Consider the following 288,358-nt stretch of genomic DNA (forward strand, 5'->3'; position numbering starts at 1 on the left):
GTCTCTGTTCCCCTCTCTCTCTGTCCCCCTCTGTCTCTGTCCCCCTCTCTATCTGTCCTCCTCAATCTGTCACCCTCTCTCTGACTCCCTAATTTTTCCCCACTCTGTAGCCCTCTCTCTGTTCCCCCAGTCTCTTTTTCTCTCTCTGCCCCCCCTCTCTCAATACCCATCACTCTGTCCCCCTCTGTATGCCCCCATCTCTCTCCGCCCCGCTCTCTCTGCCCCACTCTCTCTCTCTGTCCCCCACCCTTCTGTACCCACCTCTCTCATTCACCCCCTGTCTCTGTACCTACCTCTCTCTGTTCACCCCCTCTTTGTCCCCCCCCTCTCTGTCCCCCTCTCTCTGTCCCCTCACTCTCTGTCCCCTCCTCTCTCTGTAACCCCCTCTCTCTCTGTCCCCCCTCTCTCTGTCCCCCTCTCACTCTGTCCCCCTCTGTCTCTGTTCCCCTCTCTCTCTCTGTCCCCCTCTGTCTCTGTCCCCCTCTCTCTCTGTCCTCCTCTGTCTGTCACCCTCTCTCTGACTCCCTCTCTTTTCCCCACTCTGTAGCCCTCTCTCTGTTCCCCCAGTCTCTTTTTCTCTCTCTGCCCCCTCTCTCTCAGTACCCATCACTCTGTCCCCCTCTGTCTGCCCACATCTCTCTCTGCCCCTCTCTCTCTGCCCCGCTCTCTCTGCCCCACTCTCTCTCTGTCCCCCACACCTCTGTACCCACCTCTCTCTTTCACCCCTGTCTCTGTACCCACCTCTCTCTGTTCACCCCCTCTTTGTCCCCCACTCTCTCTGTCCCCCCTCTCTCTGTCCACTCCTCTCTCTGTCCCCCCCTCTCTCTCTGTCCCCCCCCTCTCTCTGTCCCCCTCTCTCTCTGTCCCCTCTGTCTCTGTTCACCTCTCTCTCTGTCCCCCTCTGTCTCTGTCCCCCTCTCTATCTGTCCTCCTCTATTTGTCACCCTCTCTCTGACGCCCTCTCTTTTCCCCACTCTGTAGCCCTCTCTCTGTTCCCCCAGTCTCTTTTTCTCTCTCTGCCCCCCCTCTCTCAATACCCATCACTCTGTCCCCCTCTGTATGCCCCCATCTCTCTCCGCCCCTCTCTCTCTGCCCCGCTCTATCTGCCCCACTCTCTCTCTCTCTCTCTCCCCCCCACCTCTGTACCCACTTCTCTCTTTCACCCCCTGTCTCTGTACCCACCTCTCTCTGTTCACCCCCTCTTTGTCCCCCCTCTCTCTGTCCCCCTCTCTCTGTCCTCTCCTCTCTCTGTCCCCCCTTCTCTCTCTGTCCCCCCTCTCTCTGTCCCCCTCTCTCTCTGTCCCCCTCTGTCTCTGTTCCCCTCTCTCTCTGTCCCCCTCTGTCTCTGTCCCCCTCTCTATCTGTCCTCCTCTATCTGTCACCCTCTCTCTGACTCCCTCTCTTTTCCCCACTCTGTAGCCCTCTCTCTGTTCCCCCAGTCTCTTTTTCTCACTCTGCCCCCTCTCTCTCAATACCCATCACTCTGTCCTCCTCTGTCTGCCCCACATCTCTCTCTGCCCATCTCTCTCTGCCCCGCTCTATCTGCCCCACTCTCTCTCTGTCCCCCCCACCTCTGTACCCACTTCTCTCTTTCACCCCCTCTCTCTGTACCCACCTCTCTCTGTTCACCCCCTCTTAGTTCCCCCCCCCCCCCTGTCTCCCCTCTCTCTGTCCCCTCCTCTCTCTGTCCCCCCTCTCTCTCTGTCCCCCCCTCTCCCTGTCCCCCTCTCTCTCTGTCCCCCTCTGTCTCTGTTCCCCTCTCTCTCTGTCCCCCTCTGTCTCGGTCCCCCTCTCTCTCTGTCCTCCTCTATCTGTCACACTCTCTCTGGCTCCCTCTCTTTTCCCCACTCTGTAGCCCTCTCTCTGTTCCCCCAGTCTCTTTTTCTCTCTCTGCCCCCCTCTCTCAATACCCATCACTCTGTCCCCCTCTGTCTGCCCCACATCTCTCTCTGCCCATCTCTCTCTGCCCCGCTCTATCTGCCCCACTCTCTCTCTGTCCCCCCCACCTCTGTACCCACTTCTCTCTTTCACCCCCTCTCTCTGTACCCACCTCTCTCTGTTCACCCCCTCTTTGTCCCCCCCCTCTCTGTCTCCCCTCTCTCTGTCCCCTCCTCTGTCTGTCCCCCCTCTCTCTCTGTCCCCCCTCTCTCTGTCCCCCTCTCTCTCTGTCCCCCTCTGTCTCTGTTCCCCTCTCTCTCTGTCCCCCTCTGTCTCGGTCCCCCTCTCTCTCTGTCCTCCTCTATCTGTCACACTCTCTCTGACTCCCTCTCTTTTCCCCACTCTGTAGCCCTCTCTCTGTTCCCCAGTCTCTTTTTCTCTCTCTGCCCCCCTCTCTCAATACCCATCACTCTGTCCCCCTCTGTCTGCCCCATCTCTCTCTGCCCCCTCCCTCTGCCCCTCTCTCTGTCCCCCCCGTACCCACCTCTCTTTTTCACCCCCTCTCTCTGTACCCACCCCTCTCTGTTCACCCCCTATTTGTCCCCCCTCTCTCTGAACCCCCTCTCTCTGTCCCCCCCTCTCTCTCTTGCCCCTCTCTCTCTCTGTCCCGTGTCTCTCTGTCCCCCTCTCTCTCTCTCTGTCCCCCCATCTCTCTCTCTCTGCCCCTCTCACTCTGTCCCCCTCCGTCTGCCCCATCTCTCTCTGCCCCTCTCTCTCTCTGTCCCGCTCTCTCTCTGTCCCGCGCTCTCTCTCTCTGTGCCCCACTCTCTCTGTCCCCCCTCTCCCTTTGCCCCCCTCTCTGTACCTCCCCATGTACCCCCCCTCTGCCCTCATTCTCTGCCTCCCCTTCTCTGTCCCCCCTTCTCTGTCCCCTCCTCTGTTCCCCCGACACCCCTCCTGTTCCCCCCATCCCCCCTCTCTCTGTCCCACCTCTCTCTCTGTCCCCCCTATCTCAGTCTCCCTCTCTCTGTCGCCCCCTCTCTGTCCCCCCTCTCTGTACCCCCCTCTCTGTCCCCCTATCTCTCTGCCCCCCTCTCTCTGTCCCCGTCTCTCTGCCCCCTCTCTCTCTGTCCCCCCTCTCTCTGTCCCCTCTCTCTCTCTGTCCCCCTCTCTCTGCCCCTTTCTCTCTGTCCCCCTCTATCTCCCCCACTCTCTGTAACCCCCTCTCTCTACCCCTCCCTCTGTCCCCCCTCTATCTCCCCCACTCTATTTACCCCCCTCTCTCTTCCCCTCCCTCTGACCCCCTCTATCTCCCCTCTTTTTGTCCCCCTCTATCTCTTCCACTCTCAGTAGCCCCCACTCTGTCACACTCTCTGTCCCTCTCTCTGCCCTCTCTCTCTGTCCCGCGCTCTCTGTCCCCCCCTCTCTCTGTCCCCCTCTCTCTGTCACTCCCTCTCTCCGTCCCCCTCTCTCTCTGTCCTCCCCTCTCTCTGTCCCCCTCTCTCTCTGTCACTCCCTCTCTCTGTCCCTCCTCTCTCTGTCCCCCCTCTCTCTGTCCCCTCTCTCTGCCCCGCTCTCTCTGTACCCCCCTCTCTCTGTCCCCTCTCTCTCTGTCATTCCCTCTCTCTGTCCCCCCACCTCTCTCTTCCCTCCTCTCTTTCCCCTCTCTCTCTGCCCCATCTCTATCTGCCCCTCTCTCTCTGTCCCCCCCTCTCTCTGTTCCCCTCTCTCTCTGTCCCCCCCTCTCTCTGTCCCCTCTCTCTGTCCCGCGCTCTCTGGCCCCCCTCTCTCTGTCCACCTCTCTCTCTGTCACTCCCTCTCTCTGTCCCCCCACCTCTCTCTTCCCCCCTCTCTTTCCCCTCTCTCTCTGCCCCTCTCTCTCTCTGTCCCACGCACTCTCTGTCACGCTCTCTCTCTCTGTCCCCCCCTTCTCGGTCCCCCGCTTCTCTGTCCCCCCTTCTCTGTACCCCCACCCTCCCAACCCTCTGTCCCCCCCCTGTCCCTCCCCGTTTCCCCTCTCTCTCTCCCCCCCTCTCTCCTTGTCCTCCTCTCTCTCTCTGTGCCCCTCTCTCTCTGTCCCCCCTCTCTCTGTCCCCCCCTCTCTCTGTCCCTCCCCCTCTCTGTCCCCTCTCTCTCTCTGCCCCCTTACTCTGGCCCCCCCTCTCTCTCTGTCTGTCCCCTCTGCCCATTCCCCTCTCTCTCTGCCCCCTCTCTCTGTGCCCCTCTCTCTCTGTCCCGCTCTCTCTGTCCCGCTCTCTCTCTCTCTGTCCTACCCTCTCTCTCTCTGTCCCCACCTCTCTCTGTCCCCCCTCTCTCTCTGCCCCTCTCACTCTGTCCCCCTCCGTCTGCCCCCATGTCTCTCTCTGCCCCCCTCTCTCTCTGTCCCGCGCTCTCTCTGTCCCGCTCTCTCTCTCTCTGTCCCCCCTGTCTGTACCCCCCCTCTCTGAACCCCCCTCTCTGTATCCCCCTCTCTGCCCCCTCTGTCCCCCCCTCTTTTCCCCCCCTCTCTGTCCCCCCTTCTCTGCCCCCCTTCTCTGTCTCCCCTTCCCTGTCCCCCCTTTGTACCCCACTCTGTACCCCTCTCTGTCTAACACGGCCCCTCCAACCCCCCTCCTGTCTCCCCCTCTGTCGCCCGTCTCTCTCAGTCGCCCCCTCTCTCCCACGCCCCTCTCTCTGTCGCCCCCCTCTCTGTCCCCCTCTCTCTGCCCCCACACTCTCTCCCACCCGCCTCTCTCTGTACCCCCTCACTGCGCCCCCTCCCCTTGTCCCCCTCTCGCTGTCCCCCTCTCACTGGCACCCCCTCTGTTCCTCCTCTCTCTGACCCCCCTCTCTCTGACTCCCTCTATCTCCTCTACACTCTGCCCCATCTCTCTCTCTCTGTCCCCCCTCTCTCTGTGTCCCCCTCTCTCTCTGTCCCCCTCTCTCTGTCCCCCTCTCTCTCTGCCCCCCCTCTCTCTGTCCCCCTCTCTCTCTGTCCCCTCTCTCTCTCTCCCCCCCCTCTCTCTGCCCCACTCTCTCTGTCCCCCTCTATCTCCCCAACTCTCTATACCCCCTCTCTCTACCCCTCCCTCTGACTCCCTCTATCTCCCCTCTTTTTGTCCCCCTCTATCTCTTCCACTCTCAGTACCCCACTCTCTGTCCCCCTCCCTCTGACCCCCTCTACCTCCACCTCTTTTTGTCCCCCTCTATCTCCCCCACTCTTAGTACCCCCCTCTCTGTTCCCCTCTCTGAGCCCCTCTCTCTGTATCCCACTCTCTGTCCCCCTCTCTCTCCTACCCGCCTCGCTATCCCCCCTCTTTGTCCCCCTCTCTCTCTGTCCCACTCTCTCTGTCGCCTCTCTCTCTCTGACCCCCTCTCTCTCTGTCCCCCTCTCTCTGTCGCCCTCTATCTTCCACCCGCCTCGCTATCCCCCCCTTTGTCCCCCTCTCTCTCTGTCCCCCTCTCTCTGTCGCCTCTCTCTCTGTTCCCCTCTCTCTCTGTCCCCCTCTCTCTGTCCCCGTCTCTGACCCCTCTCTCTCTCGGTCACCCACTCTCTCCATCTCCCCACTCTTTTCCACCCAATCTCTGTGCCACTCTCTCTGTCGTTCTCTCTCTGCCCCCTCTCCCTTCCAACCGCCTCTCTCTGACCCCCTCTCTCTGTCCCCCCTTTATCTGTCCCCCCTCTTTCTGTCCCCCGTCCCCCCTCTCTGTAACCCCCTCTCTGTCCCCGCCTCTCTGTCTCCCCCCTCTCTGTCCCCCATCCTCTGCCCCCCCTCTCTGTACCCCCCTCTCTGTCCCCTCTATCTCCCCCACTCGCTTTGCCCCTCTCTCTGTTCCCCCTCTCTCTGACCCCCTCTACCTCCCCCTCTTTTTGTCCCCCTCTCTGTCCCTCTCTATCTCCCCCACTCTCTGCACCACTCTCTCTGTACCATTCGCTCTGACCCCCTCTATCTCTCTCACTCTCTGTGCCCCACTCTCTGTCCCCCTCCCTTTGACCACATCTATCTCCCCCTCTCTATGTTCCCCCTATCTCTGTCCCCCTCTCTCTCCCACCAGCCTCGCTCGGACACCCTCTCTCTCCCAACGGCCTCTCTCTCTCGCTCTCTCTGTCCCCCTTCTCTATCTCCGTACCCTCTCTCTCTGTCCCCTTCTATCCCCCCCCACTCTCTGTGCCTCTCTATCTGTCCACCTCTCTCTGACCCCCTCTACCTCCCCCTCTTTTTGTCCCCCTCTATCTCCCCCCCTCTCTGTACCCCCCTCTCTCTACCCCTCCCTCTGACCCCCTCTACCTGCCCCTCTTTTGGTCCCCCTCTTTTTGTCCCCGTCTATCTCCCCACTCTCAGTATCCCCCTCTCTGACCCCCTCACTCTCTCTGTCCCCCACTCTCTCCATCTCCCCACTCTTTGTCCCCCACTCTTTGTCCCCCTCTCTCTGTGCCCCTCTCTCGGTTCCCCTTTCTCTGACCCCCCTATATCCACCCTCTCTGTGCCCCTCTCTCTGTCACCCTCTCTCTGCCCCCCCTCCCTTCCACCCGCCTCTCTCTGTCCCCCCTCTCTCTGTCACCCCTCTATCTGTCCCCCCTCTCTATGTCCCCCCCCTGTCCCCCCCTCTGTCCCCCCGTCTCTGTACCCCCATCTCTGTCCCCCTCTATCTCCCCCGCTCTCTGTACCACTCTCTCTGTACCATTCGCTCTGACCCCCTCTATCTCTCTCACTCTCTGTGCTTCTCTCTGTCCCCCTCCCTTTGTCCACATCTATCTCCCCCTCTCTCTGTGCCCCTCTCCCTGTCCCCCTCTCTCTCCCACCCGCCTCGCTATCCCCCCTCTTTGTCCCCCTCTCTCTCTGTCCCCCTCTCTCTCAGTGCGGCCTCTCTGTTCCCCCTATCTCTGTCCCCCTCTCTCTCCCACCCGCCTCTCTCAGATCCCCTCTCTCTCCCACCACATCTCTCTTTGTCCCTCTCTCTCTGTCCCCACCCCCCCCCTGTCCACTATGTCTCTGACCCCCCCTCTCTCTGTCCACTCTCTCTGTCGGCCTCTCTCTGTCCCTCTCTCTGTGTCACCTCTATCTCTACCCCGCTCTCTGCCCCCCTCTCTGTCGCCCTGTCTCTGCGCCGTCTCTCTCTGCACCCCTGTCTGACCCCCTCTCTCTCTCTCTGTCCCTCACTCTCTCCATCTCCCCACTCTTTGTCCCCCACTCTCTGTCCCGCTCTCTCTGCCCCCTCTCCCTTCCATCCGCCTCTCTCTGTACCCCCCTCTCTCTCTCCCCCCGTTTCCCCCCTCTGTCAGCCCCTCTGTCCCCCGTCTGTCCCCCCTCTCTCTCTGTCCCCCTCAATCTCCCCCTCCCTCTGACCCCCTCTACCTCCCCCTCTTTTTGTCCCCCTCTATCTCCCCCACTCTCAGTACCCCACTATCTGTCCCCCTCCCTCTGACCATCTCTACCTCCCCCTCTTTTCCCCCGTCTTTTTGTCCCCCTCTATCTCCCCGACTCTCAGTACCCCTCTCTCTGTCCCACTCTCTGTCCCCCTCTCCGTGCCCCCCTCTCCGTGCCCCCCTCTCCGTGCCCCCCTCTCCGTGCCCCCCTCTCTGTCCCCTTCTCTCTGTCCCCGTCTGTCTGTCTGTCTGTCCGGCTCTCTCTGTTCCCCCTATCTCTGTCGCCCTCTCTCTCCCACCCGCCTCTCTCAGACCCCTTCTCTCACCCACCGCATCTCTCTCTGTCCCCCTTTCTCTGTCCCCCTCCCTCTGTCACCCCCTCTCTCTGTCCCCACCTCTCTCTGTCCCCCTCCCTCTGTCGGCCTCTCTCTGTCCACCCTCTCTCTGTCCCCTCTCTCTGTCCACCCTCTCTCTGTCCCCTCTCTCTGACCCCCTCTCTCTGTCCACCTCTGTCTGTCCCCTCTATCTCTACCCCGCTTTCTGCCCTCCTCTCTGTCGCCCTCTCTCTGCTCCGTCTCTCTCTGCCCCCCTCTCTGACCCCTTCTCTCTCTCTGTCCCCCACTCTATCCATCTCTGTGCCCCTCTCTCTGTCGACCTCTCTCACTGCCTCCCTCTCCCTTCCACCAATCTCTCTCTGTCACCCTCACTATCCCCCCGTTCCCCTGTCTCTCTCTGTCCCCCTCTATCTCCCCCGCTCTCGTCCCCCACTCTGTTGCCCCCCCCGGCACCTCTCTCTCTGTCCCCCTCTCTCTGCCCCCCTCTCTCTCTGTCCCCTCTCTCTCTGTCCCCTCTCTGTCACCCTCTCTGTGTCGCCATTTCTCAGCCCCCCTCTCTCACTGTCTCCTCTGTCTCTGACCCCCATTCTTGCTGTCCCCCTCTATATCGCCCTCTCTCTGTCCAACTCTCTCTGACCCCCTCTATCTCCTCCACTCTCTGTGCCACTCTCTCTGTCGCCCTCTCTCTGTCCCCCTCTCTCTGTACCCCTTCTATCTCTGTCCCCCCCTCTCTCTCCCCTTCTCTCTCTGTCCCCTCTATCTTCCCCTCTCTCTGACCCCCTCTACCACTCCCTCTTTTTGTCCCACTCTCTGTCCCCCTCTATCTTCCCCACTTGCTGTACTACTATCTCTGCACCCTTCGCTCTGAACCCCTCTATCTACCCCTCCCATTGTCAACCTCTATCTCCCCTTTCTCTGTCCCCCTCTCTCTGTCCCCCTCTCTCTCCCACCAGCCTCTCTCTGATCCCCTCTCTCCCACCCGCCTCTCTCTCTGTCTCTCTCTCTCTGTCCCCCCATGTCTGTCCCCCACTCTCTCTGTCCCCCCTCTCTCTGTCCCCCCCTCTATCTGTCCACCCCTCTTTCTGTCCCTCCCTCTCTCTTTCCCCCTCTCTCTGTCCCCCTCTCTCTGAGCCCCGCTATCTCCCCCCACTCTCTGTGCTCTTCTCTCTGTCGCCCTCTCTGCCCTCCTCTCCCTTCCACCGGCCTCTCTCTTCCCCCCCCTCGCTCTGTCCCCCTCTCACTCTGTCCCCCTCTCTCTGTCCCCTCTATCTCTACCCCTCTCTCTGCTCCATCTCTCCCTGCCCCCCTCTCTGACCCCCTCTCTCTCTCTCTGTCCCACACTCTCTCCATCTCCCCACTGTCTGTCTCCGCCTCTCTCTGACCCCTCTATCTCCCCTTTCTCTGTCCCCCTCTCTCTGTCCCCCTCTCTCTTCCACCTGCCTCTCTCTGTCCTCCTCTCTCTCTGTCCTCCTCTCTCTCTGACCTCCTCTCTCTCTCTGTCCTCCTCTCTCTGTCCACATCTCTCTCTGTCCCCATCTCTCTGTCCCCATCTCTCTCTGTCCCACTCTCTCTGTCCCCCTCTCTCTCTGTTCCCCCCTCTCTCTGTCCCCACCTCTCTCCGTCCCCCCCAGTCTCCGCCCCCCAATCTCTGTCCCCCTCTCTCTGTCGCCCTCTCTCTGCCCCCATCTCTCTGATTCCCTCTCTCTCCCCCACTCTGTACTCCTCTCTCTGTCCCCCACTCTCTGTCCCCTCTTTATATGTCCCCCTCTGTATCCCCGTCTCTCTGTCCCCCTCTCTGACCCTCTCTCTCTGCCCTTCTCACTCTGTCCCCTTCTGTCTGCCCCATCTCTCTCTGCCCCTCTCTCTCTGTCCCCCTCTCTCTCTGCCCCCTTTTCTCTCTGTCCCCTTCTCTCTGTCGCCCTCTCTCTGCCCCCTCTCTCTCTGTCCCCCACTCTCTCTGTCACCCTCTCTCTGTCGCCATTTCTCTGCCCCCCTCTCTCACTGTCCCCCTCTGTCTCTGACTCCTTCTCTCGTTGTCCCCCTCTATATCACCCACTCTCTGTTCCCCTCTCTCTGACCCCCTCTATCTCCCCCACTCTCTGTGACACTCTCTCTGTCGCCCTCTCTCTGTCCCCACCTCTCTCTGTCCCCCCTACCCCCTTCCCTCTACCCCCCTGCCCCCCCACTCTCATTCCCCCCAACTCTCTGTCCACCCCCTCTCTCTGCCCCACTCCCTTTGACCACCTCTGTCTTCCCCTCTCTCTGTCCCCCTCTCTCTGTCCCCCCTCTCTCTGTCGCCATCTCTCTGTCCCCCCTCTCTCTGTCCCCCCCTCTCTGTCCCCTCTATCTCTACCCCGCTTTCTGCCCTCCTCTCTGTCGCCCTCTCTCTGCTCCGTCTCTCTCTGCCCCCCTCTCTGACCCCTTCTCTCTCTCTGTCCCCCACTCTCTCCATCTCCCCACTCTTTGTCCCCCACTCTCTGTGCCCCTCTCTCTGTCACCCTCTCTCACTGCCTCCCTCTCCCTTCCACCAACCTCTCTCTGTCCCCCCTCACTATCCCCCCCGTCCCCCTGTCTCTCTCTGTGCCCCTCTATCTCCCCCGCTCTATGTCCCCCACTCTGTTGCCCCCCTCTGCCCCCTCTCTCTCTGTCCCCCTCTCTCTCTGCCCCCCTCTCTCTCTGTCCCCTCTCTCTCTGTCCCCTCTCTGTCACCCTCTCTGTGTCGCCATTTCTCAGCACCCCTCTCTCTGTCCCCTCTGTCTCTGACCCCCTCTCTTGCTGTCCCCCTCTATATCACCCTCTCTCTGTCCCCCTCTCTCTGACCCCCTCTATCTCCTCCACTCTCTGTGCCACTCTCTCTGTCGCCCTCTCTCTGTCCCCCTCTCTCTGTACCCCTTCTATCTCTGTCCCCCCTCTCTCTCCCCTTCTCTCTCTGTCCCCTCTATCTTCCCCTCTCTCTGACCCCCTCTACCACTCCCTCTTTTTGTCCCACACTCTGTCCCCCTCTATCTTCCCCACTTGCTGTACTACTATCTCTGCACCCTTCGCTCTGAACCCCTCTATCTACCCCTCCCTTTGTCAACCTCTATCTCCCCTTTCTCTGTCCCCCTCTCTCTGTCCCCCTCTCTCTCCCACCAGCCTCTCTCTGACCCCCTCTCTCCCACCCGCCTCTCTCTCTGTCCCTCTCTCTCTGTCCCCCCCCTCTCTGTCCCCCACTCTCTCTGTCCCCCTCTCTCTGTCCCCCCCTCTTTCTGTCCACCCCTCTTTCTGTCCCTCCCTCTCTCTTTCCCCCTCTCTCTGTCCCCCTCTCTCTGAGCCCCGCTATCTCCCCCCACTCTCTGTGCTCTTCTCTCTGTCGCCCTCTCTGCCCTCCTCTCCATTCCACCGGCCTCTCTCTTCCCCCCCCTCGCTCTGTCCCCCTCTCACTCTGTCCCCCTCTCTCTGTCCCCTCTATCTCTACCCCTCTCTCTGCTCCATCTCTCCCTGCCCCCCTCTCTGACCCACACTCTCTCTCTCTCTGTCCCACACTCTCTCCATCTCCCACTGCCTGTCTCCGTCTCTCTCTGATCCCTCTATCTCCCCTTTCTCTGTCGCCCTCTCTCTGTCCCCCTCTCTCTTCCACCTGCCTCTCTCTGTCCTCCTCTCTCTCTGTCCTCCTCTCTGTCTGACCTCCTCTCTCTCTCTGTCCTCCTCTCTCTGTCCACATCTCTCTCTGTCCCCATCTCTCTCTGTCCAACTCTCTCTGTCCCCCTCTCTCTCTGTTCCCCCCTCTCTCTGTCCCCACCTCTCTCCGTCCCCCCCCAGTCTCCGCCCCCCCACTCTCTGTCCCCATCTCTCTGTCGCCCTCTCTCTGCCCCCATCTCTCTGATTCCCTCTCTCTCCCCCACTCTGTACTCCTCTCTCTGTCCCCCACTCTCTGTCCCCTCTTTATATGTCCCCCTGTATATCCCCGTCTCTCTGTCCCCCTCTCTGACCCTCTCTCTCTGCCCTTCTCACTCTGTCCCCTTCTGTCTGCCCCATCTCTCTCTGCCCCTCTCTCTCTGTCCCCCTCTCTCTCTGCCCCCTTTTCTCTCTGTCCCCCTCTCTCTGTCGCCCTCTCTCTGCCCCCTCTCTCTCTGTCCCCCACTCTCTCTGTCACCCTCTCTCTGTCGCCATTTCTCTGCCCCCCTCTCTCACTGTCCCCCTCTGTCTCTGACTCCTTCTCTCGTAGTCCCCCTCTATATCACCCTCTCTCTGTCCCCCTCTCTCTGACCCCCTCTATCTCCCCCACTCTCTGTGACACTCTCTCTGTCGCCCTCTCTCTGCCCCCTCTCTCTGTCCCCACCTCTCTCTGTCCCCCCTGCCCCCTTCCCTCTACCCCCCTGCCCCCCCCACTCTCAGTCCCCCCAACTCTCTGTCCACCCCCTCTCTCTGCCCCACTCCCTTTGACCACCTCTGTCTTCCCCTCTCTCTGTCCCCCTCTCTCTGTCGCCATCTCTCTGTCGCCCTCTCTCTCTCCCCCGCTCTCTGCCCCCTCTCTCTGCTCCGTCTCTCTCTGTCCCCCTCTCTCTGACCCCCTCTCTCCCCCACTCTTTCCCCTCTCTCTGTCCTCTCTCTCTGTCCGACACTCTCTGGCCCGCACTCTCTGTCCTCCACTCTCTGTCCCCCTCTATGTTCTCCTCTCTCTGAGCCCCGCTATCTCCCCCACACTCTGTGCTCCTCTCTCTGTCCCCCCTCTCTCTCCGCCTCTCTCTCTGTCCCCCTCTCTCTCTGTCCCCCCCCTCTCTCTGTCCCACTCTCGCTGTCCTCCTGTCTCTGACTCCCTCCCTTTCCCACACTCTGTACCGCTCTCTCTGTCCCCCACTCTCTTTTCACTCTCTCTCTGCCCCCTCTCTCTCTGTCCCCTCACTCTGCCCCCCTCACACTGTCCCCCCCTTCTCTGCCCCATCTCTCTCTGTTCCCCCCTCTCTTCCCCCCCTCTGTCCCACCCCCTCTCTTTGCCCCCCTCTCTGTGCCCCCTCTCTCTGACCATCTCTATCTCCCCCTCTCTCTTTTTCCCCTCTCTCTCTTTCCCCTCTCTCTCTGACCCCTCACTCTGACCCACTCTCTCTGCCCCCTCTCTCTCTCTATCCCCTCTTTCTCTGTCCCCCTCTATCTCCCCCACTCTCTGTGCCCCTCTCTCTGTCCCCCTCTCTCTGACCCCCTCTACCTCCCGCACTCTCTGTGCCTCTCCCTCTGCCGCCCCTCTCTGCCCCCCTCTATCTGCCCCTCTCTCTGTCCCACTCTCTCTGAACCCCTCTACCTCTCCCTCTTTCTGTCCCCGTCTCTCTGTTTCCCCCTCTCTCTCTGTCGCCCTCTCTCTGTCACCCTCTCTCTGTCGCCCTCTCTCTTCCCCCTCTCTCTCTGTCCCCCTCTCTCTGTCCCCCCTGTCTCTGTGTCTTCTCTCTCTGTCCCCCCCTCTCTGACTCCCTCTCTCTCTGACCTCCCGCTCTCTCTCTGACCCCCTCCCTCTGTCCCTCTCCCTCTGTCCCCCCTCCCTCTGTTCCCCCCTCTCTCTGTCCCCCTCTCTCTGTACGCCTCTCACTCTGTCCCCCTCTCTCTCTGATCCCCTCTCTCCCACCCGCTTCTCTCTCACCCCCCGCTCTCTGCCCCCCCTCTGTCCCCTCTCTCTGCCCCACTCTCTCTCCCACCCGCCTCCCTCTCTCCCCCCTGTCTCTCCCCAACTCTCTGTCCCCCTCTCTGTCGCCCTCTCTCTGACCCCCCACTGTCTGACCCACTCTTTCACCCCCTCTCTCTCCCACCCATCTCCCTCTATCCCCCCGCTTTGTCCCCCTCTCTCTCTGTCCCGCGCTCTCTCCCACCCGCCTCTCTCTGATGCCCCCTCTCTGTCCCCTCTCTCTGACCCCCCTCTACCTCCCGCACTCTCTGTGCCTCTCCCAGTCTCTCTCTGTCCTCCTCTCTCTCTGTCCTCCTCTCTCTCTCTGTCCTTCTCTCTCTGTCCACATCTCTCTCTGTCCCCATCTCTCTCTGTCCCACTCTCTCTGTCCCGCCTCTCTCTGTCCTCCTCTCTCTCTCCCCTCTCTCTGTCCCTCTTTCTCTGTCCCCCTTTCTCTCTGTCTTCCTCTCTCTGTCCCCCTCTCTCTATCCCCCTCTCTCTCCCCCCTCTTTGTCCCCCTTTCTCTGTCCACCTCTGTCTGACCCACTCTCTATCCCCCTCTCTCTCCAACCCGTCTCTCTCTATCCCCCCTCTTTGTCCCCCTCTCTCTCTGTTCCCCTCTCGCTCTGTCCCACGCACTCTCCCACCCGCCTCTCTCTCTGACCCCCTCTCTCTACCACCCGCCTCTCTCTCTATCCCCCCCTCTCTGTCCACCTCTCTGACACCCCCTCTCTCTGACCCCCTCTCTCTCTGTCCCTCTCTCTCTGTCCTCCTCTCTCTCTGTTCCCCCCTCTATCTGACCCACTCTCTCTATCGCCCTCTCTCTGTCGCCCTATCTCTGTCGCCCTCTCTCTGCCCCCTCTCTCTGTCCCCTCCTCTATGACCCCCTCGCTCTCCCACCCGCCTCTCTCTCTCCCAGGTCTCTGCCCCCCTCTGTCTGTCGCCCTCTCTCTGTCCCCCTCTCTCTCCCACCAGTATCCCTCTATTCTCCCCTTTGCCCCCCTCTCTCTCTGTCCCCCTCCCTCTATCACTGGTCTCGATTGCCCTCTCTCTGTCCCTCTTTCTCTGTCCCCCTCTCTCTCTGTCCCCCTCTCTCTCTGTTCCCCACTCTCTCTGTCACCTCTCTCTCTGTCCCCAACTCTCTCCATCCCCCCACTCTCTGACCCCCTCTCTCACCCCCACTCTTACCCCTCTCTCTGTCCTCCAGTCTCTGTCCCCCACACTCTGTCCCTCTCTCTCTGTCCACCTCTCTGTCGCCCTCTATATACCCCTCTCTCTGACCCCCTCTACCTCCGATTTTTCTGTCCCCCTCTCTCTATCCCCTCTCTCTATACCCCTCTCTCTATGCCCCTCTCTCTATCCCCCTCTCTCTGTCGCCCCTCTCTCTGTCGCCCCTCTCTCTATCCCTCTGTCTCTATCCCCCTCTCTCTGTCGCCCCTCTCTCTGTCGCCCCTCTCTCTTTCCCCCACTCTCTGTCCCCTCTCTCTCCCACCTGTCTCCCTCTATCCCCCCTCTTTGACCCCTTTCTCTCTGTTCCCCTCTCGCTCTGTGTCCCACGCACTCTCCCACCCTCCTCTCTCTGACCCCCTCTCTCTCCCACCCGCCTCTCTCTGACCCCCTCTCTCTGTCCCCCTCTATCTCGCCCTCTCTCTGTCCCCCTGTCTCTGTCCCCCTATCTCTGCCCCCCTCTCTGCCCCTCTCTCTCTCTGTCTCCCCTCTCTGTCCCCCTCTCTCTGTTCCCCACTCTCTCTGTCCCCCCCTCTCTGTCCCCCACCACCCTCTGACCCCCTCTCTCACCCCCACTCTGTACCCCTCTCTGTTCCCCACTCTCTGGCCCCAATCTCTGTTCCCCCTCTATGTCCCCCTCTATCTCCCCCTCTCTCTGACACCCTCTACCTTCCCCTCTATCTGTCCCCCCTCTCTCTGTCCCCCCTCTCTCTGTCCCCCCTCTATCTGACCCACTCTCTCTGTCGCCTTCTCTCTGTCACCCTCTCTATGACCCCCTCTCTCCCACACGCCTCCCTCTATCCCCCGTCTTTGTTCTACTCTCTCTCTTTTCCCTCTCTCCCTCCCACCCGCCTCTCTCTGACTCCTCCGCCTCACACCCACCTCTCTATCTACCCTCCTCTTTCTGTCTCCTCTCTCTATCCCCCTCTCTCTGTCCCCCCTCTCTCTGTCCCCCCTCTATCTGACCCACTCTCTCTGTCGCCTTCTCTCTGTCACCCTCTCTATGACCCCCTCTCTCCCACCCGCCTCCCTCTATCCCCCGTCTTTGTTCTACTCTCTCTCTTTTCCCTCTCTCCCTCCCACCCGCCTCTCTCTGACTCCTCCGCCTCACACCCACCTCTCTCTCTACCCTCCTCTTTCTGTCTCCTCTCTCTATCCCCCTCTCTCTGACCCCCTCTCTCTCTGTCCACCTCTCTCTCTGTCCCACCTCTCTCTGTCCCACTCTCTCTGACGACCTCTCGCTCAGTCCCACTCACTCAGACCCCCTCTGTCTGACCCACTCTCTGTCCCCCTCTCTCTCCCACCCGTCTCCCTCTATCCTCCCTCTTTGTCCCCCTCTCTCTCTGTCCCCCTCTCTCTCTGACGCCCTCTCTCTGACCCCCTCTATCTCCCCGTCTCTCTGTCCCCGTCTCTCTGTCCCTCTCTCTCTGTCCCCCTGTCTCTCTGTCCCCGTCTCTCTGTCCCCGTCTCTCTGTTACCCTCTCTCTGTCCCTCTCTCTCTGCCCCATCCCTCTCTCTGCCCCGTCCCTCTCTGTCCCCCGTGTCTGTCCCCTCTCTCTCTTTCCCCCGCTCTCTCACCCCCGTCTGTCGCCCTCTCCCTGTCCTACTCTCCCTGCCCCCTCTCTCCCACCCGCCTCTCTCTCTCTGTCCCTTTCTCTCTGTCCCCCCCTCTCTCTCTCTCTGTCCCGCGCTCTCTCCCACCCGCCTCTCTCTGTCCCCCTCTCTCTGTCCACCTCTCTCTGTCCCCCTCTCTCTCTGTCCCCCTCTCTCTCTGTCCCCCTCTCTCTGACCCACTCTATCTGTCCCAAATTCTGTCCCACTCTTTCTGTTGCCCCTCTCTCCCGCCCGCCTCCCTCTATCCCCCCTCTTTATCCCCCTCTCTCTCTGTCCCCCTGTCTCTCTGTCCCGCTCTCCCTCCCACCCGCCTCTCTCTGACCCCCCTCTCTCACACCTGCCTCTCTCTCTGTCCCCCTCTCTCTGTCGCCCTCCCTCTGTCCCCCCTCTCTGTCCCCCTCTCTCTGTCGCCCTCCCTCTGCCCCCTCTCTCTGTCCCCCTCTCTCTGACCCCATCTGTCTGACCCACTCTTTGTCCCCCGCTCTCTCTCCCACCCGTCTCCCTCTATGCCCCCCTTTGCCCCCGTCTCTCTCTGTCCCCCTCCCTCGATCACCCATCTCTGTTGCCCTTTCTCTGTCCCCCTTTGTCTGTCCCCCTCTCTCTCTGTCCCCCTCTCTCTCTGTCCCCCACTCTCTCTGTCACCTCTCTCTCTGTCCCCAACTCCCTCCATCCCCCCCACTCTCTGTCCCCCTCTCTCTCCCACCTGTCTTCCTCTATCCCCCCTCTTTGTCCCCCTCTCTCTCTGTTCCCCTCTCGCTCTGTCCTACGCACTCTCCCACCCGCCTCTCTCTGACCCCCTCTCTCTCCCACCTGCCTCATTCTCTGTCCCTCTCCTTGTCCCCCGCTCTCTCTTCCACCCGTCTCCCTCTATCCCCCCCTTTGCCCCCGTCTCTCTCTGTCCCCCTCCCTCGATCACCCATCTCTGTTGCCCTTTCTCTGTCCCCCTTTGTCTGTCCCCCTCTCTCTCTGTCCCCCTCTCTCTCTGTCCCCCACTCTCTCTGTCACCTCTCTCTCTGTCCCCAACTCCCTCCATCCTCCCACTCTCTGTCCCCCTCTCTCTCCCACCTGTCTCCCTCTATCCCCCCTCTTTGTCCCCCTCTCTCTCTGTTCCCCTCTCGCTCTGTCCCGCGCTCTCTCCCACCCGCCTCTCTCTGACCCCCTCACTCTGTCCCCCTCTCTCTCTGTCCCTTCACTCTGTCCCCCTCTCTCTGACCCCCTCTCTCTGTCCCCCTCTATCTCGCACTCTCTCTGTCCCCCTCTCTCTGTCCCCCTATCTCTGCCCCTGCTCTCTGCCCCTCTCTCTCTCTGTCCCCCCCCCTCTGTTCCCCTCTCTCTGTTCCCCACTCTCTCTGTACCCCCCTCTCTGTCCCCCACTCTCTACATCCCACCACCCTCTGACCCCCTCTCTCACCCCCACTCTGTACGCCTCTCTCTGTCTCCCACTCTCTGGCCCCAATCTCTGTCCCCCCTCTCTGTCCCCTCCCTCTGTCCGCTCTCTCTCTCTGTCCCCCCTCTCTCTGTCCCCTCTCTCTCTGTTCCCCTCTCTCTCTCTGAACACCTCTCTCTGTCCCTCCTATCTGTCCCCCTCTCTGACACTGCCTCTCTCTGACCCCCTCTCTCTCTGTCGCCCTTTCTCTGTCGCCCTCTCTGTGCCCCCTCTATATTTATCCCCTCTCTCTCTGTCCACCTCTCTCTGACCCCCTCTATCTGACCCACTCTCTGTCCCACTCTCTCTGTCGCTCTCTCTCTGACCCCCTCTCTCTGTCCTTCTCTGTCCCCCTCTGTCTCTGTTCCCCTGTCTCTGTCCCCCTGTCTCTGTCCCCCTCTCTCTCTGTCCCCCATCTCTCTGTCCCCCGTCTCTCTGTCCCCCCTCTCTCTGTCCCTCTTTATCTGACCCACTCTCTCTCTGTCCCCCCTCTATCTGACCCACTCTCTCTCTGTCCCCCCTCTGTCTGTCCCCCACTCTCTCTGTCCCCCATCTCTCTGTCCCCATCTCTCTGTCCCTCCTCTCTTTGTCCCCCGTCTCTCTGTCCCCCCTCTCTCTGTCCACCTCTCTCTCTGTCCCCCTCTCTCTCTGTCCCCCCTCTATCTGACCCACTCTCTCTGTCGCCCACTCTCTGTCCCCACTCTCTCTGCCCCCTCTCTCTCCCACCCGCCTCCCTCTGTCCCCCCTCTTTGTTCTACTCTCTCTCTTTTACCTCTCTCTCTGTCCCTCTCTACCTCCCACCCGCCTCTCTCTGACTCCTCCGTCTCACACCCACCTCTCTCTCTACCCTCCTCTCTCTGTCTCCTCTCTCTATCCCCCTCTCTCTGTCCCCCTCTCTCTGTCCCCCTCTCTCTGTCCCCCGTCTCTCTGACCCCCTCTCTCTCTGTCCACCTCTCTTTCTGTCCCCTCTCTCTCTGTCCCACTCTCTCTGACGCCCTCTCTCTGTCCCACTCACTCAGACCCCCTCTGTCTGACCCACTCTCTATACTCCTCTCTCTGTCCCCCTCTCTCTTTCGCCCTCTCTCTGTCGCCCTCTCTCTGTCCCACTCTCTCTGACGGCCTCTCCCTGTCCCACTCACTCAGACCTCCTCTGTCTGACCCACTCTCTGTCCCCCACTCTCTCCCACCCATCTCCCTCTATCCCCCCTCTTTGTCCCCCTCTCTCTCTGTCCCTCTCTCTCTCTGACGCCCTCTCTCTGACCCCCTCTATCTCCCCGTCTCTCTGTCCCCGTCTCTCTGTCCCCGTCTCTCTGTCCCCCTCTCTCTGTCCCCGTCTCTCTGTCCCCCTCTCTCTGTCCCCCTCACTCTCCCCCGCTCTCTGTCCCCCCTCTCTTCGCCCTCTCTCTGCCCCCTCCCTCTCTGCCCCCCACCCTCTCTGTCCCCTCTATCTCTGTGCCCCACTCTCTCCATCCCACCACTCTCTGACCCCCTCTCTCACCCCCACTCTGTAACCATCTCTCTGTCCCACTCTCTCTGTCCCCCTCTCTCTGTCCCCCTCTCTCTGACCCCCTCTGTCTGACCCACTGTCTGTCCCCCACCCGCCTCTCTCTCTCCCTCTCTCTCTGTCCCGCTCTCTCTGTCCCCCTCTCTCTGACCACCACTCTCTGACCTCTCTATCTGACCCACTCTCTGTCCCACTCTCTCTGTCGCCCTCACTCTCTGACCCTCCCTCTCCCACCCGCCTCTCTCGCACCCCCGCTCTCTTCTCCCCCCGTCTGTCGCCCTCTCTCTGTCCTCCTATCTCTGCCCCCTCTCTCTCCCACCCGCCTCCCTCTATCCCCATCTTTGTCTCCCTCTCTCTCTTCCCCTCTATCTCTGTCACGCTCTCCCTCACACCCGCCTCTCTCTGACCCCCTGTCTCTCGCACACGCCTCTCTCTCTGTCCCACTCTCTCTGTCCCCCCCCGTCCCGCGCTCTATCCCACCCACCTCTCTCTGTCCCCCTCTCTCTGTCCCCCTCTCTCTGTCGCCCTCCCTCTGTCCCTCTCTCTCTGTCCCTCTCTCTCTGTACACCTCTCTCTGACCCCCTCTATCTGACCCACTCTCTGTCCCACTCTCTCCGTCGCCCTCTCTCTCTGACCCTCCCTCTCCCACTCGCCTCTCTCTCACCCCCGCTCTCTTCTCCCCCCATCTGTCGCCCTCTCTCTGTCCCCCTCTCTCTGCCCCCTCTCTCTCCCACCCGCATCCCTGTATCACCCCTCTTTGTCCCCCCCTCTCTCTCCCCCTCTATCTCTGTCCCACTCTCCCTCCCACCCGCCTCTCTCTGACCCCCTCTCTCTCGCACACGCCTCTCTCTCTGTCCGCCTCTCTCTGTCCCACTCTCTCTGTCGCCCTCCCTCTGCCCCCTCTCACTGTCCCCCTCTCTCTGACCCCCTCTGTCTGACCCACTCTCTGTCCCCCACCCGCCTCTCTCTGTCCCCCTCTCTCTGTCCCCCTCTCTCTGTCCCCCTCTCTCTGTCGCCCTCCCTCTGCCCCCTCTCTCTGTCCCCCTCTCACGCTGTCCCCCTCCCTCTATCCCCCCTGTCTGTCCCCCTATCTCTCTCCGTCCCCCTTTCTCTCTGTCCCCCTCTCTCTCTGTCCCCCACTCTCTCTGTCACCTCTCTCTCTGTCCCCAACACTCTCCATCCCCCCAATCTCTGACCCCCTCTCTCACCTCCACTTTATACCTCTCTCTCTGTCCCCCACTCTCTGTCCCCCTCTCTCTGTCCCTCTCTCTCTGTCCCCCACTCTCTGTCCCCCTCTCTCTGTCGCCCTCCCTCTGCCCCCTCTCTCTGCCCCCTCTCTCGCTGTCCCCCTCCCTCTATCCCCCCTGTCTGTCCCCCTCTCTCTCTCTGTCCCCCTCTCTCTCTGTCCCCCTCTCTCTCTGTCCCCCACTCTCTCAGTCACCTCTCTCTCTGTCCCCAACACTCTCCATCCCCCCAATCTCTGACCCCCTCTCTCACCTCCACTTTATACCCCTCTCTCTGTCCCCCACTCTCTGTCCCCCTCTCTCTGTCGCCCTCCCTCTGCCCCCTCTCTTTGTCCCCCTCTCTCGCTGTCCCCCTCCCTCTATCCCCCCTGTCTGTCCCCCTCTCTCTCTCTGTCCCCCTCTCTCTCTGTCCCCCTCTCTCTCTGTCCCCCACTCTCTCTGTCACCTCTCTCTCTGTCCCCAACACTCTCCATCCCCCCAATCTCTGACCCCCTCTCTCACCTCCACTTTATACCCCTCTCTCTGTCCCCCACTCTCTGTCCCCCACTCTCTGTTGCCCACTCTCTGTCCTTCTCACTCTGTCGCCCTCTTTCTTCCCCTCTCTCTGACCCCCTCAACCTCCGACGTTTTCTGTCCCCCTATCTCTATCCCCCTCTATCTATCCCCCTCTCTCTATCCCCCCTCTCTGTCGCCCCTCTCTCTGTCCCCCCCTTTGTCCCCTCTCTCTCTGTCCCCCTCGCTCCGTCCCACGCACTCTCCCACCTGCCTCTCTCTCTGTCCCCATCTCTCTGTCCCCCCCTCTCTCTCTCTGTCCCGCGCTCTCTCCCACCCGCCTCTCTCTGATCCACTCTCTCTGTCCCCCTGTATCTCGCCCTCTCTCTGTCCTCCTCTCTCTGTCCCCCTCTCTCTGCCCCCCCTGCCCCTCTCTCTCTCTTTCCCCCGCTCTCTCTGTCCCCTCTCTCTCTGCCCCCACTCTCTCCATCCCCTCACTCTCTGAACTCCTCTCTAACCCCCACTCTGTACCCCTCCTCTCTTTCCCCCACTCTCTGCCCCCTCTCTCTGTCCCCCTCTCTCTGTCCCCCTCTCTCTGTACCCCACTTTCTCTGTCCCCTCTCTCTCTGTCCCCCCCTCCATCCCCCCACTCTCTGACCCCTCTCTCACCCCCACTCTGTACCCCTCCTCTCTTTCCCCCACTCTCTGCCCCCTCTCTCTGTCCCCCTCTCTCTGCCCCACTCTCTCTGCCTCCCTCCCTCTGCCCCTATCTCTCTGTCCCCCCTCTCTCTGTCCCCCCTCTCTCTGTCACCCACCCTCTCTGTCCCCCTCTCTCTGTCCCCCACTTTCTCTGTCCCCTCTCTCTCTGTCCCCCCCATCCCCCCACTCTCTGACCCCCTCTCTCACCCCCACTCTGTACCCCTTTCTCTGACCCCCATTCTCTGTCCCTCACTCTCTGTCCCCCTCTATCTCCCCTCTCTCTGACCCCCTCGACCACCGCCTTTTCCGTCCCCCTCTCTCTGACCGCCTCTATCTCCCCTTCTCTCTGCGCCCCTCTCTCTGCCCCCTTTGTCTGTGCGCCTTTCCTTGTGCCCCTCTCTCTGTCCCCCTCTCTCTGTCCCCCCTCTCTTTGTCCCCCTCTCTCTGCCCCGCCCCGTCCCCTCTCTCTCTCTGAGCCACACACTCTGTCCCACTCTCTCTGCCCCGATATCTCTGCCCCTCTCTCTCTGTCCCCCTCTATCTCCCCCACTCTCTGTGCCCCTCTCTCTGTGCTCATCTCTCTGTCCCCCTCTCTCTGACCCCCTCTACCTCCCACTTTTTCTGTCCCCACTCTCTGACCCCCTCTATCTCCCCCACTCCCTATGCCCCTCTCTCTCTTCCCCCTCTCTCTGACCCCCTCTATCTCCCCCACTCCCTGTGCCCCTCTCTCTCTTCCCCCTCTCTCTGCCCCTCTAGCTCTGTCCCCCCTCTCTCTGTCCCCCTCTCTGATCCCCTCTACCTCCCGCACTCTCTGTGCCCCTCCCTCTGTCCCCCTCTCCCTGACCCCCTCTACCTCCCCCTCTTTCTGTCCCGCTCTCTCTCACCCCCTCTACTTCACCCTCTCTCTGCCCCCTCTCTTTCCCCCCTCTCTCTGTCCCCCTCTCTCTCTGTCCCCCCTCTCTCTGTCCCCCTCTCTCTGTCGCCCCCTCTCTCTGTCCCCCCTCTCTGTCACCCCTCTCTCTCTGTCCCCCTCTCTCTCTGTCCCCCTCTCTCTGTCCCCCCCCTCTCTCTCTGTTCCCCTCTCTCTCTGTCCCCCCTCTGTCTGTCCTCCTCTCTCTGCCCCTCTCTCTCTGCTCCCCTCCCTCCCACCTGCCTCTCTCTTTTTCCTCTGCCTGTTCCCCCCTCTCTCTGCCCCCCCTCTATGCCCCCCTCTCTGCCCACCTCTCTCTGTCCCCCTCTCTCTTACCACCTCACTCTGTCCCACTCTCCCTGCCCCCCTTTCTCTCTGCCCCCTCTCACTCTGTCCCCCTCTCTCTGTCCCTCTCTTTCTGTCCCCCTCTCTCTGTCCCCCCTCTCTCAGTCCCCCACCCTCTCTGTCCCCCTCTCTCTGTCCCCCACTTTCTCTGTCCCCTCTCTCTCTGTCCCCCCCATCCCCCCACTCTCTGAACCCCTCTCTCACCCCCACTCTGTACCCCTCTCTCTGAACCCCATTCTCTGTCCCCCACTCTCTGTCCCCCTCTATCCCCCCTCTCTCTGACCCCTCTACCTCCGCCTTTTCTGTCCCCCTCTCTCTGACCCCCTCTATCTCCCCCTTTCTCTGTGCGCCTTTCTTTGTACCCCTCTCTCTGTCCCCCTCTCTCTGTCCCCCTCTCTTTGTCCCCCCTCTCTCTGCCCGCCCCCTGTCCCCTCTCTCTCTCTGACCCACTCACTCTGTCCCACTCTCTCTGCCCCGATCTCTCTGCCCCTCTCTCTCTGTCCCCCTCTATCTCCCCCACTCTCTGCGCCCCTCTCTCTGTGCCCATCTCTCTGTCCCCCTCTCTCTGACCCCCTCTACCTCCCACTTTTTCTGTCCCCCTCTCTGACCCCGTCTATCTCCCCCACTCCCTGTGCCCCTCTCTCTCTTCCCCCTCTCACTGCCCCCTCTCTCTGCCCCTCTAGCTCTCTCCACTCTCTCTCTGTCCCTCTCTACCTCCCCCACTCTCTGTGCCCCTCTCTCTGTCCCCCTCTCTGATCCCCTCTACCTCCCGCACTCTCTGTGCCCCTCCCTCTGTCCCCCTCTCTCTGACCCCCTCTACCTCCCCCTCTTTCTGTCCCCCTCTCTCTCACCCCCTCTACTTCCCCCTCTCTCTGTCCCCCCTCTCACTGCCCCCTCTCTCTGCCCCTCTAGCTCTCTCCACTCTCTCTCTGTCCCTCTCTACCTCCCCCACTCTCTGTGCCCCTCTCTCTGTCCCCCTCTCTGATCCCCTCTACCTCCCGCACTCTCTGTGCCCCTCCCTCTGTCCCCCTCTCTCTGACCCCCTCTACCTCCCCCTCTTTCTGTCCCCCTCTCTCTCACCCCCTCTACTTCCCCCTCTCTCTGTCCCCCCTCTCTCTGTCCCCCTCTCTCTGTCCCCCCCCTCTCTGTCCCACCTCTCTCTCTGTTCCCCCCTCTCTCTGTCCCCCCTCTCTCTGTCCCCCCCTCTCTCTGTCCCCCCCTCTCTCTGTCCCCCTCTCTCTGTCCCCCCTCTCTCTGTTCCCCCCTCTCTCTGTCCCCCTCTCTCTCTGTTCCCCCACCTCTATGTCCCCCCCTCTCTCTGTCCCCCCTCTCTCTGTCCCCCTCTCTCTCTGTTCCCCCCCTCTCTGTCCCCCCTCTCTCTGTCCCCCCCTCTCTCTCTGTCCCCCTCTCTCTGTCCCCCTCTGTCTGTCCCCCTCACTCTATCCAATTCTCTCTACTCCTCTCTCTCTGCTCCCCTCCCTCCCACCTGCCTCTCTCTTTCTGCCTCTCTCTGTTCCTCCCTCTCTCTGCCCCCCTCTCTTTGCCCCCTCTCTGCCCACCTCTCTCTGTCCCCCACTCTCCCTTACCCTCTCACTCTGTCCCACTCTCCCTGCCCCCCTTTCTCTCTGTCCCCTCTCTTTCTGACCCCCCTCTCTCTGACCCCCCTCTCTCTGTCCCCCTTTTTCTCTGATCCCCTCTCTCTATCCCCCCTCTCTCTGTCCCCCTCTCTCTGTCCCCCTCTCTTTCTGACCCCCCTCTCTCTGTCCCCCACTCTCTCTGTCCCCCTCTCTCTCTGACCCCCTCTCTCTCTGTCCCCTCTCTCTCTGACCACCTCTATCTCCCTCACTCTCTGTCCTCTCTTTCTGTCACCCTCTCTGTCCTGCCTCTATATGTCCCCTCTCTCTCTGTCCCCCTCTCTCTGATCCCCTCCATCTCCCCACTCGCTGTCCCCTCTTTCTGTCTGCCTCTCCTCTCTCACCCCCTCTCTCTGCCTTCCTCTCTCTGTCTCCCTCTCTCTGTCACCCTCTCTCTGCCCCTTCTCTGTCCCCCTCCCTCTGTCCCCCTCTCTCTGTCCCCCCTCTCTCTCCCCCTCTCTCTCCCCCTCTCTCTCTCCCCCTCTCTCTGTCCCCCCTCTCTCTCCCCCTCTCTCTCCCCCTCTCTATCTCCCCCCCCCTCTCTCCCCCTCTCTCTGACCCCCCTTTCTCTGTCCCTCTAACTCTGTCGCCGTCTCTCTACGCCCTCTCTGTCACTGTCTCTCTGTCCCCCCCTCCCTCTGTCCCCCCTCTCTCTCTGTCACGCTCTCTCTCTGTCATGCTCTCTCTGTCCCCCTCTCTCTGTCCCCCCCTTCTCTGTCCCGCGCTCTATCCCACCCGCCTCTCTCTGTCCCCCTCTCTCTGTCCTCCTCTCTCTGATCCCCTCTGTCAGACCCACTCTCTGTCCCCCACGCGCCCCCTCTCTGTCCCCCTCTCTCTGTCCCCCTCTCTCTGTCCCCCTCTCTCTCTGTCCCCCTCCCTCTATCCCCACTGTCTGCCCCCCTCTCTCTCTATCCCCCACTCACTCTGTCACCTCTCTTTCTGTCCCCAACTCTATCCATCCCCCCACTCTCTGACCTCCTCTCTCACCCCCACTCTGTACCCCCTCTCTCTGTCCCCCACTCTCTGTCGCCCTCTATCACCCCTCTCTCTAACCCCCTCTATCTCCGATATTTTCTGTCCCCCTCTCTGTGACGCCCTCTACCTCCCCGTCTCTCTGTCCCCTCTCTCTCTCTGTTCCCCCTCACTCTCTGTCCCCCTTTCTCTGTCGCCCTCTCTCTGTCGCCCCCTCTCTGTCCCCTCACTCTCTCCAACTCTCTCTACCCCTCTCTCTCTGTCCCCCGTATCTCCCCACTCCCTGTCCCCCTCTCTCTGTTGCCCTCTCTCTGACCCGCTCTCTCTGTCCCCTCTCTCTTTGTCTCCTCTCTCTCTGTTCCCCTCTCTCTCTGTCCCCTCCTCTCTGCTCCCCTCTCTCTGTCCCCCTCTCTCTCTGTCCCTCTCTCTCTGTCCCCCTCTCTCTCTGTCCCTCTCTCTCTGTCCCCCTCTCTCTCACCACCTCAATCTCCCCCACTCTCTGTCCTCTCTCTCTGTCACCCTCTCTCTGCCCTCCTCTCTCTGTCCCCCCCCTCTGTCCCGCCTCTATATGTCCCCTCTCTCTCTGTCCCCCTCTCTCTGATCCCCTCCATCTCCCCCACTCGCTGTCCCCTCTCTCTGTCTGCCTCTCTCTCTCACCCGCTCTCTCTGCCTCCCTCTCTCTGTCTCCCTCTCTGTGTCACCCTCTCTCTCTCCCTTTCTCTCTCCCCCTCTCTATCACCCCTCTCTAACTCTGTCGCCCTCTCTCTACGCCCTCTCTGTCACCATCTCTCTGTCCCCCCTCCCTCTGTCCCCTTCTCTCTCTGTCCCCTTCTCTCTCTGACCCCCCTCTCTTTGACCCCTCTCTCTGTCCCACTCTCTCTGCCCCTCGCTCTCTGTCCCCCCCTCACTGTCCCCCTCTCTCTTCCCCCAACCCTCTCTTTCCCCCTCTCTCTCTGTCCCCCTCTCTCTCAGTCCCCCTCTCTCTCTGTCCCCTCTCTCTCTACGCCCTCTGTCTCTATCCCCTCTCTCTCAGTCCCCCCTCTCTGTCCTCCTCTCTCTCTCCTCCTCTCTCTGTCCCCTCTCTCTCTGTCCCCCCACTCTCTGACCCCCTCTCTCTCTGTCCCCTCTCTCTCTGTCATCCTCTCTCTGTCGCCATATCTCTGTCCCCCTCTCTTTCTATCCCCTTCTCTCTCTGTCACCTCCCTCTCTGTCCCCTCTCTCTCTGTCCACCCTCTCACCCTCTCTCTCACTGTCCCTCCCCTCTGTCGCCTTCTCTCTGACCCCTCTCTCTCTGTCCCCTCTCTCTCTGTCCTGCCCTCTCTCTGTCCACTTCTCTCTCTCTCCTTACCTCTCTGCCTCCCCCTCTCTGTCCACCCCTCTCTCTGTCCCCCCCCTCTCTGTCCCCCTCTCTCTCTCTGTCTCCCTCTCTCTCTGTTTCCCTCTCTCTCTGCCCCCCCTCTCACTGTCCCCGTCTCTCTGTCTCCCACCTCTCTCTGTACCCCCCGTCCCTCTCTCTCTCTCTGTCCCCTTTCTCTCTCTGTCCCCCCTCTCTGTCCCCTGCTCTCTTTCCCCCTCTCTCTCTGCCCCCCTCGCTCTGCCCCTCTCTCTCTCTGTCCCTCACTCCCTCTGTTCCTCTCTCTCTGTCCCCCTCTCTCTCTGTCCCCCTCTCTCACTGACCCCTCTCATCTGTCCTCTCTCTCTCTGCTCCCCTCTCTCTGCCTCCCCTCTCTCTGCCCTCCCTTGTCTGCCCCTCTCTCTGCTCCACACTCTCTCTGCCCCTCTATCTCTGTCCCCCTCTCTCTGCCCCCTCTCTCTCTCTGTACCCCTCTCTCTGCCCCCTCTCTCACTGCCCCCTGTCTCTGCCCCCCTCTCTCTCGGCCCCTCTCTCTCTTACCCCTCTCTCTCTCTGTTCCCCTCTCTCTCTTTCTCTCTCTCTCTGTCCCCCTCTCTCTCTGCCCCCTCTTTATCTCTCACTCTCTTTGCCCCTTCTCTCTCTGCCCCCTCTCTCTGCCCCCATCTCTCTGCCCCATCTCTCTCTGTCCCCCATTCCATCTGTTCCCCTCTCTCTGTCTCCCTCTCTTTCTATCCCCTCTCTCTCTGTCCCCCTTCCTCTCTGTCCCCCTCTCTCTCTTTCCCCTTCTCTCTCTGTCCCTCTCTCTCTGCCCACCTCTCTCTCTCGCCCTCTCTCTGCCCCCCTCTCTCTCTGTCCCCTCTCTCTCTGTCCCCGTCTCTCTGTTCCCCTCTCTCTGTCCCCCTCTCTCTCTGTCCCCCTCTTTCTCTGTCCCCTTCTCTCCCTGCCCCATCTCTCATCCCCCCCTCTCCCCCTCTCTCTCTCACTCATCCCCTCTCTCTCTGTCCCCTTCTCTCTCTATCCCTTCTCTCTCTGTCGCCCCTCTCTCTGTCCCCCCTCTCTCTGTCCACCCTCTCTCTCACTGTCCCCACCAGTCGCCTTCTCTCTGACCACTCTCTCTCTGTCCTGCCCTCTCTCTGTCCACTTCCCTCTCTGTACCCCTCTCTCTGTCCCCCCCTCTCTGTCCCCCCTCCCTGTAACCCCTCTGTGGACCCCCTCTGCCACCCTCTCTGTCCCCCCTCTTTCCCCCCCTCTCTCTGCCTTCCCCACTCTGTCCACCCCTCTCTCTGTCCCCTCTCTCTCTGTCTCCCTCTCTCCCTGTCCCCCCTCTCTCTCTGTCCCCCTCTCTCTCTGTCCTCCCTCTCTCTGTCCCCCGCCTCTCTCTGTCCCCCCTTGTCCCCCCCTCTCTCTGCCCCCTCTCTCTCTATCCTTCCCTCTCTCTGACCCCCTCTCTGTGTGTCCCTCTCTCTCTTTCCCCCCATTCTCTGTCCCCACTCTCTCCTTCCACCCCCCCGTCTCTCTGTCCCCTCCGTCTCTCTGTCCCCCCTCTCTCTCTGCCCCCTCTCTCTCTGGCCCCCTCTCTCTCTGCCCCCGTCTCTCTCAGCCCCCCCTCTCTCTCTGTCCCCCTCTCTCTGTTCCCCTCCTTTCTCTGCCCCCCTCTGTCTGTGTTCCCCCCTCTCTCTGTCCCCCTCTCTCTGCCCCCCTCGCTCTCTGTCCCCTCTCTCTCTGTCCCCGTCTCTCTGTCCCCCTCTTTCTCTGTCCCCTTCTCTCTCTGCCCCCCTCTCTCTTCCCCCGCCGCTCGCCCCCTCTCTCTCTCCCCCTCTCTCTCTGTCCCCCTCTCTCTCTGTCCCCCCCTCTCTCTGTCATCCTCTCTCTGTCATCATCTCTCTGCCCCCCTCTCTCTGTCCCTCTCTTTCTGTCCCACTCTCTCTCTGTCCCCCCTCTCTCTGTCCCCCCATCTCACCCCCACTCTGTCTGCCTCTCTCTGCGCCCCTCTCTCTGTCCCTCTCTTTCTGTCCCCCGCTCTCTCTGTCCCCCACCCTCTCTGTCCCCCTCTCTCTGTCCCCCACATTCTCTGTCCCCTTTCCCTCTGTTCCCCCCTCCATCCCCCCAGTCTCTGACCCCCTCTATCACCCCCACTCCCTGTACCCCTCTCTCTTCCCCCTCTCTCTCTTCCCCGTCTCTCTGCCCCCTCTCTCTGCCCCTCTACCTCTGTCCCCACTCTCTCTGTCCCTCTCTACCTCCCCCACTCTCTGTGCCCCTCTCTCTGTCCCCCCTCTCTGAACCCCTCAACCTCCCGCACTCTCTGTGCCCCTCCCTCTGTCCCACTCTCTCTCTCATGCCCTCTACTTCCCCCTCTCTCTGTCCCCCCTCTCTCTCTCGCCCTCTCTCTGCCCCCTCGCTCTCTGACCCCTCTCTCTCTGCCCCCCTCTCTCTCTGTCCCCTCTCTCTCTGTCCCCGTCTCTCTGTTCCCCTCTCTCTGTCCCCCTCTCTCTCTGTCCCCCTCTTTCTCTGTCCCCTTATCTCTCTGCCCCCTCTCTCATCCCCCCTCTCCCCCTCTCTATCTCACTCATCCCCTCTCTCTCTGTCCCCCTCTCTCTCTGTTCCCCCCTCTCTCTGTTCCCCCCTATCTCTCTGTCCCTCTCTCCCTCTGTCCCCCTCTCTCTCTGTCCCCCCCCCTCTGTCCCACCTCTCTCTGTCCCCCTATCTCTCTGTTCCCCCCTATCTCTCTGTCCCTCTCTCTCTCTGTCTCCCTCTCTCTCTGTTCCCCCCTCTCTCTGTTCCCCCCATCTCTCTGTCCCTCTCTCCCTCTGTCCCCCTCTCTCTCTGTCCCCCCCCCTCTGTCCCACCTCTCTCTGTCCCCCTATCTCTCTGTTCCCCCCTATCTCTCTGTCCCTCTCTCTCTCTGTCTCCCTCTCTCTCTGTCCCCCTATCTCTCTGTTCCCCCCTATCTCTCTGTCCCTCTCTCTCTCTGTCCCCCGCTCTCTCTGTCCCCCACCCTCTCTGTCCCCCTCTCTCTGTCTCCCACATTCTCTGTCCCCTTTCCCTCTGTTCCCCCCTCCATCCCCCCACTCTCTGACCCCCTCTATCACCCCCACTCCCTGTAACCCTCTCTCTTCCCCCTCTCTCTCTTCCCCGTCTCTCTGCCCCCTCTCTCTGCCCCTCTACCTCTGTCCCCTCTCTCTCTGTCCCTCTCTATCTCCCCCACTCTCTGTGCCCCTCCCTCTGTCCCCCTCTCTCTCTGTCCCCCCCCCCTCTGTCCCACCTCTCTCTGTCCCCCTATCTCTCTGTTCCCCCCTATCTCTCTGTCCCTCTCTCTCTCTGTCTCCCTCTCTCTCTGTTCCCCCCTCTCTCTGTCCCCCTCTGTCTGTCCCCCTCACTCTATCCAATTCTCTCTGCCCCTCTCTCTCTGCTCCCCTCCCTCCGACCTGCCTCTCTCTTTTTCCCTCTCTCCGTTTTCCCCTCTCTCTGCCCCCTCTCTATGCCCCCCTCTCTGCCCACCTCTCTCTGTCCCCCTCTCTCTCTGTCCCCCTCTCTCTGACCCCCTTTCTCTCTGTCCCCTCTCTCTCTGATCCCCTCTCTCTGTACCCCCTCTCTCTCTGTCCCCTCTCTCTCTGATCCCCTCTCTCTGTCCCCCACTCTCTCTGTCCCCCTCTCTCTCTGTCCCCCTCTCTCTGACCCCCTTTCTCTCTGTCCCCTCTCTCTCTGATCCCCTCTCTCTGTCCCCCCTCTCTCTCTGTCCCCTCTCTCTCTGATCCCCTCTCTCTGTCCCCCACTCTCTCTGTCCCCCTCTCTCTCTGTCCCCCTCTCTCTCTGTCCCCCCTCTCTCTCTGACCCCCTCTCTCTCTGTCCCTCTCTCTCTGACCACCTCTATCTCCCCCACTCTCTGTCGTCTCTTTCTGTCACCCTCTCTCTGCCCTCCTCTCTCTCTGTCCCCCTCTCTCTGACCCCCTTTCTCTCTGTCCCCTCTCTCTCTTATCCCCTCTCTCTGTCCCCCCTCTCTCTCTGTCCCCTCTCTCTCTGATCCCCTCTCTCTGTCCCCCACTCTCTCTGTCCCCCTCTCTCTCTGTCCCCCTCTCTCTGACCCCCTTTCTCTCTGTCCCCTCTCTCTCTGATCCCCTCTCTCTGTCCCCCCTCTCTCTCTGTCCCCTCTCTCTCTGATCCCCTCTCTCTGCCCCCACTCTCTCTGTCCCCCTCTCTCTCTGTCCCCCTCTCTCTCTGTCCCCCCTCTCTCTCTGACCCCCTCTCTCTCTGTCCCTCTCTCTCTGACCACCTCTATCTCCCCCACTCTCTGTCGTCTCTTTCTGTCACCCTCTCTCTGCCCTCCTCTCTCTGACCCCCCTCTCTGTCCCGCCTCTATATGTCCCCTCTCTCTTTGTCCCCCTCTCTCTGATCCCCTCCATCTCCCCCACTCGCTGTACCCTCTCTCTGTCTGCCTCTCTCTCTCACCCGCTCTCTCTGCCTCCCTCTCTCTGTCCCCCTCTCTCTCTCCCCCTCTCTCTCCCCCTCTCTATCTCCCCCCTCTCTCTGATCCCCCTTTCTCTGTGCCTCTAACTCTGTCGCCCTCTCTCTACGCCCTCTCTGTCACCATCTCTCTGTCCCCCCTCCCACTGTCCCCTTCTCTCTCTGCCCCTCTCTCTCTGTTCCCTCTCTGTCCCCTTCTATCTCCCCCACTCTCTGTGCCCCCTCTCTCTGTCGCCCTCTCCCTGTCCCCCCTCTCCCTCCCACTCGCCTCTCTCTTTCCCCTCTCTCTGTCCCCCCTCTCGCTGTCCATCTCTCTGTCCCCCACTCACTCTCCCCCCCTCTCTTCCCCCCCAACCCTCTCTTTCCCCCTCTCTCTCTGTCCCCCTCTCTCTCAGTCTCCCTCTCTCTCTGTCCCCGCTCTCTCTACGCCCTCTGTCTCTATCCCCTCTCTCTCTGTCCCCCCTCTCTGTCCTCCTCTCTCTGTCCTCCTCTCTCTATCCCCCTCTCTCTGTCCCCCTCTCTCTGTCCTCTCTCTCTCTGTCCCCCCACTCTCTGTCCCCCTCTCTCTCTGTCCCCCTCTCTCTCTGTCATCCTCTCTCTGTCGCCATATCTCTGTCCCCTTCTCTTTCTATCCCATTCTCTCTCTGTAACTCCCGTCTCTGTCCCTCCCCTCTGTCGCCTTCTCTCTGACCCCTCTCTCTCTGTCCCCTCTCGCTCTGTCCTGCCCTCTCTCTGTCCACTTCTCTCTCTCTCCTTCCCTCTCTGCCTCCCCCTCTCTGTCCACCCCTCTCTCTGTCCCCCCCCTTCTGTCCCCCTCTCTCTCTGTCTCCCTCTCTCTCTGTTTCTCTCTCACTCTGCCCCCCTCTCTCTGTCCACGTCTCTCTGTCTCCCGACTCTCTCTGCCCCCCCGTCCCTGTCTCTCTCTCTGTAACCTTTCTCTATCTGTCCCCCCTCTCTGTACCCCACTCTGTCCGCCCCCTCTGCCCCCCGCTCTGTCCCCCGCTCTCTTTCCTCCTCTCTCTCTGACCCCCTCTCTCTCTGTCCCTCTCTCTCTGACCACCTCTATCTCCCCCACTCTCTGTCCTCTCTTTCTGTCACCCTCTCTCTGCCCTCCTCTCTCTGTCCCCCCTCTCTGTCCCGCCTCTATATGTCCCCTCTCTCTCTGTCCCCCTCTCTCTGATCCCCTCCATCTCCCCCACTCGCTGTCCCCTCTCTCTGTCTGCCTCTCTCTCTCTCACCCGCTCTCTCTGCCTCCCTCTCTCTGTCTCCCTCTGTTTGTCCCCCTCTCTCTCTCCCTTTATCTCTCCCCCTCTCTATCTCCCACCTCTCTCTGATCCCCCTTTCTCTGTCCCTCTAACTCTGTCGCCCTCTCTCTACGCCCTCTCTGTCACCATCTCTCTGTCCCCCCTCCCTCTGTCCCCTTCTCTCTCTGATCCCTTCTCTCTCTGACCCCCCCTCTCTTTGACCCCTCTCTCTGTCCCACTCTCTCTGCCCCTCTCTCTCTGTCCCCCCCCTCACTGTCCCCCCTCTCTCTTCCCCCAACCCTCTCTTTCCCCTCTCTCTCTCTGTCCCCCTCTCTCTCAGTCTCCCTCTCTCTCTGTCCCCTCTCTCTCTACTCCCTCTGTCTCTATCCCCTCTCTCTCTGTTCCCCCTCTCTGTCCTCCTCTCTCTCTCCTCCTCTCTCTGTCCCCCTCTCTCTGTCACCCTCTCTCTGTCCCCTCTCTCTCTGCCCACCCTCTCTCTCACTATCCCTCCCCTCTGTCGCCTTCTCTCTGACCCCTCTCTCTCTGTCCCCTCTCGCTCTGTCCTGCCCTCTCTCTGTCCACTTCTCTCTCTCTCCTTCCCTCTCTGCCTCCCCCTCTCTGTCCACCCCTCTCTCTGTCCCCCCCCCTCTCTGTCCCCCTCTCTCTCTGTCTCCCTCTCTCTCTGTTTACCTCTCTCTCTGCCCCCCCTCTCACTGTCCCCGTCTCTCTGTCACCCACCTCTCTATGTTCCCCCCCGTCCCTCTCTCTCTCTCTGTCCCCTTTCTCTCTCTGTCCCCCCTCTCTGTCCCCCGCTCTCTTTCCCACTCTCTCTCTCTGCCCCCCTCTCTCTGCCCCTCTCTCTCTCTGTCCCCCACTCCCTCTGTCCCCCTCTCTCTCTGTCCCCCTCTCTCACTGTCCCCTCTCATCTGTCCTCTCTCTCTCTGCTCCCCTCTCTCTGCCTCCCCTCTCTCTGCCCTCCCTTGTCTGCCCCTCTCTCTGCTCCACACTCTCTCTGCCCCTCTCTCCCTCTGTTCCCCTCTCTGTCTGCCCCCTCTCTCTCTGCCCCCTGTCTCTACCCCCCTCTCTCTCTGCCCCTCTCTCTCTTACCCCTCTCTCTCTCTGTTCCCCTCTCTCTCTGTCTCCCCCTCTCTCTCTGTCCCCCTCTCTCTCTGCCTCCTCTTTATCTCTCGCCATCTCTGCCCCTTCTCTCCTTGCCCCCTCTCTCTCTGCCCCCTCTCTCTCTGTCCCCCATTCCATCTGTTCCCCTCTCTCTGTCTCCCTCTCTTTCTGCCCCCTCTCTCTCTGTCCCCCTTCCTCTCTGTCCCCCTCTCTCTCTTTCCCCTTCTCTCTCTGCCCCTCTCTCTCTGTCCCCCTCTCTCCCTCGCCCTCTCTCTGCCCCCCTCTCTCTGACCCCCTCTCTCTCTGCCCCCCTCACTCTGTCCCCTCTCTCTCTGTCCCCGTCTCTCTGTTCCCCTCTCTCTGTCCCCCTCTCTCTCTGTCCCCCTCTTTCTCTGTCCCCTTCTCTCTCTGCCCACTCTCTCATTCCCCCCTCTCCCCCTCTCTCTCTCACTCATCCCCTCTCTCTCTGTCCCCCTCTCTCTGTCCCGCCTCTCTGTCATCCACTCTCTGTCGCCATCTCTCTGTCCCCTTCTCTCTCTATCCCCTTCTCTCTCTGTCGCCCCTCTCTCTGTCCCCCCTCTGTCTGTCCACCCTCTCTCTCACTGTCCCCCCCCCCCGTCGCCTTCTCTCTGACCTCTCTCTCCCTGTCCCATCACTCTCTGTCCTGCCCTCTCTCTGTCCACTTCTCTCTCTGTACCCCTCTCTCTGTCCCCCCTCTCTGTCCCCCCTCCCTGTACCCCCTCTGTCGACCCCCTCTGCCCCCCTCTCTGTCCCCCCTCTCTGACCCCCCCTCTCTCTGCCTTCCCCTCTCTGTCCACCCCTCTCTCTGTCCTCTCTCGCTCTGTCTCCCTCTCTCCCTGTCCCCCTCTCTCTCTCTGCCCCCCGTCTCTCTCAGCCCCCCTCTCTCTCTGTCCCCCTCTCTCTGTTCCCCCCCTCTCTCTGCCCCCCTCTGTCTGTTTTCCCCTCTCTCTCTGTCCCCGTCTCTCTGTCCCCCTCTTTCTCTGTCCCCTTCTCTCTCTGCCCCCCTCTCTCTTCCCCCCCGGTGGCCCCCCCTCTCTCTCTCCCCCTCTCTCTCTGCCCCCCCCCCTCTGTCATCCTCTCTCTGTCATCCTCTCTCTGCCCCCCTCTCTCTGTCCCTCTCTTTCTGTCCCACGCTCTCTCTGTCACCCCTCTCTCTGTCCCCCCTTCTCACCCCCACTCTGTCTGCCTCTCTCTGTCCCTCTCTTTCTGTCCCCCGCTCTCTCTGTCACCCACCCTCTATGTCCCCCTCTCTCTGTCCCCCACTTTCTCTGTTCCCTTTCTCTCTGTTCCCCCCTCCATCCCCCCACTCTCTGACCCCCTCTCTCACCCCCACTCTGTACCCCTTCCTCTGACCCCCATTCTCTGTCACCCACCCTCTATCCCCCTCTATCCCCCTCTCTGTGACCCCCTCTACCTCTGCCTTTTCCGTCACACTCTCTCTCACGCCCTCTCTCTGCTCCCCTTTCTCTGTGCCCCTCTCTCTGACCCCCTCTCTCTGTTCCCCCCTCTCTCTCTGTCCCCCTCTCTCTCTCTGAACCCCTCACTCTGTTCCACTATCTCTGCCCCGATCTCTCTCTCTTTCCCCACTCTCTCTCTCTGTCCCCATCTATCTCCCCCACTCTCTGTGCCCCTCTCGCTGTGCCCATCTCTCTGTCCCCCTCTCTCTGACCCCCTCTACCTCCCACTTTTTCTGTCCCCATCTCTGACCCACTCTATCACTCCCACTCCCTGTACCCCTCTCTCTTCCCCCTCTCTCTCTTCCCCCCATCTCTCTGCCCCCTCTCTCTGCCCCTCTACCTCTGTCCCCTCTCTCTCTGTCCCTCTCTGTCCCCTCTCTCTCTGACCCCCTCTCTCTGACCCCCTTTCTCTTTGTCCCCTCTCTCTCTGATCCCCTCTCTCTGTCCCCCACTCTCTCTGTCCCCCACTCTCTCTGTCCCCCTCTCTCTCTGTCCCCCTCTCTCTCTGTCCCTCTCTCTCTGTCCCTCTCTCTCTGACTACCTCTATCTCCCCCACTCTCTGTCGTCTCTTTCTGTCACTCTCTCTCTGCCCTCCTCTCTCTGTCCCCCCTCTGTGTCCCGCCTCTATATGTCCTCTCTCTCTTTGTCCCCCTCTCTCTGATCCCCTTCATCTCCCCCACTCGCTGTCCCCTCTCTCTGTCTGCCTCTCTCTCTCACCCGCTCTCTCTGCCTCCCTCTCTCTGTCCCCCTCTCTCTCTCCCCCTCTCTCTCCCCCTCTCTATCTCCCCCTCTCTCTCTCCCCCCTCTCTCTGATCCCCCTTTCTCTGTGCCTCTAACTTTGTCGCCCTCTCTCTACGCCCTCTCTGTCACCATCTCTCTGTCCCCCCTCCCTCTGTCCCCTTCTCTCTCTGACCCCCTCTCTCTTTGACCCCTCTCTCTGTCCCACTCTCTCTGCCCCTCTCTCTCTGTTCCCTCTCTGTCCCCTTCTATCTCTTCTATCTCCCCCACTCTCTGTGCCACTCACTCTGTCGCCCTCTCCCTGTCCACCCTCTCCCTCCCACCCACCTCTATCTTTCCCCTCTCTCTGTCCCCCCTCTCGCTGTCCCCCTCTCTCCCTGTCCCCCTCTCTCTCTGTCCTCCCTCTCTCTGTCCCCCGCCTCTCTCTGTCCCCCCTTGTCCCCCTATCTCTCTGTCCCCCTCTCTCTCTATCCTTCCCTCTCTCTGACCCCTTCTCTGTGTGTCCCTCTCTCTCTGTCCCCCCATTCTCTGTCCCCCCTCTCTCTTTCCCCGCCGCCCCCCGTCTCTCTGTCCCCCCCCCCCGTCTCTCTGTCACCCCTCTCTCTCTGCCCCCCTCTCTCTCTGGCCCCCCCTCTCTCTGCCCCGTCTCTCTCAGCCCCCCTCTCTCTCTGTCCCCGTCTCTCTGTTCCCCCCTCTCTCTGCCCCCCTCTGTCTGTGTTCCCCTCTCTCTCTGTCCCCCTCTCTCTGCCCCCCTCGCTCTCTTTCCCCTCTCTCTCTGTCCTCCTCTCTCTGTCCCCCTCTTTCTCTGTCCCCTCCTCTCTCTGCCCCCCGTCTCTCTCCCCCTCTCTCTCTCTCCCCCTCTCTCTCTGTCCCCCCCTCTCTCTGCCATCCTCTCTCTGCCCCCCCTCTCTGTCCCTCTCTTTTGTCCCACTCTCTCTCTGCCCCCCCTCTCTGTCCCCCCTTCTCACCCCCACTCTGTCTGCCTCTCTCTGCCCCCCTCTCTCTGTCCCTCTCTTTCTATCCCCCTCTCTCTCTGTCCCCCACCCTCTCTGTCCCCCTCTCTCTGTCCCCCACTTTCTCTCTCCCCTCTCTCTGTTCCCCTCTCTCTTTGTCTCCCTCTCTCTCTGTCCCACTCTCTCTGACCCCTCTCTCATTATGTCCTCCCCTATTTCTCTCTCTCTCCCTCCCTCACCTTATCTCTCCCTTCCCTCTCTCTCTCTGAGTCATTCCCTGCTCCTTCGCTCTCTCTCCATCTTCTCTCACTCTCGATCCCCCTATCTTGGTCTCTCTCTCCGCACCACCCTCCGTTTCTCTCTAACTGAATCTCTCTCACTTCTGTCCCACCGTTACTCTCTCTCTCTGACACACTCTGTGTCGCTGGTCCCTCCCTCTCCCTCTGACCCAGAGACTGCAGGTTGGTATTGGTTCTGCTTGTGGTGGGGGGGGGGTGCGGCGTGTGGGTGTGAGATGATCGAGAGATGCGGGAAGTGCGAGGTGTGGAAAATGGGGTAGAGCCAGAATTGTGAGAAGGAGATAGATACGACAGGAGAGAGAGAGAGAGAGAGAGTGAGGGTGAGGGTGAGAGAGAAGAATGGAGGCAGGTGGATAAACTCATGTTGGGGGTGTGAGAGAGAGGGGGAGAGTGAGGCAGAAAGAATAGTGGAGGCAGGTGGAGAAACCGGGGTTGGGGGCTGTCTGAGACGGGACCAGAGAGAGTGAAAGGGAGAGGTGGTGAGAAAGAGAGATTGTGCAGGAAGGGAGAGATGGAGAGAATTGAGGAGGAAAAGTGGGGGTGAGCAATTGGGGAGGCCAGGTTGGAATGGGGGGGGGGTTAGAGGGAGTTAAAGCCAGCTCCTGAGCTCAGGGCGTGGTGCCCTCCCCTTCCCTGAGGACCAGGACTTGGGGCTGAGTCTGTCTCTCTCCAGCTGAGCTTCTCCAACACAAAGACACACAACAACATCGGTCACTCTGCTGCTCGGCACGCTTTAATCAACATTTTTATTGGTTACAAATGGAAGTGATGGATACAGTCAGTGGGATGGTGCCTTTTCTCACTGGCCCCTGAGTTGTGAGAAACATTGAAATGTTTCCCTGTAAGCCCCCTGTGGGATAAGGATGGACAAACCAGCGCTACTCTCAGTCTGTTACCATAGCGACAGGCTGCTCCATCGCTGAAACACTGAACTGAAATGAGAAAATCCCGGATGGATTGATTAATGAGGGAATTTGATGGATGGATGGATTTGGGTGAAGGGATATTTCAGCACATTCTTCAGCTGCTGCCTGAACTTAGTCTGGGTCACGGCATAAATCGCGGTGTTTGTGCAGCAACTGAGGAGCTGCAGCATGAAGCCCAATTCCTGCACAAACCAATCGAGAGACACAGACCGATACCCAATCCACCACATCCGGTACCATAAAGAATACAGCATTATCATTGACCATAACAGGATGAAATTGGCCGAGATCACAAACAGTAAAATGATGGATTTTTTTCGGTTTCTCATTTCAGTGTCAGACTGAGCGTCCCCATTGGTGTGAGCGCGGAGTCTCCTGCGGGCTCTGCTGGTCACTAAAATGTGTCTGACGGTGAGAACATTGAGCAGCAGAATCAGGAGAAATGGGACACACGGGGTTAGAATGTGGTGGAGGAACTCGATTGTGCCCCAGACAATGGAGACTCGAACAGCGAGTGTTACACCACAAAACCAGGGGACGTTCATCAGCGAATACCGAGCCGTGAACAGAAAATACCAGGAAATGTTCTTTAAACAGCTCAGCACAGTCACTGCTCCCAGAACCACAGCTGCCGTTTTCTCACTGCAATATTTACTTTTCAGCTTCTGGCAACAAATGGCCACAAACCGATCAAAGGTGAAAGTGACGGTGAACCAGACAGAGCAGTCAGTGGCTGCATAAAGCAGGACCCCGTGGATATTACACACGGGGACGGAGTCCATCAGGAAATAAAACTGTTCCCGATAAACAATGGGAATGTGTCTCAGGATCAGGTCGAGGATAATGACCAGGAGATCCGCCGCTGCCATGGCCTCCAGGTAACGTCTGACACATGGAGACAATCCACAATCTTTATAAAGCAGGACGTAGATGGTCACTACGTTAACTGTGAGGAAGGAAAACAAACCCATTATCCATCAGCCTGGAGGCAAAGGGACCCGTTTGATCGGGGACCCAGTGAGATTTTCAAATGTGTCCCTGTATTCAGGGATTTATTAAAATAATTGGAGCTGGAATAACAAATGGGAAGGTCGGAATTACTGACAAAAATGTGACATAAACCACAAGAAACCCTCCCTCCCCAAACACACAGAGACGCATCCATAAGGACAGATGGTTTCTAGAACATTCCCACACACTCGATCACTCGAGAGCAGACGCAGGTCACTCCTTCCCAGTTCCTAATACGGAGGGTAGGAACGTTACTGTCCTGAAGGATTCTCTCCCAGTTTCCTGAAGATAAACAGAGTTTGGGAATTTCTGTATTTTGGTCTAAATTGTGGTCGATCCTGTGTCGTGGAGAAATGTAAACGCAGGGAAAACGTATTCCCCCCTTTAACTGCCTGAGGGGCCTTCGGAACAGTGTCTCCTTCTCCCTGGAACGGGATCTCTTCCCTCGGGATCATATCGTTTGTTCAATTCACTGACGTCCGGCCGTTCACAAACAACGTCAGGGACAGAACGTTCCGGGGAATGGCAGTTATAGAATGTCGGGGACAGAACGTTCCGGAGAATGGCAGTTATAGAATGTTGGGGAAAGAACGTTCCGGGGAAAGAACGTTCCGGGGAACTCCTTGACCTGTCCATCACCTTCCCCCCCTACCCACCCCACCAACATGATGTCCTGTGCCTGGACACACTGTAACATTAATGAGGTGAGAGACGGAAGGTCCAATCATAGGAGTGGGAACGAAAGGCATTGCCAGATCAGCTGAAATGGTGAGATATACCACATTCTCAATCCACCTCACAGAACCAGCCCAGACACTATACACCCAGAGGAGATATCTGTTCACCGTGGAACACTGTACAGACCAATCCAGTGTCCTGCTCAGTACAACCCAGCAATCTGTCCAGATTCATCCATTACACTGGTCAATACAATCCAGCAATCTGTCCAGAGTGGAACACTGCGCAGATCAGATCAGGGCATTGATCTATAAACCCAGACTAGATATCTGTCCAGGACGGGGAGCTGTGCAGACCACAGCAGTGCATTGATCTATAAACCCAGACCATATATCTGTCCAGCACCGGAGCTGTGTAGACCACAACAGTGCATTAATATATAAACCCGGACTAGATATCTGTCCAGCACCGAGAGCTGCACAGACAACAGCAGTGCATTAATATATAAACCCGGACTAGATATCTGTCCAGCACCGAGAGCTGTGCAGACCACAGCAGTTCATTGATCTATAACCCCGGACTAGATATGTGTCCAGCACGGGGAGCTGTGCAGACCACAGCAGTGCAGTATCGATAAACCTCAACCAGACAGTCTGACCAGCACAGCGAACTGTGCAGTGATCACCCGTGAATTAATTTGCAAACCTGGAGCAGTTACCCTCTAAGTGAGTCGGACTGTGTACCCCACCCTACTGCATTGATCTGTAAACCAGGAGCAGTTACCCTCCCAGAATGTAGAGCTGTGTACCCCACCCCAGTGCAATGCTCAGTAACACTGTGTTAGATCCCTGCCCAGTGTGAGGAAACTTGCAGCCCGCGCTGGAAGTGACAGGATGTGCAGCTCCATATCTGCATTGTGCCCTAACAAGTGGGTGTGAACATCACTGCCAGAGAGAGATGGCGGGGGAATCAGTTTAAAATCACCACATGGGGAGGGGTTTGGGAAGTAGACAGAGAGGGGGAGACTGAGAGACAGTGTCATGGAAGGATGTGTTCCCAGGTTTCAGATTGCTGAAATATAGACACCTCGATAACATCCTGTAACAAGAGCCTGTCTTCCCAGGAAAATGGAAAAAAGGGATATTGGTGTGACGTCAGATGATGGAGATTTTTTGATGAACATTTGTTCTACAGCTTTGTAAATGGAGTCCTTCATGGCTGGAGGTACACCCCATCACCCAGATGCCCCTGGATATTCCGTGATCCCTGACACTGGGGCCATCTTTAAAAGCCCATTGGGCACACGATTGATCTTTCTCACTTTGGAGCTGCCCTGCACAGTTTACCCGAGCATGGCAGATAAGGGACAATTACACCACGGTTTGTCAACAGGGGCACAGAGGTCCTGGTGGATGGGCTAGTACAGAGCGGGACCTTCCCAGAGGAGGCCAAACCACCAGACCCACCGAGCATGGTCTGAGCTCCCCACCCAGCTCAGTGCAGTATCTGCGGTCTGAAGAAATGTTCAGCAATACAGGACAAGCATCAATTACCTTCCCCGCTCTGTCAGGATAAGGGTCACCGTATTCTCTCTGCTCCCTCACACTCACTGTGTATCTGTTATAGCACCGACCCCCGAACAAGGTTCATGGTCCACCACTCTCACTGTGGTATGCTGCACCTTCTTTCTCTGTCTCTGTCTCTCTGTCTCTGTCTCTCTGTCTCTCTCTCTCTCTCCCTCTCTCTCCCCCCTTCCCTCCACTTCATCCCAACACTAATAACACTGCATGGAATCAACACTGTGGACTGACTGCCTCCGGACACCTCACTATGACCCCTCCACACCGATACTCACACTAACAGTAGGACCACACCCACTCCCACCCTCACTCTCTCCCTCCCTTTCTCCCATTCCAGGTGAAACAGCCTGGAATAGGACAGAAAGGGCCAAGCTGGGTGGTGGAGTTCCCGATATCCGTTCCCTCACCCCCCTCCCCCTGCCATGTGGGGAGGACCCTGGTACGAGCCGGAGAGGACCGGGACACCTCGTGTGGAGATTCTGAAACATCCACGTCCCACCGACCGAGTCAGGAGCAATGTTCAGTGAAGGGCAATTCTCACTTTAAACCCACTGGCAGCTCCGTTTCCCCCCGGCACAACATAGAAGCCGTGGCCCTGATGCCATCTCACTTTTGTGTCGAGCTGGTACAAATGGAATCCCCACGGTCTCGGTGGGCAGGAGGGTGGGCTCACAACACATATCACCACCACCTCCCAGGAAGGGAGCACGGAGACTCCCTCCTACACCTCCTCCTGTAAACAGCTCAGATACTGAAACTAATCTGTGATAGTTACTGCTCTCCCCACTCATCCTGATATCATCAACAATCTGTGCTCATATACACCCAGCGCTCTCTGCTCCTGCAGCCCCTTTATAATGGCACAGTCTGTTTTAAACTGTCTTTCATTGTCTTTCCTACCAAAGTGTATCACCTCACACTGCTCTGCATTGATCCCCATCTGCCATAAACCTGAACACTACACCAATGTGTGATTGTCCTGTTAGAGTTCCACACTCTCCTCCATAGGCTTCAGAGTTCTTCCAGGTTCGGTGCCATCTACAAACATTGAATTGTTATAGCGTCACAGTCCCCATGAAACAACTGAAATCCTTTCACACTCACTAGTGTGAGCAAGTGAAATACTGATATATTCCGATGGACAAAGTCGAATAATGACATGCTGTTAATGGAGCAACAAAAGTCCTGACACACACCAGACGGAGCGAATGAAATATTGACAAACCACAGAGCAAGAGAAATCGGATAGGTCCCACTTATCGATATTCATCAGGGTATAATGTGATGAAGTTGAAAGTGTGTCCTGTACCTTTAAGAGAGAGGGAATGCTGTTCAGAACAGAGAGCTGCCAATCACCTGTGGTATGAGAGGATGGCAGACCCAGAAACAATATATTGCTGTAGAGCTGGAGCCAGGTAATAAGCAGTTAAGAGAAAGAGGGTCCCAGAGTTGTGCATAGTTGATGTAAAATGTTCACTTCCAGAGTGAAAAAATAAATTGATGATTTTATTTAAACAGTGGAATTTGGGAGTTCTCTGTCCCTCATATTTTAACAGTTTAGGAGGTGAACTGAGCATTTCTTTATGTTTAGTTTAAGTTACCAGATGAGCTTCACGCCGAGTCCTCACCATTCCCGTGTGTGAATCTGTGTGTCTGTGTGTGGGGCAGGTCTGGCTGTCTCTGTGGTGCTTAAAGTGATGCAATGCCACCCTCTGCTGGCCTCCACACGCCACTGCACAGGCATTGGCAGAGGGTGAAAACCAACATGGATTCATTCAGAGATGGGGAGGGAGAGTGCAGCTGCTCACAGCACCATCCAAACTGATGTCCTATCCATGGACTGATCTAAACGTCCTTTAAACGTTGTAACTGTCTCTGCTTTCACCACTTCCTCTGGAAGTTCATTCCACACACAAGCCAGACTCTTTCTAACATAATTACCTCTCATGACTTTTGTAAATCTTTTTTCCTCACACCTTAAAAATCCCTCAGTTTTGAATCCTCAACTCTAGAGAAAAGACATCAGCCCTTCAGCTTCTCTGTAACCCTCATTATTTTATAAACCTGTGTAAAGTTACTGCTTAATCTCATATTCTTCAGTGAAAAAAGTCCCAACCGATCCAGTCTCTCCTTATAGCTCACTCCCTCCTTTCCTCGCAACATCCAGGTTAATCGCTTCTCAACCCTCTCCAGCTTAATAATATCAATGTCAAAAATATCAAAGTGAATAGTCAAGGTATTTTCTAAGGGTACGGGGAGTCCAAAACTAGAGGACATAGGCTTAAGGTGAGAGGGGAAACATTTAAAAGTGACCTAAGGGGCAGCATTTTCACACAGAGGGTGGTGTGCCTATGGAATGAGCGGGCAGGATGACCAGACTGGACACAGTATTCCGGAAAAGGTCTCACCAATGTCCTGTACAACCACAACATGACATCCTAATTTCGATACTCGAGGGTCTGTCCTATGAAGACATGTGTGTTAAACACCTTAATAACCACAAAATCTATATGAGATGCAAATTTTAAAGAATTAAACCTGACGGCCTAGGTTTCTGTACTACAGCACTGCCAAAGGCTCTACTTTTAATTGTATAGTTCCTGCTGTTGTTTGATTTACCAAATCCAATACCTCGCATTAATCCAAACTAAACTCCATTAGCCACCCCCAGCCCAGTGTGTGATATTAATGTCACCTCACCCTCCCCCTTCAATTTTAAAATGCCCATCTCTCTCCAGGAGGCCTGCACAATTCGGCCTGGAATTTCACAAAGACCCTGAGCTTGGTTTGCCTTGTGTGGTTAGGGGGAGGAGGGACAGATTGCAGACACAGTCAGTGGGGAGGAGAGGCTGGACAGTAATCAGCGGCCTGGTGTCATTTCATGGGTTTAGGAAAAGGGGAGTTGCACGTGAGAGGTGGGTAAGAGTGATCAGTGTTTTGGGGTCAGAACATAATCTCTTCCTTCGTCTCTAGTGTTCAGTAATAAATATCTATTTGAGACCCTTCATTGGGCAGAGTGTGTCTGCAGGATTTCTTTCCTTCATATTGCAGACTACAAATAATAGCGATTAAAGATGTTTACAGTTAAATTCGATGGCACAGCACGTACACTCAATATCCTTGCATTTGTTTATTAATTCAAAGTGTTGTTTGTAATTCAGTAATGGGAACCTGATTATAATAAATCCACACCGAGCTGAAAGTGGGCACTAAAATATGACTCAAAATCTGGGTATGGTAGTGTGGTGGGTAGTGTCCCTGTCTCTGAGCCAGAACTCTGGATTTGATTCCAATTCCTGAACTTGTGTGTTCCTAGCTCTGGACTAGAAGGCCAGGATTCAAGTCCTGCCTGTTGCAGAGGTATGTCACATCATGTCAGGACAGCCTGATGAACAAACACACAGGAGAATACTGTTACAGCTTTATGGGTATTGCTGAGTGATGCTAGTCCCTACCTCCAAGCACAAAGGTCTAGGTGTAAATCCCACAGAAGTGTCTCAGGATACATCTGAACAAACTGATTAAAATGGATTTAGAATTGTGACTTGATGGAGAAGGAAGAGGTATCAATATTGTATTTCAGAATTTAGGCCCAGGATGACTGAAAGTACAGCCATTCGTGTTGATTGGAGTCACATTTCGCAGCAGTAAAGGTTTATAAAATCAAAATGGCCATGGATAGGGTGAGTAGTCAGGGGTTTTTCCCCAGGTTTGGGGCGTCCAAAACTAGAGGGCATTGTTTGAAAGTGAGAGGGGAAAGGTTTTCAGGAGACCTAAAGGGCACCATTTCACACAGAGGGTTGTATGCATATGGAATGAGCTGCCAGAGGAAGTGGTGGAGGATGGTACAACTATACAGCGTCTGGGTACTGAGAGACCATGCGAGCTTTCCCAGCAATTTCTGTATTTCTTTAAAAAATGCATTCAGTTTAACACAGGTATTCTGAATAAATTAAACATTTTTATTTTTTAATGACGCAGGGACATATAAACGTATCTTCAAATTGACCGAGACCATTTTCTGCTACAGGTATGTCTCTGTACCTGACAGCAGAAATGATGCATCGACATGGAACAGGGAATGTGATGGAGACATAGTTTGGACAATGTACAAGGAGACCTCACATGGTCCAGTTTGGGAGAGGATGACATTACTATGTGATTCAGCTCAGAGAGGGAGAAACTGTAATCTGCCTGAGAAGGAATGGCCTATTGCACTCTCTCTCCTTCATTGTTCCTCATCACAGCAATGTGTGCGAGCTACAAAAAAAACCTCTACAAGTCATCGTTACCATTCTTATTTTTATGGAATCCCTGCAGTGTGGAAACAGGCCCTTCGGCCCAACAAGTCCATACCAACTTTCCCAACCCATTTCCCTATATTTACCTCTGACTATTGCACATAACCTAGAAATCCCTGAACATTACAGACAATTTAGCATGAACAACCCACCGATCCTACATAGTTTGTGGTAGGAAACTGGATCACCCATTAGAAGATCACACAGACAAGGGGAGAATGTGCAAACTCCACACAGACAGTCACCCAAGGCTGAAATCGACCCCAAGTCCCTGGTGTTGTGAGGCAGCAGTGCTCACCACCGTGCTACCCTTTGGATGATCCCGAACCAGAATTCACTGGAATCTACTTACTGCCTAAAGCAAAGGGCGTTCAGCCAAATCCAAACTCTCCCAGGATGAAATCCCATTGCTAGCAGCTTGTGTGAGTACAATATCTTCAGAAGCAGAACAACGTTTTGGACAATCTCACAATTCTTCCTTTGTCATGAGTTTCAATAATATTTGGACCAAGTTATTTCAAGTTAAAATTGTAGAGATTTTGTGTGTGTGTGTGTGTGTGTGTGTGTGTGTGTGTGTGTGTGTGTGTGTGTGTGTGTGTGTGTGTGTGTGTGTGTGTGTGTGTGTGTCAGCATTTTTAGAAAGGGAAATATTGATTATATAATTGCAATACCCAAACAGTTTGCCATTCATCTTTCCATCATAGTTTGAGTAACATTGCTCTGGATCATAAACGTGTTGTTTTAGCAGATTAAAAAGCCTAGCCTGACTTGTTCCTAAAACTGACCCTGACTCAGTCTGAGACCGATATTATGGGCCATATCACCGACCTGGTTGCATTTAACATTTGTTATGAGCAGTGGACGAGTGGGACTAGACATGGAAACAGTGACCCCAAAAAGTCGGGAATCTATAGACCGGTGAGCCTAATGTCCGTGGTGGGTAAGTTGTTGGAGGGGATTCTGAGGGACACGATTTACATACATTTGGGAAGGCAAGGGCTGATCTGGGTAGACAACGTAGCTTTCTGCATGGGAAATCATGTCTCATTAATTTGTTTGAGTTTTTTGAAGAGGTGACAAAGAAGATTGATGAAGGCAATTTGGTAGACATTGTCTATATGGACTTCAGCAAGGTGTTCATTTAAATAACAAAGACCAAAGAAAATTTACAACCCAGGAACAGGCCCTTCGCCCTCCAAGCCTGAGCCGATCCAAATGTACTGTCTAAATCTATCAGTCAATTCTTAAGCATCTGTATCCCTCTGCTCCCCACCTACTCATGCATCTGTCCAGACGCACTTTAATTGAATCTACCGTGCCTGCTTCCACCACCTCTGTTGGCAACACGTTCCAAATGCCCACCACCCTCTGTGTGAAGTACTTACCGAGTGTATCCCCCTTAAACTTTCCACCTCTCACTTTGAAAACACAAGCTCTCATTATTGAATCCTTCAACCTGGGAAAAAGCTTGTCTCTATCCACCCTGGCTATACCCTTCATGAATTTGCAAACCTTAGTCAGGTGTCCCCCCATCTCCTTTTATCTCGTGAAAATAAACATAACCTACTCAGCCTGTCTTCAGAGCTAGTATTTCATTCTGATTGGTAGACAGATTAGTAAGTTTCAGTCACATAAGATACAGAAGAAGCTAGTCACAATTGGCTTGAAGGAAGAGGGATATTTTTCAGACTGGAGGCTTGTGAGCAGCAGTGTGCTGTAAGAATCAGTACTGAGTTCACTGCATTTCATCATTTATGTAAAGGATTTAGATGTGAATATTGGGGCCATAGTTAGTAAGGTTACAGATGACATCAGAAAGGTGGTGTGGTAGATTATCTCAGAGTACAATAAGACCACAATTAGATGGGACAAAGGGTCAAGGAGTAACAGATGAAGTTTAATTTAGATAAATATGATGCTTTGCATTTTGGGAAGGCAAATCAGGGCAGACATTATATACTTCATGGTCAGGTCCTGGGGCATGTTGTGAAACAAAGGGACATAGGACTGCAGGTACATTGTTCCTTGAAAGTGGAGTCGCAGGTAGACAGAGTGGTGCAGAACACATTTGGCACATTTGCCTTAATCAGTCAGAGCATTGAGTATAGGGGTTGTGGTGGTATGTTGTGTCTGTACAGGACGTTGGTGAGGCCACTTCAAGAATACTGCGTACAACTCGGTTTTCTGCAGAAATGACTTACATAGATGTCCCAGGACTGGAGGTTTGAGCTTTAGGGAGAGGCTGGTTAGGGTGAGGTGTTTCCCCCTGGAGTGTCAGAGGTTGAGGGGTGACATTATAGAGGTTTATAAAACCATCAGAGGCATGGATATTCTGAACAGCCATGTTCTGCTCTCCAGGGTAGGGGGGTCCAGAATAAGAGGGCATAGGTTGAAGGTGAGGGGGATTGATTTAGAAAGGACCTGAAGATAAATGTTTCACACAGAGAGTGGTGTCTGTACAGAGAGTGGTGTGTGTACAGAAAGTGCTGTCAGAGGAAGTGGTGAAGTTGGTTACAATCGCACATTTAAAAAGTATCTGAAAGAGGAGGGATATTTACCAAATGCTGGCAAATAGGACTGGATCAGATTTGATATCTGATCGGAGTGAACAGATTGGATTAATGGGTCTGTTCCCATTCTGCATGACTCTCTGATTCTATAAGAGGGATGATGAATAATTCTGAATGGACCTTTCAAGATGGAATTCTCTTCACTGGAAGTTTATCATGCCTCTATGTTCACATTGATTGAAAGCTGCATTCGTTAAATATTGGACAAAGAAGTGAGTCATGCACAATGGGACGCAGACAGGAAAGTGGGGCTGAGACCACAACCTGATTAGCCACAATTTTAGTGCCTGGTGGAGAAGGCTCAAAGTATCTAATGACCCACTCCTGCTCCTCAGTCCCATGTTCCTGTGTTCCATTCAGCCCCTCATACCTGCTAGACAGGAGCAGTTGGAGACTACTTACTCCTATAACCTGTTGCACAGAAACACAGGAGACAACTCAGTCCCTCAGTACTGTCCCACACGGTTTGAGATGATTTGGGAAATGTAATTGGAAAATCCAGGCACAGGTATGAAAGAGGCCCTTCATCTCTCTTTAGAAATCTTCCCCTCTCTGCAGCTTGTGCTCCATTTGTTGGTCATGTTGTCGATCCAGATTCACTGTGAATACAGCCCACATACCTCACCCAGAGATGGCACAAAAAAATCATCTGGTCTCCCTGACTGCAATATGCAATACCAGAACATTCATGAAAATAACAGCCACTAACTTTCCAATAACAGAATGTGAGAACATCAGAAACAGGGCAGGTCGTTCACTCCCCAAGCCTGCCTTGCCCTTCACTAAGATTGTGGCTGATCTGCTCCTGGCCTCAAATCCTCTATCATACCCAACTCTTCATAGCCCTCAACTCTCTGACATGTCAATATCCATCTATTTCCTCTTCAAATACTTTCAGTCATCTAGCTCCCCGAACACTCTTGAGAAGAGAAATCCTGACATTCAATCCCACCTGTTTGAAGAAAACACGTGCTGCTCCTATATCATGGCTTATTGATGCGAACAAAAGAGGTTGAGACAAGGGTTCAGGTAAAAATGACTGGCCCTGATATCAAGGCAGTGTTGACATCAAGGAGCTTAACAAAACTGGACTTAATGGGAATCAGAGTAAACTCTCCAGTGTTTGGGGTCAAACATGGCACAAAGGAAGATGTTCATCATCTCAGTCCTGGGTCAGCTCTGTGGGAGATCCTCAGGGTAGCTTCCTCTTCACAAACATCTTTAGCTGCTTCATCAATGTCTCCCCAACCTCACCCTGCTCACCATAAGAACAGAAGTGGGGATGGTCTCTGAAGATTCCACAATGTTCAGAACATTTTGTCACCTGCCAGCTCTTGAATTGGTCTGTGTCTGTGGGCAGCAAGACCCAGACTCCATTGAGGCTTGTGCCGTTAAAGTATCAGTCACATTCATGTACCAGCACTGCCTGACACTGCACATTGCCACAGTAAAACAAGAGTTCATTCAGCACCTCACGCTGGTTTCACAGGAATATGAGGAAGTCGTTCAGCCCATTGACATTGTTGGAGATGAACTGGGATAGCCCATTCAGTGCCTCCAGCCTATTACTCAGGAAGAGAAGGAGTCTAGTGCGATGGAGCACACCAGAGCCCCTCGAAAATATTTGACGGCAATAGCCTAGACTTTTATGTTTTCTTATTTCAAAGGAAATGTGAAGTGTCTGTTCCAGATGCAATGTGACTGGTCAAACCCCTCGGTGTGAAGCAAAACACCATCTATTTCAACACGAAAGAAGAAATAACACCACAGAAAGAGGAATTGTATTGACAGCTTAACAGAAGAATAGATCTAGGAACTATTACTAATGAACTGTTCCAATATAGGGAAATCCCATAAACACAGCCCTTGGCAAAAGAAATATTCAGACACAGAATGTCACAAATATTTATCCAATCCAGGAATTAAAAACAGCATCAAGAGAAAATTCAGAGAGGGTAGCAACCAGGAAACATTCCCTGAAGCTTCCAACTCTGTGGAGACCCCAATAGTTTCTGATGTTACTGAGAAACCAAAACCCAGAGATCCTAATCTGTGAGAGCTGGCCACACCCATTCAGGCTGCATTAAAATTAACCCAAGGCCTCCCTAGCAGTTACTCAAGTGGTCTTAACTACCCAGCTTGGTAATGATCGTTCAATCTCTCTCATAAAAGAAACCAGGACAAAATAACCTCTTGAAGCTGCAGCACCATCACACTTGTCAGCACATCGAGCTGTCAAACAGGAACCAGGGGTAACCCAGTCAGGCCCTTGGCCCTGTCCAATTGGACGAGGAAGAAGCCAATCAGTCCCTTGAGTCACTTATACAGGAACAGTAGGAGGCCATTCCCACCTCAATGCACTTACACGGGGGCAGAATGAGGGAATTGATGCTGATTCCTGATCAATGTCTTATGCCCAATACGTCGATTCTCCTGCTTCAAGGATGTTGCCTGACCTGCTGTGCTTTTCCAGCAATCGACGCTCTACTCTGATCTCCAGCATCAGCAGTCCTCACTGTCTCCAGATTGATGCTCCAACATGATGAACAAGTGGGGCAGAGGCTGCACAGACAGACTGCTCCACGTTGTTCCTCTTGGCTCCGTTGTTTATGATACACACGTGGGACTTCAATGTGGTTTTCTCGTGGTGAGGAGGGAAGCCATATGTCTTGTGTGAAGTCTCAAGAAGGCACCTTCCATCTCCACGAAGACAGACTGGTGTTCTCTATGTAAGACGGAAGCTGGTGGGAATGGCTACCTGTTTCAGATGGAAGGTATTGTGGCTGCTGTTGGGGATTGTGAGCAACCTGACGTTCAGTCCAGGGTTCACATGCCGACTACACAATAACTTGGGGGGAGTTAATTTAGGCATATAAACTATTAGGAAAGTCATGTTAGACTGATGAATGGACTCTCTAAGTTCAAATAATGGTGATCTTGTTCATGTTGACCTTGTCTAGTGCATGTCCTGTTCAGTGTAACCTGTATGACTTACTCTGTCCAAGTCTATTTCCACCCTATGATATGTCTGGCTATGCTTACTATGATCTGCCTCCACTGCTCATAAACAAAGTGTTTCCCTGTACTGAGGTACATATGACAATAAATCAAACCAATCAATCCTGGGTAAAGTATGGAATTTCTCTCCCTGTCAATGTCTCTTTTGGAAATAAGTGATCGCTGCCACTCCTCGTGTTTCAACGTCACCATTTCCTCATCTCTCACAGCTCTACAGATTAAACACTCAGCTTATTCACTCTATCCTCATGTTACCATCACCCGTGTCTGTGGTAAGGGAATCATTCCTTACAAAGGAGATCAAATCCGTACAGAGTGCCCCAAATGCTCTCTCAGGAAGGCTCTACAACAGCAGGAAGATGGTTTTACTTATGTACTCGAATCATCTTTCAATGATGCACAGCATACCATTGACTGCACCCATTATGTACACAGGGTTTGATTCGGAGCAGTCAGCATAGACTTATGAGTGGGAGATCATGCTTCCCAAATTTCTTGGAGTCCTTTGATGAAGTTACCGGGACGTTTGATGAGGGCAGAGTGATAGATGTAGTCTCTATGGATTTGAATAAGGCCTTTGATAAATTTCCTCATGGCAGGCTGCTCAGGAAGGTTACATCACGTGGAATGCGGGGGGGGGGGGGTGAGCTGGCCAATCGGATACACAGTTGGGTTGATGGGAGGCAGCAGAGGGTTTAGTGGAAGGATGCTTGTCAGACCGGAGGCTGGGTCCATTGCTGTCTATTATCTATGATTTGGTTAAGAATGTACAAGGTATGATTAGTAAATTTGCAGATGACAGTAAAGTAATTGGGAGCATGATCAGTGAGAATGTTTATCAGAAATTGCAGCAGGACCTTAATCAGGTGGGAAATGAGCCGAGAAATGGCAAATGGAATTTAATATAGAAGCGTGAGGTCTTGCATTTTGGAAATTCACATCAAGGTAGGAGTTTCATGGTGAATGGGAGGGTCTTAAGGGGTGTAGAGGGCAGAGAGTCCTTGGATTTCAGGTGCACGGTTCTCTAAGAGTGGAGTCACAGGTAGACAGGGCAGTGAAGAAGGCTTTTGGCACATTGGCCTTCATCAGGCAGGATATTGTGTATTGAAGTTGGGACGTTATGTTGCAGTTACACAGGACTTTGGTAAGGCTGCACTTGGATTATTGTGTTCAGTCTTGTCACCTTGTTATGGGGAGGATGTTATTAAATTAGAAAGAGTGCAAAAGAAATTTACAAAGACGTAGCCAGGACTCAATGGTCTGAGTTAGAGGGAGAGGTTGGACAAGCTAGGACCTTTTCTTTAGCGTGTAAGAGACTGAGGTAGTCCTTATAGAGCTGTATAAAATCAGGAGGGGTATGGATAGGGTTAATGCTCTCAGTCTTTTTCCAAGGTGTAGAGAATCGAGGATTAGAGTGGATCAGTTTAAGGTTAAAGGGGAAGGAATAAAAGGGAACCTGAGGGGCCACTTATTTATAGAGAGGGCTGGTACGTGGATGAGTTGCCAGCAGATATGGTTGAGGGAGTTACATTAACAACATTTCAAAAACATTTGGATAAATATGTGGATAGGAAAGGACTGGAATCATATGGGCCAAGTGCAGGGAAATGGGGTTAGTGTGGATGGATATTTACAAGGTGGACTTGTACCCCTCTGTTAATTAAAACCAATCACCCAGAAAAGTTCGCCTCACCTTGTAATCTGTTAAAATATGAGGGACACAGATTTCCTACATTCCACAATTTAAACAAAAATTATCAAGTCAGTTTCTTAACTTTAATAGTGAACACTAAACAACAAATATTCACAAATACAAGCCCCTCTTTTCTTAGCTACTTACTATCTGACTCCAACTCTGTAAAAATATGCTGTTCCAACAACCCACATATGAAACATAAAAATCTCAAGACCATACAGTCTCTATCTTCCCCACTGTGTTCACTCATTCAGCTGCTGATCTCACTGGGTCATGTTTTTTTTATTGCAAGTAGGTTTACATGATCATGTGTCTTTGATAGAGAGTGTTTGAGATGGTCAGTTAGCACTCCTGCTCTACAGCAGTTGCTCTACTGTTGGATGGCAGCAGCTCTCCCTCTAGTGTTCAAAATGCTGAGTTTATATAATCCCCATGATATAATAATTCTCATAATTTGATTGCTGCCCAGGTGTCCAAACAATAATATTCAAATTCTGTTGGTTTCTGGTATCCTGAGCGTTATTTAAACTCTTTGTTTGCATTTGAATGGCTGTCAAAACAGCAACCAAAATTTAGGTACCCATTTCTCAGCTAATGGTGACATGTGGAACAGTGTGACCTTTAGCTGGCATCTGTGGCTTTAATTTCTATTCAACAAAACCCGTTCAGTCTTAAAGTGCCCATACATGTTTTTGGCTTCATAACATTTTGCCACTTCAGAAAATAAAATGAACCAGCAGAATGAAAAGATGGCATCATTCCTTTTCCTCTAATTCTTAATCCCAATTATATGAAATACAAAAGTATTAATCTCAGTTATATCATTAATATTAATTCTGCACACCAATACAACACTGGAATAAGTCTAATCTTATCTCCACTGCTTTCCTTTAAATCCGCGAAAACCCATCTGCTATCACATTGTAGGAGCCACAGCATGTACATTTTGTGAGTTTAAACTCGGAGAGATAAGACACCAGTTAAATAGTCTCATATTCTGGTCTTTAAATTTTCCAAAAAATGTGAGAGATTTGTCGTTGTCCACAACCATCCCCGACAATTTGTTTGTCATATACACATTAAAATATTCTCAGGCCATTGTGAAACATAATCATTCTTGTTCAATAATGGAGATTTTGTATTTTTTCTCTGGTGGATATTGAGTTTTTTCGACAAGTAGCCAATTAGCCATTCAATTCCATCATCCTCTTTCTTAAGCAAGACATCGCCGACCCCGATATCCCGAGCATCAAACACAATTTTCAAAGGGTTTCAGAATATTTGGTGTAGCTAAAACTAATGTGGTGATTAATCCTGTTTTAAAATCCTCAAATGCCTCCTGGCATTGTTCTGTCCACCACAATTCAGTTTCCTTCTTTAATAAATCCATCAGTGGTGCCAATACGCTGCTGAAGTTTGGAACAAACTTCCGATAGAATCCACTCAATTCCAAAAATCGAGCCACCTCTTTCTTCGAGGATGGTTGTGGAAATTCCTCAAAACCCTTCGTCTTTGTGTTCCATGGGGTCAACCTTCCATGTCCAATGTAATGTCCCAAGAACGTCACCTCTGCCTTCGCGAATTCTGTTTTCTTTAAGTTTATTACCAAGTTTGATTCTTAAAATCGTTCAACATACTCTGCCAACTGTAACATGTGAGCTTTCAAACCCTTGCTAAAGATCACTACATCATACAGATAAGCTGCACAATTTGTTCATCTGACCATAACTCTGTTTCTGAGTCTTAAATGTGGCTGGTGCATTATTCATCCGTATGAAATACTCGATAACGTTTTTTTGTCATCTCTGGTATCTTTACTAGATAGTTTAACTGACTCCACATTTTTTTTTCATTTGAAAGGGGCCACTAAACCTGGCTTTGAAGAGATTTCTTACCACTGGTGGCAATACTAATACGTCATCCCCACGGGAAATCTTCAACGTTTCAGTGTTTTTATCTGCCACCTGCTTCACTCTATGCTCTGCTCTTCAGATACTGTTTAGTAAACTCACCTACTCCATCTCCTCTCTCCTTCACCTCACACACATAATCCAGGTGTGAGATTTCTGACTTCGGTCCTGTCAATTTTTATTTAATTAATTTCAAAGGACCTCTTACTTCATGTATGAATATTAACTCAAATGAAGGAAAGTGAGTAGATTTATTTGGGGCATCTTTGATGATAAGCAATTTAATGGGGCACCTTTATCCCAATCATTTGGCCAACCCTGACAGTACGCTGTTAACATAGTCTTCAGCATCTGATGCTAACTTTCCAAGGCTCCCTGGGATTCAGGATGGGACGCACGTGATTTGAAGTGCTGTCTGCCAAAGCCATCCATGACTTCCTTAAACAGCTGAGCGGTAAAATGAGACCCTTGGTCTGACTGAATCTCTCTGGGCAGCCCACGGCGAGGAAAGAAAGCTACCAACTCCTCCACCTCCCTTTTTGCCTTGACACTCCAATAATGGAATTGCCTCTGGAAATCTGGTAGATACATCCATTATGGTCAGCAAGTATTAGTTTCCACTTTTACTTTAGAAAGGGGAGCTACACAATTAATCATAACCCACGTGCAAGGTTCTTCGAATGCAGGAATTTGCAAGAAAGGTGCTGGTTTTATCACTACCTGTTATTTACCTACCATTTGGGATGTATGTCACGTACAAAAAAATAACCACGTCCTTGTGCATCCAGGCCCCTAGAAATGCCTCTGTACCTTCGCCTGAGTCTTCTGCACATCTAGGTGACCCCCTGCAGTTAGTTTATGAGCTACCCATAACATTGCATGCTACCGGTAACACTATCTGGTGCACTTCAGCCCATTTCCCTTCTGCAGTAACCTATCGGGGTCTCCATTTTAATTTTATGATTCTATCTTTAAGTTAATAACGTTCAACAATATATTCTGATTCCTTTTCTGTGTGTGTGCATGTGTATGTGTGTGTGTGAATGTGTGTGTATACATCTGTTATAAGTCCATGAGCCTTTCAGGACTAAACCCCTCTGCCTGATCCTCTGTCTGTTCAGGTTTATCCTGCACCGTTACATCAAACAGGGGGTCAGTTCACTGAGCATCAATTCATTTGGCTTTTTCGTTCGGTTTTCCTTCCTGCTGTAACTTATGACAGTGGGATCTTGTTACTACACAGTCTGGAAAAAATCCTGAGTAATTTTCTTTGAACCCTCCAATTCCCTAGTCTTCCCTTGGCTTCTCCACCACAAGGGGTGCCTATCCCTCCTCACCTCCTGCTAAATCGTTCCCAAGAACAAACAGTATTCCTGGAACTGACACTCTGTTACTCACTGTCACTGTTGCTTCCCTAATCTTGATTTGGCATTCCATCCTGATGTTACACAAGGGAATGCTTAAATTCTTTCCCCATTCCAAAAATTAACAAGCTCTTGATTAACATGCCAGAAATTGTGAAAAACCTTTCATCTCTTCCTATTAGCGGCCGAGAGAAAGTGAGGGCTGCAGATGCTGGAGATGAGAGTTGAAAAGTGTGGGGCTGGAAAAGCACAGCACGTCAGCAGCATCCGAGGGGCAGGAGCATTGACGTTTCAGATATAAATTCTTCATCAGGAAAGTGGGGGGGTAAGGGAGGGGGAAGGATGTTGAGAAATAAATGGGAGGGTGGGGGTGGAGCTGGGGTGGAAGGGAGCTTTGAATGCGATAGGTAGATGCAGGGAGGTTGTGATGGTGATAGGTCGGACAGGAGGGTGATAGGACTCCTATCGGTGGTAGGACAGCTGGAACCCTCAAACTGTGCAGCATCAACGTTGACTTCACCAAATTCCAAATCTCCCCTCCACCAACCTCTCCCAGATCCAACCGTTCAATCGAGCACTGCCCTTTTGGACTGCCCTAACTAGACATCTTCCTTCCCACCTATCGACTCCACCTGACCCTCCGACATATCACTATTACTCCCACCTATATCTTCTTATCGCCTTCCCAGTGGCCCTCCCACCAGCTCAGCTATTCCCCTCGTATTTATCTTTCAGCCCCCTTGTCTCGCCCCCCAAATTCCTGACGATGGGTTTCTGCCTGATATTCGATTGTCCTGCTGTCTGGATGCTGCCTGATCTTTTGTGCTTTTCTGGCGCCTCACTTTTCAACTATTAGAGACTGAGCAGATCCCGTATCTCACAAAATTATAACTTCTTGTCGTTCTCCCCCTGTTCTTTCTGAGTAAACTTTATCTACAGAGGTGAATTCTTTAGAGAGATCAGGCACTGCCTCCATACCCAGCCTTTGCCTCGGCTGTGCAATTTCCTGCAGCTCCTCGGCTCCACTTGGGCTCTCCTTTACCAGTTTCACTAATGCCACTGGGCTTAGCCTCTTCGACCGCATCTTTCCCCAAAGTGTCTTCCTTCAACGCCCAGCACGTTGTGTCCCAGCTTACTGCAGTGAAAACAACTTTTTTCCCTGTGCCCTTCTTAAACCACTAGCACTGTAATTTTATGTGTTCCACTCCCTTATAGTGAGAGCACTGAGGCCTTTCACCACCTTTCAACCCCCTTGGGCTTCTTTCTTCATCTGTAGTGAACTATTGTGAGCTACTGTTCGCTTTGTAATGTGTGATCGTCCCTTCTCCCAATTTCTATCCCTCACAGGATGAAATTCCTGCCAGAAGCTAAATTTCATCACACGCCACAATGCATATTTACCTGCCATTTCTGCCGTACGACTCACTTCTTGAACTTTCTATTCATTCACATGAAGTCTTACTATCTCTGGAAGTGAGTCTTTTAACTTCTCCAGCAGATTAATCTCCCTTCAAGCCTCACAGGTCTTATCCATTTTTAAGGGCAGCACCTATCTATCAAAATGACTGTGGTTAACTCTTTCAAACTCAACATAAGTCTGATCTGGCTCCGTCTCTATTTTTCTGAACTTCTGCCTATATTCTTCTAGTACCAATTCATAACCAATCAAAATAACCAATTTAACATCTTGATAATCTCTTTATCCCTCATCTGTCAGCGCTGCACATACCTCACCAGCATGGCCCACCAGCTTAGTCTGAACTAGCATTACCCACAAGTTCACTGGACACATAATCAGCCTAGACATTGTTTCAAATGAAACAAAAAAGGTTTTGACAATTTTCACACCAAAATATTGCAAGTTACTAACCTAGTTATATACATCCCTACGTTCTCCCTTCATCTCCATCCTGTTGATTTAACTTTCTTGTCTAATTTCCAACTTCTGAATTTCAAATCCCCCCTCTCTCTCTTTTTCCTCTCTTTCTCTTTCGTCTCTCTCTGTTTCCATCCCTTTAGTTATCTTCTAACTCCAGTTGCCACATTTGCAATTTAAGTTTTTTATAACTCTACTGCAGTTGCCTATTTCTCGGATACATCAAAGTGCTTAACCAACTCCATTACAATTTCAGCTTCTCTTTTCTCCCTGGTTAAACCCAATTCCAACCTATTTGCTAATTCTAAAAAATGTCCTCCTCCTGGCATTCTAAACTTCCTTGGAAAATTTGGGAACCTCTTTAGTAATGTTAAAAGCCATTTCCCTCACTTTTCATTTAACCAATCACAAGTAACAAAATTAAACGAATTTTCCCACTGGTTTTATTTGAAGGTCAAAGTCACTAATTGCAATGAGTTGGAATTTGCTGGGACCTGTTGTATCTCAAATCTGTTCAAGTCGGTCCAAGTGCCACACGGCAAGGCCCCAAACTATTATGACATCAATGTCGAACCACACACCTAGAAAAGCTCACCTCACATCATAATCTGTCAAAACATGAGCGACAGAGAACTCCTAAATTGCACTAGTAAACAAAAAATAACAATTCATATGTATGCAAGTTAGCTCACTGAGCTTGAAGGTATGTTTTCAGACGTTTCGTCACCATGACTTGGTGACATCATCAGTGAGAGTATCTGCTTAAGTGCTGGTGGTATGTCCCGCCTCTCTATTTATAGGTCTTGGTTTCTTAAAGTGGGTGATGTCATTTCCGGTTATTTTAACAAGAGAATGTAGACAGGATCTAAATTGATGGACTTCTGGTTAGAATACCATTCCTCTAAGAAGGTACTTGAGTGTGTTAGTATGTGTGTGTGTGCTTTGTACCAGTCAAAGTGGTGCCCTTCTTTGTCTGTATGAATGGAACATAGTGATAGTGCGTCATGTCTTTTGGTGGCCAGTTGGTGTTCATGTATCCTCGTAATACAACAACAGGACAGTTTCAATGGTGAAAAAATGATTTTATATACACTGTTTAATCAATGTGTGTGTGCAGATAAGTCGCATTTTTCATGTGTGCGCCACACATTGTAAATGAACAACAGACACACAGTTAACGAAAAATGATGCATATGATGTATAAAATTGATAAAACATTGAAACATGTTTTGATCCTCTCAACGTTCCCTCCTTTTCTCCGATTCCCAACTCTAATCTCTCATTCTTACCAGGATGTGTGCTCCAATTTCTTGATTCTGGTGTCCCAACTTATTTCCTTTAATCCCCTTTCTACCGGGACTTCAATATTTTGGTCTGCTGGGTTCTTTCCAAAACTAGTTTCTGTCATATTATTAGAGATAAATATTCTGGCATCAGACTCAGCATTTGAACATATTACTCTGTTGTACATGTACTGTACAAAAGACCACAGCACACAGGCATTGCCAAAACATTGGGGATGTTCACCTAATTCTTTCGATAATGTGGTTGCCCCATTTTCCACATCTCCATATCTATATCCTCTCTCTCATTCTCCCGTTGTATCTAGTTAAGAAATCCACTAATTATTCTGCGTGTCCCATCTCGCAAAACTCCTTCTGTCAGTTTATATCTAGCGCTCTCTTCAAGATGTAATGTGGTTATAATTAAGCAATGTAACTACAAAGACATGCGGGAGGAGCTGGCCAGAGTTAATTGGAAGGGGAGCTGAGCAGGAAAGACCATGGAGCAGCAATGGGAGGAGGTTCTGGGGATAATTCGGAAGATAATACCAGAAATGCAACCCAAGAACTTGAAACATACTCATGGGAGAACAAGTCAGCCATGAGTGATAAGGCATCAAACCAAAAGAGAAAATATACAATGTGTGAAGATGATTGGGACTCCAGAGAATTCATTGGCTCTGAAACTACATAACGCTGGCATCACTGACACGACAAAGCTCTTAATCGTGGTCAGGTAAAGAAACAGAGGAAACACATTGACTTTAAACACAGAAGATGGTATTTCTCAATGAAAAAGATTCAGGTGAATTAAATATTTGAATTAAGATCAGTTAAATACTTTTGCGGAATGTGTCAGGTTGGAAGCAAGACCCGGGGAGACAGACCCTCAGCAGAATGAGAGTTTGAAAATTGAAGTATTGCCACATCAGAAACCAGGTTAGGTCACTGAGTGCAGGGCTGATGGGTGAATGAGTCTCAGTGAGAATTGGGGAACAGACAGCAGAATTGCATTGCAGATATTGCAGCTCGAAACTGTGTATTCACGTAGTGCTGTAGACCACAGCAGCAGGAGAGGCAGACATGCATTCAACCACAACCTGTAACTTTTTGCCCGGGAAACACCTCAGTCTGTCATTACCATCAACACCATCTATGGCTCAGTGACGAGTGTGGGTGAACATGTCAGAGTCAGATTCACATGAACTTTAACCTGATGCTAACTCATTAAAGCTACCAGACTTGACCAACAGATCTGATCGAAGCCCTGCAGTCCTGTCACATTCAGTCATAAATGATGATGGACGATTAAACAAATGACAGGAGGAGAGGGCTCCACAAACATTCCCATCCTAAATAATGGAACAGACCTGCACATCAGTGTGAAAGAGAAGGATGTTTTATCTGCACCATCTTCTGCCAGAAGTATTGAGTCGATGATACACCTCACCCATATCATGATGCCCACAAAATCACAGATGCCAGTCTTCAACCAATTTGATTCGCTGCATGTGACATGAAGAAACAGGTGAACACAGCAGATACGACACAGACAAAGGGCCCTGACACCATTCCTGCAATAGAACTGAAACCTTGTACTGCACAGCAAGCCGTGTCCCTGGGGAAGCTGTTTCATTCCAGCTCCAACTCTGACATTTCCCTGGCAATGTGGAAAATTACTCCCCTATGTCCCGTCCCCTAAGACGGGAATAATTACAATCTGACCGACCAATTGCCACCTCTTCAGTCTCATCATGACAGTCACATTGGTGGGAGTTCTTTTTGACAGAGCTGTCAAGCAGCACAGAAATAACCTGCTCAGTGTGGCTTTTGACAGGTCCCCATGTGGAGATGATGCTGTTGTGGAAATGTTACTGGATTACTAATCCAGATCAGGCTAATGATCTGGCAGCGGGTGGAAGTTAAAGACAATTAATAAAATATCGAGATGTCAAATCTGGGATCAGTAACAGTGACCGTGAAGCCAATATGGATTGTAAACAGAATTTCCTTCTCCAAAGTACTTTTAGGAAGTGAATCTCCCATGATTTCCTGGGCTGGACTAAAACTGACTCCAAAGACCCTGACATGTGATAAACATTTCAATGGTCTCTGAACCCCAAGCAAGGGCACTCATTTGTATCAAACTACTCCGAGGTCTGAAAGGATGAAACCGGACAGAACACCCGGCCGCAGCATCAGTATCGGAAAAGGGAATGGGAACACAGTCCTGTCGACCCTGCACAAACCTCCTTTCTAACATCTGAGAGCTTGTGACAGCATTTACAGTGTTTTCCCACAGACTGTACAGAAACATCGGGAATGGAAAACACATTTAGCCTCCCCATTCTAGTTCATGGAAAAACTCTCCTCAATGCACTTACCCCACACGATATACATATCCGTTAATGTGAGTAACCTTGGGAAGCTATAAAATAGGCGGTGCAGTTGTACGTTTGGTCCATCGAGTTTGCTAACCAATTCAATATAATGTTGGTTGGTCCTTCATTTCCATACCATACTCCTGCTCTCCTACCATCCCTTTACTGTCTCTAAATCCTTATTTATAATCAGTGCCTTGGTTTCCATGTGCGAGAGAATTCCCCAGGTTCCCCAGTCAGTGAGAGCAGACATTTATTATTATCTTAATGCAAAGTGACTGCCTGTACCTAATACTGTGGCTCCTTGTTTTCGAAGTCCCAGCCAGAGGAACTATCATCCCTGCTTCCAATCTGTCTCACCCTGTCAGAGTTTTGTATATTTCACTGAGATCTCCACTCATTTTCCTAAATCCCATGGAATACAGGCCCAGTCAACCCAAACTCTACTCCCACCACAAGTCCGTCATCCCAGAGATCAGTCTGGTCATCCTTCACTGCTCTCCATCAATGTCAGGTTTGTCCTTTTTTAGGTAAGGAGACCAAAAACTGCACACAATACTGCACAATGTTCAAGATGGGGTCTGACCAAGGCCCTGTACAGCTGCAGTTAGACACCTTTTCTCCTGGACTCACATCCCCCTGAAATGAAGGTCAACACACCATTTATCTTCCTCACTGCTTTCTGTTTCTGCAATATTACTTGCAGCGACTGGTGTACAAGGAGATGCAGATCCTTTTCAATGTTACAGCTCCCACTTCTTGGGTCTGCGTACACTGGGCAGCGTGCCAATGCCAAGCCCAGTATTGACTTCTGGTTGCAGAACTCACTGCGCTGCATGGGCCTCAGAGGTTTATGCAGAAGGAAACAACAAACAGAAGTATACATCCCTTTGTCGATCAACATGTTTCTACCAATCCTTTCCAAATGGTAGGCTGCCAATTTATCGTTTCCACCAAAGGGCACGCCGTCACCTCTACCCACATTGTTCTCCATCTGTCACGTATTTACCCATTCACTCCACTTGTCTTAGTCTTCTCGGTGCTTTTTTACATCCTCCTCACCCACTCACAATCCCACATCCGTTAGTGCTGTCAGCAGGCTGGGATATATTGTATCTGATTCCAGCAACCAAATGTTTGCAGAGCATTGTGAACAGCTGGGCCGCAAGCACTGATCCCTGTGACACCTCAGCAACCTTCCTTTATTAATTTCTATTTATTTATTTCGTGAATCTCGGAGTCACTGGCTAGGCCAGCATTTATTGCTTGACCCTAATTGCCCTTGAGAAGGTGGTGGTGAGCTACCTTGTTGAACGCTACACTCCACCTGCTGTGGTTGACCTCCAATGCCATTAGGGAGGGAATCCCAGGATTCTGACCCAGTGACTGTGAAGGAGCGGTGATAAATTTCCAAGTCAGGATGGTGAATGGCTTGGAGGGAACCTGAAGATGATGGTATTCCCATACATCTGTAGCCCTTGTCCTTCTAGATAGACATGGTCATGAGTTGGGAAGGTGGTCTCTGAGGATCTTTGGTGAATCATTTCATTGCAGCATGTAGATAGTAAAACACTGCTGCTGCTGCTGCTGAGCATTGTGGATGAAGGGACTTTCAAACTGGCTGCTTTGTTCTTGATGGTGTAAAGCTTCTTGAGTGTTATTGGGGCTGCAGTCATTCAGGCAAATTGGGAGTCTTCTATCAAACTTCTGACTTATGCATTGTAGATGATGGACAGACATTTGGAAGTCAGGATGTGAGTTACTCGCCGCTGTATTCCTAGTTTCGGACCTGCTCGAATAGTTACTGTGTTCATGTGGCGAGACCAGTGAGGTTCTGAGCAATGATTACCCACCATGAATTTGACACTGGGAGATTCAGTGATAGTAACACCATTGAATGACAAGGGCAGGTTAGACTGTATTTTATTGGTGATGGTCATGGTCTGGCATTCGTGTGGCCTGAATATTACTTGCCACTTGCCAGCCTGGATACTCTCCAGATCTTGTCGCATTTGGACATGGACTGTTTCAGTATCTGAGGAGCCACAAATGTTGCAGAACATTGTACAATAATTAGTGAACATCCCCAATTCTGACCTTAAAATGGAAGGAAGGTCATTGATGAAGCAGCCCTGAAGAAGCTTTTGGTCACTGCTCGAGGGACTCCTACAGACTTGGAGCTGAGTTGACTGACCTTCATCAACCATGACCATCTTCCTACGTGTTCGGTATGATTCTAACTCGCAGGGAGTTTGCCTCTGATACCCATTGGTTCCAGTGTTGCTAAGGCCCCTTGATACCACACTTGTCGAATGCAGCCTTGATTTAAAGGGCTATCACTTTCACCCCAGCTCTGGATTTCAGCTCTTTTGTCCATGTTTGAACCACGGAAATGAGGTCAGGAGCTGAGTGGCCCTGGTGGAGCCCAAACTGGGCGTCATTGACCAAGGTATTGCTGAGCAGGTGCTGCTTAAAAGCACTGAGACCTTCCACTACTTTACTGATGATCGAGAGAAGACTGATGGGGTGGTAATTAGCCGGATTGGATTTGTTCTGCTTTTTATATCCAGGAGATACTTGGGGTAATTTTCCACATAACTGGGGAAATGTCATTGTTGTAACTGTATTGAAACAGTTTGGCTAGAGGAGTGGCAAGTTATGGAGAACAAATTTTCAGTACTATTGCCATAATGTTGTCAGATTATGGACCCTATGGAGTATCCAGTATCTCCAATCGTTTCTGGATATCGTGTGGACTGAACCAAATTGGCTGATGACTGGTAACTGAATTGCTGAGGACCACTGGAGGAGGCTGAGATGGATCATCCACTCAGCACTTCTGACTGAAGATTGTTGCGAATGAATCAGCCTTATCTTATACACTGAAGTGCTGGGCTCTTCCATCATGGAGGAAGGGGTTGTTTGTGGAATCTCTTCCTCCAGTGAATTGTTTAATTGTCCCCAAAGTTTCTTGAGAAGATGTGGAAGGACTGTAGAACTTAGATCTGAACCGTTGCTTGTGGGATCTCTAAGCTCTGTCTATCACTTACTGCTTATGCTGTTTGGTGCACAAGTAGTCCTGTTTGGTGACTTCACCAGGCTGACACCCCATTATCAGGTATGCCTGGTGCTGCTCCTGCCATCCTGCACTGAATGTTGATTCTCTGGATTGATGTCAATTGTTGCGAGGGGGATATGCCAGGCCATGAGGTTATGCAGGAGTACAATTCCACTGCGATTGATGACCCACAACACCTTATGAACATCCAGATTTGAGCTGCTCGATCTGTTCGAAGTATGCTCTATTAAGCACTGTGATAGTACCACCCAAAATGGTGGAGGTTATTCTCAATATGCAGGTGTGACTTTGTCTCCATAATGACTATGCGGTGGTCACTCTTACCGATACTGTCATGGACAGATACTTCTGCAACTGGCAGATTAGTAAGGCTGTGGTCAAGTATGTATTTTCCTCTTGTTGGTCCCTTCACCATCTGCTGTCAGTTATATCCTTTAGAACCCGGCCAGCTCGATCAGTAATGCTGTAGCTGAGATACTGTTGGTGGTGAACATTGAAATTCTCCACCAAGAGTACATCTTGCGTACGTGCTACCCTCAGTGCTTCCTCCAACTGTTGGTCAGCATGGAGGAGTACTGATTCATCAGTTGAGAGAGGCTGGTAAATGGTAATCAGCAGAAAGTTTCCTTTCCCATGTGCAAACTAATGCCATGAGACTTCATGGGATACAGAGTTCGCTGTTGAGGACTCCAAGTGCAATTCCCTTCCAACTGTATCCCACTGTACCGCCACGTCTGCTGTGTCCGTCCTGCTGATGAGACAGGAGATATCTGGTGAAGGTAATGGGGAGTCTGGGACATAGACATACTCACAGAATCATACCTTACAGACAATGTCATGCTGTTGCTTGATGAGTCTGTTTATTTCTATGCACTGTTTCCTGCCAGCTCTCCCATTCGAGAAACATGTCCATATATTCGCCCCAATCCACTCAGATTTGATTTTGCAAATTGAGCTTGGAGATTTACCAACATTTTTCTAAAAATCATAATGTTTTACATCATTGCTTCTCTTTCATTTGTCTCCCAGTTTGTTTCTCAAACATAATTCCCATTTCATAAATCCATGTTAGTGTTGTCTATGACCATTACTTTGAGTCACAATAATTTCTGCTAAACCATTTACTAACTATGTTCTATGTTGCATGTACTCTATCATTTTCCCACACCAGACTCGGTTTTCCTTGTATTGTTAGAAAGTTTTGTGAAGACAGAACGGAAGTAGTGGCTTCATAGTTCTGCTATTCCCCTGTTCCCCATTTTTTATTCTTTGGTTTCAAACAGTAAGGAAACTGCACTGGTTTTCTCATATTTCTCACATTGACGTAATTTAACAATCAAATACAGTTCACTCTTATAACCCTTATGAATATAACTCTTCAGAAACTCATCAATTCCTGCCTTAAACTGCTCAATATTTGACCTTCCACACCATACACTCACAGGGGCATAGACTCTGTACCGTCAGAAATACAGCATGATCTATACTAGTCCCACTTTCCTACACCAGGCCCTTAGCCTGGAATGTTATGACATTTCCAATTGCTCATACAAGTGCTTTTTAACAATTGTGAGGTGATCATTCCCCTCTCAGGAAGTAATCCCAGAACCCCACACCTCGAGGTGAAAAAATGTTTTAATCATCTCTGAACCTCAAACTCTTCACTTTAAAAGTGTGCTCCTTTGTTCTTGACCCTCTAACTAAAACGAACAGCTGCTGTCTATCCATCCTGTCCGTGTCCCTTATAATCTTATCCTTCTGAATCACTGACTCCTCTGCTTTCTCTGCTCCAAAGTAAACAACCCGAGCTTATCCAGCCTCTCTCCATAGCTGATATGTTCCATCCCAGGGAACATCCTGGTGAATCACCTCTGCACCCTCTCCAGTGCAATCACATCCTTCCTGGAATGTGGTTCCCGGAGCTACATACAGTACTCATTTTGTCCGAACCAAAGCCCTGTATTGTTCTTATAATCTACACCCTGATTGAGAGACGCTACACCCAAGGTCCAATTCTTAACTAGTCCATTAACCTGTCCAGGAGAAAGTGAGGACTGCAAATGCTGGAGATTAGAGCTTAAAAAATGTGTTGCTGGAAAGGCGCAGCAGGTCAGGCAGCATCAAAGGAGCAGCAGAATCAACGTTTTGGGCATAAGCCTTTTCAGGAATCTGCCCAAAACATCAATTCTCCCGCTCCTTTGATGTTGCCTGACCTGTTGCGCTTTTCCAGCAACACATTTTTAAACATTAACCTGTCCAGTCACATTCAGCGATGTGTGGAGAAGCACAATCTGAGCTTCCCAGTGTGCTGCCATTCATTGAGTCCTCCCCTGTCTGGTTCCTTCTCCCAAAGTGCATCACCTCATATTTATCAGGGTTACATTCTATCTGTCATTGATCTGCCCATCTGACCATTCCATCTGCATCTTCCTGTAACTTAAGGCCTTCCTCCTCACTGCGAACCAACCGGTCAATCTTTATGTCAAACATACACTTACTTATCGCATCTCCCCCACTCTCCATCTAGCCCCCTTCACATTCACATTTTTTTGTTATGAATAACACAAACAATAAGGGACACAACACTGATCTCTGTGGTACACCCGGGGACACTGGTCTCCAGTCACACAAACAGCCTTCTCCCACCACCCTCTGTCTCCTGCCACTAAGACAATTTTCGATGTAACTTGTCAAGTTATCCATCATATTGTGAGATTTTACTTTATTTTTCAGTTTCCCAGTAGGAAATTTGTCAAAGGCCTTCCTTCAAAACTATATAATCGATCTCCTCAAACTAACTCAATCAAATCCATTGGATGTGACTTCCTTCTGATAAAGTCATGATAATTATCCCTGATCAAACCTTGTGACTCTGTATGGAGTTCGATATTCTCCTTCCCTATTTTATCCAGTAGTTTCCTTAACAATGATTTAATACTCACTCGTCTATAGTTCCCTGGTCTATCTCTCCCACCCTTACTGTGAAGTGGAATCATATTAGCAGTTCTCCAGTTCTCTGGCCACCTCCCCTATGGTAAGATTCTAATTAAAATATTCAGTCAGGGTCTTACCTCCTTCGACACCAACAGCCGCCTGTGATACAACTCATTCAGACATGGAGATTGGTCCAAATTTGTACAGAACAAAACCTCAAATCCTTTCTCATGTTTTACATCAATCTGTTCAAGAGCTTCCCAGTCCATCTTCTTGAATTCTGTGCCTGCTTCCTCCTTCTTCCAAGTAAAATAGATGTGAAGGTCTGATGTAACAATCTATCAATGTTCTCCAGCTTGACACACAGATTGTCCTTGGTTTCTAATGGACACTGACTGTTTGCAGATTATTCTGTTCTACTTGTCCGTGTGGAATATCGTGGGATTCTCCCTTATCTCACCTCCTTGTACTTCTTCATGTCCCTCTGTTATTCAGTCCTTTCGATGTTTCTAAGATTCACCACAATCAACTCTCATGTTTTGAAACTCGAGATTACAGGCTGAGGTTCCCCATCAGACAATCTTGCCATTTTACGGATTAATCAGGATAATACTTTTTTGCAGTTCCTCTGTAGTCACTATATTCTTTCTTAGATTGGGACTCCGAACGATACACAATATTCTACGTTTAGTCTCACCAACGCTCGATGGAACTGGTGCACGACATCCTCTATCTTCCAATTACATTCACATGAATGTAAACCTAATTTTTACTTTCCCATTTGCATATGTTCTTCCCAATACCTCTCGCTTTAATTTTTCTTATGAACTTGCTGTGTGAGTTCTTTAAAAAAAGCTCATGAATATCCAACTGTACGTTATCCATTGGTTCTTCATTGCCTATGTCCACAAGAATCATCTTCAAACCACTCCAAATATTGTTTGCCACTTCTGGTTTTCCTTCCATCGGTACATTCTCACACTCCCCATTTATGTTATTACCATCTAAATATATAGTAGTATGTTTTTTTTGTAATCGAGTCCAACAGATACCTGACTTCGGATGAACAGATAACTGGTCTGTATTTTACCATTCTCCAAACCCATCCTTTCTTAATCTGTTGGATAATATTTATAACCTTTTCCTTATACAGATTGGCTAAATGCCTTTCCGGAATGTGTCGGAAAATAAAGTGAAAATCCGCGATGCAATCAACATGTCTATTGCTGCTTCCTCTGAAATTCTTGTATGAAGTACATCTAGTCTGTCAGATTTATAAATACTCAATCCAGCTTTCTTTTCAAAGATGACCCCAACACTGACAAGAATGATCTTAGACTTTACTTACACAAGTCCCATGGTCACTTGGTATTTCTGGAAGAATTTCTGGATATTCTTCCATGAAGATAGACACAAAGAAACTGTTTCTTTTCCCAGCGATTTCTCTGTTCTCTGCAACAAATTACCCTGTCTGCACACCAACTGTTCCACATTTGACCTTGTTTTAATTTTTTTTCATACATCGATAGACGCTTTTTAGCGGTCTTCATGTTTTTTCTTTCATTTGCACGCTTTTTTCTCAGTTTCTTGGTCATCCTTTGCTGGGTCCGACATTTCTCTGAATCCACTGGCTTACTGCAACACTTGGCATTTTTCTAAGCTGCCTCCTTTCATCTAATAGGTAGATGAAGGTGGGGTTCAAAGTGATAGTCAGAGAGGAAGGATGGTGGGACAGACTGATAGGGAGGAAGCTGGACACATAGGAATGCTCAAAAGGGCGGTGCTGATTTGGAAGTTTGGAGTAGGATAAGGTGGGATTCGGGGAAATGGGGAAATGGGGAAATCCATTATGATCCCCTGTGGTTGGAGGGTCCAAAGGCAAAAGAGGAGGCTTTCTTCCTCCAGGCTTCTGGTGGCTTGGATTTGGCGATGGAGCAGGCCCAGGACCCACATGTCCTTGGCAGAGTGGGAAGGAGAGTTAAAGTGCTCAGACACAAGTTGATGGATTTATTCAATGTGGCTGTCCCAGAGATATTCTCTGAAATGATCCACAAGTTGACCTCCTGCCTCACCAATGTAGAGAAGACCACATTGGGTTTAATGGATGCAGTAGACGAGGCATTCTGTCTCCCTCCGTCACCTATTACTTTCAATCCCACCTTCATCTACCAATCACAATCCCAGCTACCTCCCCCCTGCCGCACCCCCTTCCCATTTATCTCTCAGCCCCCTTGGCCCAGAAGCTTCATTCCTGATGAAGGGCTTATGCCTGAAACATCGATTTATCTACTCTTAGTATGCTGCCTGACTGTGCTTTTCCAGCACCACACTCTTCGACTCTGATCTCCAGCATCTGTAGTCCCCACTTTCTCCTCACACCTTCATGGCTGGCATGACTCAGGTTTATAACGGTTACTGCAAATAAAACAAAAACTGTCGTGTACTCAAACAGCATAAAAGAAAACCAATACATTGTGGTCATTGTTTCCAAAAGGTCCTTGACAGCAAAATTTTCAATTAGCTCTTCTGATCACTCAACACCAATCCCTAAATAACCTGATCTCCAGCTCAGTGCTCGACATAATGTTAATGTAAACCATCTCGCACGTGGTCATGAGATCCAGTTTTCCAAGCATTAGCATTCAATTGGGTTAACACAGTTTAGATATAATTTAAACAGTGCATTATTACTGAAGTACCCACAAATGTGTATATCATTTCTTGTTTTATAACATGTCCAACATTTGTATTGCAGCTTTCACTTTGATATATAACTCCCATCAATGTTTGCTCCTCCTTGCTGTTTTTGTGCTACACCTTACTAGATTCTGTGGAATCTGAGCGACGTGGGCTCTGGGGAGATTAATGACAAAGATCATCTCGCCACATCATTTATGATCTTCTCCAACTTTAATTTCTCCAGAGCTCCCATTATGCTGATTGAGTAGAGAAGGACAATGATAGTCCAACAACGCTCTGTTTCCCCCAGAGAGCTGAGAAAGCTCTAAGCTGGGTGGGAACCTTACAAAAGGCTGGTATAGTGTTGCTGCTGCTGTCCAGGTTCTTAGTGAGATGACATCTGGAGTAGTGTGTACAGATGTAATCTCTTTAATGAAGAAAGGATGTTGTTATATTGGAAGCAGCTCAGAGATGGTTCCCTCAACTGATTCCTGCAATGATGATGCTAGCTTATACCGAAAAGATGATCAGGTTGACCCAGTAGCCATTGGAGTTTACAAAAATTAAAGATGACCTTATTTGAACATAGATGACAGAAGGAGTCAACAAGTGAAGTGAATTACACAGACAGTGGAGGAATCCATTCCGTTCTCCAGGCTGTTACACAGGAACAACACGAGGATACTCAGGCTTTGAGCCTGTTACTTCAAAACAGGACGAGGCTATTCAGCCCCTGGAGCCTGATATTCATTTACAGAAGGAGGGCAATCAGCCACTCGAGCCTATAACAGTAGGCCATGCTGCACCAGTATCCTGTTAAACAGCAACAGGATCAGTCCATTCAGCCTCCTCAAGTCTGTAACATAGGAACTGGAAGAGATCACACAGTGACTGGAGATTGTTACACTGGGATAACAGGAGGCCATTCAGACCTACCGGGCCTCTTGCAAGGGAATTGGATAAGGATAAAAACTATCTGAGACTTATTTCATGAGAAAGGAAGAGGTAATTTAGACACGTGTCTGTTGTATGGGAACAAGAGAAGACCAATCATTCCCACATTCCCATCTCTGGTATACATGAGGAGACCGTTCAGTATATCCACCTGTTATGGAAAAGTATGAGAAGACCCATCCGCCTGTCAAAATGTTACACAGCAACAGGAAGATTCCATATCTCCCAATCCTCTAAAGCATCAACTTGAGGAGGTCATTCTGGCCTTGGAGATGACAAAATGGGAACTCCAGAAAGATGTCAGCCCATCGCGTTTGTACACCAGCAGGATGATGAGTCCATTCAGCCACACATGGCTCTTTCACAGCAATTGGAGCAGACCTTTTAAACCCTTGTGCCTGTTAAACAGGAATTCAAAGAAAACGTAAAGGCTGTCGAAAGGGAAGAACTGATAATAATGGTATACATTAGGGACTAAAATGTAACAATAAACTATTATAATTTAAGGCTAATTGTTAGAGTCCATTGTTCAGGACATTTGCAAAGTTAAACTACAATCCGACAGAGTCAACATGGTTTTACAAAGGACAAATTAAGTTTGAAGTGTTTGCTTGAGATATTTGAAGATGTCACAAACAAGGTGGATAGTGGGAGATGGAACATATCTGGTCTTCCTGAAGGCATCAGATATGTCGCTTCTCCAAAGAGTAAATGGTAAGATCAGACAACATGGGTTTAGGAGTAGTTTATTCGCTTGGATGGAGGATTGGTTAACCAACAAAATGCAGTCAAATGGAATAAATGTGTGATTTTATTTTGCCAAATGCAATTTGTGGGGTGCCATTGATTTCAGAACTCATGCTTCAACCATTTGTGATCGTTGGTGTTACTGTATTCGGTTGATGGGATAGAAAATACGATGCCACATTTTCAGATGACACGAACATCGGTGGGCTATTACTTCGGAATAATGATGCAAGAGATTTTAAAACTATGTGGATAGGTTGGGTGAATGGGCCAACGTTTGGCAAGGAAAATTAAAGTGAATAAATATGTGGCTATTCAAGTTGGCCAGTATAATAGAAAGACAAATTATTATCTAAATGGAGAGAAAGTTCAAAGTGTTTAGGTGCAGAGGGATCTGGGTGTCTGCTTGCATATCACAGAAAGCCTGCCTGCGGGTACTTCAAGTAATGAGAAATACAAGCATAATTTCAGTGTTTATTTGTAAAAGGATAGAGTAGAAAGGTAGGGAGTGTTGCTGTAGCTATGCAAGGCATTAGTGAGGTTGCAACTGGAGTACAGTTTGGGTGTCCTGCAGAATGAGGTATTTCCATTGGAGGCAATTCAGAAGAGCTTCATTAGAATGATTCCATATTTGAAGTGAATGTCTTATGAAGAGACATTGAGCAGTTTAGGCCTATACTCTCGAGTTTAGAAGAATGAAAGACGATCTCATTGAGGTCTGTAAAATGCTAAAAGTAATTGAATGTGTAGATGTGGAGTGGATTTTGTTTTCATGTGGTGCAATCTTCAACAAGAGACTAGAGTTTTAGGATGGAGAGATGGCAGGAAAGTGGAACAGAGGCCGCGTTGACATCAGCCTCATCGAGGGGTTGGATTCCTCACAGATGCTCCTTGTTCTTATTCAACCCTTTCTGTGTTGCACAGGAATGGGGGAAGACTGGGTATCATACAGGAGCAGGCACTCAGGATAAATCAGTCTCAATCAGTTAGAGGGAATGTAACCGGTGGAGTCACACAGTGACCAGCGCTGGGTTCTCAACTATTTACAGTCCATATCAATGATCAGGAGGATGGAACAGATATACAGATGCTGAGTTTGGTGATGTCGCTGTGGTAAGCAGGAGATTAAATTATCAAGAGAGGGTGGAGAGTCTGCAAATAGATTCAGAGAGGTAAAGGCAATAGATAATAGTTTGGCAGGTGGAATTTAACATGATATAACCTGTTATTCCATATACAGGAATAATAGAAGGAAATATGATACTGAAGTGGAGTGGGATTAGAGGACATAATGATATTGGGTACTGGGGGTTTCCCGCAGACGCGTTCAGACATGGGAGGTTTTGCTCCATCCCTGATCATCAGCTCCCAGACACTCCAAGTTACCCCATTGCTCTCCGTACACATGGAATACTTTGATGTGGTTGATTGGTGGTGGGGATAATGTGTTGAAACGTGCATCAAGGGGACAACCTTTATCCAAGATATATTCATTTCTTTCTACATGGAGACCTGATGACGATGGGAATGGCTGACTACTTCTGAATGAAGAGACCGTGACTGCTGCCAGGACCATGGGATGTATTCACCAATACGATATACTGTGATGGGCACATTGTAACATTAATAGAGAGAGAGAGAGCACCTTTGGTTCTTCTACCTCTCCCCATTGACATGGGTACTCTGCAGATGCCATGTACACCATCGGGAATCCAACTATACTGGAAACACCCGGCAGCTCCCTGTTGTGGGAGAAAACAATTACCTCATCCACTATATATATCCTCAATCACCCAATGGTGACATTGATGTTGAGATACCGGGAGATGATGGATATGTCAACCAGTCCTGCCTGGAAAGTTCTGGATCATAGAAGCTGAATGAAACTGTGACCCTAACAGTCACTGGCAGCACCATCTTCCCTATGGTGTGAAGCTGCAGGTCGTGTTGAAGGAGGTGACACCGCTCTATGTACAATCAGTGTCTCCTTACACTCTGCTCCTGGGTTAATTGGAGCTTGGGAAGCTGTTCCTGGAAAATCCGTGGTGGATTCAGCAGATCCCCTTCCCACACACACTCACTCTGTGGTTTCAGAGCTTCCCCTCTCTGCAGCCTCTGCTCCATTTGGTATTCATGTTACAGATCCAGATGCTGTATATACAGTCTCAATTCTCCATCCAGAGTTGGGCCACCAAATCCTCAGGTCTCCCTGAATGTCTGAGGCAGCTCACAGCACAACCTCCAGCAAACCATCCCCAGCATCTCCACAAAATTTTCAATTACAGGAGTCAGTCAGAAACCCCTCAGTACAAGTGTTGTGAACCAGATAGATCCCCGCAAAATATTTTAAGAAGGCCGTTTATACCCAAACCTTTCCTTATTTTGAATATAGATGTGAAGTGTGCGTTCCAGATATGTTGCAACTGGTCAAACCACTCGACATTAAGCAAAGTATAATCTATTTAAATGTTTCAGTTAAAATACAATCAAAGAAAAGAACGTTTTGGGATAGCTTATATGTTGGAACACTTACACAAACAATAGATCCTGTAACTTCTTGGTTTACACCGCTTGGCACAAAGATATATTCAAATACAGACCCTTCCAGTAGTTTTCCAATCCAGGAGGAAACAACATCAACAGAGATCTCAGAGAAAAGCAGCTGGGGATCATGTATTGAAACTTCCAAACCTTTTGGGATCCCCAGCAGCTTCTGAATGCTGCAGCTAAAAACAAATTGAGAAACCCTGGTCTGGGAGAGCTGGCCACTGCCCTTCCATTGTTACCACCGTTTTAATGAAACCTAAAATCTCAGTTATTTACTTAAACTGTTTTCAGACAGCAGTTCTGCACCTCTGCCTTTAAAACCTCTCTTCAAAAAAAAACCAAGAGAAAATAAGCTTTTTACAGTGATAGAATTCTCACAACTCTGTCTTTAATAGAATCATCCATCAATATACAAAGGTGGATTCAATTTAGACCACTTAATCTCCCTCTATTAGCAGACTGGAATAAATATGCTTTACATTGACTCTGAGCATACAAATGTTGACAACTAGTTTCGATTTCAGGCATTTTACTCCTGCCACAGAATGCCTTTGCCTTTCTTCATCCAAGTCTCCACAACGTGTCAAAACCTAGGTTTTCTCGCCCTGTCACCTGTATAGTTTCAAATTGAATAGCAGCAATAATAAGCTCAATCTGGTATTTTTCTCCCTCAACTTCTCCAAAAACTTTAAGGGGTCACTATCATTGATAAAGATTTGTCTCATGTATGTTATTCGCAATTTAAATGCTGAAATGTTTTAACGCCAACACCAAGCTCAAGGCCTCCTTCCCCATTGTGGAATAAATCTGTTGATGTTTCCACTGGACACTCCAACCACACGTTACATTATGGAGCACTTCTCATCTCTCCCATAGTCCTTCTGAATGACATAGCTCCTCATGTCTCAGCATAAAAGGATTACATACTTCTGTATCTCTTAATGCTCTCACCTCTTTACCTACTACTCCTGGCCTATGCCAGTAAACCTTACTCTCACAGGTATATGTTTTAAAAAGATCTCGCACATTCTTCTCAATCTCTCACAGAAACCAAACTTTGATTTCTGAACTCAATTATCATCATTAGACATTTCAGCTTCTAATCTTCCCATTGTTACTCTCTGCTATTCCACACGAGTTCTCACGACTGCAGGAAGTGAATTATTGAACTTCTCCAAAATAAGAATCTCTCTAAGAGTGTCATTGGTTTGCTCTGTTTTTAATACCCTTACCACCTTTCAAAATTACTTTGTTTGATCCTTTCACACTCAATGTGCGTTTAACCAGGGATCCTTTTGAGATGCTGTCTATTGGCTTCTGGCCCAAGCTCATATGGATTTCAGATGGCTTTCTTCACTACCCCATACTGGCCAGATACCTCCTCCGATAGGGATGCAAATACCTATCAGCTTTGTTTTGATCAACTAAATCCACATGGTCACTGGGCACTGCATTTGTTTAGCCACTTTCTCAAATGAAATTCAAAAGGCTTCCCCATCCTTCTCATCAAATTTAGATAATGTCTGGATGTATTTAAACAGAACCCCATTTGGCCATTGGTTACAATAGGGTTGCTCAACCTCACTATCCTTCTCATCCTGCCGACCTTCTACCATCATCACCGCCCTCTATGTCAACTTTCCTATCTAATTGCTAACATTTTAAGTTAAAACTCTCTGCTTTTCTTCTGTCCTTTCCTCTCATTTTTCTTCATTTCCTTTTCTTTTATTTCTACTTTTCATCATAATTCAAACTGTTTCAATTCCTTCTCATGTTCAAAGTGCCTCATTTGAAATTGAATTCCAGGTATTTCCAAAGAGTCTAATGGCAGTTCTACCAAGTGTAATTGCCGAGCTATAGCTGTAATTATCTCTCATTTTCTCACAGACAATAGCAAACCCAACTCCAGCTTGTCTATCAATTCCTACAGCTTTGCCTTCATTACCTTTTGTAAAACCCCCAACTTTACTTCTTCCACACCCAGAAAACTCTTAATGACTGAAATAATCTTTATACACAAAACACTGTTTAACCCAAACGAATTCAACATCCGCAACAAAAGACACTGACAACCATCATACACGACCTTTGAACCCAATAGTCTCCCAGTGCATACTCTCCAGTGTCTGCATGAGCTTATTCTGGATTCTCTGGTTTCCTCCCACAATCCAAAGATGTGCATGTCAGGTGAATTGCCCATGATAAATTGCTCATAGTTTTCAGGGATATGTGGGTTAGGAGCCTTTGTCGGGGTAAATGTGTAATAATAGGGTAAAAGAATGGGTCTGGGTAGGTTACTCCTCGGTGGGTCGGTGTGGACTTGTTGGGTCGACTGGCCTGTTTGCACACTGTAGGGATTGTAATTCTAAACCAAATTTGGTATTATCGAGTTAGAAACAGACAAGAGCCCCCAGCTTGCAATAGACCAACCAGACTGACTCAAACTATTTTAAGGAAGTAGCTTGGATGCCAAACCTTTCTTATTTTAAAGGTAGATGTGAAATGGGTGTTCCAAATGTGATGCTACTAGTCAAACCACTCACCACTAAGCAAAATACAACATATTTAAACACTCTAATGAAAATCCATTCAAAATGAAGAGGAATTTAGAATAATTTAACTGTTGGAAACCTTAACCGAATAATGGATACAGTAAATTCTACCGACGAACTGTTCCAATAAAGTAACACCCCGTAAACACACCCCTTTGCAAAAAGGAACATTCAGGCAGACATTCTCGCATACAGTTCTCCAATCCAGGAGGAATCAACATCAAGTCAGATTTCAGAGAGAGTAGCAGCTGGGGATAAGTTACTAAGCGGTTGTTACTACTGTTTATTAAAAACCCTAAAAGCGTCGTAAGTTATTTACTTGAGCCGTTTTCAGTAGGCAGTTTGGCCTTTAAGATCTCTTATTTAAATAAGGAAAAAATAACTTTTTTTTAAAGTGACAGCATTGTCACACAATTTTGATGCCTGGTCCTTTACTCTCCGGGCTTCCTCTTGCTACTGATCACAAGGTCACCTGAGAGGGACAAATTCAGGTACACACCAAGTTACAAGGATGTATCTGATAACTTCTCAAACACCCCTGTCCGTGGACCATCACGTGGGACATACTGGGAAGTGAACAACAGCCTGACACACACCACTTCACTGTTTCTCAGCTTCACAATGCCAGCACTCCATACACTAGGGAGCCAAAAGCAAAGGCCAGGGAAAGATACAGAGGGACAGAAAGATTCACATTAAAGACAGAAACAGGCAGTTAATTAACTGAAAAATGTTGTAGAAATGTGAAGAAAAAGACAGAGCAGTGGGACTAACTGGAGAAGTGAGATCTTCGAGAGAAAACTTACAAGAATGACAACATTGAATAAAGGCATTGTCAGATCAGCTGAAATGGTTTGTTACATCAAATTCTGAATCTACATCACAGAACACCACAAACAACATAAACTGGGACAAGATGACAGCCCAGCATGGAGGGCTGTGCAGAGCATGCTAGTGTGTTGCTCATTAAACGGCACTATCTGCCCAGCATAGAGAGTATTGCAAACTTTACTATCATATGCGAACCATATTCGCATCAGATTACTGCCGTCAATGGGAAGATTTGCTGTGTGAGTGTGTTCATCAGAAACTGAGGGAGAGTGCGTGTGTATGCGCGATTGGCGTGGTTGAATGCGAAACTCATTGTTTGAGAAGGAACGCACATGGAGGAAATTATTTCAAATAAGAACAACTGGCAGGCTTTTTGTTCATCGACAGAGAGAGAACGAGAGAAGTTTCATGGACAGATGAGGTAAAGTGTTTGAGAATGTTAAAATAAAGTCATTGCCAGACACAATAGCAATATACATCGGCGTGCACATGAATGACAGATGGATGGGAGTTTGGTGTGAAGTCGAATCAGATTTGCTTCGGCGGGTTTGAAGCCGGGACCGTCAGCAGCAGATTATGAACTTCATTAAGACTGTATTTCATAGCTCAAGGTTCAAACAGCAGATGGACTAAACCAGTGAGATATATTCTGGAGTGGTGAGTATTTCAAGTTAGAAATGGTCAGGGTATGGTGTCAAGAATCAGCTCATGGTCAAAGGGATCACCCACAGTTGAGACTTGTCTGCTTCAATCGCAGGTATTGGCCAGGGATGGGATGGAAAGAGTGGAAGGAATTGAAGTTTGTAACCAGAACAGTAGAGAGTGACCTCTATGCTCTTAATATGTAAATAACAAAGGCAATGATACAGTAAATTGTAGTTCGCAGCTGGAACTGAGTAGGTCATCATAGAGACCCATGAGTAACAATGCCAGAGCAGAGAGGGAGACAGTAATTGAACACATTCATTGATGTAGTTATTAGTAGTCTGTAGAGTGAATATATGGATTGAAAGTTTTAACAGGAAAATAACAGTGACAAGAAGTGTAGACTATATGAAAGAACAGTAATACAGTCATAACCGGTTTATAGAAAAAAAATCTGGTCAGTGACACTTACCAGGAACACCAACGATTGCCAGGAAAGGATAATAAAAATCTGGAATAATGAGAAGAGCGGAATAGATCCGCAATGATAATGACCAGCAATAAAATGCAGAAAGATACCATACATAATAAACTCATGTCAATGGATGGAACATGCCAGTCTAATGTTCTCAGATTCTGATCTCTCCTTCCCCTCTCTCCAAATCTGCTGATCCCTGTCAGTGCTGTGATGCTCTGATCATGTTATGGGATAACACATTGAACAGCGCACATTTATCATTTAAATATGGAAACCTTCCACTGGAATAATTAGAATCCCTCGAGTTTAGCATTAATCACAGTCACTGAACAAACTCTGGGAAACCGGTTGTCAAAGGCTACGACAACGGATGAATGGGCACCGCACAACAATCAAACGACAGGAGGGTTCCCTCCCAGTTGGGGAACACTTCAGTGGTCCAGGACCTTCAACCTCGGACTTTCTGGTGACCATCCTCCAGGGCGGACTTCAGGACAGGCAGAGGCTGATAGCTAATTTTGATGCACATAGGGAGGGCCTCAACCGGGACCTTGGGTTCATGTCACATTAGAGGTGACCACCATTGCACTATACACACACAGGCACTCCTGTACACACACATACATACGGTCACACATGTACACAGACACGCACACAGACACTCACATGCACCCTTATAGACACACACACACTCCCACACTCACACAGTCATCCTCTCAGAGACTTAGACCATTCTACACTCATGCACACAAATATACACTCTCTCTCACAGACACTTTCAATCCCCAACCCCAGACATGCACACACACTCCCAAACTCACACATGTACCCCCTCACAGACTCGAGACACTCCACATCAATATCCACACATGTACAATCTCTCTCACACTCACAAACCCGCCAATCCAGACAGACACACATACAAACCGACAAAGACCCACATGCACACATATATTTTGTGGGATGAATTTGTACTTGCAGAGTTGTACTTGAAATTTGTTCAAAAATTTTGTGAATTCATGTAAAACCCTGAGCTCAAAACCAGCATGGAGTCATGTAAAACTCTGTTATCTCACTTTTCAAATTAGAATCAATCTACACATCATGGCAAAGACAGAGAACACAGGGGGCTAACACCTTCAACATATTGTCTAGCTAACACTCACTGTTACAGCTAACCTGAGAATGCAACATTTTATTTTTACAAAAGGTTTCGTGATTTACACAAATGAAAGAAGTGAAACTATCATAGTATTCAAACAGATGAAAAACTCAACAGACAATCAAGGTATTTTTCAATGAATAATTTCAGTTACATCACACTGTAAATTTTTGCTATAAATTCTGTTCCTTAGTAGTGTGTCCTCCACTATTACCTGATGAAGGAGCGGCGCTCTGCAAGCTAGTGTGCTTCCAATTAAACCTGTTGGACTATAACCTGGTGTTGTGTGATTTTAACTTTGTACATCACAGTCCAAATCATGACTGAGCAAACAGGTTCAATTAACCAGTTCCACACATCACTTTTCATATAACTACAAAAGAGAATATTTACTGGGTTTGGATGGAATGGATGAGGGTGGCTGAGGGATGGATCATAAATCTTCAAATATTTTTTAAAACTTGGATATGAGAGAATTAACAGAACACTGCAGGGGTCTATATATGTTTTTGAAAGAGGCTGTTATAAAATAACAGATCGGCTGCATAATGAAAAGTCGGGTGGGCAAGTTTCTAGATTCCTTATTGACCAGTGTGAGGCTCCTCCTGGTTTTGAGTGCCCTGCTAGCAAATCCTTTCATAACCTTGAGACAGAACATTGAGACTGCTGCTCAGCAACAGACCGAAGCAATTCTGTCCCTATGGACCTCTTACAGAGGGATAATAGAAGGTCATTCAGCCCATATTAGCCTGTTGCTACTTGAAAAGGTGGTAATCTAGAATATTGGCACATTTTGCCAACAAGGAGAAAGTGAGGACTGCAGATGCTGGAGATCAGAGCTGAAAAGTGTGTTGCTGGAAAAGCGCAACAGATCAGGCAGCATCCAAGGTGCAGGAAAATCTAAGTTTTATGCTTTTCCAGCAACACATTTTTCAGCACATTTTGCCAACAGAATCATTCAAAACGAAGAGATATGTCGCTGCAGCTGTATGAGGTGTTACTGAGAGGGCACCTGGAGTACATTGTGTTGGTTGTGTTTCTGTAACTGAGAAGGGATGAACCTCCATCAGATACAGTTTAAAGGCTGCTCGTAATCCATGTGTTGCTGTCTCATTTAATGTCTCGGGTCTGTTACACAAGGACAGGAGAGGAGGCCATTCAGCCTTTCCAGTCTATTACAGAGGGCCACGAGGAGCCCATTCAGCCTCTCGAGCCTGTTACAGAAGGGCAGGAAGTGTTTTGTTAACTTTCTGTTCCGCATAAATATTAGTTTTAAATTAGTTGTGGAATAGGAAAGACCTGATGTAAACATTAAAGTTCTAATTTTGAATAAGGCCAATTTTGAAAGTGTTAGGCGAGCCCTGTGAAAGGCTGATTGGAATACCCTATTCACAGGTAAAGGGATGGTTGGAAAATGCAAGGCCAACAAAACGTAGTTTCAGAGAGTCCAGAGCCAACGTGTTCCTATTAGTGAGATTGCCAAGGCTGGTGCGTGCAGGGAGTGCTGGATGGCTAGATATATTGATGCTCTGGTCAAGGTAAGGAAGGAGGCATATGTCAGGTAAACAGAGCTGAGATCAAGTGAATCCCGAGAGGAGTATAAGGGCAATAAGTGTATAGTCAACGGGGAATTCGGGCCAGAAAAATGTGGACATGAGATGGCTTTAGAAATAGGGTTAACGAGACATTGAAGAAATTCTACAAATCCTTTAATGGTAAAAGATTAACTAGGGAGAGAACAGGGCCCCTTAAAGATCAGTAAGACCAGCTATGTGTGGAACCACAGGAGATTTGAGAAATAAGAAATAAAAATTTCTCCTCAGTATTTAATGAGGAGGAGGTTACAAGGGCGAGAGAATGAATAAATATACAGTGAAACATTGAAAGGTGTCTATATTACAAGGAGGTGTTTGACATTTTAAAACACATCGAGGTGAACAAATCCCTGCGACCTGCTCAGTTGTATCCCAAATGTATGTGGGAAGCTAGGAAAGAAATTGGTCAGCATTTTGCTGATATATTTGTATCACTGATTTCCACAGGTGATGTGTCAGAAGACTGGAGGGCTGCTAACATAGTGTCATTATTTAAGAAAGTAAGGGTAAAAAAACCAGCTAACCATAGATCGCTGAGCTTGACGTCAATGGTGACTAAATTGTTGGAGGGGATTTTGTGGGAAAGGATGTGTATGCATTTGAAAAGACAAGGGCTGAAGAGGACTTTGTACATTGGAGGTCACGTCTCACTGACTCGGTGTAATCTTTTGAGGAAGTGATGAAGATGATTGATGAAGGCAGGAGAGTGGATGTTGACTTTATGGAATTCAGTAAGAAAACCAAAATGGTCTCCATGGTAGACGGGTTAGCAAGGTTAGACTGCCTGGGATCCAGGGAGAACTCGCCATTTAGATCAAAAATTTTCTTGAATATTGGAGACAGGGCGTGACAGTGACATTTGTTCATTAAACTTGCAGACACGTGACCAGTGGCGTGCTGCAAAGATCAATAATGGGTCCACTGCCTTTTGTCACTTATAAAAATCATTTGCATTTGAGTATATGAAGTATGGTAAGTAAGGTTGTAGACAATTACAAATTTGTTGGTGTAGTCGACAGTGAAGAATGATCTCTAAGACTATAATGGGACCTTGTTTAGGTGAACCGAGTGGCAGATCGAGTTTATTTTATTTAAATGTGAGGTGTTGCATTTTGGCAAGACAAATCAAGGTAAGGCATGTAGGTAGGTTCCTGTGGAAAGCTGAAATTAAGGAGAACACCATAGAAATGATCGAATCCCTCCAGTTAGGAAACAGGCTTTTTGGCCCATCGAGGCCACACCGAACCTCTAAACAGTATCCCACTGGACAAACACCTGCCCTATCCCTCTGAGCCAGCATTTCCCATGGGTAATCCACCTCCCCTACACATCCCTGGGTACGGTGCGCAATCCAGCATGGCCAATCTACCCTTACCTGTATATCCTTATACTGTCGGAGTAAAACATAACACCCGGAGGAAACTCAGGCAGACACGGGGAGAATGTACAAACTCCACACAGCCAGTCATTCAAGGATAGAATTAAACCCAGGTCGCTGCCCTGTGAGGCAGCAAAGCTAGACTCGTGGTGCAGGTTCTCTGTTCCTTGAATGTGCTGTCACATGTAGATGCACAGTGATGAAGGCATTTGGTGATCTTCCCTTTATTGGTATGTGCTTTGAGTCAAAGCATTTGCATGACATGTTAAATCTGTACAGGACATTGGTTTGGCCACTTTTGTAATATTGCCTTTAATTCTTGTCTCCCTGCTGTCAGAAAGGTGTTGTCAAACTTGAAAGGGTGCAGAAGAGATGTAAAAGAATGTTGCAGGTTTTGGAGGGTCAGAGTGACAGGGAGAGTTTGAACAGGCTGGGGCTATTTTCAAGTGTTGAGGCTGAGGGGTGACCTTAAAGAGGTTTAGAAAATCAGGAGCGGCATAGATAAGGTAAACAGTCAATGTCTTTTCCCAGGATAGACGTGTCCAAAATTAGAAGACAAAGGTTTAAGGTGAGAGGAGAAAGATACTAAAAAGGGAAATGAGGGACAACATTTTCACACAGAGACTGCTGTGTGTATGGATTGAACAGACAAAAGAGGTGGTGAAGGCAGGTACAGTTACACCATTTAAAAGGCATTTGGATGGATACATGCATGGGAAGGGTTGAGAGGGAGATGGGCCAATTGCTGGCAAGGGGGACGAGATTACTTTAGGATATTTGGCGGTATGGATGACCAGACCGAACGATCTTTTTCCGTGTTGTACATCTCTGAGAGTCCATTGACTCTTCAGTGTATAACACGGGAACAGGAGGAGGCTATTCAGCATCTGAATTCTGCCAGTCGGCTTGTTTACTCAATTACATTCTAGTCAAAAACAGAAATACATCAATCAGATTTTGATGAAGTTCTACAGAAACAGAATGGCCTTTCATCAAGAAAAGCTGTACAGAATGTGAAGAGGCCATTCAGTCCCTCACCTCCATTCCACAGGAGCAGCAGGTGAGCACAGAGCTATTGGAGCCTGTTACTCAGGAGCAGGAGGAGGACATCTAGTTTCACAAACTTGGGATCAGGAGGGAGTCATTCAACTGTTCGAGACTGGGACACAGGAACAGGAGCCAGTTATTCAACTGCTCAAAACTGGGGCACAGGGAAATCTGGAGGCTACTGAGGCCCGAGGATCCTGTTACGCAGAAACAGGAGGAGGTGACTCACTCCCCACCAGTATGGGACACTGGGAGAGAAGGGGAGTTTGCTTGGAACAAACAGAAATATATGAATAAATTGCATCAGTGGTCCATTCAATCCTGCCCCACCATTCACTCGGACCACGGCTGATCTGATGGTGATTCCCTCATTCCATTTTACAGAGATGTTCCTCTCTGTAGCCTCTGCTCCAATTGTTGGTCATGTTGCAGACACAAATGTTGTAACAACCGTCACTATGACTCATCCAGAGGGATGGGTCTAATCGGATGAGTCAGGATTTGAAGAGTCCAATCACAAGAATTAAAACACAAATTAAAGGCATTGCCAGATATTTAGTTCTCTCACATTCGCAATCCAAATCACATAACCAGCCAATCCATGACATATTCAGGATGGAGCACTGTGGAGATCCGGCTAGTGTCTGCTGAATGTAACCCAGCTATGTGCAGAGTGAAACTCTGTGCAGCCCACACCAATGCTGGATCTATAATCCCGGGCTAAATGTCCAGCATGGGGGGCTGTGCAGTCCGCACCGGTTCATTCATATATAAACCCAGGCTGTTGCACTGTTCGGCAACACTGTGTTAGATTACTGCCCAGTGTGGGGAAAAATGTAACCAATGCTGAAAGTGACAGGATTTGCAGTTCCCATCCATTTACAGCTCCATATCTCCACTGTGCCTTGACAAGGGGTGCTGTGAATGTGAAAATCACTGCGAGGAAGAGATGTAAATGGAAACAATTTAAATACCAATAGTTCTGATTAAGGCGCGTATCACTCTAGTATTTAAAGATGAAATAACTGAGACAATAACCAATAAGATTTTGTAAATGATGCAAACAATAAGAGAGGGTGGTAATGTTATAGTGGTTGCACTATAAGCCTTCAAATAATCAATGAGAATTAGAAGACCAAATATGCAGGAAGACTGGCAAGACTTCCAGGAGCAATAGGGTTGTCATAACAGGTGATTTTAATTATCCTAACATAGACGGGGACTTCCAGAGAGTTAAAAACTTAGATGGAACGTAATTTTTTAAGTGTGTTCAGGAAAGCTTCCACAGGCAGCATGTAGAGGGTCCTCCTGGGGAAGGGACAAACTCGACCTACTGTTAGGAAATTGGGTAGGATAGGTGACGGAGGTAAAGTGGGGGAGGATTTTGGAAAAAGTGACCCGAGCTGTATTAATGTTAAAATAGGTATGGTAGGGACAAAATTGGTCCACGGATTAAAGTTCTAAATTGGGGCAAGGCGAATTTTGTTGGAATTAGATAGGGGATTGCAGGGGTTGATTGGAGTCGTGTATTTCCAGGTAAAAGGATCCCGGGCAAGTGGGAGGGCTTCAAAGGTCAGATAGCTCGAGTTCAAGGTCTGCATATTCCTGAGAGGGTGAAGGGAAAGTGAGGCTGGAAGAGAGAACCCTGGTTGACAGGAGATATCGAAGCTCTGACCATAAAGAAAGAACGAGTAACTCAGGTACAGGCAGCTGGGACCAAGGGAATATCTGGATTTGCACAGGGGATACAGGAGTTCACTGAAGAAGGAAATCAGCAGGGCTAAAGCGGGGTATGAGCCTTGGCTGAGCAGATTAGGGTGAATCCAAATTCAGTATAGTAAAGAAAAAGAACAACTCGAGAGAGATAGGACGCCTTAAAATCCAAAATGAGCATACATGTGTAAAACCTCAAGAGATGGGTGAGGTCCTCAATTTCCCCTCTGCGTTTATCATGAAGAAAGACATGAAGACTTGCGACCTTTGAGAGGTTAGTTGCGATATCTTGGCACAGTCCATATCACAGTAGAGGTGCTGTTGGACAAATTAGAATGCACAAAGTCAGATAAATCTCTTGGTCCTGACCAGATATATCTAAGAGCACTTTATAAGGCGAGAGAAGATAGTTCAGGGGCAAGGTCCCAGCAGACTGGGCAGTAGCAAATATTGTGCCCTTATTCAAAAGTGCTGAAAAGAAAAGCCTGGGAAATACAGACCAGTAAGCTTCACACCTGTTTTTGGTTAACCACTTGAGAAGGTTCTGAGAGATAAGATATGCATGCATTTGGAAAGACAGAGTTTGACTTAGAGCAATCAGCACAGCTTTGTGCGTGGTAGATCATGCCTGACAAATTTTGATAGACTTTTTGAGGAAGTGACCAGGAAGGTTGACGAGGGCAGGGTGGTGGGCATATTCTATATGGATTTCAGTAAGGCCTTTGATAATGTTCCACATGGTAGGCCGCTCTGGAAGGTCAGATCGCATGGACTCCAATGTAAACTGGCAAATTGGCGACACAGTTGGCTTGACGTTATGAAGCAAATGCCTTTGGTGGAGGTATGCTTGTCGGACTGGAGGCCTGTGACTAGTGGAGTGCCTCAGCGGTCGGTCCTGGGCCCATTGCTGTTTGTTATCTATGTCAATGATTTGGACCAGAGTGCACAACGCAAGTTTGAAGATGACGCTAAATTAGGAGACATCATTTACAGTGAGGAACGTTATCAGAAATTGCAGCAGTACCTTGATCAGCTGGGGAAGTGGGCTGAGAAATAGCAAATGGAGTTTAATATTGATAAGTGTGACGTCTTGCATTTTGGAAAGTCAAATCCAGGTAGGAGTTTAATGACGAATGATAGTGCCTTAAGACGTGTAGTGGAACAAAAGGTCGTTGGAGATCAGGTGCACGGTTGTCTGAAATTTGAGTCACAGATACACAGGACAGTGAAGAAGGCTGTTGGCACATTGGCCTTCATCAATGCATTGAGTAAAGAAGTTGGGACGTTATGTTGCAGTTGTACAGGATGTTGGTAAAGCTGCAGTTGGAGTATTGTGTTCAGTTTTGTTCACCTTGCTCTGGAAAGGATATTATTGAACGAGAAAAAGTGTAGAAGAAATTTACAAAGATGTTTCCTGGGCTAAAGGCTCGAAGATTTAGGCAGAGATTGAACGGGTCAAAACTTATTTCTTTACAGTGTTGCAAACCGAGGGGGTGCTTATAGAAGTGTAGCTCTTATAAAATCATGAGAGGTGTGCATGTGGCGAATAATTCAAAAATTTTTCCCAAGTTTGGTGAATCGAGTACTAGAGGACATCCATTAATGTTTGGAAAGGATAAAAAATGTAAAATGGAAACTGAGAGGCAACTTTTTAACATAGAGTGTAGTACGCATATGGACTGAGCTGTCAGTGGAAATGATTGAAGTGGGTACAATAACAACATTGAAAAGGCATTTGGACAAATACGCAGGTAGGAAAGGATAGGAGGGATACAGAACAAGGACAGGGGAATGGGATGAGTCTGGATGGACATTTTGTTTGCCATAGACCAGCTTGGCCAAATGGCCAGTCATACTGGCAGTCTCGTGCAATATGACCGTAAATCAGTGTGTTTTGGGGTGGAGACACGGTGGGGGAGTATACACCGAGATAAAATGCCATGGAAGGATATATTCACAGGTTCAGAATGCTGAAATGAATTCATTCCGATAGTATCATGCAACACGGGTCAGTATTTCGAAGAATTATGAGTGAAAGGGATATTGCTGTGAGTTCAGGCAATAGAGAGTTTTGGATAAGCATTTGTTCTGCAGCTTTGTAACTGGGAATGAGGACAGCAGAGTCTTCGCCTCACTGGGATGAATCTAACAAAAACCTGTCTCAGTGACATTTTCATTGAGTGTGACAGAGGGGTTGTCTGCACGAGGCCAAGCTAGTTTCCTGGTGCTATCGAACCAAACTCACCTCATTAACTACCCACCCCACTCCATGGTGTCCCTTTCATTCAATGCCAGCCCGATTCTCCTAACCATCATGACTGGTGGTACTCACAGTCGCCTGGATGCCCCGGGATATTCCGTGATCCGTGACACTGGTGCCATCTTTAAAAGGCCAATGGGCACACGGTTGCGCTTTCTCAGTTTGGAGCTGCCTTGCACATTTTCCCCAAGCATGGCAGCGAAGGGGCAATTACACCACGGTTTGTCGACAGCAGCATGGAGGTCCTGGTGGATGGGCTAGTATGAAGGGGACCATGCTCTTCTCAGAGGGGGCCACACTACCAGACCCACCCAGCATGGTCTGAGCTCACCACCCAGCTCAGTGCAGTTTCTGGGGTCTGACGAACTTACCAGTAAAACAGGACAAACATCAATATCCTTCCCCACTCTGTCAGGATAAGGGTCACCATATTTTCTCTGCTCCCTCACACTCACTGTATATCTGTTATAGCACCGACCCCCGAACAAGGCTCATGCTCCACCACTCTCACTACTGCATAGAGCACCTTCCATCTCTTTCTCTCTTGTATTTCTAATGCCTCCCACACAGTAATAGAATATTATGGGGAATGCCAATTATGGAATGTTCCAGGTATTGTTCCAACTTATTCCCAGTTTCAGGAAAACGGCAGTGCCCCAGTGTGTAACATGTAAGAGGATGGAGTAGAGATGTACGTTTCTCAAATCACACACAATTAAAATCCATCATGAGGCCATTCAGTATTTCAAACATGCTCCAACATTCAATACGTTTGGGGGTGATCTGATGGTTTTCTCAGCTCCATGTTACAGGAACTTTCAGTCATTCAACCCCCAGGTTCCTGTTACTGAGCATTCGATTCTCAGACACTTCATACCCCGGGTTTCTTCTCGCATGTGTTCAGAAGGCATTTCCCATGGGGACGGACTCTGCTTACAATATATTTCATCTGATTTATAAATTCATACAACAGTCAGCGTGCTTTCCACAGACGAATCAAAAACATGCACTTATTTTACGCTTATCGATATCCAATCACAATTAGTCATTCTGGTTATTTCACTGGTCTCACCTTATTGTGTTCAGCCAAAGACAGCTTCCAAACACTTGTCTCATTATAAAATATGATCTCTAGCAGAGAACGTTTTTGTCTGAAATACACCTTTTCCCTTGTCATTAAAATTTCTCTTGCCCTTTGTCTGTGACTGATTCTGTGTGTAACAGTTACACAGTCTCCCGCTCAGTTGGCTGGATGGTTGGTTTGTGATGCAGAGGGAGGCCACCAGCGCAGGTTCAATTCCCCACACTGACAGAGGTTACCATGAAGGGGATGCTCTCTCAACCTCACACCATCACCCGTGTTGGGACCTTCAATGTAAAGCATGAGTGATCTCTCTAAAAAAAGAGTTATTTGGGACTCTAATCTATCAATGTTTGCATTTGAATTTTTTAACATTTATTTTATTGAAAAAGATATTTTATTATTTATATTAAACCAATAACAAAACAACTCAAATAACTGAACAAAATTACACCCATGTGCATGTATATACAAAATAAGTTAAAGTCTCTAAACGGACAGAAGAAAAACAAAAATAAACAATAAATAATCAATAAATAATATGGCTCAGCATAACAAAGTGATAGCTCTCGTTCTTCGAGAGCATGAACTGATACACATTCATACATTCACAATTCTTAATATGTGGTTCATTAGACAATATCGTCATGGCTATACAAAAGCCCTGTTTAGAGTGTCAGATCAGCCTGTATCGCGGTAATCCAAAAAGGGTTGCCATATCTTATAAAAACCTCTGCTTTTCGGTGCACTATATTTGTGAGAATGTCCAAAGGGATATTCCCCATGACGAGATTATGATGACACAACAGACCCGGAGGTTTTTCAGACATCCAACACAACAGAATATTTTTACTAGCACAGGAAGTATGTGGCAGATACTAAAGGAGTATTGTGCATCCGTATTTACTGTGGAAAAGGATATGGAAGATATAAAATGTAGAGAAATAGATGGTGACACCTTGCAAAATGTCGATATTACAGAGGAGGAAGTGCTGGTTGTCTTGAAACGGGTAAAGGTGGATAAATCCCCAGGACCTGATCAGGTGTACCCTAGAACTCTGTGGGAAGCTAGAGAACTGATTGCTGGGCCTCTTGCTGAGATATTTATAGTATGGATAGTCACAGGTGTGGTGCTGGAAGACTGGAGGTTGACTAACGTAGTGCCATTGTATGAGAAGGGTGTTAAGGACAAGCCAGGGAACTATAGACCAGTAAGCCTGACGTTGGTGGTGGGCAGGTTGATGGAGGGAATCCTGAGGGACAGGATGTGCATGTATTTGGAAAGGCAAGGACTGATTAAGGATAGTCAACATGGCTTTGTGCGTCAGAAATCATGTCTCACAAACTTGATTGAGTTTTTTAAGCAAGTAACAAAGAGGATTGAAGAGGGTAGAGTGGCAGATGTGATCTATACGGATTTCAGCAAGGGTTTTGATGAGGTTCCCCATGGGAGACTGAATGGCATGGTTAGATCTCATGGAATACAGGGAGAACTAGCCATTTGGATACAGAACTGGCTCAAAGGTAGAAGAAGAGGGTGGTGGGGGAGGGTTGTTTTTCAGACTGGAGGCCTGTGACAAGTGCAGCGCCACAAGGATCCGTGTTGGATTCAGTACTTTTTGTCATTGACATAAATGATTCAGATGCGAGCATAAGAGGTACAATTAGTAAGTTTGCAGTTGACTCCAAAATTGGAGGTGTGGTGGAGAGCGAAGAGGGTCACCTCAGATTGACCAAATGGCCAATGGGCTGAGAAGTGGCAGATGGGGTTTAATTCAGATAAATGTGAGGTGCTGCATTTTGGGAAAGAAAATCTTAGCAGGACTTATACACTTAATGGTAAGGTCGCAGGGAGTGTTGCTGAACAAAGAGACCTTGGAGTGCAGGTTCATAGCTCCTTGAAAGTGGAATCACAGGTAGATAGAATAGTAGAGAAGGCGTTTCCTTTATTGGTCGGAGAATTGAGTACAGGAATTGTAAGATCATGTTGCGGCTGTACAGGACACTGGTTCGGCCAGTGTTGAAATTTTGCGTGCAATTCTGGTCTCCTTCCTATCGGAAATATGTTGTGAAACTTGAAAGGGTTCCGAAAAGATTTCAAGGATGTTTCCAGCTTTGGAGGATTTGAGCTAGAGAGAGAGGCTGAACAGGTTGGGGCTGTTTTCCTTGGAGCGTCGGAGGCTGAGGGGTGACATTATCGAGGTTTACAAAATTATGAGGGGCATGGATAGGGTAAATAGGTAAAGTCTTTTCCCTGGGGTCAGGGAGTCAGAATGAGAGGGTATAAGTTTAGGATGAAAGGGGAAATATATAATAGAGAACTACGGGGCAACTATTTCACACAGAGAGTGGTACGTGTATGGAATGAACTACTAGGGGATGTCAGGGAGGCTGATACAAGTGCAACATTTAAGAGGCATTTGGATGGGGAAATGAATAAGAAGGGTTTGGAGTGTTATGAGCCAGGGATTGGATTGGTTTGGGATATGTGGTCGGCATGGATGGGTTGGACTGAAGGGATTGTTTCCATGCTGTATATCTCCATGACTCGATGATTCTATGACTTATATTATTATCTATTTTTTGGTGCACCATACTGGTGAGAAAGTTCAAAGGGATATTCTCCATGATAAGGTTACAAAGTCTCAACAGACCCGTGGAGTTTTCAGACATACAACACAACATAATATCTTTCCTAGCATACAAAGTAAGGATGTATTTTTTTCCCATGTGCACCTGTGTAAGATACTCTGGGCAGGTCCAGGAAAAGACAAACCAGGTCCATCTCCAATTCGGTCCCCATGACCCACTCGACCACACCTAACACAGTTCTCCAATATATACAAAGCCTGCAGCAGGACCTCATGCAATGAGTAAGAGTGCCTGTAGTCATTCTGCATTTAGGACACGCTGAAGATAATCCCACTTTGAATTTTGAGAGAAAATCTGTGGTCAGATAGAACCTATGAAGATTTTTCAACTGCATGGAATGAGTTCTATTACAGATCAAACACCTTCGAGTATTTTCACAAATATCCTCCCATGTCTCCGAAGAGATCTAAAATCCCAACTCTCTCGCACAGACGTCACAAAGCTGCACAGCATTGTCTGCGGGGACACTCTCCAACAAATGGTAAAGGGTCCTGACAGAGAGTGTATTCTTTACAATAATCCCCTGCTTCTCTGTATCAGATCTATATGTGGTTTTTAAAATTGTGTTTTTTAATCAAATCTATAAGCTGGAAAAAAAGTCTCTACTAGGTAGTTCATACTTACGTGTTATTTGATCAAATGGTATCATTGTTTCTCCTTCAAGTAACACGTGGTGGCTCAGTGGTTTGCACTGCTGACTCAGCGCACCAGGGGCACGGGTTTAGTTCCAGCCTTGGGTGACTCGCTATGTGGTGTTAGTATATTCTCAACTGTGTCTGCGTAGGTTTCCTCCCACAGTCACAAACATGTGCAGGTTAGATGACTTGGCCATTGCTCAATCGCTCATAGTGTTCCAGGATCTGTAAGTTGTGGCATTAATCGGGGTAAATATAGGATGGTAGGGGAATGGGTGTGGGTGGGTTACTCTTCAGAGGATCGAAGTGGACTTACTGGGCCCAAGGACCTGTTTCCATACTGTAGGGATACTAATAATTCTAAATCACCCAAGCAAGGTATCCCCTTCGCTGCCCACAGTTTAAACCTGGAATCCATTATCCCCGGTATACCAATTAAAGAGGTAAGAAACATGGTTTTGGCTGTATTGCTTCGATCTGACGCTTTGTCCTTGAAATTTTAACAGTATTGATAATCATTATTTTATGACAATATTCCAAAATGTTGTCATAACAACAGACTAATAAGGGTTCACTTTGTCTGAGAGGGCTCAATGTCTAGCCATATCGATTCCGAGACCTCAGCGGCCCAGGCACTAACATACGATGAAAAAAAAAACTTAATTGATTGTTTTTAATCGGGGAGATCTAACCGACACATCCCGGGTACTGCGGGCAATTCAGCAAGGCCAATCCACTCTAAGCTGCATATCTATGGACGATAGGAGGAAACGAGAACACTGGGAGGAAATCCACACAGGCATGGGGAGAATGTTCAAAATCCACATAGAGGGTTGCTCGAGGTTCGAACTGAACGCAGCTCCTTGGTGACGGGAGGTAACAGTGCTAACCACAGATCCACCATGCGCATCTGTTAGTGCTGTTAGTTACTTGTGGCTAACTAAAGAAACCTTGCCTGACTTGTTCCTGTCACTGAACCTGACTCAGTCTGAGAACTTTATCATCGGCAATATCACCAATCTGGTTACATTTAAAATTTGGTGTCAGCAGTGGAGGAATGGGATGATAAAAGGAAACAGTGACACCCTCCAACATCTGTCAGAGCAGGAATTAGGATAAATCCACAAAGTGGGATTTTAGTCAAGTGGGAATTCTCTTTCCCAGAAGTTTGGGGTGGCTGGACCTTTATATGACATCGAAGCTGGCTTTGTCTGATTTTCCATGGACATGTGAATCAGGGATAATGGTGCATGGAAAGAAACGTGCAGCTGGGATCACAATGTGATGAGCCATGACCTTATTTACTGATGGAGTAGTGTGAAAGGGCCGAATGGCCCACTTGTGTCCCTCAGCCCTATGTTCTGATGTTCCATTCAGCCCTCGAACATGCTAAACAGGGAGAGATCGAGGCCACTCCGATGGTTAGGTGTAGTTTTGGAAATGTACTTGGAAAATCCAGGCTGGATCAGGAAGTGACCACCACCCCACCCCCCAGTCCCTGTTTACAGGCTTCCCCTCTCTGTAACTTCTGCTCCAGATGTGGGTCATGTTGCAGACCCAGATACGTTGGGAATACAGCTACATACCCCACCCAGGGTTAAAACAACAAATCCTCTGCTCTCCCTGAATGCAACATTGTACAACACGATTTCCAGCAAAATAATCCGTTACTTTCCAAAAGCATAACATGTGAAATTAATAAATAGGAACAAGAGTAGGTCAATCAGTCCCTCAAGCTAACCCTGTCATTTAATAAGAACATGGCTAATCTACTCCAGGGCTCAACTCCACTCTCTTGCCGACTCCTTGTATCCCTCCACACCTCTCTGAGAAAGGGAATTCCAGACATTCACTACCTTCGGAGAGAAGACATTACTCTGAATCTCAGATTGAAATTGATGTTCCTTATTCAGTATCTATATCATCGAGTTCGACACTTTGCTCAAGAATGGAAAAAAACTTCTCAACATCTACCATCTCAAACCCCTTCAATGTCTTGTAGTTTTCAGCAGGATCACTCCTCATTCATTTAAAACCCAATGAATTATCGCCTCACCATCCTAGAGATTCTCAATAACACAACCCTTTCATCCCAGGAAACCACCTAATGTACCAACCGAGTTACTTGCTGCATCATCATGCTGACTTTATGTTTCATACCCAGGAAGACTCCAATGCCTTTCCTGTTCCTTTTCTGGAAGTCCTCTCCATTAAGTAACAGCCTGCCTTTTGATTCTCAGTGTCATTCTCAAACTCGGATGTGTATTGCACTCAGCTCCCTCCTTCAGGCTGTCAGCATAGATTGTAAATAACTGATGCCATCAGACTGATATTTGTGGTACTCCAGCAGATAAACCTTAACCATGAAGATCCATTAATCCTGACTCTCCGATTTCTGTGTTAAACAATCATCATCCCATGTTAATACAGTATCCGACGTCCTGGAGCTCCTGTTTTGTGTATGAACTTTTGTTTTGTAATACCTTGTGGAAAATCTCTGGAAAGCCTGGTGTCCACCAGATCCCCTTTATCAAGTCCACTTGTTACATTTACAGGCATCTCCAGAAATACTTTGCATGATTTTACAGGGCAAAGTATCATTTCCCTTTCACAAAACCACCCTGACTCTGCGTGAAGCTTTTCTAAATGTCCATGCTTGCCAGGTTTTCCAAACTATACGAGTCCCATCTGTTTTCATTAGGTCCAAGTGCCTCTAAATGTTTCCCACTCATATGTTTGTCCAAATGAGTTTTAAATGTTGTCGATGTCCTTGCATCTCCCACTCTTCCTCTGGAAGCTCATTCCATACCCACACCGCCCTCTGTGTATAAAATCTGCCCCTTAGTCACTTTTAAATCTACCCTCTTTCACCTTAAACCTATTCCCTCTATGTTTGGATTCCCCTACCCTTTGGAAAAGACTTTGGCTATTCACCCTATCCATACCTCTCATGATTTTATATGTTTCTATAATGTCACTCCACACATCTTACACTCCATCTGATGCTAACTTCAAGAACAAGCGTTTAAAGATAAGCACTGCAAAATTGAAACAATATTAAAAACGACAGGTAACCAACACTCAGCCCAAATGTCATGCTGTGATTTGTTTTTCTCCATGTTACAATACTAAGGCAGCATGAAACGCTTACTAGTGCCAATAAGAAGGCAAGCACCTGAATTCCTTTGTCTAAAGGGGGTGGTGACCCCGACAGTGAAAACGGTTCTGTGGCCAGATTTATATAATACCACATGGTCAACATTCTCCCTCCTGGCCTCCGTATGACTTTGTGTTGTTGTGTCTTCTTTATCTGGCATTCAATAGAGAGAACCCCTTTCCTCCATTAACACCTTAAATTCGACCCGTTATACAGAATCTTTCCTTTCACCACTGCTAAAAGCCCGTTTTTCTTTTGCCACACACTCTTTTCCCTGCCACCCATCCTCCACTTCCGGCAAGGGATTAAAAGACCATTTTGCAATTTGAAGAATTGTCACACTGGACTGGAAACGCTAACACTGCTTCTCTTTCTCTAGAGATAGTGACAGACCTGCAGAGTTTCTCCAGAAATGAATAGGCGCAGAACAATTTTTCAATTAAATAAATAAATATGGAATACTGGAAATAAAAATAAAAAACCTTTATAGAAGGTTCACTGGACCTGAAAGTTTAACTCTGCATTCACTCCAGAAAATTCTGCAACATCTTTAGCAATTTCTTCTCCAATTTCTGTTTATGAACAATTTCCAAAGACATATTGTCAAAGATGCCCAAACATCCTGTCCAACATGGAGTGTTGTACACTGGGAACTGAACAGGAACACATGGTGACAAGTTCCTTAACTCTGAAACTGCATAAGGCTGGCATCACTGACACTGCAGAGTTCTGAATCATGGTCACGGAGAAAAACAGAAGGAAACACATTCACTTCAAATACAGAAGATGGCATTACTGAAAGGAAAAGATTCAGATTAGTACCTTAAATGGATATTGTTTATGTAACAAATTGGAGGCGTGACACCAAGGAAAGACTTCCAGCAGAATGAGAAAATGAAAATGGAAGTATTTCCGCATCAGAAACCAGAGTCGGTCACTGAATACAGGGCTGATGGGTGACTCGGTCTCGGTGTGAACTGGGGGCAGTCAGAAGCATTCAATTGTAGATATTGCAGCTAAAACTTGGTTATCATCTGATGCTGTAGATTTCAATGACAATCTGTAACTTTTCCCCCAGCATAGTCCATCCGTCTACCATTACCATCAAGCCGATCCATGGGTCAGTGACGAATGTAGGTGAACATGGTCGGGTCGGAATCACGTGCACCTAATCCTGATGACAATCCATTAAAACTACTGCACTTGACTGGTTACACTACAAACATCAGGACTAACATCTGATACAGAGAGAGAGATGATCCCAAGACCTACAAATCAGATCTAAGCTCTGTTGTCCTGTCAAATCCATGCATAAAAGTCGATGGACCATTTAACAACTTACTGGAGGAGAGGACTCCACAAATATCCCCATCCCAAATAATGGAACAGCCCTGTGCATCCATGTAAAAGATGCAGTATCTGCACCATCCTCAGCCAGAAGTGTTGTGTCGATTACCCACCTCACCCTCAATATGATATCCTCAGAATCACTGATGCCCGTCTTCAACCAATTCAATTCACTGCACGTGACATGAAGCAACAGCTGGACACTGTAGGTACGACAAAGGCATTTGGCCCTGACACCATTCCTGCAATAGGACTGAGGGCTTTTGCTACACAACCAATCGTGTCCCTGAGGAAGCTGTTTCATTCCAGCTCCAACTCTGACAACTCCCTGGCAATGTGGGTAATTACTCAAATATGTCCCATCCCCTAAGAAGGGAATAATTACAATTAGACCAATTGCCACGTCCTCAGTCCCATCACGATGGCCAAATTGGTTGGGGTTATTTTTGACAGAGCTGTCAAACAGTACAGAAATAATCGGTTCAGTGTGGTTTCCGATAGACCCCCATGTGGAGATGGTGTTGTTGTGGAATTGTCATTGGATTGCTAATCCAGATCAGGGTAATTCTCTGGAAACTGGTGCAGGTTAAAAACAATTAATAAAATATCGTGATCCATTATCTGGTGTCAGTCATATTGATCTTGTGTTCAATGTCGATTATAGATGTCGATCTCATTCCCCAGTGTACTTTCAGGAAGTGAATCCCCCGTGCTTTCCTGTCTGGCCTAAAAGTGACTCCAGACACACAGACATGTGATACACTCTTCAATGGTCTCTAAAACGGCCAAGCAAGGCACTCAATTGTATCAAACTGCTCCGAGGTCTTAAAGGATAAACCCGGAGAGAACAGCCGGCACCAGACTCGTTATCAGAAAAGGGAATGGGAAACACAATCCTGTTGACCCTGCAGAGACCTCCTTCCTGACAGCTGAGAGCTATTGACAACATTTACAGAGCTTTCCCACACACTGCACAGAAGCATCGGGAAAGGAATATGTCATACAACTCATTGAGCTTTCCCTATTCTAGTTAATGGCCGAACATCTCCTCAACGCAGTTTTCCCCATACAATATACATATCTCTTAATATGTTTAAACATTGTGAAACATAAAATGAGAACTGCTGTAGTCCATTCAGCCCATCAGTTTTGCGCCTCCATTCTATGTACAGGCAGTTCACCAATAACACGTGTTGATTAAATACATTTCGACTGCAATGCAATTCATGAACCTTTTTCTTTCAAGTGAACTGGCATTCACTGTGACGCGATTCCTTGTCGGGCACCAGCTGCCTCAGAAACCCTCTGTCTACAAAAGGTACAATCAATGTGCTCAGCAAAAACAGGAATGCAATCCGCTCTGCAGGCCTTGAAACTGAGCCTGAAACTGGGAATTGTAGTCTATGTTTCGAAAGAAATCTATTTGAAACTGTGGGGAGAATGTTGGAGAGAACTGGAATTCCCCGTCGGCATCACATGGTCAGTCAGGCCCCGCGCGCTTTCTGGTGAAGATTGTCGTGAAAGATATCGTGCACCAGTGAGTGACTGTCGTGTGAAAGCGTTGCATTTACAGCGCTGTTCCATTACAACATGTAATTTAAAGATTTATTTAGACTGTCCTATTGCTTGTTAGATCAAATTTAATGTTTGGTTTTTACTGATATTTTTGGGGGTTCGCCAATTACCCTCTTTTTTTCCATAGACGCCATTATTAATATTGCACGATTTTGTACACCACAGTGTTGCACAGGAACACAGTTATTGCGTTATTTGAGAACAACCTGGAATGATAGCTGATTTTCTATCTTCACACCATACTCCTGCTCTCTGCCAGTCCCTTTAGTTTCCACAAATCCTTAATTATATTCAGCCCCTTGACTTCCACAGCCTGATCTGGGAGAGACTACCCCTGGTTCGCCAGTCTCCGAGTGCAGACATTTATCCTCATCTCAATGCAAAGTGGCCTGTCTGTACCTAATATTGTCGCCCCTTGGTTTAGACGTCCCAGCCACGGGAATTACCATCCCTGTTTCTAATCTGTCTCGCCCTGTCAGAGTGTTACATATTTCACTGAGATTTCCATTCATTTTCCTAAACCCCATGGAATACAGGTCCAGTCGTTCCAAACTCTGCTCCCACAAGAAGTCTGCCATCCCAGCGATAAGTGTGGTCATCCTTTACTGCTCTCCCTCAATGTCAGGTTTGTCGTCTGTTAGGAAAAGAGACCAAAACTGCACACAATACTGCACAATGTTCGGGATGGGGTCTCACCAAGGCCCTGAACAGCTGCAGTGAGATACATTTACTCCTGTACTCAAATCCCCCTGAAATGAAGGTGAATACAGCATTTATCTTCCTTCCTGCTTTCTGCTCCTGCAATATTGCTTTAAGTGATTGGTGTACAGAGAGATCCAGATTCATTTCAAAGTTACAGTTCCCCACGTGCTGGGCCTACATACAATGGTCAGCGTGCCAATGCCATTCCCAGTATTGACTTCTGGCTTCAGAACTCACTGTCACACATGGACTCGGAGGGCTACGCAGAAATAAACAAAAATGCAGCTTAAGTTCATTTATAGTGCAACATTTTTCAACCACTCCTTTTTCAAATGAGAGGCTGCCAGTCCATTGTTCCCATCAATGTACACAACATCTCAATCTCCCCCATTACTCTCCATCTGCCACGTATTTGCCCAGTCACTCCACTTGTCTCAGTCACCTTGGAGCTTTTTTATATCCTCCTCATCCACTCAAAGTCTGACATTGTTTAGTGCTGTCAGCAGACTTGGGAATTTTGCATTTGCACCCATCATCCAAAGATATGATGTGTATTGGGAATAGCTGGAGCCCAAGACACGATCCGTACAATATCCGCTCAGCCTTCCATTTAAAAATAAAATATGGTTTTATTCCTACTCACTCTTTCCTGCCAGCTCTCCCATTCTAAATCTATGACCATATATTAGGCCGAGTCCCAGAGGATTCGAATTTGTGCAATAGGCTTGGGGCTTTATCAAAAATCTTTCTGTTAATCCACTCGTATTGCATTGATACCTCCTACATAAATTTCCAAAAAGCCACTTTCTCAAATATGATTCCCGTTTCATAAATCTCTGATGACATTGTCAATGCCCATTAATTTCAGTCCAATACTTTCTCTAAACTGTTTAGTTGCTATTTACATTCTATTCCCCTTTTCTCATAAGACTGAAATTCCCTAGTATTGCTCGGAAGTTTTCTTTTTGGTTTTGTTTTCTTCTCTGAAGGCATAATTAAAGTATTTGCTCCATAGTTCTGCTATTTCCCGGTTCTCAATTATCTGGTATCAGACTGTCAGAAATCTGCAACTTTTTTCTCTTAATTTTACCATTGACATATTTCCAGAAAATATTACAAGTTCTCTCTTATCAACTTTGTGAAGATAATCTTCAGAAACCCATCAATTCCTACCTTAAGCTACTCAATGATTGACCTTCCACAGCCATACAATCACCTAAGCACAGTTTCTGTCCTACCAGAAATACAGCACAGTCTACATTCGGCCCACTTTCCGACACAAGACCTTAGCCGTCAATCTTAAAGCATTTGAAGTGCACAACAGTGTCGTTTCTAATGGCTTGAGGTTAGCATGACAACTGCTCAAGAAGTGCTTTCCAGACCCCAACACGCTCTGGTTGAAAAACAATTCTCAAATCTTCACTAAACCGTAAATCCTTCACATTTAAAGTGTGTCATTTTGAGTAACAGCAACGGCAACTGTCTATCCACCCTGTCCATGTACCTCGTAATCCTATCCTTCTGAATCACAGACCTCGCAGCCTTCTCTCCTCCAAACTAAACAACCTGAGGTTATCCAGCCTCTCTCCATAGCTGATATGCTCCATCCAAGGGAACATCTCTGCACCCCCTCCATGACAATCACATCCTTCCTCTAATGTTGTTCCCAGACCTACACACAGTATTCCATCTTGCCCTCACCAAAGTTCCGCATAGTTCTTATAATCTAGGCCTCGATGAATAAAGGTTATGTTTACATTCCCCCAGCCTTTCCCAGATTGTGTATTAACCTGTGCAGGCACATTCAGCGATGTCTGGAGAAGCACCCCTGAGCTTTCTAGTGTGCTGCCATTCATTGAGTACTCCCCTGTCTAGGTCTTTCTTCCAAATTGCATCACCTCATAGTTATCAGGGTTACATTCCATCTGCCATTGATCAACCCATCTGACCATTCCATCAGTATCTACCTGTAACATAAGGCCTTCCTCCTCACTGCCAACCACCCGGCCAATCTTTGTATCAAATCCAAACTTATTTATTACACACCCCACCCCTCGTCCATATTCACAGCTGCATCATTTATGAATACCACAAATAATAAGGTTAAAAATCTCTCAACATCAGTTACATCACGTGGTTGTGCACTTGATGAAGAAGCAGCGTATCGAGAGCTCGTGCTGCCAAATAAACCTGTTAGACTATGGCCTGGTGTTATGCTATTTTTACATTTGTTCAACGCAGCCCAACAGTAGCACCTCCGAATCACAAATAATAAGGGACGCAGCACTGATGCCCATTGGTACAACATTGGACACTAGCCTCCAGTCACACAAACAGCCTTCTACCACTCCCCTCATTCTCCTACTACCAAAGTTGATTTAGATGCAACTTGGCAAGTTACTAATGAGTCCCACGTGTTCACTGGTTTTCTGTTCCACTTGACACACTTGTAGATTATCTGGGGATTCACTGTAATCTTGTCCATAAGGCCATAAGACATAGGAGCGGAAGTAAGGCCATTCGGCCCATCGAGTCCACTCCGCCATTCAATCATGGCTGATGGGCATTTCAACTCCACTTACCCGCATTCTCCCCGTAGCCCTTAATTCCTTGTGACATCAAGAATTTATCAATCTCTGCCTTGAAGACATTTAGCATCCCGGCCTCCACTGCACTCTGTGGCAATGAATTCCACAGGCCCACCACTCTCTGGCTGAAGAAATGTCTCCGCATTTCTGTTCTGAATTTACCCCCTCTAATTCTAAGGCTGTGTCCACGGGTCCTCGTCTCCTCGTCTAACAGAAACAATTTCATAGCGTCCACCCTTTCCAATCCATGTATTATCTAGTAACTTTCTATTAGATCTCCCATTAATCTTCTAGACTCCAATGAATACAATCCCAGCATCCTCAGTCGTTCCTCATATGTTAGACCTACCATTCCTGGGATCATCCGTGTGAATCTCCGCTGGACACGCTCCAGTGCCAGTATGTCCTTCCTGAGGTGTGGGGCCCAAAACTGGACACATTACTCCAAATAAGGCCTAACCAGAGCTTTATAAAGTCTCAGTAGTACAACGGTGCTTTTATATTCCAACCCTCTTGAGATAATTGAAAACATTGCATTCGCTTTCTTAATCACGGACTCAAACTGCATGTTTACCTTTGGAGAATCCGCAACTAGCACTCCCAGATCCCTTTGTACTATGGCTTTATGAATTTTCTCACCGTTTAGAAAGTAGTCCATGCTTGTATTCTTTTTTCTTTATTTCTTTTGTCCTGCCTTGCCCCTGTGTTAGTCAGTCCTCTCCACACGCAGACTTTCCTCCTTATTACAGTCTTCAATGGTTTGTCCCTTATCCTGTCATTATTTGTCTTGAATGTGGATTAGACAGCCTGATAAATTTTCTGTTAATTTCCAACTTGCCGTATGTTTTGTGAGTTTTCTAAGTTCACAGTGACCCACCGCTGATTCATTGAAACTCTAGAGAACATAGGCCGAGCTTCCTCATCACGCAATCTCGCCATCTGAGGGATTTATTTGGATAATGTCCATTACACTTCCTCTGTGGTCAGTATATTCTTTCTTTGATTTAGTCACCAAAACTGTTCTCAATACTCTAGGTACAATCTCACCAACACTCTGTGAAACTGCTTCAAAGTGTCTTTACATCTATATTCTGACTCCCTTAAAGGAAGGCAAACCAAACTTTAAGTCTCCACTTACATATATTCCTCCAAATACCCTTCACATCATTGTAGTTTCGAACTCACTGTGTGAGTTCTCATAGAAAGGCTTCTGATAACCTAAAATATGCCAATTCTACTGGATCCTCATTATCTATGCTGTAAGAATCAACTTCAAACAATTCCAAAGTTTGTCAAGTATGATTTCCTTTTCAGAAATGCATACTGAGTCTCTCAAAGTTTGCTGTTAATGTCTAAATATCCAATATCACATTCTATATAATATATTCCAACAGTTTCCCAACAAATGTCAAGTTAATTGGTCTGCAGTTCTCCACACTATCTCTTCTTCTCTTTGTAGATTCTTATATCATTCATCTATAGTGCTTGGATCATGTTTACGAATGTACATTTATCTACATCAGCTTCTGGACTCTGCAGAATGTACAGGAAAATAGAACGCAGTCATCAACAATGCAATCAATACTTCTATTTGTGATTTATGTCTGAAGATTTTGGTATGAAGTACATCTGGTTGTCAAGGTTAGCAATGCTCAATCCGGCTGCATGTTCAATATTGCCTTGTTACTGATATGAATTGACTTTATGCCTTTACTTCCACAAGTCCTATACAATCACTTCGTATTTCTGGGTGATTTAGTGGATCTTACTCCATTAAGACAGATGTAAAGTAACTGGGCATTTGTTTTGCCATTTCCCTGTTATTCACCACAAACATGTCTCCACCGATTGCAAATTTCCACATTTGACTATGTTTTTTTTTGAATTATAGATCATCGATGTTTGCAGTCCTTGTGTTCCGGTTTGTTTGCATGCATGTTCGCTTTTTGATTTCCTGATCAGTTTCATGACCCTCCTTTTCTGGATTGCAATTTTCTGAGAATTCTTTGGATTCCACAATGTCTGGAATTCTTCTGAAGTCGCTTCCTGTGATTAATATATTCTTTAATTTGTTATGTTAATCATCGAGTCACTTACTTTCTCTTTGGTATTTTCACCTGAAATAAGTCGACATATCTTTCAGACTATGCAGTATTTCTATAAATCTCCTGGTCCTGACCAGATATATTCAGGAACACTGCAGGAGGACAGAGAAGTAATAGTGGTGGCCCTGGTCGGTACTTTTGTATCATCAGTCGCCAACGGGTGAGGTCCCGGAGGATTGGAGGGTAGCGAATGCTGTGCCCTTATTCAAGAAGAGCTACAAAGAAAAACCTGGGAATGAGAGACCAGTCAACCTAACATCTCTACTAGGTACGTTTCTTGAGAAGACTCTGAGAGAGACGATATACGTGCATTTGGCAAGGCAGGGTGTGATTATGAGCAGTCAGCACGTCTTTGTGCGTGGGGGATCATGGCTCAAACATTTGTGAGAGTGCTTTGGTGAAATGACCAGTAACTTTGACAAGGGCCTGGTGGTATACGTAGTGTATATGGATTTCAGTAAGGCCTTCAGTAAGGTTCCACATGGTAGGCTGCTCTGGAAGTTTAGATCATATGGAATTGAGGGGGAGCTGGCAAATCAGATCCACAATTTGCTTGATGGTAGGAAACATACAGTTAAAGTGGAAGGATGCTTGTCGGACTGAATGCCTGTGATGAGTGGAATGCCTCAGGGGTCGGTTCTGGGGCAATTACTGTTAGTTTTATCCATGTATATTGTATGCCCATATATATTTTTTCATATTACACACATCTATGATTTAGATCAGAATTTACAGGCATGAATTATAAGTTTCAAGGTGACACAAAAATAGGTGGTATCATGGACAGTGCGGAAGATTATCAGAAATTTCAGAAATGACAGCAGTGCCTTAATCAAGTGAGGAAGTGGGCCGAGAAATGGCAAATGGAGATTAATACGGATAAGTGTCAGTTCTTGCATTTTAGAAAGTCAAATCAAGGTAGGAGTTTCATGGTGAATGACAGGGTCTTAAGGAGTGTATTGAGACAAAGGGACCTTGGAATTCAGGTTCACGATTCTCTGAAAGTGGAGTCGCAGGTAGATAGGGCAGTGAAAAAAGGCATTTGGCAAACTGACCTTCATAAGTCAGAGTAATGAGTATCGAAATTAGGGAGTTATGTTGCAGTTATACAGGATGGTGGTGAGGCAATACTGCTGGTGTTATGTTCAGTGTAATTCACTTTGCTATAGGAAGGATGTTATTAAACTGGAAATAGTGCAGAAGAAAATTACAAGGATGTTGCCCGGACTCTATGGTCTGAGATATAGTGAGAGGTTGGGCAAGCTAGGAGCTTTTACTTTAGAGTGTATGAGACTGAGGGGGATCTGATAGAAGTGTATAAGATCATGGGAAGCATGGATAGAGTGAATGCACTCAGTCTTTTTTTCCACATGATTGAACAACCCACGAACTAGAGGGCATCAATTTAAGATTCGAGGGGAAAGAGTAAAAGGGAACCTGAGGGGCAATTTCTTTGACACACAGGGTGGTATACACATGGAATGGGCTGCCAGTAGAAGTGTTTGAGGCGGGTACATTCCCAAGATTTAAAATGCATTTGGACAAATACACGGATAGGAAAGAAGAAGAAGGATATGGGGCAAGTGCAGGGAAATGGGGTTAATGTGAATGGACATTTTGTTCGGAATGGACCAGTTTGGGCTGAAGGGCCTTTCTCTGAGCTGTCGGACTCTATGACTCTCACAATCATTGCTTCTCCCATTGAATGTTATATCATACTTCCCCAATTCACTGGAGCGTAATTAACCCTCTAGCCTCCAGGCTTCCATGATGTTTATCCAGAATGTTCAAACATTCGATATTGTATTCAGACGCCGTGTAAAAATGCAACATATTGATGTCACTATTCCTCCAAAGCTGCTTCAGAGCAAGGTTATTAATTAGTCCTCCTGACAACACAACATCAAATCTGAAATAACCTCCTGTCTAGTTTGGTTCACAACATACTGTTCAACCGACCTGATACACACTTACGGAAGTTTATCTTCACAGTATTAGTAGTCACTGCAGTTTCGGTGCAACTTGAGACCATCCATTATTACTGCAGCACACACGATTATTTGTTACTCATTCACAGGATGAGGGTGTCGCTGGATAACCAGCATTTATTGCCCATGCCAGAGGGCAGATAAGAGTCAGCAGTGTTGCCTTGAGTCTGGAGTCACTTGCAGGCCACACCAGGTAAGGACAGCAGTATCCTTCCCTCAAGGACATCAGTGAACCAGATGAGTTTTTCCAACAATCGACAATGGATTCCTGGTCATCATAAACCCTTGATTCCAGATACATATTGAATTCAAATTCCACCATCTGCCTTGTCAGGATTTGAATTCATGTCCCCAGAATATTACCTGGGTCTCTGGGTTAAGAGCCCAGTGATAATATCACTGTGTCATTGCTCCCCCTTGAATATATTTGCATACATAATTTCCAGAGCATATGTTGTAAAGTATTTATGTGACAGATTTGGTTTTGATATATTTTACACTAATGTTTGCTTCCCCTTGCTATTTGTAAGATCCACCCAAACTGATTCTGTGGGAAGCGAGGGAAAGGGTCTGAGGCGTTATTCCTGATAGACTTGGACAAGACGTTCAGGGAGACTCAACTCAACACTGAGATGATCTGAAGAATTGGTCAGCAATACAGGACAGGCATCAATATTCTTTCCCCTCACTTTGCCAGGATAAGTGTCACCATATTCTTCTGCTCCATCACACTCACTGTATATCTTGTTATAACACCTACCCCCGAACAAGGCTCACACTCTATCTCCAAATAAGGCTCAAGCACGACCACACTCACTGTTGAATTCAGCACCTACCTTCCCTCGGTTTTTCTGTCACTGACACAATAGCCCCGCACACTAATACCACTGCATTTATACAACACTGTGGTCAGACTCCCTCCGGACATCTCACCCTTCCCCCTTCCCCATACCAGCATTAACAGCAGGGACACACACTCACACCCTCACACCTTCCCTCCTCTTCTCCCATTCCATGAGAAACATCCTGGAATAGGACATAAAGGGCCACGCAGGGTGTTAGAGGGCCCGATATCCGTTCCCTCACCCTCTACCTCGACATGTGGGCCGGATCCTGGAAAGAGCCAGAGAGGACCAGGGCACCTTGTGTGGAGATTCTGAAACATAGACATCCCACCAGCCAAGTAAGCTGCAATGTTCAGTGAAGAGCAATTATCTATTTAAACTCACTGGCAGTTCCAATCACATCTCTCTCACTTTTCAGGCTTAGTTAAAAGATGGCAGATGGAGAAAGAGCGTCTGCAATGGGATACAGACAGAGGAGGGCAGGGCATCTGCAATGGGATACAGACAGGGGAGGGCAGAGCGTCTGCAATCGGATACAGACAGGGGAGGGCAGAGCGTCTGCAATGGGATACAGACAGGGGAGGGCAGAGCGTCTGCAATGGGATACAGACAGGGGAGGGCAGAGCGTCTGCAATGGAATACAGACAGGGGAAGGACAGATCAAATGCAATTGGATACAGCCGGGGGGAGGGCAAAGCGTCTGCAATGGTATACAGACAGTGGAGGCAAGACTGTGTGCAGTGGCATACAGACGGGGCAGGGCAGAGCGTCTGCAATGGGATACAGACAGGGGGAGGGCAGGGCATCTGCAATGGGATACAGACAGGGGAGCCAGAGCGTTTGCCATGGGATACAGACTGGGCAGGGGCAGTGTGTCTGCAATGGAAGACAGACTGGGGGAGGGATGCAGCTCTGCAATGGGATACAGACAGGGGAAGGGCAGAGCGTCTGCAATGTGATATAGACAGCTGAAGGCAGTGCGTCTGTAATGGGATACAGACGGGGAGGGCAGAGCGTCTGCAATGGGATACGGACAGGAGGAGGGTAGCGCGTCTGCAATGAGATACAGATAGGAGGAGGGCAGAGCATCTGCAATGTGATACAGACGGGGGAGGGCAGAGCAAGGGCAGTGCGTCTGCAATGGGATACAGACAGGGGGAGGCAGAGTGTCTGCAATGTGATACAGACAGGGGAGGGCAGAGCATCTGCAATGGTATACTGATGGGTGAGGGCAGAGGGTCTGCTATTGGATCCAGATGGGGAGGCAGAGCATCAGCAATGGGATACAGACGGAGGAGGGCAGTGCTTCTGCAATGGGATACAGACAGGGGGAGTGCAGAACATCTGCAATGAGACACACACTGGGGGAGGGAATAGCAACAAGCAATGGCATACAGACAGAGGATGGCCGTGAGCAAAGCTTCAACAGAAAAAAAAACAGTACAATATACATGTGATGGAAATTTTCTGTTTTGTGGAAAAGACGAAACAGCAGAAATCTATTTAAATGCAAGGAGAATGCAGAACTCAGTGTTACAGAGGGATTTGTGTGTCTTAGTACATCAATCACATCAAATTAACCTGAAGAAGTAGCAAGTGATTTGGAAGGTAAATGTCGTGATCCTGTTTCGTGCAAGGGGTGTTGGGTATGATCGTAGCGATGTTTTCTGCATCAGTACAGGGCATTGATGAGATTACATCTGTTGCATTATGTGTAGTTATAACAGCCTAAACTGAAAAAAAAAACAAAATTGCTTTCGAAACGTCTCAAAGATGTTTCTCTTTACGCATTCTTGGAATGAAGGCATTACGTTGTGAAGAATGAACAGTTCGGCCTGAGAATGATAAATGTTTTATTGGCCATATGAGATCTTGAGAAGAATGTAGTTGGTGAATACCAGATGGATATTTCTCATTGTGTAGGAGAATAAAACTGGGGAAATAATTTAAGAATAAGTCAGTTTCAAAGGAAAGGTCATTAGACAGTAAAATTGAACTGTTAATTCTCTTCCTACATGCTGATAGTCAAGCTGAGCTTTTTCAGCAATTACTGTATATGTTTAAGAATATTCATTTTAACACAGATATTGTGAAGACATGAAACACTTATTTTTACACTATGCAAGCACATATTAACAGATCTTCAAAACAAGTAGAACCATTTATTGTTAATTAATTGAGACTGCAATAATGCACTGACCTGGAGTCGAGAATGTGATGGAGTCATATAGTTCAGACAATGTTCAAGAAGAGCTCACAGAGTCCAGTGTGGGACTGATAACGTTACTGATTTAATTTACAGATGGAAAATGTAGCCAATCTTTGGAGAAGCATTCTGTTGCTCCCTTTCTGTTTCCCAATCGCTAATCACAGCAATGTGTGGGAGTTAAAAAGAGCCGAGTCGTCTTTCCCACTAATGGAGGATTCCTGATGAGGATTCATTGGAATCTCCCCATTACCTGAAGCAAAGCAATTCAGCCAAATTCAACAGTTTCAAGAAGAAATCCCATTGTCAGAAGGCTGTGCAAGCAGAATAACAACAGAAGTAATTATCCGACTCGATAGTGAGGGGAACAGACAGGAGATTCTGTGGCTGCAAATGGGAATCCGGAATGGTGTGTAGCCTCCCACATGCCCAGGGTCCAGGATGTCTCAGAGTGGCTGCAGAACGTTCTCACTGGGGGCTGGGGGGGGGGGGGGGGGGCAGTGGGGGAAGCAGCCACAAGTCATTGGGCACTTTGGTACAAAGGACAGAATGACACAGGTAGAAATAGTGATGACATCCTGCAGAGTTATTGTCGAGAGCTAGGGAAGAAGGATAAAAGGCAGGGCTAATATCTAGTTTACTTCCAGTTCTCTGTGCTAGTGAGGGTAAGAATAGGATGATATGGCAGATGAAGGGGTGGCTAAAGAATTGGTGCAGGGGGCAGAGATTTTTGGATTACTGTGAACTTTTGTGGGGAAAGGTGACGTGTTCAGGAAGGACGGGTTGTACCTGAGCTGGAAGGGGACCAATATCCTGGCAGGCAGGTTTGCAACTGCTGCAAGGGAGTGTTTCAACTAGATTGGCTGGGGTTGGGGAGTGGTGGGATCCTCAACAGCAGGGAGGCAAGTGCGAGGCTGGAAGGAGATACAGTAATCAGAAACAGTAAAATGAAGAGACAGGTCAGGCTAGACAACGACAGGGAGCAAGGAATGTCTGTTGGATTCAATTGCAACTGTTTCAATGCAAGATGGCTGACAGGTAAGGCTGATGAACTCAGGGCATGGATCAGTGCGTGGGACTGGGATATTATAGCCATTACTGAAACATGGATAAGGGAGGGACAGCACTGGCAGCTTGAAGTACCAGGTTACAGGTGCTTTATACGGGACAGAGATGGTGAAAAGACGAGACAGGGAGTTTCATTTTTGATTAAGGCGAGTAACACAGCAGTAATCAGAGATAAAATAACTGATGGATCATCCTGTGAGGATTTGTCTGGGGAGCTAATAAATAAGAAGGGAATAGTGATAGTATTTGGATTGTACTATAGGCCCCCAAATAGTAAACGAGGAATTAGGGGAACAAAAATATGCAGACAGACTGGGGAGACTTGCAAGGCCAATAGGATTGCATTAGTAGGAGATTTTAATTTTCCGAACATAGTCTGGGAATGACAGAGAATTAAGGACTGAGATGGGGTGTATCTATTAAGTGGGTTCAGAATAGTTTCCTCAAGCAATATGTAGAGGGTGCAAATCGGGAAGGGACAAAACGTGACCTACTCTAAGATCTAGGGCAGGGCAGGTGACTGAGGTGACAGTGGGGGAGCCCTCTGGGACCCATGACCATAGTTCTATTAATTTTTAAATAGTAATGGAGAAGGACAAAACTGGCCCACATGTTCAAGTTCAAACTTGGGGCAAGGCGAATTTTGATGGAATGAGACAGGAGCTTGTAGGGGTTGGTTGGAGGAGTTTGTTTGCAGGCGAAGGGACCTCCTGCAAGTGGGAGGCCTTTAAAAGTGAAATGTCTACAGTTCAAGGTCTTTCTGTTACTGTGAGGGTAAAAGGCAACATTGGTAGGAAGAGGGAACCTCGGATGGCAGGAGATAATGAGACTTTGACCAGCAAAAAGGAGGCGTGGCTCAGGTCCAGGCAGCTGGGATCGAGGGAAAACCTGGAGATGTACAGGGGATACAGGAGTTTACTGAAGATGGAAATCAGGAGGGCGAAAAGGGGGCACAAGATAGCTTTGGCTGTGAAGATTAGGGTGAATGCAAAGAGGTTAATTTAGTATATTAAAGTATAAGGAATAACTAAATGATAATATGACCACTCAAGATCGAAAGTAGACATGCATGTTTAGAACCATAGGAGATTGCGAGATTCTCAATGAATATTTCTCCTCTGTCTTTACCGTGGAGAACTACATGAAACTTGGGAGGTTAACAAAAGTCGAAGTGTTATCTTGGGGTGAGTCAGCATCACAGGAGAACATGTGTTGGATGCATTAGAATGTATGAAGGTGGATAAATCTCCGGGTCCTGAACAGATGCATCCAAGAATACTGCAAGAGGTTACAAAAGGAACTACGGGGACCCTGGTTGATATTTGTGAATCATCATTAGCGACAGGTTAGGTTCCAGAATATTGGAGATTAGTAAATGTTGTGCCATTATTCAAAAAGGGAAGCAAATAAAAATCTGGGTTCGATAGACCAGGAAGTCTCACATCTGTGGTACGTAGGTTGTTTGAGAAGAGTCTTAGGGATGAGATATGCATGCATTTGGAAAGATAAGGTTTGTTTAGAAATAGCTTTTTTGAAAGATTCCCTACAGTATGGAAACAGGCCATCTGTAACAACAAGACCACACCGACCCTCCAAACAGTAACCCACCCAGTCCCATTCCCTTAACCTATATTACCCCTGACAAATGCACATAACACTATGGGTAACTTAGCATGGCCAATTCACCTGACCTATAGATCTTTGGGTTGTGGAAGGAAAATGGAGCACCCAGACGAAACATACACAAACACAGTGAGAATGTGCAGTCTCCACACAGAGAGTCACCGGAAGCTGGAACCAAACCCGGATCCATGGCACTGTGAGGCAGCAGTACTAGCCACTGAACACCATGTCACCCTTGCTTTTTTTCAACACAGTTCAATTACACAGGTACAAAATCTATTCTGCCCTTCACCCATGATGCACGTTCCAATATCACATACCATGAATAATTTATTGACCACTGAAAGTGTCATATTATTATTATTTATTAGTTTTATATAATTAATTTTAATAATTATTATTAATAGTTGTTTTTAGACTGGAAAGATTGCATGGCTTTGTGAGTGGGAGATCATGCCTCTCAAATTTGTTTGAGTTCATTGATGAATTGACCAGGGTTGATGAGGGTAGGGCGGTAGACTGTGTGGTTTTCAGGAAGGCCTTTGACAAGTTTGCCATTGATAGGCTAGTCTGGAAGGTTAAAATCACATGGAATCCAGAGGGAGCTGGCAAATTGGACACACAATTGGCTTGATGGTACTAAGCAGAGGTTAATAGTGGAAGGATGCTCTCGGACTGGAGGCATGTGACACATGAAGTGCCTCAGGGGTCTCTGCTGGGCCCGGTGCTGTTTGTTATTTGTATCAATGATATTCTTGCGAATGCACAAGGCATGTACAAGGCATGTACAAGGTTAGGAAATTTGAAGATGACACTAAGATAGGTTAAAAATCACACAACACCAGGTTATAGTCCAACAGGTTTAATTGGAAGCACACTAGATTTAGGAGCGACGCTCCTTCATCAGATAATTGACAATCACCTGATGAAGGAGCGTCGCTCCGAAAGCTGGTGTGCTTCCAATTAAACCTGTTGGACTATAACCCGGTGTTGTGTGATTTTTAACTTTGTACACCCCAGTCCAACACCGGCATCTCCGAATCATGACTAAAATAGGTGGTATCGTGGACAGTGAGAAAGTATATCAGAAATTGCAGCAGGACCTTGATCAAACTGGAGAAGTGGACTGAGAAATATTTTGGCAACGTTAGATCAAGGTAGGAGTTTCATGGTTATTGGTAGGACCTTAAGGAGTGTAGTTGAGCAGAGGGACCATGGAGTTTAGGTCCACCATTCTCTGAAAGTAGGGTCATAGTTAGACATGGTAGTGAAGAAGGGTTTTGTCACACGAGCAAGCATTGGTCAGGACATGGAGGAGAGCCGTTGGGAAGTTATGTTACAGTTATACAGGATGTTGGTGAGGCTGCACTTGTAGTGTTGTGTTCAGTTTAGTCACTTTGCGACCGGAAGGATGTTTTTAATTTGGAATGTATGCAGACGGAATTTACAAAAATGTTGCCAGGACCCAACAGTATGAATTATAGGGAGAGGTTGATCAAGCGAGAACTTTTTTCTTTAGAGTACAGGAGAGGGGTCTTAAAGAAGTTTACATGGTTAGGGTGAATGGACCCAACCTCTGTTTCCTAGAGTTGGGGAATCAAGGAGGGGAGAGCATCAGTTTAAGGTGAGAGGGGAAAGAATAAAAGGGAAACTAATGGAAACTGTTTTACACAGAGAGTGGCACACAAGGAGTTGAATCATTTATATTAACGATATTTAAATGGCATTTGGGCAAGAACATGGACAGGAAAGTTCGAGAATGCTATGGGCCAAGTGCTGGGAAATGAGTTTTGTGTGTTTTGATATTTGGGTCAGCATGGACGAGTGTGGGCCAAAGGGCCTCTCTGCCTCTCTCCATGCTGTAGGACTTGATGACTGAACAAATAGAACAGCATTTGGGTCAAACTCTCATTTTTCCTTAGGTCATAAGTTCGAATCAGATTTGGACAATGTTCTTTCAAGTTAACTTTGCAGATATTTTGCTTTTCAGTTTGTTATCAATAATACGAATGTGTGTGCGCATGCGTGTGTGTGTGGGTCTGTCTGTCTGTCTGTGCGTGTGTGTGTCTGTGTGTCTGTGTGTGTGCGTGTGTGTGTGTGTGTTTCTCAGTATTTTTCAAAGGGAAATATCACTGTACATATTTGCAATATCCTCTCGTCATTCCTCTTTCCATCATAGTTTGTTTTGGTCATAGACATGTTGTTTTAGTAAATTAAAGAAATCTGCCTGACTTGTTCCTAACACTGACCCTGAAACGCTCTGAGAACGATATCATCGGCCATATCACCAACATAGTTATAATTATTTTTTGTGGGCAGTGGAGGAGTGGGGCTAGAAAAGGTAGAAGGGAGCCAAAACAACACAGGGAATTATCGACTCAATCAGCCAACGTCAGAGACGATGGAGAGGATTCTGAGGGATAGAATTTGCATTTATTTAGAAAGACAAGGAATGATTAGGGATAGTCAATATGGATTTGTGTGATGGAAATCATGTCTAATTAATGTGATTGAGTATTATGAAGAGATGACAAAGAAGATTGAAGAATACACTATGGTGTACAATTTTTACACAAACTTCAGCAAGGCATTTAATAAAGTTCCCCATCGTAGGCAGATTACTAAAATTAGGTTATATGTAATCTAGGAAAAGCTAACCAATTGGATACAAATTTGGATTGAAGGTAATGGATTGTTTTCCAAACTGAAGTCCTGTGGCCAGCGGTGTGCTGAAAGAATCAGTGCTGAGCTCACTGCTTTTCATCACGGATATAAACAACTTTGATGTGATTATCGGAGGCATGGTTAGTAAGTTTACAGACAACATCACCAAATTGGTTCAGTGGACAGTGAAGAAGATTATCTCAGAATATAACGGGATGCTTGAACATCAATGAGCCAAGGACTGGCAGATGGATTTTAATTTAGATATTTGTGAGGTTTTACATTTTGGTAAGTTAAAGCGGGGTAGTGCCCTGGGAAATGTTGCTTAACAAAGAGACCTACGGGTCAAGATTCATAGTTCCTTGTAAGTGGAGTTTAGAACGGTACAGTGGTGAGGAATGTGGTTGACATGCTTGCCTTAATTGGTCAGAACATTGAGAATAGGAGTTGGAGTAACGTGTTGCGCTTGCACAGGACGTAGGTGAGGCCACTTTAAGAATACTGCGTACATATCAGTTGACTCTTTTTAAGCTTGAAAGGGTGCAGAAAAGATTTACAAAGATTTTCTTGAACCTGAGGGTTTGAGCTGCAGGGAGATGATGAACAGGATGAGGCTTTTTCCCCTGGACTGTCAGAGACTGAATGGTGACATGACAGAGGTTTAATAAAGTCCTGAGGGGCATGGATAGTCTGATTGGACAAGATCTGTGGGCGGCACGGTGGCACAGTGGTTAGCACTGCTGCCTCACAGCGCCTGAGACCCGGGTTCAATTCCCGCCTCAGGCGACCGACTGTGTGGAGTTTGCACGTTCTCCCCGTGTCTGCGTGGGTTTCCTCCGGGTGCTCCGGTTTCCTCCCACAGTCCAAAGATGTGCAGGCCAGGTGAATTGGCCATGCTAAATTGCCCGTAGTGTTAGGTAAGGGGTAAATGTAGATGTAGGGGTATGGGTGGGTTACGCTTCGGCGGGGCGGTGTGGACTTGTTGGGCCGGAGGACCTGTTTCCACACTGTAAGTAATCTAAGGGGCGTCCAGAACTAGACAGCATAGGGTGAAGGTGACAGGGCAAAGACTTAGAAGGGACCTGAGGGGAAACCTTTTCATACAGAGGCTGGTGGGTGTACTGTCAGAGAAAGTAGTGAAAGCGGGTACAATTACATGTTTACAATGTAACTGGATAGGTACATAAATAGGAATGGATCATGTGATGTCGGCCAAATGCTGCCAAGTGGGACGAGATCTGATTAAGATGCCTGATCGGCATGGACAAATTGGACAAAAGGATCTTTTTCCACGCTGTATGATTCTCTTATTCTCACAGCGGGATGAGGAAGAATTCTAAAAGGGCCATTCGAATGGGAATTCTCTTCCCCGGAAGTTTGTGGTGCCTCTCTGATTACAAGTATTCACAGCTGAGTTAGTTAAAGATTTGACAGAAAAGTGAGTCACGGATAATGGGACACAGGCAGGACGATGAGGCTGAGACCACAATCTGATCAGCCACAATCTTAATGTCTGGTGGAGAAGGCTCAAATTCTCTGATGACCCACTCCTGCTCCTCAGTCCCATGTTTCTTTGTTCCATTCAACCCGTCTAACCTGCTAGACAGGAGCAGTTAGAGTCCACTTATTGTTATAGCATGGTGCACAGAAATACAGGAAACAGTTCGGTCCCTCGAGACTGTCCCACTCGGTTTGGGAGATTTGGAAAATGTAATTGGAAGACCCAGGCTGGATATGGAAGATGTTGCTCATTTCTCTTTACAAAACCTCCCCTCTCTGTATCTTGTGCTTCATTTGTTGATCATGTTGTAGACCCAGATTCACTGTGAATACAGCCCCCAAATCTCACCCCGTGATGGCTCACAAAATCCACGGGTCTCCCTGATTGCAATATTCCATAAAAGACCTTCCAGGAAAATAACACATATGAACTTTCCAATAACAGAATGGGAGAGCATCAGAAACAGGGGCAGGTCATTCACATCCCAAGCCTGCCTTGCCCTTCACTCAGATTAAGGCTGATCTGCTCCAAGTCTCAAATCTTCTTAATGTCCAAGTCTTCTTGAGCACTTCCATAGAACACAGAACAAAGAACAGTACTGATTTGGAGATGTCGGTGTGCGACTGGGGTGTACAAAGTTAGAAATCACATAGCACCAGGTTATAGTCCAACGGGTTTAATTGGAAGCACACTAGCTTTTGGATTATCGCTCCTTCATCAGGTGATAGTTGAGGGGTCGATCGTAACACAGAATTTATAGCAAACATTTACAGTGTGATGTAACTGAAATTATACATGGAAAAACTGATTGTCTGTTAAGCCTTTCATCTGTTAAAATGCCATGATAGTTTCACTTCTTTTATGTGTAAATCACAAAACCTTTATTTTAAAAAAATGTTGCATTCTCAGGTGAGCTGTGAACAATGGTGATAGCAAGGTAAAATGTTGAAGGTGTTGGCCACCTGTGTTCTCTGATGTTTAGATTAATTCTAAGCTAAAAAGTGAGATAACGGAGTTTTACATGAATTCATGCAGATTTTGAGCTCAAGGTTCTACATGAATGCATGCAGTTAGGACCTTCAGTCCTCGATGTTGTGTTGTTTGTCCTACTCTAACCTCCATGCTTCCATTCACTTTGTTCCATGTGCCTATCCAAGAGTCTCTTAAGTTTCCCTCACGTATTTGACTCTACCACACTGATGGTAGTGCATTCAACACACCCACCACTCTCTGTGTAAAGAATCTACCTCTGATATCTCCCCTAAAACTTCCTCCAATTACCTTAAAAAATGCCACCTAGTGATAGACATTTCTGCCATGGGAAAATGTCTCTGGCTATTCACTCTCTATCTGCCTCTCATCATCTTGTACACCTCTATCAAGTCCCCTCTCATCTATTTTTCCTCCAATGAGAAAAACCCTTACTCCCTCGTGGTTTTTTCGTAAGACTTCTAGTCCAGGCAGCATCCTGGTAAATCTCCTCTTTACACTCTCAAAAGCTTCATTATCCTTCCTATAATGAGGAGACCAGAACTGAACACAATATTCCGTGTGCGGTCTGAGCAGGGCTCTATCGAGCTGCAGCATAACCTCGCGGCTCTTAAACTCAATCCCCCTGCAACTGAAAGCCAACACACCATACGCCTTCTTAACAACCCGATCAACTTGGGTGGCAGCTTTGAGGGATCTGTGGACACGGATGACAGGATCCCTCTGTTTCTCCACACTGCCAAGAATTCTGCCTTTAACCATGTATTCTGCGTTCACATTCCAGCTTGCAAAGTGTATTACTTCAGTTTGAAGTCCATGTGCCACTTCTCAGCCCAGCTCTGCATTCTGTCGATGTTCCATTGCAACCTACAATAGCCCTCCACATTCTGTACCACTCCAACCACCTTTGTGTCATCGGCAAACTTACTAGCCAACTCTTCAACACCCACATCCAAGTCATTTTGAAAATAACAGTGGGCAGAGGTCACTGAACTGATCCCAGCGGGACACCGCTGGTCCCTTTCAGTGATCTAGCTCCCCTAGATCTCTGTGTAAGAGAATTACTGACATTGACTACCCTCTGTTTGAAGAAAGCCTTCTCTGCTTCTGCACCATGACCTATTGATATGAACGAAAGAGGTAACGCAGGGGCTCAGGTAAGAGAGACTGACACTGATATCAAGGCAGTATTTGACTGAGGATGCCATCAAGGAACCTGAACAAAATCACACTTACTGAGAATTAATTATGACCTCTACACCGCTTGGAGACATTCATTGCACAAGGGAACGTGGTTATCATTGGTGGGCATCAATCATCTTAGCCGTGGGACACATCTGCAGGAGATCCTCAGCGCAGCTTCCTCAGCTCAGGCATCTCCAGTTTGTCATCACATAATCCCTAGAGTGTGGAATGAGGCTATTCAGCCCATTGAGTCCAAACTGAGCAGATTAGATTCCCTACAATGTGGAAACAGGCACTTCGGCCCAACCAGTCCACACTGACCCTCCGAAGAGTAACTCGCCCAAACACATTTCCATCTGACTAATACACCTAACATGATGGACAATTTAGTATGGCCAATTCACCCAGCGTGCACATCTTCGGACTGTGAGAGGAAACCGGAGCACTCGAAGGAAACTCATGCAGACAAGTGGGGAATGTGCAAACTCCACACAGACAGTTGACCAAGGATCGAATCAAACCTGGGACCCTGGTGCTGTGAGGCAGCAGTGTAAGCTACTGAGCCACCGTGCCAGCAGAAGAGGGGCATTCACTGAAGTCTACTAAGTTTTCAGGACATGTTGTCCGTATTCAGCTCTTGAAACAATCTGTGACCATGTATAGCAAGACTCGGATAACATTCAAGACCGTGTTGTTAAAGTCTGGTTGACATTTATGTAACAGCATAGTACATTTCCATAGTAAAAGGCCAATTTCATTCAGCAGCCCAATCTGGTTTCACGAGAATGTGGGGCAGCCATTCATCCCATCAAAACTACTGGGCAAAAGAAGGATAGCCCATTCAGTCCCTACTGCCTGTTGCACAGGAAGGTGGGAGTCTGCTCTCTCCCACATGTCACGTACATGGGATCAGAAAGAACCATTTCACACCCGGAGTCACTTACAAAGGAACAGGAAGAGGTTATTCAGCTTGTCAAGCCACTAACACAGGAACAGGAAAGTGTCAGAGATGCTCGAACATCACAAACAAATGGAGCAGGGGCTGCACAGACAGACTGCTCCAAATTGATCCAAATGGCTTAATTACTCATGGTTCATATGTGTTACTTTAACATGGGTTTTCTGGCAGTCGGAATGGAGCCAACATTTTTTAGCCATTCTCCAAGTTATCTTCCATCTCCAAGAAGGCAGACCCATGGTCTCCGTGGAGGTGGGAAACCGGTGGGGAATAACTAACTGTTTCAGAATGATGGCATTTTGGCTGCTGACAGGATTGTGTACAAAGTGACATTCAATGCAGTGTCACACAGTAACTGTGCATTAAAGTGTTCAGAGTTCATTCAGAGCCTGCACCTCTCTGTCAATCGACATGATGGTTCTGCAGATGCATGTAAACTGTCGTGAATCAAATATCCAATGAAAAGTATGACATTGACACCCCATTCAGCTGTTTGGGTCATAATGAGTTTCTGTCCATACCCATCAAGCTTCAACTTCGTATTCTCTCACAGCGCTACAGATTAAGCACATCGTTACTGCACTCTCTCCTCATGGTAACATCATGCTAGTGTTTAGTCCGGTCAAACTTCATTGCACTGTCTCGGTGACAAGGAGATCATTGATTATAAAGCAGACAAATCTTTACACAAAGCACCAAATACTACCTCAACAAAACACGATCACTGGGAAAGATATTCTAACTTTTGTACTTCAATCATTTTGCCTGAAGAGCCACATATCATTTACTTCCTGCCCCTGTATGAATTCTGTCAGTGACTTATGACCAAGGACATTCAGGTCTTTTTCAACAAAAGCACTCGCCAACCTCTGTACCATTTAATAAATATAAATGTACATGATGGTATTTGTTGTTCACACCTGAATCATTGTTATACCTTGTGAACAGCTATTGCCCAAACACTGATCCTGCTGCCACCCATCAACCCTTCAGTCCAGAGAAAAACAGTATTCTTCTTGTATCTCCGTTAATCAAATTTTAATCCATGTGGTATATATTCCACCCCTACCTACCCATGGACTCTAATATTCCCCACTCACCTGTATGCAAACATGTCAAGCGTCTTCTAAAAATACAAATACTCCAATCCCATTGCTTCTCAACTTTCGATGTCACAACGGACAACCTCCACAAACAGGTTTATCAAAGATCATTTCCCTTTCCTGATTCTCGGCCGAATGTACCAAATCATATCATTATTCCCCAAGTATCTAGTCGTCATGTTCCTTCTAAAAGGTTCCAATTTTTTTTCTCACAGCTGACATCAAATTATTTAATTTTCTGTTTTCCCTCTCCATCCTGTTTTAAATATTTAGGTTGATAATAGCTGCTGTCCAGTCTGCAGGTTCCTTTCCAGAATCTAATTAGCTTTGAAGAATAATCAGTAATTATTACACTAGCTCTGTTCTCATCTCAATCACTCTGAGATGTAACTCATCAGATGCAGCAACTTATGAAACTTCAATTCAATTAGATTTTCAATAACATACACTTCATTAATTCTGATTTCCTTCAGTTTCCAATTTTTACCAGTCCCTCTTTTCCCTAATATTTGTGGAAAGTAGTTTCTGTACCTTCCACTGTGGAGATGGAACCAATGCATTCCTCTCAGCAGGCAGACGGTTTCAGTCAACTCGTGAATACATTGGAGGACTGCACTTCAGAGATGATGGATATATTACCCACTGCTGCCTGAAAAGATCCAAAATCAATCCAGTTTAATTCATCGTGAGTGTCAGCGCAGTCTTGCTACTGGCGTGAGAACACATTATACTGAAAGAGAGCATACAGCTCAATGATCACCTCAATTTGAGACAAGCTGGTTTTACACTTTACACCTGAATGGATGCAGCTTAGACAAATCTTCCTGGAAATCCCAGAGAGGAAAATATAGTGCCTCGCTCCTCCCTGTTTATACAGCTTCCCTTCTTTGTAGTCTCAGCTTCATTTGTTTATCACGGACCCAGACACACTGCAAATGCAGTATCCAGTGTGGGGTTCCCCGACCATCAGGGCTCCCTGAATGAACCCCGTAGCTGACATCACTATTCTGAGAACACCACCCACAGAGACTCCACTGACTTTCCAGATGGCAGCAGCAAGTGAATTCCCCAAATTCCCCTACAATGCATCGATTCACTACTGAAAATGCCTCGGTCTCCTCAGTTTCTCTAGGAGACAGTGAGGACTGCAGATACTGGAGATCAGAGCTGAAAAATGTGTTGCTGGAAAAGCACAGCAGGTCAGGCAGCATCCAAAGATCTGAGGAATCGACATTTCAGGCATAAGCCCTTCTTCAGGAATGAGGAAAGTGTGCCAAGCAGGCTAAGATAAAAAGTAAGGAGGAGGGACTTGGGGGAGGGGTGTTGGAAATGCGAGAGTTGGAAAGAGGTTAAAGTGAGGGTGATAGGCCGGAGAGGGGGTGGGGGCGGAGAGGTCAGGAAAAAAATTGCAGGTCAGGAAGGTGGTGCTGAGTTCGAGGATTGGGATTGAGACAAGGTGGGGGGAGGGGAAATGAGGAAGCTGGAGAAATCTGAATTCATCCCTTGTGGTTGGAGGGTTCCAAGACGGAAGATGAGGCATTCTTCCAGCTGGAGGAAGAACTCCTCATCTTCCACCTACGAACCCTCCAACCACAAGGGATGAATTCAGATGTCTCCAGCTTCCTCATTTCCCCTCCCCCACCTTGTCTCAATGCCAATCCTCGTACTCAGCACCACCTTCCTGACCTGCAATTTTTTTCCTGACCTCTCCGCCCCCACTCCCTCTCCGGCCTATCACCCTCACTTTAACCTCTTTTCACCTCTCGCATTTCCAACACCCCTTCCCTAAGTCCCTCCTCCCTACCTTTTATCTTAACCTGTTTGGCACACTTTCCTCATTCCTGAAGAAGGGCATGCCCGAAACGTCGATTCTCCTGATCTTTGGATGCTGCCTGACCTGCTGTGCTTTTCCAGCAATCCATTTTTTAGCTGCTCAGTTTCTCTTCCTGGCTGAGAAAGCTCTTACATCTCCACACAGACGCACAGTAACAGTTCCTGTCTCCAAATAAACAGTTGACAATGGCACATTACGTTTCTCTATATCTCAGCGACTATAAGTATTGCTGATGGAGTTGATCACCACACTCAGAGACAAGAGATAGAGGGGAAATAACTCACCGTAAGCAGGGAGATCCTATAATAAACATGATATTCAGGAATATGTGAAAAGGGGAAATGGTAGAATAACTTCCAATTCTGTTTTCCTTCCAGTCCATCATCAGCAATCCTTTTGCTTGCTTTTCCTTTCTCTCTCTCTCTCTCTCTCTCTCCATCTCTCTCTCTTTCTCTCTCTCTCTCTCTCTTGATGGACATCATCCCCTCAACACAAACCTCCCGCTCACCCTTCCTACCATCCCTGGTATAATAATATTATTTCTCAGCTGCATTCAGTTTTGATAGGTTCACTGAACTCGAAACATTTTTTTTCCGACAAACTGCCATACCTGCTGAGATTCTCCAACATTCTTTCAGAAGGGGAGAATTTTATTTCAGATCACCAGCATCCACATTTCCTTGGTTATTTCACCTTTAATGTTGTTGCTTCGCAGGATGCCAGCATCACTGGCAAGGGCAGTATTTATTGTCCATCCTAGCTGCCCTTGACCACGCGGACATTTGTCAAGGCAATATGGAGGCAACTAAATTGTTGTGGATCTGAGGTGACACTTAGTTCAGACTGGGGAAATATGTTAGGCTTCTTTACCAAAGGTTATCAATAAAATAAGAAAATAAATCCTGATGGTTTATGCTTGCCATGAGTGAAATTAGGTTTTATTCCAATTTTTGATATTGGAATTTAACTTTAGTCATCGGCTGTGGTAGGATTTTCAGACAATGCTTTTTGAGTCATGACTTGCGCCTCTGAATTACACAGTAAGTGACATTATTACTCTGTTTACGAATCTCTGTTGTGAAGTAACTGTAGAGACAAGAACAAGCTTGTGGTAAAACTATTTGTAACTGGAAGAGAGGTCAGAAGAGAACTGGAGCCATAAAATCTGTCATTAACGAAGGGGTAGATGATGGCGAAGTCAGCAACACAACACAGGCAGAGGTGGAGATTGGGGATATTATGAAGGTGGGTGGCGGCGGGTTTGATCACACAGAGAGAATATGGAGACATAAAACAGTTCACTGTATAAAGGAAACTCAAGGTTCCGTACAGTCTTATTCCTTCTCACATGTTTATGAGTAAGTACTTTGGAAATGCATGAGAAGGACGTGGCGTTTGTAACTCCAAGTTTATGTATTTGTTAAATATAATCAACCAGAATAGCAATAACATTCAGCATTATTTATAGAATCGACAGAGATAGACTTACCAGGAACACCAATAATAGCGAGGATGGGATAGTACCCAGTTTGACTAATCAGCAGTACGGCTCGTATTCGCAACTGTAACCATGCCCAATCCTGAGAAAGCCAGGAAAGATCCAATAATAAACTCCTGTCCATTGTTATAACATTCAAGTCTAATGTTCTCAGATTAGGATCCATTGTTGGAACATTCTAGTCTAAAATTCTCAAATTAAATCAATTGTTGGACCATTTTAATGTTCTCAGAGTCTGATTTCTCTCTCTTCCTCTGTAGCTGCTGATCTCAATCTTGTTGAGGTTGACTCTGCGCCGAATACTATAACATAAAGTTTGAAAGAAGGCTCTAATTATGGAAGAGGGATATCCTCCAGTGACCCAGGTGGGTCCAGAAAGACTGATATTAATCACAGTCACTGAACAAACAGATCAAGTTAACCCATTTCACGGCACCTCTGATATATCACAATAATTGGTGTGGGTGGGATTTTGATATCGATGATTATTGGGCTCATGGCACATCTCCAGTTGTAAACATCAAGGTGGGGGAGAGACATCATTCTTTCTCTTTACAAGCTCGATTATTCTGCTGTGTTTTGGTAGTATAGGAATTGCTGGGCTCCCGAGGCCGTCTGTGTCTGATCACCAGGCCCGCTGAATCTTTTTTTTATTTATGTTTAACTTTGACTTTTGTCTGTCCAGCATTTAACGGCTTAGGTGGGTTTAGGCATTTTGGAGAGATGCCTACAGAGCCATAGACGGTGTAGATACAGTCCATTCCTTGTGTTCTTGCAGCCACGTCCTGGTCCTGTGGAGTGATGGTCAAACTCTCACAGAACCAGGACTCTTAATTTTACCTTTCACCAATTATTGCTGGGGTCTCAGCAGGGTTGGAAGGCAGGAAATCTCTCCCCGATTCTACACACTCTGTCTGTGATTTCTCTCGGAACTGTCTTTTGATGTTCTTTCCTCCTGGATTGGAGAACTGCATGTCAGACAATCTGTTTCCTGCATATGTTTTTTGACCTTTGTGTGCTTATTGGATGATACCATATTGGAGCAGTTACTGTATAGTAGTTAAATAAACGATTATTCTGCTAAGTTTTCGAACAGAATTAAGTTATTGCAAGTTCGTCTTCCTTTTGTTGTCTTTTATCGACAGTCTTCGAATAAATTGTGTTTTGCTTAATGTCGAATATTTTGACCAAGTAAATTCTATCTCAAACACAGCACCTTACATTTACCAGCGGAATGGGCCGAGCTGGAGGAGTGATAATCATGTCAAGAATTATAGCGGTTACCCAATCCAACTCTCAGAACCAGCCAAGACACGTATAAGCCCAGATGAGGTACCTCCTCAACATGAAGCGCTGCGTAGACCAGGCTAGTGTACTGCTCAGCAATCCGTTCAGGATCGAACACTGTTTAGAGCTCACAAGTTCACTACTTATGTGTCCAACAGTGTACTGATCTATAAATTTGGACTAAATGATCTGTTCAACACAGGGCGCTGTGCAGAACACACAAAGGCAGTGTTCTATACACACGGACTGGATATCTGTGCAGCATGGGGAGCTGTGCAGTAAATAGCAGTGAATTTATCTTTTAATCTGGAGCAGTTACCTTCCCAGCACACGCAGCTGTGTGCACCAATTGATGCATTGCTGTGTAACACTGTACTAGATCACTGCCCAGCGTGGGGAACCTTGCAGCTCATGGTGGAAGCGACAGGATGTGCAGCACCTCTCCATTTACAGCTCCATACGTCCAATGTGGCATGACACAGGAGTGCTATGGGTGTGAAACTCACTGCCAGAGCGGGATGGTGGGGGAATCAGTTTAAATACCAACAAATGGGTGGAACTTTGTTAAAAGCGAGGGGAAGATTGAGAGAGAATTTCAGAGAATGATCTGATGGTAGGTTTTAAAATTGTGAAATGAGAACATTTTGATAGCATCTTGCAATATAAGCCACAGTTTCTAGGAATGATGGGGTGAGCAGGATATTTGTGTAAGTTAAGATGATTGAGAATTTTGGATAAGCATTTGTCCTGCAGCGTTGTAACTGGGAGTAGGATCAGCAGAGTTTTCGACTCACTGGGCTGAATCGAACAATAATTTGTCTCAGTGCCATTTTCATTGAATGTGACAGAAGGAATGTCTGCACGAGGCAGTTAGTTTCCTGGTGTTATCTTATCGAACTCACCTCATTAACTACCCACCCCACCCCATGGTGTCCCTCTCATTCAACGCCAGCAAGATTTTCCCACCCATTATGGCTGGAGGTGCTCACCATCGCCCGGATGCCCCTGGATATTCAGTGACCCCTGGTACTGCTGCCATCATAAAAAGGCCAATGGGCACACGGTTGAGTTTTGTCAGTTTGGAGCTGCCCTGCACAGTTTACCCGAGCATGGCAGATAAAGGAAAATTACACCACAGCTTGACAACAGAGGCATGGAGGTCATGGTGAATGGTCTAGTACAGAGGGGGACCATTCTCTTCCCAGACCATGGTCTGAGCACACCACCCAACTCAGTGCAGTGGAAGTTAGGAACAGCAAGGGAACAGTCGCTGCATTTGGGGGTTTTCTATAGACCATCTAAAAGCAGTAGGGAGATTGAAGATCTCATAGGCGGGCAGATTCCAGAAAAATGCAAAAGTAGTAGGGTTAATGTTATGGGCGATTTCAACTTTTCCAATATCGACTGGAACCTCCTAAGTGCAGATGATGTGGATGAAGCCGTTTTTGTCAGGTGTATTCAAGATGGTTTCCTTGCTCAGTATGGAGACAGACCAACAAGGGGAGAGGCCATTTTGGATTTGGTGTTCGGCAACGAGCCAGGACAGGTGTCAGAACTCATGGTGGGAGAGCACTTTGTTGAAATTGATCACAACTGCCTCACATGTAGCACAGTCTGCGAGAGTGAAAGGAGCAGTTTCTGATGGGAAGATATTTAATTGTGGAAAAGGAAATTATGATGCTATCAGACAGGAGTTGGGAAGTACAGACTGGGAGCAATTGTTCCACAGAAAGGGCACAGTGGGCATGTGGAGACTGTTTAAGGAGCAGTTGTTGCGAGTGATACACAAATTTGTTCCTCTGAGACAGGTAAGAAGGGGTAAGATTAAGGAACCTTGGATGACGAGAACAGAGGAACGTCTCGTCAAAAGGAAGCAGGCAGCTTACGGAAGATGGAGGAAGCAAGAATCTAACACAGCTTTAGAGGATTACAGGCTTACTAGAAAGGAGCTCATAAATGGGCCGAGGCGAGCCATGATGGGCACGAAAAAGGCTTGGCAAGAAGGATTAGGGAGAATCCAAAACCATTTTTCTCATACGTGAGGAATAAGAGAATAATCAGGGAGAAGGGAGGGCCAATCAGGGATAGCATAGGGAACTTATGCGTGGAGTCTGAGCATGTAGGGGAAGCCCTAAATGAGTTTTTTGCTTCAATTTTCACCAGGGAAAGGGAACTTGTTGTAAATGAAAACTCAGAGGAGCTGGTCCTGATCCAGATTGATAAAATTGATGTGCTAGAAATTTTGGAAAACATTAAGATAGATACGTCCCCAGGGCCAGATTTATCCTAGAGAGCTCCGGGAAGCGAGAAAGGTGTTAGCTAAGCTGCTGGTGAGGATAATTGCTTCCTCAGTCTTCACAGGAGTCGTACCGGAGTATTGGAAGGAGGCGAATGCTGTTCCTTATTTCAAGAAGGGTAATAGGGAAATCCCTGGCAATTAGAGACCAGTCAGTCTTGCGTCAGCGGTCAGCAAAGTTTGGAAAAAATTCTGAGGGATAGGATGTATGACTATTTGACAAAGAATTGTGTGATTAAAGCAGTCAGCTTGGCTTTGTGGGGGGCAGGTCATTCCTCACAAATCTGATTGATTTCTTTGAGGAGGTGTCAAGACAGGTCGACGACAGTCGAGCAGTGGACGTGGTGCATGTGAACTTCAGCAAGGTATTTGGTAGGGTTCCCCATGGAAGGCTCATTCATAAAGTCAGGAAGTATGGGATACAGGGAGATTTGGTTATCTGGATTCAGAATTGTCTGGCTAGCAGAAGGCAGACAGTGGTTGTAGATGGAAAATATTCTGCTTGGAGGAGTGTTGAGAGGGATCCCACAGCGCTATGTCCTTGGGCCTCTGCTCTTTGTAGTTTTTATAAATGACTTGGATAAGGAGGTTATGGGGTGGGTTAGTAAATTTGCTTATGACACAAAGATTGGAGGCGTCGTCGAAAGTATAGAGGGCTACTGTAGGCTGCAGCGTGACATAGATAGGATGCAGAGCTGGGCTGAGAAATGGCAGATGGAGTTCAACCTGGGTAAATGCGAAGTGATTCATTTTGTATGGTCAAATTCGAATCCTGAATATAGCATTAAATACAGGATTCTTGGCAGTGTGGAAGAACAGAGGGATCTGGGTGCGCAAGTGCATAGATCCCTCAAAGTTGCCACGCAAATGGATAGGGTGTCAAGAAAGCATATAATGTTTTGGCTTTCATTAACAGGGGGATTGAGCTTAAGAACCGCAAAGTTTTTCTGCAGCTCCACAAGTCCCTGGTGAGACCACACTTGGAATATTGTGTCCAGTTGTGGACCCACTACTGTAGAAACGATGCAGGGGCTATAGAGAGGGTGCAAAGAAAGTTTTCCAGGATGCTGCCTGGCCTGGAGGGCTTGCTTTATGAAGAAAGGTTGAACAAGCTTGGACCTTTCTCTTTGGAGACAAGGAGGAGAGAGGAGATCTGGTCGAGGTGTACAAAATAATGAGAGGAATAGATAGAGTCAATACCCAGAGACTTTTCCCCAGGGTAGGATTGACTAGTATGATAAGTCATAGTCTGAAGACATTGCCAGCTCTGTTGGTGGAAGCGGAGTCATTGGGAACATTTAAGCGACTGATGAACATGCACGTGGATAGCAGTGAGTTGAGGGGTGCGTAGGTTAAAGTACTACATTTTACATTAGGATTAAATCTCAGGACAACATCGTGGTCCAACTGGCCCGTTCTGTGCTGTACTGTTCTATGTTCTATGTTCTATTTAGTATATTTAAAACAGACACAGATAAGTTCTTGATTGAAAAGGGGATCAAAGATAACTGACAGGAAGCAGGGAAATGGGGTTGAAAATCTATCATTCGTGATCAAATGGCGGAGCAGACTTGATGGTCCGAATGGCTTCATTTCTGCTCGTATAGAGTTGTGGCCTTATAACATTTCGGTCCAGGATGGCACGGTGTCTCAGTGGTTTGCACTGGTGCCTCACAACATCAGGTAACTGGGTTCGATTTCCTCTGGGTGTTCTAGTTTCCTGCCACAGTTCAAAGTTGTGCAGGTTAGGTGAACTGGTCATGCTGCATTGCCGATTGTATTCAGGGATGTTGATGTAAGGTGCAATAATCAAGGGTCTACGTATAGTATTAGGGTAGAGAATGGGATTGGTTTGCATACTCTTTGGAGGGTCAGTATAAACCTGTTGGGCTGAAGGGCCTGTTTTCACACAATAGGGATTCTAAGAAAATGCAGACTGCTGCAATGATCCAATGAAGCACAACCCAAGCTCGAGTAACAGCTCACTTTACACTTTGATGCGTTACAGTCTGTAGGAGTTAATATTCAATTCCATAAATTCAAAGCCTGAACCCATTGTGGTTGTTCTCCACTTTCTGTACACTCTCCCTCCTGGGGTCCCTAAGCTCGTGTCTTGTTTATGTTCCATTCTACAGAGAAAATCAATTTCTAATATTTACACATTAATTTACACCCATTATATACCTGTGTCTCTTTCACCACAATTTCAAGCCCATTTGTCTTACACACTGGTCCTCCAAACACTCTTTCCCACCTCTGCCAAGATACTAAAGCGCTCACTTTCCAATCCTTTACACGTCTGAAGAAGATTTAAACTGGACTTGAAACATTAACATTGTTTCTCTGTCTCTGCAGATGTTGCCTAAACCCTAAGTTCCTTCAAAAATGAAAAGTTACAAAACACATTTTCAGCAGAGCAAAGATCATTGGATACAGGAAATCTGAAACAAAAACAAAAATTGTTGGACTTACTGGGTGCTTTGAGGAACAGTCATAGAACGCGAAATATTAACTCTGCTTTCACTCCACAGATGCTGTCAGACTGGTCAGTATCTTCAGAAATTTCTGTTTTTGAACAAGTTTCAAGCATGTGTGTCAAAGCTGCTCACACACCCTGTCCAACATGGAGAGCCATACACCGGGAAGTGAATTCACTTGCTCTGAAACTACATAAGGCTGTCATCACCGACACTACAGAGCTCTTAATCATGGTCATGGAGAGAAACGGCGGGAAACACATTCGCTTTAAACAGAAGATGGCAATACTAGAGCGGAAAATATTCAGGTGAAAACGTTAAATGCTTTTGAGGATTGCGACAACTGGAGGCATGGCATCATGAAGATACCCAAACAGGATGAGAATTTTTAAAAAAGGAAGTGTTCCCACATGAGAAACTGGGATAGGGCACTGTGTACAGAGGAGGAGGACGACCGTGTCCCCGTGCGAATGAGGACAGGCAGCAGAATTGTATTGCAGATATTGCATCTCAAACTGGGCATTCATGTGATGCTGTAAATCATAGCAGCCGTTGTAGCACCAGCAGAATCATATTCAACCACAATATAATCTCTCAGTCGACCATTACCATGAAGCTGATCTCCGCTTCAGTGATGAGTGTGGGTGAACATGCTACGGTCAGAACCGTGTGTACCTAAACCTGATGATAACCCAATCAAGCTACTGCACTTACTGCTTACATTAACAAACAGCAGAGGTAACATCTGATAGAGAGGGCGCCATGATCCCAAGACTGTGACCAGTTCTTTTAAAACCAGCTACGAATTACTGCTGGCCTGTCTACTCTTCCTCTTTTCTGTTAGAAAAATCCTTAATTCTTTTGTTAGAGACAGTTCAAGAACTTCCCTCCTATTACCATTTTGTTTACGTCTTTAAAATACTTACTGTGCCTTCCCCTGTGAGGAAAGATGTAAAACATGGGTGTAAATTATCTGTCTGCCCTGCAGCCAATTCTTCAGTCACACCCTCCAATTATCCTCAGTATACTTTCCTAATTAATTTCACCTAAGGTCACACACTCATCTTGAACTTTTTTTATATGCTCGGAAAAGATCGTGCTGCTTGTTTTTGTATTTCTTGCCAATTTACTACATCATGTCTTTTCTCCCCTTTTCCTCGCTTTCTAGATTGATACAGCCATATAGTGCACAAACATACCCTTTGGTCCAACTTGTCCATGCTGACAGGGTTTTCCAAACTAAACTAGTCCCATCTGATTGCATTTTGTCCATATGCCTCTAAACCTTTCCCATTCATATGTTTGTCCTAATGAGTTTTCAATGTTGTAGCTGTACTTGCACCTCCCACTCTTTCTCTGCCAGCTCATTCCATATACACACATCACCCTCTGTGTGAAAACATTGACCCTTCGTCCATTTCAAATCTCCCCTTTTTTACCTTAAACCTCTGCCTTCTATGGTTGAACTCCCCCGTCCCCGGGAAAAGACCTTAGCTGGTCACACTATTCATACCTCTCATGATTTTATAAACTTCTACCATGTCACCCCTCAACCTCCGACACGCTGTCTGACACTAAGTTTCCGAACAAACATTTACAGATAAAGCACTGCAAATTTGAAACAGTATTCAAATGACAGGTCAACAACCTTCAGCCCAAGCTTCATACTGTGATTTATTTTTCTCCATGTTATAATACTAAGGCAGCAGGAAACTGTGACGAGTACCAGTAAGAGGTCAAACACCTGAATTGCTTTGTCCAAATGGGGTGATGATCTCTACAGTGAAAGCACATCACTGGCCTGAACCATATAAGAAGGGCAATTTTTGTACCACACTGTCAGCGTGCAGTTGCCTTTAGCAGAGTGAGATGAAGGCTGAGTATAACTTTTGAAATTTGGATCACAGTGTGAATTCAGTGCAAAGGGGGAGAGGTCTTTTCAATAAGGTTTACTCAAAGAAGGAAACTTTCCTGAGTGAGATGTGAGTGGGAGGTGTAAAACAGCATGAATGGAGAGGCCGAGCCACACTGTGACCAGAGCAAAGTGGCAGCACAAAACGCAGCTTGATGCTACTGCAGAGTAGATAGACTTGATCAAAGAGTTTCAGGTGAAGTGGGGAGGGACCATAACGTAAGATACTGTACTCTGTAATTTGAGAGGGAGAACCTGGAATCAGGAAGGGGACACGAGCAGGGAAGAAGATGGAGCAGCAAAGGCAGCAGTTTCTGGGGGGAATTCAGGAAGCACAGCTGAAATTCATACCCAGCATCTGCTTCTGGTCCCTGAAATAAACATCCTAAATCTGACACTCCACTCATACTCATCCATAGTATCCTTGAGAGCCTTTGTCAACCATGGGTGCTTCATCTTCTTATTGAGTTCTTCTTTTGAACAGAAACAATAATTTCTGGGCTGTTTGGGATATCTGCTTGAATGTCTGCTCACGTATACTCACTGACCTTCCTCTGGGTCTATTTTCACATTCCGCTTCAGACCAGATGTGAGGCAGAAATCCTCAATTTAGATCTCTGGTTATTTTCAATCATTCAGGAGGAACTTCTGCCTGTGGCTGAACACATGATCAGCGGAGGCTGACTCAATTCTCCAAGTTTCTGCATATCTGTTGTTTCTGTTTAACGACGCCACATTCCTGTGAGCTGGGTCTAACGTGACCTCCTTTTCCATCAAACCAGAAATCCCCGAACTCTGGTGGACAGGGCCTTCAGCTATGACTGTCCCATCTCCCACAGTGTTGCCCTCAATCCGTCCCCTCCATCCCAGAACAATGATAGATTCCTCCTTGTCCACACTTCCTCCTGCGCGAGAATCCACATTCACATATTCATCTTACGCCGTTTCCACCATCTCCAACAGGACAGCACCATCAAACACAACTCCCCCTCCCGCCCACTTTCAGTATTTCACAGCGACCGTTCCCTCTGTGTGACCGTCCATCACCCCGAACGTTTCCCCACTCCCCCATCGCACCATCCCATGCAATTGGAGAAGCTGCAACACTTGCCCATTCATCTCTTCTCTCCTCACTAGCCAGGGCCCCAAACATAGCTTCCAGGTGAAGCAGCATTTCACTTGTAACCTTTCAATCTGATCTCCCGTCATTGCTGTTCATAATGCAGTCCTTTTTATTGGCGAGACCAAATAGAGATTGCTTTGAGGAACACACCCACTCTGTCTGTAGAAATAACTCTGACCTTCTCATTGCTTCCCATTTCAATAACTTACATTGCTCTCATGATAACATTTCGGCCCTGGGTTGCTGCAATGTCCCAAGACAGCACAACCCAAGCTCGAGTAACAACGCACTTTAAAGTTTCGTACGTTACAGCCTGTAGGAGTTAATGTACAATTTCATAACTTCACAGTCTGACCCCATTATAACTGTTCTCTAGTTTCCGTACAATCTCCCTCCTGGCCTCCCTATGACCTTGTGTGGTTGTATCTTCTTTATCTTTCACTCAATAGAGAGAACCCCTTTTCCCCATTCACATCTTAATTTAAAGCTATTTCACATGATCTACTCGTTCACCACTACTAAAAGCATGTTTATCTTTTGCCACACCCTCTTTTACCCGTCAAACCACTCCCCACATCTATCAAGGGATTATAAAGCTTATTTTCCAATCCTTTTTCAGTTCTGAAGAAGTGTCATACTGGACTTGAAACGCTAACTCTATTTCTCTGTCTCTGCAGATGATACCAGACCTGTTGAGTTTCTCTAGAAATGAATAGGCTCAGAACAAATTTTCAATTAAACAAATAACTATGGAGACTGGAAATGAAAATGCAAAAATTGCTGGAGAAAATGGGAGCTTTGTAGAAGGTTCACTGGTCCTGAAAGATTAACTCTGCTTTCACTCCACAAGATGCTGCCAGACCTGCTGAATTTCATCAGCAATTTCTTTTTTTGAACAAGTTCCATAGATGTGTGTTAAAGCTGCTCAAACGCTCTGTCTCACACGGAATCCACTGGGATGTTACCGATAATGCAAGGTGCACAGATTACTTGATCTGAAACTGCATAAGGCTGGCATCACTGACACTGCAGAGCTCTTAATCATGCTCAGCTAGAAAAACAGAGAGGAACACATTCACATCAAACACAGAAGATAGCATGGGGGAATGGAAAAGATTCAGATGCATAGGTTAAGGGTTTGAGTAAAGTAACAAATTGGAGGCGTAACACCAGGGAGAGACCTTCAGCAGAATGGGAATAGGAAAATGGAAGTGTTACCACATCAGAAACCAGGTTAAGACATTGAGTACAGAGCTGATGGGTGAATGGGTCTTGGTGTGAACTGAGGGATAGTTAGTAGAATTGAATTGAACATATTGGAGCTCAAAGTGGGCATTCATGTAGTGTGGTAGAATCACAGTAGCAGCAGAATTGTATTCAACTACAATCCGTTTCTTTCAAGTCCTGCCTGGAGATACCTTCAGGTATTATCGATGTAAAGGAGGTGACCCCTCCAGTCAGACATTGTATTTTAGGCATGCGGTCTTGTTTGAAGTCTGCATATGTCTTCACCTGGAATCAGACTAGGTTTATTTACAAAATAGGAGTTAATAAAATATCATTTTGACTGACTGTCTATAAATCATACTTTTTTTGAGAAAATATAATGCATCTGGAAATACGAACCGGCAAATGAAAATTCATCTTACAGATTAGATGTGTGTGTGTGTGTGTGTGTGTGTGTGTTTTCACGCACGTGCGAGTGTGTGATTGAAAACAAGGTGGAGTGTCTGTGGGAGGGAGAGAGAGATTGTGTGTTTGTCAGAGAGTGAGGGGGAGTGTGTGTGTCTTTGGGAGGGAGAGAGAGTGTATGCGTGCGTGTGAGAGAGGGGAGAGTGTGTTTGTGTGCGGGAAGTAGAGGGTGAATTTGCATGGGTGTATTTAAAGGGGAGAGGGAAAGGATGTGTGTCTCCTCGTTAAAACACAGGCAGGTTTGGCAGATCTCTTTCCACACAAACACTCTATGGTTCCAGTTCTCCCCCTCTCTGCAGCCTCTGCTCCATTTGTTGTTCATGTTGCAGACCCAGATGTTGTAACTACAGTCCCCATTCTCCATCCAGAGTTGGGTCACCAAATCCTCAGGTCTCCCTGAATGTCTAAGGCAGCTCTCAGCACAACCTCCAGTAAACCATCTCCATCACCTCCACTAACCTTTCCATGACAGGAGGCAGTCAGATACTCCTCAGCTCCTGTTCCTTGACAATAATACCCGAGGGGTTTCCTCATGGTATGGACTGCACAATCAACTTAGAGGGACAAACACAGGCCATCAGAGGTCAGGCACAGGCCAAGTTTCAAAGACGTGTCTCAAAGCTGCTGGAACCCCCTTTCCAACTTGGAGCAACAGCCCGCCACATACCATTGCATTTTTTCTGAGATTCACAATGCCAGCACTTGATACACTCGGGAGTGAAAAAAAACAACACCAGGGAAAGGTACAGAAAAACAAACAATTAATTAAGTGATAACATGTTGTGAAAATATGGAAAAGGAGACAGGGGAGTTGGTGTAACTGGAGAAGTGAGACAACGGTTGGTCCAATCACAAGAATAGGAGCATTCAAAAAAATTATTGCCAGCTCAGTTGAAATGGTTAGTTACATCAAATTGTGAATCTGCCTCCCAGAACCATCCAAGACACCATAAACTGGGACAAGGCACCAGCCAGAATGGAGAGCTGTGCAGACCATGCTACTGGACTGCTCTATAAACTGGACTACCTGCCCAGCATTGGGAACAGTGCAAACCCTTGCCAGTATATGGCTACTATACTTGGACTACAGAAATATCTTGTACGGGAAGATGCGTAACCCATGCAGTAAGTGACAAATGTATGGCTCAGTATCTCCACTGCCGAAATATAAGATAAGAGATTGTGTCTGTGTGTGTGTATGTGTGTGTGTCTGTGTGTGTTGGTGGTAGTAGATATGAAAAGTATTATTTGAGAGAGAATAGACATAGAGGAAATCAGTTCAAATGTGAACAACTGACAGGGCTTTGTGTCATTAACAGAGGGAGACTGAGGACCGTGTTATAGACAGAGGTGACGATGTGCTTGTGAATATTAAAGTAAAGGCTTTCCCAGACCCAACAACAATATAAAGCAATCCGTACAGGAATGATGGGATTTTGGTCTGCGTTTAGATACAAGCCATGGAATACCGACTCAGATTTAGTTAAGCAACAGCAGATTATTGGCTTTAATAAGATTGTGTTTCATAGCTGAAGGTTCAAACAGCAGATGGGATGAACCAGTGAAGTATATCGTGCAGATGACAATAGTTAAAATTAGGAATGGTCAGGATATGGTAATCAGCTTGTGGCCAAAGGGATCACCGTAGTTGTGACTCGTCTGTTTCAGCCTCAGTTATTGGCCAGGGATGAGATGGAGTCAGAGGAAGGAAATGGAATTTGCATCCAGAACAGAAGACAGTGACCTCCAAGCTCTCAATATTTAAATAGCAAGGGCAGTGATGCAATGCATCCTGGTTCATATCAGAAAGTGCATAGGTCAACCAACAAGGCCCAGTGCCACAACTAAAGGAGATAAAGAATGAACAATATTGCTTTGTTGTGGTTTGGAGCGTGAATACTTACAGAGTAGAGTAAATGAAAAGAACAGTAATACAGTCGCACATGGTTAATGCAAATAATATATCAACAGTGAAACTTACCAGGGACACCAACAATAGCCAGGATAGGATAATAAAAACATTGAATAATGTAAAGTACAAATCTGATCCGCGATGATAACGGCCACCAATAATATGTAGAAAAAAACCAAACATAATAGGATAAACCCTTGTCCATTGTTGTAACTTTCCAGTCTATTGTTCTCAGATTCTCATCCATTGTTGTAACATTCCAGTATAACATTCTCAGATTCTGATCCACTGTGAGAACTGTCCAGTCTAATGTTCTCAGTTTCTGATCTCTCCCTATCTCTGGAGCAACCGATCCCTGTTAGTGCTATCGGTGGTGCTCCCGCCCATACTATGGGATAACGTATTGAATCGAGCCCTTTTGTCATTAAAAGATGGAAACTGTCCACTGGGATAATTAGAATCCATGGAGACTAACATTATTCACAGTTAGCAAACAAACACGTTCAGTTAACCAGTTCCTTACATCATTTTACATAACACAATGAAAGGGAACATTTACTCGGTTTGGATTGAATGGATGAGAGTTGCTGAGGGATAGATCATAAATCTTGCAATCTTTTTAATGGGAGTATTGTCAAGAACACTGCACTGTTGTATATGATTCACCCTGTTTATAAAAGGAGACAGGAATAAAATAACAAACGAGCTGCATAAAATGTTTGGTGGAGATGTTTCTAGATACCTTTGCGTAATGCTGCTCCAAGTTTGAAATTCCCTGTTCTCAAGTCCTTTCTTAACCTTGTGACATCATTCAGAGCATTCAAACTGCTGCTCAGGAACAGGGAGAAACAGGAGGTAGTCACTCAACTGCTCGATCTGGGCAGAGGAACAGGAGGCAGTCTTTCAACTGTTCCAGACTGGAACACAGGCACAGGAGGAGTCACTCAACTGCTCGGGAGTGGGACACAGGAACAGGAGGCAGTCACTCAACTGCTCGAGACTGGGACACAGGAACAGGAGGGAGTCATTCAACTGCTCGAGACTGGGATACAGGAACAGGAGGCAGTCTCTCAACTGCTCGTGACTGGGACACAGGAACAGGAGGCAGTCACTCAACTGCTCGAGACTGCGATACAGGGAAATCTGGAAGCTAGTGAGGCCCAGATTTCTGTTCCCCAGGAACAGGAGCAGGTGACTCACTGTCCACCACTGTGAGACACTGGAAGAGAAGAGGAATTGGCTTGGTACTAACAGAAATATCTGATTAATTTGCATGAACGAGCCATTCAATTCAACCCTGCTCCAACATTCTTCAAAACCATGGCTGATCTGATTGTAATTCACCCATTCCAGTTTACAGAGATTTCCCTCTCTGCAGTCTCTGATCCATTTGTTGGTCATGTTGCAGATCCAGATACTGTAACTACAGTCACCATGCTTCATCCAGAGTTGGGTCACCAAAGCCTCTGGTCTTCCTGAATTTCCACAGCAGCTTAAAACACAGCCTCCAGAAAACAATCCCCGAACGTACAAAAACTAGAGTTAAGTTAAATGTCAGTCAAAGGCAAATGAGAAGCCTGGTCTGAATCACTAACAGTTGTGAGTATTCCTCATGTAACTGAGCACATGATCAGCCGATAGTGATTAACACAGGCGTTCAACGAATAGGAACAGAGCAAGTTACAAAGGTGTGCCTCGAAACTGTTAAAACCCCAATATCCAACATGGAGTACAGGGCAGGACACTGGGAAGTCAACGAAAACGCAAGCAATGCTTTTTTGAACACTGTTTCACAGCTTCTTAGTGTTGGAAGCTGATGCTCTTGAGTGAGCAACATTCAAGGGTAGGAAAAGATATAGGACAGTTATTCACATTGAAACTGGACAGTTAAAACTAGATGGTGGGGAAGCAGTTTCAACACCAACAAATGGGAGGGATTTGGGAAATAGACAGAGGGAGAGAGACTCTGAGCCAGTGTTATGGAAGGATGTGTTTGCAGGTTTCAGAATGCTGAAATGAAGACATTTCGATCATATCTAGCAACATAGGTTAGCATGTCCGGGAATGATGAATTAATACGATATTGGTGCAAGGTCAGATAGAGTCAGAGTCTCGGAGATGTACAGCACAGAATAAAATGCTTCAGTCTAACTCGTCCATGCGGATGGGATATACTAAATTAAACTAATCGCATTTGGCCAATATTGATGTAAACCCTTCCTCTTCATGTACCCATCCAGATATCATTTAGATGTTATAATTGTAAAAATCCTCCACCATCTCCTCTGGCAGCTTATTCCACGCATGCACCACCCTCTGTGGGAAAAAGTTGCTCCTTAGGTCTTTTTTAAAATCTTTTCCCTCTCATCGGAAATCCATGCCCTCTAGTTTTGGGGAAAAAGACCTTAGCTATGCACACTATAAATGCTCCTCACGCTACAGGAATAAAATAACCCAATCATCAAAGTTTGTGAGAACCCAATCTATTCGAACTCTCCCTATAGATCCAATCCTGGCAACATCCTTGTAAATCTTTACTGACTCCCTTCAACTTTCACAATATATTTCCAAAAGGAAGGAGACCAGAATTGAATGCAGTACACCAAAAGTGGCCAAAGTAATGTGCTGTACAGCAACAACATGACCACCCAATTCATATAGTCAAAGCACTGGCCAATAAAGGCAAGCATACCAAATGCCTTCTTCACAATCCTACCTAACTGCGACTCTACTTTCAAGAAATTATGAACCTGCATTCTAAGGTCGCTTTGTTCAGCAACACTCCCCAGGACGTTAGCATGAAGTGTACATGCCCTGCCCTGATTTGCATTTCCAACATGCAGCACCTCCCATTTGTCTAGATTAAAAACCACCTGCCAATTGTCAGCCCATCTGCCCATCTGATCAAAATTCCATTATACTCTGAGGTAAACCTTCTTTGCTGTCCACTGCACCATCATTTTTGGTTTCATCTGCAAACTTAGCAACTATTGCTGCAATGATCACATTCAAATGATTTATGTGAATAGTGAAAAGCAGTGGAGCCAGCACTAACCCTTGTGGTACACCAATGGTAACAACCCTCCTTTTCGAAAAACAATCCTTTACCACCACCCTCTGTCTCCTGCCTTCGGGCTAATTCTGTATACATATGGCTAGTTCTCCCTGTATTCCATATGAACTAAACTTGTTAACCAATCTACCATGCAGGAAGTTGGCAAATACCTTACTGAAGTCCATACCAACAATATACACCTCTGCCTCAATGAATCCTCTTAGTCACTTCTTCAAACATACTCAGTCAATTTAGTGCTTCGATCCATGTGGCCTATCACTTATGAGTCCTTGCTTTTCAAAATCCAGGCAAACCTTGTGCCTCATAATCCTCACCAACAACTTGCCCTCCACTGAAGTCTGGCTCACTAGCTTTTCCTTACCATCCTTCTTAAACATTGTCAATAATCGCACCAAGTTCACAAGCCTCCTATCTTCTGAAACCTCATCTGTGACAATTGACGATACAAATATCTCAGCAAGGGGCCCAGCATTCACTTCACTCGCTTCCCACAGAGTTCTCGGGTCCATCTGATCAGGTGCTGAAGATTTTCCCAACTTAACGGGTTTACGAACTCCAGCATCTCCTTCTCTGTAATACAGGCACTTTTCAACATGTCAAGATTTATTTCCAAAGTTCTTTAGCTTGCATATCTTTCTGCCCAGCCAATACTGACGCACGATGCTTGTTTAGTATCGCCTCCATCTCCTGCAGTTTTGCACATCGGCAACCTTGCTGATCTTTAAGTGGCCCAAAACTCTCCTGAGTTATTCTTTTGTCCTTAATGTATGTGTAGAGTCCCTTTGGATTCTCCGTAACTCTATTTGCCAGAACTATCTCATGTCCCTTTTATGGCCTCCGGATTTCCCTCTAATGTATATTCCTACTGGGTTTAGACCTTTATCGACAGTCACTTTAAATTTGGAATTAAGTGCCAAATGACAATGATGAATCCATCGACATCCTAGACAGGAAGTGTGGACTTCTCTGAATGTTCCTGTCACTGCTCTAATACAGAAACGTTGGACCTTCCGTACAACATATGCTTCAGTAATTAATTTATATAAAAATTGACAAACATCTTAATGCAGGTTTATTTGCTGTAAAGCAGTATTTTTTATGCTTTTTCCCCTCAGTCCAAAACCAAAAGTGAACTTATTCATTTAGACTTATGAATTAATGAGTCAGGTTTGGCTGGGAGATAGGGCGGAATGGGGGCAGTGGCTGTGGAGACTGCATGGGGAGAACAATGATATCTCCCAGTCATCATCACTCTTAACGTCAGATAGAATTAAATATAATTCATAACAAGGAACGAGCCAACGTTTGGAAGATGCAATGCTGAATGACAATGTGAACTTAACAGAATAATTTTAAATGTGATAAAGTGAACTATATTTAGTATACACACAATTTAATCATTGGGAGTAGGGTCACCACACCTGAAGGATTAAATTTGATTTCTCTTCACAGATACAGCCAGACTTGCTGAGCTTTCCTTCCAACGTCTGTTTTTGTTTGAGATTGATCATATTGTTCATATCTGGCAGGATGCTTACAATTAAAAGCTCATACTAATAACAAAATGCGCAGGGCTACGGGGACAATACAGGAGAATAATAGTAGAGATATCGCTCATTCCAAACTGGAAGAGACAATGGGCTGAGGTTTCACCACCTTTGCTGTAATAATTCTATGTTATGCATTGAAAGCTTTTGGAGATTTGGGGATACAAGCTTATTCAATGAAGGACACAGATTGTTCCATCATCAAAAATCTATCCCTATTATTTCATGAAGTTCAACTGCATCTAAAATGTATTTTCAAACAAAATATATCTCCTGAGATTTACAAGATGTTCAGATTTTCTTTTTACTTTCTATCTTAAAGAAGAAACAGATTTCGGCTGTAATTCAGGTGTCACAGACACACCAACTGTAATAGAAACATGAAAGGACCACATTGTCCAAATATTACCAAGGTCAACATGTAGACCTGTCAAGAAACATGAAATATAGAGATAATGGAAACATGAAAAATAAACAGAAAATGCTGGAGAAATGAAAAATATGAGGAAGTATCTGCAGAGAGCAACAGAATTAACATATGTAATATGATGTGACACTGTTCTGAAAAGTCCTATTAGAATGAAAGGGAATTTTTTTTTGCATCTCTGCTCAGATGTTGCCAGATCGACTGAGTTTCGCACCAGCTCTTTTGATTTCTTTCTTCTTTCTGAACTGTGGCAAAGTGTCTGATCTGAATGACAACAGCAAAGTTGTTATCTCAGATGAATCTCGAATAATTTGTTATGGACATTAAATGAGAAATTACAAAGTTCCTATGTTTGACAGGGCTCTAAATATCGGTGACGTATTGCATTGTGAGAACTTGCGATGAAAATGTTGAAACAAAACAGAAGTTGCTGCAAATGCTCAGCAGGTCTGGCATCATCTGTGCAAAGAAATCAGAGTTAACGTTTCAGGTCCAGTGCCCCTTCCTCAGAACTGATGTTAACACGGAAAATGTTGGTTTATATGCAGAAGAGACTGGATAGCTCTTAATGGAGACTGTTTGTAGCTAACAATAGGGTGTGAGTAATAGAAGGCGATGTGAGAACTAAGCCTGGTGTATGGATAGGGGGCTAGGACATTGGGGAGTTCAGGCCCGAAAATTATTGAACTTGATTTTGAATCTAAAGGGCTGCAAGGTCCGCACATGGAAAATGAGGTGTTGTTCTTCCAGCTTGCACTGAACTTGCCTGGAACACTGCAGCAAGCCTGACACAGAGAAATTGGTCAGGGAACAGGACGGACTGTTAAACTGGCAGGCAACTGAAAGCTCAGGGTGTTTTGCAGCGGTACAACTTGGATGTTCTGTGAAGAGGTCACCCAGTCTACCCTTCATTTCCCCAATGTAGACGAGACCAGATTGTGAGCAGCGCATGCAGTTGACTGGATTGTGGGAAACGTTGGTAAGGGGCTGCTTCACATGGAATTTATGGCTGGGCCCTTTGATACTGATGAGGAGGGAGGTAAATGGGAAAGTGTGACACCTCCAGCAGGGGAAAGTGAAGTGGACCTGTGGTGGGAGTGAATAAAGAGTAGACCAGTGTATCCTGGAGGGAATGATTCCTCCAGAGGGTGGACAATGGAGGAGAGGTGAATATGTGCAGGTGGGGGCATCTCGCTAGAGGTGGGGGAAATGCAGGCTGATGATCCTCTGCAAGTGAATGCGGCTGAGATAGTAGGGAAACTCTGTTGCGAGAGAGAAGGGGAGGGGCAGGCTAGAAGTGCAGGAGATGGGTCAGACTCGGTTGAGGACCCTGTTGACAACAATGATGGGGAATCCTTTGATTGAGGAACAAGGTGGACATTTCAAAGGCTACCTTGTTGAATTTAGTATCATCAGAAGCAAAGCGGTGGAGATTGAGGAACGGGGGGAATGGAATTGAGTCTACAACAGGAAACCAGATGTGAGGACATATTCTCCAGGAAGCTGTGGGAGTCGGTGTGTTAATACTGGATATCAGTGGCTTGTCTATCCCCAGAAATGGAAGCAGAGATGTTGAGGAAAGGAAGGGAGTAGTCAAAGAGAGACCAGGTGAAAGTGATGGAGGGCTTCAAATTCCAAGCGAAATCAATGAACCTTTCCAATTCCAGACAAGAGATAAAAGTCGCAGCGATGATATCATCTGTGTATCGGAGAAAGAGTTGTGGGTGGGTGCTAGAATAGAACAGGAACAGTGAATAGTCGATGTACTCCAAGAAAAGAACAGACATAACTGGGGCCCACGTGTGTATCCATGCAGTTCCTCTGTGCGGCAAGTGCAGGCTGAAGCAATGGGTATGTCCTGGTAGCTCTGTTTGTGAATTTTTGTAAGGAGATAGAAGCGAGATCTGCTATCAGAGGACCATCAGCTCGGGGGCAGTTAGGGGGAAGGGGGCGAATGGGGCAGGAATCTCCAGATGAAAGGTGGTCAAGTTATCATAGTTGATATAATGGTTTGATGTGCCATGGTAGGGTCATGGTCCAGGGGAGATTAGAGGAGGTATCTGAGAGTGGGCGTTCAAACTCTGCAATGTCGAGGTCAGTCCACCAGGCTACAGCAGCATCACCCTTATCGGCACAGGCTGAATAACACAGTTATGGTTGGATCTAAGCACATGGAGTGTCGGCTGTTCGGGCGGTGATAGGTTGGATTTGGTGAGGGGAGTGCAGAATAATTAAGACAACCAATGTCATGTTGAGATTTCTCAATAAACCGATTTAGTTCAGGTAAAGACTAGAAGGAGGGGTGATTCCAGGAGGAGGGAGATTGTTGCAACTGGGTAACGGGGTCTATGGGGCAGGGAGAGGAATCTTGCTGAAAGAAATGTGCATTGAGGCGAAGACAGCGGAAGAGCTCAACTAAATGTCATGCCTAAAATTCATTAAAGTGGGGGCAGAGAGGTAAATTTCAGACATTTGATTAGAACAGAACATTCAGCATCAGAGAGGGAAAGTTCAGTAGGGATGGTGAATAAACGACAGGAGGTGGAATTGGAGGAGAGGATGGAGTCAGAGGCAGGGTATGGGATGTCAGGAAGGTTCCAGAGGGTCAAGGGCATCTCCACGTTGTTGCAAATTGTGTGCCCGGTACATCTGGTCAGTACGGCGAATGAGCCGATGAATAAATTAGAATTGTGGAGTGGCGCAGCCTTGAGTTAATGTGATGCGATACTGCTGGACAGAGAAACTGTTGAACTCAGTAGCACTGAAATCGTTCGATCAGTCCTCAGAAATTAACTGATTGAAAATAATTGGGAAGGTAATCTTACTGTAACTTCCTGATATCACTGAAGTGAAACTCAAGCAGCAAGATCTTACTTTTCGGAGACTTTCGATCAACCTGTGAAAATATAATATGTCTTGATGTTTTTATAAAGACAAATTTATCCATGGTTTTGGAAGGCACTAGCAAGGGCAGAGTTTATTTGTCATTCCCAATAGCTCTGGGGAAAGTGTCATTCTTCAGTGAGGAAATTACCAGCGCTGAATTTCCTGCGATTCCCAGTGACCACAGTTTCCTCAGGATCCCTGATGTCACAAGAGTCAAATACTAATTTAATGCAACGCAAGTTACTCTGACCTCACCTCAACTGACATTGGAAAATTAGTTAAATGAATAAAGAACAAAAGGACAGTACACGGCCTGATTGAGCAATGTGCGCACTCTACTCACAATGTTTAAGGGAAAACTGATGCATTGACTTCTGATTCTGAGGAGAGGTTTATCCTATTTGTGATGAGGCCATTTGCCTAAGTGCTGTTAAGAGATAGCAAGACACTCCACTCTGTACCATGGGGAACAAAACTAGCCTGTGCACGGTGCATCAGACAATGGCAGAAATGCACTATTGTCTGTTCCTATTGGTCATTGATCATCTCAATCTCATCATTGACTGATGACAAATAGCAGCATAGAAGCCAGTGGCTCCCATCATCCCAGTTGGAAAGCAAAAAGGGGAAGGGATGGCCAGAAAAAGTGGGAGTAACTGGGGAATTTGTGTAACTTACAGTGGGAGTGGCAGAAGAAGAGTGTGAAGGGAGATTATCAGTGGAAGAGTATGTAGCAGCAGAAGGGGCAGTGCAAACGAAATAGGAGTGTAAGAAAAGAGTAGGACCGCGGAGGACGAATGGCAGATGAAATTTTAGTGACAGTGAAAAGCTTGTTTTCGAGGAAGTGAGATTGGATGAGAAAAAAAAATCACTGTTCAAGAAAATCGGGATCTGGATTCCATTCAAATTAAGTAAGGATTTCTTGTACTTTTCCTTCTATAACTTGATTCTTGTACACGTTGTACATGTACTGTATATTTCGATATCTTCATCAACAGCAGACAACATGTTTTTTTCTCCCCTACTGTGGTGTTTCAACATTTTTGATTTTTTTTTACAGTATGTATTTGCTTCCAATTCAAGGTAGACATGAGAATATGATTTGATCTTCTGCAGTTTGCCCCAACATAGAACTTAATTGAACATTTATCCTCATCACACTCGCTGATTTAAACAAACAATGAATGAGTCCATGTCCATCCTGCAGATGAAACATTTCTTCAGCTCTGGGTATTGTCGGGAATGTTAGAAAGAACAGTGCCACGCAAAATAGTAATGTTCCAGCGCAAGGTGCCAAAACGCACTTTTTTCTGAAATTATTTAGAAGGTTTAGAAATAAAATATGCAGAGGGACAGAGTGTAAAAGGTGAATTCAACTCTGTGTCGAAACTACTATTTGTCGAAACTCCCTCATAAAATATGTTACCTACATCACTCATAAATTCACCAAAATAGGAAAGGCAAGAGACTGGAATTGTCAAATCATCCTCTGAATAACATTTGGAGAACAGGAAGGAAATCACGATTTGTTTGCGATATTCAGAAATGACGATCGTGAGAATGTGGAAGGTGGGGAGCAGTGGAATTATGATCAATGTTGTGGATGACACAAAAATAAGCTGGGTGGATCACAGCCAGGAGGAAAATGTAAGGCTACAAGAGGATATAAACAGATTATTCAGATAGCTAGATCAATGGTCAATGAAAGTTAACACCGATAAATTGGGAAGATGAAAGTCAGAAGTAACAAGACAAGTGAGTATGAAAGAGGAGGGCTAAATTTGCTCGTTTCTTTCTTTGCAGCAGGGAAGGTTGAGGAGGGAACCTAGTTCAGATGTACAAGAACATATGGGGTATGGAGAGGATGAACAGACAGCAGTTGTGTTCCTCAGTCAAATGATCAAAAACAAAGGGACATACTTTTAAAGTGAAAGGCAGGGAATTGAGAGAGGATTTGTGGAATGTGTTTCGAACTGAGAGGGTGGTATGAATCTGGAATGCATTATCTAGTAGAGTGGTTGAGGCAGGTAACCTCACAACGTTGAAAAAGCCTTTGGATATGCACTTGCTGGCACAGGCGTGATAGGCCTGGTTTTCATTGCATGATTGTGTGCAGTGGCAGCCATGGACACTCTGATATATTCTGAAGCAATAAACAATGATAGTTGCTGCTTTGTTCCTTTGACTGAACTCAGTAAGTGGCTACATCACAAAACAGCATCATCTCATGGAGCTTCAGCACTTACTCAGCCAAAGGCAGCCCAGCCATCTCTGGGAACATTCAGGGTAATTCATATGCTCAGTGCAAGCATTGTCCCAAAAGTAGCACCAATATTATTCTAGCTGTTTGCCACCATTATTATAGTGACAGCCATGACATGAACACAGCTTTCCCTTCATTATAATACAGACCTCTAGCAATAAGATTGCTATTTCTCTGAAGCATAATAAATTCTTTCCCAGGTATTCACTTTGACAAACAAGTTTTCCTGAGTTTTGCTGCCAGTTGTTTATCACAGAATTCCTCAACTCACTCCACCTCAACCTCTTTCCCCTTGAATATTTTCTTGTTCACTGTCTCCATTATCCCATACTCCTCACTCTCTCACATCCCCCACACTCTCTATCCTTATTTGTTAATTCCTGAAAAACCTGTGCCTCATCTCGATCATTTATTCCAACTCCCAACTCACATTTTGGACTGATTTGATTCCTTCTCTCGGCATGGTCATTAGACTGGCCATGCCTGATGTCCGAATCATCTCTACCTTCTGCTCAGTTCCTGATCTGCTGTTTGGTTCTCACCCTCCTGGTTTATTCAAATCCATCTAACTTGCACTCGCAAACCTCCCCACAAGGATGTTGGTGCTTGTCCAGTTAAGATGCAACCTGTCTTTTTTATACAGGTCCCACCTGTCCTGGAAGAGATCTCCATGATCCAAAAATCTGAAACCATTAACCCTGAACGAGGTTTTTAACAACATGTTAAGCTATACTGTGTTCCTCCTCCTTCCCTCTTTTCCACATGGCTCGGAAAGTAATCCAGAGATTACAGATGATTGTTTTCTCTCTCTGTCTCTCTCTCTCTCTCGCTGTCTCTCTCACGCACACACACATTCTCTCACACACACAGAGACAGACACCACATTACTTTGCAGAAGAATATAAATAACCGGAATGATAACTGGAATGAAGGATTTAGTTGAAGGGAGAATGAGAGAAATTGCACTTCTTCTGGATGTCAGTTTGCTCGCTGAGCTGGAGAGTTCATTTTCAGATGGTTCCTCACTGTACTAGGGAACATTATCAGTGAGCCTCTGGTGAAGTGCTGGTATTATGTCCCACTTGCTATTTACGTGTTTAGGTTTCCTTGAGTCAGTGATGTAATTTCCAGTATTGGTGATTTTATGTCCGGTTCTTTTTCTCAGAGAGTGTTAGGTGGAATCAAAATCTATTTGTTTGTTGATTGATTTCCGTTTGGAATGCTATGCTTCTAGCAATTCTGGATAAGTGGTACTGGAAGAGCACAGCAGTTCAGGCAGCATCCGAGGAGCAGTAAAATAGACATTTCGGGCAAAAGCCCTTCATCAGGAATTTTTTCTAGGAATTCTCGTGCATGTCTATGTTTGGCTTGTCCTAGATTGAAGTTCAGACCCAGTCGAAATGGTGTACTTCCTCATCTGTATGTAACGATGCTGGTAATAGTGGGTCATGTCATTTTTCTGGCTAGTTGTTGCTCATGTATCCAGATGGCTAGTTTTCTGCCTGTTTTTCCGATGTAGTGCCTGTTACAGTGCTTGCAAGGCTTATTCTCCCTGGGGGAGAACAGATAAATATGTGAACATATTGCGGTGCTCAAAAGTATGAAAAAATGTTGAAGAGTAAAACAGGAATACTCTGTTTCCATAAGTTTGCATTACAGCATCAAGCAGTTTTAATGTTTTAACTTGTCAGCAAAAGAGCCAGGAGTGAGAAAAGGAAAAACTTCTTTATTGAGAGGCTTGTTAGGATTTGGAATGGAACTGCCTGGGAGAGTTGTGGATGAAGATTAAAAAGAGAACTGGTAATGCATTTGAAATTATCAATTCAACAGGCTGCAGCGATAGAGTTGGCAAATGAGGGGGGGGAGGGGGCTTGGGAGACGTTCCTGGAGCTGATGTACACACAGTGGCCAATGGCCTCCTCCTGTACTTTAAAGTTTTGCACTCTATCATGTGTCTGATTAGAATAAAAGTCAGTATCAGATTATTTCCCATTGAAAATGCTCACAAATATCTGATTATTTTAGTGCAGCATAAGCATTTAAAATGCAAGTATTACAAGACCAGCCTCATTTTGTAGTCTAATTATTGCTCAGAACACGAATATATTAATTGTTGTATTCCTATCGCTAAAACAAATCTGTCATCGCTTTGGCACAAACCTCTTTGAAAAGGTCTGACTTTTCTCTCACACGATAATATGTTCATCGTTTTTTGTTTACTGTCTACATTTCATATTAAATAACATTCTTTCTAAAAACTAAAAGTTTTCAAATTATTGTTCACTAAAATTTGATAGCACAAATCATTTATTTAGGTTAATATTCACAGTCCATTTTTGATTATGGCCATTTTTAATTCGCTGGCAAATGGCTGAAGCTTGTACATTTCAGTGAGAAATTAAACAGATTGATTATATATAAATGTATAAGAACGCAAATTCTATTTGATTGTTCAACCATTTGCTCACCCTAAACATGTAATCATTCAGAATCCAACCACTTTCAAAATGTTGGAGTGACAATGCATTATTTTGAATCCTGACATTGTGTATGTAATTCTGATCGCCAAAAGAGTTATATCCATGTTGTTTGTTCGATACAAAATAAAATGCACATTCTTTATTTCTGTGTTAGAAAATCATGACAGGAGTCTATATTTTTGTTCCATAAATATAGAATCAACCTAATGCTTTTCAGAGATTATAGTACAGTTGAAAAATCATAGTTGACATCTTACTTTTGCCCAATTCACGAAACATAGTAAACATCTGATGAATACATGGGTCACCCAACAAATTGTACCTGAAGAAAACAGCAGTAAATGACAAGTCAAGAATCACGTTAATAACTGAAGTTGGCGGAGCCTGCCTGGTGTAGGACACCACACAGACTGGCATTCAGGTGAATGGAACAATGGACAACATCACTGGAAGTTTTGGGCTAACGCCCCTCCCCAGGTTCCTAATCTCATACACACCACTCTCTCACACATTTAGCAATTGATAAGAATCCACAGACTGGGTGAACATAAAACACAGAACAGTACAGGACAGTGGAGACCCTTCGACCCTTGACGTCCTGCTGAACTTTTATCCAACTCGAAGATCAGAATAACTGACATACCCTTCATGTGCCTATCCAATACTCACTTAAATATCCCCTAATGCAGGCGACTCTACTAACGCTGCTGGCAGTGCATTCCAAGAACACACCACTCTCTGTGTAAAGAACCGACATCTCCTCAAACCTTCTTCCGATCACCTTAAAATTATGCTCACTCGAGATAGCCATTTCCACCCTGCGAGAAAGGCTCTGGCAACCCATTCTACCAATGCCGCTCATCATTTTATACACCTCTATCATGTCACCTCACATTCTTCATTGCTCCAAGGAGAAAGCCCTAGCTCCCTCATCTTTTCTTTGCAAGACATGCCCTCCAGTCCAGGCAGCATCCTGGTAAATCTCCCCGGCATCCTCTCCAACGCATCAATGTCTTTCCAGTCATGAGACAACTAGAACTGAACACATTATACGAGGTGCAGTCTCACCAGACCTTTTTGGCGTTGCAGCATAAACTTGCGGCTCTTAAACTCAATCCCTGGCTCATGAAAACACCATCCATCTTAATAACCTTATCAGCTTGGGTGACAACATTGAGCGTCCTATGATATGGAACACACCATCCCTATGGTCCTCCACACAGCCAATAATCCTGCCTTTAACCCTGTATTGTGCATTCAATTTCAACCTTCCAAAATGAGTCACTTCACACTTATCCAGGTTGAACTCCATCTGTCATTTACCAGCCCAGTTCTGCATCCTGTCAATGTCCAATTACAACCTACAACAGCCCTCCACACTCTCCATAACTCCAACATTTTTGTTACATCGTAAAACTTACTAACGCACCCTTTCACTTTATCATCCAAGTCATTTGTAAAAATCACAAAGAACAACAGTACCAGAACTGATTCCCGAAGAACGCCACTGGTCACCAAGCTCCAGGCTGAAAACTTTCCATGTTCTACCACCATCAGTCTTCTACAGGCCAGACAATTTTGTATCCACACAGACAGATTTCCCTATTTCCCTGTATCCCATGCCTCCTTATTTTCTGAATCAGCCGATTTTATGGTAACCTTGCTGAAATCCATGTACATCACATCCACTGCTCTACTTTCATCAATGTGTTTGATCCCATCCTGAAAGAATTCAATAAGTTGTGTGAGGCATTAAGTGCCCGTCAAAAAGCCATGCTGATGACCTCTAATCAAACTATGATTTTCCAAGTTTTCATAAATTCTGTCTCTCAGAATCCTTTCCAATAATTTGCCCAATACAGAAGTAAGATTGACTGGCCTGTATTTCGCAGGATTATCCCTATTGCCTTTCCTGAGCAAGGGAATAACTTTTGCCACCATCCGATCATCATGCAGTACTTCATTGGACACTGGGGACACAAAGATCATCGCCAAAGGTGCAGCAATCTCTTCCCTCAGTTCCTCTGGTAACCTCGAATGCTTCCTGTATGGTCCAGGGGACTTATCTATCCTTCTGTTTGGACTTCATTCATTCTGTACTTCACCTCACTTTATCAACTCCCTGTCCAACCACTGATTGACTGCTTTCCATTTCAGGGCTATATACAGTGCTGCCCTCCTGAGCAAGTACAATTCCAAATATTCCACGAATCATGGAATGGAAAAAAAAATTGAACACACCAATGCCATCCTGATGAAGGGATTATGCCCAAAGCTTTCACTCTCCTGCTCCTCGGATGCTGCTTGACTCGTTGTGCTTTACCAGCACCACACTTTTCGACCCTGATCTCCAGCATCTGCAGTCCTCACTTTCTCCATTACTGAGGGCTGATCCCGCTGCACACTGAGCAGGGAATTAATCAGCAGGAATTCATTCTATTTGAAGCTGACTGTTCAGTTCTGGAACGTTGTATTTGATTAAGACGTTAATTAACAATAAATTGCAAATCAACGATTATTCATTCAGTCCCAGAGTTACATTTTTAGTTCATGGAAAGGCAACTTGATAACAAAAAGTAAATGGCTGAAGAACTCCGAGGTACGGAATATTCCAGGTGCTATATTCCAGGCTGGATGTCCTTTACCATGATGCTGGTAATATTATCAGATCTTCAGATTTGATAAGAGAACAAGGTGACATGGGGAAGTGGATATTTTTGCCATCACGTAGATGCGTTTGAGAGAGGTCAGAGCTGACAACTCGATATTCTGTGGTACAAGAACTATAGGCAGCAGAGGAGAAGGGTAAAAGACAAGGTGGTGTTGCCTTATTAATTATGGAGTCAAAGACTGCAGTAAGGACGGATGGTATCTTGGAAGGGCATTTAAATGACGGTTTGTGGGTTGGAATTAGGTTCACATCAATGACAGACACACTACTGGGGATATATTATAGACCCCCAGATAAAAGAAAATACAGGGGCAGGTTCATAACCAATTCACTGAGGTGTGTCAATGCAATAGTAGGATCATTATATTCAGGCATTTCAATTACAAACATTGATTAGGGCAGCGATAATTATTTTTAAGAGGGCAAAAATGTCTTGACGTTTATTCCAGAGAGCTCCTCATATAAACATGTAGCAGATACAACAATGGGTGGGGCTGTGCCGAGCCTCACTGTGGAATGAAGCCAGTCAGGTGTTGCAGGCAGGATTGGCTGAGCATTGCAGGACCAGTGATCATGACTCAAGCATTTTTAGCTTATTAAGGAAAAGACCAAAAGAAAAAAGGCTTGAAAAATAAAAATAATTTGGATGATAGAGGCAGGTCTTATCAAAAGAAAGACAGGATCTGGCCACTGTATAATTACTTCTGGGTGAAACTTTAGCAGAACAGCGTGGGTGTGGTGGGGATCACATGTTCAAAATGGAATTGATGAAGGTGTCACCACAACATGTTACAATAAAGATAAAAATGAGGAAAACAAGCCCAGAGAGTATGGAATGTCTACAAATATTCAGAACAGAATTAAAAATGAAAGAGAAGCTTAAAGCACGCATAAAGTGAGCAGGTCACTGGAGGTCCCAGAAGAGTAGAGAACGTGTTGGGCTAAATTCAAGAAAGTAAATAGAAGAGCAAAAAGCGGGGTGATAAAAACATTAATGGGCAATATTATCAAGAATTCAGACATTTTATCGGTTTATTAAGGGTAAGAGGGTAACAAGAGAAAGAATAGGGAGTATTAGGGACCGAGGAGGCAAACTGTGCAGAGAACCTGTGAATGTCAAACACGTACTGCATATTGGTCTTCACTTTGGAGAAGCAGTTCCTGGACAGAAGCTGAGGAATAATTGGAAGTTGATGCAGGATAAAAAGTGGGCCAATCCCTAGATCTGGATGAACTGTCTCTTAGACTGATGTGGAAGACGAGGGAGGAGATTACAGGCTCTTACATTTTGTGCTTTATTTTGTTTTGCCTTTGGCCAGCGAGGTGGTGTGATAAACCGAACAACATCTAATGTAGGTTCAACTTCCACACAGAGTGCTAGAAAAAAAAGCCATGGGATGAAAGGCCACTATGTCTCACATCAGTGGGAGGGAAACAATTGCAGAAAATTGTGAAGGCTGTTAAGAAATGATCACTAAATATCTTCAAGGCTGAGATCCACAGATTTTTAAAAAAGGGTTACAGGGAAAACGCAGGAAAATGGAATGGAATGTTATCAGAATAAATGTACCCTAATTGAAAGTAAACGCAGAGTCAGAGAGCGGATGGACATACTGTCGCTCGTATGTCCATTGGCAAACCTTTTTTAATAGGCTGTACTTACTGGAATATCAACATCTCTCATTCCGGAGTGAGACACAGTTTCGAATACAATCAGTAGTTACAAGGAATTCATAAATGCAGTACTAGGAGACCGAAAAAAACAGAGGTCTGCGCCAACGCGGATGGGCTGTCAGGGTGAATATTTGCATCAGCGCAGTCACCACTACTAGGAGGAAGACCTCAGCAAGACAACCCCACCCCCACCCCCCATGTCCAAGCATGGGCCTGGTGTTTAGGAGTGCTTAAGGCCCAAACAATACATCACTGTAGTGTCTCCATCCTACCCTAACCAAACCAAAATGTGGAGTGGTCTATTAACGTTCTGTGAGTGGAAGAATAGGTAGTAATGCTTTGGTTCCAGAGAAATCGGTGAGCAGCAGTTCAGCAAAAGGTAAAGGTAAGCTCAGATAAACTCTTTTTTTAAAGCTAGTCTGACAGCAGTGGAGATGGCAGTTAGGGCAGTTGTATGTTCCTCCTGCGGTTTGTGGGAGCTCAGGGAGATTTCCATTATCCCCGATGACTACACGTGTGGGCAGTGCACCCTGCTGCAGCTCCTGGGAGACCGTGTTCAGGAGCATTCTGGATCATCCGAGATATGGAACAGTTCATAGATAAAAGCTTTAGTGAGGTGATCACACCCAAGTCCCTCCCTTAGCCATGTTTCTGTAAGGACTATAATATTCCAGTCTCATGTAAAGATCCACGCCCTGAGTTCATCTGCGTTACCTGTCAGCCCAGTTCCATTTAATTAAAAGCAATTTAATCCAACAGGCTTTCCTTGCTTCCTGTCGTGTTCCAAGCAGAAAGTATCTGGGCGACCACCAGGAATGGCGAAGGGAGTAGGCAGAAAGTGCAGGAATCCCCTGTGGCTATTCCTCTCGAAACCAAGTATACCATTCTGGATACTGATTTTGTGTATGTTGGGAGATGGGCTAGGTGTCAGGGAATGATTGTTTCGGGGAAAGCAGCAGTAGCCAAGATGGATGCGCTGGATCTGGGGGGCAGCAGGAAAGGATAAAGGTAAACAGGGTCTTAGAGATAGGAGATTTGATTGTTAGGGGGCACAGCTCGGAGATTCTGTGGCCTCAAACGGGAAACTAGGATGTTGTGTTGGCTCTCAGATTTCAGGATCCAGGATGTTTCTGAGTGGCTGCTGAATGTTCTCAAGAGGGCGGGTGAGCAGCCAGAAGTCATTGTGCACGATGGTACAAATGACACGGTTAGATATAGGAATGTGTTTCTATAGAATGATTAACTGAGAACTAGGAGAAAAGTTAAAAACCAGGACCTCGGTAGTGATAATTTCCAGATTACTTCCAGTGTCATGAAGGTAAGAATAGGAGGATATCAAGATAAATATATGACTAAAGAATTGGTGGGAGGGAATCATATTTTTAGACCATTAGGAGCTTTTCTGTGACAGAGTTGACCTGTTCAGGAGGGACTGGTGACAGATCCACTTGAGGGGGAATCAATATCTTCGCAGTCAGTTTTGCTAGTACAACAGGGGAGTGTTTAAACGAGATTGGCAGGAGGTGGAATCCTCAGCAGCAGGGAGGCAAGTGAGAGGCTGGATGGAGATACAGTAATCAAACATAGTACGTTGAGGAGACATATCAGGCTGGACCACGATAGGGAACAAGAAATGCCGATGGATTAAATTGTGTTTATTTCAGAGCAAAAGGGCTGACAGTTAAGGCCGATGAATTCAGCGCGTGGATAGGTTATCGGCGCTCGATAGTTTAGCTATTACAGAAACATGGCTGAGGGATGGATAGGACTGACAGCTGAATGTACCAGGGTTAAATGCATTTGAAGGAACAGAGATTGTGGAACGAGAGGAGGTGAGTTGCATTTCTGAATAAAGGGTGTATCGCAGCAGTGATCAGAGATAAAATAACTGATGGATCATCCAATGAGGCTTTGTGGGTGGAACTAAGAAATAAGAAGGGGATGGTGACATTATTGGGGTTGTACGGTAGGCCCCCAAATTGTAAACAGAAATTGCAGGAACAAAAATATGTAGAGAGATTGCGGAGACTTTCAGGAATATTTTGGTTGTCATAATGGGGGCTTTAATATTTTTTATAACACAGACTTGCACTGCCAGAGCATTAAGGGATTTGATGGGATGGAATCAATTAAGTGCGTCAGGAAAATTTCCCCAAGCAGAATGTCGAGGGTCCGAATCGGGAAGGAGCAATATTTGTCCTACTCTTAAGAAATAGGTCAGGACAGGTGAGTGAGGTGACAGTAGATGTGCACTTTGGGACCAGTGACCATAGATCTATTAATTTTAAAATAGTTATGGAGAGGGAAGAAATTGGTCCACAGATTCTAGTTCTAAATCGGGTCAAGGTTAATTTTGATGGACTCAGGCAGGAGTTTGCAGGGGTTGATTGGAGTAGTATGTTTGCAAGCAAAGGGACCTCCAGCAAGTGGGAGCTTACGATCTATATGTTCCTGTGAGTGTGAATGGAAAGTTTACAGGAATGAGGTACCCTGAATTACAAGAGATGTTTAGGCTTTTACCAAAAGATATGTGGAGGCGTGGCTATGGTAGAGGCAGCTGGGATCAAGCGAATCCCTGAAGGTGTACAGGGGATACAGGAGTTTACTGAAGAAGGAAATCAGAAGGGAGAAAAGGGCGTATGAGATAACTTTGCCTGAGAAGATCAGGGTGAATCCAAAGAGATGCTTTAAGTATATTAAAGGAAAAGCAGTAGCTAGAGAGAGAATTGGACCCCTCAATGGATATGTATGTTGGGAACCATAAGAGATGAGCGATGACCTCAACAAATATTTCTCAGAGCAGGGGCTAGAGAAGAACTTACGGGGGCCCTGGCTGATAATTTTGATCATCAGTTACCACAAGTGAGATCCCAGAAGACTGGAGGAAAGCAAGAAGGACTGAAAAATAAAGTCTGGGAAATATAGACCAGTAAGCTTAATACCTGTGTTAGGTAAATTAATTGAGAAGATTCTGAGGGATAAAATGTATATGCATTGGGAAAACAGGGTTTCATTAGTAATAGTAAGAATGGCTTTGTCAGTGGAAGTTCATGCCTGTTCTTTGATGATGTGACCAGGAAGGTTGAGTAGGGCGGGCCGGTTGACATCTAAACGTGTGGTGGTGGAAAAGCACAGCAGGTCAGGTAGCATTCGAGGGGCCAGAGAATCGACGTTTTGGGCACAACCCTATCATCAGGAATGTTCAAGACATCGATATTCCTGGTTCTCGGATGCTGGCTGACCAGCTGAGCTTTTCCAGTGCCACACTTCTCAATTCTGATCACCGGCATCTGCAGTGATGACATTCTCCAAGGGTGGTCGATCTGGTGTATATGGATTTCAGTTGCACCAGAACAGGATGTGGCTTCTCAGCCCCTGGACCATGATATACATTTACAGGAAGAGACCAATCAGCCCCTCCAATCTATAGAACTAGACCCAGTTTAGATCATGCAGCAACAATGTCAATCTATTCAGCTACTTGAAGTACCACAGGATATGGAAGAGGCAATAAAGTGACTGGGCTATAGGGTTTATTGTAATAATACCAGGCTATATAGCCCGTCAAGCCTGTCCTTCCTTCAGTAAGGTCAGGGCTGATCTCTCTTGGCCGCAATTTCTCTTTCATGCCCAATTCTTTGTAGCCTTAACTCCCTGATGTGTCAACATTCATTAACACCACCCTGCTCCCTCAAACATTCAGAGCTGTAGTTGTCTGGGATAGAGAGGTCCCAACAGTCACTACCCTCTGAGAGAAGGAAACAGTCCCCACACATTTACCTTGGCCGTTGACATGAACAAAAGCTATGAAGTTAAAAATCTCACAACACCAGGTTATAGTCCAACAGGGTTAATTGGAAGCACACTAGCTTTCGGAGCATCGCTCCTTCATTAGTTGATGGTGGAGGGCTCAATCGTAACACACAGAATTTAGAGCAAAACTTTAGTGTGATGTAAATGAAATTATAACATTGAAAAATTGATAGTCTGTTGAGTCTTTCATCTGTTTGAATACCATGATATTTAATTTTGTACACCCCAGTCCAACACCCATCTTCAAATCAAAAGATATGAACACAGCGTCAGAATGACTGGCCCTGAAAAGACATGACTGAACAAGATGTCAAGGAGGCTGAATAAAATTGCACCTAATTGGAATCAGTTGTAAATATCCCAAGCTGTTGGGCCATTTGGAGCACCATGTGGCTGATGGAGATCAATCCTCTCAGTCCCTGGATATCTCTGTTGGCGGTCCTCAGGGTAGCTTCCTCGGCACAAACATCTTCAGCTGCTTCAGCAACGTCTTACTCTCCGTCATTCGATCAAAAGTGAGGATGCTCAGAAAAGATCGCATAAAACAGCAAAACATGGACAACGTTCAAGCTCATGCTGTTAATGTGTCGGCAACATTCATGTAACAGCACTGCTGGACCCTGAACATTTCCACAGGACTAAAAATGAGGAGCTCATTCAGCATCTCAAGCTGGTTTCACAGAAATATGAGAATGCCATTCAGCCCATAGAAGCTATTGGATAAGTAGAGGCACAGCGCATTCACTCTCTCTTACCTATTACACCAGAAGAGATTTTTTAAAAAAAACTACAAATGTTGGAATTCAGGAAACTGGAAGACCACAACAAGCCAGGCAGCATCAGGAGAAAAAGTCCACATCTTGGGTATAACCTTCCTTCATGTCTGGGGGTGGGGGCAAGGGTGTGTACTGATAATGAGGCGAGGTGGGGAAATAGGAGGAGACGGCGTGTTGTGGTGGCGAACACAGGTAAAGGGTACCACCGGGTTGGCCAATGGGAAGAATGAATCCAGTTGACAGTTGGAAGATGGGTTGATCAGAGGAATGGAAAGGGGAGGGGCTAAGCAGGAGATCTGGGGATTGGAAGGGAGGTTACTAGAAATTGGAGAACTCAGTGTTGAGACCCCCGGCTGTCGGCGACACAGGTAGAATATGAAGCGTTGTTCCTCCAATTTGTGCTTTGGTTCTTTGTGGCAATGGAGTAGGTCAATGATATCATGTTGGAATGGGATTGGTAGGTGTAATTGAAATAGGCAGTGACTGGGAGGTCAGGTCAGCCCTTACAGGCCCAGCTGAGATGCTCAGCAAACCATTCCCCTTAGTTTGCATTTGGTCTCCCCGATATAGAGAAGACCACATCAGGAATGGCAGATACAGTAAACTAGTTTGGATCCCATTACCTGGCACATCTTCCACAAGGACTGATCCCTTCACTAAATTTGTTTCGTGCCATACTCCCCACCAAACCTGTCAATCCCCATGGGCAACTGGCACTTGCAGATGAAAAATAAAATACATCACCTGCTGGCACACACCTCCCTCACCTCTATCCAGCGCCCCAAACAGTCCTTCCAGGTGAAACAGAGGTTCACCTGCCTCTCCTTCAACCTAGTTTACTGCAGTAGGTTCTCCTGATGTGGTCTTGTCTACATCGGGGAGAGCAACGTAAACTAAGTGCACATTTCACCGAGCATCACAGCCCGGTCCAAAGCGGCTGGCCTGAGCTCCCAGTCACCACCCATTTCAATTCCCCTTCCCAATTCCTTTCCAACATGACCTCCTTGGCTTCCTCTGTTGCCACAGTGAGTCAGACCACAAATTAGACGAACAACATCTTACCTTCTGCATGGTTAGCCTACAGCCTGGAGGACTCAACATTGAGTTCTCCAATTTTAAATAACCTTCCCAGCCCCGCCTCCTCCCTTCCATTCCACCAAATGACCCCACCTTCTAGTTCCCAACTATATTCATCCCTCCCATCGACCAACCACGTTGCACCCACCACTTGTGTCCACCTATCCCCTACCTCACCATCCCTCTGCTCTCCACACCCCAACCACTCCTTTCCCTCTTTATCTGCAGTTCCCCCTACCCCCACCCGCAATCCTAAAGAACGGGTATACTTGAAATGTTGACCTCTTCACCTCCTGATGCTACCTGACTTGCTGTTTCTTCGAACCTCCTGTTTGTCTAATGTTACACAGGAATAAAAGGAATCTAGTCGGCACAACACGCAGGTAAGCAGCTACCACGGGTCACCCAATAATGAGCCTCTTCCCTGGAACGAGGAAGAGGACATTCATCCACCCGAGACACTGACACATGAACAGAAGAGGCCATTCAGCCCCTCCAAACTGTTACACGGAAATAGGAGGATGTCATCGATGCTGTAACTTTACAAACCAATGAAGCAGAGAATGCACAAACAGACTGTTCCATGCTGTGCCTTCTGGCTCCATTGCTAATGTTTCATGCGTGTTGCATTAACGTGGTTTGCTGATAGTAAGGAGGCACAGCTGATGATTTGTGCCATGTCTCAAGGAGGCATCTTCCATCTCTGAGAAGACAGTCTAGTCTTCTGCATGGAGGTCAGAAGCTTTTGAGAATGACCAACCCTGTCAGAGTGTCGCTGCTGACAATTTTGTGAACAACATGATGCTCAGTACTTACTGCTCTGTATGAATTCTGTCAGTGGCTTTTGCCGAAGACATCCACCTCCTTTTCACCAAGAGCACTTCCCATCATCTCGCCTTCTCATAAATACAAAATGAGACGGATGATATGTTTTGCCAAATCACTTTGTTGCCTTGCAAAACGCTATGCTTTAAGCACAGCCACGCCAACAACAACACCACGTTTGCCATTGGAGATTATTGGAGATACTAAGGAGGTGATGGCCTCACAGTATTATCCCTGTAATGTTAACCCAGAGACGCAGGTGATGTCTCAGACCCTGGATTCGTATCCCACCACGGCAAATGTTAGATTTTGCATTCAATAAAATATCAGGAATTGAGAATCAAATGAAGCAATGAAAACATTGTGTTTGTCCTACCTGGCACACTAGTGCACTTCAGGGAAGGAAATCTACCATCTCCACCCGGTCGGATTTACATGTGACTCCAGGCCCATAGCACTGTGGTTAACACACAGTTGTAGTTTGAAATGTCCAAGCCAGCCGCTCAGTTATGTCACTCACTACAAATTCTCAAATAAATGAATGCGGGCGGACCTCAGCATTGACTACTTACAGCCCACAGACTGCAGTGGGTCAGGAAGGCAGCTCACCAACACCTTCTCAAGGACAATGAAGAAAGGGAATTATATACTGGCCCAGCATCCCATTACTGAATAAAAGAAGATGATCACACTCAAGGAAGAGGGGCAAAGTGACATAATCACTTCAAACGGGGACTTTGATATATACCTGACACGGGCATGAATTTCAGTAATATGAGAACAAGAGAAAAATAAATAAGATTAGTCTGGATTTTTATTTCCATTCCAGCTGATCATCAACGAACCCTTTGTTTGTTCTTTCTCTCTACCTCTCTCTTTCTCTATCTATTCAACTCACTCCTTCTCCCTTTCACAGCAGCCATCCATGTCATCAACATCAAACACACTGTTTCCCAGCTGCATTCAGTTCTGATGTATGGTGATTGGATGCGAAATTTCACTTCTATTTTTCTCTCGACCTGAGGCTGCCAAATCTGTTCAGTTTCTCTAGCACTTACTCATTCCTTTTGTTTCTGATCTCTAGTATCATACTTTGTATTTTTTTCCTCTACCTTACATGTTGTTATTGCATGGGATGTCTGCATCTCTGGCAGGACAGCATTTGTGAACCTCACTAAATGCCTTTTACTGTGAGGCCATTCCTTAAAGTATTGAGTCTGATATCAGTCTTAATTCAGATCAGGCAATAATGTGAGATTTCTTCACCAAAGGATAACAGTGAAATAGATAAACTTCTTGACAAAGTGCTGGTTGGATTATATCAGTAAAATTCACTTTTATTTCCAGTTCCTGTCATTTGAATTTAAGTTCTGTCATCATCTGAGATAAGATTTGAAACAGCTTCCATAGTGGAGATATCTGGACCACTGAATTACGTGGCCACCGACAGTACTACTCTGACACAGTGCCCCTGTCATGAATATATTTTACAGACAAGAACAAGATTTTGATGGAAACATTTGTAACGGAAAGAGCGATTAGAAGAGAACAGGAACCATAAAGTCTCAGATTTACCATGGCGTAGTTAATGGTTTATTTAGCACCCGCACTGACGTCAAGATGGGGTCTGGGGATATCTGGAGTTGGTAGTGGGTAGCTTTGGCGATGGAGAGAATACCAAGACATAAATCAATTCGGGGCAAATGGGTACTTCGGGATTGTGAACAGTCTTGTTCTCAGATGTTTGTGAGGGCGGGAGTGTGGGTGGTTCTGAAATTTGTGGAGAATGAATGGATTTGCATTTGAAACTGAAGACAATAGTTTCAGTCTTTACTAAAAATAGATAACAGAAATAGCATTGAAGTTCACCATGGCTTATGGGATTAATAAATCGATAGAGATGGGGAGACTTACCAGGAACACCAACAATAGCGAGCATGGGATAGTAACCAGCCTGAATAATCCACAGTACACTTAATATCCGATTTGGTAATATGTGCCAATACCGGGAAAAAAACAAAAGACCCACAGATAAACTCCTGTCCATTGTTGCAGCATTCCAGTCTATTTTTCTTAGATTCTGAACCATTGGTGCGACATTCCAGTCTGCTGTTCTCAGATTCTGATCCGTTGTTGAAACATTCCAGTCGACTGTTCTTAGATCCTGGTCCATTGTTGGAATATTCCAGTCTGTGGTTTTCTGATTCTGATCTCTCCTCTCCCTGTTTCTGCAACTGCTGATCCTTGTCAGTGTTGCAGATGATGCATCTGCAGCAACAATGGGATAAAGCATTGGAAGACGCCCGGTACAAATAGAAGAGGAAAACCATCCAGTGACATAATTAGGATCCATGGAGACTGACATCAATCACAGTCACTGCACAAACAGATCCAGATAATTTCTTTCAGAATTCGACATTCAGTTCAAGATAACAACTGGATTGAATTGAATGTTAACATTGCTGACTAATGGATTAGGAATTGGCTGGCTGGGAGGAGACAGAGGGTAGTAGTTGATGGTAAAGGTTCATCTTGGAGTGCAGTTACTAGCGGTGTTCCACAAGGATCTGTTTCGGAAGCATTGCTGTTTGTCATTTTTATAAATGATCTGGAGGAAGGGCTTGAAGGCTGGGTGAGCAAGTTTGCGGATGATACGATAGTCGGTGGAGTGGTGGGCAGTGAAGAAGGATGTGGCAGGTTACAGCGGGATATAGATAAGTTGCAGAGCTGGGCAGAAAAGTGGCAAATGGAGTTCAATGTAGCTAAGTGTGAAGTCATTCACTTTGGTAGGAGTAACAAGAAGATGGATTACTGGGTTAATGGTAGGCTACTTGGTAGTGTGGATGAGCAGAGGGATCTTGGTGTCCATGTACACTGATCTTTGAAAGTTGCCACCCAGGTAAATAGTGCAGTGAAGAAGGCATATGTGTACTGGGCTTTATTGGTAGAGGAATTGAGTTCCAGAGTCCTGAGGTCATGTTGCAGTTGTATAAGACTCTGGTGTGGCCTTATCTGGAGTATTGTGTACAGTTTTGGTCGCCATGCTATAGGAAGGATGTGGAGGCACTGGAACGGGTGCAGAGGAGGTTTACCAGGATGTTGCCTGGCATGGTAGGAAGATCGTATGAGGAAAGGCTGAGGCACTTGGGACTTTTCTCATTGGAGAAAAGAAGGTTTAGGGGAGATTTGAGAGAGGTGTACAAGATGATTAGGGGTTTAGATAGGGTTAACAGTGAGAACCTTTTTCCACGTATGGAGTCAGCTGTTACTAGGGGACACAGGTTTAAATTAAGGGGAGGTTGGTATAGGACAGATGTTAGGGGTAGATTCTTTACTCAGCGGGTTGTGAGTTCATGGAATGCCCTGTCAGTAGCAGTGGTGGACTCTCCCTCTTTATGGTCATTCAAGCGGGCATTGGATAAGCATATGGAGGTTATTGGGCTAGTGTAGGTTAGGTAGGCTTCGGTCGGAGAAACATCGAGGGCCGAAGGGCCTGTACTGCGCTGTATTTTTCAATGTTCTATGTTCTATGGTCACATTTCCCATCACCAATTGCTCTCGTGAAGTTAGTTGTGAGGGAGAATTATGGACGTTTTCTTATCGCAGGCTAGGTAATTCTGTTGTGTTGTTCATTTGCAATACTGTAACCACCTGAACGCTCCATCATCACCATCCACAAAAAAAATCACAATCTAGACTTGGTTTCCGTGCTAATCTCTCCTCGACTAGTACAGTCGTCAAGCAACAGATTCTCAGTGGATGTATTTGCCCTGACCATATACAGGAAGTGTGGATCTGTCTGGACAATCCACTCGTGACAATGCTGAATCTTCAACACACAGTATGATTGAGTACCGTTTTATGAAAACTAATATACAACTTAATGCATTATATTGTCTTCAAAGCTGTAAGACTTACATTTTTGGAATTCAGTCCAAAGCCAAATGTGGCATGTTCTCACAAAGCTAGTCCTTTTACAGGGTATTGCTGTCATTGATTTTTTAAAAGAGGGTCTACACGACCAAGGATTCCAATATGTCATAATTTTGAAAGGTTCGTTGGGGTCCTTTTGTTTATACCTAACTGATAATGCCTCATACAGAAGCCTTTCAAGTCTTGAAAAGTAGCCTGTATAATCAAGAGGACCTGTCCAGCTCCCACAACTGGACAGGTGGATCAGTTCGGGGATTTGTTGAGTCAGGGTCACTGGACGCTCTCTGCCTCATTCTGACCTTCTGACCTTATAACCTGTAAGCAGTTGTGTCAGTTTTACCCTTGGTGATAAGGGGTTTTGTTTATTGGATTGTTGCAAGTAAATTGGAATATCATCCTTAAATCGGGATAGCCTGTCAGGTTCGGATACGATACGTTATTCAGGTATTCTATTTTCGGTTCCTTATGTTTCATTTAGTAATTTGGCAAATAAATGTTATTTGTTTAAAAATCGGCTGTCTGACCAGCTAATTCACTCTGGAACTATCAGCTATACACTAACCTTCAAAAAATAGCAAATCTAAGTTGCGGATTTCCTATTAAAATGTTTTGAGGGGTCGGGTCTGGTCTGCAACAAATTAGGGGGCCTTTGCAGAATTTAGACAGCGAGTGGCGGGTGTTATTGTGTCTTATTTCGTGTGTTGATTTGGTGAGTAAGCAGAGCTTCAGGTAACAATGGTTCTTGCAGGAACCAAGCTTGTTTTGGAGGTCGGGAAAGTGACCTTGGGGGGTTTACAGAATGCACATAAGTCCAAGCAGCGGGAATTAGTAGACAAAGTGAGTTGAAGCTACCGTCTGATGTGAGGAAAGATGAGATTATTGCAGCAGTAGTTCAGCATTCCAACTTGCTGGAAACTCCATCAGGGTCTGTGGCATGACTAAACTTCAATCGCAAAAGAAACAGCTTGAGTTAGAAGCAGAGATGAAGCAGTTTGAGCTACGACTAAAGTCAGAAGAGGAAGAAAGATAACGAATAGGTTTAGCAGAGGAAAGAGAAAAAAATAATGCATTCAGCAGGAGAGAAAGAAAAAGAGGGAGCATTTGAGCGTCAGAGATGGTCACTTAGAATGGAAAGTCAGCTTTAAAGGATGAGGATGAAGGCTGAAGGTAAGCTTAGTGAGGAACAGACTGAGGATGGGCAATCCCATTGTAGTCCAAAGCCTAGTTTCAGTATATTCACAGCTTGCCTAAATTTGATGAGTAGGAAAGTGGCTAAAGAATTTCAGTGGCCAGTGACCATGTAGGTTTTGTTGACCCAAACAAAACTTGTATGTAGAGCTAGTGAGATATGTGCAACACTATCAAAGGAGGGATCTGGGGAGTATGAGGAGAGGAAAACATATATGTGAGCTTGTGCCAAAAGCCTACAGACAACGTTTCAGGAATTTAAGGAAGGATCCTGTTCGAACACATATTGAGTTTGAAAGGATCAAACAAAGTAATTTTGATAGATGGATAAGAGCTTTAAAAAGAGAGCAAACATACGATGCTCTTCGAGAGACAATTACTTTGAAGGTGTTTAAGCATTCACATAGTGCACACTCATTTGGAAGATCATAGAGTTATAAAGCCAAAACTGGCAGCTGAAGAGGCTGATGATTATGACTAGTGATTATAATTATAAAAATTGTTCTGGCTTCCAGAATCAATTTCAGTCCATGATGGATAGAAATTGTGGCAAAGAGAAATCCCCACGTAGAAAGGGAGATATAGATCTCGGTGAAGAACTTACCACAGGGTAAAAAGGCAATACGTGAAGGAGGCAAATAAGATAAAAAGCTCTGGTGTTTTCATTGCACCAAATTAGGACACATGAAATCACTGTTTTGGTGGGTTCAGAAAAAAAAACGGATGCAGGAAAAAAGATAGGTCTGGCAGTTTTGTCGGAGTGGTAACAGAAAGCACAGTGGAAGCTAGAAAGCTGCATCAGAGTGTACAAGCTGATTGGAAGTTTGTTAAGGAGGAAGTGCCAGATCTGCTTATAAAATATACCTGCAAAGGGAAATTTTACTCACATAGGGCAGGTAAAGAGGGTGTAATATTAAGAGACACAGGATCCTCTGTGAAAACATAAGGAGATATGTACTCCTGAAGGACTATTTCCAGAAAAGGGACTGCAAGAGGGAATTCACCATGAGACAAAAGGTGCAAAAGTATGTAATGTGTGCTTAGCGTGTCCCAAAAAGTGTGGGGAAATTGTGGTAGGGGTACTGGACAAACTCTCAGCTCCAGGAATGAAATTTGTCCTTGCAGAAAATATAGCTGATTCAGTGGTTGGATTACTGCTACTCTCGTTTAAAAGCCAGTGGATATGCAGACAACTGAATCAATGTAGGAATCTTATCCTGGAAACTTTCCTGATTATGGGTAATAAAGTCCCAATATCACCAGTTGAAATAGAAAGTACCAAAAACGTAAAGATAAGGAAGCTTAAGTGGCATGAGCAGATACTTTGGTCCATCAGAAAGTTGAGACAAAACAGGTGCAAATAGGTGATCATGTAAATATTTTTTGCTCAGCTAAACTGATTGAGTCACAGCAGGAAGATAAAAGTTTAAAGCAGTTGCATCAAAAAACAAATACGTTAGGAATTTTGAATGTATCCCTAAGTGTTATTACCTTAAAAATGATGTCCAAATGAGGAAATCGAGACTAACTATTTTCAAGGAGATGAGAAATGGGAAGAGATTCATCAAATCATATTGCCAATGGGTTACAGAAAGGAGGTGATGCGAATGGTGTATGAGTTACCATCTAGAAGTCAGTTAGGAGTTATGAAGAAAACAGACCAAATACAGAGAAACTTTACTGGCCTGGACCGCAACAGGATGGAGTTGAATTTTGCCAAATGCGTCATACATGTCAGGTAATTGGAAAAACACAAGCGATAATAAAACCTGCACTTTCTTAACTACTCCGGCATTTGAGGAACCTTTTACAGGTGTCTTAATTGATTGGCTAGGTTCCCTACTGCAAACAAAAAAGTGGCCATCAGTATTTGTTAATACTAATGGATGCATCGACTAGATTTCCAGAGGCCATCCCAAGATGCAGTATCACAGCTAAAAGAATTGGAAAGGAATTACTCTTTTCTAAAAAAAAAAGATACGGACTACCAATGAAGATACAGTGGGATCAAGGTTCAAACTTTACATCTAATTTATCACGATAATGTCTTAGGATTAAGCAATTCAAATCTCCTGCAAACCATTCAAAATTGCAAGGAGCGCTAAAAATGTGACATTACACATTAAAGACCATGTTGAGGGCTTATAATCCAGGGATTATCCAGATGATTAATGTTAGGGAATTCCATTTGCAGTTTTTGTTATCAGGAATGCCCAAAATTAACAGAGCAAATTCATTCCATTGGAATTATGTTTGGGGCATTAAGTGAGAGGACCATTAAAATTGATTAAGGAGAAAATAGCAAATCAGAGTTCAAAGGCCACACATTTGGACTAGGTCTCAAAACTTAAGGGACGATTAATAGCGCTGGGGAGTTGGCTAGACAGCATTTAAAAGTATTGCAATATGCAATAAAATAGGTAGCGGATGGGAAATGTTTTTAAAAAGTGCAATTTTGCAATCGGGGATAAGATATTACTATTTCTTCCAGTTATAGGTGAACCTTGACAAGCAAGGTTTAGTAGCCCTTATCAAATACAACGGATATTGAGTGAGGGTTTTAAGTATCTTAAGTCATTTGGTGCTTCAGCATGATCTTAGAATGCTGGGGATGCTTAGAGTTATGATAATAGCTCTCTTATTATTGGGATTTTGTCAAACATCAATGTCATATGTGTTATTAACGGTTCCTGAGTCTGTTAACCCGCAAGTAATCGATGCCGATGCATGCAGCTTGGTAAATTGTGGGGATGTACATAATCAGGGACAGTACCACAGCTCAGATATACATCTTAAGTCCGATGGGAATGGCCTCGGGGATGGTACTTGGTATAATAGTCTCGTCACAATACACTGGGCCACCTTCCGAACAGCTTTTGATTGTCCCGATACAGTGTAACCCAATATACTTAACGATAACGAAACATCGCACGAAGCAACCCTGGGGGTGGGGGGGGGGGGGGCGTGGGGCACCTATCAGTTACAATTACATGAAAACTAACGGGAATGATTTCTTGGGCTGTTGTTTACGAATTAGCGTAGGACAGGGAAAATTGGCAGAACTACTGGATAATAAGGTACAACCTTTCACCCCTCCCGATGACTTTAAAGTAGTAAAAATTATAGAGGTAAAGGACTTAAACAGACCATTGAAATAGAAACTGGGTACGGGGATGCAAATGCCTGGATTGAATGGGTAAAGTATACTGTAAAACGTCTGAACAAAAGCAATTGTTATGCATGTGCCTCCGGTATACCAGGTGGCCCAGGTGGTTCCCTTTCCGCTCGGGTGGAAGCGAGACAGGAAGGGCATGAAACATATGATAGCCCTGTAACAGGATAAGACTGCATGGAATGATAGGAACTGTACCACCCTATCTCTGATGTTCATTCCCTTGGAGATGAAAGACTTAAAAGCATCCCCCGAGTCAGCTCTCTTTTGGTGGGTGACAGTTAATAAAAATGTAGATTGGATAAATTACATTTTCTATAACCAACAGCGATTTATAAATTATACAAGAAATGCTGTTAAAGGAATATCAGAACAGCTTGACGCGACAAGTAGGATGGTTTGGGGAAACAGAATGGCCCTTGATATGATTCTAGTGAAAAAAGGGTATGTGTGTGTGTGATGTTCGGAGGAAGCTGTTTTACCTTCATTCCCAATAACACTGCACCTGATGGTTCAATTGCTCGGGCCGTAAGGGCTTTGACTACCTTAGCAGAGAAACTGCTGATAATTCAGGAGAAAACACATCTCTCACGTGATGGCTTCAATCATTGTTTAGAAAATGGAAGGCTATGGTGGTTTCCATCTTTACTTCCCTGATAGTAGTAGCCATGGTATTGGAAGCCATTGGCTGTTGCATCATACCCTGTATTTGAGAGCTCACCCAAAGATTGATTGAGACAGCCTTAATGAAAGAGATGCCCCTAAAAGGGAATCAGGCAGAAGGACTTTCTTCTATTAAATAATGAGGGGATGAGTGAGACCAAGATGGATGAAGTCTCAGGAATGATGCTTGTGAATTTTGGGGGCGGTGCTTAAAGGAAAAATTGCAGAAACAACAATTAAATGTAAAAATAGAAAGGGGGAATTGTGAGGAGTAATTATAAATGTTGTTATCAGCAACAATCACAAGGCTGAAAAATGAAAGTGGAAGAGGGGTGTAGGTTAAGCGAGATATGCTTGTACAAACAGCTATAAGTATCTGTTTCCCGCTTCTGCAAAAACAAACAAAAAACACAATCAAGAGTTCATAAGGATCCGTATGGGCAAAGAATGGAAGGAAATGTTGCTTTAGCGAAGAAGGAAGCTGATGACAGTCAAGGAGGATATATAACAATAGACCACAGAGGGATGTGGTGAAACAGCCAAGCAGGACATGCATTTTTGTCACGAACAAGGCCAGATGAGGCAACAGATAAACAGCCGTGTTGAAAGAAGTGGGAGATGTAAACAGGGGAGAAGCAATGGAATAAGTAGGGGAGGAGTAAAAGGGGAATGAATTGTACAAAAAGTTGTGTACTAGTTAAATTCGGTGTGCCTATCTCATAGGCACCACTCTTGCAAGAGTATAATAACCGATACTGCTGCTTCAGATCTTGTTTCAGACTGAAGTTATTGAATTCAGTGGGTTCTATTTCCCACACAACCATGGAGTTCCTGCTTTTAAACTCAGGTCTTGGTTCCTAAACATTCTTTGATGGACCTTTCACTCCTCTTAAGGATATCATTCATATCAATGTGTACCACGACCACTGGCTGTTCACCCACCCCCTTCAGTATGCCCAGAACATGCTCGGAGACATCTCTGATGCTCGCACCAACCGCCCTTTGTACGAAGAATTCATAGATTCACAGAATCACTACAGTGGGAAAACAGGCCAGTTCACACAGCACGTCCACGCTGACCCTCCGAAGTGTAACGTACTCTGACCCATTCCCCTACTCGATTACTCTGCATTTGCCCCTGACTAATGCACCTAACCGGCACATAGTTGGACACTATTGGCAAAAAGGAAGCAACCTAGACCCATTCTGTTACCCTATGTTGAATCTGCTTTCTCACAGCAGATACTTCCAGAAATACTGAGCATTACCAGCTACTTGTGGTTTTGTCACAGATGATATTTGCATATTGACAAAAACATTCACAACTCAGACTTGAAACAAAGCTAAATTTAAAATCTCAGGGGAAAACTAAATATTTAGTCATTCAATGATCCCAGTAAAGCTTTATTGAATTACTCCTGTTCTGTCTGTGAACGCCATTTGTTCACTTTCCCGATCCTGAATAAAGGAGTTTTTTGCATCATTTTTAAAATCGGAAAGCTCGGAAAAGTTGCACATTTACTTCTTCATATGGGAATGTGATTGCATCTCATTCGTTCATCTCATTTCAATTACAGAGGATTATTCACAAAACACACACAATGTATCACTTTGTCGAAGAATACCAGTAACATTGTAAGCAATTGGAATCATAAGTGGAAAGAAGGATTTAGACAAAGGAAGGATGAGAGAAAGTGGGTCTTATTTTGAAAAAAACTATTATGTGAACTTAGGTGATCAAATTCATGGCAAACTACATAGGGCTGACAAACGATATTGATATGAAGGTGTAGAGGTGTACATTGTTCTGAAAAGAGTTAAAATGTAAAATTTGAACGTGAAACAAACAGTGAGTCTGAGTTGTCATGTTTCAAAATCAAATTCAAATTCGGTCGGTCAGTTTAACTATGCCCCAACACTCTGAAATCCAATGGAGTTTGAAATATAATGTATTTGATGACATCCAAATCAATTAAATTATCCAATGTTTTGAGGTGTAAAACTGCACAGTTTGAACATTTAGGGAGACAACTGCCAAGGGCATCCACAAAGATAGACTGCTAGCTGAAGAGCTTTCTGAAAGGTACCTGTCTGTAAGACGTTTGCACAGCAGAACATCAAAGACAACCGTGATAAAAATCTACAGAGAAAAATCTACAAAGGAGAATTGACAAAGCTGACTGGTTTTGAAATGTGATTGTATTTTTTTCAAATCTTAATCATGGTGTTTTCTTTTATCGGACCAGTATTGTAGAGTGGGAGGTAAAAGATAGGTTTAACGAAACGAGTTCGAAATAGTTGTTCATTTTAATATTCTCTGTTGGACTTAAATAACAAAATTGTTAATTTTACTTTAAATAGTGACCTCTGTAAATGGATCTTTGCCTCTTGAAATTTAACAGATTACAGCCTGAGGTGCACTTTTTTCTTTGTGGCTGGTTCAGATTAGGAGAAGGGTTAACCCTGTGTCATAACAGTTTGGGGCCTTTTGTCTGTGATTAAAACAAGTTTAGACAGATCCAGTCTGAGATTTGGGCAGAGTTAAATGGGTTTGGGGTATGAAAATGCACAGCAGATTTAATCATTTACATTAACTCATTTAATAATTTAATCAATCATAATCAGATATTATCCGAGAGCTTTAAATAAAAAGTCGATGAGACACTTTGATTAATTTTGGTGACTTCTAGTTGGTTAATTTTAAAGTGAGAGAAATGGCTCTTTAAAAATGTTAAAAAGATTCTGGGGTTTTAAGATGATTCTCACTTTTGCCGATGGCATTTAATAGGAAAAATAAAGGCCAAACATTTAGAATTATCAAAGAATTTAGATTTGGGTTTAACCAAGAACAAGAGTAAAGATGAAATTGTCAGGAAATTACTCAAACAATAAGGTGTGCCAGAGAAATGGACAAGTGCAGGAGATTTAGAAAAAACTTAAATTACAATTGAAGAAAGTGTAGTTTTAAAGATAAACAAAGGGAGATAGAAAGAGAGAGAAGAAAGAGAAAGCAAGAGGGAAGAGAGGCAGGGGATTAAAAAGAGAGGAGAATGTTCTCAGCTGAGCAAAGGGAGAGTGAATTTGAACTTGAGAAGTTGTGATTTTGTAAGCAAAGTCAAGTGAACAGGCTGGAGAGTAAAAGGGACATTCGTGATGTATACAACTATGTCAAAATTCTGCCACAGTTTGATGAGAAAGATGTTGAAGACTTCTTTATTTCTTTTTTAAAAATGGCTAGGCAGGTAGAGTGGTGAAAGGATTAATGGGTAATGGTAGTTCAGGCTAAGCTTGTAGGCACAGTTAGTGAGGTATTTGCTGCCCTGCCAGTTGAGGGGTCAAGAGATTATGAAGACGTGAAACAAGGTATTTTATGTGCTTACGAATTGGTACTGGAAGCATATAGATAGCAGTTCGGAAACATAAAGAAGGAACAAGATCAGCCTTATGTTGAGTTCGAAAGAATTAAATATAGGCATTTTGATAGATGGGTGCAGGCTTTAAAGATAGATAAGACCTATGAGGCTCTAAGGGAGATTATTCTGCTGGAGGAGTTTAAAACCTCACTTCCAGAGATGATAATAATTCATGTGGAGGAAAAGAAAGTTCAGAAATTGAGAAGGGCAGGAGAATTAATAGATGAATAGATGCTGCTGCATAAGACAAGCTTCCAGCCAGAATTTTGTCCTGTGAGGGATAGAGTTTGGGAGAAGGGGAGATGCTACACTATAAAAGAAAGAGTAGAACATATGAGTTTACCACAGGTTAAAGAAGCTGCCCAAGAGAGTGAAAAGGAGGTGAAAGGCCTCAGGTGTTTTCACTGTAATGGAGTGGAACACAGAAAATTACAGTGCTGGTGGTTTCCGAAGGGCATTGGGAAAAGGTGTTTTCACCAACATAAGGAGGTTAATGTATGGTCACAGTGCTGATTGTTAAGAAAAGGACTGTGGGAAAAGATGTGGTAAACGAAGCTAAGCCAGTGGCATTAGTGAAAGATTTAAAGGAAACCCCTACAAGATCGAAGAGCTGCAGGAAAGTGCACAACCAAGGCAGGGGCTGGGTATGGAGTTAGTACCTGATCTCTATAAAGAATTTGCGTCTGTGAGTAAAGTTTCCTCAGAAATAACAGGGGTAGAAGAGCAAGAAGTTATCATTTTGAGAGATACATGATCGAACCAGTTGATAATAGGAAGAGATGAATGAATTTGCAGTCTTTCTGATCTGTTACCCGAGTATGCATTAACTTATGGGAAAGATGGACAGAAATTTAACATTTCCCTATGTAAGATCAGGTTGGAGTGCCTAATCGAGACTGGGGAAGTTATAGCGGGAAAGATTGACAGACTGTCACATCCAGGAATGCAGGTTGTTCTTGGGAAGGGTTTAGCAGGGTCCAAGTTGGGAGTGACATCCCTTGTTGTGGAGAAGCCCAAGGAAGACAAAGAAACGGAAGTGTTAAATCAGAAATATCCTGGTATTTTCCCAGGCTGTGCAGTAACCATATCCCACTATTATAAGTCACAGCACGAAGGACAAACTGTAGACAAAGATGAAGGAATTGAGATTCAGTTAACGGACACCCTGTTTGCCGTAATGGTGCAGGGAAAACCTGAACAGGCAGTGGGTCAGACAGAGGTGTTTTGGCCTGAAAGGCTTAGGCACTTGCAACAGACAGACAAGATGATAAAAGATATATATGTGCAAGTGTACTCTGAAAAGGAGACAGAGGATATTCATGAGGGCTATTATCTGAAAGATAGACCTTAAGACAGAAATAGAGACCACATCAGGTTAGTGCAGAGGAGAAATGTGCTGAGGTGCACCCGATTGTGTTGCTGGTAGCATAGAGATAGGAAGTTTTACACGTAGCATATGAACTACCTGTAGGAGGTCACCTAGGGGTACGAAAGACTCGGGCTAAGGGACAAAAACATTTTTATTGACCTGGAATGCACAATGATGTGGTTAACGTTTGGCATACATGTCATCATGCCAAATGGTAGTTAGGCTTCCGACAGTAATGAAACTAGCACCTCTGTTGCCAATTCCCACATTTGAAGACCACTTCATGTGACTTATAAATGAGTGTGCAGGTCCCCTTCTGAAAAGCAAAGGAGAGAAAGAATTGGAGAAACAGGTGCTATTTACTCCCCCACAGAGTGAGGAATCAAATCCAAATGTCGTGGATTTTGATGTGCCTCAAAATATGTCAAAAACGTAGAAGTCCTTGAGCAGTGGGGTAGATTAGTAAACTATCTGTCTCAGAAGCATAGAACACAGTTGAAAGGTTTGTTATTGCAATATGAGGAGATATGTTAGAATCATATGGTGGGCACTATTGTATATGAAGTTGTTGTAGAGAGTACTGTTCCGATAAAACAATCCATATCGGCTTTATCCCTCAAAGCCAGACAGGTCCAGAAGGAGGTGGAGGATATGCTCAATGAGGACATCATCGAACCAAGCCCGAGCGAGTGGAGCTCGCCGATCATCATAGTTCCCAAACGGGATGGGACTCAATGATTTTGCTTGGATTATTGGAAGATCGACATTGTTACAAAATCAGACTTATATCCATAAACAACATTGGAGGACTGTATCGAGAAAGTTGGACAAGTCAGTTACATCACGAAGTTGGATTTAATGCGTCGTTTCTGGCAGGTACCTTTATCAGAGACAGTGAAATAAATTTCTGAATTGTAACACCAAATGGTCTGTATCAATTCAAAGTGATGCCCTTTGGAATGATAAACACACCCAACACATTCCAAAGACACATGAACAGAGTTGTAGCCTGATTAATAAACTGTGCAGTCCGTTTAGGCGATGTCGTGATCTTCACTAAGTCCTGGAAAAATCACTTGGTACAGTTGGCAGAGCTTTTTGAATGAATACGAGAAACAAAACAACTGATAAAATTAAACAAAACACAATTTGTGAAAGCAGACATGATGTTCAAGTAACAAAATATCTGTCATGGAAGGTTGATCCCATGGAACGCAAAGACAAAAGCAACCGAGGAATTTCCACGGCCAACCTCGAAGAAAAAGGTGCTTCGCTCCTTCGCAATCAGCGGATTCTATCGGAAGTTTGTTCCAAATGTCAGCAGTGTAGTAGCACCGTTAACCGACTTGCTAAAGAAAAACACAAAGTACTGGATGACAGAACAATGCCAGGAGGCATCCGACCATTAAAAAGAAATATTGAGCACCAAATCAGTTTCAGCTACACCAAACGCTTGAAAACATTTCAAAGTTGCCGTCAATGTGAGTGACATAGGAGTTTGGGCTGCACTGTGATGAGATGGGATCGTCCTTTTCAAAGAAGCTCAACATTCACCAGAGAAAATATTCCACGATTGAGAAAGGACTATTGAGTTTGGTACTAGCCTTATAACATTTTAATGTGTACTCACAAACAGCGTGTTAGAGATGTTTGTGTACACGGACCCCAATCTGCTGACATTCTTTGAACGCTTTAAAGACTATTTCATTGGAGTCTTAGGTTACAGACTTTTAATTTAAAAATCGTACACGTACCGTGTCGTAAGTATGTAATCTCAGATGCGCTTTCACAGATTTAACTGATAAAGATTAGACGAGATTTGTAATTATCCAATGTTAAATATAGGAAAAGGGGAAGAAGTTAGGTGAACTTAGATTTAGGTTATCTGTATGTTATGGTAATGTGTTGAAAGAATAGAAAAACAAATGAGACCGTGTTTTCATTATGATTGTTCTTTTTTGAGAGAGAAGGGGTTATAAATGTGTAAAGGGTATTGTACCTTTAAGAGAGTTGAAGGATTTCCAAGCACAGTGAGTTCTGGAAAATTTACAATGTAACATGTGGTCCAGCAGCTTGCAGTACCTGGGTTGCTGTGAGACAAAAAATAAAATCAAATTTGATCAATCCATTTAAATTATGTCCCATGAAGCTAAACTGCAATCGAGTTTACATTTGGCATTTGGCAATATTATTAAAAAAAGGAAATTACCCGATGATTTGGGATAGAAGGCTGAAAAGAAAATTGACCAGTTAGGGGAGAACTGCCACGCCACCAACATCAGCAAACTGCCCGGAGAATAGCTCTCCGAAATGTACCTTTATTTATCAATGACCTGTGACACAGAAACTCTAAGGAGAAGAAGCGAAGACAGGGGACGATACAAAGAGAATATTCGACAGCTGGCTGGTTCTGAAATTTGAATGTTTTGGTATATCTTAATTGGGGATGGGTGGGGTGGGGGGATTATCGGACCAGTATTGTAGAAGAGTAAGTAAAAGATAGGTCAGAGAAAGGAGTTTCAAAAAGTTGTTAGTTAATTATTCCCTGTTAGACTTATAAAAAAAATGTTAATTTTTGCTTTAAATATTAACCTTTAGGATGGTTATTGGCCTTCTGAATTTTTACACATTACAGCATGGGTTAAATCTTTTCTGTGTTTCAAGTTTAAATTAGCACTGGGTGGTGGAGATGGTAGGGGAGGGGGCAAGGTTTCCCCCGTGTTGTAACACATTAACTCGGATTTCTCTGCACAGATGCTGCCGGACCTGCAGAGCTTTTCCAGCACATTTCTGTCTTAGATTCTGGTTTACGAAATCTGAAGTTCTCTTGACTTTCTTATGTGTATCATTGACAGCCAGGGTTGATGTCCTGGAGGACAGGAAGACAGCTAATGTTGTTACATTATTTGAAATTTGGCTGCAAAGAAAATCCAGGGAACTACAGACAAGTGTGTTTGATGTCAAGGGTGGAGAAGTGTTTGTAGGACATTCTGAGAGGCAGGATTTACATGCATTTGGAAAGGAAAGGACTGATTACGGATATTCAGCACGGCTTTATGTCTGGGAATCCATGTCTCACAAACTAGATTGGAGGTTTTGAAGAGGTGATCAGGAAGATAGATGAAGGTAAAGCAACATACGTTGTCTACGTGGACCTTAGTGAGGCCCAACAAGGTTCCACATGGAAGTCCGTTTAATAAAGTTAGATCACAGGAGATCAGGGACATCTATCCAATTAGATACAAAACTGACTTGACTGTAGGAGACAGAGGGTGCTGGGAGAGATTTACTGTTCCAATTGGAGGCCTGTGTCCAGCGTTGTGCCACAAGGACCAGGCTGCTGTTGTTCATTGTTGTTGTAAATGGTTTGGATGAGAACATTGGAACCGTGGATAGTAATTTGGAGATGAAACCCACAAAATTGGAGTGATGGTGGACAGTGAAGAAGGCTATCTTAGGGAACAATGATATCTTGATCTACTTGACAAGTGGGCTGAGGATTGGCTGATGGATCTTCATGCAGATAAATGTGAGATGTTGCATTTTGTTAGACAAACGAGTGTAGGATTTATTCAGAAAATGGTAGCGCGCTGGGGAGTGTTGCCAAACAGGGAAATCCAGGGTCCAGGTACATAGTTCAGTGAAAGGGGCGTCGCAGATTTTCAGGACAGTGAATAAGGCTTAAGGCAAGCTGACTTCCATCGGTCAGTGTATTGATTATAGGAATTGGCACATCATGTTGTGGCTCTACAAGAGAATGGTCAGGCCACATTTGAAGCAATTGGTGTTATCCTGGTATTGGAAGAATGTTATAAACTGAGAAGGGGACAAAAGGATTTAAAATGATGTGACGGATATGGGAGGTTTTGAGATATAAGGATAGGCTGGGATTTTGTTCCTTTTGCGTTGGAGGCTGAGAAGTGACCTTTATTACATCATGAGAGGCATGGATAGGATAAATAGACAAGAACATTTCCTCCGGGTGGATGTGTCCAGAACCAGACAGGATAGGTTTAAGGTGAGAGTGAAGACATTTAAAAGAGATCTAAGGGACAGTTGTTTCTCACAGAGGGTGGCGTGTAAAGGTAGCGAGTTTTCAGAGGAAGTAGAATTGGGGAGTACAGTTACAACATTTGAAAGACAATTGGATGTGTACATGAATACCAAAGGTTTGGAGGGGTGTGCGCCTCAAGGAGAAAAATAGTAATCATTCAGTTTAGAAAACCAGGTGAGTATGGACGAGTTGAGCCAAAATGTCTGTTTGTATATTGTATGATTCTAAGAGTCTATGACTTTTTCACTCCTCCTTCATCACTCGTCTTTAATTGCATTCAATTCATTTCCAAGTCAAAGCTCATCTGCAGATATTTTAAATGATCTAACTCTCCAAACCTTCTGAAATAGAGAATTCCTGACATTGATGTGGTTCTGCAGACGACAGCAGCAGCAGAAACAGAATTAAATTCAAGCACAATCTGTAACGTTTTTCCTGGGATAATCCCTCAGTCTACCATTCCAACCAAGTTGATCTATGGTTCAGTGATGTATAGGTGAACGTGCCAGTGTCCCAATTGTGTGTACCTAAACCTGATGACAACCCGTTAAAGCTACCATAATTGACTGTCTGCATTCCAAACTGCAGCAATAACATCTGATAGGGAGGGTGTAATGATCACAACACCAACAAACCAACAGTACTGTCACATCCAGCCATAAATGGTGATGGACGGTTAAACAATTTTGTGGAGGAGAGGGCTCACTATTATCCCCATCCTAAATAATGGAACAGTCCTGTACATCAGTGTAAAAGATAATTATGTAGTTTTGGCAAGATACTCCGCCAGACGTGTTGAGTGGATGATCCACCTCACCCTCGCCATGATGCCCACAGAATCACAGATGCCAGTCTTCATTCAATTCGATTTGCTTCAAGCGAAATGAAGAAACAGCTGAACACAGTAGATATGACAAGGGCAAAGGGCCCTGACACGATTCCTGCAACAGGACTGAAGACTTGTGCTGCACAACAACCGTGTCCCTGGGGGAAGCTGTTTCATTCCAGCTCCAATTCTGACATCTTCTTGGCAATGTGGAAAATTCCTCAACTATGTCCAGTCCGCGAAGAGGAGAATAATTACAATCTGACCATTTTCCACCCCCTCAGTCCCACCACAATAGTTAAACTGGTAGAAGTTATTTTTGACAGATCTGTCAAACTGCACAGCAATAACCAGCTCAGTGTGGTTTCCAATAGGTCCCTACGTGGAGATGGTGCTGTTGTGGAAATATCACTGGATTACTAATCCAGACCAGGCTAATGCTCTGACAGCTGATGGAATTGAATAGCAATTAACAACATATCGAGATCTAAAATCTGGTATCAGTCACGATGATGCTGAAATCAATGCCAATTGCAAACTGCAATTTGCTTCATCAATGTACATTCAGGAAGTGAATTCTGGCCTGGTGAATTCCATGCATTCCTGGTCTGGCCTAAACGATACTCTATACATACATGCATGTGATAAACGTTTCAATGGTCTCGAAAATGGCAAAGTAGGACGCGAAATTGTATCAAACTGCTCGGAAGTTTGGAAGGATAAAACTGACAGAACTCCCGGCACCAGCCTCAGTATCGGAAAAGGGAATGGGAAACACAGTCCTGTTGACCCTGCAGAGGCCTCCTTCCTAACGTCTGAGAGCTTGTGACAGCCATACTCCAGATGCCTCCCGCTCCCTTTCGTGTCGAGAAATCCTTATTCATATTCAGTGCCTTGTGTTCCACAGTTTATCTGGGAGAGAAATTCCCAGAGTCACAAGTCCCAGAGACATTTATTCTCATCTCAATGCAGAGTGGCCTGCCTGTACCTAATACTGTTGCCTCTTGTTTTAGACGTCCCAGGCAGGGGAATTATCATCTTCCAATATGTCTCACACTGTCAGAGTTTTATATGTTTCACTGAGATCTCCACTCATTTTCCGTAAGCCCATGGAATACAGGCCCAAACGCCCCAAACTCTACTCTCACAACAAGCCCGTCATTCCAGAGATCAGTCTGGTCATCCTTCACTGCACTCCCTCAATGTCAGGTTTATCCTTTATTAGGTAAGGAGACCAAAACTACACACAATACTGCGCAATGTTCGAGATGGGCTCTCACCAAGGCCCTGTACAGCTGCAGTAAGACACCCTTACTCCTGTCAGTCAATCCCCTAGAAATTAAGGTCAACACACCATTTATCTTCCCGCCTGCTTTCTGCTCTTGCAATATTGCTTTCAGTGACTGGTGTACAAGGAGATACAGATCCTTTTAAATGTTACACAGCTCCCCACTTGATGGGTTTGTGTACACTAGTCAGCGTGCCAATGCCTTTCCCAGTATTGACTTCTGGGTTCAGAACTCACTGCCCTGCACTGACCTCGGAGGGCTGCGCAACAGGAAAAAAAGAAAGAACATAAATCCCTTTAAAGACCAACATGTTTCATACAATCCCTTTTCAAATGATAGGTTGCTGTTCTATTGTACCTATCAAAGTACACACCATCACATCCACCCCCATTGATCTTCATCTGCCACGTATTTTCCCATTCACTCCACTTGTCTCAATCACTTTGGAGATTTTTTAAAATCCTCCTCACCCACTAACAATCCGACATCATTTCGTGCTGTCAGCAGACTGAGAAATATTGCATTTGATTCCCTCACCTAAATGTTTGGTATGCATTGAGAATAGCTGTGTCACAATCACTAATCCCTACGACACGCCATGATCCTTCAACTTCAAAACAGATCGTTTTATTCCTGTTCACTGTTTCGTGTCAGTTCTCCTATTCTAAAATCATGTTCATATTTTAGTCCCAATGCCATAACATTTGAGTTTGCACACTCGGCCATTGTCTTTATCAAGATCTTTCTGAAAACCTAAATGCATTGCATCCATTTCTTCTCTGTATGCATCGACCAGTCAGTTTGTCAAATATAATTCCCATTTCATGTTGACCCATTACATAAGAACGTACAAACTAGGAGCAGGAGTAGGCCATCGGGCCCTTCAAGCCTGCGCCACCATTCAATAAGATCATGGCTGATCACTTCATGGCCTCAGCGCCACTTACCCGCCCACTCACCATAATCCATCATTCCTTTAATCTTCAAAAAATTACCTATATAAGTTCAAACACATTCAATGACAAATCCTCAAGAATTCCACAGATTCACAGGCTTCTTGATCAAGACGTTCTTTCTCAATTCAGTCCGAAATCTGTTCCATAAAGTTTGGAGGCTTTGCCCTGTTATCTAATTTCACATGCTTCTGGAAACATCCTTTATATTTCTATCGTTCCTACTCCCTTCACAATTATAAATGTTTCTATTCATTCCTCCCTCATTCTTTCAAATTCCAATCAATGTATAATTCCAATCTATTCATCTCTCCTCATAACCAGACCCCTCACCTCTGGAACCAACCGAACAAGCCTCCTCTGCATACACTGTAGTGCCAGTATTTCCTTTATCAGATGGAGAGAGCAAAACTGCACGTACTACAGGTGTGGTCTCCCCAGCACCCTTTAAATCTGCAACATAACCTCCCTACTTTTACACTCAATCCCTTTTGCAATGAAGGACAAAATTCAAATTGCCTTGTTAATTACCTGTTGCCCCTACAGACCAGCTTCTGTGATTCATGCACAAGGACACCCAGGTCCCTCTGCACAAGAGGATGCTGCATTTTTAAACAATTCAAATAAAAGTCATCTTTAGTATTTTTCTGACCAAAATGGATGATTTTACATTTATTATAATTGTACTCCATCTGCCAGACCTTGACCCACTCACTTCAACTCTTTATGTCCCTTTTTAAAGTTTAACCATCCTCTGCACACTTTACTCTGCCACTCATGTTAGTATCGTCTGCAAACTTTGAGACACTACACGTGGTCCCCTACTCCAAATCATCTATGTAAGCTGTGAATAATTGCAGTCCCAGCACCGATCCCTGAGGCACTCCACTAGTCACTGATCAGCAACCAGAAAAACAATCATGTATTCCCACTCGTTGCTTCATGTTAGTTAACCAATCCTCTCTCCATGCTAATACATTACCCGTAATGCCACACCTTACGCAGCAGCCTTTTTGGCGTCACTATATTGAATGTCTTTTGGAAATCTCAGTACACCACACCTACTGGGTCCCTGCAGTTGTAATATCTTCATAGAATTCCAGTAGGTTAGTTACACGTGGCCTGCCTTTCATTAACCAACACTGTGTCTGCCCAACGGGACATTTTCTATCAAGATACATTGCCATTTATTCCTTGATTATAGATTGAAATATTTTCTCCTACAGATGTTCGGCTAACTGGTCTATAATTGCCCATGTTTTGTCTATCTCCCTTTTTAAACAGTGGTGTCTGACTCCTGTTTTCCAATTTGCTGGAATTGTATCAGAGTCCAGTGAAATCAGAAAAATTTCCACAAGTGCATTTGCTATTTCTCTCATCACCTCTGTTAGTACCTTGGGGTACATTCCATCAGGGCCAGGAGACTTATTTACCTTTGGCTCCATGAGCTTGCCCAACACTCTCTCTCTCGGGAATGGTTGTTTCCAGGTACTAACTTACCTTCCTGCCTTTGACAATCACTGACATGTTATTAGTGTCCTTCATTGTGTAGATCAACTAAATAACTCTTCAGTTCCTCGTCCATTTCCTCATATCTCATTACTGGATCCCACTTCTCACCTTCTAAAGGACAATTGCTTACCCTAGCCATTCATTTCGTTTTGTATATTTATAGAATATTTTGCTATCTGTCTCTATATTCTGAGTAGTTTACTCTCATAACCTATCTGATGTGTCCTGATCACTTTTTTGTTGCTTTATTTTGAAATTTAACGGTTTTGACATTATTTTGACATTTAAAGTTTTCCCAATCTTCTCCTTTCCCACTGGTCTTTGCCATTATTTATGCCATTTATTTTAATTTGATAGCCTCCCTTATTTCCTGAGACATCCATGGCAGATTACCCTTTTCCTATAGTCCTTCCAATTCACGGTTATATGCTGTTGCTGAGAACGTTGAAAAACTATTTTGAAAGCCTTCCACTGTTCATCAACGGTTCCACCGTAAAGTCTTCACTTCCAGCCATCTTTAGCCAAGATCAAAGGGTTGTACAATTTATGCACATGAATTGAACACACCTAAGATGGCTCTTAAGTACATAATCAGTTAGAATGGAAATGCGAGTTTGATTGATTAAAATGCAAATCACTACCTGGAGACACCTTCAGGTACTATCGATGTAAATGAAGTAACACTTGCGGTCAGATAATATATTCTACGCTTGAGGCCTTGTTTGGACTCTGTCTGTGTCTTGACCTGGAGTCAGACTGGTTTTATTTACAAAGTAGGAGTAGTGCGTGTGCGTATGTGTGTGAGAGAGGGCGTGTCTGCGTGAAGGTGAGTGAGAGACACACATTCTGTATGTGAGAGAGAGTGAGGTGGATTGTGCGGGAGGGAGAGAGAGAGAAGGTCTGTGTTCATCCGTGTGTGTGACAGAGTGGGGTGCGTGTGTGGAACGTGAGAGAGGGGCAGTGTGATTGTGTGTGAGGGGCAGATAGGGAGAGTGTGCATTAGTGTATGTAACGGGGAGAGTGAGAGTGTGTACTTGTCCAGACTAAGACACAGACTCTGATCACTTTCCCCACACACACTCACTCCGTGGTTTCACAGTGGGAGCAGTGGAGGAAGTGACGAGGACCAGAGGGGCAGCCGGGAAGGAATGGAGTGAGTACATATATCAGGAAGGCATTTAAAAAGAATAAGGAGGGGGGAAAAGAAGAGGGGGTGTAGCACTACTAATTGGAGAGCGCATCACTGCTCCAGAAGTTACCATTGTTGAGGAAGATCTGCCGACCGAGTCAGTATGGGTGGAAATTAGGAACAGCAAGGGACCAGTCACCTCGTTAGGGGTTTACTACACGCTCGCCAATAGCAGCAGGGAGATTGAAGAAAGCATAGGTCGGCAGATTTTGGAAAAGTGTGGACGTAGTAAGGTTGTTGTAATGGGTGACTTTAACTTTCCCAATATTGATTGGAACCTCCTTCGAGCAGAAGATTTGAATGGAGCTGTTTTTGTAAGGCGTGTTCAGGAGGGTTTCCTAACTCAGTACGCTGACAGGCCGACGAGGAGAGAGGCCATTCTGGACTTGGTGCTCGGAAACGAGCCGGGGCAGTATCAGATCTTATGGTGGGGGAGCATTTTCATGATAGAGGCCACAACCGCTTCACATTCTACATAGCTATGGAGAAGGAGAGGATTAGGCAAAATGGGAGGATATTTAATTGGGGAAGAGGAAAGAATGATGCAATTAGACATGAGTTAGGAAGGATGGACTGGGAGCAATTGTTCCATGGTAAAGGCACTATAGACATGTGGAGACTGTTTAAGGAACAGTTGTTACAATGATGAATAAACATGTTCCTCTGAGACAGGCAAGACAGGGGAAGATAAAGGAACCTTGGATGATGAGACCGGTGGAGCTTCGCGTCAAAAGGAAGAAGGTAGCTTACATAAGGTGGAGGAAGCGAGGGTCAAGCTCAGTTCTAGAGGATTACAGGCAGGCGAGGAAGGAGCTCAAAAATGGTCTGAGGAGAGCCAGGAGGGGGCACGAGAAAGGCTTGGCAGAACGGACTATGGAGAACACAAAGGCATTTTACACTTATGTGGGGAATAAGAGAATGGTCAAAGAAAGAGTAGGGCCGATCAGGGATAGCATAGGGAACATGTGTGTGGCGTCTGAGGAGGTAGGGGAAGCACTAAATGAGTTTTTTGCTTCTGTCTTTATGAAAGAAACAAACTTTGTAATGAATGAAACATTTGAAGAGCAGGTGTGCATGCTGTAATGGATAGAGATAGAGGAAGCTGATGTGCTGAAACTTTTGTCAAACATTAAGATTGACAAGTCGCCAGACCCGGAATGATTTGCCCTTGGCTGCTTTGGGAAGCGAGAAATGTGATTGTTTCACCACTTGCGAAGATCTTTGCATCCTCGCTCTCCACTGGAGTCATACCTGAGGACTGGAGAGAGGCAAATGTAATTCCTCTCTTCACGAAAGGAAATAGGGAAATTCCCGGCAATTACAGACCAGTCAGTCTCACGTCTGTCGTCTTCAACGTGTTAGAAAGGATTCTGAGGGATAGGATTTAAGACCACCTGGAAGAGCGTGGCTTGATTAAATGCAGCCAACGCGGCTTTGTGAGGGGCAGGTCATGCCTCACAAACCTTATCGAGTTCTTTGAGGATGTGACTAGAAAAGTTGATGAAGGTCGAGCTGTGGATGTGGTGATTATGGACTTTAGCAAGGCCTTTGATAAGGTTCCCCATGCTAGGCTCATTCAGAAGGTCAGGAGGAATGGGATTCAGGGGAACATAGCTGTCTGGATACAGAATTGGCCGTCCAACAGAAGACAGCGAGTCATAGTAGAAGATAAATATTCTGCCTGGACGTCTGTGGTGAGTACTGTTCCACAGGGCTCTGTCCTTGGTCCTCTACTGTTTGTAATTTTTATTAATGATTTGGATGAGAGGATTGATGGATCGGTCAGCAAGTTTGCAGACGATACAAAGGTTGGAGGTGTCGTTTACCGTATAGAGGGCTGTTGTAGGCTGCAGCTGGACATTGACAGGATACAGAGATGGGCTGAGAGGTGGCAGATGGAGTTCAACCTGGATAAATGCGAGGTGATGCATTTTGGAATGTCGAATATGAAAGCTGAGTACAGGATTAATGATAGGATTCCTGGCAGTGTGAGGGAACAGAGGGATCTTGGTGTACAGGTACATAGATCCCTTAAAATGACTACCCAAGTGGACAGGTTTGTTAAGAAAGCATATGGTGTTTTGGCTTTCATTAACTGGGGGATTGAGTTTAAGAGCCGTGAGATCTTGTTGCAGCTTTATAAAACTTAGGTAAGACTGCACTTGGTATACTGCATCCAGTTCTGGTCGCCCTATTATAGGAAAGATATGCATGCTTTGGAGAGGGTTCAGAGGAGATTTATCAGGATGCTGCCTGGACTGGAGCACTTATCTTATGAAGAGAGGTGAATGAGAGCGGACATTTTTAATTGGAGAAGTGGAGGAGGAGAGGGGACCTAATTGAGGTATGCAAGATAATGAGAGGCATAGATAGAGTCGATAGCCAGAGACTATTTCCCAGGGCAGTAATGGCTAACACGAGGTGTCATAATTTTAAGCTGGTTGGAGGAAAGTATAGAGGGGATGTCAGAGGCGGGTTCTTGACACAGAATTGTGAGAGCATGGAATGCGTTGCCAGCAGCGGTTGTGGAAGCAAGGTCATTGGGGACATTTAAGAGACTGTTGGACATGCATATGGTCACAGAAATCTGAGGGTGCATACATGAGGATCAATGGTCGGCACAACATCGTGGGCTGAAGGGCCTGTTCTGTGCTGTACTGTTCTATGTGCTATGAAGCAACCAGAACTTAACACAATATTCTAAGTGTGGTTGGACCAGATTTATAGAGTTAAGCATTAACCTCACTGCTCTTAAACTCAATACCCCTGTTAATGAAAGCCAACACACGAGATGCCTTCTTAACAACCCTGCAAACTTGGGTTGCAACTTTGTGGGATCTATGGACATGGAGCCCAATATCCCTCTGTCACTCTACACTGCCATGAATTCAGCCTTTAACCCTGCATTTTGTGTGCAAATACAACCTTCCAAAATAAATCGCTTCACAATTTTTAAGGTCGAACTGTATCTGCTACTTATCAGCCCAGCTCTGCATCCTGTCAATGTCCTCGTGTAACCTATACCAACCCTCCATATTATCCACAACTCCACCAACCTTCATGTCATCAGCAAACTTATTAACCCACCATTCCACTACCTCATGAAAGTCATCGAGAAAATCACAAATTGCACAGGTCACAGAGCCAATCCCTATGGAACATCACTGGTCACTGAGCTCCAGGCTGAATACTTTCCATCTGCTACCACTCTCTGTCTTCTATGGGCCTGCCAAATCCATATCCAGACAGTCAAACTTCCCTGTGTTCATGCCTCCTTATCTTCTGAATGCGCCTACAATGGGGAACCTTATCAAATGCCTTGCTAACTTTCTTGTTCACCACATCTACTGGTCAACCATCATCAACATGTTTTTTCACATCTTCAAAGAATTCAATAAGGTTTCTGAGGGATGACCTGCTGCTGACAAAGCCATGCTGAGTACCTCTAATCAAACTATTGTTTTCTAAGTAATTGTAAATCCTGCCTCTCAGAATCATCTCTAATACTTTGCTCACCACCGATATAAGATGACTGTTCTGTCATTCCCATGGTTATCCCTATTACCTTTCCTGGAGAAGGGAATAACATTTGCCATCCTTCAATCATCTGGCAATTCTCCAGTGGACAATGAGGACGCAAAGGCTATCACCAAAGGCACACCAATCTCTCCCATCACTTCCTGGAATAACCTCAGGTGTACCCTATCTGACCCGGGTTATTTACCTATCCTTATATTTGTACTTCAATCAGTCTGTACTTCCCTTCAACTTTTCTATTCCATGTCCAACCAACTGATTCACTGCTTTCCATTTCAATACTGCATACAGTGCTGCCTGCCTGAGTAAGTACGGTTCCCAACGTCCTGTGAATCACAGAATGAAAAAAAAAGAAGGAATGCACCAATGCCTTCCTGATGAAGGGCTTATGCCTGAAACATCAACACGCTTGCTCCTCGGATGCCGCCTGACCTGCTGTGCTTTTCCAGCTCCACACTTTTCGACTCTGATCTCTATCAACTGCAGTCCTCACTTTCTACATTACTGCAGCAGTCCCCTCTGTGCACTGAGTGGGGAATTAACCATCAAAAACTCATTGCATGTGGAGCTGACTGCTCGGTTCTGGAGAGTTGCACTTAATGAATACGTTTTTTTAAAAAAAAAGAAATTACAGTTCAACATTCAGTGCCAGAGTTATAATTTTGGTTCATGGTTTGAGCAGCCTTATACGAAATAGTGAATGACTGAAGAACTCCAAGGTATAGAGTATTCCAAGTGTAATGTTCCAGCTTATGTTAATGCTGGGAGTATTACCAGACAGACTGATGTGGTAAAGGAATGAGTTGACATGTGGAGGTGTGACATTGTTTGAGGGAGATCAGGGTCAACAACTCAATGTTCAGTTATACTGTAAAATATGGGCAGGAGAGGAGAGGGTGTTGAAGAGGAGGTGGTGTTGTATTATTAATTAAGGAGACAGTTACAGCGGTAAGGAAGGACAATATCTTGGAAGAGTCTTCAAGTGAGGGTTTATCGGCCAAGGTTCGGATCAAAATGTTGACAGAACACACTGCTGGGGATATTTTATATAGCCCCAGAAAGAGGAAAATACAGGAGCAGATGTATAACCAATTCACTGAGGTGTCTAGTAATGCAAGGCTGAAGATATTAGAGATAGGGAAGCAAAGCTGGAGATGTTACAGGAAAAGGAAAGCAAGGCTGGAGATGGCCAAGAGATAGCGTGGCCTGTGCATGCTATAACAGGTTAGTGAGATATTTTTAAATTCAATCACATGATGTAGGGAGAAGTATAGCATCTGGAAGGTATAGAGACAGGTAAGAATGTAGGGGCTGGCAGAATTTGCAGTCATAGATGAGTCTGGAGTATGAGATAAAAATTGTGGAGATATGGAGGGATACTGAGACACAGATGGATGTAGCGGCTGGAGAAGATGACAAAGAAAGATACAGACATACACGTACATAGTTTAAAAATGGAATTGATCAATATCTTAATAGAGAAAATATTATAGTAATCTTTGGAGTAGAGAAGGCACTGGGAGGAACTGAAGGAGTGAGACCTTGGAGTGTCCAATCACAATAGGAATAGAGTCAATGTCTTACAGCACAGGACAGGCAATTCGGTTGACAGTGACACAAATAAAAAGACTTGCAGACCCTGGAAACCCCTCCTTCCTAATATCTGGGGGAAAGGGCTAGATTTGGAAGAGGTGTCCTACAGACTGCTCAAGCAACAATGTGACATAACAAAACCAGACGGTGTCAGATCAAACACTGACTCGGAAACCTCCTGCTGACTCCCCTCCCTCAGTCTCACGGTGTCAGATCAAACACTGACACAGAAACCTCCTGCTGACCCCCCTCCCTCAGCCTCACGGTGTCAGATCAAACACTGACACAGAAACCTCCTGCTGACCCCCCTCCCTCAGCCTCACGGTGTCAGATCAAACACTGACACAGAAACCTCCTGCTGACCCCCCTCCCTCAGCCTCACGGTGTCAGATCAAACACTGACACAGAAACCTCCTGCTGACCCCCCTCCCCCAGCCTCACGGTGTCAGATCAAACACTGATACAGAAACCTCCTGCTGACCCCCCTCCCTCAGCCTCACGGTGTCAGATCAAACACTGACACAGAAACCTCCTGCTGACCCCCCTCCCTCAGCCTCACGGTGTCAGATCAAACACTGACACAGAAACCTCCTGCTGACCCCCCTCCCTCAGCCTCACGGCGTCAGATCAAACACTGACACAGAAACCTCCTGCTGACTCCCCTCCCTCAGCTTCACGGTGACAGATCAAACACTGACACAGAAACCTCCTGCTGACTCCCCTCCCTCAGCCTCACGGTGTCAGATCAAACACTGACACAGAAACCTCCTGCTGACCCCCCCCCCTCCCTCAGCCTCACGGTGTCAGATCAAACACTGACACAGAAACCTCCTGATGACCCCCCCCCCCTCAGCCTCACGGTGTCAGATCAAACACTGACACAGAAACCTCCTGCTGACTCCCCTCCCTCAGCCTCACGGTGTCAGATCAAACACTGACACAGAAACCTCCTGCTGACCCCCCCCTCCCTCAGCCTCACGGTGTCAGATCAAACACTGACACAGAAACCTCCTGCTGATTCCCCTCCCTCAGCCTCACGGTGTCAGATCAAACACTGACACAGAAACCTCCTGCTGACCCCCCCCTCCCTCAGCCTCACGGTGTCAGATCAAACACTGACACAGAAACCTGATGAAGACCCCCCCCACCCCTCAGCCTCACGGTGTCAGATCAAACACTGACACAGAAACCTCCTGCTGACTCCCCTCCCTCAGCCTCACGGTGTCAGATCAAACACTGACACAGAAACCTCCTGCTGACCCCCCCCCTCCCTCAGCCTCACGGTGTCAGATCAAACACTGACACAGAAACCTCCTGCTGACCCCCTCCCTCAGCCTCACGGTGTCAGATCAAACACTGACACAGAAACCTCCTGCTGACCCCCCCCCTCCCTCAGCCTCACGGTGTCAGATCAAACACTGACACAGAAACCTCCTGCTGACCCCCTCCCTCAGCCTCACGGTGTCAGATCAAACACTGACACAGAAACCTCCTGCTGACCCCCCCCCTCCCTCAGCCTCACGGTGTCAGATCAAACACTGACACAGAAACCTCCTGCTGACTCCCCTCCCTCAGCCTCACGGTGTCAGATCAAACACTGACACAGAAACCTCCTGCTGACTCCCCTCCCTCAGCCTCACGGTGTCAGATCAAACACTGACACAGAAACCTCCTGCTGACCCCCCTCCCCTCCCTCAGCCTCACGGTGTCAGATCAAACACTGACACAGAAACCTCCTGCTGACTCCCCTCCCTCAGCCTCACGGTGTCAGATCAAACACTGACACAGAAACCTCCTGCTGACTCCCCTCCCTCAGCCTCATGGTGTCAGATCCAACACTGACACAGAAACCTCCTGCTGACTCCCATCCCTCAGCCTCACGGTGTCAGATCAAACACTGACACAGAAACCTCCTGCTGACCCCCCTCCCTCAGCCTCACGGTGTCAGATCAAACACTGACACAGAAACCTCCTGCTGACCCCCCCCTCCCTCAGCCTCACGGTGTCAGATCAAACACTGACACAGAAACCTCCTGCTGACCCCCTCCCTCAGCCTCATGGTGTCAGATCCAACACTGACACAGAAACCTCCTGCTGACTCCCATCCCTCAGCCTCACGGTGTCAGATCAAACACTGACACAGAAACCTCCTGCTGATCCCCCTCCCTCAGCCTCACGGTGTCAGATCAAACACTGACACAGAAACCTCCTGCTGACCCCCCTCCCTCAGCCTCACGGTGTCAGATCAAACACTGACACAGAAACCTCCTGCTGACCCCCCTCCCTCAGCCTCACGGTGTCAGATCAAACACTGACACAGAAACCTCCTGCTGACCCCCCACCCTCAGCCTCACGGTGTCAGATCAAACACTGACACAGAAACCTCCTGCTGACTCCCCTCCCTCAGCCTCACGGTGTCAGATTAAACACTGACACAGAAACCTCCTGCTGACCCCCCCTCCCTCAGCCTCACGGTGTCAGATCAAACACTGACACAGAAACCTCCTGCTGACTCCCCCTCCCCCTCCCTCAGCCTCACGGTATCAGATCAAACACTGACACAGAAACCTCCTGCTGACCCCCCTCCCTCAGCCTCACGGTGTCAGATCAAACACTGACACAGAAATCTCCTGCTGACCCCCCTCCCTCAGCCTCACGGTGTCAGATCAAACACTGACACAGAAACCTCCTGCTGACTCCCCTCCCTCAAACTCACGTGTCAGATCAATCACTGACACGGAAACCTCCTGCTGACACCCCCCACCCCCTCAGCCTCACGGTGTCAGATCAATCACTGACACAGAAACCTCCTGCTGACTCCCCTGCCTGAGCTGGTGGATCAGTGTCCCTCTACATTGAACAACACTTGGAGGAAGCACTGAGAGCCTGACAGAGCTGGCGGATGTATACTGGGTGGGCCATTTCAAAACCACCACCAAGAGGGGCTCAGCAGCAGCGTTGCTGATTGAGGTGGTTGAGTTTAAAAGGACACAACTGCTTCACTGCGTCTGCACCGGGTCAGGGGGAACGACTGATAGGGAGAAACATCACCACCCCCATCACCATCACCAACCTACCGGCCTCAGACACATTGTTCAATGACCGTATTGGGAATGGTGACTACCGCACACAGCATTTATGGAGACATTTTCCACTTTTACATCGTGAAGACCCCTGTGTATATGTGACACCATCACTGTGCTCAACAGGGCAGATTTCCAATAGATTTTGGAATTTTGCACTGGCCTATGTGAGGTGGTTCGGATCATTACCAACAGCAGCAGAATTGTACTCCAGTATAATTTTCACTATCATTGCCTGGCATATACTCCACTTTATCCTGGCCATAAAGCCAGGGATACACCCTTGATAAATGGAGAAAACAGGAGGGCCTGCCTATAGTAGCACCAAATACACCTCAGAATGAGATGAAGTTACTAAATTGGACCACTTACTCACCACATGGTATAAATAGCAAACGACACACAGATGTAACCAGTGAATCATACCTAATCTGTACAATACGGGTGAGTGATGGTGGACAATCACACAACTCACTGGAGGAGAAGAATACACCAATACCACCTCCCTGAATGATGGAAGGGCTTAGCACAACAATAGAAATCTAAGGCTGAAACATTCACAGCAATGTTCAGACAGAAATATCAATGGGATGATCTATTTTAGTCTCCTCCAGATGGCAGTCTTGGTATTTACCAACAGCTGGAGGGATTGGAGAATGCAAAGGCTATGGGCCATGATAACATTCCATTCCGGCTGTTCCTACTGGGATACAGCACTGGGACCTACCTGACAATGTTGGAAACTATCCGCGTGGTGTTCTGTAGACACACAGACAAAACATCGGACAATCAGTGACTACCCCATTGCTCTAATCCCTGTCATTAATAAAGGGATGGCAGATGTCATCTACAGTGGGATTAAGCAGCAATTCCTCAGTATTAACCTGCTCACTAAAGCTCAGTTTGGGCTCTCATCCCTTGGGCTCATTGAAGACTTGGTTTAATGAAATACAACAAGAAAACACAGCTGAATTCGAGAGGTGAGGTGACAGTTACTGCACTTTTTACATGATCATAACTGCATTTGACCAAATGTCATATCCAGGATTAACGGCAAACCTGGAGCAAATAGGAATCGTCTGCACTGGCATGAGTTATACCTGGTACAAAGGAAGGTGGCTGGGGTTGGTGGAGAGCAGCCATCTCAGCTTCGCCGCAGTACCCCAGGGGCGGAGTTTCTGGGTAAGCCTGTAGATCAGAAATGTAAAGGTAGGACACCATACTCCTACAGGATGATAGAGACAACTGGCAGTAGTTTAACTGGATAGTCATCATACCTCAAGTAAGGGAAAGATTGAGTAGGACAGTCCTTTAGTCACCCCAGGAATTGAACCCACACTGTTGGCATTAATCTGCATTACAAAACAACCATCCAACTGATTGAGCTAACCAAATCCTCACGCAGCTCTGTGTGGTAGATATTGAAATATTATTCCATTCAGATATGTTGGCAAACACCTCTGGAGTAGGTGGACCTAGAAGCAAGCTTCCTAGCTCAGAGAGAGGGACAGCATCAGTGAGCTACAAGAGTGCTCTCTGCCCTAGGCTCTATAATTTTCAGCTGCTTCATAAATGAGTGTAAAATCACAATTGGGAATGTTTGCCAATGATTGGACAGTATTCAACACCATTCATGATTTACTCAGATACTGAAGCAGTCCTTGACAAAATGTAACAGAACCTGGAAACATGCAGGTGTGTGCTTAACAGTGACAATACCATTTCCATGACACATGTACCAGAGAACTATTACTTATATCAATGGAAAAGTGAACCACATCCTCTAACGTTCAATTCCACCACCATAACTGAACACACACCAAACAATATCGCGAGGATTATCGCTAACCTGAACTGGACTGACCATATGATTTCATTACCTATTCCTGTGAAGGGCTTATGCTAACACATTGACTTCTCCTGTACCTCAGATGCTGCCTGACCTGGTTTACTTTTCCAGCGCCACTTTTTGATGCATATAAATTCTTTAGCTACAAGAGTATGTCAGGGGCTCGAAATTCTGCAGGAATAACTCACCTCAAAATTTCCAAAAGCCTGTCCCCTATTGCTAAGACACATGTTGAATGTGTGTGTGATTAAATACTTCCATTTGCCTGGGTGAGTGCAACTTCACCCCTCATCCACTGACGCTCAGTAGCTGCAATACCTGCCATCTACACGGTGCTCTGCAGAAATTTACCAAGGCTGCTTACAACGGACCTCTGAACCCCCGACCGTCGAGAAGGACAAGGGAAGCAGACACACGGGACCCCATCATGTTCGCGTTCTGTTCCAAGCCATCTACCATCCTGATTGGGAAGTATATTGCCGTTCCTTCAGTGTCACTGTTTTAAGTTCCCTATCGATCAATAAATGCCGTCCAAATCACATTTCATGAATAAATTAACATAAAAGTATTGTCTAGACCTGTTCAATACTGGACACGGTTTTGGGTTTTGTGAGCTCAGGCTGGTTGGGTCCAGGCAGTACATTGCTTGTTGTGAACAGCTAAAGGGATATGATGTTTGAAATAATCTGTCAGTCTCTCAGAGGCATGGCCTACATACCGAACATCACAGACACTGGGTTTCTCATCCCACATTACTGAGCTCTGAGATAGACAGAAGCAACTGAAAACGTACTCATATCTGACTGGAACATGTTTAAACACACAGTGACATTGTTGCCACGAAAATTATTATGATGAATATTAGCAGGGAGAAAGTGAGGACTGCAGATGCTGGAGATCAGAGTCAAAAAGTGTGGTTCTGAAAAAAAAAACTGGGACGTTCAGGCAGCATCTGAGGAGCAGGAGAATCGACTATTAGTTAACAATATTAATACAAGGGAAAGTAATTGTGTATTTTCAAAGTCCTTGTACTTAATAACAATTTGGTCTTGGGTGTGGCAATGAGACTCATTATTTCAATGCTACTTACTGTGAGTTTTCATCATATTGTTGTTATAACAGTGGACTGAATAAATGGGTGGATTTTGTGCTTATTGGCCGATCTAAATTTGGTATTATGAAAGGATATCGGACCTTCAGTAAAGAGACTTTACTTAATGGCTGTTAACGGTTAGAACAATGCTGCAACCATTTACACAGAGATTTCCAGCTCAAGTCACACACAAGGTTGTTTGGCTGGGATCACGCTGGCCATCAATGGAACTTCACAATTCTGTTTGGATACTGACATTGTGGGGCCAACATACACTGGATATGGTTTATGAGGGATTCAATGTAAGATGCCATGTGCTGCGGGAGTCCATCACCTTTATAACACCTTCATTCAGGATCAGGGCCAAGGTGCAGAATTACAGAGTTTACGTGGCACACAAGAAAAGATATACTTGCAAGACATGGCTGTTTACAGGTCGTTGTTATAAATATTGAACTGCGTCTGGACCAGCGCTATGTGCTAGTCCATTGACCAGTCTGCTCCACACACATCTCCCTGTTGTTCAGGTATGTCGCGAACCAGTCTATTGTGAGGGATTGTGTGAGTAACTGCCCAGCTCCAGTTTGGGAGCTCTCTGGACAGATTTTGGAGATGGCCAGTATTTTGGAGGTCGTGGTGGGGCTCAATAACACTGTGTCTGAATTCAGGCTTTTCGTCAAAGTCATTTTCAACAGCTTTGCTGCCTGCGAGATGGTGTGTTCACTGATCTGAACATGAATCGGCTGTTTACTACAGTCACTGAATTGTGTAATAGTTAGCTGTGCGCTCTGGTATTTCAATTATTGTTCACTGCAATTGTTTTCAACTGAAAAACAATGATCTTTGGTTTATTTTAAAATATGTAAGAAATAAAGTGATATTAAAACTTCATTACAGAAAATGTGAAAGTGACCTGGTATATATTTCCCATGGACTAATCAAGCAACAGTCAGATATTGTCTGTAAAGCAGGAATCTGTGAACAGGACTATGTCCCAGGCAACATCACCACCCTCTCTGGTAGGTTTTGTCCCACTGACAGGACACAGCCAGGCAGAGGGGGATAGCTCCTTGGTAGATAGTCAATATAGGGTGGCATGGTGGCTCAGTGGTTAGCACTGCTGCCTTATAGCACCAGGGTCCCAGGTTCGATTCCAGCCGCGGGCGACTGCCTGTGTGGAGTTTACACATTCTACCTGTGTCTGCGTGGGTTTCCTCCCACAGTCCAAAGATGTGCAGCTCTGGTGAATTGGATATGGTAAACAGCCCATAGTGTTCAGTGCATTAGTCAGAGAGGCGTGTTTTCCTCTTCGGAGGGTTGGTAGGTCCGAAGGGTCAGTGCCCACTCTGTAGGCAATCCAGTCGAATGATAGTGCTCAGCGTTGATGCTGGATCCTGTGGCTGCAAGACTGCTTTGTGGCAGGTTATGGTGGAATTAATAAAAGGGAAACACATAATTGACCACATCGTCACTGATCTGCCTGCTGCAGATACGCCTCTCCATTTCATATATCAGTAAGAATGGTCACTGCACAATGGGGAGCAAGGACTACCTTCACATTTTGCAGACCCTCCTCACTATGATATGTAGCCCCTTGAGTACTGAATGGGACAGACTTTATACAGATTGACTAACCAATAATGATGCAGCCAAGAGGTGCAGAGGGCCATCAGCAGCAGCAGAATCATATTCTGTATAGCTCATGCAGTCTGCAACTTCACAGCCAGGCATATCTCCCACTTTACAGTAATCATCACGGCCCGACATAGCTCACACTGTATAGTAACCATCACGGCCCGACCTACCTCCCACTGTATAGTAACCATCACACCCCGACATACCTCCCACTGTACAGTAACCATCACGGCCCGACATACCTCCCACTGTACAGTAACCATCACGGCCCGACATACCTCCCACTGTACAGTAACCGTCACGGCCCGACATACCTCCCACTGTACAGTAACCATCACACCCCGACATACCTCCCACTGTACAGTAACCATCACGGCCCGACATACCTCACACTGTACAGTAACCATCACACCCCGACATACCTCAAACTGTACAGTACCCATCACGGCCCGACATACCTCCCACTGTACAGTAACCATCACGGCCCGACATACCTCCCACTGTACAGTAACTGTCACGGCCCGACATACCTCCCACTGTACAGTAACCATCACGGCCCGACATACCTCCCACTGTACAGTAACCATCACGGCCAGACATACCTCCCACTGTACAGTAACCATCACACCCAGACATACCTCCCACTGTACAGTAACTGTCACGGCCAGACATACCTCCCACAGTACAGTAACCATCACAGCCCGACATATTTCGCTGCTCGTTGGATGCTGCCTGAACTGCTGTGCTCTTCCAGCACCACTAATCCAGTATTTGGTTTTCAGCATCTGCAGTCATTGTTTTTACCTTGTTGATAGTAACCATCACACCCCGACATACCTCCCACTGTACAGTAACGATCACAGCCCGACAAACCTCCCATTGTAAAGTAGCCATCACGGTCGAACACGCCTCCCACTGTACAGTAACCATGACGGCCGGCCCCACCTTCCACTTACAGTAACCATCGCGGCCAGACATACCTCCCACTGTACAGTCGCCATCAAGGTCTGACGTTCCTCCCACTTTACAGTAACTTCGCAGCTCGACATACCTCCCACTGTACAGTAACTTCGCAGCTCGACATACCTCCCACTGTACAGTAACCATCACACGCCGACATACCTCCCACTGTACAGTAACCATCACACCCCGACATACCTCCCACTGTACTGTAACCATCACACCCCGACATGCCTCCCACTGTACAGTAACCATCACACCCCGACATACCTCCCACTGTACAGTAACCATCACACCCCGACATACCTCCCACAGCACAGTAACCATCACACCCCGACATACCTCCCACTGTACAGTAACCATCACACCCCGACATACCTCCCACTGTACAGTAACCATCACGGCCCGACATACCTCCCACTGTACAGTAACCATCACACCCCGACATACCTCCCACAGTACAGTAACCATCACGGCCCGACATACCTCCCACTGTACAGTAACCATCACACCCCGACATACCTCCCACTGTACAGTAACCATCACACCCCGACATACCTCCCACTGTACAGTAACCATCACGGCCCGACATACCTCCCACTGTACATTAACCATCACACCCCGACATACCTCCCACTGTACAGTAACCATCACGGCCCGACATACCTCCCACAGTACAGTAACCATCACACCCCGACATACCTCCCAATGTACTGTAACCATCATGGCCCGACATACCTCCCACTGTACAGTAACCATCACACCCCGACATACCTCCCACTGTACAGTAACCATCACACACCGACATACCTCCCACTGTACAGTAACCATCATGGCCCGACATACCTCCCACTGTACAGTAACCATCACACCACGACATACCTCCCACTGTATAGTAACCATCACACCCCGACATACCTCCCAATGTACTGTAACCATCATGGCCCGACATACCTCCCACTGTACAGTAACCATCACACCACGACATACCTCCCACTGTATAGTAACCATCACACCCCGACATACCTCCCATAGTACAGTAACCATCACGGCCCGACATACCTCCCACTGTACAGTAACCATCACACCCCGACATACCTCACACTGTACAGTAACCATCACGGACCGACATACCTCCCACTGTACAGTAACCATCACGGCTCGACATACCTCCCTCTGAACAGTAACGATCACGGCCCAACATACCTCCCACTGTACAGTAACCATAACGCCCCGACATACCTCCCACTATACAGTAACCATCACACCCCGACATACCTCACACTGTACAGTAACCATCACGGACCGACATACCTCCCACTGCACAGTAACCATCACGGCTCGACATACCTCCCTCTGAACAGTAACGATCACGGCCCAACATACCTCCCACTGTACAGTAACCATCACGGCCCGACATACCTCCCACTGTACAGTAACCATCACACCCCGACATACCTCCCAATGTACTGTAACCATCATGGCCCGACATACCTCCCACTGTACAGTAACTATCACACCCCGACATACCTCCCACAGTACAGTAACCATGACACCACGACATACCTCCCACTGTACAGTAACCATCACGGACCGACATACCTCCCACTGTACAGAAACCATTATGGCCCGACATACCTCCCACTGTATAGTAACCATCACACCCCGACATACCTCCCACAGTACAGTAACCATCACGGCCCGACATACCTCCCACTGTACAGTAACCATCACAGACCGACATACCTCCCACTGTACAGTAACAATCAAGGCCCGACATACCTCCCACTGTACAGGAACCATCACGGCTCGACATACCTCCCTCTGAACAGTAACGATCACGGCCCAACATACCTCCCACTGTACAGTAACCATCACGGCCCGACATACCTCCCACTGTACAGTAACCATAACACCCCGACATACCTCCCACTATACAGTAACCATCACGGCTCGACCTACCTCCCACTGTACAGTAACCAGCACACCCCGACATACCTCCCACTGTACAGTAACCATCACACCCCGACATACCTCCCACTGTACAGTAACCATCACAGCCCGATATACCTCCCACTGTACAGTAACCATCACGGCCCGACATACCTCCCACTGTACAGTAACCATCACACCCCGACATACCTCCCACTGTACAGTAACAATCACGGCCCGAAATACCTCCCACTGTACAGTAACCATAACACCCCGACATACCTCCCACTATACAGTAACCATCACGGCTCGACCTACCTCCCACTGTACAGTAACTGTCACGGCCCGACATACCTCCCACTGTACAGTAACCATCACACCCCGACATACCTCCCACTGTACAGTAACCATCACACCCCGACATACCTCCCACTGTACAGAAACCATCACACCCCGACATACCTCCCACTGGACAGTAACCATCACGGACCGACATACCTCCCACTGTACAGTAACCATCATGGCCCGACATACCTCCCACTCTATAGTAACCATCACACCCCGACATACCTCCCACAGTACAGTAACCATCACGGCCCGACATACCTCCCACTGTACAGTAACCATCACACCCCGACATACCTCACACTGTACAGTAACCATCACGGACCGACATACATCCCACTGTACAGTAACCATCACAGACCGACATACCTCCCACTGTACTGTAACAATCAAGGCCCGACATACCTCCCACTGTACAGTAACCATCACGGCTCGACATACCTCCCTCTGTACAGTAACGATCACGGCCCAACATACCTCCCACTGTACAGTAACCATCACGGCCCCACATACCTCCCACTGTACAGTAACCATAACACCCCGACATACCTCCCACTATACAGTAACCATCACGGCTCGACCTACCTCCCACTGTACAGTAACCATCACACCCCGACATACCTCCCACTGTACAGTAACCATCACACCCCGACTTACCTCCCACTGTACAGTAACCATCACAGCCCGATATACCTCCCACTGTACAGTACACGTCACGGCCCGACATACCTCCCACTGTACAGTAACCATCACACCCCGACATACCTCCCACTGTACAGTAACAATCACGGCCCGACATACCTCCCACTGTACAGTAACCATAACACCCCGACATACCTCCCACTATACAGTAACCATCACGGCTCGACCTACCTCCCACTGTACAGTAACCATCACACCCCGACATACCTCCCACTGTACAGAAACCATCACACCCCGACATACCTCCCACTGTACAGTAACAATCACGGCCCGACATACCTCCCAATGTACAGTAACCATCACACCCCGACATACCTCCCACTGTACAGAAACCATCACGGCCTGACATACCTCCCTCTGTACAGTAACCATCACGGCTCGACCTACCTCCCACTGTACAGTAACCATCACACCCCGACATACCTCCCACTGTACAGTAACCATCACACCCCGACATACCTCCCACTGTACAGTAACCATCACAGCCCGATATACCTCCCACTGTACAGTAACCATCACGGCCCGACATACCTCCCACTGTACAGTAACCATCACACCCCGACATACCTGCCACTGTACAGTAACCATCACACCCCGACATACCTCCCACTATACAGTAACCATCACGGCTCGACATACCTCCCACTGTACAGTAACCATCACACCCCGACATACCTCCCACTGTACAGAAACCATCACACCCCGACATACCTCCCACTGTACAGCAACAATCACGGCCCGACATACCTCCCACTGTACAGCAACCATCACACCCCGACATACCTCCCACTGTACAGTTACCATCACACCCCGACATACCTCCCACTGTACAGTAACCTTCACGGCTCGACATACCTCCCACTGTACAGTAACCATCACACCCCGACATACCTCCCACTGGACAGTAACCATCACGGACCGACATACCTCCCACTGTACAGTAACCATCATGGCCCGACATACCTCCCACTGTATAGTAACCATCACACCCCGACATACCTCCCACTGTACAGTAACCATCACACCCCGACATACCTCCCACTGGACAGTAACGATTATGGCCCGACATACCTCCCACTGTACAGTAACCATCACACCCCGACATACCTCCCACTGTACAGTAACCATCACACCCCGACATACCTCCCACAGTACAGTAACCATCACATCCCGACATACCTCCCACTGTACTGTAACCATCACACCCCGACATACCTCCCACTGTACAGTAACCATCACACCCCGACATACCTCCCACTGTACAGTAACCATCACACCCCGACATACCTCCCACTGTACAGTAACCATCACACCCCGACATACCTCCCACTGTACTGTAACCATCACACCCCGACATACCTCCCACTGTACAGTAACCATCACACCCCGACATACCTCCCACTGTACAGTAACCATCACACCCCGACATACCTCCCACAGTACAGTAACCATCACACCCCGACATACCTCCCACTGTACAGTAACTATCACACCCCGACATACCTCCCACAGTACAGTAACCATCACGGCCCGACATACCTCCCACTGTACAGTAACCATCACACCCCGACATACCTCCCACAGTACAGTAACCATCACGGACCGACATACCTCCCACTGTACAGTAACCATCATGGCCCGACATACCTCCCACTGTATAGTAAACATCACACCCCGACAAACCTCCCACAGTACAGAAACCATCACGGCACGACATACCTCCCACTGTACAGTAACCATCACACCCCGACATACCTCACACTGTACATTAACCATCACGGACCGACATACCTCCCACTGTACAGTAACCATCACAGACCGACATACCTCCCACTGTACAGTAACAATCAAGGCCCGACATACCTCCCACTGTACAGTAACCATCACGGCTCGACATACCTCCCTCTGTACAGTAACGATCACGGCCCAACATACCTCCCACTGTACAGTAACCATCACGGCCCGACATACCTCCCACTGTACAGTAACCATAAAACCCCGACATACCTCCCACTATACAGTAACCATCACGGCTCGACCTACCTCCCACTGTACAGTAACCAGCACACCCCGACATACCTTCCACTGTACAGTAACCATCACACCCCGACATACCTCCCACTGTACAGTAACCATCACAGCCCGATATACCTCCCACTGTACAGTAACCATCACGGCCCGACATACCTCCCACTGTACAGTAACCATCACACCCCGACATACCTCCCACTGTACAGTAACAATCACGACCCGAAATACCTCCCACTGTACAGTAACCATAACACCCCGACATACCTCCCACTATACAGTAACCATCACACCCCGACATACCTCCCACTGTACAGTAACCATCACACCCCGACATACCTCCCACTGTACAGTAACCATCACGGCTCGACCTACCTCCCACTGTACAGTAACCATCACACCCCGACATACCTCCCACTGTACAGTAACCATCACACCCCGACATACCTCCCACTGTACAGTAACCATCACACCCCGACATACCTCCCACTGGACAGTAACCATCACGGACCGACATACCTCCCACTGTACAGTAACCATCATGGCCCGACATACCTCCCACTGTATAGTAACCATCACACCCCGACATACCTCCCACATTACAGTAACCATCACGGCCCGACATACCTCCCACTGTACAGTAACCATCACACCCCGACATACCTCACACTGTACAGTAACCATCACGGACCGGCATACCTCCCACTGTACAGTAACCATCACAGACCGACATACCTCCCACTGTACAGTAACAATCAAGGCCCGACATACCTCCCACTGTACAGTAACCATCACACCCCGACATACCTCACACTGTACAGTAACCATCACGGACCGGCATACCTCCCACTGTACAGTAACCATCACAGACCGACATACCTCCCTCTGTACAGTAACGATCACGGCCCAACATACCTCCCACTGTACAGTAACCATCACGGCCCGACATACCTCCCACTGTACAGTAACCATAACACCCCGACATACCTCCCACTATACAGTAACCATCACGGCTCGACCTACCTCCCACTGTACAGTAACCATCACACCCCGACATACCTCCCACTGTACAGTAACCATCACACCCCGACATACCTCCCACTGTACAGTAACCATCACAGCCCGATATACCTCCCACTGTACAGTAACCGTCACGGCCCGACATACCTCCCACTGTACAGAAACCATCACACCCCGACATACCTCCCACTGTACAGTAACAATCACGGCCCGACATACCTCCCACTGTACAGTAACCATAACACCCCGACATACCTCCCACTATACAGTAACCATCACGGCTCGACCTACCTCCCACTGTACAGTAACCATCACACCCCGACATACCTCCCACTGTACAGTAACCATAACACCCCGACATACCTCCCACTGTACAGAAACCATCACACCCCGACATACCTCCCACTGTACAGTAACAATCACGGCCCGACATACCTCCCAATGTACAGTAACCATCACACCCCGACATACCTCCCACTGTACAGAAACCATCACGGCCTGACATACCTCCCACTATACAGTAACCATCACGGCTCGACCTACCTCCCACTGTACAGTAACCATAACACCCCGACATACCTCCCACTGTACAGAAACCATCACACCCCGACATACCTCCCACTGTACAGTAACAATCACGGCCCGACATACCTCCCAATGTACAGTAACCATAACACCCCGACATACCTCCCACTGTACAGAAACCATCACGGCCTGACATACCTCCCACTATACAGTAACCATCACGGCTCGACCTACCTCCCACTGTACAGTAACCATCACACCCCGACATACCTCCCACTGTACAGTAACCATCACACCCCGACATACCTCCCACTGTACAGTAACCATCACAGCCCGATATACCTCCCACTGTACAGTAACCATCACGGCCCGACATACCTCCCACTGTACCGTAACCATCACACCCCGACATACCTCCCACTGTACAGTAACCATCACACCCCGACATACCTCCCACTATACAGTAACCATCACGGCTCGACATACCTCCCACTGTACAGTAACCATCACACCCCGACATACCTCCCACTGTACAGAAACCATCACACCCCGACATACCTCCCACTGTACAGTAACAATCACGGCCCGACATACCTCCCACTGTACAGCAACCATCACACCCCGACATACCTCCCACTGTACAGTTACCATCACGCCCCGACATACCTCCCACTGTACAGCAACCATCACACACCGACATACCTCCCACTGTACAGTAACCTTCAAGGCTCGACATACCTCCCACTGTACAGTAACCATCACACCCCGACATACCTCCCACTGTACAGTAACGATTATGGCCCGACATACCTCCCACTGTACAGTAACCATCACACCCCGACATACCTCCCACTGTACAGTAACCATCACACCCCGACATACCTCCCACTGTACAGTAACCATCACGACTCGACATACCTCCCACTTTACAGTAACCATCACACCCCGACATACCTCCCACTGTACAGTAACCATCACGACTCGACATACCTCCCACTGTACAGTAACCATCACACCCCGACATACCTCCCACTGTACAGTAACAATCACGGCCCGACATACCTCCCACTGTACAGTAACCATAACACCCCGACATACCTCCCACTATACAGTAACCATCACGGCTCGACCTACCTCCCACTGTACAGTAACCATCACACCCCGACATACCTCCCACTGTACAGTAACCATCACACCCCGACATACCTCCCACTGTACAGTAACCATCACGACTCGACATACCTCCCACTGTACAGAAACCATCACACCCCGACATACCTCCCACTGTACAGTAACAATCACGGCCCGACATACCTCCCACTGTACAGTAACCATCACACCCCGACATACCTCCCACTGTACAGAAACCATCACGGCCTGACATACCTCCCTCTGTACAGTAACCATCACGGCTCGACCTACCTCCCACTGTACAGTAACCATCACACCCCGACATACCTCCCACTGTACAGTAACCATCACACCCCGACATACCTCCCACTGTACAGTAACCATCACAGCCCGATATACCTCCCACTGTACAGTAACCATCACGGCCCGACATACCTCAAACTGTACAGTAACCATCACACCCCGACATACCTCCCACTGTACAGTAACCATCACGGCCCGACATACCTCCCACTATACAGTAACCATCACGGCTCGACATACCTCCCACTGTACAGTAACCATCAAACCCCGACATACCTCCCACTGTACAGAAACCATCACACCCCGACATATCTCCCACTGTACAGTAACAATCACACCCCGACATACCTCCCACTGTACAGTTACCATCACGCCCCGACATACCTCCCACTGTACAGCAACCATCACGGCCCGACATACCTCCCACTGTACAGTAACCTTCACGGCTCGACATACCTCCCACTGTACAGTAACCATCACACCCCGACATACCTCCCACTGTACAGTAACGATTATGGCCCGACATACCTCCCACTGTACAGTAACCATCACACCCCGACATACCTCCCACTTTACAGTAACCATCACACCCCGACATACCTCCCACTGTACAGTAACCATCACGACTCGACATACCTCCCACTGTACAGTAACCATCACACCCCGACATACCTCCCACTGTACAGTAACCATCACGACTCGACATACCTCCCACTGTACAGTAACCATCACACCCTGACATACCTCCCTCTGTACAGTAACCATCACGGCTCAACATATCTCCCACTGTACAGTAACCATCACACCCCGACATACCTCCCACTGTACAGTAACCATCACGTCCCGACATACCTCCCACTGTACTGTAACCATCACGGCCCGACATACGTCCCACTGTACAGTAACTGTCACGGCCCGACATACCTCCCACTGTACAGTAACCATCACACCCCGACATACCACCCACTATCCAGTAACCATCACACCCCGACATACCTCCCACTGTACAGTAACCATCACGGCCCGACATACCTCCCACTGTACAGTAACCATCACACCCCGACATACCTCCCACTGTACAGTAACCATCACACCCCGACATACCTCCCACTGTACAGTAACCATCACGTCCCGACATACCACCCACTGTACAGTAACCATCACGGCCCGACATACCTCCCACTGTGCAGTAACCATCAATGCCCGACATCCCTCCCACAGTACAGTAACGATTATGGCCCGACATACCTCCCACTGTACAGTGATGTGGGATCAGCAGTAACTTAGTATGGAGAACTGCCTGGTCATAAAAGACAGAGTAATGTTGGAACAGTGTTTCTGTGACTGTAGATCTGTAAATAGATTGGCGGAGTTGCAGATTGTGAGGATGATTGCCAGAGAAACAACAAGATATAGGTCAGCTGCAGACTTCGACAGAGAAAACACAGATGTAACTTTATTTGTACAATTGTGACATGATGCATTTTGGAAGGTCTAATAAAGGATAGAAGTATAAAATGGATGAAAAAACTACTGATTGCATCAACATCCGAAGTGATCTTGGTGTACAGCTCCACAGTTTCCTGAAAATAATAACACGGGTGGGGAGGGTGATCAAGACGACTGATGGCAAACTTGCAGACAGGCATCGGAGCATGCAGTATGAAAATTAGCAGGTCATATTGTAGCTGTAGAGAAAGTTATTTCGAGGTACATTTAGAATATTGTGTACACTCTTGGTTGCCACACAATGTTAAAGTGTTGGAGAGTGGATGGAAAAGTTTTACCAGCATGTTGTCTGGTTTGGAGGGTATTAGCCAGAAGGAGAAATTGAACATACGTGGTTTGTTTGCACTTGGCCATCATTGGCTATGGGGCTACCTGATAGATATTTCCAAAATTATCAGAGGCATAGATAGAAGGACAGTTAGAGGCTTTTTTGTCTCTCAGAGTAGAAATATCAATTACTCAGGACCGTAGGTTATAGGTAAAAGGGAGAAAGTTCAGGGGATGTGATAGGTAAGGTTTTTCTTTACTGTTCCAGACAGAATGTGGAAGTGCCTGGAATGCAGTGATCGAGGGGAAGAAGCCAATATAGCAAGGTTTAAGAGTGATCGTGGCACAAGTATGAGTAAGTAAGGAATAGAATGACATCAAATATATTGGAGCAAATACTTTTGTTTTAACTTTGGAAAGACATCATGTGTCAATGCGGGCTTGCTGGGTTGAAGGGCCTGTTCCTGTACTCGGCTGTTCATTAAGACAAGATTTGAGCGCGGGAGTGGCGGGATGCTCACTGCATGATTACTGATGATCAACAGCCACATTATTGTGGATACCACCGACCACCCCCACACGCCCCCTCCCCCAAATTGCAACTTCATATCCTCCCCCACTGTTGGGAAACTCAATATGGAGAATTTGACATGAAAGTCAGACCTGGTACATGGTGACTCCATCTCGCTGTTCGCTCTTGCAGACTTCAATCCTGGACACCAGCTTCTCGGGAACAATGCATGAACAGAAGCTGCATGTCCTCCACACCCACCAATGCTGGCATCTGACACGTGCCAGCCTCACCATGCCATCCCAGCACATCTCCGACCCACTAACAAGACGCTTCTTTACTTCAATGCTGCAGCTAAGGGTGCACTGACAACTCTCATTGCAATGCTGCTGCAAAGACACTGTGCTTAAGGACACACACCCAGCTCATGGCCTGTCCCTCTGAGTTGCTCACTCCGTGTTTGTACACAGTCAATGCTGCTGCAAGGACACTGTGCTCCGGGATACTCACCCAGATCATAGATTGGCCATCTGGACTGCTCATTCTGTTTCTAAACACACTAACTTTGAGCGAACTTGAATGCTCACAGAATTATTGCCTTGTCTTAACCTGCCCTTAACAGTGTTTCCCCTCAGCTCGTGCTACCAGGCTCACCCGCCTGCTGCATTGCCATGGTGTTTAGCGCAGACACAAACCCAGAACGCTTAATATCATTGTCCACAGTCAGTCACGGTGCCCAGCACACTGAGTCAAGGAGAGTCTCAGATCCCAGTGTAGGAGCTTTAACACGGTCAGTCTGCCTCTCGTGGTTGTTCGGGTCAGGATCATTCCTCTGTGAGGGGGTGAGGAGTTGAATGTTGGGCTATCTCATACCTCTCTGTCTGCTCTATTGTGGGATAGTTCCTCCTGGAATGAGAGAATTTTCAAGAGGTATACGGGAGGTGGAAGTGGTTGGTACAGCTGTTAGTGCTGGGAAAGCTGAGGGAAAGGTGGGGAGGTTTCCTGAGTGAGTGAGTGGGCAGCACAGACACCAGGCAGAGCTGGCGAGTGGGACAGAGAAGAGGTTAGAGAGAAACCGAGAGAAGGTGCTGCATTCAGTGAGAGTCGGAGAACCTGAGTCTTGATTGGAGGTGGGTGCAGTAACAGCGAGAGAGAGAGAGAGGGCAAGGTCACAACGTGCAGATGTTGGCACTTACCCTGGTCACTGACGTCCTTCCTACACTGTTGGGCATTCATCCAGAAGGCTGGCACCTCACTGGCCCACGGGCCAATCACAGACAAGCTAGCAGGTCTGGTGTCATGGCTTCCCCTGCCAGTCAAAGAGTCATAGAGATGCACAGCATGGAAACAGACCCCTCGTCCAACCCATCCATGCCGACCAGATATCCCAATTCAATCCAGTCCCACCTGCTAGCACCCGGCTCATATCCCTCCAAACCCTTCCTATTCATATACCCATCCAAATGCTTCTTTGATGTTGCAATTATACCAGCCCCCACCACTTCTTCTGGAAGCTCATTCCGTAGACACCCCCCCCCCCCCGCGTGAAAAAGTTGCCCCTTAGGTCTTTTTTATATCTTTCCCCTCTCACCCTAAACCTATGCCCTCTCGTTCTAGATGTCCTCACCCCAGGAAAAGACTTTGTCTATTTATCCTGGAGGAAGATAATGTCCCTATCCTGCACCATGCCATCCACCAGAACCTCAGGGGCTCAGCCACAAAGTGGGGCCCTCAGCTTACACCTTTCCCAAACGCCGCCATCATGTCCAGAGTAATTTCAGATTGCCAATCCAAGAGCGCAATGACTTATTTAAAATTGGCATCTGTAGCAGGGTATCCGGTGCAATCTGAAATATGTGGGCAGTGGGCACATATAACAAAGCGGAAAATAATCATTGGGCTTGTATCAGATGAAAGAAGGGACATTGAGGCAGGGCAGGTAGTTAATGAGCCAGATTGAGGATGTTATAATGAGAACATTCACTGAGACTTGTGGAGACAAACCTTCCATGAAAATGACAGAAATGAAATTGGCCAAGTCAAAAGTTTCAGGCCCTTGTCTTGTGCAGATTTGGTCGTGCAAACTATTATAAGTTATATACTTAAAGAGAGTGAGGGCCTATAAAGGAGATTCACATCATTAAAAGAAGCTAGGTAGAAAATTCCCCGGCCATATTTGCTCATTGTTCATCTTTTTCGGTTCCTCATTGAATAGAGGCAAAATGTCAGAGACCTGCTGATATTCCAGCTTAGTTTAGTATGAAGCAAGGGGCTGACTGAATACTTACATTTCGGAATTCTGCGAGGCAGTAAGAATGGACCCTTCGAAAGTCCCAAAGGAATCCAGGACTGTCAGCCTGAATTGCTGCAGGAAAAGTTGTATGTAATTAATCTGGCTATTTGGTTTTCATGCAGAGACTCGTACAGTTGATGTGAATTACTTGATTTGATTACCGAACAAATAGCAGTCTGCTTAAAAATGGAAGCTATGAGCTCCAGTTGAATGTACCAGCAACCTACAGAAGTGCAAGTCAAGTCATTTAGGGACAGCAATCAATGGAAAGAATACACAATAAATGAACGTACTGTTAGTGTGGACAGATCGTAGTGTAAATACCTCCCTATTTCTCCTTTTTTTAAGCTTTGACAAAGGGTCAGTTAGACTCGAAATGTCAGCTATTTTCTCTCCTTATAGATGCTGCCATACCTGTGAGATTTTCCAGCATTTTCTCTTTTGGCTTCAGATTCCAGCATCCGCAGTAATTTGCTTTTACCCTGAAGATAGCCGGCATCGTCAATAATCTAGATAAGGCAGCAAATGGCACCATTTCCTCTCTCAGTTCAAGTGCAGAATGAAAGAGCAGGAAGCTTATACAAGAACTGTATAAATAACCAGATCAATCACAGCCTGTGTGCTGCATGTGGTTCTGGTCACTATATCACATGGAAGGATGGAATTAGAATGGAGAGTGTACAGGAAGAATATGAAGATTGCAGATGCTGGAAATTAGAGTTAAAGAGTGTGGTGTGAGAAAAGCACAGCAGGTCAGGTAGCATTAGAGTGCCAAGGAAATGATGTTTCAAGCATGTTTCACTCTTGGAGGTGGTACAGAAGAGATTTGTTATCCTGGGAAACTGATAATGCAGTTATGAGGAAAGGTTGAAATGTAGGATACTGAGAGGAGATTCGATTAGCCTGCACGTGTTGTCAAGGGCCTGGATAGAGAGGGAGATACTGACTTGTTCTTATTGGAGACCTCAGTTACCAGCAGAAAATATTTAATTTAATTGGTTGAAATATTAGAAAAGTGGTGAGGAAAGTTGTTATTTCACCCGGAGTAAGGAAGGGATCTGGGAGTCATGCATGGAAGCAGAGTCGAGGGAGAAACTCTGGGATATTTTAAAAATGTGCCTTGGTCTGAACCTGAAGTCATACAGTCTCTGTGGAATCATAACAATGTTTTTTTTTTGGAAAGGATGAAGCTGGGTTGCACCTTCTTTTTAGTTCGTGCCGACAATTTCGAGAGTAATCTATGTTGAATAAATTTCTGATATTTAGACAATATCTAGAGAATTATTACAAAGGGATTGGGGAGAGGACAGAGAGGAATAGCGTGTAAATTGATTAGCATCACAAAAATACTGATTCCAGCTTTTACATACAATGTCATGGCATTTTTCTCCTTCTTGTATAAAAGCTGAAAGCCTTTGATTATTCGGTTCTCCGTCTCGGTCACACTGCAGTCACATCTGTCTTGTTTCATTCTATTTGTTCTACTGTTTCATTGGCCTTGTTGAAAACACAGGAAAGAATTTGGGAATGACAGCAAGTACCAGAAACCATGATGAATGTAAATTCGGTAAAATTTTACAGCGATAGGAAGGCGTGCGAAGACAGTGGGAGATTACAGAGATATGGATTGTTCTAGGGGTTGAAGGAGATTACAATGACTAAGATAGTTTTAGGTTTTGGTTGAAGTGAAAAGTTAGCTGGACCAGCCAGATCAATATTTTGTCTACTGTAAACTTGCAAAAAGAAACTCTCCACGAAACCTGATGAAAATGATTTCCATGTCTGTCTGTATCAGAGAAAGAATCCAACGGATATGGGAGATGGTGGGAGGGCTGAGTGGTGTTGTGAGAAGTGGTTAAGGCACACAAGGCCTACAGATAGAGCCCACACTGTGACAGGTGAACTGATCTGTCCTACCGTATAGATTCGGGTCAATGATGCAGACTGAATTTATGTCAGTTGAAACAAGTTTAGTTTTCATTAAATACTTTTGAATTGTAATATTTCAGGAAGTGAGAACTTAATCTTATCTGATGCTCTGTTGAGTTGACCCTGGTCAAGTATTCCCACCTGGAAATTGCTGTCTTTCAGCAGTCACTTCTGTTGTAACAATGACAGTTCGGAATCACATGCAGATATGGATACAGAATAGGTAAGTACATTCAGAACTGAACAAGCCCAGCGCATTAGGTATTTATAGCGACTCACATCTATTCTGGAAATGAGTCCCACAATCAGACCAGGTAAATCCCACACTTCCTGCCTTGCCTGCATATTGTCAGCTGCTCTCACCTATCCTAGAACTGATCTCCCAAATATGATTTGGAAGATTAAAGACTTTGCCTAGCCTTTGTGGGATCAGCTGCTCGCACCTATTCCTGTATGGAGTCCCACAGTTAGAACAGGCAGATCCCAAACTCAATAATACATCCTTACATTTGCAGTTTAAGAGCATGTTCCTCTTCAAACTATAGTCAAACATGCAAACTAAAGATTATTTTCTCTGCGCCTACAGATATCAGTCTCTGTGACATCCCTCATGTTCTGTCACCCTTCCCATCTCTGTAAATCCTCTACTTTCTACAAACAGTCATACATTTATGAGATTCTCGAAACACAAAATCTACCCCTACCACGAAAAGCCTTTCCTCCTCCTGGAGAAGTTCACAGACATACAGGCCGATCAATGGTGTGAATGAGATTAGAGATAATAAGGACGTTATAGGTGAAGGGTTTGAGATAGAGACCTTGCAGAAGACAAAAGAAAACCTTGTATTGGCACTGCAGGAGATTAATATGACGAGGTTCTCCTGAAAAACATGTGACTTTTCTTGAAAGATTTCATAGAGAGTATTGCAGTAGTGAGAGGAATTTCAGACACAGTGAGATTTGTAGGGGCTAATGAAGATTCGACATACATAGAGGGTTCTTTTGATCTGGTGTCGATTACAGAAATAAGGACGGCTGGAGGTGTTTCCACAGATAGGGTGGGATTGAGAATGTGGACGCTGCAGAGATGGGAAGCTGTGTCGGGACAGAAGGTGGTTACAGAATCGGGAGTGCTGTAGGGACAAGAGGCTTTTACACAGAAGATCGCACATTGGATCACGTTAGGCAACAGGGAAAATTGTAGTGATTTGAGGAAGTTTAAGAGATGGGCAGATTTGTGAGGGACGGAGAAAGGTGAACTGAATAATGAACAGTGTAATGGCTGGAGGAGGTTATGGAGGTCATGAGATCTATCAGGGCGGGAAGGAGTTTGTGACATTGATAGACTGATGATTGTGTCTGCTGGAGGAGATTGTAAGGATTGGGAGCTTTCTATGTATCAGAGTAATTACAAACAAAGCTGTAAGGCCTTGAGAATTATTACATAGAGAGGGAATATTTAGAGGAGATTGCAGAGAAAGGAGGTTTATAAAATGGTCTGTGTGAGTTATAGAGATAAGGAGGGGTGATTTGACTGATGGATGTTTCAGATGTAAAAACGGATCGCACAGGATCTATGAGGTTATGGAGACACAGTATTATTCGAGCTGGCGAACTCTTGAGACATCGCACCAACCCCCACAGAAATCTTAAGGTAAGAAGGGTGTCATTTGAACCATGATGTTTGCACCAGCTCTTCATCTGAGTTGATTACAGTGTAGTGATCTTTTGCTTTCTCCCGTACCATTCCACATTTATAAAGGTTTGTGAGAAGAATTGTAGCTTGGGTGCTCGCTGCTGTGGTTCTGTTCGCCGAGCTGGGAATTTTTTGTTGCAGACGTTTCATCCCCGTCTAGGTGACATCCTCAGTGCTTGGGAGCCTCCTGTGAAGCGCTTCTGTGATGTTTCCTCTGGCATTAATAGTGGCTTGTCTCTGCCGCTTCCAGTTGTCAGTTCCAGCTGTCCGCTGCAGTGGTCGGTATATTGGGTCCAGGTCGATGTGTTTGCTGATAGAATTTGTGGATGAGTGCCATGCCTCTAGGAATTCCTGGCTGTTCTCTGTTTGGCTTGTCCTATAATAGTGGTGTTGTCCCAGTCGAACTCATGTTGATTGGCATCTGCTTGTGTGGCTACTAAGGATAGCTGGTCGTGTCGTTTCGTGGCTAGTTGGTGTTCATGGATGCGGATCGTTAGCTGTCTTCCTGTTTGTCCTATGTAGTATTTTGTGCAGTCCTTGCATGGGACTTTGTACACTACGTTGGTTTTGCTCATGCTGGGTATCGGGTCCTTCGTTCTGGTGAGTCGTTGTCTGAGAGTGGCTGTTGGTTTGTGTGCTGTTATGAGTCCTAGTAGTCGTAGTAGTCTGGCTGTCAGTTCAGAAATGTTCTTGATGTATGGTAACGTGGCTAGTCCTTTGGGTTGTGGCATGTCCTCATTCTGTTGTCTTTCCCTTAGGCATCTGTTGATGAAATTGCACGGGTATTCATTTTTGGCGAATACATTGTAGAGGTGTTCATCTTCCTCCTTTTGCAGTTCTGGTGTACTGCAGTGTGTTGTGGCCCTTTTCAATCGTGTCTTGATGCAACTTCTTTTGCGTGTGTTGGTGTGGTTGCTTTCGTAGTTCAGGACTTGGTCTGTGTGTGTGGCTTTCCTGTACACCTTTGTGGTGAATTCTCTGTTCAGTGTTCTGCCACACACGCGGATGACAAGCAACATGAGTTCGACTGCCACAACACTACTATCATAGGACACGCCAAACAAAGAACAGCCAGGGAATTCCTAGAGGCATGGCACTCATCCACAGATTCTATCAACAAACACATCGACCTGGACCCAAGAGACCGGCCACTGCAGCGGACAGCTGGAACTGACAACCGGAAGCGGCAGAGACAAACCATTACAAATACCGGAGGAAAGATCACAGAAGCGCTTCACAGGAGGCTCTCAAGTACTGAGGATGTCACCTAGCCAGGGGATGAAATGTCTGCAACACAAATTCCCAGCTCGGCAAACAGAACCACAACAATTACACATTTCATTTAGTTGCAATAATCATCTAATCCCCTCTTGAAAAATTCCATTGAACATCCATTTACAACACATCCAAGTGTACCTTAATACTCGCCAAGTTAAAAGATTCTTACTTCTATCATAGTTCTCCTATTGTACCTAACCTGAAATCTGTGTCCTCTCGTTTTGTGAGTGGGTACCGTTTTATCCAATCTAATCTATTCAGTCTGCCTATGAGTTTGAAAAACTTCATCCGATCTCCTCTTAGCCACCTTCACTTCATTGAGAACAGTTCCAACAGTCTGACTTCATAACTGATTTTACTCATTCCTGGAAATATTCTTTTAGAGCAGTTCTTTCTCCTTTCCAATGTGTTCATATCCTTCCGATCATGGGACACAGTTGAAGTCGAATGTGTTTGATGCAAGTTCAACATCACCTCTTTATTCTTGAACTGTTAGTATGTATAAAGACAGGAACACTGTATGCTTTGCCAATGTTTAATGTCCTACAATCTTCAATGGTCTTTTCACATCATGTGCTTCTCTTTTCCTGCCTATTTTATATTGTCTTTTAATGTTCTTGATAGAAAGTTGCATTTTCTCATGTTTCAATGTGCCAAACTTCATCACCTCTCTACTGTTTCTAACAAGTTGGCAATGTAAGTTTAGAGTTTGACAACGTTTTCCTCACAGTTTACATTTTTTTAAATGCTGTGTCAACTCTAAACTTTGAATGGGTCCCTGCACACCAGTTGTACATCGTTCATAAATATCAAAATGAATGAGGTTCCCGAAACTGAATCCCGTGGAACTTTACTGAAAATCTATCTCCAGCCTGAATGAAAAATCTAGTGACCATTCCTCTCGATTTCCTACCAATCAGTCAATTTTGTTTCCAAATTGATACAGTCCCTTTTATTCCGTGAATGAATAGATGAACGAATGATTTAATGTCACACGTAACGAGGGAAAAACAGAGAAACATGTTTGTTGCCTGTGCCACAAAGATATTTCTCATCAACTTTGTACATTTCTAGTGACAGAGTTTACTCCTCTGTCACCATGACCTGGGTGAGTTCGACCACTTTGGTAAAGACAGAGATGAAGTATTCAACTCACACTCAGCCATTTCCCTTCTTCTCAGTACAAATCATTTTTCAAGTGTTGAATCAGCTTTACTCCACCTTTCCGCATGCTCCCTTACACGTGTGACAACTTTATGTTGGCTCTCCGTTTCCTTATAAATTTCTCCGCTCTACCATTTCTACCCTAAACCTTCAGCATTTCTCCTGGTTCACAATTCTGTTCTCTATCTGACAGCTATTCAATTGTTCTTCTTCATCTTAAACTTTTGATCCATTGTCATCGACGGAGCGTTGGGTTTGTTTACCCTGCCTTTCCTGTGTGAGGAACTATTTCTCAAACGGACCCATGTCATTGAAGGGAGCCCATTGTTCAATTTTTCTTTTTCTGGCCAACTTGGTGTTCCGGTCATTCCTTCCCAGATTCATTCTTGCTCCACTGAAGGCAGCTCTCAGTCAATTGATTTTTCTCAAACTCAGTCAATGCACAACATTCTCTACCATCATCCTGAGTGTTACAATACAATGATCATCGTGCCAGAAAATGTTCCCGCCTGATACTGGATCCACTCTCCCCATCTCTTTTCCAAGGTTCAACAGTACATGGCCCCTTGGAGTGGGCACATACTCCTGCAGTAAGCACCCCTCCATGCAATCCGTCACTGCCCAGACACGGTCAGTATCCCAGTCTGTATTTGGATAATGCAAGTTTCTCAACACGATCACGTTGCCATCTCTGTCCCCTTTTCACTAGTTACTGGCCTACAGACTGTCCCTCACAGCGTAACTTTTTACTTTTTGTTCTATAGCTCCAGCCAAATTCATTCTGAACTTGGAGGCATCCAATTTCTCTCAGCCTCATTATCTAACCCGATCTGGAACCAATACTTCTACACTTCGTCCTTTTCTTTCCTTTATATCATTTCTGAATATGTTATACTTTGGGCTCCATATGTCAGGAAAGATGCATTTAACCTGAAGCAGGTCTAGAGGAAGCTCACAAGAAAACTTCCAGGAATGAAAGGCTTAGCAGATGAGGAATGTTTGAGGGATCTGGGACTATACATGATGGAGTTTAGAAGGACAAGGGGAGATCTGATTGAAACTTGCAGAATACTGAGTGGCTTGGACAGAATGGACTTTGGGAAGATGTTTCCATTAACAGCAGAGACGAGTAACCAAGGGCACAGCCTTCGAGTAAAGGGAAAACCTTTGAGATCGGAGATAAGGGGAAACGTCTTCACCCAGAGAGTGGGGAATCTGTGGAAATCATTGCCACAGAAGGCTATGGATGAAAGGTCATTGAGTAGATTTAAAACAAAGATAGAAAAATTCTTGATTGCCCGGGGATCAAAGGGGGGAAGAAGGAAAATGGGCTTGAAAAACCGATCAGTCAACATTGAATGGTGAAGCAGACTCGATGGACACAGTGAGATTCTTGACCCCACTATCCTGGAATTACGTTGACAGTCACAGAAACACTGATACCTTCTTCAATTTCCTGACTCCCCTGTGACTATTGCTCCTTCTTTCTTCTCCCTCCCTTCCTGTACAGTCAGGCTGCTTGTGGTACAACAAACATGTCTCTGGCTGCCCTCCCCTGAGCAGACAGTACCTTCATCAGCTTCCAAACTGGGAAACTGAATTGGGAGGGAGTCTCACCTCCCCTCCCCTCCAGAGTAATCCTGTATTCCCTGGCTGTAGCTCTTGACTGATCACCCATTCCCTTCCTTTTTACAGGCCGTTATGACAGCAGTGTGATCCCCTCCATGAATGTGTTGTCCACCTAACTCTAATCATAGATGTCTCACAGAATCTCCAGGCATTATCTGCATGACCCGGTGTTCGTCTCGAACATCAGCAGTGGCTATGACTTCCCAATGTAAAAGAAAACGTTTTCCTTTGAACCAACCTGCACTACCACAACATAAGCTGAAACGTGTTTAGTCTTACTCAATGAATTACGTTGTATAAAGTTAATATCAGAGGCACACGTTCAATATTCCTTCGCTTATCGGCCTGTAGGTGACTGAGATTCTTTGTTATACTGATTCAGACTTTCACTTATTACTGACATATCAGCCTTCAGCCCAACTTCCAAGAAAGAAAATGTCAATTTGCAGCAATTTACAGCAAGTAACGGTTTATTAACAGCGAATGAACTTACATTTTCTTCTGTGAAGACGATTGTGTGACTTTCAAAATCAATTCAGGGGGTCACAGCCGCAGAAAGGCGTGTCTCTGTGACTCCCAGGTACATATAATCCTCCAACTCCACTCTGCTCCCTCACAGGGTCACCGTCTCTGTGACTCCCAGGTACGTGTAATCCTCCAGCTCCCACTCCACTCTGCTCCCTCACAGGGTCACCATCTCTGTGACTCCCAGGTATGTGTAATCCTCCAGCTCCCACTCCACTCTGCTCCCTCAAAGGGTCACCGTCTCTGTGACTCCCAGGTACGTGTAATCCTCCAGCTCCCACTCAACTCTGCTCCCTCACAGGGTCACTGACTCTGTGACTCCCAGGTATGTGTAATCCTCCAGCTCCCACTCCACTCTGCTCCCTCAAAGCGTCACCGTCTCTGTGACTCCCAGGTATGTGTAATCCTCCAGCTCCCACTCCACTCTGCTCCCTCACAGGGTCACCGACTCTGTGACTCCCAGGCACAATTAGGCCTCGATCCTCAACGCTGATTTATATCCTCCCACTTTAGTGCCTTAAACTCCCAGGTGTGATTTGGCCTCATGCTCCTGCTCCAAGTTGGTCCCACACATGGTCACTCCTTTGGTGACTCAGTGCTAGTTTTGAGCCTCCTTCTCTGCTGTTTCTCCAACTCCAAGTCCCAGTCGGCCTCGATCCTCGCTGCTGATTTATATTCTCTCACTCTGTGCTGCTCTCTCTCAGGTTCTCTGCCTTTGTGACTCCCAAGTAATTGTATTCCTCAAGCCTGAGCTGAGATTTATAATATCCCATTCTGCACTGCCCCCTCACAGGATCACCGCTGTGCCTGGAAGATAGTGAAAAAGAGGAGGATTAGACCGGGAAGAGGGGGTTACAGTGATTGAGCGAGCTGTAGGAGATGGAACAGGTTATCTGGGGAGGTAGGCAGATCTGCAGTGCCGAAAGCAGGTTTCTGAAAGATACAGGGAGAGTTGCAGACACTGAATAAGGCAAAGGAAATAGAGAGGCGATGGCTTGTTGGTAACGGAGCCTTGTCTCGTCTAAACGGCTTTTTCTGAGCTGCTTACAGAGACAGAAAGACTTCAAACTCCAATAAGCTTGCACATTCTGTTGCAGCTTTATAGCTTCCACTGTGCTTTCTGTTACCGCTCCAACAAAACTCCCAGGCTTATTCTGTTTCCCTACATCTGCACTTTTATCCCCCCGGACCTAAGTTATTGCAAAGAAAACACCGGAGCTTTTCTAACTTCTTTGTCCTCTTCATGGGTTTCCTTTTTTCCTGTGGTAAATTGTTCTTAATATCTTCACTGTGATCTACCTTTCCCTTTCCACGTGAGGATTTCTCTTTGGCCTAATTTCTATCCCTCATGGACTGACATTGATTCTGGAAGCCACACCGTGTTGTATGGATCAATTCATAATCATCAACCACTTCAGCTGTTTTACCTCTCTGCTCTTCCAAATGAGTTTGCACTATATCAGGCAAGCATTTTTGAACCCCTCCAAATTAATTGTCTCTCAACGAGCATCGTAGATTGTCTTGATTTTTAAGCTCTTATCCATCGATCAAAATTACTTGCTTGATCCTTTCAAATTCAAAATAGGTTTGACCAGGTTCCCTCCTTAGATTCCTGAAACATTCTGATTAAAAGGCTTCTGCTAAACAGGTTATGAGTTAAGAAGTGCAGAAGGAGGGGAGAAAATCCAATTTCAACATTGACACTGACTCAACCTACCCCAGACTGAACCTATCTGACCAACTAGAGATGTGGCCACGTCCTCTTGATAATACACGTTTCTTTTTAAAGACTTGAAAGTTGTCTGCCTGCAGCATTATTGTTATGTATAAACAAAAGGACGCCAATAAACCTTTAAGAATTCAGACATATTGGTCATTTAGAACCTCTCTAAGAAAAATCACGAACAACATAACCTTGTAAAGGGACCGGCTTTGTGACAACATGCCACCTTTCGCTTTGGACTGAATTCAATAAATGTAAGTTTCACTGTTTTGAAGCCATAAAAGTGTATTAAGGTGTTTGTGAATTTATACAAAAAAATACTGAAGTGCATTGTGTGTTGAAGATAAAAAATTGCCTTATTCGAACAATTAGAGGAATGCCTAGGCAAATCGACACTTCCTGTGCATGGTCAGGGCAAATATGCCCCCTGAAAATCTACTGGTTGCTGCTTGTTCGAGTGAAGGGGAGCACGCTAACAATATATAGATTATGTGTTTGGGGGTGGTGGTAGGAGGTTCAGGCGGTTACAGCATTGCAAATGGACAAGGTAGCAGAAACAGTTAGCCTGCGATAAGAAAACATCCATCATTCTCCCTCACAACTAACTTCACTCGAGCAATTGGTGATGGGAGATGTGACCAATAGCCAGCGATGCCAGCTTTCAACCTAGTCCAGTTATTATTGTGATCTGAAGATACCACACTGACAGGAGTTAACTGATCTGTTTGTTCAGTGACTGTGATTGATGACAGTCTCCATGGATTCCAAATGTGTCACTGGATGGTTTCCCTCTTCTATTTTTAAGGGGGCTATTACAGCACTTTATCCCATACTAGCATCAGATGCATCACCTCTAACACTAACAGGGATCCGCAGCTGCAGAGAGGGGAAGTGGATAGATAAGCATCTGAGAATAGTTTAGAATGTTCCAGTAATGGATCAGAATCTGAGAATATTAGACTGGAATACTGCAACAATGGACAGGAGTTTATCCTCGGGTCTTTTGTATCTTTCGTGGTATTGGTCAACATTACAAGATCGGATCGACGCCGTACTGATGATTATCCAGGCGGGTTACTATCCCATGCTCGCAATTATTGGTGTTCCTGGTATGTCTTTCCATCTCTATCTATTTATTAATCTCATAAACCATGCTGACATTCATTACTATTTCTGTTACCTTTATTTGACAAAGACAGAAACTATTGTCTTCAGTTTCAAATACAAATTGCACTCATTACCATTAACGTCTGAACCACCTAACACCCCAGTCCGCACAAACATCTGAGAACTAGACTGTTCACCATCACAAATTACCTTTTGCCTTGCATTGATTTATTTCTCGGTATTATCCCAATCATTAAACATACCCACTACCAGATCCGTAATATTCCCAGTCCCCAACTTGACGTCAGTGCGGGTCCCAAATAAATAATTATCTATGCCTTGGTACAATTCAGACTTTATGCATCGAGTTCTCTTCTAAGCACTCTGTCTGTTACAAATATGGCCATCAGAACCTTTTTCTTGTCTCTAAAGTAAATTCATGAGAGGGACAGTGTGTCAGAGAATGAATGCCGCTGGACATGTAATTCAGAGGCCCAGATTACTACACTAAAAACACTGTTTCAAATCCTACCTCAGATTATGTCAGAACTTAAATTCAAATGACAGGAATTGGAAATAAGAGCTAATGTCACTAATATCAACAATAACGGCACCAGTTTTTTTTAAATAAGTTTATCTATTTCATTGAGGCTCTTTGGTAAAGAAATCGAGCATTATTACCTGGTCTGGCTGAAGACTGATGTCAGCCCCACAGCAATGAGCTTGGCTGTTTACTGCCTGAAGTAATGACCTCACAGTAACGGACATTTAGAGAGGTCAACAAATTCTGACCTTACCAGCGATGCAGACATGCCATCTCATAAAAATATTGAAATTTAAACAAAACAAAGAATGCTGCAAGAGATCAGAAACAAAAATAAATCGAGAAACTGCTGCAGAAACTGAGCAGACTTGGCACCCTTGGGTCGAGGGAAAAATAGAATTGACATTTCGAGTCCACTGTCCATCCACCATAACTGAACACAGCTTAAAAATATTGTGATTGATGTTGGTGACAGGGATGTCTGTTATGAAGGGGAGAAGGAGGGAGTTGAATAGTTAGAGAAAGAGAGAGTTAAAAGAACATCTGTGGTAAAGGGGAGAAGGAATGACTTGAGTAGATAAAGACAGGGAGAGAGAACAAGAAGCAAACAAAGGAATTGTTAATGATCAGCTGGAAAGAAAATAAAAATGAGATTAATCTTATTTATTTTTCTTCCATCCTGAAATTACTGAAAATCATGCCATGTCGGGTATACACCAAAGTCACTGTTTAAAGTGAGTTATATCCCTTTGTCTCTCTTCCCTGAGTGCATTCGTTATCTCCCCTTATTCATTAGTGGGATGCTGGGCCAGTATTTAATTCCCTTTCCTCATTATCAATGAGAAGGTGTTGATGAGCTGCCTTTCTGACCCACTGCAGTCCGTGGCTGAAAATAGTCAGTGCTTAGGTTCATGTGGTTTCATTTCTTTGAGACTTTGTAGTGAGTGTTATAGATGAGTGGCTGGCGTTTCCATTTCAAAGGGCAATCGAGAGTCAAATGCATTGCTGGAGTCACATGTAAGCCCGAACAGCTGAAGGTGGTAAATTTCATTCCCTGAAGGATATTAGAGTGCTAGGTAGGATTTTGTGGCAATTGACAATGGTTTCATAGCTTCATTTGATTTTATTGGATTCAAGTTTAACCACTTGCTGTCGTGGGATTCGATTCTGGGGTGGGGATCAGCACATGGGTCCCTGGATTAATAATACCTCAAGGACGTCACCTTCCCAGCATCTCCAACCATCGCCATTAGCAATATTAATGTTGATGTTGGTGTGGCTATGATTGAAACACAGCTGTTCGTGAGGCTAAGGAATGGTTTTGCAAAACATACTTTCCTTCTTAATTTTCTCTTTATTTAAAGATTAGAGGATCGGAAATGCCCTTGGCGAAAATGAGCGGGGTGTCTTTGATCATGAGTCACGAACAGAATTCATACCAGGCAGCAAGTAATCAACATAGTAAATTGTATACTGTTCTTCATTGCAAAATGATTCAAGTATAGGAGTGACGACACCTTCCTGCTGTCGTAGAGTGTTGTTCGGAAAGTAATTGGGGTACTATGTACAGATTATTTTTCCTTTATTAGGAATGATCACTTTACTACAGAGAGGCAGTGTAAAGGAGTTTCACTGGACTAATTCCTGTGGTGATGGTATTTCGAACAGACTGTGAAAGAAGTAATCTGTATCACGACAAAAAAAATTGTATTAAAACTTCAGGGTTATGGATCAACACTCATTATTTTCAAAATGGAACATTGACAGCGTTATCTAAAACATCTGCGATACATGCTTTCACAATTGGGCAAATATATAGAAAGGAAACGATTTGAAGGACAGGGGAAAAGTGTAGGGAAACGGGGTTAGCAAAAATGGACATTTTGGTCAGCATTGACCAGTTTGGGCTGAACGGCCTGTCTCCGTTCTGTCGGACTTTATGATACTATACTTACCTGAGTGGGGCCTCATGTTCGTGAAGTGAGAGCTCCAGGTTCTCAATGAACTCTCTCTACCTGAATGTGCAGCTGGTGTGTGACCCTGTACTGAACGTCACGTTGTTCACAAATCTGTAAGTAGCCACACTCTGATAGTGTTCGCCATTAACACTAGCTTCTGACCTCCATACAGAACACTAGCCTGTCATCTTAGCGATTGGAGATGCCTCCTTGAGACTTGACACAAACCATCCGCTGTCCCTCCTCACTGTCAGCAAACATGGTATCGTTAATGTAAGACGTGTGTGCCATTAGCAATGGAGCCAAGAGGAACAACATGGAACAGCCTGTCTGTGCAGACTATGCTTCATTGATTTGTCATGTTGGAGCATCAATGGCACCCTCCTTTCTGTTACAGTCTGGAAGGGCTGAATGCCCTCTTCTCTTCATGCATTAGTGTTCCGAGGGGCGGAATGTCCTCCTCCTGGTTTCAGTGAAACGTTTCATGGACACTATTGGGCGACCCTTGGTTCAAGCTTACCAGTGTGATGTACTGTCTAGACTCCTTATCTTCCTCGGTAATAGTAGACAGGCAGGGGGCAGGAAGAACGCAGCAAGTCACACAACATTTGAGTTCTCCAATTTCAGGTAAACTTTCTTCTAATCCACCAACTCCCTTCCCAGCCTCTCCCCTTCCTTCCTTTCCACTGATCAAACCTTTTCCCGGCTACCACCCAGATTCAGTCCTCTCATAGTCCAACCGAGTGGTACCCCTTTACCTGTATCCACCTATCCCCACCTCACCACCCTGCCTCCTCTTTTCTCGCCCCGCCTCTTTATCTTTAGCTCCTTTATATGCCCGCAGTAATGAAGAAGGGTTCTACCCAAGGTGTTGCTTATCCACCTGCTGATGCTGCCTGGCTTGTTGTAATCTTCAGCCTCCTGCATGTCTATTTTGGATTCCAACATGTGTAGATTGTTTTTTTTTTCAAAACCTCTTCCTGTGTAGTCGGCTGGAGAAAGCGAATGGGCTGTGCTTCTTCTTACCAATAGTTTTGATGCGTTGAATGGGTTTCTGACATTCCTGTGAAACCAGCTTGAGATGCTGCATGAGCTTCCTTTTTTTTAACCATGGAAATGTGTAGGTTCTGATCGCATTATTACATGAATGTTGCTGACACTTTAACAACACAAGTTTGAATGCTGTCTGTTATTGATACTTTAGCACCTGTGGAGGAGAGCAATGTTCTGAACATTGTGTGATCTTCACTGAACATCCCCACTTTTGATCGTATGGTAGAGGGAAAGACATTGATGAATCAGCTGGAGTTGTTTGTGCCGAGAAACATTCCCTGAGGATCGCCGACAGAGATATCCAGGGACTGAGAGGATTGATCTCCACCAGCCACATTGTGTTCTCAATGACCCAAACAGTGGGGATTTCAATCTTGTTCAGATTCCTTGACTCCTTGTTCAGTCAAATCCTGCCGTGATGTCAGGGTCAATCACTCTGACATTGTGTTCATATCTTTTGCTCATGTCAATAGGCCAAGGCATATGTGTGGGGAGTGTTTCCTTCTCTCAGAGGATAGTGACTGTTGGGGCCTCTCTATTCCAGACAGCTACGTCATTGAAAGGTTTGGGGGCGTGGGGTGGTGTTCATGGATTTTGACACGTTAGGGAGTTGAGGGCTACAAAGAAGTGGGCATGAAAGAGAAATTCTGGCCAAGAACAAATCAGCCATGACCTTACTGAATTGAAGGGCAGACCTGAGGAGCTATGTAGCCTGGTGTTATTCCAGTAAACCCCATTGTCCACTCACTTTGTGGCCTCTTCCATTTCCTGTATTACTGACTTGAAGTAGCTGCATAGACTGATACTGTTACTGCATGATCTAAACTGGGTCTAGTTTTATCGACTTGAGGGACTGATTAGTCTCCTCCTGTTACTGTATATCAGGCTCCATGGGCTGAAAAGGTTCATCTTGTTCTGGTGTAAATCCATATAGTACAGATCTACCACCATTGGAGAAAGTGAGCACTGCAGATGCTGGAGATTAGAGTCGAAAGGTGTGACACTGGTAAAGCACGGCAGGTCATGCAGCATCCGAGAAGCAGGAGAATCGATGTTTTGGACATTCCTGAAATGGGCTTATGCTAGAAACGTCTATTCTCCTGCCCCTCCGATGCTGTCTGACCTGCTGTCTTTTGCGAGTACTACACGTTTCGACGTCTACCGGCCCACCCTAGTCAAACTTCCTGATCACACCATCAAAGAACTTTAAACAAATTCATCAGGCGTGAACTTCCACTCATGCTTACTATTCGTAATCAAACCCTGTTTTCCAAATGTATGTTATCCCTCAGAATCTTCTCAAGTAATTTACCTTCCACAGATGTTAAACCTACTGGTCTATAGTTCCCTGACTTTATTTTTCAGTCCTTCTTGAATAAGGGTACAACATTTGCAATCCCCCAGTCTTTCGGGATCTCATTTTTGGTAAATGATGATCAAAATTATCAGCCAGGACCACCATATCCCCTCTAGCCACTTGCAGTGTTCTTGAATATATCTGGTAAGGACGATGAGATTTATCCAACTTCAAGCATTCCAATACACCCTGCACCTCCTCTACTGTAATATAGATTGTCCCTAAGATATCATATTCAACTTGCCCCAATTCCCAAGTATTCGTGTCTTTCTCCACGTTAAACGCAGAGGAGAAATATATTTTGAAGGCATCACCCACCTCTTATGGTTACACATATACGTGCTCACTTCGGTCTTTGAGTGGTCCTATTCTCTCAATAGTTAATGCTTTTCCTTTAATAGACTTAAAGTACCTCTTTGAATTCACCCTAAACTTCTCAGCCAAGGCTATCTCATAGACCTTTATTGCTGTCCTGATTTCCGGCTTCAGTAAAGTCCTGTATCCCTTACATACATCCAGGAGTTCCATTGATCCCACCTGCCTGGACTTGAGCGATACTTCCACATTATTTTTCAGGTCAAAGCCTCAATAATTCTTCTCATTCAGGGTTCCCCATTCCTGTCAACTTTCCTTTCACGCTCACAGGAACATATACTGTAGATTTTGAACTCTAACTGTCTCGTATTTGCCAGAGTTCCCTTTGCCTGCAAACAAACTACTCCAATCAACCCTACAAGCTCCTGTATAAATCCATCAAAATTCATCTTGCTATGATTTAGAACTTGAACGTGTGGAGCAGTTTCATCTTCCCTCTCCATAACCATTTGAAAATCAATAGAACTGTAGTCAGTGATCGCAAAATGCTTACCCACTGTCACCTCTACCACCTGTCCTGCCCTATTTCTTAAGAGTAGGTCAACTTTTGCCCCTTCCCGAACAGGACCCCCTACATACCACTTGAGGAAACTTTCCTGGCACACTTAATGGATTCCATTCCATAAAATCCCTAAAAGCTCTGACAGACCCAGTCTGACCTATTAAAACCCCTATTATGACAACCCAATTGTTCCTGCAAGTCTCCCCTCTCTCCCGCATATTTGTTCCTCTAATTAACATTGACTATTTGGGGAAGTATAGTAGAACCCCACTAAAGTCACCATGCCGTTCTTTTTTCTAAGTTCCGCCCACAAACCCTCACTGGTTGATCCTTTATTTATATATCATCTCTGATCATTGCTGTGATACTCGCCTTAATCAAAAACGTAACGCCCCCTCCCCTCCTTCCACCACCCTGTCCTTCCTAACGCACTTTATCCTGGTTCATTAAGTTGTCAGTCCTGTCCCTCCTTTAGCCAGGTTTCTGTAATGGCTAAAATATTCCTGTCCCACGTACGTATCCACGCCCTGAGTTCATTGGCCTAACCAGTCAGCTCTTTTGTCTTGAAATAAATGCAATTTAATTAGCAGACATTCCTTGTTCACTATGGTATTCTAGCCTGAACGGTCTCTCCAGCTTACTGTTTCTGATTACTGTATGTCCTTTCAGCCTTGAACTTTCCTCCATGATCATGAGGATAACTCCACCCCTTCGTCCCCCGCCAATCTAGTTTAAACTTCCCCATGTAGCACGAGCAAAACTGGCTGCCAAGCTGTTGGTCCCCCCTCCACTGCATGTGCCACCTGTCCCTCTTGAACAGGTCAACTCTGTCACAGAAAAGATCACAATGATCTAAAAGTCTGAATCCCCCCTCACTATCAATTCTTTCGTCACATATTTATCTGCCATATCCTCCTATCCTTACCTTCACTAGCCCATGACACTGGAAATAATCAGGAGATTACCACTGTTGAGATCCTGGTTTTTAACTTTTCTCCAATCTCTCTGTAATCTCTGTGTAGGACCTGATTCCTATATCTACCTGTGTCATTTGTGCCAACGTGCACAATGACTTCTGGCTGAACACCCTCCCCTTGAGAATGCTCTGCAGCCGATCGGAGACATCCTGGACCCTGATACCTGAGAGGCGACACACCATCGTGGTTTCCCGTTTGCGGCCACTGAATTTCCGATCTGTCCCTCTAACAATCGAATCCCCTATCTCTAAGACCCTGATTATCTTTATCCTTTCCTGGCGCTACCCAGAGCCAGTCGTAGTGCAACCAACCTGGCTACTGCTGCTTTCCCCTGAACGATCATTTCCAGACACCCATCCCCCATCCGCCAAACACACACAAAATCAGTATCCAAAATGGTATAATTGTTTTTGAGAGGAATAGCCACAGGGGATTCCTGCACTCCCTGCCTACTTCCTTTGCCTTTTCTGGTGGTCGCCCAGCTACTCTCTGCCTGGAACACGACAGGAAGCAATGAAAGCCTGTTGGATTCAATTCCACTTATTTAAATCAAACAGGGCTGACAGGCAAGGATGATGAACTCAGGTAGTGGATCTTTACATGGGACTGGGATATGATAGTCTTTACAGAAACTTGGCTCAGGGAGGGACTTAGGTGTGACCACCTCACTGAAGCTCTTATTGATGAAGTGCTCCGTTTCTGGGTGATCCGAAGAGCAGCCAGTTCCAGCTCCAGCTCCAGAACACGATCTCCCAAGGAGCTGCAGCTGGTTGCACTGCCCACACGTGCAGTCATCAGGGACATTGGAAATCTCCCTGAGCTCCTACATCCTGCAGGAGGAACGTGCAACTGCCCTAACTGCCATATCAGCAGCTGTCAGACTAGCGTTAAAAAGGACTTTACCTGAGCGTACCTGCACTTTTTGGTGAGCTGCTGCTCACCGAAACCTCTCAAACCAAAACATTACTACCGACTCTGCGACTAGCACCACGTCAATAGACCACTCCACATTTTGTTTTGGTTAGGGAAAGAGGGAGACACTAGACTGATGTAGCATTTGGGCCTTATGCCCTCTTAACACCAGGCCCATGCTTAGACTTTGTCTTGCTGAGGTCTTCCTTCTAGAAGTGGTGACTGCGCTGGTGCAAGTAGTCACCCCGACAGTCAATCTGCGTTGTCGCAGTCCTCTGGTCTTTTCTGTCTATTAGTACTGCATTTATGAATTACTTGAATCTATAGATTGCATTCCAAACTGTGTCTCACTCCGGAGGGAGAAAGGTTGATGGTCCAGTGAATACAAACTATGACAAAAAGTTTACCATTAGACAAATGAGTGATATTATACCCATCCGCTCGCTGAGTCTGTTTTTTTTTCCTTTCAATTAGTGTATATTTATTCTGATAACCTTCCATTCCATTTTCCTGCGTTTTCCCCATAACCCTTGTTTAAAAATCTGCCCGTCTCAGACTTGAAGATATTTAGTGATCCAGCCTCAAAAACTTTCACAATTTTCTACATTTGTTTCCATCCCACTGGTATGAGACTTGGTCGTCTTTAATCCCATGGCATTTTTTCGAGCACTCTGTGTGGAAGTTGAACCAACATTAGATGTTGTCCTGTTGGACTACACCACCTCTGTTGCCAGAGGCAAAACAAAAAACAACACAAACTTAAAGAGCCTGCAATCCCCTCCCTGATCTTCCACAACAGGCTAAGATACAGTTTATCCAAATCGAGGGATTTGTCCACTTTTTATCCTGCATCAACCTCCATTTCTTCCTCAGCTTCTGTGTCAATTTGCACACTGTCAGGAACAGACAGTGAATCCAGGAACTGCTTCTCCAAAGTGAAGACCAATATGTAGTAAGTGTTTTGGATATTATCTGGCTGTGTGCACAGGTTGCCTCCTCAGTCCCTAATACTCCCTATCCTTTCTCTTGTTACCCTCTTGCCCTTAGTAATCCAATAAAATATCTTTGGATTCTTGAAGATATCACCCAGTAATGTTTTTATCTCTCTCCCCCCCCCCACCCACCTCCTTTTTGCTCTTCTACTTACTTTCTTGTGTTTTGCTCTACATGCTCTCTGCTCTTCTGGGACTTCCATTAACCTGCTCACTTTATTTCTCCTTTAAGCTTATCTTTCCTTTTGTAATCCGTTCTGAATATTTGTACACATCCAAGCTTCACTGGGCTGGTTTTCCTAAATTTCATTTTCCGTGTAACATGTTGCGGTGACACTCTCATCAATTCCATTTTGAGCATGTGACACCCCCCCAACCCCACGCTGTTCTGCTGCAGTTTCACCCAGAAGTAACTGCACTGTAGCCAAATCCTTGTCTTTGTTTTGATAAAATCTGCCTCCCTCTTCCAAGTTATTCTTATGTTTCAAACCTTTATCTTTTGGTCTTTTCCTTAACAAGCTAAAGTACATGCGTCATGGTCACTGGTCCGACAATGTTCTCCCAATTCTGCCTGAAACACCTGACTGGCTTCATTCCCCACAGTGAGGCCCGGCACAGCCCCGCCCATTTTTGTATCTGCTACATGTTGATATTAGAGGCTCTCTGGAATAAATGTCAATACATGCTTAACACATAAGGATGGAGAGTGTGGGGATTGTGAGGGAATGAGGTGTGTGAGAACAGGGAGACAGTGCAGAAGAAAATGTTAAAGGGGAAAGGGGTTGGGTTGGGGAATTGTGTGATTAACAACTGGCAGAAAAACACAGGAAAACTTGCTATTTGTCAAAGTGAATACCTGGGAAATAATTTATTATGCTTCAGAGAAATAACACCCTTCTTGCTAGAGGTCTGCATTATAATGGAGGAAAAGCTGTGTTCATATTATGGCTTTAGCTATACTAATGGTGGCAAACAGCTGGAATAATATCAGTGCTGTCGTTGGACAATGCTTACACTCAGCATATAAATTCCCCTGGATGTTCCCAGAGATGGCTGGGCTGCCTTTGGTTGAGTAAGTGCTGAAGCTGCATGAGATGATGCTGGTTTGTAATATAGATACTTACTGAGTACAGACAAAGGAACAAAGCAGCAACTGCCTTTGCTTATTGTTTCCGGATATATCAGAGTGTTTATCACTGCCACTGCAAAAAACCGTGCAATGAAAAACAGTCCAATCACGCCTGTGCCAGAAAGTGAATATCCAAAGGCTTTTTAAAAGTTTGTGAGGTTACCTGCCTCAACCACCCTCCTAGACAACGCATTCCAGATTCATACCATTATGTCAGTTCGAAACACATTCCACAAATCCTCTCTCAATCCCCTGCCTTTCACTTTAAAAGTGTGTCCCTTCATTGTTGATCCTTTGACAAGGGAAATAGCTGCTGTCTGTTCATCCTCTCCATACCCCTTACGCTCTTGTACACCTGTACCATATTCCCTCCTTAATCTTCCCTGCTGCAAAGAAAAAACGAGCAAATTTAGCCCTCCTCTTTCATACTCACTTTTGAGTACTCTCTTATCTTGTTACTTCTGACTTGCATCTTCCAAATTTATCGATGTTAAATTTCATCAGGCCATTGATCTGACTGTTTGAATAATCTGTTTGTATCCTCCTGTAGCATAACACTTTCCTCCTGACTGTGATCCATCCAGCTCATCTTTGTGTCATCCATAACATTGGTCATCATTTCACTGCTCCCCACCTCCACATTCTCACAATCGTCATTTCTGAATATCACAAACAAACTGTGATTTCCTTCCTGTTCTTCAGATGTTAGTCAGAGGACGATTTGACAATTCCAGTCTCTTGCTTTTCCTATTTTGGTGAAGTTATGCGTGATGTAGTTAACACATCTTATGAGGGATCCAGAAATGACATTTCGACACAGAGTTGAATTCAACTTTTACATTCTGCCATTCTGCATGTTTTATTTATAAGCATTGTAAATAATTTAGGATAAACTAGGGTTTGACACCTTGCAGTGGAACATTAGCAGTTTGTGTGGAACTGTTCTTTGTAACATTCCCCGCAATAACCAAAGATGACGAAATGTTTCATCTGCAGGATGGACATGGACTCATTCATTGTTTGTATAAATCATCGAGTGTGATGAGTGCCCTTACATAAATTCTATGTAATGGGCAAACTGCAGAAGATCAAATCATATTCGCATATCAACCTTGAATTTGAAGCTAATATATACTGTAAAAAAATCAAAAATATTGAAACACCACGGAGGGGAGAAAGAAACATGTCGTCTCCACTTGATGAAGCTATAGAAATATACAGTACATGTCCAACCTGAACAAGAATCAAGTGATAGAAAAGAGAGTACAAGGAATCCTTTCGAAATTTTGAATGGAATCCAGATCCCGATTTTCTTGTACAGTGATGTTTTCTCATCCAATCTCATTTACTCAAATGCAAGCTTTTCCCTGTCACTAAAACTTCATCTGCCATTCTTCCTCCTCCGTCCTACTCTTTTCTTCCAGTCCAACTTCCCTTGCACTACCTTTTCTGCTGCTACATACTCTTCCACTGATGATCTCCCTTCACACTCTTCTTTTGCCACTCCCACTGTAAGTTACACCAATTGCCGTTACTCCCACTTTCTCTGGCCATCCCTTCCCCTTTTTGCTTTCCAACTGGGATGGTGGGAGCCGCTGGCTTCTGTGCTGCTCTTGGTCATCCGTAAATGATGAGATTGAGATGATCAATGTCCAATAGGAACAGACAATAGTGAGTTTCTGTTATTGTCTGATGCACCGTGAACAGGCTGGTTTTGTTCCTCATGGTACAGAGTGGAGTGTTTTTCTGTCTCTCTGTCACAGCATTTAACCAAACAGCCTCATCACAAATCGGACAAACCTCTCCTCAGAATCAGAAATCCATGCATCAGTTTTCCCTTAAACATTGTGTGGAGAGTGAGCACATTGTTCAAACAGGCCGTGTACTATCCTTTTGTTCTTTATTCATGTCACTGATTTTACAATATCAGGTGAGGTCAGAGTAACTTGCGTTGCATCAAAGTAGTATTTGACTCATGTGACATCCGGGATCCTGAGTAAACTGTGGTAAATGGGAATCGCAGGAAATTCTGCGCTGGTAATTTCCTCACAGAACAATGACACTTTGCTCAGAGCTATTGGGAATGTCAAATAAACCCTGTCCTTGCTAGTGCCTTCAAAAACCATGGATAAATTTGCCCTGTTAATAACATCAAGATATATGATGTTTTCAGATTGGTCTAAAGTCTCTAAAAAGTAAGACCTTGCTGGTCGAGTGTCACTCCAGTGAAATCAGGACGTTACAATAAGATTACCTTCCCAACTATTTTCAGTCAGTTACTTTCTGAGGACTGATCGTGCGATATCAGTACCACTGAGATCAACGTTTTCTCTGTTCAGCAGCATCGCATTATATTGTCTCAAAGCTGCACCACTCCACAATTCTAATTTATTCACCGGCTTATTCGTCGTGCTAACCAGATGTACTGGGCACACAATTTTCAACAACGTGGTGATGCCCTTGACCCTCTGGAACCTTCCTCCCCTCTCATACCCTGCCCTCTGACTCCATGCTCTCCCCAAACTCTACCTCTTGTCGTTTATTCACCATCCCTCCTGAACTTCCACTCTCTAATGCTGAATGTTCTGTACTTAGCAAATATCTGAACTTTACCTCTCTGTGCCCCCAGTTTAATGAATTTTAGGGATGACATTAAGTTGAGCTCTTCCACTGTCTTCGCCTCAGTGCCCGTTTCTTTATGCAAGATTCCTTTCCCTGTCCCATGTACCAGCTTTCCCAGCTGCATCACTCTCCCTCGACCTGGACCCCGCCCTCTGGCCTTTACCTGAACTAACTCGGTTCATTGAGAAATCTCCACATAACATTGGTTGTCTTAATGTCTCTGCACTCCCCTCACCAAATCCAACCTGTCGCTGTCCGAACAGCCTACACTCCATGTGCTGAGATCCAACCCTGACTGTGTTACTTAACCTGTCCGGATAAGTCTGGTGGACTGCTTTTGAAATTGCAGAGGTTGAACGCCCACTCTCAGATACCTCCTCTAATCTCCTCCTGCACCATGATCTTACCATGGCACATCAGGCCATTGTAGCAACTATGATAACTGATCATCTTGCATCTGGAGATTCCTGCCCCACTCATCTCTCCCCCCAACTGCCCCCAAGTTAATGGTCCTCTGATAGTAGAACTCGCTTCTATCTCCCCCCCCCCCCAAAACAAAATTCACAAACTGAACTGCCTGGGCAGACCCATTGATTCAGCCTGCCCCTGCCACACAGAGGAAGTGCACGGATACACACTTGGGCCTCAGTTATGCCTGTTTCTTCTTGGGGGACGTCGACCATTCCCTGTTCCAGTTCTACTCCAGCACCCATCCACAAATCTTTGTCCGATACATCGATGATATCATCGCTGCTCCATCTCTCTCTCTTGTCCGGAATTGGAAAAGTTCACCGATTTCGCTTGGAAGTTGAAACTCTCCATCACTTTCACCTGGTCGATCTCTCGCTCCTTCCTTCCTTTCCTCAACATTTGTGCTTCCATTTCTGGGGATAGCCAGGCCACTGATATCCAGTATTAATCCTCCGACTCCCACAGCTTCCTGGAGTATACATCCTCACACCTGGTTTCCTGCATAGACTCAATTTCATTCCCCCAGTTCCTCCATCTCCACCGCATTGCTTCTGATGATACTACATTCAACGAGGAAGCCTTTGAAGTGTCCACCTTGTTCCTCCATCAAGGGATTCCCCATCATTATTGTCAACAGGGTCGTCAACCGAGTCTGACCCATTTCCTGCACTTCTAGACTCCCCCTCCCCTTCACTCTCACAACAGAGTTTCCATTGTTCTCACCTACTATCCCAGCCGCATTCACATGCAGAGGATCATCAGCCCACATTTCCCCCACCTCCAGCGAGATGACCCCACCTGCACATATTCACCTCTCCTCCCCTGTCCACATTCTAGAGGGATTATTCCCTCCAGGACACACTGGTCTACTCTTTATTCACTCCCACTCCAGGTCCCCTTCACTTTCCCCTGCCGGAGGTGTAACACTTTCCCATTTACCTCCCTCCTCATCAGTATCAAAGGGCCCAACTATACCTTCCAGGTGAAGCAGCACCTTACCAACAATCCTGCAATCCGGTCTACTATATGCGCTGCTCACAATGTGGTCTCCTCTACATTGGGGAAATGAAGGGTAGACTGGGTGACCGCTTCACAGAACATCCAAGTTGGACCGCTGCAGATGACTCTGAGCTTTCAGTTGCCTGCCAGTTTAACAGCCCATCCTGTTCCTTGACCAATATCTCTGTGTCAGTCTTGCTGCAGTGTTCCAGGCAAATTCAGCGCAAGCTGAAAGAACTACACCTCATTTTCCATGTGAGGACTTTGCAGCCCTTTAGATTCAATAAGAAGTTCAAAAATTTTCGGGCCTGAACTCCCCAAAGTCCTAGCCCCCTATCCATACACCAGGCCGAGTTGTCACATAGCCTTCCATTTCTCACACCCTATTGTTAGCTACGAACAGTCTCCATTAAGAGCTATCCAGTCTCTTCTGCATATAAACCAACATTTTCCGTGTTACTATCAGTTCTGAGGAAGGGGCACTGGAATGAAACGTTAACTCTGATTTCTTTGCACAGATTATGCCAGACCTGCTGAGCGTTTACAGCAACTTCTGTTTTGTTTCAACATTTTCATGGCAAGTTCTCACAATGCAATACGTCATCGATATTTAGAGCCTGTCAAACATAGGAACTTTGTAATTTCTCATTTAATGTCCATAACAAATTACTCGAGATTCAACTGAGAGATAACAGCTTTGCTGCGATCATTCAGATCAGACACTTCGTCACAGTTCAGAAAGAAGAAAGAAATCTAAAGAGCTGGAGCGAAACTCAGTCGATCTGGCAACATCTGAGCAGAGGTGCAAAAAATTAACCTTTGATTCTAATAGGACTTTTCAGAACAGTGTCACATCATATGACATATGTTAATTCTGTTGCTCTCGGCAGACACTTCCTCAACTTTTTCGTTTCTCCAGCATTTCTGTTTGCATTTCATGTTTCCATTATCTCTATATTTCATGTTTCTTGACAGGTCTACATGTTGACCTTGGTAATATTTGGACAATGTGGTCCTTTCATGTTTCTATTACAGTTGCTGTGTCCGTGACACCTGAATTATAGCCGAAATCTGTTTCTTTTTTAAGATTAGAAAGTAAAAAAAATCTGAACATGTTTAAATCTCAGGAAATCTATTTTGTTTGAAAATACATTTTAGAGGCAGCTGAACTTCATAAATTAATAGGGATAGGTTTTTGATGATGGAACACTCCGTGTCCTTCATTCAACTAGCTTGACTCCCCAATCTCCAAAAGCTTTCAATGCATAACATAGAATTATTACAGCAAAGGTGGTGAAAACTCAGCCCATTGTCTCTTCCAGTTTAGGAATTAGCGATATTTCGACTATCATTCTCCTGTATTGTCCCCGTAGCCCTGTACATTTTGTTATTAGCATCTGCTTTTAATTGTAAGCATCCTGCCTGATATGAACAACATGATCAATCTCAATCAAAAACAGACGTTGAAGGGAAAGCTCAGCAGGTCTGGCTGTATCTCTGAAGAGACATCAAAGTCAATGCTTCAGATGCGGTGACACTAGTTCATCTGTATTCCCAATGATTAAATTGTGTGTATATAAAATATAGTTCACTTTATCACATTTAAAATTATCCTGTTCAGTTCACATTGTCATTGAGCATTGCATCTCCCAAACGTTGGCTCGTTCCTTGTTGTGAAATATATTTAATTCTATCTGACGTTAAGAGAGATAATTATTGGGGAATATCATTGTACTCCCCATGCAGTCTCCACAGCCACTACCCCCATTCCGCCCGATCTACTAGGTAAATCTGACTTATTAATTCATAAGTCTTAATGAATAAGTTCACTTTTGATTTCGGATTGAGGGGGAAAAAAGTGAAAAATTATTGCTTTACAGCAAATAAAACTGCATTAAGATGTTTATCAATTTGTATAAATTAATTACTGAAACATATTTTATATGGAAAGTCCAACGTTTCTCTATTAGAGAAGTGAGATGACCATTCAGAGAAGTCCAAACTTCCTGTCTAGGTTCAGGGCAATTGTGCCCTGTGACAGTCTGTTGGCTGGGGTTTGTTCCCGTGAAGGAGAGATCAGCACAGTAACAACATCCTGATTGTGTTTCTTTTTATTTAGTGGAGGGGCAGAGATTCGGGGTACGATGGTGACAGCATTGCAAACGTACAACAAGGCAGAGTATTCTAGCCTGCGATAAGAAAACGTCCATCATTCTACCTTACAATTGACTTCACTAGGGGAATTGGTGATGGGAGATGTGACCAATAGCCAGCTATGTCAGCATCCAGTCCAGTCCAGTTATATTGTGAACTGAATGTGCTGTATTGAAAGCTAGAGCTGTTTACTCAGTGACTGCGATTGATGTCAGTCTCCATGCATTGTAACTGTGTCCTATTGGTGAGGGGCTTCACTCAGTGCGCTATCCCAGCCTAGGAGCCGATGCATCAGCTCCAACAGTAACAGAGCTCAGCAGCTGCACAGACGTGGAGAGGACAGGTCTGAATCTGAGAATAATGGACTGGATAATTACACCAATGGAGAGGAGGCTTTCCTTGGGTCTTTTCAACATTTCCCTCTGTTGGATATTTCTACCTTATCGGATATTAGTGGTGCTGGTTGGGCGGGGTGGAGAGTGTGTGACTAACCTATGGTGGAGGAGCGACGCTCCGAAAGCTAGTGTGCTTCCAATTAAACCTGCTGGACTTTAACCTGGTGTTGTGTAATTTTTAACTTTGTACACCCCGGTCCAACACCAGCATCTCCAAATCATAACCTATTCTTGCTATTGTTGGAGTTCTCTACTTCTGTCCATTCATTAATCCCATAAACAATTTTGAACTTCATTGCAATTACTGTTATCTATATTTTCCAATGAAAGAAACTTTTATCTTCAATTTCAATTGCAGTTTCTATTCATCTGAATTGCAGACCACACCCTTATATCTGAGAACAAAACTGTGCACAACCTCGAGATCCCTTTTTGCCCTGAACTGATTTATGTCTCTTGTTCTCTCTGTCACGAACCCTGTCCACTACCAGCTCATAATATTCCCAGTCTCCATCTCTGCGTCAGTGCTGAACAAACCATTGTCTGCACGTTGATAAAATTCAGGCTTTATATTTCAAGCTCTCTGCTGGCCACTTTTCCAGTGACAAGTATTTCAATCACAAAATTGTTCTAGTCTCGGACGTTACTTCATGCTTAGGACAATATATCAGAGTCGGAATGTCGCTGGATGTAATTCAGGAGCAAAGCTTATTAAACGAAAGACTTTGTTTCAAGCGATTTGTTTCAAGTCTTACCACAGCTGATGGCAGAATTTAAATAAAAATGATAAGAATTGGAATAAAAGTGAATTTCACGAAAAACAACTATAAAACCCACATTTTGTCTGAACAGTTTCCTGTTCCACTGACGACCGTCGGTAAAGAAATCTAACGTTACTACCCGGTCTGGGTTAAGTGTGACTTCAGACCCATATCAATGTGCTTGACTTCATATTGGCTTGAGGAATGGCGTCAGAGTCAGGGCAATTAGTGATGAGTAACAATTGCTGCCCTTGGCAGAGATGCCGACATCCCATGGAATAACACATTTGAAGGATAAACCAAATAAAGAAAGATGCTGGAGATCTGAAATTGCATAAATAATGCAAATAACAGATCAGAAAGTGCTGGGAAGCTTTTCTGAACTGAAAGCAGCTGGAAAATAGTGTGAACAATGCTGGTGACAGGGAAGTCTGCTTTGAAGGGCAGGAGGAGTGAGTTGAATCGATAGAGAAAGAGAGATAGAAGACGAAAAGCAAACAAAAGGAATGATGATCAGCTGGGGTGGAAATAAAATGTGAGAATCACCTCATTTATTTTTAACTTTTCACATCTTCCTGAATATCACGCCCATGCTGCTACACGTATCCCCCGCTTTTCAAAAATTCGCATTTTGCCACTTCCCTTTCTGATAAACCTCCATTACGTCCTGTTTTCGCTAACCAAAAGAAATCCGAAGAGGATTTTCACTTTTAACAAGAAAAGTAAATTTTTCACACATAAATTAATGCGACTTCACTTTATGACTTTTCAGCGAATGAAAGGCTTTGTAGGAACACTCTACTTTCAGATACCGAGGGAAATCTCTATCTATCGAAGATCATGTTTAAAGCGATTTGATCCCACCTGTCTGTGTTCCCTGAGTGTCGTCATGTTCTTATATTTATTAATGGGATATAGGTATCGCTGGCTGGGCCAGCATTAGTTCACTTTGTTGATTGCCCTTGAGAAGACCTTGAGCCTCACAGGGCACTTACACAGAGTGAGGCGGACAAGGTGACAGCTGCACAGGAGCTGTGGAATTCAAGATCGACTTTAGCAAGATTAACATTATTTGAAAAATTAGAGATGTCAATTCGTCAGTCTAATTACGGTAGGGAAGAAGGTGTTCCTGAGCATACTGGTCCATGTTTTCAAGTTTCTGTATCCCCTCCCTTTTGGAAGAGGTTGTAGGAGATCATTACCATTTTGGGAGAGATATTTGATGTTGCCAGCCTTTCACTGACAACAAGAAGCATAAATGGATGGAAGGTTGTCCTCCATGATTGTCTGGGCTGTGCATAAATCCGTCGGTAGTTTCTTATGGTCCTGGGAAGAGCGGTTACCGTCACACTATTGTGCACATGAATAGAATGCTTTCCGTTGCCAGTATGCAGAGCACTGGGAGAAGGCAATTCCAAAATATTTAGAAGTAACAATTGACCATTAAATGGATATCTACATTCTGATTGCTGTTTTGACAACAATTGAAATTTAACCAATAAATTTAAATTATGTCTAAGAGACCAAATTGAGTTTATTGTATTGCCAACATCCAACCAAAGAGCCATCACATGCTTCAAAAGAATAGAGAAGCCATCACCATGACAATGAGGGAGAAAGAGACAGACGCGTATAAGGAGAGAGAGAAAACACAGCGAGGAAAACAAGACAGTCAGTAAAACAGAGAAAGGAAACAAACAGTCACAATAACAGGAGGAAGGGGAGATAGTAAGTTCTGGGAAAGAAGCAGAAGACAGAGAAAAGGAAAACACGGAAACAGACAGTGTGAGAGAAATAGTGAGATACAAAGCACACAGGGAGTGGGGATAGGGTCACAGTGTGCAGGGGGTGGGGATCAGATACAGCTGGGAGTGAGCACTGGAGGAACTGGGGGAAAGGAGGTGAGGATTTACTTTGACCTGTACCAAGATATGCAGGCAAAGCATAGTAAACAATGATGTACATAACAATGGCTATAAAATGTGTTTTAGAGCCATGCAAGTTACGCTGCACAGGGGGTGGGCGAGGCGAGATCAACAGGAACAAGATCAGCATTATCTGAGATTAGAGAGTACACTCATCAGTCTAATAACAGTCAGGAAGAAACTGTTCTTGAACCAGCTGGTCAGTGTTTTCAAGCTTCTGTACCTTTTCGTCTGATGGAAGAGGTTATAGGAGAATATTACTGGGGTCTGATGGGTCATTGATAATGTTATAACAAAGAACATTCCAGCACAGTAACAGGCCATTCGATGGTCCAAGCCTGCGCCAATCCAAATCCTCTACCTAAGCCTGTCGCCAATTTTCTAAGAATCTGTACCTCTTTGTCCCCTGCCCATTCATGTAAGTTTCCAGAAACATCTTAAAATAAACCACTGGTCACAGTTCTCCATTTTGAGAAACTCCCTCCCCTTACTATTCTCTGCCTCCTGTTGCCCAGCCAGTTCTTTATTCACCAGCTCGCGCGCCAAGTGACTTCACTTTCGACATACCCCGACCATGGGGAAACATACCAAACGCCTTCCTGAAGTCCACGTACATGACATCTACAGACCCTCCCTCATCAATAAACTTTGTCACTTCCTCAAAGAATTCCATTCATTTGGTAAGACATGACCTTCTCTGCACGAAACCATGTGGCCTATCACTGATAAGACTATTTTCATCAAATAAGAATTATTCCAATCTCTGGACCCTGTCTTTGTGGAGTTTTTTTACAATCTCCCCGTGTCTGCGTCTCTTTTCTCTCTCCATGGTATGTTTCTATGTTTGTTTCAGGCTTCTGCCATCTGCAGTATATTTACTTGTATTTGATGGAGAATTGCTGCAAATATGATGGGTTTGTTGTAAAAGTGGCACTGGTGCTCAGTCTCCCCGAGTACAGGGGAATCTTGCCCAGCTACTTATGTACGTGCATGTCTCTGATTACCTACTCTGTCTCTCTCAATCCCTGAGTCCATCCGTCACTGCATGCAGCCTTTCATCGAGCCACACCAGGATTCCCACACCCCATCGCCTGGCACTGGATGCTCCCTACGCAAGGAGCGCACAAATAGTAAGTTCTGGGCACTTTCTGATCCACCAGGGATGCGGGGCAAAGACTCTGCCATTAAAAGGAACAGAATAGCTAAAATCCAATTGCACAACAAAGCAGAGTAAACAGGCTGAATGGCAGCCATCTGTTCTGACATTTTCTGGTCTTTTGGACTAATTCTGTTTATCCTCGTCCATCTAAAAATAGATGCTCCATATGTATACCTTGTCATACAGTTTTGGTGAAGGTGATAGATATCAGATTCAAGATCATTGCGACAGATTGATTGGCCTCCACTTTCCTGATTAATGAGATCACACTAAGTATTTATTGTCTAGACTATCCATTTCAAAGTGAAGATCTTGCCAGAGTTGTGCTGAAAGGATTTTTGAATATTGGAGAGACGAGATTATGCCACGTGTCAGTGAGGTTAGGAATAGGAAGGCAGTACAGTTAAAAACGTGGCGAAAGAGCTGGTAGGATAGGCAGCACTTCCAATATGTGGATGATTTGGATTCCGGGGTTGGTCGGATATACACAAGAAGGACGGGATGCATCGGAACTGGCAGCAATCTCCGATATGTGGTCATTGGGATTCCTGGGTCAGTATGAAATACACAAGAAGGATGGGATGGACGTGAACCGGCAGCAATCTCCTGGCAGGCAGGTTTGTTATTGTCACTCAGGAGGGTTTAAACTAGTGTGGTGGTGTGGGGAAGGGGGGGGAGCCAGAGCATTACGTCCACAAGCACAGTGACTGAAGAGTAGTTGGAGACTAATCCCAGTACAGCTAAGACCAACAACACACTGGCAGAGGGGAGTGAACACAATGGGGCTGGCAGTCTGAAGTGTGCTGATTTTAATGTGAGCAGTGTGACAGGCAAGACAGATGAGCTTGGAGCTTGGAGTTTGAATGAGTGTACAAAACTACGATAAAAATATTACAGAGATTTGGTTGAGAGAGGGATCAGAAAACAGTTAATCCAATAGGTGCAGAGAGAGTTGAAGAATGTGCATTGAGAGGCTGGAGACTGTTGTTTGAAGCATAATAATTATCCAGCAGTTTATTGGAATTGGGCAGTGTGTGATGCAATGTACAGATAGAAGGGACAAGGGAGGAAACAAATTGTCTGTTTGCAATATGTTCTGCTTTACTGACAGTCTTTTCTAATCTCCTATTACCAGAGAATAGACGAGGAGAATTCACATCAGGGAAACTCAAACCAAATATCAGGTCAGGATCTGATGGAGTTGGGCTGAAGTGTATTCATTTCAATGGAAGAATTATTATGGTTAAGACCGATGAACTGACAGCCTGAATCCGTGCATGGGACTATGATATTGCAGCTTTACAGAGACTTGGTTGAGAGAGGGAAAGGACTGGCCGTTCAACATTCCAGGGTTTCATTGTTTTATGCGAGATGGAGAGGAAGGTAAAAGAGGTGGACGAGGTGTTTTACTAATAAGGGAGAATGCTACATCTGTACTTCAAGAGGACATACAGGAGGGGTCATCCACTGCAGCAATATGGGTAAAGCTCAAAAATAAGATGGCTGCAAGCATTGCGTTACTATAATCCCTCCAACAACCACGGAGGGATTGAGGAACAGATATGTACGTCGATTAAGGAAAGGTGTATTAAAAGCAGACTGGTCATAGTGAGTGACTTTAATATCTCCAGTAATGACAAGGAGTCCCTTGGAGCAAGAGGCTTAGATGGGGCAGAATTTATTTACTGAAACAGTATGTTGACAGACCAACGAGAGGAAGAGCCATACTGGACCTCATATTGGCTAATGAGCCTGGCCAGGTGACTGACCTTTCAGTGGGACATAATTTTAGAAAGAGTCTATGACCTCTTACACATCCTTGAAATGCCCTAGACTCATTGTCTAATGAAAAGTGTAAGTGTTTTGGAGGTGGTTCAGAGGAGGTTTACTAGACCGATAGCTGCAATGACTGAGTTGTCTCATGGATAATGTGTGGAAAGGCTGTTCTTACAAACAGCTTTACTGCAAATTGAACCCAAACTCTGTGTCAGATATGTGGATAACACCTTTGTAATCATTAAAACACAGAAATAGAGAACACACACCGGATCATCAACGCCACACTCACAGGAATCCGATTCACTAGAGAGAATGAAAGGGACAACCAACTCTCATTCCTAGACGTGATGGTACAGAGAACACCGAACGGAGAATTCACCACAAAGGTTTACAGGAAAGGTACACACACAGACCAAGTCCTGAACTACGAAAGCAACCACCCCAACAGACACAAAAGAAGTTGCATCAAGACATTATTCAAAAGGGCCACAACACACTGCAGTATACCAGAACTGCAAAAAGAGGAAGAAGAACACCTATGCAATGTATTCGCCAAAACAGAAACCCGCACAATTTCATCAATGCCGTAGGAATGATCACAGAAGCGCTTCACAGGAGGATCCCAAGCACTGAGGATACCACCTAGACAGGGGACGAAACGTCTGCAACACAAATTCCCAGCTCGGCGATCAGAACCACAACAACGAGCACCCGAGCTACAAATCTTCTCACAAACATTAAACACATTTTATTACTGAGGAAGAAAGGACATGTTCCGATTGGACATTCTTCGTCTGAACCGTGCTTGGACCAGAGTCCGCGTGAATCCTAACCACGGAGGTAGACAGAGCTTTAAACTGATTACGAGTGTGTGTGTCCGTGGGGTGGGGGTTCGGTTATAGGGGTTAATTAGAAAAGAGCAGGTAAGAGTACAGAGCTCAGGAGAGGTTATTAAAATCACCAGCATAGACGCAAATAGGACAGAGTGTATGGAAAGAGTAAGCAATCAAACTTCAATCACACTGGAAAAACAAATGGCAATGAGAAGAGGGACCGTTAATACAAGATTAAAGGATTATATCTGAATGCGTGCAGTATAAGGAATAGGGTAAATGAGCTTGTGGCATAGACTGAAATTGGTAGATATGATGTGATGGGCATCACAGAGAAGTGGCTGCAAGGGGATCCGGATATGCAAGGACATATATCCAATGGAAAAGACAGAGGGAGTGGGTTTACATTATTAATAAGAAATGAAATTAAATCAACAATAAGAAAGGAAGTAAGGTCAGATGGTGTAGAATCTGCATGGTAGAATTGAGGAACCACAAAGGCATGACAACCACAGTTGGAGACTTGCACAGGCCTCCAAAGAGTAGTCAGGAGCTGGGGCACAAGATACACCAGGAGATAGAAAAGATCTGTAGGAAAGGCAAAGTTACAGTGATCATGGGGGATTTCAATATGCAAGTGCAATGGGAAACCAGGTTGGTAGTGAATCGCAAGAAAAGGAATTTGAAGAATGTCTATGGGATGGCTTTTTGGAGCATCATGTGGTGGAGCCCGCTCGGGAACAGATGATACTAGGTTTAATGACGCAGGCTAGACAAGGGAGCTTAAGGTGAAGGAAAACTTCAGAAGCAGTAATCAGAACATGGTTGAATCTATTCTGCAATTTGAGAGCGAAGATAGAATCAGAGTTAACAGTAAATCAGCTGAATAAAGGTAACTGGAGAGGCATAAGGGAGAAGCTGGGTAGAATTGACCGGGGAGAATGTGAGGACTGCAGATGCTGGAGATCAGAGCTTTAAATGTGTTGCTGGAAAAGCGCATCATGTCAGGCAGCATCCATGGAGCAGGAGAATCTACGTTTCGGCCATGAGCCCTTCTTCAGGATTGAGGAAAGTGTGTCCAGCAGTGTCAGATAAAAGGTAGGGAGGAGGGACTTGGGGGAGGGGCGTTGGAAATGCGATAGGTGGAAGGAGGTCGAGGTGAGGGTGATAGGCCGTAGTGGGGGTGGGGATGGAGTGGTGAGGAAGAAGATTGCAGATTAGGAAGGTGGTGCTGAGTTCGAGGGATTTGACTGAGACAAGGTGGGGGGAGGGGAAATGAGGAAACTGGAGAAATCGGAGTTCATCTCTTGTGGTTGGAGGGTTCCTAGGCAGAAGATGAGGTGCTCTTTCTCCAACCGTCCTGTTGCTATGGTCTGGCGATGGAAAAGTCCAATGACCTGCATGTCCTTGGTGGAGTGGGAGGAGGAGTTGAAGTGTTTAGCCACGGTGTGGTTGGGTTGGTTGGTCCGGGTGTCCCACAGGTGTTCTCTGAAACGTTCTGCAAGTAGCCGGCCAGTCTCCCCAATATAGAGGAGGCCACATTGGGTGCAGCGGATGCAATAAATGATGTGTGTGGAAGTGCAGGTGAATTTGTGGCGGATATGGAAGTATCCCTTGGGGCCTTGGAAGGAAGTAAGGGGGGTGTAGTGGGCGCAAGTTTTGCATTTCTTGGGGTTGCAGGGGAGGGTGCCGGGAGTGGAGGTTGGGTTGGTGGGGATGTGGATCTGACGAGGGAGTCGCGGAGGGAGTGGTCTTTTCGGAACGCTGATAGGGGAGGGGAGGGAAATATATCACTGATGGTGGGGACCGTTTGGAAGTGGCTGAAATGACGACGGATGATACGCTGTATATGGAGGTTGGTAGGGTGGGAGGTGAGGACAAGTGGGGTTCTGTCCTGGTGGCGATTGGAGGGGCGGGGCTCAAGGGCGAAGGAGCGAGAAGTGGAGGAGATGCGGTGGAGGGCATCGTCGATCACGACTGGGGGGAAATTCTGGTCTTTAAAGAAGGAGGCCAGCTGTGTGGTACGGTATTGGAACTGGTCCTCCTGGGAGCAGATGCAGCGGAGAGGAAGGAATTGGGAATATGGGATGGCGTTTTTACAGGGGGCAGGGTGGGTGGAGGTGTAGTCTAGGTAGCTGTGGGAGTCAGTTGGTTTATAGTAAATGTCCGCGTTGATTCGGTCACCCGAGATAGAAATGGAAAGGTCTAGGAAGGTGAGGGAGGAGTCTGAGACAGTCCAGGTGAATTTGAGGTCGGTGTGGAAGGTGTTGGTAAAGTGGATGAAATGTTCAACCTCCTCGTGGGAGCACGAGGCAACGCCGATACAGTCATCGATGTAGCGGAGGAAAAGGTGAGGAATGGTGCCAGTGTAGCTGCGGAAGATGGACTGTTCCACATATCCTACGAAGAGGCAGGCATAGCTGGGGTCCATGCGGGTGTCCATGGCTACTCCTTTGGTTTGGAAGAAGTGGGAGGTTTGGAAAGAGAAGTTGTTCAGGGTTAGGACCAGTTCAGTCAGTCGAAAGAGGGTGTCAGTGGAAGGGTACTGGTTGGTTCTGCGGGAAAGGAGGAAGCGGAGGGCTTTGAGTCCTTCGTGATTGTGAATTGACCTGGACAGGCGTTTAGCAGGAAAGACAGGGGAACAGCAATGGCTGGAGATTCCACGATAATTTAAATGACACTGCAGAGATTCATGCTGAGTAATCGAGGCATGGTACAGGGGGGATGAGGCAACCAGGGCTGACAAGGGAAGTCAGGGATTGCATAGAAGCAAAAAGCAAGCAGATTGAAGGGCAGTGCGGAACTGGAGAACTGGGGCCAACAGAAGGCATGAAAAAATAAATAAGAAGGGAGAAGATTAAGTATGGGGGTAAGCTAACCAGTAATATAAAGGAAACTGTAAGAGATTCTTTAGATATATAAAGTGCAAAAGAGAGGTAAATATGAATATGGACCACTGGGAAATGATGCTGGAAAGACAGCAGTGGGAAGCAAAGAAATGTCTCAGGAATTTTGCATCAGTCTACACGGTGGAATACACGAGTCATTTCCCAAGGTTTGAAGAGAGTGAGAGGGCAGTCCTAAATAGAGTGGCATTTACCAAGAAGAACATGTTAGAAAACAGAATGGCCTGAATGTGGATAACTCACCTGGACCAGATGGACTACACCCTAGCCTTGAACGGGAGATGGCTGAAGAGTTAATGCAAGTGTAAGTGGTAATCTTTCAGGAATGACTAAAATCAGGAAAGGGACAAGTGGCTGTATAATTGCAAACATGAGACCCGGTTTAATGAGGGAGTTAGGCAGAAGATGGAAAACTGCAGTCTGATTAGCCTAACCTTGGTTGTGGGTAACATCATGGAATCCATCGTGAAGAATGGGATTTCTGAATACTTGGAGGTCTTTGGTAAAATAGGACACAGTCAGCATGGTTTCACCAAGGGGAGGTCATGCCTGACAAACCTGCTAGAATACATTGAGGGCGTAATGTGCAGATTTGATCAAGGAGAACCGGTAGATGTTATCCATCTGCACCTCAAAAATCCTTTGACAAGGTGCCATGCATGAGACTATTGAGAATGATATGGGTCCATGGTGTTGGAGGCACGGTGGAAGTTGAAGTTCGGCTGTCTGACAGAAAGCAGAAAGTGTGGATTAAAGTGTCCTTCTCAGGATGGCAGCCAGTGACAAGTGGTGTTGCACAAGACTCAGTTTTGGGACCACAACTTTTCACTTTGTGCATTCATTATCGATATGACGGAACTGAGGGCATTGGGCTAAGCTTTCAAACAGTGCAAAGATAGATAGAGGGACAGGTAGCATTGAAGAGGTGGTTCAGCTGCAGGAGGGTGCTCTAGCGCATCTCCTCACCTGCCCAAAACTCCGCCCTTGGACTCCACTCTTCCAACGACAACCAGTTAGAACCTCGCTGGTGCTTGTCTTCCATCCCACCAACCTCAGGATACAAAACATCATCCTCCACCATTTCTGCCACCAACAGTCACTCCACCACCAGAGATAAACGTCCCTCCCTACCCCTATCATCATACTGCTGAGACCATTCCCTCACAGCTCCCTCGTCATGTCCACGCAACCCCAACAAGCCACCTTCCACTCCCGACACTTTCCCTTTGCCACTACAACAGATATGAAACCTGTGCCAACACCTCCCTCCTCACCTCCACCCAAGGCCCCAAACGATCCTTCCACATCAGGCAGATAACATCCTGTGCATCTAAACACCTCTTCTAGTCTGTCCATTGCTCCTGGTCTCCACTACATTGGCGAGACAGGACGTCAACTTGAAGCACGGTTCAGGGAACACTCTCGGACACACATACCCAACAACCCACTGCCCTGTGGCTGAATACTTCAACTCCCCCTCCGACTCCGCCAAGGCTTTGCAGGATTGTGACCTCATCCACTGCCAAATTCTAGCCACCTGACGTGTGAAGGAAGAACGCATCATCTTCTGTCTTTGGACCCTCCAAACACACGGTATCAAGGACAATTTTACCAGTTTCCTCATTTCCCCTCCCTCCACCTTATGTCAGATCAAACCCTCCAACTCAGAACCGCCATCTTGAACTGTCCTACCTGTCCTCTTCCTTCCCATCTATCCACTCCACCTTCCACTCAGACCTATCACTTCCACCACCCACCTTCATCTCGCTGTCGCCTTCCAAGCTACCTTCCTCCCAGCACCAGCCCCTCTCATTTTTCTCTCTGGCTCCTTCCGCCCACCCCACATTCCTGATGAAGGTTTTATGCCTGAAACGTCGAATCTCCAGCTCCTCCGATGCTGCCTGACAGACTTTACTTTTCTATAACCACACTTTTTGACTCTGATCTCCAGCATCTACGGTCCTCACTTTCACCTGCTGAAGGAATTTTACAGGTTTAGAGAGTGAGCAAAGAAGTGGCAGATGTAGTACAACGTTGAAAAGTGTGGAAAAGCATTTTGCCAGGATGAATAGAGGCATGGACTATTTTATAAATCGCAAGCAAATTCAGAAATCTGAAGTGCAAAAAGACGAGGGCGTTCTCATCCAGGAGTCTTGAAAGGTAAAGTTGCATGTTGTCAGTAGTTAGGAAGGCATTTATTTCAAGAAGGCTTCAATATAAAAGCAGGGATGTACTTCTAAGGCTCTACAAGGCTTTGGTCAGGCTACATTTGGATTATTGTGCGCAGCTTTGGGTCCCATATCTCAGGAAGGATGTACTGGTCCTGGAGCGTTTTCAGAGGAGATTCACGAGAATGGTGACAGGAATGAAAAGCTTAACATATGAAGAATATTTGAGGGCTCTGGGTCTGTATTTGATAGAGTTCAGAAAGATGTTAGGAGGTCTAATTGAAACTTACAGAATACTAAATGTCCTGGGTCAGAGTGGACTTTGGGAAGATATATCCAATGATAGGAAAGACTAGTACCCGAAGGGACAGAGTAAAGAGAAGACCTTTCCAAACAGAGATAAAGAGAGACCTCTCCAGCTAGAGAGTGGTGAATCTATGGAATTCACTGCCACAGAGGGCTGTCGAGTCCATATCATTGAGTATATTTAAGAGTAAGACAGATAGGTTCTTGACTGTAAAGGGGATCAAGGGTTACAGGTAGAAAGCGGGAGAATGGGGTTGAGAAGCTTAACAGCCATCATTGAATGGCAGAGCAGGCTCAATTTGCAGAATGGCCAAATTTCTGCTCCAATGCCTTCTGGTCGTATGGTTAATATTGGCTCTCCTCATTCCTCATTGGAGTTGTATCCTTCAAGTTGATCTTCAAGTGATTTACAAAGAGGAATCTTTCACTACTGATGAATGGGAAATATCATGTTCCCTCCCTCCAGTCTCAGCACAGTGTCCCCAACAACATAATCACACTGCAATTGAAATCCAATGGTACTTAATCACAGTTGATTGACATCGATAACATTAACAGCATGACCCTCACCTGCCCTCTCTGATTCTCGAATAACCACCTGAATTGTCTGTCACATCATATTCTCTGTTACCATATCCATGTCATTTGTCCGTTATCACTCATGTTTGCGTAGGCACATTTTCCTGTCAGATTCTGGACTAGAAAAGTTCTCGCTATATTTTACTGACATTATAATCTCTGATCAGTAGTTACAGACTGTATGTTTCCATTTATAAACGGAGAAACTTGTTTATGTTCGGACAATCCTTTGACGTTACTCCCATATCCAAGGCAGATTGAATGAGTGCACGCATTCAATCTACCATCTCCAATATTCCATCCCTCAGTCACTCCACATATCCCATGCCAAGTTTTAAACGTTCTTTTGAATTTTAATAAAATCAATATTAAATTGAAAAGGGTTAATTGGAGCTATTTGTTCAGTGACTGTGATTAATTTCAATCTCCGTGGATCCTAATTATCCCAGTGGAGCGTTTCCATCAGTGAATGATAAATGGGCTCTTTTCAGCGTGTTATCCCATAGTATGAGTTGGAGCATCGCTGACAGTACTAACACGGATCATCAGCTCGAGAGAGAGAGAGGGGGAGTAGAGATCAGAATCTGAGAACATTAGACTGGAACGTTACAATAATGGTACAGAATGTGAGGACTTTGGACTGGAATGTTCTAATAGTGGATCAGAATCTAAGATCAGTAAACTGGAATGGTACAACAATGGATCAGAATCTGAGATCATTAAACTGGAATGGTTCAACAATCGATCAGAATCTGGGAATATTAGACTGGAATATTACAATAACAGACAGGAGTTTATTCTGGGGACTTTACTTTCTTTCTCGGCCTTTGATATCATTAGCATCACGGATCCAGGATATGCTTTGGATTATTCAAGGTGGTTACTATCCTATCCTCGCGTTAGTTGGTGTTCCTGGTAAGTCACTATTTTTGTCTACTAAACCGGGTTGAACTGAATTTCTGCTCATGATATATAAAATTTGGAAAGTGCAAGACAATGTCTTCAGTTATAAACAAAAACACCTTTTCTTATATTAATCAGTATCAAACTACTATTTCTCAATTACTCACTGATATGCAAGAAGGAACCAGACTGTTCTCAAACTCCATAATCCATTTTGTCCTTCACAGATTTACATCTCTATCTCGTCCCCACTCACCAATCCTATCCAATACTACCGTCATGATATCCCAGTCACATCCTCAGTCTCATTGCAACTTCTGAATAAATCATAATTTGTGCCTTTGTTTAATCCGGATGCAACAGTTTCAAGTTCCTTCTAACTATATGTCCGTCACTAAAAAATTGCTCTGGAGGATGTTAAACTTGTTCTCTGTACAAATGGGACGACAATTTATTGTGTTCAAGACTCATACTCTAGAGCCACAGAATAATAGTCTGTTGATATCTCATGAGGGAAATTAAAAGCAACTCTTTTCATTTGCCATAAAAGCCCATCTGCTTGCTCCAAGTCCTTAAGCGAAGACAATGTGTCATTCTTCCCTGCTCAGGTTTCAGTGTGACTTCTGTGATGAACATGTGGGTGTTCTGCACCTTTAACAGAATTAAGAGCTAGCAATAACTACCTGACAGCACCAAGTCTTCTGAAAAATAGATTTAATGTAACATTTGGTTGAACGTCTCGATTAGCTTATTTTCTCAAGACATAAACAAATTCAGCCAAATAGTTTAAATTATAACCCAAAATGCCCACCTCCAATCAAGTGTTAATTTAGTACATTGATAATCTTAAAAGCCAATGACACAGTCCAATGGTTTGGGGGTACAAGACCGCGGGAAATTGACAGTTGAAAGGAGAACTGCCAAGTTACCAGCAGGCAAAGACTGCATGAAAATTAGCTCTCCTATCGGTAACTTTATTGATTAGTAACTTTTAAAAGCAGAATCTCAAAGAAGAAAAGATGACAGGAATATGGAGAAGAACCGAAAGCTTCTTGGTTTTGAGATAAGAAGTTTTGTTTTATAAATCTTAATTAGGAGTCTAATCGGACTAGTATAGTCGGGGGTTGGGGTGGGGGCTGGGGGCGGGGGGTGATAAAATATAGCTTAGAGGAAAAAGCTGTAAATATTCGTTCGTCTATTATTCCCTATTATACTTTAAGAAATAAAGTTGTTAATTTTTACTTCAAATAGTTTTGGACTCTAGAATTATCATGGATTACTGCAGTGGATACATCTTTTCCCTGTTGCTGGTTTTACATTAAACAGGAGAATGTATCCTGTGTTGTAACACTACAATCCCACAGGAAAGTGGTTTTCTCTTTACTGTCCTGTGGAACAGCTGAACCAAACACTCACTTCAAGATCGGCATAACATGCTGCCCTGACCAGGGCTGCCTACATCCTGTGAGAGAAGAACAGAAGTAATGATAGCTCCCTTCCTATGTCTGTTTCCCGTATTCCTACAGCTCATTTCTATTCAGGTGATCATCCCCTAACTTAGGTGTATTCAGTCTCATTGAAATTCTCCCCAAGAGTGATGCACATGTCCATACGCATCTCTGGTGTTGGCTTTATTAATGCTGACGTACAGATGTAAGGAACTTATACATTCCATGTCAGTCATAGTACAGAGAGAAGGAATGGCTTTTTGTGGCATAGGAAAGAAATGGCGATGTCTAAGTGAGAGAAAAGGATTATTGCAATCATCCCCGAGAGTGTTGTGGAGGCAGTATTTGGGGTACTCTAGATAGACTTTCTCTCAAGTTTCACCAGACTAATCCCTGGGGTGATGGCACCATGAGCAGTGAGTGAAACTGTGTGACAGAATAAGAGATGATTGTATTGAACCTGAAGGGGGATGGACAGTCACTCATGATGTTCTAAACAGGCACTGATAAGATGATAAATTCCATGCCTTTTATTAACTCGGGTTAAATGATTGTCAATAGGTTAAGAGCCTCAGAGGACGTTCCCCTCAGCCCACCCCCACTCCATATGTTGATTGAGAGAGACAGAGGGTCAGTCTTTGATTAAATTCTCCCCACATTAATGCAGTGTATTTAGTGTGTGATCCTGCATTAAACTTCATGTTATCCACAATCCCGACAACAGCCACAATACCTAAATTCTAAAACAGTCAACTATTCCCCCCAGCTTCTGACATCCATGGAGGACATGGGCCTGTCTTCTCAGAGATGGAAGATGCCTCTCTGAGACTTGAGACAAAGCATCTGGCTACCTTCCTCACTGCCAGCAAAACACGTCAAAGTGTCACGTGTCCCACAGGTAATGGAGCCATGAAGAACATCGTGGATCCGTCTCTGAGTGCATTCTCTGCTCCATTGATTTGTCAGGTTGGAGCATCAATGACACCCTCCTGTTCCTGTATAAGTGTCTTGAGGGGCTGAATAGCCTCCTCCAGGTCCCATGGAACAGGTTCATGGGTCTGACGTGGCTCTGCCTGTTCCTGTTTAACAACTTGATGTGATAATCAGACCCCTGCTCTTCCTGTGGAACAGGCAGGAGGATTGAATCGGCTATTCCTCTCTTCGTTCAGTAGTTTCGATGGGCTGAATGGCTTCTACATATCCGTTTCTAATGTGCCTGAAAAGCTGAATGAGCTGTTCAGTTAACTGTGGAAATGTAGAGTGTCTGGCCTTGCTGTTACATGAATGTTACTGACACTTTAACAGCACAAGCCTGAATGCTGTCTGGGACTTACTGCACATGGACACAGACTAGTCCAGGAGCTGAGGTGCGACACATTGTGCTGACCATTGGGTGATCTTCAGTGACCATCCCCGTTTCTGACCTTATGATGAGGAAAGACAGTGATGAATCAGCTGAAGGTGTTTGTTTTGAGGCAGCTACCCTGAGGATCTCCTGCAGAGATGTCCCAGGACTGAGAAGATTGTCGGTCACCGACCACAAACATCTTCCTTTGTGCTGTAAAAGACCCCAACCAGTGGGGAGAGTACACCTGATTCCCATTAAGCTCAAATAAGATAGTCCTGATGCTATCCTCAGTCAAATCCTACCTTGATATCAAGGCCATTCACCCTTTCCTGAGCCCCTGTGTTCACCTCTTGTTCATATCAATAGATGATGGGGTCTGTGTTGGGAGTGTTTTCCTCTCATACAGGGTAATCAATGCCAGGAATTATCTGGGCTAGATAGTGAGGGGAGTTACATAACTGAAAGTATTCAAAGAGGTGGTACATGAATTTTTGACCTGTCAAAGAGCTAAAGGGTGTGAAGAATTGGACATTAAAGATCAGTTATTGCTAACAGGAGGTCAGCCATGATTGTATACAATGGGTTGATCGTCCGAGTCACTAATCTTGCTTCTTATGTTCTCATATTCTGTAATTACAAAATAAATAATTGTAATTTTCCTGAACGTTCTGTTATTGAATGTTGCAGTAACAGAGAATAAAGTATTTTGTGAGTCATCTCAGGGTGAGGTATGGGGGCTGTATTCACAGTGAATCTGGGTTTCCAACATGACCAACAAATGAAGCACAAGTTGCAGAGAGGAGACACTCTGTAAAGAGACCAGAGGTGTATATTGAAACCAGCCTGGTTTTCCAAATAACATTTTCCAACCCACACCAAACCGTGTGCGACAGTCTTGAGGGAGTGAATGATATCCTGTGTTCCGGTGGACCATGTATTTGGCCTCCATATGCTAATATCAGGAGCTATGAGGAGCTGAATAGAACATAGGGACATAGGACTGAGCAGCAGGAGTGGGCTATTAGACACTTTGTCATCGCTCCAGCACACACAAATTCCATGGGTGATGTGAATGTGGTCGCAGCAGCATTTTTCTGTCTATATACCATTTTCCTACATTCACTTGTCTGTCAAATGTCACCAAATATAACTTTGATAAAATGCAAGCATCCAGGCACCACACACTTCTGGGGAAGGGAATTTCCACTTGAACAGCCCTTTGAAAATTTCTCATTTGTGTTTCAACCAATGTTGAAAGGTTACTCCGTCCTTTACCAGTCCCACTCCTCCACTGGTTACACCAATCTTAAATGGAACCATTTTTGTGATGTGACCAATGATGTAGGTCTCAGAGTAGGTCATTTTCTAGAAAGGTGTGAGACACAGAAACTTGGACTAATAACAAATGGAAAAATGATAGAGTGCCCCAAACGTTATACTGCGTTTGAAGTCATTCTGCTCACACAAGCTCCTGGTAGTGGGATTTCACTCTGGAACAGTTGAATTTGGCTGAATTCCTTTTGTTTCAGGCAGTGGAGAGATTCCAGTGAATTCTCACCCGAAATCCTTCACAAGTGGTAAAGATAACACAGGGATTTTATGGTCTCACACTTTGCTATCGGATGGAACAACGTAAGAAAGAGAGATCAATAGGCTGCTGCTTCTCAGGCAGGGGACATTTTTCTCCTTCTCTGTGTTGAAACATACGATAACGTCAACTGAACACCAAACTGGATCGGTGTGCTCTTCTGGAAGATTCTCTGGAAAACCCGATTATAGATTATATGCAAGTGCATTCATTTCAATCGCAAAAACGTCCCCACTTTATAATTTGATAACATGCTTACAGGTGTCTGTGTAAGTTGTAAATATTGGTAAGTGTCTTCATAGTATGTGTGTTAATATCAATGCATCTTTTTCTTAAAATTTATTCTCTAGCTTTAGTCTTCCTGACAAGAGATAATGTGCATCCAGTTGATACACTCTTCAGAACGTCATGGATGGTTGAATTCTATTTCTCAGCGAAGATCAAAACTGATAATCCCCCATAACAAAAGGCCGGCATTCCAGGATTGAGTAAAGGTAAACCTCTGTGAAAATCTTCGAAAAGAATTACATCCTTTCATTTTAGTTTCGGGATCAAAACAGCACACAGTGCATCAAACGTGGTCTCAGCAATGCCCTGTACCGATGCATTTAAACATTCCTGCCTTAAATCTGATACCTTTTGCCAAAAGCAACATCATTCCACTTACCTTCCAAATCACTTGCTGCATCTGCAGACTGACTTCATATGATTCATGTCCCAAGAGCATGGAAACCGCCTGAATCACAGAGATCTACAATCTCTCTGCATTTACACTGTTTACCATTGTTTTATTTTTCATGCTAAAATAGACAACCTACCCTCTGTTATTTCTGCTGAAGGTTTGCTCACTAACCTTCCCTGTCTGTATCACATTGCAGACTCACTATCTTCATTTGATAACACATTAAATGACCATCTTGGTTTACGAGCTAATTGAGCTCCAAGCAATTCCCTCCCCTTCTTTCAGATCTTTGATCCCAATTGTTGAACATTGATGACCCCACAGTGATCTCTGAGGCACTCCATCAGTTACAGCTTTGCAGCCTAAAAATAAACATTTGACTCTATTGTCTATTTCCTGTTAGCGACTGATCTTTGCTGGACAGGAGAGTCAATGTTTCCTGCTCCTGGGTAGCCGTTCAGGCGAGTTGAATGGCCTCCTGCTGGGCTGTGTGATGTACTCAACGAGCTGAATTACTTCATTCTATATTGCTGTGCAATTCCTTAGAGAGACAGAATGGTCTCCTCCTGTCTCATTGTATCGATCCTGTCTGATTGAATAGGGTGGTCCCCTACTATGTAATAGCCTCGAGGGTAGATTGAGGGAACAACACACGGGGTAGGGGCAACAGTTGGTCATTTGGCGGCACTATTCAGAATGCTCATGGCTGATCCGAGTGTGTCCATCCGTCTCCTGTCTGTTCCCAATAAACATTGACTCTCCTTTCCAACAAAGATCAGTCAAGCTCAGACTTATACACTTAATGCAAGGTCCTAGGGAGTGTAGCTGAACAAAGAAACCTTGTAGGTGTAGGTTCATAGCTCTTGAAAGTGAAGTAGCAGGTAGATAGGATAGTGAAGAAGGCGCTTGGTATGCTTTCCTTTCTTGGTCAGAGTATTGAGTACATGAGTTGGGAGGTCATGTTGCTGCTGTACAGGACATTGGTTAGGCCACTGTTGGAATATTGCGTGCAATTCTGATCTCGCTCCTATCGGAAAGATGTTGTGAAGCTTGAACGAGTTCAGAAAAGATTTACAAAGATTTTACCAGGGTTAGAGGATTTGAGCTACCGGAAGAGGCTGAACAGGCTGGGACTGTTTTAACTGGAGCATCGGAGGCTGAGGGGTGACTTTAGAGAGGTTTCCAAAATTATGAGGGGCATGGATAGTGTAAATAGGCAAAGTCTTTTCCCTGGTGTCGGGGAGTTCAGAACTAGAGGGCATAGGTTTAGGATGAGAGGGGAAAGATACAAAAGAGGCCTAAGGGGCAACGTTTTTCACCCAGAGGGTGTACTTGTATGAAATGAGCTGCCAAAGGAAGTGGTGGAGGCTGGTACAATTGCAACATTTGAGAGGCATTTGGGAAGTGTATATGAATTGGAAGGGTTTGGAGGTATATGGGCCAGTTGCCGGCAGGGGGGGACTAGATTGGGTTGAGATATCTGGTCGGCATGGACGGGTTGGACTAAAAAGTCTGTTTCCATGCTGTACATCTCTATGACTCTAGATACGAGTCTTCACTGCTCCCTGAGGATGAGGACACCACAGGTAGCACATGACTAAAGTGAAAGGTAAGTCCTTATTTCTTTGTGGGACCTGTTATTTTAAAACTTTGTTAACTGAACATCAAATCGCCATCTCTTTGTAGATATAAGGGCAGAATAATTAGGAATGAACATAAACCATTCCGGACTCCAAATCTGTCCCACATTCCCACTGAACCTTTCCAATCGAATATGTATCAAACCCAGCCTCTGCTGCTGTCTCAGGAAGAGAATACCTGTTAGCATAGCACCACATGAAAAAAGGAGCAGAATGAGGCCATTCGGCCCATCGAGTCTGATATGCCATTCAATAATTTCTTATATGTTCCTCAACCTCATTCTCCTGCCTTCCCCCAAGAATCCTTGATCCTGTTATAAAACAAAAAAAATATCAATTTGTATCTGTGTCTACGTGTGCATATGTTTGTCCATCTGCTTGTCATCTGTGTATCTGTGCATGTACGTTTGTCTTTCTGTGCATCAGCCTGTGTGTTTCTATCTATGTTTGTGTCTATTTGTGTGTGACTCAATATGTCTGCGTGTGTTTCTACGTGCGTGTATGCCTATTCCCTTGTATGCATTGTGTTTGTTCATTTAGTGGGATATTACCAATAATTCTTTGTATTTCTGTGTCTGCATCTCTGTGCAGTGAGGTGACTGCATTTGGGGGTGGTGGGTGGGGGTGGGGGTGGTTGGAGTTAAAGGACTGTCGTTTGAAATGCCAGGGTTTTTACAGTGAAAATTGTCTTTCACTGAGCACTGCTCCTTAATCAGTCAGTGGGAATTGGATGTTTCAGAAATTTCACGCGAGGCATCCCAGTCCGCTTCATCTTGTACTAGCTTCCTCCCCACATGGCGGGTGTGGGAGACGGGTGAGGGAATGGATATTGGGCACTCCACCACCTGGCTTGGCCATTTCTGTCCTATTCCAGGCTGTTTCTCTTGGAATAGAAGGAAGTGATGGAAGGAGTGAGGACAGGACTGTTAGTGTTGGTGGAGGTGGATCTGGGAGGAATTGTGAGGCGCCTGGAATGAGGCAGTCGACAGTTTTGAATCCATATAGTATTATTAATGTGGGGGGTATTGCGTAGGTGATAGAGAAAGTGTGGGAAGGAAGTTGCTGAATTCAATAGTGAGATCGGTAGTGCCTGAGCCTTATTTGGAGATAGAGCATGAGGATTTTCTGGGGGTAGGTGCTATAACAGACATACAGATGGAGCAGAGAGAATTTGGTGACCATTATCCTGACAGAGCAGGGAGGATATTGATGCTTGTCCTATATTGATGGAGATATCTTCAGATCATCTCAGCGTCGAGGTGAGCCTCCCCGAATGTCCTGTCCAAGTCTATCACTAATAATGACACAGACCTGTCCCTCAGATTCCACAGAACTAGTTTATGTAGAACTTACAAATAATAAGGCGCAGCAAATATTGGTGTGTTATATATCGGTTGTAGAAAATCTGAGCATCATATGCTCTGGAACTTAGATATGCAAGTATCATGGATACTGCAGTTTTATGAGATGTTCTCAAGCTGCATCTAAACTGTATTTACGAAGTGACTGCTGATGCTGTGCAAAATAAATTCTGTACGTGTATGTGAGGTGGGTTGAATAGTATGTTGTGAAGCAAACGAGAGAGCAGTTTATTTTGGGTTTGGTGTTGTGTGATCAGAAGGAAGAATTAATAACCTTGCTTTGAATCAGCTTTGAAGGAATAGAGACGTTAATAAGTCGCATTTTACACGGTGTCTGCATGAATATAGAATGCTTGAACGTTCTGGTTAAACATCATGGTAGCCTGGAGGCTAAAGGGTCAAGTTCGCTCCAGTGAATTGGGAAAGTACAATATAACATACGGTGGGAGGCAAGCAATGTTTTTTGGAGTCATAGAGTCAGTTGGGGGGGACAGCCTTGCAGGTGTAAGCTGCAGTGAAGGGGTCTATGGCTCTGAGACTCAGAAGGGAAAGGGAGAGAGGAGGAGAGCGCTAGTGAAAGGGGACTCTCTAGTTGGAGGGACGGACAGGCGGTTCTGTGGACATGGGCGAGACTCTCGGATGGTTTGTTGCCTCCCAGGTGATAGGGTCCGAGACGTCTCGGACCGTGTCTTCAGAATCCTCAAGGGGGAGGGTGTGCAGCCAGAAGTCGTGGTACACATTGGCACCAACGATATAGGTAGGAAGAGGGGTGGTGAGGTCGTTCAAGAGCTCAAGGAGTTAGGCTGGAAGCTAAAAGCTAGGACAGACAGAGTCATCATCTCTGGGTTGTTGCCGGTGCCACGTGACAGTGAGGCAAAGAATAGGGAGAGAGTGCAGTTGAACACGTGGCTGCAAGGATGGTGTAGGCGGGAGGGCTTCAGATATTTGGACAATTGGACTGCATTCTGGGGAAGGTGGGACCTGTATAAACAGGACGGGTTGCACCTGAACCAGAAGGGCACCAATATCCTGGGGGGTAGGTTTGCTAGCACTCTTCAGGGGGGTTTAAACTAATTTGGCAGGGGGATGGGATCCGGACTTATAGTCCAGCAAGTAAGCTAGCTGTGTGTCAGGATGCCCAAGACTGTAGGGAGGCTGTGGAGAAGGTAGCACTGACAGGGACTACTTGCAGACACAGAGATGGGCTCAAGTGCGTATACTTCAACGCAAGGAGTAACAGAAATAAGGTGGGTGAACTTAAGGCATGGATCTGTGAGATAGGGAGTGAGTGAGCCCCACTTCCTCTCTCACTCTGTCCCCCTCTGTCTGCCCCCATCTCTCTCTGCCCCTCTCTCTCTCTCTGTCCAACTCTCTCTGTCCCGCTCTCTCTCTCTCTCCCTGTCCCACCTCTCTCTCTGTCCCCCCTCTCTCTGCCCCCCTGTTCCCCCCTCTCTGTTTCCCCCTTCTCTGTCCCCCCTTCTCTGTCCCCCGCTTTTCTGTCCCCCCTTCTCTGTCCCCCCACCCTCTGTCCCCCCCGTCCCCCCCTCTGTCTCTCCTCTCTCTGTCCATCCCCCTCTCTGTCCCCTCTCTCTCTCTATCTCCTTCTCTCTCTGTCCCCTTCTCTCTCTGACCCTCTCTCTCTCTGCCCTCCTCCCTCTCTCTGTGCCCCACTCTCTCTGTGCCCCCTCTCTCTGACCCCCCTCTCTCTGCCCCTCTCTCTCTCTGTCCCGCTCTCTCTGTCCCGCTCTCTCTCTCTGTTCCCCCCCCTCTCTCTCTTTGCCCCTCTCACTCTGTCCCGCTCCATCTGCCCCCATCTCTCTCTACCCCCCCTCTCTCTGTCCCGCTCTCTCTCTGTCCCGCTCTCTCTCTCTCTCTGTGCCCCACTCTCTCTGTCCCCCTCTCTCTTTGTCCCCCTCTCTGTACCCCCCCTATGTACCCCCCTTCTCTGTCCCCCCTTCTCTGTCCCCCTCCTCTGTCCCCCCGACACCCCTCCTGTCCCCCTGGTCCCCCCTCTCTCTGTCCCACCTCTCTCTCTGTCCCCCTATCTCTGTCGCCCCCTCTCTGTCCCCCCTCTCTGTACCCCCCTCTCTGAACACCCCTCTCTGTTACCCCTCTCTGCCCCCTCTGTTCCCCCCTCTGTCCACCCCTCTCTGTCTCCCCTTCTCTGTCCCCCCTTTGTGCCCCACTCTTGCCCGCTCTCTGTCTACCCCTGCCCCCTCATACCCCCTCCTGTCTCCCCCTCTGTCGCCCGTCTCTCTCTGTCGCCCCCCTCTCTCCCACGCCCCTCTCTCTGTCGCCCCCTTCTCTCTCCCTGTCCCTCTCTCTCTGCCCCCACTCTCTCTCCCACGCGCCTCGCTATGTACCCCCTCACTGCACCCCCCCGTGTCCCCCTCTCGCTGCCTCCCTCTCACTGCCCCCCCACCTCTGTTCCTCCTCTCTCTGACCCCCCTCTCTCTGACTCCCTCTATCTCCTCTACGCTCTGTCCCGTGTCTCTCTGTCCCCCCTCTCTCTGTCCCCCCACTCTCTGTACCCCCTCTCTCTCTGTCCCCCTCTCTCTCTCTGTCCCCCTCTCTCTGTCCCCCTCTCTCTCTGCCCCCCTCTCTCTGTCCCCCGTCTCTCTGCCCCCTCTCTCTCTGTCCCCCTCTCTCCGTCCCCCTCTCTCTCTGTCCTTCTCTCTCTGTCCCCCTCTCTCTCTGCCCCCCTCTCTCTCTCTGTCCCCCTCTCTCTCTGCCCCCTCTCTCTCTCTGTCCCCCCTCTCTCTGCCCCTTTCTCTCTGTCCCCCTCTATCTCCCCCACTCTCTGTACCTCCCTCTCTCTACCCCTCTCTCTGTCCCCTTCTCTCTGTCCCGCTCTCTCTGACCCCCCCTCTCTCTGTCCCCCTCTCTCTCTCTGTCACTCCCTCTCTCTGTCCCCCCACCTCTCTCTTCCCCCGTCTCTTTCCCCTCTCTCTCTGCCCCGTCTCTCTCTGACCCTCTCACTCTGTCCCTCTCCGTCTGCCCCATGTCTCTCTGTCTCTCTCTCTCTCTCTCTCTGTCCCACGCTCTTTCTGTCCCGCTCTCTCTCTCTCTGTCCCACCTCTCTCTCTGTCCCGCTCTCTCTCTCTCTGTCCCACCTCTCTCTCTGTCCCGCTCTCTCTGCCCCCCTGTACCTCCCTCTCTGTACCCCCTTCTCTGTCTCCCCCTTCTCTGTCTCCGGCTTCTCTGTCCCCCCTTCTCTGTCCCCCCACCCTCTTTTCCCCCCTCTGTCCCCCCCACTCTGTCTCCCCTCTCTGTCTCCCCCCTCTCTCTCTGTCCTCATCTCTCTCTCTCTGTGCCCCTCTCTCTCTGTCCCCTCTCTCTCTGACCCTCTCTCTCTGACCCCCCTCTCTCTGTCCCTCCCCCTCTCTGTCCCCTCTCTCTCTCTATCTCCTTCTCTCTCTGTCCCCCTCTCTCTCTGTCCCCCTCTCTCTCTGCCCCCTCACTCTATCCACCCCCTCTCTCTCTTTGTCTGTCCCCTCTCCTCTTTCCCCTCTCTCTCTGCCCCCCTCTCTCTCTGTCCCACGCTCTCTCTTTCCCGTTCTCTCTCTCTGTCCCACCTCTATCTCTGTCCCCCCTCTCTCTGACCCCCTGTACCCCCCCTCTCTGTCCCCCCTTCTCTGTCCCCCCTTCTCTGTGCCCCGCTTCTCTGTCCCCCCTTCTCTGTCCCCCCACCCTCTGTTCCACCCTCTGTCCCCCCCTCTCTGTCTCCCCCTCTCTCTCCCCCTCTCTCTCTGTCCTCCTCTCTCTCTGTGCCCCTCTCTCTCTGTCCCCCCTCTCTCTGACCACCCTCTCTCTGTCCCTCCCCTCTCTGTCCCCCCTCTCTCTATATCTCCTTCTCTCTCTGTCCCCCTCTCTCTCTGTCCCCCTCTCTCTCTGCCCCCTCGCTCTGTCCACCCCCTCTCTCTCTGTCAGTCCCCTCTCCTCTTTCCCCTCTCTCTCTGTCCCCCCTCTCTCTGCACCCCTGTACCCCCCTCTCTGTCCCCCCTTCTCTGTCCCCCCTTCTCTGTCCCCCGCTTCTCTGTCCCACCATCTCTGTCTCCCCGCCCTCTGTTCCCCCCTCTGTCCCCCCCTCTCTGTCTCCCTTCTCTCTCTCCCCCTCTCTCTCTGTCCTCCTCTCTCTCTCTGTGCCCCTCTCTCTCTGTCCCCCCTCTCTCTGAACCCCTCTCTCTGTCCCTCCCCCTCTCTGTCACCTCTCTCTCTCTATCTCCTTCTCTCTCTGTCCCCCTCTCTATCTGTCCCCCTCTCTCTCTGCCCCCTCAATCTGTCCACCCCCTCTCTCTCTGTCTGTCCCCTCTCCTCTTTCCTCTCTCTCGCCCCCCCCTCTCTCTCTGCCCCTCTCACTCTGTCCCCCTCCGTCTGCCCCTATGTCTCTCTCTGCCCCCCTCTCTCTCTGTTCCACTCTCTCTCTGCCCAGCTCTCTCTCTCTCTGTGCCCCACTCTCTCTGTCCCCCTCTCTCTTTGTCCCCCTCTCTGTACCCCCCCTCTATGCACCCCCCTCTCTGCCCCCTTCTCTGTCCCCCCTTCTCTGTCCCCCCTTCTCTGTCCCCCTCGTCTGTCCCCCCGACACCCCTCCTGTCCCCCCCGTCACCCCTCTCTCTGTCCCACCTCCCTCTCTGTCCTCCCTATCTCTGTCTCCCTCTCTCTGTCGCCCCCCTCTCTCTCTCTCTGACCCCTCTCTCTGCCCCCATTCTCTCTCCCACCCGCCTCTCTCTGTACCCACTCACTGCGCCCCCCCATGTCCCCCTCTCGCTGCCCCCCTCTCACTGGCACCCCCTCTGTTCCTCCTCTCTCTGACACCCCTCTCTCTGACTCCCTCTATCCCCTCTACACTCTCTCCCGTCTCTCTCTGTCCCCGCTCTCTCTGTGCCCCCTCTCCCTGTCCCCCCTCTCTCTCTGTCCCCCCCTCTCTCTATCCCCCTCTCTGTGTCCCTCTCTCTCTCTCTGCCTCCCCCTCTCGCTCTGTCCCCTCTATCTCTCTCTGTCCCCCCTCTCTCTGCCCCTCCCTCTGACCCCCTCTATCTCCCCTCTTTTTGTCCCCCTCTATCTCTTCCACTCTCAGTACCCCACTCTCTGTCTCCCTCCCTCTGACCCCCTCTACCTCCCTCTCTTTTTGTCCCCCTCCATCTCCCCCACTCTCAGAACCCCCCTCTCTGTCCCCCTCTCCGTGCCCCTCTCTCTGTGCCTCTCTCTCTGTGCCCCTCTCTCTGAGCCCCTCTCTCTGTATCCCGCTCTCTGTCCCCCTCTCTCTCCCACCCGCCTCGCTATCCCCCCTCTTTGTCCCCCTCTCTCTCTGTCCCCCTCTCTCTGTCGCCTCTCTTTCTGTCCCCCCTCTCTCTGACCCCCTCTCTCTGTCCCACTCTCTCTGTCCCCCTCTCTCTGTCCCCCCACTCTCTGTCCCCCTCTCTCTGTCCCCCTCTCTCTCTGTCCCCCTCTCTCTGTCGCCTCTCTTTCTGTCCCCCCTCTCTCTGACCCCCTCTCTCTGTCCCACTCTCTCTGTCCCCCTCTCTCTGTCCCCCCACTCTCTGTCCCCCTCTCTCTCTGTCCCCCTCTCTCTGTCGCCTCTCTTTCTGTCCCCCCTCTCTCTGACCCCCTCTCTCTGTCCCACTCTCTCTGTCCCCCTCTCTCTGTCCCCCCCCTCTTTGTCCCCCTCTCTCTCTGTCCCCCTCTCTCTGTCGCCTCTCTCTCTGACCCCCCCTCTCTCTGTCCACTCTGTCTCTGTCCCCCCCCCTCTCTGTCCACTCTCTCTGCCGGCCTCGCTCTGTCCCTCTCTCTCTGTCCCCTCTATCTCTACCCCGCTCTCTGCCCCCCTCTCTGTCGCCCTCTTTCTGGTCCGTCTCTCTCTTCCCCCCTCTCTGACCCCCTCTCTCTCTCGGTCCCCCACTCTCTCCATCTCCCCACTCTTTTCCCCCCAATCTCTGTGCCCCTCTCTCTGTCGCCCTCTCTCTGCCCCCTCTCCCTTCAAACAGCCTCTCTCTGACACCCCCGTTCCCCTTCTCTTTCCCCCCTCTCTGTCCCCCCCTCTCTGTCCCCGCCTCTCTGTCTCCCCCCTCTCTGTCCCTCATCCTCAGCCCCCCTCTCTGTACCCCCCTTACTGTCCCCCTCTATCTCCCCCACTTGCTTTGCCCCTCTCGCTGTCCCCCTCTCTCTGACCCCCTCTACCTCCCCCTCTATCTATCCCCCTCCCTGTCCCCGTCTATCTCCCCCACTCTCTGCACCACTCTCTCTGTACCATTCGCTCTGACCCCCTCTATCTCTCTCACACTCTGTGCCACTCTCTCTGTCCCCCTCCCTTTGACCACATCTATCTCCCCCTCTCTCTCTCTTCCCCCTATCTCTGTCCCCCTCTCTCTCCCACCAGCCTCTCTCGGACACCCTCTTTCTCCCAACGGCCTCTCTCTCTCTCTCTCTATGTCCCCCTGCCCCTCTATCTATCCAACTTTCTCTGACCCCCTCTACCTCCCCTTCTTTTTGTCCCCCTCTATCTCCCCCACTCTCTGTACCCCCCTCTCTCTACCCCTCCCTCTGACCCCCTCTACTTGCCCCTCTTTTTGTCCCCCTCTTTTTGTCCCCGTCTATCTCCCCACTCTCAGTATCCCCCTCTCTGACCCCCTCACTCTCACTGTCCCCCACTCCCTCCATCTCCCCACTCTTTTCCCGCTCTCTCTGTGCCCCTCTCTCGGTCCCCCTGTCTCTGACCCCCCATCTCCCCCCTCTCTGTGCCCCCTCTCTGTCACCCTCTCTCTGCCCCCTCTCCCTTCCACCCGCCTCTCTCTGTCCCCCCTCTCTCTGACCCCCTCTATCTATCCCCCCTCTCTCTGTCCCACCCTCTGACGCCCCTCTCTGTCCCCCCTCTCTGTAACCCCCTCTCTGTCCCCCCCATCTCCCCCGCTCTCTGTACCACTCTCTCTGTACCATTCGCTCTGACCCTCTCTATCTCTCTCACTCTCTGTGCACCTCTCTCTCACCCCCTCCCTTTGATCACATCTGTCTCCCCCTCTCTCTGTCCCCCTCTCTCTGTCCCCCTCTCTCTGTCCCCCTCTCTCTCCCACCCGCCTCTCTATCCCCCTCTTTGTCCCCCTCTCTCTCTGTCCCCCTCTCTCTCAGTCCGGCCTCTCTGTTCCCCCTATCTCTGTCCCCCTCTCTCTCCCACCCGCCTCTCTCAGACCCCCTCTCTCTCCCACCACAGCTCTCTCTGTCCCTCTCTCTCTGTCCCTCCCTCTCTCTGTCCACTCTGTCAATGTCCCCCCCCCCCTCTCTCTATCCACTCTCTCTGTCGGCCTCTCTCTGTCCTTCTCTCTCTGTCCCCTCTATCTCTACCCTGCACTCTGCCCACCTCTCTGTCGCCCTGTCTCTGCTCCGTCTCTCTCTGCCCCCCTGTCTGACCCCCTCTCTCTCTCTGTCCCTCACTCTCTCCATCTCCCCACTCTTTGTCCCCCCACTCTCTGTCCCCCTCTCTCTGCCCCCCTCACTTCCACCCGCCTCTCTCTGTCCCCCCCCTCTCTCTCTCCCCCCCGTGTCCCCCCCTCTGTCCCCACCTCTGTCCCCCCTCTGTCCCCCCTCTCTCTCTGTCCCCCTCAATCTCCCCCTCCCTCTGACCCCCTCTACCTCCCCCTCTTTTTGTCCCCCTCTATCTCCCCCACTCTCAGTACCCCACTATCTGTCCCCCTCCCTCTGACCATCTCTACCTCCCCCTCTTTTCCCCCGTCTTTTTGTCCCACTCTATCTCCCCGACTCTCAGTACCCCCCTCTCTGTCCCACTCTCTGAACCCCTCTCCGTGCCCCACTCTCCGTGCCCCCCTCTCCGTGCCCCCCTCTCTGTCCCCTTCTCTCTGTCCCCGTCTGTCTGTCCCCCTCTCTCTCAGTCCGGCTCTCTCTGTTCCCCCTATCTCTGTCGCCCTCTCTCTCCCACCCGCCTCTCTCAGACCCTGTCTCTCACCCACCGCATCTCTCTCTGTCCCCCTTTCTCTGTCCCCCTCCCTCTGTCACCCCCTCTCTCTGTCACCCCTCTCTCTGTCCCCCTCCCTCTGTCGGCCTATCTCTGTCCACCCTCTCTCTGTCCCCCCTCACTCTGTCCCCCCTCTCTGTCCCCTCTATCTCTACCCCGCTCTCTGCCCTCCTCTATGTCGCCCTCTCTCTGCTCCGTCTCTCTCTGCACCCCTTTCTGACCCCTTCTCTCTCTCTGTCCCCCACTCTTCCCATCTCCCCACTCTTTGTCCCCCACTCTCTGTGCCCCTCTCTCTGTCGCCCTCTCTCACTGCCTCCCTCTCCCTTCCACCCACCTCTCTCCGTCCCCCCCTCTGTCCCCCCCTCTGCCCCCCCGTTTCTCTCTGTCCCCCTCTATCTCCCCCACTCTCTGTGCCACACTCTCTGTCTCCCTCTCTCTGACCCCCTCTACCTCCCCCTCTTTTTGTCCTCCCTCTCTGTCCCCCTCTATCTCTCCCACTCTCTGTGCCGCTCTCTCTGTCCCCCTCCCTTTGACCACCTCTATCTCCCCCTCTCTCTGTCTCCCTCTCTCTGTCCCCCTCTCTCTCCCACCGCCTCTCTCTCTGTCGCTCTCTCTCTGTCCCCTCTCTCTCTGACCGCCTCTCTCTCTGTCCCCCCCTCTCTCTCTGTCCCCTCTCTCTCTGACCCCCTATCTCTCCCACTCTCTGTGCCCCTGTATCTGTCCACTTCTCTCTGACCCCCTCTACCTACCCCTCTTTCTGTCCCCCTCTATCGCCCCCACTCAGTAACCCCCTCTCTGTCCCTCTCTTTGTGCCCCACTCTCTATGCCCCTCTCTCTGTGCACCTCTCTCTGTCCACCTCTCTCTGTCCCCCTCTCCTCTGTCACCCTCTCTTGCTGTCCCCCTCTATATCACCCTCTCTCTGTCCCCCTCTCTCTGACCCCCTCTATCTCCTCCACGCTCTGTTGCCCACTCTCTATCGCTCTCTCTCTGTCCACCCGCTCTCTGTCCCACCCCACTCTCTGTTCCCACCATCTCTCTGTCCTGCCCTCTCTCTGACCCCCCTATCTATGTCCACCCGCTCTCTGTCCCACCCCACTCTCTGTTCCCACCATCTCTCTGTCCCGCCCTCTCTCTGACCCCCCTATCTATGTTCCCCCGTCTCTCTGTCCCCCCCTCTCTGTCCCCCCTCTCTGTCCCCTCCCTCTGTCCCCCCCGTCCCCACCTCTGACCCCCCTCTTTCTGTCCCCCTCTATCTCTCCTACTCTCTGTGCCATTCTCTCTGTCCTCCTCTCTCTGACCCACTCTACCTCCCCCTCTCTCTTTCCCCCTCTATCTCCCCCACTCTCTGTACCACTCTCTCTGTACCATTCGCTCTGACCCCCTCTATCTCTCTCAGTCTCTGTGCCGCTCTCGCTGTTCGCCTCCCTTTGACCACCTCTCTGTCTGCCTCTCTCTGTCCCCCTCTCTCTCAGTCCGGCTCTATCTGATCCCCCTCTCTTCGGACCCCCTCTCTCAACCACCCGCCTCTCTCTCTCTCTGTTCTCCTCTCTCTGTCCCCCCCTCTCTATGCCCCCTATCTCTACCCGCACTCTCTGTCACCCTCTCTCTGTCCCCTCTATCTCTCCCCCGCTCTCTGAAACCCCTCTCTGTCGCCCTGTCTCTGCTCCGTCTCTCTCTGCCCCTCTCTCTGACCCCCTCTCTCTTCCCCAATCTGTACCCCTCTCTCTGTCCCCCACTCCATGTCCCCCTCTATATCCCCCTCTCTCTGTCCCCCTCTCTCTGAGCCCTGCTATCTCCCCCACTCTCTGCCCCCCTCCCTTCCACCCGCCTCTCTATCTCTCCCCCTCTCTCACTGTCCCCCTCTGTCTCTGTTCCCCTCTCTCTCTGTCCCCCTCTGTCTCTGTCCCCCTCTCTATCTCTCCTCCTCTATCTGTCACCCTCTCTCTGACTCCCTAAATTTTCCCCACTCTGTAGCCCTCTCTCTGTTCCCCCAGTCTCTTTTTCTCTCTCTGCCCCCCTCTCTCAATACCCAACACTCTGTCCCCCTCTGTATGCCCCCATCTCTCTCCGCCTCTCTCTCTGCCCCGCTCTCTCTGCCCCACTCTCTCTCTCTGTCCCCCACCCTTCTGTACCCACCTCTCTCATTCACCCCCTGTCTCTGTACCTACCTCTCTCTGTTCACCCCCTCTTTGTCCCCCCTCTCTCTGTCCCCCTCTCTCTGTCCCCCCACTCTCTGTCCCCTCCTCTCTCTGTAACCCCCTCTCTCTCTGTCCCCCTCTCTCTGTCCCCCTCTCACTCTGTCCCCCTCTGTCTCTGTTCCCCTCTCTCTCTCTGTCCCCCTCTGTCTCTGTCCCCCTCTCTATCTGTCCTCCTCTATCTGTCACCCTCTCTCTGACTCCCTCTCTTTTCCCCACTCTGTAGCCCTCTCTCTGTTCCCCCAGTCTCTTTTTCTCTCTCTGCCCCCTCTCTCTCAATACCCATCACTCTGTCCCCCTCTGTCTGCCCCATCTCTCTCCGCCCCTCTCTCTCTGCCCCGCTCTTTCTGCCCCACTCTCTCTCTGTCCCCCACCCCTCTGTACCCACCTCTCTCTTTCACCCCCTGTCTCTGTACCCAACTCTCTCTGTTCACCCCCTCTTTGTCCCCCCCTCTCTCTGTCCCCTCTCTCTGTCCCCCCTCTCTCTGTCCCCTCCTCTCTCTGTAACCCCCTCTCTCTCTGTCCCCCCTCTCTCTGTCCCCCTCTCTCTCTGTCCCCCTCTGTCTCTGTTCCCCTCTCTCTCAGTCCCCCTCTGTCTCTGTCCCCCTCTCTATCTGTCCTCCTCTATCTGTCACCCTCTCTCTGACTCCCTCTCTTTTCCCCACTCTGTCGCCCTCTCTCTGTTCCCCCAGTCTCTTTTTCTCTCTCTGCCCCCTCTCTCAATACCCATCACTCTGTCCCCCTCTGTCTGCCCACATCTCTCTCTGCCCCTCTCTCTCTGCCCCGCTCTCTCTGCCCCACTCTCTCTCTGTTCCCCACACCTCTGTACCCACCTCTCTCTTTCATCCCCTGTCTCTGTACCCACCTCTCTCTGTTCACCCCCTCTCTGTCCCCCCCTCTCTCTGTCCCCCCTCTCTCTGTCCCCTCCTCTCTCTGTCCCCCCCTCTCTCTCTGCCCCCCCCCTCTCTCTGTCCCCCTCTCTCTCTGTCCCCTCTGTCTCTGTTCCCCTCTCTCTCTGTCCCCCTCTGTCTCTGTCCCCCTCTCTATCTGTCCTCCTCTATTTGTCACCCTCTCTCTGACTCCCTCTCTTTTCCCCACTCTGTAGCCCTCTCTCTGTTCCCCCAGTCTCTTTTTCTCTCTCTGCCCCCTCTCTCTCAATACCCATCACTCTGTCCCCCTCTGTCTGCCCCACATCTCTCTCTGCCCCTCTCTCTCTACCCCGCTCTATCTGCCTCACTCTCTCTCTCTCTCCCCCCCACCTCTGTACCCACTTCTCTCTTTCACCCCCTCTCTCTGTACCCACCTCTCTCTGTTCACCCCTCTTTATCCCCCCTCTCTCTTTCCATCTCTCTCTGTCCTCTCCTCTCTCTGTCCCCCCCTCTCTCTCTGTCCCCCCTCTCTCTGTCCCCCTCTCTCTCTGTCCCCCTCTGTCTCTGTTCCCCTCTCTCTCTGTCCCCCTCTGTCTCTGTCCCCCTCTCTATCTGTCCTCCTCTATCTGTCACCCTCTCTCTGACTCCCTCTCTTTTCCCCACTCTGTAGCCCTCTCTCTGTTCCCCCAGTCTCTTTTTCTCTCTCTGCCCCCTCTCTCTCAATACCCATCACTCTGTCCTCCTCTGTCTGCCCCACATCTCTCTCTGCCCATCTCTCTCTGCCCCGCTCTATCTGCCCCACTCTCTCTCTGTCCCCCCCCACCTCTGTACCCACTTCTCTCTTTCACCCCCTCTCTCTGTACCCACCTCTCTCTGTTCACCCCCTCTTTGTCCCCCCCCTCTCTCTGTCTCCCCTCTCTCTGTCCCCTCCTCTCTCTGTCCCCCCTCTCTCTCTGTCCCCCCCTCTCTCTGTCCCCCTCTCTCTCTGTCCCCCTCTGTCTCTGTTCCCCTCTCTCTCTGTCCCCCTCTGTCTCGGTCCCCCTCTCTCTCTGTCCTCCTCTATCTGTCACACTCTCTCTGACTCCCTCTCTTTTCCCCACTCTGTAGCCCTCTCTCTGTTCCCCCAGTCTCTTTTTCTCTCTCTGCCCCCCTCTCTCAATACCCATCACTCTGTCCCCCTCTGTCTGCCCCATCTCTCTCTGCCCCCTCCCTCTGCCCCTCTCTCTGTCCCCCCCGTACCCACCTCTCTCTTTCACCCCCTCTCTCTGTCCCCCCCTCTCTCTCTTGCCCCTCTCTCTCTCTGTCCCTTGTCTCTCTGTCCCCCTCTCTTTCTCTCTGTCCCCCCATCTCTCTCTCTCTGCCCCTCTCACTCTGTCCCCCTCCGTCTGCCCCATCTCTCTCTGCCCCTCTCTCTCTCTCTGTCCCGCGCTCTCTCTGTCCCGCGCTCTCTCTCTCTGTGCCCCACTCTCTCTGTCCCCCCTCTCCCTTTGCCCCCCTCTCTGTACCTCCCCATGTACCCCCCCTCTGCCCTCATTCTCTGCCTCCCCTTCTCTGTCCCCCCTTCTCTGTCCCCTCCTCTGTTCCCCCGACACCCCTCCTGTTCCCCCCATCCCCCCTCTCTCTGTCCCACCTCTCTCTCTGTCCCCCCTATCTCAGTCTCCCTCTCTCTGTCGCCCCCTCTCTGTCCCCCCTCTCTGTACCCCCCTCTCTGTCCCCCTATCTCTCTGCCCCCCTCTCTCTGTCCCCCGTCTCTCTGCCCCCTCTCTCTCTGTCCCCCCTCTCTCTGTCCCCCCCTCTCTCTCTCCCCCTCTCTCTCTGTCCCCCTCTCTCTCTGCCCCCCTCTCTCTCTCTGTCCCCCTCTCTCTCTGTCCCCTCTCTCTCTCTGTCCCCCTCTCTCTGCCCCTTTCTCTCTGTCCCCCTCTATCTCCCCCACTCTCTGTAACCCCCTCTCTCTACCCCTCCCTCTGACCCCCTCTATCTCCCCTCTTTTTGTCCCCCTCTATCTCTTCCACTCTCAGTAGCCCCCACTCTGTCACACTCTCTGTCCCTCTCTCTGCCCTCTCTCTCTGTCCCGCGCTCTCTGTCCCCCCCCTCTCTGTCCCCCCTCTCTCTGTCACTCCCTCTCTCCGTCCCCCTCTCTCTCTGTCCTCCCCTCTCTCTGTCCCCTTCTCTCTCTGTCACTCCCTCTCTCTGTCCCTCCTCTCTCTGTCCCCCCTCTCTCTGTCCCCTCTCTCTGCCCCGCTCTCTCTGTACCCCCCTCTCTCTGTCCCCTCTCTCTCGGTCACTCCCTCTCTCTGTCCCCCCACCTCTCTCTTCCCCCCTCTCTTTCCCCTCTCTCTCTGCCCCATCTCTATCTGCCCCCCTCTCTCTGTCCCCCCCTCTCTCTGTCCCCCCCTCTCTCTGTCCCCTCTCTCTGTCCCGCGCTCTCTGGCCCCCCTCTCTCTGTCCCCCTCTCTCTCTGTCACTCCCTCTCTCTGTCCCCCCACATCTCTCTTCCCCCCTCTCTTTCCCCTCTCTCTCTGTCCCGCTCTCTCTCTCTGTCCCCACCTTCTCGGTCCCCCGCTTCTCTGTCCCCCCTTCTCTGTACCCCCACCCTCCCAACCCTCTGCCCCCCCCCCCTCTGTCCCTCCCCGTCTCCCCTCTCTCTCTCCCCCCTCTCTCCTTGTCCTCCTCTCTCTCTCTGTGCCCCTCTCTCTCTGTCCCCCCTCTCTCTGTCCCCCCTCTCTCTGTCCCTCCCCCTCTCTGTCCCCTCTCTCTCTCTGTCCCCCTCTCTCTCTGCCCCCTCACTCTGGCCCACCTCTCTCTCTGTCTGTCCCCTCTGCCCATTCCCCTCTCTCTCTGCCCCCTTTCTCTGTGCCCCTCTCTCTCTGTCCCGCTCTCTCTGTCCCGCTCTCTCTCTCTCTCTCCTACCCTCTCTCTCTCTGTCCCCACCTCTCTCTGTCCCCCCTCTCTCTGTGCCCCTCTCACTCTGTCCCCCTCCGTCTGCCCCCATGTCTCTCTCTGCCCCCCTCTCTCTCTGTCCCGCGCTCTCTCTGTCCCGCTCTCTCTCTCTCTGTCCCCCCTGTCTGTACCCCCCCTCTCTGAACCCCCCTCTCTGTATCCCCCTCTCTGCCCCCTCTGTCTCCCCCTCTTTTCCCCCCCCTCTCTGTCCCCCCTTCTCTGCCCCCCTTCTCTGTCTCCCCTTCCCTGTCCCCCCTTTGTACCCCACTCTGTACCCCTCTCTGTCTACCACGGCCCCTCCAACCCCCCTCCTGTCTCCCCCTCTGTCGCCCGTCTCTCTCTGTCGCCCCCCTCTCTCCCACGCCCCTCTCTCTGTCCCCCTCCCTCTATCCCCACTGTCTGTCCCCCTCTCTCTCTATCCCCCACTCACTCTGTCACCTCTCTCTCTGTCCCCAACTCTATCCATCCCCCCACTCTCTGACCTCCTCTCTCACCCCCACTCTGTACCCCTCTCTCTGTTCCCCACTCTCTGCCCCCCTCTCTGTCCCCCACTCTCTGTCGCCCTCTATCACCCCTCTCTCTAACCCCCTCTATCTCCGACATTTTCTGTCCCCCTCTCTGTGACGCCCTCTACCTCCCCGTCTCTCTGTCCCCTCTCTCTCTCTGTTCCCCCTCACTCTCTGTCCCCCTTTCTCAGTCGCCCTCTCTCTGTCGCCCCCTCTCTGTCCCCTCTCTCCCTCTATTCCCCTCTCACTCTCTGTCCCCCTCTCTCTGTCCCCCCTCTCTGTCACCCTGTCTCTGTCCCCTCTCTCTCTCTCTGTTCCCCCTCACTCTCTGTCCCCCTCTCTCTGTCGCCCTCTCTCTGTCCCCTCACTCTCTCCAACTCTCTCTACCCCTCTCTCTCTGTCCCCCGTATCTCCCCACTCCCTGTCCCCCTCTCTCTGTTGCCCTCTCTCTGACCCGCTCTCTCTGTCCCCTCTCTCTCTGTCCCCTCTCTCTTTGTCTCCTCTCTCTCTGTTCCCCTCTCTCTCTGTCCCCTCTCTCTTTGTCTCCTCTCTCTCTGTTCCCCTCTCTCTCTGTCCCCTCCTCTCTGCCCCCTCTCTCTCTGCTCCCCTCTCTCTGTCCCCCTCTCTCTCTGTCCCTCTCTCTCTGTCCCCCTCTCTCTCACCACCTCAATCTCCCCCACTCTCTGTTGTCTCTCTCTGTCACCCTCTCTCTGCCCTACTCTCTCTGTCCCCCCTTTGTCCTGCCTCTATCTATCCACCCTCTCTGCCCCCTCTCTCTGACACCCCTTCCTCTCTCTGTCCTCCTCTCTCTATCACCCCTCTCTCTCTCTGCCCCTCTACCTCTGTCCCCTCTCTCTCTGTCCCTCTCTACCTCCCCCACTCTCTGTGCTACTCTCTCTGTCCCCTCTCTGATCCCCTATACCTCCCGCACTCTCTGTGCTCCTCTCTCTGTCCCCCTCTCTCTAACCCCGTCTTCCTTCCCCTCCTTCTGTCCCCCTCTCTCTCACCCCCTCTACTTCCCCCTCTCTCTGTCCCCCCTCTCTCTGTCCCCCCTCTCTGTCACCCCCTCTCTCTGTCCCCCCCCTCTCTCTGCCCACCCTCTCTCTGTCCCCCCTCTCTCTGTCCCCCCCTCTCTGTCCCCCACCTCTATGTCCCACTCTCTCTCTCTGTCCCCCCTCTCTCTGTCCCCCCTCTCTCTGTCCCCCCACCTCTATGTCCCACTCTCTCTCTGTCCCCCTCTCTCTGCCCCTCTCTCTCTCTGTCCCCCACCTCTATGTCCCACTCTCTCTCTCTGTCCCCCCTCTCTCTGTCCCCCTATCTCTCTGTTCCCCCCTCTCTCTGTCCCCCTATCTCTCTGTTCCCCCCTCTCTCTGTCCCCCTCTCTCTCTGTTCCCCTCTCTCTCTGTCCCCCTCTCTCTCTGTCCCCCCTCTCTCTGTCCCCCTATCTCTCTGTTCCCCCCTCTCTCTGTCCCCCTCTCTCTCTGTCCCCCCTCTCTCTGTCCCCCTATCTCTCTGTCCCCCCTCTCTCTCTGTCCCCCTCTGTCTGTCCCCCTCACTCTATCCAATTCTCTCTGCCCCTCTCTCTCTGTTCCCCTCTCTCTCTGTCACCCCTCTGTCTGTCCTCCTCTCTCTGCCCCACTCTCTCTGCTCCCCTCCCTCCTACCTGCCTCTCTCTTTCTCCCTCTCTCTGTTCCCCCCTCTCTCTGCACCCCCTGTCTATGCCTCCCTATCTGCCCACCTCTCTCTGTCCCCCTCTCTCTCTTACCCTGTCTCTCTGTCCCAGTCTCCCTGCCCGCCTTTCTCTCTGTCCCCTCTCTCTCTGACCCCCTCTCTCTGTCCCCCTCTCTCTCTGTCCCCCTCTCTCTCTGACCCCCTCTCTCTCTGTCCCTCTCTCTCTGACCACCTCTATCTCCCCCACTCTCTGTCCTCTCTTTCTGTCATCCTCTCTCTGCCCTCCTCTCTCTGTCCCCCCTCTCTGTCTCCCTCTCTGTGTCACCCTCTCTGTGTGACCCTCTCTCTCTCCCTTTCTCTCTCCCCCTCTCTATCACCCCCTCTCTAACTCTGTCGCCCTCTCTCTACGCCCTCTCTGTCCCCTCTCTCTCTGTCCCCCTCTCTCTGATCCCCTCCATCTCCCCCACTCGCTGTCCCCTCTCTCTGTCTGCCTCTCTCTCTCACCCGCTCTCTCTGCCTCCCTCTCTCTGTCTCCCTCTCTGTGTCACCCTCTCTCTCTCCCTTTCTCTCTCCCCCTCTCTATCACCCCTCTCTAACTCTGTCGCCCTCTCTCTACGCCCTCTCTGTCACCATCTCTCTGACCCCCTCCCTCTGTCCCCTTCTCTCTCTGTCCCCTTCTCTCTCTGACCCCCCTCTCTTTGACCCCTCTCTCTGTCCCCACTCTCTCTGCCCCTCGCTCTCTGTCCCCCCCTCACTGTCCCCCTCTCTCTTCCCCCAACCCTCTCTTTCCCCCCCTCTCTCTCTGTCCCCCTCTCTCTCAGTCCCCCTCTCTCTCTGTCCCCTCTCTCTCTACGCCCTCTGTCTCTATCCCCTCTCTCTCAGTCCCCCCTCTCTGTCCTCCTCTCTCTCTCCTCCTCTCTCTGTCCCCTCTCTCTCTGTCCCCCCACTCTCTGACCCCCTCTCTCTCTGTCCCCCTCTCTCTCTGTCATCCTCTCTCTGTCGCCATATCTCTGTCCCCCTCTCTTTCTATCCCCTTCTCTCTCTGTCACCTCCCTCTCTGTCCCCTCTCTCTCTGTCCACCCTCTCACCCTCTCTCTCACTGTCCCTCCCCTCTGTCGCCTTCTCTCTGACCCCTCTCTCTCTGTCCCCTCTCTCTCTGTCCTGCCCTCTCTCTGTCCACTTCTCTCTCTCTCCTTACCTCTCTGCCTCCCCCTCTCTGTCCACCCCTCTCTCTGTCCCCCCCTCTCTGTCCCGCTCTCTCTCTCTGTCTCCCGCTCTCTCTGTTTCCCTCTCTCTCTGCCCCCCCTCTCACTGTCCCCGTCTCTCTGTCTCCCACCTCTCTCTGTACCCCCCGTCCCTCTCTCTCTCTCTGTCCCTTTTCTCTCTCTGTCCCCCCTCTCTGTCCCCCGCTCTCTTTCCCCCTCTCTCTCTGCCCCCCTCTCTCTGCCCCTCTCTCTCTCTGTCCCTCACTCCCTCTGTTCCTCTCTCTCTGTCCCCCTCTCTCTCTGTCCCCCTCTCTCACTGTCCCCTCTCATCTGTCCTCTCTCTCTCTGCTCCCCTCTCTCTGCCTCCCCTCTCTCTGCCCTCCCTTGTCTGCCCCTCTCTCTCTGCTCCACACTCTCTCTGCCCCTCTATCTCTGTCCCCCTCTCTCTGCCCCCTCACTCTCTGTTCCCCTCTCTCTGCCCCCTCTCTCACTGCCCCCTGTCTCTGCCCCCCTCTCTCTCTGCCCCTCTCTCTCTCTTACCCCTCTCTCTCTGTTCCCCTCTCTCTCTTTCTCTCTCTCTCTGTCCCCCTCTCTCTCTGCCCCCTCTTTATCTATCGCTCTCTCTCCCCCTTCTCTCTCTGCCCCCTCTCTCTGCCACCATCTCTCTGCCCCCATCTCTCTCTGTTCCCCATTCCATCTGTTCCCCTCTCTCTGTCTCCCTCTCTTTCTACCCCCTCTCTCTCTGTCCCCCTTCCTCTCTGTCCCCCTCTCTCTCTTTCCCCTTCTCTCTCTGTCCCTCTCTCTCTGCCCCCCTCTCTCTCTCGCCCTCTCTCTGCCCCCCTCTCTCTCTGTCCCCTCTCTCTCTGTCCCCGTCTCTCTGTTCCCCTCTCTCTGTCCCCCCTCTCTCTCTGTCCCCCCTCTTTCTCTGTCCCCTTCTCTCCCTGCCCCCTCTCTCATCCCCCCCTCTCCCCCTCTCTCTCTCACTCATCCCCTCTCTCTCTGTCCCCTTCTCTCTCTATCCCTTCTCTCTCTGTCGCCCCTCTCTCTGTCCCCCCCTCTCTCTGTCCACCCTCTCTCTCACTGTCCCCCCCAGTCGCCTTCTCTCTGACCACTCTCTCTCTGTCCTGCCCTCTCTCTGTCCACTTCCCTCTCTGTACCCCTCTCTCTGTCCCCCCCTCTCTGTCCCCCCTCCCTGTAACCCCTCTGTCGACCCCCTCTGCCACCCTCTCTGTCCCCCCTCTTTCCCCCCTCTCTCTGCCTTCCCCACTCTGTCCACCCCTCTCTCTGTCCCCTCTCTCTCTGTCTCCCTCTCTCCCTGTCCCCCCCTCTCTCTCTGTCCCCCTCTCTCTCTGTCCTCCCTCTCTCTGTCCCCCGCCTCTCTCTGTCCCCCCTTGTCCCCCTCTCTCTCTGCCCCCTCTCTCTCTATCCTTCCCTCTCTCTGACCCCCTCTCTGTGTCCCTCTCTCTCTTTCCCCCCATTCTCTGTCCCCACTCTCTCCTTCCACCCCCCCCGTCTCTCTGTCCCCTCCGTCTCTCTGTCCCCCTCTCTCTCTGCCCCCCTCTCTCTCTGGCCCCCTCTCTCTCTGCCCCCGTCTCTCTCAGCCCCCCCACTCTCTCTGTCCCCCTCTCTCTGTTCCCCTCCTTTCTCTGCCCCCTCTGTCTGTGTTCCCCCCTCTCTCTGTCCCCCTCTCTCTGCCCCCCTCGCTCTCTGTCCCCTCTCTCTCTGTCCCCGTCTCTCTGTCCCCCTATTTCTCTGTCCGCTTCTCTCTCTGCCCTCCTCTCTCTTCCCCCCCCCGCTCGCCCCCTCTCTCTCTCCCCCTCTCTCTCTGTCCCCCCTCTCTCTCTGTCCCCCCTCTCTCTGTCATCCTCTCTCTGTCATCATCTCTCTGCCCCCCTCTCTCTGTCCCTCTCTTTCTGTCCCACTCTCTCTCTGTCCCCCCTCTCTCTGTCCCCCCTTCTCACCCCCACTCTGTCTGCCTCTCTCTGCACCCCTCTCTCTGTCCCTCTCTTTCTGTCCCCCGCTCTCTCTGTCCCCCACCCTCTCTGTCCCCTCTCTCTGTCCCCCACATTCTCTGTCCCCTTTCCCTCTGTTCCCCCCTCCATCCCCCCAGTCTCTGACCCCCTCTATCACCCCCACTCCCTGTGCCCCTCTCTCTTCCCCTCTCTCTCTTCCCCGTCTCTCTGCCCCCTCTCTCTGCCCCTCTACCTCTGTCCCCTCTCTCTCTGTCCCTCTCTACCTCCCCCACTCTCTGTGCCCCTCTCTCCGTCCCCCCTCTCTGAACCCCTCAACCTCCCGCACTCTCTGTGCCCCTCCCTCTGTCCCCCTCTCTCTCCTGCCCTCTACTTCCCCCTCTCTCTGTCCCCCCTCTCTCTCTCGCCCTCTCTCTGCCCCTCTCTCTCTCTGACCCCTCTCTCTCTGCCCCCCTCTCTCTCTGTCCCCCTCTCTCTCTGTCCCCGTCTCTCTGTTCCCCTCTCTCTGTCCCCCTCTCTCTCTGTCCCCCTCTTTCTCTGTCCCCTTCTCTCTCTGCCCCCTCTCTCATCCCCCCTCTCCCTCTCTCTATCTCACTCATCCCCTCTCTCTCTGTCCCCCTCTCTCTCTGTCCCGCCTCTCTGTCATCCTCTCTCTTTCGCCATCTCTCTGTCCCCTTCTCTCTCTGTCGCCCCTCTCTCTGTCCCCCCTCTCTCTGTCCACCCTCTCTCTCACTGTGCCCCCCCGTCGCCTTCTCTCTGACCACTCTCTCTCTGTCCCATCTCTCTCTGTCCTACCCTCTCTCTGTCCACTTCCCTCTCTGAACCCCTCTCTCTGTCCCCCGCTCTCTGTCCCCCCTCCCTGTAACCCCACTGTCGACCACCTCTGCCACCCTCTCTGTCTCCCTCTCTCTGTCCCCCTCTCTCTCTGTCCTCCCTCTCTCTGTCCCCCGCCTCTCTCTGTCCCCCCTTGTCCCCCTCTCTCTCTGTACCCCTCTCTCTCTATCCTTCCCTCTCTCTGACCCCCTCTCTGTGTGTCCTTCTTTCTGTTTCCCCCCATTCTCTGTACCCACTCTCTCCTTCCACCCCCCCGTCGTCTCTGTCCCCTCCGTCTCTCTGACCCCCTCTCTCTCTGCCCCCCTCTCTCTCTGGCCCCCTCTCTCTCTCTGCCCCCGTCTCTCTCAGCCCCCTCTCTCTCTGTCCCCCTCTCTCTGTTCCCCTCCTCTCTCTGCCCCCCTCTGTCTGTGTTCCCCCCTCTCTCTGTCCCTCTCTCTCTGCCCGCCTCGCTCTCTGTCCCCTCTCTCTCTGTCCCCGTCTCTCTGTCCCCCTCTCTCTCTGCCCCCTCTCTCTCTGTCCCCCACTCTCTCTGTCATCCTCTCTCTGTCATCCTCTCTCTGCCCCCCTCTCTCTGTCCCTCTTTTTCTGTCCCACTCTCTCTGTCACCCCTCTCTCTGTCCCCCCTTCTCACCCCCACTCTGTCTGCCTCTCTCTGCCCCCCTCTCTCTGTCCCTCTCTTTCTGTCCCCCGCTCTCTCTGTCCCCCACCCTCTCTGTCCCCCTCTCTCTGTCTCCCACATTCTCTGTCCCCTTTCCCTCTGCTCCCCCCTCCATCCCCCCACTCTCTGACCCCCTCTATCACCCCCACTCCCTGTACCCCTCTCTCTTCCCCCTCTCTCTCTTCCCCGTCTCTCTGCCCCCTCTCTCTGCCCCTCTACCTCTGTCCCCTCTCTCTCTGTCCCTCTCTACCTCCCCCACTCTCTGTGCCCCTCTACCTCTGTCCCCTCTCTCTCTGTCCCTCTCTACCTCCCCCACTCTCTGTGCCCCTCCCTCTGTCCCCCTCTCTCTCATGCCCTCTACTTCCCCCCTCTCTGTCCCCCCTCTCTCTGTCCCCCCTCTCTCTCTGTCCCCCCCTCTCTGTCCCACCTCTCTCTGTCCCCCTCTCTCTCTGTCCCCCCTCTCTCTCTGTCCCCCCCTCTCTGTCCCACCTCTCTCTGTCCCCCTCTCTCTCTGTCCCCCTCTCTCTCTGTCCCCCTCTCTCTCTGCCCCCCCCCCCTCTCTGTCCCCTCTCTCTCTGTCCCCCCTCTCTCTCTGTCCCCCTCTCTCTCTGTCCCCCTCTCTCTCTGCCCCCCCTCTCTCTCTGTCCCCCCCCCTCTGCCCCCCCCCCTCTCTGTCCCACCTCTCTCTGTCCCACCTCTCTCTGTCCCCCTTTCTCTCTGTTCCCCTCTCTCTCTGTCCCCCTCTGTCTGTCCCCCTCACTCTATCCAATTCACTCTGCCCCTCTCTCTCTGCTCCCCTCCCTCCGACCTGCCTCTCTCTTTTTCCCTCTCTCCGTTTTCCCCTCTCTCTGCCCCCTCTCTATGCACCCCTCTCTGCCCATCTCTCTCTGTCCCCCTCTCTCTCTGTCCCCCTCTCTCTGACCCCCTTTCTCTCTGTCCCCTCTCTCTCTGATCCCCTCTCTCTGTCCCCCTCTCTCTCTGTCCCCCTCTCTCTCTGTCCCCCTCTCTCTCTGTCCCACTCTCTCTGACCACCTCTATCTCCCCCACTCTCTGTCGTCTCTTTCTGTCAACCTCTCTCTGCCCTCCTCTCTCTGTCCCCCCTCTCTGTCCCGCCTCTATATGTCCCCTCTCTCTTTGTCCCCCTCTCTCTGATCCCCTCCATCTCCCCCACTCGCTGTACCCTCTCTCTGTCTGCCTCTCTCTCTCACCCGCTCTCTCTGCCTCCCTCTCTCTGTCCCCCTCTCTCTCTCCCCCTCTCTCTCCCCCTCTCTATCTCCCCCCTCTCTCTGATCCCCCTTTCTCTGTGCCTCTAACTCTGTCGCCCTCTCTCTACGCCCTCTCTGTCACCATCTCTCTGTCCCCCCTCCCACTGTCCCCTTCTCTCTCTGCCCCTCTCTCTTTGTTCCCTCTCTGTCCCCTTCTATCTCCCCCACTCTCTGTGCCCCCTCTCTCTGTCGCCCTCTCCCTGTCCCCCCCTCTCCCTCCCACCCGCCTCTATCTTTCCCCTCTCTCTGTCCCCCCTCTCGCTGTCCATCTCTCTCTGTCCCCCACTCACTCTCCCCCCCTCTCTTCCCCCCCAACCCTCTCTTTCCCCCTCTCTCTCTGTCCCCCCTCTCTCTCAGTCTCCCTCTCTCTCTGTCCCCGCTCTCTCTACGCCCTCTGTCTCTATCCCCTCTCTCTCTGTCCCCCCTCTCTGTCCTCCTCTCTCTGTCCTCCTCTCTCTATCCCCCTCTCTCTGTCCCCCTCTCTCTGTCCTCTCTCTCTCTGTCCCCCCACTCTCTGTCCCCCTCTCTCTCTGTCCCCCTCTCTCTCTGTCATCCTCTCTCTGTCGCCATATCTCTGTCCCCTTCTCTTTCTATCCCATTCTCTCTCTGTAACTCCCGTCTCTGTCCCTCCCCTCTGTCGCCTTCTCTCTGACCCCTCTCTCTCTGTCCCCTCTCGCTCTGTCCTGCCCTCTCTCTATCCACTTCTCTCTCTCTCTCCTTCCCTCTCTGCCTCCCCCTCTCTGTCCACCCCTCTCTCTGTCCCCCCCCGCTGTCCCCCTCTCTCTCTGTCTCCCTCTCTCTCTGTTTCCCTCTCACTCTTCCCCCCTCTCTCTGTCCGCGTCTCTCTGTCTCCCGCCTCCTTCTGCCCCCCCGTCCCTGTCTCTCTCTCTGTAACCTTTCTCTATCTGTCCCCCCTCTCTGTACCCCACTCTGTCCGCCCCCTCTGCCCCCCGCTCTGTCCCTCGCTCTCTTTCCTCCTCTCTCTCTGACCCCCTATCTCTTTGTCCCTCTCTCTCTGACCACCTCTATCTCCCCCACTCTCTGTCCTCTCTTTCTGTCACCCTCTCTCTGCCCTCCTCTCTCTGTCCCCCCTCTCTGTCCCGCCTCTATATGTCCCCTCTCTCTCTGTCCCCCTCTCTCTGATCCCCTCCATCTCCCCCACTCGCTGTCCCCTCTCTCTGTCTGCCTCTCTCTCTCTCACCCGCTCTCTCTGCCTCCCTCTCTCTGTCTCCCTCTCTTTGTCCCCCTCTCTCTCTCCCTTTCTCTCTCCCCCTCTCTATCTCCCCCCTCTCTCTGATCCCCCTTTCTCTGTCCCTCTAACTCTGTCGCCCTCTCTCTACGCCCTCTCTGTCACCATCTCTCTGTCCCCCCTCCCTCTGTCCCCTTCTCTCTCTGACCCCTTCTCTCTCTGACCCCCCCTCTCTTTGACCCCTCTCTCTGTCCCACTCTCTCTGCCCCTCTCTCTCTGTCCCCCCCTCACTGTCCCCCCTCTCTCTTCCCCCAACCCTCTCTTTCCCCTCTCTCTCTCTGTCCCCCTCTCTCTCAGTCTCCCTCTCTCTCTGTCCCCTCTCTCTCTACTCCCTCTGTCTCTATCCCCTCTCTCTCTGTCCCCCCTCTCTGTCCTCCTCTCTCTCTCCTCCTCTCTCTGTCCCCCTCTCTCTGTCCCCCTCTCTCTGTCCCCTCTCTCTCTGCCCACCCTCTCTCTCACTATCCCTCCCCTCTGTCGCCTTCTCTCTGACCCCTCTCTCTCTGTCCCCTCTCGCTCTGTCCTGCCCTCTCTCTGTCCACTTCTCTCTCTCTCCTTCCCTCTCTGCCTCCCCCTCTCTGTCCACCCCTCTCTCTGCCCCCCCCCTCTGTCCCCCTCTCTCTCTGTCTCCCTCTCTCTCTGTTTACCTCTCTCTCTGCCCCCCCTCTCACTGTCCCCGTCTCTCTGTCTCCCACCTCTCTCTGTTCCCCCCCGTCCCTCTTTTTCTCTCTGTCCCCTTTCTCTCTCTGTCCCCCCTCTCTGTCCCCCGCTCTCTTTCCCACTCTCTCTCTCTGCCCCCCTCTCTCTGCCCCTCTCTCTCTCTGTCCCCCACTCCCTCTGTCCCCCTCTCTCTCTGTCCCCCTCTCTCACTGTCCCCTCTCATCTGTCCTCTCTCTCTCTGCTCCCCTCTCTCTGCCTCCCCTCTCTCTGCCCTCCCTTGTCTGCCCCTCTCTCTGCTCCACACTCTCTCTGCCCCTCTCTCCCTCTGTTCCCCTCTCTGTCTGCCCCCCCTCTCTCTGCCCCCTGTCTCTACCCCCCTCTCTCTCTGCCCCTCTCTCTCTTACCCCTCTCTCTCTCTGTTCCCCTCTCTCTCTGTCTCCCCCTCTCTCTCTGCCTCCTCTCTCCTTGCCCCCTCTCTCTCTGCCCCCTCTCTCTCTGTCCCCCATTCCATCTGTTCCCCTCTCTCTGTCTCCCTCTCTTTCTGCCCCCTCTCTCTCTGTCCCCCTTCATCTCTGTCCCCCTCTCTCTCTTTCCCCTTCTCTCTCTGTCCCTCTCTCTCTGTCCCCCTCTCTCTGACCCCCTCTCTCTCTGCCCCCCTCACTCTGTCCCCTCTCTCTCTGTCCCCGTCTCTCTGTTCCCCTCTCTCTGTCCCCCTCTCTCTCTGTCCCCCTCTTTCTCTGTCTCCTTCTCTCTCTGCCCCCTCTCTCATCCCCCCCCTCTCCCCCACTCTCTCTCACTCATCCCCTCTCTCTCTGTCCCCCTCTCTCTGTCCCGCCTCTCTGTCATCCACTCTCTGTCGCCATCTCTCTGTCCCCTTCTCTCTCTATCCCCTTCTCTCTCTGTCGCCCCTCTCTCTGTCCCCCCTCTGTCTGTCCACCCTCTGTCTCACTGTCCCCCCCCCGTCGCCTTCTCTCTGACCTCTCTCTCCCTGTACCATCACTCTCTGTCCTGCCCTCTCTCTGTCCACTTCTCTCTCTGTACCCCTCTCTCTGTCCCCCCTCTCTGTCCCCCCTCCCTGTACCCCCTCTGTCGACCCCCTCTGCCCCCCTCTCTGTCCCCCCCTCTCTGACCCCCCCTCTCTCTGCCTTCCCCTCTCTGTCCACCCCTCTCTCTGTCCCCTCTCGCTCTGTCTCCCTCTCTCCCTGTCCACCTCTCTCTGCCCCCCGTCTCTCTCAGTCCCCCTCTCTCTCTGTCCCCCTCTCTCTGTTCCCCCCCTCTCTCTGCCCCCCTCTGTCTGTTTTCCCCTCTCTCTCTGTCCCCGTCTCTCTGTCCCCCTCTTTCTCTGTCCCCTTCTCTCTCTGCCCCCCTCTCTCTTCCCCCCCCGGTCGCCCCCTCTCTCTCTCTCCCCCTCTCTCTCTGTCCCCCCCTCTCTCTGTCATCCTCTCTCTGTCATCCTCTCTCTGCCCCCCTCTCTCTGTCCCTCTCTTTCTGTCCCACTCTCTCTCTGTCACCCCTCTCTCTGTTCCCCCTTCTCACCTCCACTCTGTCTGCCTCTCTCTGTCCCTCTCTTTCTGTCCCCCGCTCTCTCTGTCCCCCACCCTCTATGTCCCCCTCTCTCTGTCCCCCACTTTCTCTGTTCCCTTTGTCTCTGTTCCCCCCTCCATCCCCCCACTCTCTGACCCCCTCTCTCACCCCCACTCTGTACCCCTTCCTCTGACCCCCATTCTCTGTCACCCACCCTCTATCCCCCTCTATCCCCCCTCTCTGTGACCCCCTCTACCTCTGCCTTTTCCGTCACACTCTCTCTCACGCCCTCTCTCTGCTCCCCTTTCTCTGTGCCCCTCTCTCTGTCCCCCCTCTCTCTGACCCCCTCTCTCTGTTCCCCCCTCTCTCTCTGTCCCCCTCTCTCTCTCTGAACCCCTCACTCTGTTCCACTATCTCTGCCCCGATCTCTCTCTCTTTCCCCACTCTCTCTCTCTGTCCTCATCTATCTCCCCCACTCTCTGTGCCCCTCTCGCTGTGCCCATCTCTCTGTCCCCCTCTCTCTGACCCCCTCTACCTCCCACTTTTTCTGTCCCCCATCTCTGACCCATTCTATCACTCCCACTCCCTGTACCCCTCTCTCTTCCCCCTCTCTCTCTTCCCCCCATCTCTCTGCCCCCTCTCTCTGCCCCTCTACCTCTGTCCCCTCTCTCTCTGTCCCTCTCTGTCCCCTCTCTCTCTGACCCCCTCTCTCTGACCCCCTTTCTCTTTGTCCCCTCTCTCTCTGATCCCCTCTCTCTGTCCCCCTCTCTCTCTGTCCCCCACTCTCTCTGTCCCCCTCTCTCTCTGTCCCCCTCTCTCTCTGTCCCTCTCTCTCTGTCTCTCTCTCTCTCTGACCACCTCTATCTCCCCCACTCTCTGTCGTCTCTTTCTGTCACACTCTCTCTGCCCTCCTCTCTCTGTCCCCCCTCTGTGTCCCGCCTCTATATGTCCCCTCTCTCTTTGTCCCCCTCTCTCTGATCCCCTTCATCTCCCCCACTCGCTGTCCCCTCTCTCTGTCTGCCTCTCTCTCTCACCCGCTCTCTCTGCCTCCCTCTCTCTGTCCCCCTCTCTCTCTCCCCCTCTCTCTCCCCCTCTCTATCTCCCCCTCTCTCTCTCCCCCCTCTCTCTGATCCCCCTTTCTCTGTGCCTCTAACTTTGTCGCCCTCTCTCTACGCCCTCTCTGTCACCATCTCTCTGTCCCCCCTCCCTCTGTCCCCTTCTCTCTCTGACCCCCTCTCTCTTTGACCCCTCTCTCTGTCCCACTCTCTCTGCCCCTCTCTCTCTGTTCCCTCTCTGTCCCCTTCTATCTCTTCTATCTCCCCCACTCTCTGTGCCACTCACTCTGTCGCCCTCTCCCTGTCCACCCTCTCCCTCCCACCCACCTCTATCTTTCCCCTCTCTCTGTCCCCCCTCTCGCTGTCCCCCTCTCTCCCTGTCCCCCTCTCTCTCTGTCCTCCCTCTCTCTGTCCCCCGCCTCTCTCTGTCCCCCCTTGTCCCCCTATCTCTCTGTCCCCCTCTCTCTCTATCCTTCCCTCTCTCTGACCCCTTCTCTGTGTGTCCCTCTCTCTCTGTCCCCCCATTCTCTGTCCCCCCTCTCTCTTTCCCCGCCGCCCCCCGTCTCTCTGTCCCCCCCCCCGTCTCTCTGTCACCCCTCTCTCTCTGCACCCCTCTCTCTCTGGCGCCCCCTCTCTCTGCCCCGTCTCTCTCAGCCCCCCTCTCTCTCTGTCCCCCTCTCTCTGTTCCCCCCCTCTCTCTGCCCCCCTCTGTCTGTGTTCCCCTCTCTCTCTGTCCCCCTCTCTCTGCCCCCCTCGCTCTCTTTCCCCTCTCTCTCTGTCCTCCTCTCTCTGTCCCCCTCTTTCTCTGTCCCCTCCTCTCTCTGCCCCCCGTCTCTCTCCCCCCTCTCTCTCTCTCCCCCTCTCTCTCTGTCCCCCCCCCCTCTCTGCCATCCTCTCTCTGCCCCCCCTCTCTGTCCCTCTCTTTTGTCCCACTCTCTCTCTGCCCCCCCTCTCTGTCCCCCCTTCTCACCCCCACTCTGTCTGCCTCTCTCTGCCCCCCTCTCTCTGTCCCTCTCTTTCTATCCCCCTCTCTCTCTGTCCCCCACCCTCTCTGTCCCCCTCTCTCTGTCCCCCACTTTCTCTCTCCCCTCTCTCTGTTCCCCTCTCTCTTTGTCTCCCTCTCTCTCTGTCCCACTCTCTCTGACCCCTCTCTCATTATGTCCTCCCATATTTCTCTCTCTCTCTCCCTCCCTCACCTTATCTCTCCCTTCCCTCTCTCTCTCTCTGAGTCATTCCCTGCTCCTTCGCTCTCTCTCCATCTTCTCTCACTCTCGATCCCCCTATCTTGGTCTCTCTCTCCCCACCACCCTCCGTTTCTCTCTAACTGAATCTCTCTCACTTCTGTCCCACCCTTACTCTCTCTCTCTGACACACTCTGTGTCGCTGGTCCTTCCCTCTCCCTCTGACCCAGAGACTGCAGGTTGGTGGTGAGTCTGCTTGTGGGGGGGGGGGGGGGGGGTGCGGCGTGTGGGTGTGAGATGATCGAGAGATGTGGGAAGTGCGAGGTGGGGAAAATGGGGTAGAGCCAGAATTGTGAGAAGGAGATAGATACGACAGGAGAGAGAGAGAGAGAGAGAGAGTGAGGGTGAGGGTGAGAGAGAAGAATGGAGGCAGGTGGATAAACTCATGTTGGGGGTGTGAGAGAGAGGGGGAGAGTGAGGCAGAAAGAATAGTGGAGGCAGGTGGAGAAACCGGGGTTGGGGGCTGTCTGAGAGGGGACCAGAGAGAGTGAAAGGGAGAGGTGGTGAGAAAGAGAGATTGTGCAGGAAGGGAGAGATGGAGAGAATTGAGGAGGAAAAGTGGGGGTGAGCAATTGGGGAGGCCAGGTTGGAATGGGGGGGGGGGTTAGAGGGAGTTAAAGCCAGCTCCTGAGCTCAGGGCGTGGTGCCCTCCCCTTCCCTGAGGACCAGGACTTGGGGCTGAGTCTGTCTCTCTCCAGCTCAGCTTCTCCAACACAAAGACACACAACAACATCGGTCACTCTGCTGCTCGGCATGCTTTAATCAACATTGTTATTGGTTACAAATGGAAATGATGGATACAGTCCGTGGGATGGTGCCTTTTCTCACTGGCCCCTGAGTTGTGAGAAACATTGAAATGTTTCCCTGTAACCCCCCTGTGGGATAAGGATGGACAAACCAGCGCTACCCTCAGTCTGTTACCATAGCGACAGGCTGCTCCATTGCTGAAACACTGAACTGAAATGAGAAAATCCCGGATGGATTGATTAATGAGGGAATTTGATGGATGGATGGATTTGGGTGAAGGGATATTTCAGCACATTCTTCAGCTGCTGCCTGAACTTAGTCTGGGTCACGGCATAAATCGCGGTGTTTGTGCAGCAACTGAGGAGCTGCAGCATGAAACCCAATTCCTGCACAAAGGCATGGAGATACACAGACCGATACCCAATCCAATACATCCGGCTCCATATAGAAAACAGCATTATCATTGACCATAACAGGATGAAATTGGCCGAGATCACAAACAGTAAAATGATGGATTTTTTTCGGTTTCTCATTTCAGTGTCAGACTGAGCGTCCCCATTGGTGTGAGCGCAGAGTCTCCTGCGGGCTCTGCTGGTCACTAAAATGTGTCTGACGGTGAGAACATTGAGCAGCAGAATCAGGAGAAATGGGACACACGGGGTTAGAATGTGGTGGAGGAACTCGATTGTGACCCAGACACTGGAGGATTGAACACCGACTGTTACATCACAAAACCAGGGGCGGTTCATCAGCCAATACCGAGCCGTGAACATAAAATACCAGGAAATGTTCTTTAAACAGCTCAGCACAGTCACTGCTCCCAGAACCACAGCCGCCGTTTTCTCACTGCAATATTTACTTTTCAGCTTCTGGCAACAAATGGCCACAAACCGATCAAAGGTGAAAGTGACGGTGAACCAGACAGAGCAGTCAGTGGCTGCATAAAGCAGGACGGCGTGGATATTACACACGGGGACGGAGTACACCAGGAAATAAAACTGTTCCTTATAAACAATGGGAATGTGTCTCAGGATCAGGTCGAGGATAATGACCAGGAGATCCGCCGCTGCCATGGCCCCCAGGTAACGTCTGACACATGGAGACAATCCACAATCTTTATAAAGCAGGACGTAGATGGTCACTACGTTAACTGTGAGGAAGGAAAACAAACCCATTATCCATCAGCCTGGAGGCAAAGGGACCCGTTTTAATCGGGGACCCAGTGAGATTTTCAAATGTGTCCCTGTATTCAGGGATTTATTAAAATAATTGGAGCTGGAATAACAAATGGGAAGGTCGGAATTACTGACAAAAATGTGACATTAACCACAAGAAAACCTCCCTCCCCAAACACACAGAGACACATCCACCAGGACAGATGGTTTCTAGAACATTCCCACACACTCGATCACTCGAGAGCAGACACAGGTCACTC

Source organism: Chiloscyllium punctatum, chromosome 14 (genome assembly GCF_047496795.1).
Source record: "Chiloscyllium punctatum isolate Juve2018m chromosome 14, sChiPun1.3, whole genome shotgun sequence".
Lineage (NCBI taxonomy): Eukaryota > Metazoa > Chordata > Chondrichthyes > Orectolobiformes > Hemiscylliidae > Chiloscyllium > Chiloscyllium punctatum.